The 267,830-nt window shown below is 44.7% G+C and overlaps 5 protein-coding genes across 19 annotated transcripts; 3 read left to right on the forward strand and 2 right to left on the reverse strand.

Moving 5' to 3' along the window:
• Positions 1-18,209: 18,209 nt before the first annotated feature.
• LOC115074334 (coenzyme Q-binding protein COQ10 homolog B, mitochondrial-like) lies at positions 18,210-22,902 on the forward strand. The gene is made up of 5 exons (XM_029573679.1): positions 18,210-18,503; positions 20,541-20,699; positions 20,958-21,150; positions 21,660-21,761; positions 22,293-22,902. Exons 1-5 carry the CDS (start codon positions 18,373-18,375, stop codon positions 22,458-22,460), a joined length of 753 nt encoding a protein of 250 aa, XP_029429539.1. The 5' UTR covers positions 18,210-18,372; the 3' UTR covers positions 22,461-22,902.
• A 22,286-nt stretch (positions 22,903-45,188) lies between these two features.
• On the forward strand, positions 45,189-101,769 carry MLX (MAX dimerization protein MLX). 4 transcript variants are annotated; one of them, XM_029572648.1, is made up of 8 exons: positions 45,189-45,263; positions 76,320-76,359; positions 77,309-77,392; positions 83,395-83,501; positions 86,697-86,796; positions 87,983-88,082; positions 90,400-90,601; positions 98,852-101,769. In XM_029572648.1, the coding sequence occupies exons 1-8, from the start codon at positions 45,204-45,206 to the stop codon at positions 98,906-98,908; spliced, it is 750 nt and encodes a 249-aa protein (XP_029428508.1). In that variant the 5' UTR covers positions 45,189-45,203; the 3' UTR covers positions 98,909-101,769. The 4 variants fall into 4 exon arrangements, with proteins under 4 accessions (XP_029428508.1, XP_029428510.1, XP_029428507.1 ...); XM_029572650.1 differs by lacking the exon at positions 45,189-45,263 and adding an exon at positions 69,474-69,533 and having other exon boundaries at positions 83,356-83,501; XM_029572647.1 differs by lacking the exon at positions 45,189-45,263 and adding an exon at positions 69,970-70,070 and having other exon boundaries at positions 83,356-83,501.
• Positions 101,770-102,809: 1,040 nt separating this feature from the next.
• Positions 102,810-137,123, reverse strand: PSMC3IP (PSMC3 interacting protein). 4 transcript variants are annotated; one of them, XM_029573613.1, is made up of 8 exons: positions 136,907-137,123; positions 129,566-129,666; positions 119,870-119,959; positions 113,979-114,090; positions 113,555-113,700; positions 106,082-106,135; positions 105,169-105,228; positions 102,810-103,563 (listed from the first exon to the last, which is right to left on the reverse strand). In XM_029573613.1, the coding sequence occupies exons 1-8, from the start codon at positions 136,932-136,934 to the stop codon at positions 103,507-103,509; spliced, it is 648 nt and encodes a 215-aa protein (XP_029429473.1). In that variant the 5' UTR covers positions 136,935-137,123; the 3' UTR covers positions 102,810-103,506. The 4 variants fall into 4 exon arrangements, with proteins under 4 accessions (XP_029429473.1, XP_029429474.1, XP_029429471.1 ...); XM_029573614.1 differs by lacking the exon at positions 136,907-137,123 and adding an exon at positions 136,447-136,568; XM_029573611.1 differs by lacking the exon at positions 136,907-137,123 and adding an exon at positions 130,243-130,443.
• An 18,026-nt stretch (positions 137,124-155,149) lies between these two features.
• Positions 155,150-199,309, reverse strand: RETREG3 (reticulophagy regulator family member 3). Of its 8 annotated transcripts, none has more exons than XM_029573299.1 (10): positions 199,225-199,309; positions 198,445-198,749; positions 178,410-178,516; positions 177,398-177,428; positions 172,419-172,545; positions 161,354-161,438; positions 160,420-160,557; positions 159,366-159,445; positions 158,642-158,774; positions 155,150-157,798 (listed from the first exon to the last, which is right to left on the reverse strand). In XM_029573299.1, the coding sequence occupies exons 2-10, from the start codon at positions 198,669-198,671 to the stop codon at positions 157,332-157,334; spliced, it is 1,395 nt and encodes a 464-aa protein (XP_029429159.1). In that variant the 5' UTR covers positions 198,672-198,749; positions 199,225-199,309; the 3' UTR covers positions 155,150-157,331. The 8 variants fall into 8 exon arrangements, with proteins under 8 accessions (XP_029429159.1, XP_029429158.1, XP_029429157.1 ...); XM_029573298.1 differs by having other exon boundaries at positions 199,193-199,276; XM_029573297.1 differs by having other exon boundaries at positions 199,167-199,265.
• Positions 199,310-199,352: 43 nt separating this feature from the next.
• Positions 199,353-255,609, forward strand: TUBG1 (tubulin gamma 1). Of its 2 annotated transcripts, XM_029573303.1 has the most exons (11): positions 199,368-199,564; positions 207,633-207,745; positions 216,834-217,001; positions 219,392-219,460; positions 225,251-225,330; positions 233,830-233,956; positions 234,605-234,691; positions 236,348-236,497; positions 240,158-240,310; positions 247,105-247,266; positions 251,613-255,609. In XM_029573303.1, the coding sequence occupies exons 1-11, from the start codon at positions 199,516-199,518 to the stop codon at positions 251,808-251,810; spliced, it is 1,356 nt and encodes a 451-aa protein (XP_029429163.1). In that variant the 5' UTR covers positions 199,368-199,515; the 3' UTR covers positions 251,811-255,609. The 2 variants fall into 2 exon arrangements, with proteins under 2 accessions (XP_029429164.1, XP_029429163.1); XM_029573304.1 differs by lacking the exon at positions 240,158-240,310 and having other exon boundaries at positions 199,353-199,564.
• The last annotated feature ends 12,221 nt before the right edge of the window (positions 255,610-267,830 follow it).

Here is a 267,830-nt window from a genome sequence, read left to right on the forward strand (position 1 = left end):
CTGCCACAGTGCAGCAGATACTTGCCTAAGCCTAAACCTGCTGGGCAGACTGGGTGGATCATTTAGTCCTTTTCTGCCAACATTTATATGTTTCTGTTACAGCCTATGTTGCACTATATGAGTTCCCTGTGTGCTGGTTGGACTAAACCCCCACTCTCCAGACTGTTGATTTGAACTGGAGTTGTGTCCTGCTTTGCACTCGGATCCTTGGCATTGGCAGCAATAACAGGTGCCAAACCTCACATAAAGCTCGGAAAATGCTCAACACAACAGGAAAAGGAATATTTCCTCCTCCAGACCCGATTCCAAGAAATGAGTATTTATGCAATCCGTCCCCAAATGCTCATGAAGCCTGCAAGGATATCTCGTGCTTAGGGGTTGCTTACTATGGACAACTTGCTGTCATCTGAACAATTTCACAATTGTTTTTTTGGGTTGTTTTTTTTTTTACAAACTTGAATCTAATAAGTTTCAACATCTCTCTAGCAGGTTTAACCCACCACGTGTGGGATGCAGTAGGGAGCAGTCACCCTGCAGGAATAAGAGTACCACTTAAGTTACCATTAAAATCCTTCAGTCAGTTTCTTTACAGCATCACTGCTCACGTGAAGTAAATGGGGAGGGTAAAAGTTCCAGAAAAGGCCTCACACTTGTGACATATCTAGGCCCATCACACACAGCACCCTGTCACTCATGCAGCACTTCTCTACCCTGCCTCTCCTCATTTCTCCCCTCCCTCCATCACACGAGACAGGCAATGGACCAAGGGAAAAAGTGAAGGACATAAGGGGGGGGAGGTGAATGTATTACCATTTATGAGGAGGAGGTATTTAATGCACTTGCACAACTGAAGTAGACATGACTATGGGGAAGGATCAACAAAGCAAAGCGGTAGTCCATCTAGAGTAGCCACGGATGTGAAAGAAACAAAAGCAAGACCGATGCCTTGGAAAGAAGATTTATTCAATAGACATGATTATGGGACCATCCCAGAATACTGAAATAGCCAAAGGAGGTGCTGACAGCTCTGATCAGTTTTTCACTTGAGAGGTGCCAAGAGACTGCAGAGGAGCAGATGTAGTATCACGCCACCAGGATGGGAGCAAGGAGGAAGCAGACAACTAGTGATCCGTCAGTTTGACATCCATGATGAGCAAAGTAATGGAAAAATGCTGAAGGACTAGAACAGTGCAATACCTTGAGGCCACTGAGATACAGGATCCTAGTCAGCAGCACCATTTCAGAAGGGGAAGATCTGGCCAAAGTCGATTAGCTTTTACGATGAGGTGGCCAGCAGGGTGCAGAAGATGCACATACAGCACTGCGTATGTCAAGTAGCACTTTACAGAGAATAAGCAGTAGTAATAATGTGATCTACCTGGTTTTCGGTAATGTCGTCGATGCTGTTCCACCCAGAAGACTGGTGAACCAGCTGGCCAGTCTGGAAGAAGAATTATAAACTGGTTATGAAGCAACAGAGAGTGGTGGTCAATAGGTTCCATTCTGGGGAATGGGAAGCACCCAGCGGAGAGCCACAAGGGTCACTGCTAGGTCCAGTCCTCATCAATGTCTTTATGATCCTCAATGGGGAAGGGTTAGGAGGGAAGGCATGCGCCTGTCTGCAGACGATAAGAAAATCTGCAACAGAGTAAACATGCCAAGTGGGGGTCGAGATGATGAAAGATGACTTTGAAAAAAAATGAAAGAATAATCAAAGGTTTAACTATCACACTTGAATAAAAAAAAAAAAGCATTTGTGCAGAAATCCAAGGCCACATACCATTCAAGAGAGGAGAGAACCTAGCAGTGGCCAAACAGGAGAGAGTCCTGGGTGCCTTTGTCTCTGATGACCTCAAGGTTGGCTCATCAAGAGAGATATCACTAGCAGAAAGAAGTGAGTAATGTTATCACTCAGCAGGGCTCTGGTGAGACCTCGCCTACACTACTCTATGCAATTCTGGAGATCATAAGAGAGTGACCATGGTGGTACATGGGCTGCACTAGCAGTCATTCCCAGAGAGACTAAAGGAGCTGAAGATGTACTTCCAAAGGGGAAGGGATCATATGATAAATGAAAATATCTAGAGGCTTCAATAACATTCCAGAAAGAGGCATTTTCTATAGAATGAGAAGCTCAAGGACAAGAGATCATCATAGGAAGCTGAAGGGAGGAAAACTCATAAGGAATGTGAGGAAAGTTTTTCATTGAAAGGGTGGTGAACATCTGGAACAGACTTCCAGTGGAGGTGATTGCAGCCCGAACAGCGATGGAATTTAAGCATTGCATGGGATAGACACAAAGGGAGAGGGAGGGAGGATAGGGAAAGTTAGACCAGAGATTGATTGAGACTTGTGACAGCACAGTAGGCAAGCAAACAAATGAGCAGACTGGGTGAACCTCTCGTCTTTTTCTTCATCTCCTCTCCTTTTCTCTCCATCATTTCCCCTTCCTTCTCCTCCCTGTCTCATCCTATCATTGCTGCCCCCTCCTGCATGCCCTCTCTCTCTCTCTTCTGCCTTATTTAGTAATATAGTAACATAGTAAATGGTGGCAGATAAAGACCAATATGGACCATCTAGTCTGTCCAACAAATGTATGAGGGTAGTAGTAACTGCCTCTCTGTGCAAGTTACCTGCAAACCTTTGGGAAGAGTAAGAGTTAGTAACTGTCACCCTGCAGGTTACCTCCAGGCAGAAATGTAAATTTTAGGTGTAATAGAAAAATGCACCCCTTTTCTTCATTTTCATTCTCTTGTCCATTCTACTTGAGACAGAAGGGGAGAGAACAAGTGTGAGAAAATAAAAATTCTCTGGAAGGCCGAACCACCAGCCTGAGCACTCTCTTAAAAGTACAAGTGAAACCATTTTATAGTGGTCAAGACCTGTGTGCATTTAAGGGAAGCAAGGGGGCAGTGATTTGAAAAGCAAGGCAAAGTCATCTGCAGGATTTTTTTCTCCCTGTATCTAATTGTGGCCTCAGTTCTTCTTATCCAAAAAAAGATGGCCTCGCTTCTGACGTGATGAGATTGTATGGGTAACTGACCTTTGGAGCCATCACTGCAATGTAGAACTGGATGCTGCTGTTACATAACGCCTCCCAAAAAGTCAGCGCTGGAAACCCGAGAGGCGATTCCTCAGCCAGAGATGTTAGACCTTTTGCCACAGGGCTGGGGGTGGAAAAAGAGGCAGTGGCCTGGGAAATCATTTCCGATTGGCCCAGAGCTTTCCTGGAGGATGCCAGCATGTCCGGCTGCGATGAACGTGCCCGCGATAGTTACGCCGCACCCCCTTGAACCCGCAACTCATGTCCCGCAATTCCGATGCCTCGCACGGGCCTCAGGTTATGAAAGCCTGGACAAAGGGAGTTGGAAAATGTCAGCTTATCTGGAAGCTATGGCTTGAGTTCGCATTTCAGGCTCCTGTGCAGAGCTCTTTGACGACATATGGTGCTAATCTCTTTTCCCTAACTTTTATGTTTATTGAATTTTTATCAATATACCTTGCATACAGAGAACAGATGATAATTTATATCAAAAAGCAAAAAAGAAAAATGACATCAAGAACATTAATAAAGTAATAAAATGTAATACCCATAGCTGCTTAATGTAATCTGGGATTACTTTATGTCCCCTACTTCTTGCTGCTCATAGGGCGCTATTTTAATAAAATAAACCGTATTGCTTTATTGAGATGCCTGTGACCCAGGCCACTTCAAATGGAGAGTCAGAAGGGAAAAGTTGTAGCACTACTCACAAACGTTTGTACTATTTGTCAGTACTAACTGGAACATCCTAGTGATTTTCTTTTTAAATATTGTTAAAGTAAAACAAAACCTCTGTTTCCAACATATAGAAGGGAACCAGAAACACGAATCAATGTAAAAAAAGATGGGGCCCTTTGATTCCCCACATAATTGCTAGTGCGGGGTGATAAACCTGTCCTGGAATTCTTATTCCTCCAAACTTAGCTGCAGCTTTCTTATGTTCTTATGTAAAGCAAGGCACTTTGCAATAAACACGATGAAAGAATGTGGAGGAGCGTCCCAGGGGTTATAGCAGAGTTAAGAACCAGCTAAACCAAGGTTTGAATCCCACTGCTGCTTCCTGTGATCTTATGCAAATCCCTTCAACCTCCATTGCCTCAGCTATAACTTTAGATCATACATTGTTTGAGTCACAGAGAAATACCTAAGAGTGCTCGAATTGAAGTGGCTGACCAGTCATAAAAGATAGAACATACATTAAAATTAGTGATTTTCTTTTTAAGTTTTTAAAAACAAATAATAAAACATCACAATAAAATAAGACATTACATCAATTTATCAACATCAGAATAACCCATCATTCCACCCAAAAAAAAATCCCAACCAAAGAACAGGCTACCCAATAGGAAATAATCCTTAACTCTAAAGAGATTTAAAGCTCCTGACGTTGGATAAAGTGATCTGCAAGAAAAACCTGTCATCCGGAACAGGAGCAGTTGAATGGCTTTTTGCTTGGGGAGAAAAAGCAACAAGCTCTGCCCCCCATTGATTTTTCTCTCTCCCTCCAGCCACCCTACCCTTGTTCTCTCTTCCTTTCTACCTCCCCTATGATTCGCCTCCCCCCTTCCACACTGATCAGCAGCAGGAGGAGGGGAGCAGTGGTGCCTTGGGCCATGTCCTCGTCCTCCTCTGCCACCTGGCCCAACTGCGCTATACAGAACTCTGTACGGTTCAAAGCAGCAGTCAGGCCCAGATGGAGGATGCAGCTGATGCATTGCTGTTCTTCTCCTCCTGCCAAGAACAGCTGCTGCCTGCCCAACCCAGCCCCCAATCTCCTGCAGCAATTCTGTAAAAAGGCCAGCTGTTGGTCAGGCCATGGCCCCTGTGGCCAATAGAGATGTGAATCGTGTCCTCGATCGTCTTAACGATCGATTTCGGCTGGGAGGGGGAGGGAATCGTATTGTTGCCGTTTGGGTGTGTAAAGTATGGTGAAAATCGTTAAAATCGTGAGCCGGCACACTAAAACCCCCTAAAACCCACCCCCGACCCTTTAAATTAAATCCCCCACCCTCCCGAACCCCCCCCCCAAATGCCTTAAATTACCTGGGGGTCCAGCGGCACACTAAAACATGGCACACTAAAACCCCCTAAAACCCACCCCGACCCTTTAAATTAAATCCCCCACCCTCCCAAACCCCCCCCAAATGCTTTAAATTACCTGGGGGTCCGTAGCGGTGGTCCGTAGCTTAAATTACCTCCGTAGCCTTAAATTACCTCCGTAGCGGCGGTCCGTAGCTAAATCGGGGGAAGGGGGAGAGCAGGAAACCGGCACACTAAATCGTGTAGTCTTCAGCCGGCGCCATTTTGCAAAATGGCCGCCGCAAAATGGCGGCGGCCATAGACCAAAACGATTCGACACAGGAGGTTGTTCCGGACCCCCGCTGGACTTTTGGCAAGTCTTGTGGGGGTCAGGAGGCCCCCCCAAGCTGGCCAAAAGTTCCTGGGGGTCCAGCGGGGGTCCGGGAGCGATCTCCTGCCGCGAATCGTTTTCCGTACGGAAAATGGCGCCGGCCATACGTGTATGGCCGGCGCCATTGTCCGTACGGAAAATGGCGCCGGCAGGAGATCGACTGCAGGAGGTCGTTCAGCGAGGGTTCCGGACCCCCGCTGAACGACCTCCTGCAGTCGATCTCCTGCCGGCGCCATTTTCCGTACGGAAAACGATTCGCGGCAGGAGATCGCTCCCAGACCCCCGCTGGACCCCCAGGAACTTTTGGCCAGCTTGGGGGGGCCTCCTGACCCCCACAAGACTTGCCAAAAGTCCAGCGGGGGTCCGGAACGACCTCCTGCTTCGAATCATTTTGGTCTATGGCCGCCGCCATTTTGCGGCGGCCATTTTGCAAAATGGCGCTGGCTGAAGACTACACGATTTAGTGTGCCGGTTTCCTGCTCTCCCCCTTCCCCCGATTTAGCTACGGACCGCCACTACGGAGGTAATTTAAGGCTACGGAGGTAATTTAAGCTACGGACCGCCGCTACGGACCCCCAGGTAATTTAAGGCATTTGGGGGGGGGTTCGGGAGGGTGGGGGATTTAATTTAGAGGGTCGGGGTGGGTTTTAGGGGGTTTTAGTGTGCCGTGTTTTAGTGTGCCGCTGGACCCCCAGGTAATTTAAGGCATTTGGGGGATTTAATTTAAAGGGTCGGGGGTGGGTTTTAGGGGGTTTTAGTGTGCCGGTTTTCCTGCCCTCCCCCTTCCCCCGATTTACGATTTTTTGACGATAAATCGGGGGAATTGGTATTGTATCGTGGCCCTAACGATTTTTGACGATTTAAAATATATCGGACGATATTTTAAATCGTCAAAAAATGATTCACATCCCTAGTGGCCAACCCCATTTCAACACCTATGATGCAGAACCACCAAACTAGAATCAATATGTTAAGCTCCATATTCAAATAAGCCCAACTGTGGAAAATAAAATTATTATAAAATAAAGTAGCCAGCAAAACTAACTTTTTAGACCAAAGTTGAGTCTGTAGAAAAAAAAAATCAGGAGTGTGCATTCATTTGAAATGAATTTGGAATCCAAACCAAAAATGGCCATTTTTGATTCAGTTCATTTCAAAAGAAGCAAATTGCTACCTGGTAAAAAAAAATAAAAAATGGGGGGGGGGGGGGGGGGTTCATTTCAACAAATAGTGCACAGTATTAGCAAATAGCATGCACAAATTGCCAAGAAATAAAAACAAAACCTACAGCCCCTGCTACCCCCTTACCTCTTCCATAGTTGTGCTACAAAACTGAAAGGGGCAGGATTGATCCCCAGCTGCTCTTAACCTGCCAGGTCCTCTGTAAAAATGGTGCTAGTCAGAACCATATTGCTCTACAGCCACAACATATTATGGCTGTACAGTTTGTTTTACAGTCATGTTGCTTTAGTGCCATAATACTTTATGAACAAAACCCAATATGATGCAGATTGTTTTTTAAAGAGGGGCTGGGGATCGCTCCTAACCCTTTCAGCCTTACAGAATCACTACAGAAGGGGAAAGGAGGTGGTGAGGGCCATGAGGCATGGGGGAGGGACATTTGATTTTGTTTTGTTTTAATTTACTGATTATTTTGGTTCAGCAACCCAAACTAAAACTCCCCTTGCCCTCCCAAAAAAAAAAAACACACAATGGAAAAAAACCAAACCAAAACAAAATAAAAATCTTGCCTCTTCACATTCCTAAGCAAGATTACCCTATAAAACAAAAAATTGGCTTTTAGACCAGGCAAGCTAGTTCTATGAGGAGAAAGCCTGGAAAAAAAAAAAAAAAGCAAGGCTTTAATGGCTTTTTTGAAAGTCAGCATGTTCCTGATCAACTCAATTTCTTTGGGAATCAGATTCTAGAAAACTGGGGCTCCCTCGATGAAATCACCTTGACTCCAACCAACAGCCTCCACCTTCCTTTCCAGCTGCAGTGGGGGAAAGGAAGCAAGTTCCAAAGGAAATCATGACTGGGAGGTAGAATGGTGGAAATAGGACGTGGGGAAAGAAGCTGTGTGGGAAGGGGTGGATGGGGAAAGAGAGAGAGAGTGGTGTGGATGGACTCCAGGTTCCCAGGCCATTTGGAAGTAGATAACAGGTCCTTATGCCCTAAAAGGCTGAGAGCACCTGGACTATTTCTCTAGAGCAGGGGTCGGGAACCCATGGCTCGCGAGCCAGATATGGCTCTTTTGAGGGCTGCATCTGGCTCGCAGACACGTGTCGCCATACTTCGCGGTTCCCCGCTGACCCAGCTGCTCCCCGGTCCTCCGCCGCCCGGGCTTAAAATGCTGTCAGCCCGGGCGGAACGCGGCAGGACAGCTGGAGTCAGCGGCACCGGCGTGCTCTCTTCTCCTCCTCCCCCCCGCGGCCCGGAAGAGGAAGTGGAGAGCATCGGGTGCCTGCGCGGGAAGAAGAGACCACACTAGCGTGGTCTCTTCTTCCGCGCAGGCACCGATGCTCACCACTTCCTCTTCCGGGCCGCGGGGGGGAGGAGAAGAGAGCACGCCGACTGGAGTCATCCGGGTGCCTGCGCGGGAGTCATCGGGTGTCAGCCGGGTGCCAGCGCTGGAGTCATCGGGTGCCTGCGCGGGTCTTCCCGCGCAGGCACCCGATGCTCTCCACTTCCTCTTCCGGGCCGCGGGAAGAAGAGAGCACGCCGGTGCTCTCTTCTTCCCGCGGCCCGGAAGAGGAAGTGGAGAGCATCGGGTGCCTGCGCGGGAAGAAGACTGCAGCGCGGCTCGGAGGAAAATGAAAATCTTCAACCGCGGCCGATGGGACTCCGCCTTCGCCTCCGCGAGGGCTGAAAATGAAGGAGGTTAGCGTTGGGAGGTGGCTGCTGCTGCCGCGAGTTCCCGGGGGGGAGGGGGGGGGGCGGGAGAGAGTGAATGAGCGAGCAAGCATGTGTATTTGAGATCCTGTGTGTGTGAGTGAGAGATTGCATGTATGTGAATGATTGAGAGCCTGTATATGTGAAAGAGAGTATGTCTGTGATTGAGATCCTGCCTGTGAGAGAGAGAGCATGAATGTAAGTTTACCATTGGGAACCTGTATGTGTAAGTTTGTAATTGAAAACCTGTTTGTTTGAAAGAGTATGTGTGTATGATTGAGATCCTTTGTGTGTGAGAGAGATCATGTGTATGTATGATTAAGAGCCTGTGTGTATAAGTAAGAGAGAGATCATGTGTGTCTGTGTCTGATTGACAGCTGGTTTAGGTGATGGAGCATGTGAGTATGTGATTGAGAGCCTGTGTTTAAATGAGAGAGAGAGACCATGTGTGTCTGTGTGATTGAGAGCTGATTTAGGTGAGGGAGCATGTGAGTATGTGATTGAGAGCCTGTGTTTAAATGAGAGAGAGAGACCATGTGTGTCTGTGTGTGATTGAGAGCTGATTTAGGTGAGGGAGCATGTGAGTATGTGATTGAAAGCCTGTGTGTAAATGAGAGAAAGAGAGGACATGTTTGTAAGCATGTGAATGAGAGTCTGTGTGTGAGAGAAAAAGACAGCATGTATTTATGTGATTGAAAGCCTGTGTGTGTGTAAGCGTGAAAAGATAGACAGCATGTGTGTAAATGTGTAATTAAGAGCCTATATAAGTGAGAGAGAAAAAACATTTGTATATGTGAGTGACTGAGAGCATGTGTGTATAGGTGTGTCATTGAGAGCCAGTGTGAGAGAGAGCGCTGGTATGTGACTGAGAGAGGAGAAAGTTCCAAGCAAACCACCCCACCTCCTGCTAATTCAGAACAATCTCAGGACACCTGGATATCAAACGTTCCCAGGTATGCAGAGCAAAAAAATTTTGTATCCTTATTATTTTTCATTACTGGATCTTTGTGTCTGCTATTTTGAAATATTTTGTTGGTATCTGGAAATGTTTTATATGAGTTTTTAATTATTGGATATTCCACTCATCAGCTGTTTCGAAATATGTTCTTTTTGTTAGTACAGTTTTACTGCTGATGATTTTATATTTCTTGATTTGTTTTATAAGGATGTGTGATGTTTCTTTTTTCCTTTGTTACACTGCATACAGAGACTCTGGCTTGTTGCAGTTTCCAATTCAGTTTTTGTCTGCATGCTTCTTGTTATGCGTTTTGGTCTCTTTATTCTATGTTAGGTGAGGGACAGCACGTGATTCAGGTGAGGTTTTCTGCTGGCGTGTAGTTTCTGTGTAGGACTCTATAGCAGCCTGACTTGGTCCGTTTTCCTAATAGGAGATGTATTGGTGTCTTAAGGCCTGGTGTAATATTTTCAGAGACTTATTGTACTTTAAAAGTGTGATCTTACATAAAATGCACACATTTACTTGTATTTAGTTTTAAACATATTGTATGGCTCTCATGGAATTACATTTTAAAATATGTGGCGTTTATGGCTCTCTCAGCCAAAAAGGTTCCTGACCCCTGCTCTAGAGGAAAACAAAAGAAAAATCTATTCTAACTTTTGGGGAAATGGAGGGCACATGAAAACCCTGAGCCAGGGGGCCACTGGGTGCTCTACTATCTGTGCAGAGAGGCGTGACCTTATGCTCGATTCTCTACGGATCTGGGCTAAAAATCAGAATTGGAAAAAAGAACGGTGCATCTGTTTCATAAAGCTCTGCTGACTGCAGCTACTAAAGCTGTTCTTGAGGTTCAAAATCTAGGCACATCTTTAATCGTTCCAGTAGCAAACCTTCCCTAAAGATCTTCCAGCCAGCGCTCACCCCTGGTTGCTTGCTAGGGAGAATTGTTAAATCGCCAGTGGACTACTTTTGATCTGGCACAGATCCCAGGAATTGAAGGTACGAGGCTGGAGAGCGGATTGGCTACATCGCAGATGGGCCGTGCCCGTGTCGTCCTATCCGCTGCTGCGCTGGACTTGACCGTGCCCTCCCAGTAATCCCCAAGGCTGGTAAAGGGCCGCGAGCCGAGAGCACGCGCCCGCCCTGTATTCTCCTCGCTGACGTCAATGGGGACGTTTGCGTTCCAATCTGAAAGATTAATTTAAAAAAAAAAAAAAAAAGGTAACCGTGAACAGGAACTCAGATCCTGCAAATGCGAGGAAGAAATGTGAACAGTGAGCAAAGTGCAGGCGTTAAAGGCGAAGAAACTGAAAGGCAGAGTCTCAAAATTAGCAACCATGAAACACTGTTTTAGTACATTTAAATACACAGAAGCACACAGTTTGCAAGTGATACATTTTATTGGACTAAAATAATACATATTTTGGTAGATGTCAGACTTTTAGTTCTATAGATCAGAATTAAGGGAAATCTTTGTGTGTGGGAGATTATTTCTGAGTCTTCCAGTGCTTAATCTGACAGCGCTTCATCCTTCACCTTGATATCAGTCACTGTGACCTAGCCCTGTCATGCTCTATGAAGGAAGTTTCATATCGTCCTTTCCAGGTTGACCCGATAATCTCATTATTGGGGGTAGGCCCTGTCATATCTTATGAAGGAAGTTTCATATTTTCCTTTCCAAGTTGACACGGTATTTGGGTTTTGGAGTTAACTGAAGAAATGGATTAAAATGCCTACAAATATATTGTAGATTAACCTGACTGTGGTTTAAATCATTTTCAAAGCGTGTTATTATAATACATCATGGTTCATGTCTGTTTCACTTATAATAATTTATATAACTTTCCAAAGAACTGCTCAGGGACTGAAGGTCGGAATTTCTAGCTGTAATTTTTATGGTGCAATCACTGGATGACCTTCAGTCAGCTAGAGATAAAGATCTGATGTTCTCCTTCCATTGCTGGCAGTTGAGCAATCTCTGGTGCTTCTAATACGCAAATTAAGCAGTCACCTACAGGCCGATGCAGTAACGTGTGCTCAGGCTGAGCGCATTGTTAGCCCCCGTTTGGCCGCGCGTTTTCCATGCGATATTTTTACCCCTTATACAGTAAGGGGGTTGCCCCCCCTGAAACAAATAGTGCCCTTAACATGCAAATGCATGTTGATGGGCCTATTAGTCATTCCCGCGTGATACAGAAAGTAAAATGTGCAGCGAAGGCACACATTTTACTTTCAGAAATTAACGCCTGCCAAAGGTAGGCGTTAATTTCGGCCGGCCCTGGGAAAGTGTACAGAAAAGCAGAAAAAACTGCTTTTCTGTACACCCTCTGACTTAATATCATAGCGATATTAAGTCGGAGGCCCCAAAAATTTTTAAAAATTAAAAAAAAAAAATCTGCCCGCAGCCCGCGGGTTGGAAGACGGACACTCAGTTTTGCCGGCGTCCGTTTTCCGAACCTGTGGCTGTCAGCGGGTTCGAGAACCGACGCCAGTATAATTGAGCGTCGGCTGTCAAACCCGCTGACAGCCGCCGCTCCTGTCAAAAAGGAGGCGCTAGGGACGCGCTAGTGGCCTAGCGCCTCCTTTTACCGTGGGCCCTCATTTCCATACGGGCTGATACTGAATCGGGTGCCCAGGACACTGGCCTGTGGGCGCTCGCTGGTTCTCCCGCGACTTTTACTGTATCGGCCCGCTAGAATGCCAAAATTTGGGGGGGGGCAACAAAATCCAGCCAGACAAAGCCAAAGAGGTGCTGTGCCAAAGCCAGTGCCATCAAAGAAGGAAGCACTATTCTGCCCCTAGTAGGGAGCGCTGTGCTGGAGTGAGGGGAGGGAGGGAGGCATGACTGAAAGTCTGCCTAAGGCACCAAATATTCTTGCACTGGCCCTGATCTCTGCAGATTATTCCTTCGGTTATTGCAGCATCATACTTAAGATTTTGTAAGGAAAATGTATCTAGCTATGGTCAGTTGCTAGCTAATTTAGGTTATTCTTAACAGTCATCCTGGTTTTATCAAAGTCCCATTCCACTCTATCATAGGATTGGCAGCCTTGCTTTTTTTTTTTTTTTAACAGGGAAAGAATGACCAGTTCCAGGATCGAGTGGTATGCAGGATCTTGTCAAGATGGAACTCTATAAAGTGACCATCATGTGGATATTTCCATTGCCCTGAGTGGCCAGTAGGATGTGCTCATTACATCCCAGATCTTAGCCCTTAGCTTCCATAGGTTGAGGAGACATCTGCTGTTTCCTTTCACGCCTCATCACCTGGCAGATTCTTCACTCCCCCATCACCTGCTCCCCTTCTCCATCTGTCCTCAAGAATGACATATTGTATGTAATTGCTTGCTTTATTTTGGGGTCCCCTCATGCTGCTTACCCCCTTTTAGTTCAATATTTTAAATCATCAATAAAAAATAATATGCTTTAGAAGAGAGAAGCAGCTGGCTCTAGAAGTGAACAGTTCTCAGTTTCTGTCCTCTGTGTGTGTGTGTGTGGAGGGGGATTTAATTATTGAGGGAGGCCACTGGATTTCCGCATTCAGTCCTTGTACAGACTTTTGTTGCCGCATGCAGTTCTGAAATGGCAAGGACCCCTGACTGGAATGGTTTCAGCTGGCATGATACCATGAGGTCGAGAGGGCAAAGGGGATTACTGGCAGCTATTCATAGCCTGGGCTATAGTTGCAGGAATCAAATTTTATGGTCTTAGGGTTTTTATCCGAGCTATTGCAGTACTTAAAGTCACCAGTGAAATACACACACAAAAGAAGGTGCAGGAAAAAATGTCCATTTATAAACCTGAAAATGTGAAAATGTCATTTTTACATTAGGGATCACTGACTGGAGTAACCATTTTCCCAAAGATCAAAGACTCATTTAAGAACACAGGAACACAAAAAGTGCCATACTAAGTCAGACCAAAGGTCCATCAAGCCCAGCAGCCTGTCTCTGACAGTGGCCGATTTGGGTCACAAGTCCGGCAGAATCCAAAGAGTAGATCTAATTCCTTGTTGCTGACTCCCAGGGATAAGTGGAGGCCTTCCCAAATCTAGCTGGCTAATAACTGTTTATGGACTTTTTTCCCCAGGAACTTGTCCAAACTCCTTTTAAATCCCACTATGATAGATGCCTTGACCACATCCTCCAGCAACAAATTCCATAGCTTGATTGTGCGCTGCTTGAAAAAAAATACTTATAAACTTGTATCATGTGCCCTCTCTTCTCCAAGCTGAAGAGCCCTAACCTGTGTAGCCTCTCATCATAGTGGAGCCGTTCCATCCCCTTTTTCATTTTTGTTACTTTTCTTTGCACCTTTTCTAGTTTTGCTTTATCTTTTTTTGAGATGTGGTGATCAGAACTGCACACAATACTCAAGGTGCAAGCGCACCATGGAGCAATACAAAGACATTATGATAGTCTGTTTTATTTCCCATTCCTTTATGGATCATTCCTAACACTCTGCTTGCTTTTTTGACCACCGCCTCACACTGAGCTGAGGATTTTAATGTATTGTCCACAATAACTGCAAGATCATTTTCCTGGATGATGACTCCTAATGTGGAACCTAGCATTCTGTATCTGTAGTTTGGATTTTTTTTTTCCCCCTATGTGCATCACATTGCAATTGTCCATGTTAAATTTCATCTGCCATTTAGATGTCCAGTCCTCCAGTTTTCCAAGGTCTTTGTGCAGTTTCTCCCAGTCTGCTCAGGTTTTAACAACTTTGAATAATTTTGCATCATCTGCAAATCTGATCACCTCATTCAGATCATTAATGAATATTTTGAACAGCACTGCCCAAGTACAGATTCCTGAAGCGCTCTACTATTTAACTTTCACCTTGAGAACACTGCCTAATTATTCCCCTCTCTGTTTCCTGCCTTTTAACCAGTTATCAAGCCACAATAGGATAATGCCTCCTGTACCATGACTTTGGAGATTTCAACTCAGGTAACCGGTGAAAGGAGGGAATCTCTGTCACTGCCCTTGTCATAGTGGGATCAGGGGAGCGCCTGATCAAATAGCCATATTTTTCCTGAAGGTAAAGCAACTTGTCTCAAGGGGTAATGGTATCCAGTTCCATAACTGTGCTGCATAGCAGCTGAATGCACAGAGTCTCATACAAGTTAATTTAGCAGAAGCCAGAGGACAGGAAGCCATTCGGGAGGATCGAAAATCCCTTGTGGGGGTGTAGGAGAACAGCATCTTGGAGAGATATCCAGGGGCCATGTTGTTCAAACATTTGAAGAAAAAGCAAAGAGTTTGAAATTGCATCCTGTTTTCGACTGGGAACCAGTGCAGCAGGTTTAAGAGTGAACTTATGTGACCAGTTGCTTTGGCTCCTACCAAAATTCTGACGGTCATACTTTGCAAGAATCGGAGGCATTTCAGATTATATTGAGAGACAACATGGAATAATGTAGTTAAAAGCCCAGTAAAAAAGATGCTTTCAAGGCGATTCAAGCCTCATCTTTATTTTTCTCCACAACCATTATGGCTATGAGTACTCTACACTGCATATTTTAGAAGCTAAAAATGTTCTATAACCAAATTTGTAAGTAGTTTTTTGTGTTTGGAAGTCATTATAAAATCCCCAAATTATCAATTATTGCCTTATTTTTTGAGTGATTTTATTGACCTCATCTATAATAGTATTAACTGCAGGATGGAGGCTTTCTTCTTGGGGAAGCCATAGAGTACAAGAGATCCAGAGCAGAGCTGCCCAAACATGGCAGAAAGGAGAAGAAAGATGATAGAAACAGTCCATTGCCTAAAAGCTATAGGCTTAACGGTAAGACATGGAAGCAGGCCCAGATTTGCTTTAGGGCAGTATGCCAGCAGAGCAAAGGGACAGACACTGTGGTGGAAATTTGTCTATAGGCATCAAAATTTTAAATCCAGCCCTGCATGGGAGGGGGGCCTAGGTGTTGGATTAAGTTTGGGACTTGTAAGCAACGGCAGATTCCCGATGAAGACCGGCCCGGGGATTCGCCGCCCAGGCCGGCCCAGGAGATACCACGTGGACTGCCAAGTGCGGCTCTGTCACAGCTGCGCTCGGCAGACCACGTGACTAGCGCGACCGGCCCACCGGGGGATGCCCGATCCCCCGATAGGCCATTCCGCCCCTGCTTGTAAGAACCAAAAAGGAAGACAAGCCCTGGATTAGACCACCAGTGAATGGGGTGGATGTCAGTGCTGTAATGGGATTTAAACATGCATGGGACAGATACAGAGGGCAGTGCTAGGAACAGGATTGAGAAGTCAGGAAGAAGACTTGGGGGGGAGGGGGCGCGGCACGAGGGAACCATTAAGTATGGGAATTTATGTGCTCATCTGCCCAACATGATAGAAGACCAAAGAATTATTTAAACTGGGTAGACTGGATGGACCAGTTGGTCCTTATCATCTCCTATGTTACATCCCAAATGTCTGAATTTACACTTCTAATTTTTTTTAATTCCATCTCATGTTTTCACCCCTTCCAGCTGTCTGTTCTGATACAGGTTTTTGTATAATCTGCAAACAAGCCTATTTTACCTCATATTCCCATACAATGTTGCAAATAAAAATATTGAAATCGGTTCTCCTGCTAAATCTTGGAATACCCCACTAGTGCCTTTGCCTTCTTCAGGCTATTTATTTATTTATTTATACATTTTTATATACCGACATTAGATCAGTGATGTCACATCGGTTTAAAGAAGAACAGACCTGAAATAAGCCGGTGGGGGGTGGGTTCTTATTTCTTACAATGAAACGTAATAAACATAACTAGTCTGTAACCTGGTTAATTTGTAGGCTAGTGATAGATGCATGGAATAACCTCTTCGTGGAGGTGATGGAAACAAAACCAGTACCAAAATTAAGAGAAAAAAACCCCACTGGATAAACACAGAGCATCCTGCACTGGGGTTGCCTGCATGGAGCAACAGCTACAACTCAAAATAGCAGTGGTATGGCTGCATTGTGCTTCCAGAAGGCATGGAGAAGCAGTTACAACCTGGAACAGCAGTGGTACAACAGCATTGGTCTTCAAGAAGGTCAGGATGAAGATTTTTACAACAGTTTCACTAATCTTGGTGGTTGTGCAGACTCTGGCAGGGCTTGGCGTGGGAGACATGGAGGGGGAATGGGTATTGCTTAGAGTGTTGGCCTTATGATAAACAGGGTTGAGGATGACAGGGCCTGGGATGCCTGCTAGCAGAGGTGTGTGTGTGTGTGTGGGGGGGGGGGGGGGGGTCACCAATATGGTGGATTTTGTGCATGCATGAGATAGATATGGCAAGCAGTGGTGGAGGGATAACAGTTGAGGATTTGGGTAGGAGGTTTGGGGAAAGGGGAGTTGGTGTTGGAATTTATGTAAGCATCTAATCAAAGTGGACATCATTTACTATAAAGTAGGGTGAGTGCCCTGTTAGTCCATTTAAATGCACAGACATGAAAATTAGCAGTATCATATATAAGATTACAAGCCGTAAAGCCCGTTAAAACGGGCTACATCCCTCTGTCTCTCACCTCCCCCTCATTCTCTCTCCCCTCACTCTTCACCACCCCCCTCCCCCACCCACTCCTCTCCACCCTCCCTCTCCTCACTCAGTCCCCCCTCTCCCTCACTCCCTCACTCCCTCCCACTCAGTCCCCCCTCTCCCTCCCTCCCACTCAGTCCCTCCCTTCACCCACCTCCATTTCCTCCCGGCGCCGTAAGCGCGACTTCCCGCAACCCTCACCCGGCTCCATTGACTCCTCCCGCTCCTGCCGGCAGATCTCGGGGGGGGTGTCACTCCCGCCGCGCGGCAGTGACCCCCGCGAGATCTGCCGGCAGATCTGGGGAGGAGAAGTAGCGGCACCGCGCGCGCGCGGTGCCGCTACTTCTCCTCCCCGCTCCTGCCGGCAGATCTCGGGGGGGGGGGGGCGCGGGAGTGACACCCCCCCCCCCCCCGAGATCTGCCGGCAGATCTGGGGAGGAGAAGTAGCGGCACCGCGCGCGCGCGGCGCCGCTGCTTCTCCTCCCGCTCCTGCCGGCAGATCTCGGGGGGCGCGGGAGTGACACCCTCCTCCCCCCCCCGAGATCTGCCGGCAGATCTGGGGAGGAGAAGCAGCGGCACCGCGCGCGCGCGGCGCCGCTGCTTCTCCTGCGGCCCCACCGCCATTTTTTTTTTCCTGATCGACGTCCTTGCCCGCACATGCGCAGTAGAGCTGCGCTCTACTGCGCATTTGCGGGCCGTCGGTCACAGGCCATTTATAAGGTAGATACCTTTTTATTAGACTACCAATATATTTCTTGACTAAGTCTGAGGAACTATTACTGCCTTCCTGAAAGCTAGTCAAGAAATGTATTGTTAGGCTAATAAAAAGATATCACTATATATTTATTTGTTAATCTTTACTTCTGATCATTTACAATGTTAATGTTACTTTGGTAGTATTTGGAGGGTAAAATTAAAGAGCAACAATTAATTGCAGTAGGCAGGAAATCTGGACAGCCTGGATGGTTCATATATCTATGATTTTCTAGAAGCTTAAAAAGCTTTCAACTTGGCGTGAACTAAACGATTACCTGCACAGATATCCTATAATATATATTAATATGCCGGGAAGCCATTTGATGCATGCATGGTCTTAGTAGCTAGCTGCCTTTTATGAACATGAGACAGAAGTATGGGAGCTGGTGATATTTTAGAGTCCTATATTTAACTGTCTTGTGAACGGCGTTTTTATTTCATCCTCGGCCGCCTGACCTGCCTTTCGGCCGATCACAGCTTGTACGGTACAGGGCTGCTTTAAGCTAAGATTTATTAGCAGTTCACGCTGACAGCCCGGGGAAGCCGCTGTTCTAACCGTGACGCTGCAGCAGCCTAAAGTTCCACGGGGAACGCCCCACTGTGACGCGAACAATGGGCTAGGGTTTGGAGGAGGAGATGGGGGGGCCGGTCATTGTGACGTCACAGTCATGTCTCCCTACCCTTTGTGTAAGAAAAGAGCCGGCACAGTGCGAAGCTGACGCGTGGAGTTCGCAGATCTTGGGCGAGTCTAGCTTTCGGCATCCATTCCACAGCAAGCCCAAGCCATGGCCAGTAGCACCAGCAGATGCGCAGCCTCCCTTCTTCTCCGACGAGCCCTGCTGGAAGCGACGGAGAGCCGAGCCGGCCATGCAGCGGGGCTGCGGCGGCTCGAGAGCAGTAGCCAGCACGGAGTCCGGTAAGAACAACGTAGGCATGGGGGGATTCCCTAGGGGAGCCTAGCTCTGCTGCTGCTTGGCCGTGGCGGCGATCCCGAGATCTTCTTTGCTGCTTTAGAACGGAAGCCTGGATGTGCGCTAAAGTAGGGGGTTCATTGATGCCTGTAACCAATGCCGGTTGCGGAAGCGCCTGAGCGATCGCGGGCTTCGCTTTCTTTAACCTGCACATTTCGACCGCCCTACTGAAATCCCTTGGAGGAACTCCCGGCGTTGTCCGGATTACTTGCTTTTTGTGTAAGTGTCGATCTCCGAGGGAAGGAAGGCTTAAAAAAAAAGTTGATTGCTCATCACAAGTGATCACGGGACTTATAGTTCTCTTATTAAAGCTAAACTTGTCGGTAAAACGGGAAAAGGGGCAGTTTCCTAGTTGAAATTCCTGGCATTCCTTGCTCCCGCTGACTATCACATGAGTACTGGAGGCCCCAGAGAGGGGTTATCATCGCCTCTTATATAAGAATATAACTTCATAAGAAGTTGCCATACTGGATCAGACCAAGAGTCCATCAAGCCCAGTATCCTGTTTCCAAAAGTGGCCAATCCAGGTCACAGCTACCTGACAGGATCCCAAGGGGTAGATAGATTCCAAATTGCTTATCCCAAGAATAAGCAGTGGGTTTCTGTAACTCGACCTTAATAATGGTTAATGGACTTTTCCTCCAGGAACTTATTCAAACCTTTTTTAAACACAGATACATACAATAATAGCTTTCACCACATCCTCTGGCAGTGAAGTCCAGCCACCCTCTGATCCTCCCTCTGGATACAGTCTCCTGCTGGGCCCCTCCAACCCCTTTAACCATAGCCCAGGCAGATCCCTCTTCCTCTGACCCCATCCTCACTTCCTTTCTGAGGACCTGTATCAAACCTTATCGCTAGTTGATCCCCCTGCTTGCCGGCAGTTTCGGTTTCCCTCCCCTTCTATCTAGACTCTGCACACTACATCCCCTCCTCTTCAACGTCACTTCTAGTAGAACAAAAAGTCTGGGCAGATTTCTATTTTAAACCGTTTCCTGGAATTAGTCACGGTACTTCCTCCCAAGAAGCTGCAGCCCTGCTCAGTCATTCTCTGCAAGCTTCGCCCTATAAACCGAGGGGGAGGAAGGAGATGCTAGAGTACGTACAACAGAGTTACTGGAAGATAAAATAAAACTTGAAGCTTTATTTTGATCGTATTTGGAAGCATCTTCTCTCTCTCTTTTTTTTTTGTGAGTTCAGCTTTAGACTTTAAGAAGGGCAGTGTGAGTTTGCCCTTTACCCATGGGTGCAGAGAAGGGTCACCTGCCACCTCCAGGCCTTGTCTCAACTTTCACCCTTTGGCAAGGCGTCTTGATCAGGCGCAGCAGCCTTGGAACGGTTCCCAACCGATTAGGGCACGCAGTCTTGAGCAAGCTAGAGGCCTTGAGTAATTCTGACCTACCCTGGCTGGAAGCAGGTGCCAGGCATCAAGGCTATTTGGCAGGAGCTGAGACATTTCCCACTTGGAAGTTCACAGAACATATCTCGGCTTCGTGCTTGTGTCTTTCGTAAATTTTAACCGTTCTGCAATGTGTTTTAAGTGCGAGAATGCGTTAAGATCTTGCTTGGCCATTGATTGTGCAAGTCAGCTCTCTGGCTCAGTGGCAACCTCTCTGTGCTGCCATGCAGAGGACCTGCCCGGCTTTTTCTGCTCCCTAGATGAGGAGGGGGGGGGAGATTGTCATGGCAGCACCTAGGGGTGATGCATAGGGGCCTGATGCATGCCCCCCTCCCCAACAAAGACTGTGGCTGCAGGGACTGGGAGGGAATATAAAATAGAAAGGGGGAGGGGAGGGAATCTGGGGGCGATTGTAGCCTGGGTCTGGCTGAGAAGCGGGAGACAACGGCTGGGCCAAAAAAAAGCATAAGGGCTGTGAAGGATGAGTTTGCTTCAGCGTTGATTAAGGTGTAATGTGAGATCACAGCAGAGGGTTTCTAATCAGAGGCTAAAGGTTGCAATATTTATTCTCTTGGTCCTGCAGATATTTAAGTTCCTGTGGAATACTGGCAACCTCCAGTGCTAAACTACCTCAGCTCTCCCCGGCCCTGGCATCCAAACAGCCGGCTCGCTCTTTCCTCAATCTGGCAGCACCTCTGCTCGGGAGCAAAAGAATGGAATACGCAGAAGGCAGGATCCTGGGGTGAGTGCATCCTCTGAAAGTCTGTGGATCCCGCTCCTCTCCTCTTCCTCCCCCCCAATGCCCTTTGACTGAGTGATTGTGTTGAACAGCCCACTGACGCCCCCCCCCCCCCCCTATGAGTTTGTGGTCTGCCATCCGTTTTTAGTGCTCGAGTCTGATCCAGCACAGATACGCCACAAATAAATGAAAATGTCACTGCAAATAAACTGTAGGGAAAAACCCATTCATGGTTTTCTCGGTTTTCTTTTCTTCTTTCAGGTATTCAGTTGAACAGATGTACAATATTGTAGCTAATGTGGAAAATTACAAGTTGTTTGTCCCTTGGTGCAACAGTTCGAAGGTTCTTTCCCACTCCAAAGGGATCACGAAGGCAGAACTGGAAGTCGGATTTCCTCCGCTTGTGGAGCGCTACGTGTCTGAAATTTCTGCAGTACCTCAGCACCAGATCCGGGTAAGGGTCCGAGGGACGTCTCGGCGGGCAGGGCTGCCTGCGGACTTTGCACTCTCCCGATTAGCCCCCCCCCCCTGGCCCCGGTGTGGGGCTGGCCGATGTCCTCCCTGTTAAACCCCGCATCGTGACTGGCGCCCTGTTGGGCAATCTCGGCACGGAGGCCAGACTTTTTTTTATTTTCCCAGGGGAAGCTTCTTAAATTGGCTGCAGAAATCAGAGGAAACACGGTTTGATTTCTGTTTTCTTATGCCAGGCCTGGCAGGGTTTGTAACCGTGTGTCCAGGCAATGCTCTTTGTGGTATTCATTCCTGGATTGGGCCAAGTCTGGAATGTAATAGTTTTGATGGGTTCACCGACTGGCCGTTTTATTAGATTTACTTAATGAGGATTCTGCTCAGTGACCATTTGCCCACTGAAACGGGGATGCACAATGCACGTGCCATAAACATTGACTGAACTGACATTGCAGATTTAGAATGGAGATTGATGATCTTTCTTTCATCCCACAGGCCATCTGCAGTGATGGGAAGCTCTTCAGCCATCTGGAGACCATCTGGAGGTTTAGTCCCGGAGTTGCTGGGCAGCCGGACACTTGCACTGTAGAATTCTATGTAAGTATGACAAGTTACTCCAGCTGCTCCGTCCTGAAGGGGCAGGTACCAGTCTGAGGGTTGCAGGAGGGTTATATTTTGCGTCTAGCTGGATATAATTGGCACTGCCTCTATGAGCCACTCTGGTTGCCCAGCTCTACAGCTATTTTGGGATTTTATGGGCTTTCTTGGTCTAGTAATAACCGCACACAGGTCATTTCCTTGAACTGCAGAAGTTCAATATGGTGTGTCACTGTCTAGGACAGGGATAAAAGACAGCAGAATGGCGTTTCCAGAGTTTCTTCTGATAAGCCCAAAATTATACCCTCCATGCTGCTGTTTAGGTTAGCATGGGACTTTATTTTTCGCCATATTTATTTAGTCTACAGTAAAATGGGGGAAAATACACTGGCTATCTTTCAGTGGCTTGGTAATAAATATTCAAGAGTAGCTCTTCTCTAGAAAACAAATGGACTGTGTAGAACTGAAGAATTTCTTGTGAGCCTGATAACGATCCTTTTTTTTTTTTTTCTTTTTCCCTGCCGCTCCCAGGTTTCCTTCGAGTTCAAGTCCCTGTTGCATTCCCAACTGGCCACGGTCTTCTTTGACGAGGTGGTGAAGCAGATGGTGACCGCGTTCGAGAAGCGGGCAACCAAAATGTACGGGCCGCAGCAGGTGGCCCTGAGGCCCGAGAGGCGGCGAGCAGCAAGAGCTGTGTGAAACGCGCCCACGAGACCGGGACTACTCGAGCACAGGGACAGTTTTTTACGAGAGATGGAACCTCCATCTTGGGTCTGCCGAAGACCTTTTGACTCGTCTTCCTGGCGACCATTTGCTCAGATTTTTCGCTGGGCTCTGTTTCCAATCTTTGTGAATGTTAGCGTTTTTTTGTCTATTTATTTAAGCTGCACACCTCCCAGGGGGAAACAACGTTTTAAATTATTATTTTATGTCATCTATTTAACTTGGCTGTGATTGTGCGAGGACCAAGAATGTCTGCATCTGTGGGAGGTAGGGGGTGGGCTTCCTCCTCCCCCCCATCTCTGAATTGCTCACTCTGTTGTAAAAGTTGATTTTTTTTTTTTTCTGGAACATATATTTTTTTTAATTGTTCTATTTTTTAAACGGCTACTGAATAAAACTTGATGTCAGTTGGGTTTTACACATGTCGCTTTATTTCAAAAAAACAAAAAAAACCCCACACCTAGCAACCTTCAAAAAAAGTACTAGAAGGAAGTATTTTCCGTAGAGTGAAAATTTCAAGGACAAGGGGGTCCTCCTGTGAAGCTGAAGCTCCAAGGCAGGTGAGAAAACTCTTTCACTGGGAGCCTGGTGGCCACCTGCTACAGACTTGCGGCAGAATTCAAGCTCGGCTGGGACAGACTCGTAGTGGGGGAGGGGAGCAGGCCACACAGTCAGACCTCCTGCAGCACACATGGGCAGACCAGGCCGCTTCATCTGCTGCTGCCTGCAGGCATTGGCGTGGCAGGAACATGTGAGATCTGAGAGGAGTTTGCCTCTCCTCAGCAGTTCGTGCTGCATGGGTGGCCTGATGGGGGGGGGGGGGGGGGTTCTGAGCAGGGTCAGCCTAACTGCCCTCTGCTTTACAGAACGTCATGGTGGGCAGGCAGGGTGAAATCCACAGGAGAACTCTTAGCAGTTTTGAACTGCTGACTTAATTCTTTAATAAATCAGAAGTGATGCTTCACTAGGGCCCTGTACCCAGGTGCCTCAAGACTAAAATAGCAGCTGGGGCCAGGAATAGGTCGGCCAACCCTACCTGCTGTGGCTGGTGCCTTTTTGTACTCTGTCCCTCCGTCAGCAGCTGCCCTGCACACGTTTGCTTAGGATGAGTGCCAGTGCAAGCAGAGGCTTGGCTGGCAGGGACATTGTAGGCCTCTTTCTATATTGACACTTCCCCCATCCCAGACCACCTTTCACCTCTCTGCTGACGGCGCTCGCTCACATGGAAACTTTTCACTAGTAATTTAGCTTTTCTGTCGAAGGGACGACGTTGTTACCGAATTGCAGGGCTCAGGGAGATAAGGGCCGGAGGAGCAGAAAGATTGCCAGGAGCTCTGCCAGGTCGTGGGTGAATGTGCTCATCGCTAGATCCTAACTAGCTGCCAGGGGAAGGTGGTAACTTGTTTGTTCAAATTCCACCCTATCCCACCCCCACACCAACGCCAGAATTGCTCCTGCCTTTCGGTGTCTGCCCAGTCCATTTTCTGGCACCACTCCTCTTCGGCACTATTTGACATACGCAGAGCTGTACAAATACACACAAGAGACAGTTCATACTCTTTAGAGCATACAATCTAATCAAGACAAACATACAGAACAAAAGAGACTTTGGAATTTGATTTAAGATAAAGTATATACCAGTTTCAGCTAAATATAACCTCACTAGAACAAAAGACAGCTGTGTGCAAGTGCCATTTCACATCTGCATGATAATACGGGAGGCCATTCAGCAGCAATGGGATCACAGCTGGCTGCTTCCTCTGTCCATTATGCCCTAGAGACTTTGGGGATCGCAGCTCACTTAGGACAGGCCCTGACATTCGTGGCAGGATGATGCATTGCTTTGCTTGTGCCTCCCGCAGCCTACAGTTATTTGGTTTCCCGTGGACTCTTCTAGGTACCAGCCAGGCCCCCATGCTTGCTCAGCTGGTGGCACCTTCTTCTATCTAAAAGGAGAGAGATTAGCAGAGACTGGAGCCCTTTTACACTATTATACAAGAATTCCTAAAGCAGAGAAACCACCACCATTTTGTGCAAGACCAAAATAAAGTGATTCTCTTGACATCTGGTGAATAGATTTGTATCTTTTTTATCTAAGTTTTAACCCCTTTTCTTAAAGTATCCCTGGGTCCCTGCTCCCTCTCCTCCTGTCAATACTAATCCATTCCTACTGCCATACCTGGGAACTTGTGAGCTGTGCTCACCCTGAGATTGCTGATGAATTGGGGGAGGGGGGGGGGAAGGAACGAAGTCATATGGATCAGCTTTCTCTCTTCCACCACCCCCACCCCACCTAACTAATCCACATTCTCTTTTTCTCCCACCCATCACCTGCCCCCCCCTCCCGAGATGGCCCAGCATACCACTCCCTCCCTCTCTCCCTGACCCCAGCACTCTCTTTGCTCCCTTCCCCTCTAAGTCTCTGCTCCATGACTTATGCATCCTCACTCTCCCCTTTGCTGAGTGAGTCCCATCCTGGAATGGCAGCTGCAGACTGAGGTTTGTGTGCTACAGCCCCTCTCCAGTTTCTCCTCACGCTGCAGTGCTTGCAGTGTCTGCTCCAGGCTGGCCCCACTTCTCCTGCTCTCTGCAGGTTTACTGAGGAAGGGGAGTGGCTGAGCTGTATACAGAGAGATCTTGCAATTGATGCAAATTTCCTGAGTCTCAGGGTGAGATCCTGAGAGCTCCTGGGAACTCCTCTTCTTTAGTAAACCTGCAGAGAAACATTTGTCCATTAGAGTGTGAAGGTGGGGCATAGCTAAAGCCAGCCTAGGGAAGGATCTTGGCACAAAGCCAGGATAAAGCAATCTTGGGAAGATTGCTCACCACGGGATGGATGTTTTACAGTTTTAAAATGATCCTCCTCAGCAGCCCAAGGCATATTAAATGTCTCTCTGAATCACAGGGCTCATTGTACACTAAAATGTCTCGCTGAATCACAGAGGCTGTAGACAAGACCCATCAGACGGGACCGTCTTGTTGCCACTGGCTTGTTCCCAGGAGCCGTACAAAGGAGGTGTTAGGGGAAATTGGGTGCCCGTAGTGCCTCCTCGGCAGCGGGCGTCCGGGAGAGGTGGCTGTCAGCGGGTTAGGAAAACGGAGGCTCAATTTTACGAGCATCTGTTTCCTAACTTGTACATAGCCACGAGTTAGGAAAAGGGATGTTCGTTAATTGAGCTTTTCCTAACCTGACCACGGCACACTATTTTTTTTTTAATTCTCCTGTTTCAGTTCCTCCGACTTAATATCGCAATGATATTAAGTAAGGGACTGACAAAAGGAACAGAAAAGCTGTATTTTCTGTTATTTTATTTTGCCTCCTCAAGAATTAACGCCTGCTCTGGGCAGGTTAAAATGTGCGTATCGGGCGCACATTTGTTTTTTTAATTGCAGGAGAATAGCTAATAGCCTCATTAACATGCATTGGCATGTGATGAGCGCTGTTACCTTCACAGGGCAGTTGTACCCACGTTTTGGATGCGCTAATCCTCTTATAGCATAAGGGGTCATGGACGCGCTTCCAACCTCGGGTTAAACAGAGCGCTCAGCTGAGCACAGTCTATTGCATCAGCCTGCAAGACTGCTAGCAGCAAGATTCAGACTGACTGAAATGTCTGATGCTCTGATATGATTTGAAACCCAAGGTTCAACAGCATCAAGAACTTCTCGCAATACTCAAGGGGTAGTCACAACATGGATTGATACAGCGGCCATATGATATGCTCTGTTTTATTCTCCATTCCTTTCCTAATTCTTAACATTCTGTTTGCTTTTTTGACTGCCACTGAGCATTGGGCTGAGGTTTTCAAAGCATTGTCCACCCTGATTCCAGGATCCTTTTCCTGGGTAATGATGCCTCATATGTCACTGAGCACTGTGTACCCTTAGTTTGGATTAATTTTCCCTATGTGCATCGCTTTGTACTTGTCCACGATAAATTTCATTTGCCATTTAGATGCCCAGTCTTGCAAAGTCCTCATGCAATTCCTCACAATCAGCTCGTGGTTCAACAACTTGGAATAATTTTGTGTCATCTGCAAATTATTTTTTTTTTAAATATTTTATTTAACAGACAAAACACACAGCCAATATCTCACAGGATAACCATAGATCCCAGCCGGCCTGATAAGAAGAAATGATACAGGATCAGCCAACATACAGACCACACAAACCAGGGACAAACCATTTCATCAACTACACAAAGTAAGTGAACTTTAAATCATGCAATATCAAACTGGGTTATGTATATACTCCCAGAATTTCCCCCAGATTTTTTCATAGTTATCTCTTTTCTCGTGTAGTGGATATGTAATTTTATCTATCAATGCTATGTCCAGCAATAGCATATTCCATTGTGAAATGTGCAGATTTGATCACCTCTCATCACTCCCTTTTCTAGATCAGTGGTTCTCAACCTTTTTCCCATCTTGACACATCTGTCGGACATCTGTCGGACAACGCTCACATGTGTGACACACTGCTCATTACAATCTATGGTGTAAATAAAAAAAAAAAAAGGCCTCATATTACTTTTATTGTTAAGAATGACACAAGGGAAAGATAGTACTCTCTCTGAACATGAATTATACAAATAGTAAACCTCCCAAACCAGAATAGCACCAACTTCCTGCACTCAAACAGTAACCACCTTACCCAAAAAAAAAGGCAACATTGAAAATATTACACCAGGCCTTAAAACATCAATACCAAGTCAGGCTGCTATAGAGCCCTACATACAAACTTCACCCCAGCAGAATCCCTCACCTCATTCACATGTGCAGACCCTCACCTAACAAAGAATAAAGAGACTATAAAACATAGATAGAAACATGCAGACAAAAACTGAACTGTAACTGCAACAAGACTCTGTCTGCAGTGCAACAAAGGAAAAAGAGAAATCACCAGTCCTCATAAAAAAAAGCAAGAAATATAAAATCAAAACCATACTAATAAAAAGAACCATTCCTTTCTAATACTACTGACAGGGTCCTGAATATGGATAGGGACAGGACAAATGGATCACAACCATGGGATCAAGTAGAGCTTACAAGAGTATTGGAAAGGATCAGAGTGAAGCACTAACACATATAAAAAGAGAAAAAGCTGGGTCCAAGATGAGCAAGCGACATGTGAAACCACCACACCTTGCCTCACCAGGAAGAGAAGCCGAAATATCAAGGCAAACTGGTTGCTGCTTGAGGAATACAAATTCCAACATCTCCTGCAGCCAAAACATAGGAACTATAGGATGGATATGGACAGCCTTGGAGTGATGCTGCCTGCGGTGATACCTCCTTCGGTCTGAACTGGGGGAGATGGGAAGACTCATAGGGCCAGATGTGTCAAAGTTTTGACTGCCTTGTAAAGTTACTTTCTTCTGCCCCCGGTGAGTTTCCAAACACGGAAAATACTGGGGACATTTTAATTGAGAAATGTGGAGTACATTTTACTATGTAAAATGGATGATTGCACATGGCTCTGACTTGTAGTCAAGATGGCAAAATACCCCTGTGGGGGATAGAAGATGTGGGGAAAACTTAAAATAAGATTTATTACATTGTTGTTCTTTTACCTCATTGTTAATTTTTTCTATCGCTTTCTTTACATTCCAAGTTGCATTATGTCCCTGTTTTATTGTAACTGCTATTTCTTCTTCTATCACTTGTTAATGTTCTAAGTATTTCTCCTTTTGTCACACCCTGTTAATTGTAAACCGGCATGATGCGAATCCCATCGCGAATGCCGGTATATAAGAAATTCAAATAAATAAATAAAATAAAGAATCATGCAGCATAACATCCAATTCCATTGGTGGAACACTTTAACTGTCAGAAAATCTACAAGTTCCTGTCTCTGCCTGGGGACATGAGATGTAACGTTTTGTTATTATGGATTATATGGGCCCTTTCAGCTTCACCATGACTTTAAATCTTTAGATCAGAAGGAAACCGAGCCTACACACTTGGAGGCCACACTCTTAAGCTGCTTTGGGTCCTCCTCTGGGCCTTCTGCATTAGAATAAACTCAGGTGAAAGATTTTGCTTAACTTCATCTTGGAAGTTTTATTTTTATTTTTAATATAAAAATGTTTGGGAGAAAAATCCCGAACGAAGAGAGTGGAAAACAGTGGCTTCTGAAATTATTTTTTTTTTCCTTCTTCGGTTTCCAGAGTTTCCAAATCTGAGGATTCTTTCCAAATACAGATGCTCTGAATTTGTAACTTCCAGAGATAAAACCGTGCTATAAAAGAACCCTTGGAAAAAAAAAAAACCACAGAAAGGAAAGGAAACCGAGGAGGGGGAGGGTTTCGCTGACCCAAAATAATATTAGTCGCAGAAACTCAGTAGGGTTGTAGGGTGCAGATGATATCTGATTGACCTTTGTAGTCCCTAAAACTTGCATCTTTATACATTTGTTAATCTCATAGATATGTCATCTCTGGCCAACCATGCTGTTGATTTTCTCTATATTTGTTTTATTTTAAAAGAATTAAAAAAAACCCAATAAATGTACTATACTATGGTTACAGGTAAGAACAGCGGCCGTTTGATTATGAGATCTCAAGGAGAAGGGAGCCCTGACAAACCCTGGTATGACGCAGTACAACAGAACGCATTTCCTCTGTCCTGCAAGTGCATGAATCAGCAGTAAGGCAGCCCTTTCTGACTAAGGACGTAGCCTGAAGGAGCAGCTTCCTCTTGCGCTGGTGATGGCCCAGTGATGGCATGGTCACTCCTACAGGGGAATGAGGCAAGGTTGTGATGGGGATATGGTACAGGGCAGACTTCCCAGCTTTACTGCTGAGCATGAAATGGACCTGGGGGATGCTCTCCCTGCTCACAGCAGGACTAAAGAGTAAAGACAGCGCAGTGAGACAGGAGTTGAGGCCTGATAGAAACACTGGAAAATATTTCTTTAGCAAATGTGGTGAATGCATGAAAGGTCCTTGCAGGGGAGACGGTGGGAACACAAACAGACTTCAGGAAAGCCTGGGGTATGCACAGAGAATCCTTAGTAGTGAAGAAGTGAAAGGAAAGCCAGAGAGAAAGTGGAGTCTATGGCACTGCAAAAGGAAGCCCCTACACTTCTTGTCTGACCTAGTGGTGGTTAGAGCAATGGGCAGTGAAACCAGGGTTCAAATCTCACTTCCCCCACTGCCACTCCTTGTGAATCTGGGCCTCCTGTTGCTTCAGGTGTCTACTTTAGATTGATATCTTTTGCATCCTCGGCACAGGGATGTGGCCACCTGGTTTGCTTTAGGAATACTTAGGGAATGAATACTCTGACCAGGTCGTGCTGTGGGTGGTAGGGCCAGCGGTGGTGTGCCAGGATGGGGGTTCCTGGGGAGCTGGTGAGAGTCTCTCGATAAGAAAATGGTAACCCATCCCGGGTCAGGTCTCTTCAGAAACCGGGGACAGATCTCTGGTACCTCCAAATTTAGCAAATGAATGCTCCATTGTTCCCATTGCTTCTCCAGGAGGCAATTTCTTCACCTCTTCTGTCTGCATGGCAGAATGAATTCTCAGGCGCAGTCCTGCCTGCTGGAACTGAAATGTAACTCGCTTTCAGTACAGGTTTGGAAAGGCGAGGGCTTAAATCCCAAAATTCAAAAGCAAGGTTCCTATTGGTTAAACAACAAAGATAAGGAAAGAGGTTTGCTGACGGCTGGCAGGGACACTGAATGGGGTATCCCCAGACCTTGCTCTAAAACATAAGAAGCTGGAAGACGTGTAACCAAGGGAGGCACGTTTCCTGCTTTTTTTTGTGAGTTTTACCTCCAGCTCCCACCTGCTCCTGCCAATTCACCTGTGTCCCTGCTCTCCCAGTGCATCTAACAGGGCACCTCCAGCACAGCGGGAGTGATTCCTACCAAATTCCAGCTAAGTCCCTGCGCAGAGAGAGCCTCTGGAACATGCATAAGGATGGGCAGACAGACAGGGGGACATGAGCAGGTACTCTGCACTGAGGAAACACCCACAAATGAACAAAAGGATGACATCAAAGGCCCATAATAAATCTTCCCATGCTAAGGCAGTGGTATGTCCATAAGAGGTGCTACCACTTTAAATGATTAAAACGGAGGGGCTGCATTCTGTGCCGTGTCCCCTGAGCCCTGAAGTGTGGAGGAGTCACCGATGGGCTGACCCTGGGAAGGGAGGTGTGTCAGGCTCAGACCTCTGAAGCACCTGCCAGAGGCAGGGCAGGAAAGTCTACACCAGTTCCCGCTGCACCTGCTGGTAACACAAAGACTTACAGCAAATCCCACCTAGCAAGAGTCCTCCGCTCCACCCCTTTCTACCACTGACCTGAAATGATACTGCACCGAGGATTAAAAAACCAGAGAAACAAAAGTCATTGCTTCTAGCTGCTTGAGGTACAATTAAAAGTTGGTGTGTATGAAGGTTCCTTGCTATGTTTGATCTTTTCTGATGCTTTTAAGGTGTCTCTTTGATGTCAGCATCTGGTCTCTAAAAATTACACTTCCAGGGTGTCTGTGTGGGAGAGGTTTCTGGCTTCCTACTCAGATTTGCTCTTTTTGCTAGAGAAAATACTTCCTTTTTTTATTTCACATGGTGACACTCGGGATCTGTTCTTTCTGCAGCTGATACAATCGTGCAAATATTTGCTAGCATTATCTGACAAATGCTGCAGCTGATTTTAAAAAATCCACATCTTGAGCTTCTGCTGCCATTCCTAATGAGCAGGAGCCCCACTCTGTGAAAGAGTGAATCCCACCACTAAGCAGGGTCAGGGTGAGTTGGAAGTTTAGTTTAGTTTATACTCGATTAATTGCAAACCAATGCCATGTACAATAAAGGTAAATGACACCAACAAAATAAACTAAATAGTGTAAAAAAAGTAAAATAATAGCCAATGATAAATAAAACAGTATGCAAAAAAATAAAACAAAAGACAAAATAGAAAGTAACAATAATAAGAGGAAACTCATGAAAGAGCAGGTAGGTAAAGAATCTTAATCTGGTGGGAAAGCTTGTATGAACAAGTAGTCACGGGGCTGGCACTCGTGGGCCATTTAAAGGCCTCGTTTATCACCAGAGGACTTAAGGCCAGAAACATCCCCCTCTAGCTCTACTCCACATCCTTTTTATTGTGTTGAAGTGAGGAAACAGATTCTCATTACAAGCCCATAAAATTCAAGAGTTTGATGATCCACCAGGGAAAACAAAACAAAAAAAACAAAAACAACTAGGTGCAGGCTGAGCCACATGACTGAGCATGAACACAGCAAAAGTGTGTCCATACCAGCGCTTCCCAACCCTCTCCTAGATGCACCCCTAACCAGTCAGGTTTCCAGGATATCCGTAATGAATATGTTTGAGATAGGTTTGCATACATTGGAGACCCAGGATATGCATATTAGAGTATATCTCATGCATATTAATTGTAGCAATCCAGAAACCGTGGGAAATACTGGGCCATACCCCTTACCCTCACCCAGGCCGATGCAATATCGGTTCGCGTAAAATGGGTGCTCATTATTGAGCACCCGCTCTCCTAATGCGCGCCCAGCCACCTCTCCTGGGCACACGGTGCATTATTTAAATAAGGGGTCGTGCTAAAAAAGGAGGTGCTAGGGAAAACTGCGTTCCTAGCACCCCCTCTGCATCGAGCGCGCAGGAGAGGTGGCTGTCAGTGTGGGCTGGGAAAACGGACGCTCAAATTGAGCATCCGTTTTCCCCCTGCTACCAGCACAAGATACACGGCCTGCACCGTCTATCTTATGTGTCTATATTGGGCGTCCAGAAATTTTTTTTTTCAATATTCTTTTTTTTTTTTTTACTTCAATCTGCTTTCTGTGGTTCCTCCTACTTAGTATCCCGACAAATCAAGAAAGCAGGAGTTAGTCTTTTTTCATTGAGCCCTTGAGCGCAACATACCCTTCTCGCCAGCCCCAGACTGGCATAAAATTTGCCACATTGCAATGGGCGAATTGGCCGCGCGGGAAATGTTTTGAATCGTGGGGATTAGCTAATAGCTTCATCTACATGGAATTTCCATGTGATGGGCGCTATTAGCTATGCGCTTGATTGGACGTGCGTTTTGGACATGCTAATCCCTGTATTGCATCGGAAGTTATGGAAGCGTGCCCAATCGTGTGCTGGCCGCAGTGCACGGTATTACATCGGCCTGACTGTGCCTCGAGTCTCCAGCAGGGGTAAGCAACTCCAGTCCTGGAGTGCCACAAACAGGTCTAATTTTCAGGACATCCACAGGAGTGGGTTACCCACCCCTGGCTTACAGCTTACAGACTCATAGGGTCACCGACTCATCCCAAATCAACTGAAGAGGCTGATACAATTCTGATTTTGCCCCACTGCGTGCAAGGGCTTGTAGTTTCCCTTTTATATTCCAAGAAAATCAGAACACCTTGCAATGGGGAAAAACCAGGGCCAGATTAGCCTGTTCAGTTGATCTGGCATGAATTGGCAACCCTTCTTAGCAAATCAGGCTATCCCTAATGAATAATCATGAGATTCATTTGCATACAATGGAGGCAGTGCATGCAAGTATTTCTCATCTGTATTCATTAGGGATATTCTGAAAACCTGCCTGGTTTGTGAACCTCCAGGATTACAATCTGCAAATGCCAAGGATCTGCTACATCAAGTTCTTTGCCCATAGATCAGGGGTGGCCAACTCAGGTCCTCAAGAGTCACAAACAGGGCTGGTTTTCAGGATATTCACAATGAATATGCATGAGATAAATTTGCATATGTAGAATCTTCAGTGCATGTAAATGTCTCATGCACACTCATTATGAATATCCTGAATACCCACCAGGCTGTAGGAAGCCCCCGACTCAGTGAATGGGATACTGAGTGGAAAAAGTTTGACCTCCCTACGGAAGGAAGGTCAGCCTAGAGTTTTGCAAGCCCACTGGTGTGAACTTTGCAACGGCTGAAAGAGAACATCGGGCAGGTTGCAGAGCCAGGATCAGCAAATCGCTCTCGGACAACAAGTCACACGGTGAGAGTATTGGTACTGAAAGTTCTCAACCTGACCTAGACAGTAGCAGGGTTTAGGGACTCTTTGCTAGCAAACAGCCCTGCATTTAGATTGACCTGGTGACATCTTACTAGAAGAGAGAATGAAATTCCTATAGGTCTTTTTGAATGTCCATATTTATGAGTTTTGTTAAAATGCTACAAAAACACAGGAATGTTAGAGGTTTTTTTCAGCTTGTATTTCTTGCATTGTATAACATTCTTCTAGAGTAAATTATCCTTTGAACGACACACATAAAACACAATCCAGGAAGAACTGGATTCTAGAGAGATAAGATATTTTATTTATATATATTTTTTTCAGAATACAAGGTGCTTATCTTTTATTATGTCTACAACAGTGTTTTCCTTTTTCATCTCTTTCCCTGTGTCCCAGAATATAAAGCACTTTGTTAGTACTTAAGGGCCAAGTCATTAAGGGTCCACTAAAATTTCCTTCCTGGGCACACTGAAACTGGAGATGGTGTCTGTGATGTAGAGAGTGTACATGCTTAAAAGGCCATGCTAAAGGGAGAGGGAGGGCTCTGCATCCTGTGAGTGCTTGAAAACCCCAATACTGAGCTAATTCCTTTGCTGTGTCCAGGCAGAGACAATTCGTGTTGAGATTTGCAGTCCCATTCGTTTTGAAAAGTTTGCTCCTATGTCCTGAGATAGCCCATGTCCATCAAAGCACAAGGAATGATTAGCACAGGGGATCTCCCCACCCCAATTCAAAGACAACGGGACTTAGACCCAAATTTTCCACTAGGCAGGGAAGGTGGTTGCATGAGGTGCCGGGCTGAAAGGGGTGTCATCTCCTCTTTTGTCATGGCAGCATTTTCTGAGCAGTGGTTTCCTGTGGGACCTGCCCTCTTAAAAATGCAGACTTGCCTGTGTACTAATTTTAAGCATGCACACGCAAGCCAGGTTAAGCTTGGGTTTCACTTGTGCTAAATCTTATAGTGATTAGATTGCTAAGTTTATATTATGATTTATTGCCAGACCTTTTGAAAGAGATTCACCCAAGGAGGTGTACATCATATTAAGCTATTAAAGGGAGGAGGAATAGCCTAGTGGTTAGAGCAGTGGACTAAGAACCAGGAGACCAGGGTTCAAGTCCTGCTGTCACTCCTTGTGACCTTGGACAAGTCACTTTACCCTCCATTGTGTCAGGTACAAGAGGTGCTAGGGACACTAGCACAGTGGCAGCTGTCAGCAGGTTTGTCAATTTTGCCAGCGCCAGTTCTCGAGCCCGCTGACAGCCACGGGCTTGGAAACCGGACGCCTGCAAAATTGAGTGTCCGGTTTTCGGCCCATTTTAAATTTTTTTTTCTTTTTTACTTTTTTTACCCTTCGGGTGCCAGCAGAAACTAGCGCCTACCTTTGGGTAGGTGCTAATTTCTTAAAGTAAAATGTGCGGCTTGACATTATACTTTCTGTATCCCGCGCGCATACCTAATAGGGCCCTCAACATGCACTTGCATGTTGAGGGCCCTATTAGGTGCCGCGGGTTGGACGCACATTTTCCGCCCCTTACTGAATAAGGGGTAAGGGAAAACGCACGTCCAAGGGCAGGTTAACAGTGCGCTCCGTCGAATGTAAACCGATGTGATATCTCAGATCGAATGTCAGTATATAAAAATAAATAAATAATAAGATGGTAATAAGTAAATAGAAGTATAACAACAGGATATTTTGGTAAACAATGCAACATATATAAAACAGTGACACAGGGCTGGCAGAAGCACTAGGTGGTGACCTAGGGTGCCAGGGTCCCAGGGGCAGCAGCAGTGGCACACAGCAAGAGCCAGAACAGAAATACCCTCACATCTCACAGAAAACCAGAGGTAAAGAGCACAGAATGAAACGCTGTCTGGGAAGGTAGAAACACAAGCCCATATCGAGGCAAGCCGGGGCAAGCAGCGTCTCAGCTGAGTGCATTAGCATGAAACAATGCGGGCCAAGGAGGACAGGGCAGAGCTGAGCCCTGTGGCTGCAGACCTTCCTCACCTTCTGCCCCTCCTCTGCTAGGCCCAGACCTGCTGCCGACCAGCCAAGCGTGCCTTTGTCCGAGCCAGTGGTGGGGCTCAAGGCGTACACCCAGGCCGAGCCACATGACTGGGGGTTGGGCACAAGACAGAAGGTTCGCCTAGGGTGCCTAATCCACTTGCACTCATCCTGCATAGATAAAACATTTACAATTTATAAATGATTCCTGAAATAGAAGAGCGGTGGGAAGTGCATAATTGGGGCAGCTATACTTTATATGGCGCCCTCTCAAATGTGCTCATCGAGACCGATGATTATAAATAAAGACAAGCTTACGCCATTATAAGCTCTCATTAGCCTAACTTTTGGGCATTTAATATATGAGGTCTCCATGAGCTTCCCACCGCTCTTCTATTTCAGGAATCATTTATAAATTGTTGATGTCATTTATTTCCTGATATTTGTGGATCCATTCATATTTGTATTGATTAGATAAAACATTTAGCATGCACACTAACAGGCCGATGCAATACCGATGTGCGTCCAAACTGGACACGCTTTCTTTTAACACATGCACAATCACCTCTCCTGGGCGCTTGATGCAATAGGCAAATGAGCCGCCGTGCTAAAAAGGACACGCCAGGGATACATTGTGAGTCCCTAGCGCATCCATGGCATTGGACACCCAGAAGAAGTGGCTGTGTGCGGGTTAGGAAAACGGACATTCAGTTTTATGACTGCCCATGCACAGCCACGGGTTAGGGAAACGGACACGCGTTAATTGAGCATCCATTTTCCTAACCTGACCGCCGGCAAGACATTTTTTTTATATCACGTTACTCCTTTTACATGACGCTTATATTTGGAGGGGGAGGGGGAATTGTTCAGATGATGATCAGAGAGGCGGCCCCCCCAGTATTTTCTGCTTTGTAGCAGTGGGAGTGGCCGAAGACGTGCTTCCAAAAGCATAACTGCTATCTCCTGTAGAATAAGATGCAAATCATAACTCAAACAGGGAGTTCAAAATGACTTGGTTTGTTTTAACAGCCAGTTTTCATCTGTAACAAGGTTATTTGCCAACCTTGATGCTTATTTGCCTCTTTTCATCTGGAGCTAAATCAATATTGCCAAACCTAGGATGCACAACGGAGGGAGGACTGCAGGGGCTGTGCTGACAGCTGCCCAACAGCAGAAGTAAGCATCCCGGGGCCAATCGCAGGTCTCTCGATCCTCTTGATTTCAGGGACCATTTGGGAGCTGTAAGAGAATTCTGGGAATCCCTATAAGATGATCCCCCTTCCTGCTTTCTAAATCCCAATCAATGGGGCCCATGTAATAAGGTGCACAGAAGCCGCTGTGGGTTCGTACACGCATGTACGCGTGTTTGTACGTGCGTTTTCCCCGCGCAAAGTCCTATACGAGGATGTGACAAGGGTTTTGCGTGCGGGGGAAAAAGGTGCGTACAAACACGCTTACAGACCCGCAGTTTTTGTGCATGAGTGCATGCTAACGGCACGAAAGGAGGCGATTATCTATTAACGGTCAATGCAGGAAGCCGCGCTAGAAGATAGAAATGCTAGTGCGGGTTTTTTTTACCACCACGGTCAGGGCCATGAGCGCCGACTTGGGTGCCATTTTCTTCCATTGCTTGCATAGGTGTGATGTGGTGGTTGTGGGTCCGTGCAGCTCTGGTGTTATTACTATGGAGTTTTCTGATTGTGTCCAGCTGTTCCTGATGTTGTGGTATATCCTACGGCTTCGCCAAAGAACGAGAGCAGCTGGAGTGGTGGCAGGTGACAGAGGTCGTGGCGTGCAGTTGTAAATTATCACCCATGGATATATTTGCCATATTTTCTGCAGCACTCAGTTATTCGAAATATTGGAAATATATTCCAGGGTCATACATTTGCTGAAAAGGGAGACCTGTTTGCTCGCTTTCAGTGGGGAGTGTGGCCGCTTATTATGTAGGGCCTTGCCGCGCATATGAACACGTTTTTTTTCACGTGTCCGTAGATTTGTGCACGCAAATCATTAGAATGCTGATCTAATAAAAACCGCGGCAAAACAGGTGTTAGTTTTGAGCGTGGGTTTTGATCACCGTGCGCAGCTAAAGATGGCGTCTCCACGGGATGTAAAAAATAAATAAATTATGCAAATGATTTGCACACACAAATCCGCGGACACATGAAGAAACGCACGTACATAAGCACGGCAAGGCCCTATGTAATAAGCGGCCATATCCGCGCATAAAAGCGAGTGAGCAGGTTCACTGTATAAGACCTTAGGAAGGGTACGTTTTTCACTGCTGCAGAACTAGCTACAGTGATTTATTTCACCTTTTCCTGGTCAGGGCTGACCCTAGGGGGCACAGGGCAAGGGGCAATGTAGCCATAGCAGGCTCACCACCTTCCCACAGATTGAATTGGGGGGGAGGGGGGAGGGGGTCTCCCCAAGATATTGATGAGCAGTTGGGGTGGGAGAACTGTACCTCCTGATCCAGGGTTAATATTTCCTTTGCACAGGCTGCTGCTACTTCTGGCCCGCCGCTGGCACTCGCACTCCCAAATGAAGTCACTTATTGAGAGAGGGGAGGGGATACGACAGCAGCACAGGGTCCCCAGAAGCATGAGGCCTAGGTTCATTGCATCAGTTATCACCCCCCCTTCAGCAAGGATGACCCTGCCCCTGAATTGCTGTGTGGACATAGCTGTTGGTCAGTCAGAAGGTTGACAGGATAGATCTCTGATCTTCTCTTATGCTAACCAAGTACCGAACTATGTTAACTCATAAAAGGCCTTCAAATCACAGCACTTGTCAAATGGGACACCTTTAGTATCCCTTCAGCAGGTATCAACTGCACTGATGAGCTGCTCAGGCCTGTAATAACCAGACCTTAGCAATGACATTTTTCTGCTCTACCTTCCCTTCCCTCCCGCCGAGATCTGGTCTGTCTTGGAATGTAGAAAGGCAACAGCAGGAACGCAAATTATTTGTCCACCTTGTTCACCTCAAACCAACCAGATCTGGGAAAGCTGGAGCAAACTGGTGGCACCTACGTTCCTGCAATTGGGCCTTTGGCTACTGCTGATCAGGGAGCAGGTCAAAATGGAGGATGTCCTAAGACAGGCTGAAGCAGGGGCCTGCACAGCAGGGTTAAAGCTGGCGTCAGTTAGGGAGTTCTTGGAGCTTCTAGCCATGGATCCATGGAGCCCCACAGACTTCATTGGCCTCTCCCTCCATGCTGGGGTCACGAGGCCATGCACACCGCCACAAATAAAGTTGCTAACTCACCCCAGGTCAACCAGGCTGATCCAGTCCTGGTTTTGCCCCATTGCATGCAGGGATTTATAGTTCTGATTCTCATAGGTATATTAATGGGAAAACTACAGATCCAGGCATGTAATAGGGAAAACCACGGGAATGGATAAGCCTGAACTGGGATGAGCTGGCAACCCTAAGACACACTCAGCCACATGATCCTTTCTGTGAGTCACATGGATGTCGAGAGAGTAGTTTTATGGCTGTGCAGGTAAAGATAAAGTCTATATATACCTTTTACATGCAGACTTTACCCTGAAGTTTCAAAGTGAAATTAGGTGCAGAAGTTTACTTTAAAAATTCCTATGTAAGTGGGCCGGTATGTTCACAAACTCATCCGCAAAAATTATGCCTGCTCTATCGAGTATTAACTTGTGCAGGTGAATTTACGCACATACTTTTTAAAAACCAAAAATATGCATGGAAGTCCCAACTCTGTCCCCAAGAATGCCTCTCCCCAGTGCTCATAAAAGCACACAACAAATCAGGTTACGCGTGCTTTTATGTACATTAAGCCCTATGCAGATTAGTAACAGCCATTCATGTACGTAGGCTTTTAATATTCAGCCCTTAAAGAACTAGCATAGACAATTAGCATTTTGGCCAGGCAAAGCAACCACGATCACTTTAATGAGGTGAAACTGCAATTTAGTCTTCCATTAAAAGAATCAATGCATGGCGCACTTTAGCACCTGAAAAGCCACTACAGTAAGGCTACAGGTGTGCATAGCTCAATTGGTGGTGTCAGTTTTGCACTTGTTGCTAAAGCCAGCTAACACACATAAAACTGTTCATATATGTGACAGCTCTGGGAAGATTGCACTGCTGTACTTAAAAATGATATTTAGTTCTCCAGTTATGGCTATAATACACCCTAACACCCCAGGGATGGATTAAAAAAAACCAAAAACATTCAAGGAAATGTCCCATACAGCTTCCTTTCATTTGCAGTAAAAAAAAAATAAAAAAATCTTATTCTGTTGCAAGGATTCCCCTAAGACAGATAGATTTGCAAACAATGGAGGCAGAGCATGCAAATCTCCCTCATGCATATTCATTGTGGATGTCCTGAAAACCTGGCCTGTTGAGGAGTGGAGTTAGCCACCCCTGTCCTAAGCTAACATGTTACACTGGGGTACTCAGGCCTTTCTTTCTTGCCCCACCAAAGGTTTTCCTGGGAATCCAACCTCATGGCCCGCTGTCACACAATAAAGCTGTGTTTGGGCTGCCACTTCAACAGCGACCACCCCTGCTGGCTGAAGAGTGGTGTCCTATCTCCAAAGAAGCTTCTCCTCAAGGCCTTGGCTGACTGTAATGTGAACGCATCCAGGTCAGCTTAATTGAGAGGCAGGAGGGGAGAAGGAAGTCATAAAGAAGAGGTAATAAAAAGCATACACATATATAAAATATGATCCTCGGGCAGGGGTGAACTGTGTGTGGTCAGGATACAGTAAAGACAAGTTTGTTGATTGGGCAGGAGGAGTTTTACTCTGTGCAGTCTAGCTGTAACAAGATTAAAGCAGTTTCTACTACAAAGCTTTACACATAGCTCTTACCAAGAGCTTGATCTGGAAACTCCAATTAGTGCAAAATATGGCAGACTCTTTTATAATGGGTTAAAAAATTAGAAGCAAATAACAAGGAGTGGAGTGTATAAATGTGAGTAAAACTGTGCACTAAAATTAGTGCTCCTCCGTGCAAATCTCAGGTTGATCAAGACATTAGCTATTACTCCCCAGTGCACTTAACTCCTGTTTTCCTATGCTGGAAATGTAACTCCTTATCAGAGGTGGAGTAAAGTTTCTGGGGCTAATGTAAATCAATGGGGATGAACCCGGAGTTTGTACTAACAGAGTTCTGTACTCAGGATTAGGAATGTGCATTTGTTTGAAATGAATGCATAAATATGAGGAATGATGTTTTGAGTTTGAGCCAAATGAAACAAACTGAATGGACAGTGCCTCCGAAACGAAAGAAAAATTGTCAGTACATTTGTTGTCAGAATTTGTGCACACAGTTTGGTAGCTGAACATACAAATTTTCAAATTCTGCACACAACTACAAACTATTCCTGCAACTACTGAACTGCAGGCATAAATTTCCAAAAACAAACTAAAAAAAAAAGAACTGAAAAAAAGAAGAGAATGCACTAAACCAAACTGAAAATTCCTAACCAAACAAACCGAAACAAAATGAACTGAAATTGTTTGGCCTGCACATCCCTACCTGAGAGTTATGTGCATAAAACATGATTTGTGCCCAAATCATGTAATTTGCACATAAAACAAGATTTGTTTCACAACATATTTTCTGTGCAGAAAACAGTTGTGATTCTGCTCGCAGGACAGGCCCGCGAGCAGCTCACTCACCTCCCGACTTCTGGACACCATCAATTCCTGATACCAGCAGGTACCGCTTCTGTCTCCTGGCGTGGCCTTGTGTCACTGCTTCTGCTATCCTTGCAGCCTGGGATGACTCCGCCACGGCTCCTGCTCCTGCCAGCTTGCCTAATATGCATGTGTATGTCTTCAAGATTTAAAGGGACCATGGTGAGAACCAACCCCCCCCCCCCGCGGCCCTGCCTGATGGTATTCTTCCTGCAGCCCTTTGAAAGGGCCCTTCTATCTTTGCTCCTGGCCTTCACAATGGTTTGCTAGCACCTTCAAGGTCTTCCATGTCTCTTGTTTAATGTTCCTGGTCTCCAGGCTCCGTTGGCCCTGAGTCTTGTTCCTGAATCCAAGTCTTCGTCTTGTTCCTGGAGTCTTCACCTTGCTCTGGAATCCATGTCTTTGTTCCTGGTCTCGTGTTCCTGATTCCTGTTCCTGGTCTGCATGCTGTCCAGAGTTTTCATTTGCTGGTTCAAGTCTTTGGCAGTCCAACCTTGGTTTTAAAGTCTGAGTCCAAGTTCCTGAGTCCAGTCCCCCATCTTCGGAGTCTTGTTCCAGCTTCTGCCTTCTTCCTGAGTCCAGTGCCTGCGCCACTATTTTTGTGGTCCGCGACCAGCCCTCATTAAGTTCCAAATGCAGAGTCTGCATCGCCATCGGCGTGGTCCACGGTCAGCCCACGGACTGTGCAGGGCATGCTGCAGTGCAGGACTCTCCCAGAGCTTCTTCATGTTTCCAAGTCTTCATAGCCTCTGTCTTATTCCAAGTCCTAAGCCGCCTTCTTCTTCCAAGTCCTGAACCACTGTCTGTCCTCACGCACAATCCGCTTTCCAGTGGCTGGAGGGCCACCCCAGAGGCCAGCATTGGGTGTCAGTTCCAAGTATTTCTGTTCCAAGTCAAGCGTGTTCTAGTTCCAAGACAAGAGTATTCCCGCTCCAGTCAGCCCATGCCCGGATGCGTTTGCCTGCCAGTGGCGTGGACCGCGGCCAGCCCTGGGATGTGCAGGTCGCACCACAGCACAGGGGCTCATGCTCTGAGTGTCTGTCTCTGCTCACAACAAAACCATAGTTTATGCACATTTTTGGAGTAGCATGCTTTTTTGTGACTCCCGGTGGAAACAGGATGCTGGGCTTGATGGGCTCTTGGTCTCACCCAGCATGGCATGTTCTTATGTTCTTATGCATTAGGTTACTGCATTGGGAGTTAACTCTGTGGGCTGAAGTTCAGTACACATTGTCTTATCACGTCAGGGCCTCTTAGTACTCCTGCTGTAAAGCCATTAGCAAAGTAACTTGCTTTCAAGTGAACAGACTGTTAAGTGAGGACGCATTCCTGAGGGAAGTTAGCCTAAGGTACACAAAGCCAGGGTGATACGTTTTCTTCAGAAGCTTATCTATGGAGGGAAGAGGGAACTCTGACCTTTCCTGTTTCCCGGATATTGGAGAATTGCACGAAGGAGCAGATCAGAAGGCAGGGCAGAGTTCACACACACACACATCTAACTGCTTACTGACCTGACCCCAGCCAACAGCTGACCCCAGCCCAGGCATTACGTAATCACACACAGCCCATCCCCCAGCTCCAAGTGCCATGAAAGTAAAAGGTATTTCTAAACTTTATTACCCAAGACAGTGAACTCAGAAGCAATAGGGTCATGCAAACCTTACCATGTCTGTAGTACCAGACATAAACATTTTGCAATGTGTGAGCAGTACTGCCAATCATCAAGACTTCAACTGTAGCTACAGCCCATTTGCGCACCTTTTGAATGCATCCATAATTCAATCATTTTAATCTAAAGTGCTTAATGGCTGGGCATTAAGGTTAATGGTTTCCATGGAAAATTGAAATATGGGAAACAGGTTTGTAGACCAATGTGATTTGTCCAGGGAGGGAAGAGCTAGAAGAAGGACAGATCCTTGGTAAAATGGGGGAGATGTTTCCAGGCTGGGGAGTAGAGAAGAAATCAGCTCCTCTTCCATAGCTTAAGAGATCAAATGCTGCCCCTTCTAGCTGTGCAGACGCCTCACTTCGATGTGCTTGGCAGATCTCATTCCTGAGTGGATGAGGAGGGTGCTAGCATGCAGGTCTCCAGGCCCACCCACCCTGGAACCTCACTTTGGTGTGCTTGGCAGATCTCATTCGGGAGTGGATGAGGAGGGTGCTAGCATGCAGGTCTCCAGGCCCCCCCACCCTGGAACCTCACTTCGGTGTGCTTGGCAGATCTCATTCCTGAGTGGATGAGGAGGGTGCTAGCATGCAGGTCTCCAGGCCCCCCCACCCTGGAACCTCACTTCGGGGTGCTTGGCAGATCTCATTCGGGAGTGGATGAGGAGGGTGCTAGCATGCAGGTCTCCAGGCCCACCCACCCTGGAACCTCACTTTGGTGTGCTTGGCAGATCTCATTCGGGAGTGGATGAGGAGTGTGCTAGCATGCAGGTCTCCAGACCCCCCACCCACCCTGGAACCTCACTTCGGGGTGCTTGGCAGATCTCATTCGGGAGTGGATGAGGAGGGTGCTAGCATGCAGGTCTCCAGGCCCCCCCACCCTGGAACCTCACTTCGGGGTGCTTGGCAGATCTCATTCGGGAGTGGATGAGGAGGGTGCTAGCATGCAGGCCTCCAGGCCCCCCCATCCTGGAACCTCACTTCGGTGTGCTTGGCAGATCTCATTCAGGAGTGGATGAGGAGGGTGCTAGCATGCAGGTCTCCAGACCCCCCACCCACCCTGGAACCTCACTTCGGTGTGCTTGGCAGATCTCATTCCTGAGTGGATGAGGAGGGTGCTAGCATGCAGGTCTCCAGGCCCCCCCACCCTGGAACCTGAAGGCAGATAAAGAGATCGCAAGGCCCCCCCTAACTCTTCCTGGTCTCCCTTCCCACTTCAATGCCGGCTTGATCTCTGGCTCCATCCTCACTAGCACCAAGGCTTCTCCTGGGCCCTTCCTTAATTGTAGATGTCAAGATGGGAGTGGACGTCTTGCTTTTAAGATTATTTGTTGTATGTTATTAATATGTTGGTTTTTAGGTGTTTATGGATTGTTAATTATTTCATGGAGGTCATGTGTGGAGTTTTACATTTTTGTTATAATGACATTTACCATATGTGTTTGAAACTGGTTATTTGTTGAACATATTTTCTGGAAAGGCAGGTTAAACATTTTTTAAATAAATACAAATCACTTATGAAGAAATATCTTTTTCTTTTTCTTTTTTTTTTGTATGACCCGGAAAGCTTCATCCTTGGATGTCCAGTCCATCAGTCCGCTCACTGACCTCCTGGGAGGCCAGGTGGAGGAAAGAGCTGCCTCCTGCGGGTAAAGGTAATGTGCTCCCTGGTCTGAGACTCATGGCCACAGTCACATTTTCAATCATCTCCCATCCTCCACTTGTAGATCAGGAGGCTGCATTGCTTGCTGAGCTCAACCCGCAAGCAGCTGAAGGACAGCCAGATATTTGGGGGCAGGGCCACTGGTGAAGCCTCCCACCAGTGGCCGAAGACGAGGAAGAGGCCCAGGGCTACTGGCAGAGCCCATCCTGCCAGCAGCTGAAGAATGCAGGAGGAGGCCTGGAGCTGCTGCATTAGTAGGGGAGAGAGAGAGTTGGAAATGAATGCTGGGAAAGTGCAGGTGGATAAAGAGAGCGTGAGAGGTGGAGTAGAGAAAAAGAGAAGGCGCTGAGTGGGTTGGGAGTGGCGAGAGGGTGTGTATGCTGAGCAGATAGGGGTGGGGAGAGAGAGTGTGAGCGGGTGGCAAGGTGGAGAAAGTAAGAAGGTGCTGAGTGGGGGGGGGGGTTGAATACAGAGAGAGGAGGTGTTCAGCAGTTAGGATTGAGGAAGAGAGGGTATTGGGCAGATGAGGTGGGGTGGAGAGAGAGAGAGCGAGGATGCTGGCATTGTAGAATGATGGCAAAAAGATTGGGGTGATGCTAGTATGCCAGGCATGGAGGGGAGGGAGAGAGTGGGGTGATGCTGGGCACCGTGGGCAGAGGGCGAGGGCTTGCTGTACCAGAACCATAGTCCAATGAAGGAAGCACTTTGCTGGAGTTGCTGCTGCTGTGCTGAGCTGAGCTGTCACCAGCAGGTAAAGTCAGAAGTAGGAGACTAAAGGTTTGCCTGATACCTACCCACCCACCTCCTCAGAAATGACCTCTGGTTCTAGAACTTTCTTTGCGCTGAAAAATGTATCTCCTGTGCATTATTTATACATTGTAGGTATCTGAATGCCTCTGTCATACCCTCCCTCCCTTCCAGAGTGTGTGTGTGTGTGTGTGTGTATATATATATATATATATATATATATATATATATATATATATATATATATATATATATACACACACACACACACACATTTATTTATTTATTTATTTTTGGTTTTTATATACCGGAAGTTCCTGTATAATATACATATCACTCCGGTTCACAGATAACAGAGATAACTATCGCCGAGATGGCGGTTTACATGGAACATATAGAACAGTTAATCTATTATAAAGTAGAATACAAACTAAGATCTACTAAGAACACATAAATAAAGCAAATAAACATTACAAAATTGCTGTGGGAGGGTTGTTATTCTTCCTGCTCTTAGCTCTCTGGGAAAGCTTGTAGGAAGAGCCAAGTCTTGAGTTTCACTTTGAACATGGAATGGCACGGCTCAAGGCGGAGGTCTGGTGGTAGTGAGTTCCAGAGCGAAGGGCCCGCTGTGGATAGTGCGCGTTTCCTCAGGGAGGATTTTGCTGGTTGGGTGATCATTCTGTTCTGATATGCCCTTCTGGTTGGCTTTTTAGAAGTGTGTAGTTGGAGCTGGAAGGTTAAGTTGAGTGGAGAGATGCTCTGTAGGGCCTTATGAATCATCATGCTGGTTTTGAACTGTATCCTGTATTTAATGGGGAGCCAGTGGAGATGCTGGAGGATCGGGGTGATATGGTCCCTTTTTTTGGCGTTGGTGAGAATTCTTGCTGTGGCATTCAAGACCATCTGGAGGGGTTTGGTGGTGCAGGCGGGAAGGCCCAGCAGGAGTGAATTGCAGTAGTCCAATTTCGGGAGAATGATGGCCTGGAGTACTGTGCGGAAATCCCTGTAGCGGAGAAGTGGCTTTAGTTTCTTTAAAACTTGTAATTTAAAGAAGCATTCTTTTGTGGTGTTATTTACGAATTTGTTGAGGTTGAGTCTGTTGTCTAGGAGTACACCCAGATCTCTGACTTGAGGAGAGGTGGTGTATCCTGAGGTGTCTAGAGGATTGCAGGCGGTGGTTGGGGCAGATTGTTCCGGAGCTATTATAAGAATTTCCGTTTTGTTTGTGTTTAGGACTAAGTTGAGACTGGCTAGTAGATCGTTGATGGTTGAGAGGCATTTATTCCAGTAATCCATGGTTTTGTGTATAGTATCCGTTATAGGGATGAGTATTTGTATGTCATCCGCGTATAGAAAATGGATTAGATTGAGGTTAGTAAGTAGATGACAGAGTGGGAGGAGATAGATGTTGAAGAGGGTGGGGGAGAGTGAGGATCCTTGTGGTACCCCCATTTTGGATTGAATGGGGTGGGACTCCTTGTTGTTTATCTTGACTTTGTATGTTCTGTTCTCAAGGAAGGATTTAAACCAGTTGAAAGCTGCTCCTGTTATGCCGATGTCTGTTAGCCGTTGTAGTAGGCTAGAGTGGTTCACGGTGTCGAACGCTGAGGAGAGATCCAGAAGTGCGAGGAGGCAAGGTTGGCCTTTTTCCAGATTGAAGATAATGTTGTCCGATAGTGTGGCTAACAGAGATTCGGTGTTCTTTGTCTTCCGGAATCCAAACTGGTTAGTGGTGAGGATATTGTTGTCATCAAGGAATTCTGAGAGTTGTCTGTTAACCACTTTCTCCATGATTTTAGCCAACATAGGAAGGTTTGCTATAGGTCTGTAGTTAGCAGGATCCGAAGGGGGAAGGTTGGGTTTTTTGAGGAGAGGTTTGAGCATTGCCAACTTGAGTTGGTCGGGAACTTGGCCTTGAGCAAGGGAACGGTTGATGATGTCTGCCACTGGCTTGGCAATGATGTCGGGGATTGAACTCAGAAGGTTTGATGGAATATGATCTAGCGGGTGAGAGGATGGTTTTATCTTCTTAAGGATGTTCGCTATTTCTAAGGTGGACGTGGGTTCAAGAGATTCGAGTGCTGCTGTGTATGTGTTGGGTTGAGGAGTTTGTGGGCTGTGGTTGCTTGCGTAGCTTGTGTGCAGAGATGGCCCTTTGAGAGGGGCTACGAGTGAGGTGATTTTGTTGTCAAAGAATTCGGCTAGTTCATTAGCTTTTTTAAGAGCTTGGTCATCTGGGATGCTAGGTCCGGGAGGTTTGGTGAGTGCTGAGACATAGGAGAAGAGGGCTCTTGAATCGAATGAGAAGTGGTGTATCTTTTTGGAGAAGAATTCTTTCTTGGTTTTGTTGATTTCGTTTCTATATGAATTGAGGCATGCTTTGTAGGTGAGGAGGGTTGTTGTGGATGGGCTTTTTCGCCATTGGTTTTCCTTGCATCTGAGCTCGTGTTTACGTGACTTCAGCTCTGTGGTGAACCATGGTTTCCTGTTGTCTTTGTCCGGATTGATAGATTTTGTTGTCATGGGACACACTTGATCTGCTATCTTGTTAGTTATGTTAATCCATGTATGTATGTATGTATCAGAGCCGGTGCTAGGCTTTGTGGGAACAATGAGAACAATGATTGTGCCGCTTACTCCATCATTCTCAGGCTCAGCCCCTCCCTCGGCCAATTACACAATTTGCTCTCTGCCCAGTGTCCCCTCTCAATGCCCTGCCCAGACCAGTTGTTTTTTTCCTTCTCTGATTCCTCGGGTCCTGCGAGGCTGATACCTGGAACTTGACTCTGGGCATGAAGCTGTCACATATGTGACTCTGGCTAGGATTGCACCTCAGTGCTGACTATTTCATGAGCCTATGAGTTTGATTTTTTTTCTCTTCTCTTCGGACTCTCTCGAGAATAACCAGAAGAGGAGGTGCCTTCTCATTGTGTACTCGGGCACCGTCTCCTGCTGGACAATTAGCATTTACATTCTTTTTCATCAGATTGCATTGACACTGCTGTTAGCTTCTGGCTGCCAGCCAGTTTTCTTTTGCAAATTGCAATTCCTCACTCTTTTGCGTTTCTATAGCTGGTTCTCTGCCCCTGCCCTGCGCCTGCCTGTCAGAGTTGAGATGAGAGGTGGCCATTATTGTTTTTGCTGTGCCGGCGCAGCACGTGAAGTCCCTTTGACCCCCCCCCCCCCCCGCCCCGAATCAGTTTTTTCGTGCAGGTGGTCGCCTGCTGGGCAGCTCTTTGCTGCTCGGATGGGTCACTCGGCAGCAGACCAAAGGGAGGAAAGAAGGGACTGCGGCAGCCATGGAGCCGCTGCCCCAGGCAATTGCAGGCTATGCACACCCTCTGGCGCTGGGCCTGGTATCTGTCTTCTCTCTATATATTTATCTCTCTCGCGCTCTCTATCTATATCCTTAAAGCTCTTCTTATGCCATAATCAGAACCCTTTGCAAGGGGAAACTTGGGCCCAGAAGTGAAATTGGTGAATGGAAATTAGAAGATGGGTCTTGGGGTCCAATCACATGGTTATTGCAATGGCATCATCTGCCGGCAGGGCCATCATCTTCATGTAGGGGTGGTGGTGGGTGGAACAGGGCTTTCTTGCAATCTCTTCCCATTCAGGAGCAGCTGCTGTAGCCGTCTGCTGTGGCTGAGAGAGCAGAACCCCTACAGCATCAGTCCCCTAGCCCACAGGCATCGATTCTCAAGGGAGGGGTGCTCAGTACACCCTTCAGCCAGGGGCTGTCCCACCAGTGGTGCCTCTGTAGGGTTCACAGTGTTGGTTAACCCATGGCAAATCTCCCACACAGTAGTTGTGGCATAGCCAACGTTCTCAGGATTTCTATCATGATTTTTTTTTCTCCTGTCACACTGAATACTTCCTTTGTTTTTCTTTACATTTACCAGGACCTGTAAGAACATTATATTTCTGTAGGGCCCCATCAATGTTCAGAGCATTATACTGGATAATCCACATTATTAAGATGTCCCTCCCCAGAGAGCTTGGATCTGAGCGGGAGTACAGAGGGGTTAAGTGACTTGCTCTACGTTACACTGTGTGTGATGGGTGGGAGGAATCTCCCAATTCATAACTCTGTATTCTGAACCCGCTGTTATGCTCACCGCTCGCGGGACAGCCTCACGAACAGTATCATTTACCCCAACCCGGTCAGATGCTGCCGATTCGCTTGGCAGGGAGATGCGGCCAGCAATCCTATACCGCTGCCCTTCTGATGCTGTGCTCTAGGCGTATGCATGATGCTCCTGCAGTTAAAGGGCCCATGATGGGAAAAGCCCGCAGCGCCCTTGGATGACGCCCTTGCCGGTTGCCCTCTAAAAGGACTCTTCAGACTCCTTAGCTTGGCCTCAGCAAGATGGTCTCCTGGTTCCTGCTCACCCTGGCCCCAGTCTTCTGTCTTGCTCAAGCTTTCAGCTCCAGCCTGATTCCTGCCCTTGGCTCCAGCCTGGTTCCTGCCTTCAGCTCCAGTCTAATTCCTGCCTTCATCTCCAGCCTGGTTCTTCTCTTCAGCTTCTGCCTGGTTCTCGTCCTCAACTTCAGCTGCTCCAGTCTCCAGTTCCACTTCCGACTTCCTAACATTCAGCTTTGCTTCAGTTTGCGCCTGTGGCCTCGCTGCAGTCTTCAGCTCTGCTTCAGGTTCCACCAGTGCTGGGCAAGCCATCAGCCTTCTCTCAAGCCGTCAGGCTTCCTAGCGCCAGGTCTTCAGCCTCTGCTTTGCCTTGGTATAGAGTCTTGAACCCTGACATGGTCTGGCTCACGCTAAGACACGCTCGCCTGCCATCAGCATGGGCCTCGGGGCCCTGTCCATGAGGTTGGCCACAGCAAGAGGGGCTCACGGGTACGCAGTTCCCGACATCCGCAATGTTAGTATTTATCCATCAGTTACCACCTGCTCAGCAAAATCAGATTCAGTTTCCTACCGTGGCCTTCGTTTACAACTAGCCTGGACTTTTCCCCATTGTCTCCCCACCTCCTATGTAGCCCTACCATTGTGGTAACAATCCTCGGCCAGGGCTGCAGACCACAGCTCCCTCCCGACCCTGGTTCCTATGCGCTCCGTGAGTGGCCACTCGGTGTGGCTGTTGAGCAACAGTTGGGACAGGCCTCCCCTTGGACTATAAATGCTGCCTCCCGGCCCGGTCCAGCTCACAGAAGCCAGACTTAGGAATCCAAATTTAGATCTGCTGCACGGCAGTGTGCGCCTGGCAGCAGCACTGTCGCCGAGTCGCCACGCCAACCCCTGTCCTGCACGCTGTGACCAGGCGCCACCAAAGTCTTTGCCACTCACTTCCCCTTCCTTTCTCTTTTCTCAGCCATTCTGCGTTGGCAAGATAAGGCCAAAAAAGTGGCATGCCATGCCTTTATTATCGGCACTCAGCAGAATAATTCTGGGCCACATTAAATGGACTGGTGTGCTGTGAGCATCTGGTTAGTAAACAGGGAAGAGGGAGCAACAGAAGCTTAATGGATCTGCCACCTGCAATTTGCATTTCAGAACTCGGTAATTCTTTCTATACATGTTGAAACATATTATTATTGAAGGGAGAAACAGAAAATATTGCTTCGGAGAATCCTGCTTCTGATTTCTTGGTGCTCTGCCTCCCTCTGCTGGTTTCCTAAGGTTTTAGGAAGTAAGGTCCTGTAGGAGCACCTCGTGACTGATGAGGTGTCTGTCTGACATTTTTCAGCTGCGCATGTGCAAGAATTTATGCACCTAGCATTCTTGGCAGCGTAAAAATTACACGCGCAAAGTTAAGAGAAACCAAAGCACAGACAGATGACAGCAGGGGCAGGGGTGAAGGGTGATTGCTGAAGTTGGTGGTGCACCATAAAGTTTGCTGCTGTCAGGTGCCCTAGAACACAGTCTACCCTCCTACATTACCTTGTGGGCACTACTTTCTTTGATGCAAAAAGCCTATCAATTTATGCTCACCGTAACCCAATCCTTAGAGGGAAAATTAGCTAAAGCCATCTCTTTAAATAATCGCCTAGTCTACTCACATCAGTTACAATAAAATATGTGAATGAAAAAAATATTTTCTGCAAGAACATTCAAAACCATTTTCTTCATGAAAATGAAATTAATAAAGCGCAAACTTCTGATTAAAATAGAAATGAGAAAGAGAGGACCATAAGGCCATAAAAGCCGGTGATGATAAATACCATAATTTTCACAGCAAAAATTCAAGTTACACAAGAACTAAACCTTTAAAGTATAGACAAACCCTCACCAAATACAAAATAGAAATGTGCATTCAAAACTGTACTGGAAACCAGAAGCCCGACTGTCTTATTATTCCTCACAAAACATCAAGCAATAAAATCAAGAGATATAAAACATCATTTATAATATTAAAACCATGATAATAAAAAGAATAAATGTCAACACAGCTGACGAACATCCAATAATTTAAAAAAACTTGCATAAATTTGTTCTGTTTCTGAAAATTAATAAAATATTTCAAAACATCTGATGAATAAAACATCCAATAATTAAAAGAAATGTTCTATTTCCCCCCAAAAACAATAAAATGTTTCAAAACAATAGAAATATTAAATTGCACCCAATAATTAAAAATAATAAGAATTAAAACATTTTCCTGCTCCCCATACCTTGGACCTTTTGATTTTCACTCACCCTGAGATTATCATAGATTGGTGTTGCGATTCTGGCTGCTGTGCAGTCTCCCCCTCCACCAGAGTACCCCAGTGAGCCTGGCTCCGAACTGTTCTCCAGCATTCTCTGGCTCCTCTTCTCAGCCTGTGCTTCTGCCTCCAAGTCAGTGGGGGACCTCCATGAGCTCATTCCCCTGGCTGACCAACCTCTTCTCTCCTGCCTGTACTACACCCAAACTCCAGCCTTACTTCTCTGTCTCTCCCATGCCTCAAGGCTTTGGCATCATCTTTGTTGGCTCCCTGCTCTAGCCCTCTCTGCCTTGTGGCTTTCTCAAACTATTCCTAGCTTTGTCTCGTGGCCTCCAGGCCTTCTGACTCGGTGACTCCAGCCTTGCTTTTCCCTATCTCCTGGCCTCTGGGCCTTATGTTCCCAGGTTGCCATGGTCTTGCCTTATGGCCATCTGGCCTTCTGTTCCAAGCCTTGATCTGTGGCATGCGGGCCTTCTGACCCTTCCGTGCCTGGTGGCCTGCCCTTGGCTTCTCTGTTTCCTGACCCCTGGCCTAGTTCTGAGACCCTTAGGTCTCTCCCTGCTTCTAGGCCTCTTTCTGCCTTGCCCTTTGGGGCCTTTCTTGCCTACGCTGCCTCCGAGCATTCTATGTTCTGTGTAGTCCTAGTCCTGGTTTGGCATTTCTTGTCTTAGCCTGTCTGCCCCAGTCCTGTGTTCCAGTTCCATCCTTACCTCACTCTGTTCCTGTGGTTCCACCTTTACAAGCCTCGATTCCAGCATTCCAGTGCTCCAGCCCAGCCTGCACCTTGTTCCAGTGCTCCAGCATCACTGGACCATCCATACTCTGTTCCAGTCCTGTGCCACTCCAGGAGGTGGTGTCTACAACACCCCTTACCCAGCTGCCCTTCATTCACAACAATTGGGGCGGTAGAGCCACACAAACTATCTCTTCTCTCTCTCTCATTCAAACACACATACTAACACATTCATTCTTTCACACACTCTCTCTCACGTGCCTGCCTGTGTGTGACACACCAGGCCCTAGAACACTAATACACCACCTACTGTGCAAATAGAACAAGCCAGACTGCTACAAATCCCTACAGAGAAACTACACACTAGTCAAAATACTGCACTTCTGTCACACATGTACATCACAGACAGCCCCTTACCTAATACAGAATAAGAGACTACAAATTAGAAACAGAAATATGCAGGCAAAACCAGACTCTGAGAACGCGAATACTGAAGAAAAAGCAAAATACTAATATATAAAAAATGCACATTCCCAAAGATGGTATATTTCAATTGCTGAAAGGCAAAATATTTTTTTTTACCTTTGTTGTCTGATCTTATTTTCTAATCAGTTGGCCCAGTCTCTTTTTTTTCCCCTTGTCTATCTTTTGCTTATTACTTTTTCAGGGTCTCTTTTCTTTCTGTTTCTTCTCTCTCCTTCTGTCTTATTTTCAGGCTCTCTCTCACATGCTTGCTCTCACACACAATCTTTCTCTTACACAGGATCCCACTCTCATATACTCTCGCTCTCACATGACCTCTCACATACAAGCTCCCATTCCCATACATCATGCAAGCTCTCACTATTACATTCTCTCATTCACACATAGGCTCCCACACACATACACACAGGCTCTCACACTCACATGTCTTACACGTGTGTTCCCATTCTCACAAACACACAGGCTCTCATTCTCACATGCTTTCTCACATGCAGGCTCCCATTCCCCCTCAGTCACACACAAGCTGTCACTCTTACATTCTCTCTCATATACAGACACACAGGCTCTCACATGCAGGTTCTCATTCCCATACATACATACACAAGGTCTCACTTTCACATGTAGACTTTCACATACAGGCTACTATCCCACACGTACACAGGTTCTCACTCTCACATGCTGTCTTTCACATGCAGGCTCCCATTACCAACATAGACAAACACATTCTCTCTCACACAGCTTCATATTGCCACACAAACTCTCACATGCTCTTTCTCACATGCAGGCTCCCACGCCCATATATACTTACTCACTAGGGTTAAAATGCACTCACCATGTACTCCCGCCGCCACATCTCCCCAACAACTTTTATTTCTCATATGTGCAGGCTCCCACTTCCACACACAGGCTCTTACATCCACATGCTCTCTATCTCTCTCACATACATACCTACTCAGTCAGGCTCCAATTCACATCTCATCCCAAGCAGGCTCCCATTCACACACACACTCACACACACCCATGTAGGTTGCAATTCACACTACACACACACACACCCAGGTAGATTACCATTCCCACACACCCAGGCAGCTTACCATTCACAGGCAGGCTCTCCATCGAGTCCAGGAGACTGCTGGCAGCCGAGAAGAGTAGCAGGCCTGGGAGGCCACCGGTGGCCGAGAAGAGGAAGGAATTCGTTCTCCCACTGCTCCTCGCGGGCCTGCCCCTCACTATTCAAAACTTACGGGGCTAGCACTTCCTCTGTGCTGATCTTGCAATGCACAAGATCAGTATAGAGTACATACTGGCTGCATGTGGTTTGAAGGTCGGTGCACAGAGAAGTAGGAGAACAGGCCTGCTACTCTTCTTGGCTGCTGGCAGCCTCCCAGACCTCTTCTTTCTTTGGCCGCTGGCGAAATGGGTTCCGCTGGCGGCCTCCAGACTGCTTCCTCTTTGCGCCTGGTGTGCATGCAATTGGTGGTGCATGGCACACCCCATTTCAAAGTTGGGGGTGCCTGTGCACCACTGTGCACTATGGACGCTACGCCCATGCGCAGGGGGAGCAGATGTTAGGAGCAGCATGGCTAGCAGGGTTCTCCAGGCTCTGCCAGCCAGAGACAAACGCCTCCCATGTGGCCGCCTACTGCCTGGACTGCCCTGCTTCCTGATTCGGCCGCAAGGGCCGATGAGACTGGTGCCCAGCACAAGGAAGCTACCTGGCCTCCATCAGGCCAGACTTATGCTGCAGGAGATGGGATGAGAAGGAGAGAGAGAAGGAGAAGGAGAGAGAGAAGGAGATACTGAGAGGAAAGTGAACAGGGATGAGTGAGACAGGACTGGGGTCTCCCTGTGAGATTGGTTAGCGGGGGAGGGTCCTAGTTTTTAGGCGCCTTCAGAATTTCACACCCTAGGCCAGTGCCTGTGTCTTCAGTCCAGCCCTGAAAGTAAGGGGAGGTGCATGGGATAGAACAGTACTTTACTTCTCAAGCAGCGGGCCGGCCTCTGGGATGTTCTTTCTGTACCTCTGTGCTTGCAACATCAGCATGATCCCTCTCCAGGGGCTCATGCTGGATTCTATCGACAGTGCCTCAAATCTCTTCCTTGCTGCTTCAGCCCTGTCTTCCTATTCTCAGGGTAACTAGGGCTAAGGAAGACCAAAGGGGAGGGGCAGGATCAGCAGAAGGGAAGAGCCTCTGCTCCATATTCCAGCCCCTCCCCTCCTATCCTCTCCTCATCCCCCTCTCCCACACACACTTTATTTAAAAAATTTTTATATTCCGACATTCACTGTGAGTATCACATTGGTTTACATTAAACATGAACTTAGCTAATAAATGCTTTACAGGGAACTCTTGACATATGAGGATAATATATGATATTTAAATAATGTAAACAATACATGAACATAGATTAATGCGGGTAGCATGAACTATTTAACAATGCGAAGGAAGATAACCTAGACTTAGCTTATGTCTCTTCATAGAGAGCATGGAGAGTAGGGAATTACAGCAGAGGAAAGCAGGGGAGATAGAACAGAAAAATGGAAGCAAGATGTGAGAGAGTAAGGTCTGCCTGTTCAGGTGTATGCCTGTTTAAATAGCCAGGTCTTTAATTTCTGCTTGAATTTCTTTGGGCAGAGTTCTTGGCGTAGACTCGTTGGCATAGAGTTCCAAAGTGCAGGTCCGGCTATGGACAGTGAGCGAGCTCTTGTGGAAGCAAGGTTATAGAGTTTGGGATTGGGGGTGCGTAGAGTTGCCAGGTATTGATTTCTGGTAGGTCTTGTGGAGGTGTGGAAAATTCATGATTCCTTGAACCAATTCATGTCGGGGTTATGTAGGGCTTTGTGGATAAGGGATAGGGTTTTGTATTGGATACGGTGTATAATGGGGAGCCAGTGCAATTCCTTGAGGACGGGTGTTATGTGAGGATACGGGCGGTAGCGTTTTGGAGGATTTGGAGAGGGTGGATGGTGTTTTTGGGAAGACCTAGGAGGAGGGAGTTGCAATAGTCAATTTTCGAGAAAATGGTTGCCTGCAGAACTGTACGAAAATCAGTAAGATGAAGGAGGGGTTTTAATTTTTTTAACGTATGTAATTTGAAAAAGCACTCTTAAGAGTGGAGTTGATAAATTTTTTGAAGTTCATATAGTTGTCTAGTATGACACCGAGGTCTCTAACATGCTGAGTAACCGTGATAGATGTGGGGGATGTGTGGTGAGGGTAGTTGTCTGAACTGTTTTGTGGTGTGACGAGCATAAGTTCTGTTTTTGCAGTGTTGAGGGCAAGAGGGTTGTTGGAGAGAAGCTTGTTGATTGTGTTTAGGGTGGATTCCCAGGTGTTGATGGCCTTAGGTAGGGAGTCGTTAACTGGTATGAGTATCTGCACATCATCTGCGTATATGAAATGTGGAAGTTTAAGGTCAGAGAGTAGGCTGCAGAGGGGTAGTAGATATATATGGAATAGGGTAGATGATAGGGAGGAGCCTTGTGGGACACCTTGATTAAGGGGAATTGCTTTGGATTCGTGATTTCCAATCTTGATTTTGTATTGTCTGTTGCTAAGATATGATGTGATCCAGCTAAGGGCAACTCCCTTAGCTGGATCACATCGCGGCCTGCGCTCCCCGCGATCGGCGGTGACCCACCGGGGTCCGGAGCAGGCCGCAGCGATGCACCCACCTCCGCCACGAGGCCGCACCTCCCCGACGCGACCGGATGGCCCCCTTGCTGACATCACTTGCCTGCGACCCAGCAAGGACTTAAAAGTAGGGCCGCGATCCGAGTCCCGTCTCTCCCTGCCGCCATCGACGTCCGGCTTCACCTCGGCCCGTGCTCCCCGCGATCGGCGGTGCCTGGATTATAGGTCTCTTCTCTGTTTTACTCTCTTTACTTGGAGAGTCACTGCCCCAGGCCTTAGATGTCTGTGCAGCAGGGACTTGGGACTCAGATGACAGCAGAGCAGGGAGTCAGGCAGGAGTGCAGCCAGGTGAGAATAATTTGTGGGAAAGGAAGGGGGGCGGTGAATGCTGAAAGAGGGTGAGGGGAGAAGGGGTGCAGTGCAAAAAACTGGTAAATGTGAAGGGAGGTTAGGAGTGTTGAATGCTTGGGGGGAGGCCCAGGATGCTGACTCAGTATTATGTACTTCTGCTCCTGCTGGTGGTGGGGGAGAGGGGATAGGGACCTGTTTGAAAGGACAAGCTGGGCCATACTAGGGGAGGGGGGAAGTGGGAAAGGGGGATGAAGGGGGGGATAGAGAGAGAGGATCACAAATGACCGGGGGGGGGGGGGGGGGGGGGGAGAGGGGAATTAGGAGGGGGCAGGAAAATGGAGAGAGAGAGAAAGAAGGGAGAAGGGACCCTGGATAAGGGCCAGGGTGATGGAGAGGGAAAGAGAAAGAGAAAGAGAAAGAGAAAGAGAGAGAGGACAGGTACTGGGAAGATAGAGATGGAGAAATGGCTCAGGAAGAGAAAAGGGATGGGAGAGGGAGAGAACCCTGGATTTGAGGGTGGGGAATTCTGGGGGGATAATGGAAGAGAAGAGAAATGATGAATGGAGGAGAGACAGAGAAGGAGAAAGAGGAGAGCATCAAGAGAAAAGAAAATATTAAAATATCTATGCAAGGAAAGAGACACAGAAGAAGGGAAAGGCACCAGAGAGAGAAAAACAAAGGAACAGAGAGAGAAGACCTGAGAATGAGAAAAAGAACACAGTCAGCCAGAAAAGCAAGCCAGAGACATCAAAGGTTGGAAACTGTTATTGCCTGATAGAGAATATTAATAACTCACCAGTATAAAATTTACTGGGACACAGATCAAGGTATCTGACCTAGACGTGTCTCCCACATAGAATTTAAATGTTGGGAAGAGATGTATTTTGTTGGATAACTTTGACATATCCACCAGCACGGAGGCTTCAAAAATAGTTTGTGTTAACTAAGAATGTGCTTTTAGATGTATTTTGAGAATAGATTGCTACAATTTTCCATGGGGACAATCCACCAGACATTCTCCCTCCTTTATTGCTTGCACTACAGGGAACAAGTGTCTAAGATTTGCCCAGCAGAACTTTGGTAATCTTACCCTAGCTCTGTCCCGGGAAGGAGAAGGGCAGTGCTTTACTGCTTTTCACCCTTGTGCACCTCCTATGCCAGCTTCAGTACTGATGTCTGAATGTGTGCTGCCCTCTAATCTCACAGGAATGGCCGGCTCTGATTGAAGCTGGCAGAACGAGACAGGTAGAAAGTGCTACTTTCTTGTTGTTGAGAGGGGGGCAGGGAGCAAGACTTATACAAAATTTGGTTAGCGGTGCCATAAAATAAAAAGGTCGAGAAGCCCTGGGCTGGGGGGGGGGGGGGGGCGGGTGGAGCCGGGGAGGGAAGAGACTGGGACGAAGAGTGGGATGGGAGAAGAGGAGAGAAGAGAGCTGTGTGAGAGTGGAGGGTACGCACTCACCATGTTCTTCCTCCACTCATCCCCCCCCCCCCCCGAAATAAAAGCTGTTGGGGAGATGTGGCAGCGGGAGTACATGGTGAGTGCATTTTGACCCTAGTGAGTAAGTGCTGGGGTAAAGGATGCCTTCGAAAATGTCCCGTGACTTCATGGAGTTCACTTTGTCCAGTCTTCTCTTCTTATCAAACCCAGCATCTCTTTACAAGAACAAAAAGTAGGAGCAGATTTAAGGACGGGGAGGGGAAAAAAAGCCCACAGGTCAGTTTGCTTGCACAATAATTAAACAGAATTGTCTTACGCCCACAGATTTCATTCCACAGAATAAAAGTTACTCAAGCAAAGACTTATGCAACATGAGCTGGACGTTTTTGGCTCCACCTTTAGAGCTTGCATCGAACAGCGTGCTTGCATGAGAGATTTTTCCCTTCCAGAAATGAAAACCTTTAGGCAAAGGCCACACTCTTTCTAATGGGGCATAGTATATGCTATTTCTAAATTGGGCAAGCACGCTGCCCACGGGATTTTATCAGCAGGGCTACCTGGCACAACGCCTGAAGGTGTGAGAGTCTTTGGGGCAGAAAAGAGGGAGCAGGGAAATTGAAAATACTTTTTTTGTTTGTTTTTAGGAGATGAAAGGACCCTGGCTCCAGGTGTCAGGCAGGCTATGTACTCAAGAAGAGTGTCAGACCAGCTACCTTGGACCCCACAGGCCATGGGGTAGCTGAATTGGTACCAACAGCCTACAGTTCCCTAGAAATAGGTTAGTGCAAGAAAACAAAGAGTAGATAAAGGAAGCACAATCTAGTAATGGCACAGGGTACCTAGGATGATACCAGTAGGCCTTTTTAGCAGGGTACCAGTGACTACCAGCAAGTACTCTTCAGAAACTAACCAGGCAGTGCTGGCAGGTTGGTGATGGCCCAGTATTGTCTAGTAAGGCCCAGGAGTCCCAGGTGGCCAGATGTTCAGGACGCAGCCTCACTAGCTTAGCTTATTACACAGCTTAATAGTGGTATCTGAGTATCCATACAAGACTCATGGGTCAGTTCCTTTATCCCAAATAAGCCCAACTACAGGATTATCAGGATTTTTGAAGTCAAGTGGGGAACATCCCTAAGATGTTGATAACTAAGCTCAACCTGCAGATTGGCAGGAGTAACACAACAGGTGCCCGAACTAAACTGAATTACTCCAGCTCTCCACTGGAAAAAGCCTCTGTGGCTATTCACTCTCCTGGTTTTTTTTTTTCCAAGGAACTTCCCACGCCTCTCCATCCTAGAGGCAAATTCTGCATCCATCTAGATACAGGTCCTTCCAGGCACATCTGATCACTGCACACTTCAACAGGGTGCATGGAGATGGAGTGATATCATCTCTGATTTAGAGCAGTAATCACCTATGGGTAGATAATGACTTACCAAACAATCATGGAGTCTCTGACAATCTCACTTCTTCCTGTGTCATGGTAGCCCCAGCATGATCCTCTGACACCATCTTCCTCCCCGTCCCCCACGGCCAGCAGGGCAGCTGACAGCCCACTGATCCTGTTCCCCAGGTGCAGCTGTAGAAATGCATGGGGGATGCTGCTGACTGAGTGGGAGGGAGAGAGGTGAATGACACTGGGAGCAGGGGCATGACCACCAGGCCTGGCGCAACTGGATGTGCAAACCATGCAATTACACAGGATGGCACATCTGGTAGGGAACATCAGGATCAGGGAGAGGTCCGTGCTGCCACGGGTGGACCTGATCCCACCAGTGGTGTAAGAACCAGGAGATCTGTGCTGCCACCGTTGGGCCTGATCCCACCGGCAGCGGAAGAAGCAGGAGGCCACAGCAGAAGAGGAAGCCCATCCGGTAGCTCCTTCTCATGTGCTAGCCCCATGGTATTCAACACTCACGGTATTAGCACTTCCTATATTCTCATCTCGCGATGCACAAGAGCAGACGCAGAATGGCTACTCTCCACAAAGAAGAAGGTACAAGCTGGCAGCAGTAGTGGAGGAGGAATGAAATAAGAACATAAGGTATGACATACTGGGTCAGACCAAGGGTCCATCAAGCCCAGTATCCTGTTTCCAACAGTGGCCAATCCAAGTCACAAGCACCTGGCAAGTACCCAAACATTAAATAAATCTCAAGCTACTATTGCTTATTAATTACCGTAATAGCAGTTTATGGATTTTTCCTCTAGGAACTTTTCCAAACCTTTTTTAAACCCAGTTACACTAACTGCTGCAACCAAATCCTCTGGCAATGAATTCCAGAGCTTAACTATGCGCTGAGTAAAAAATAATTTTCTTCGGTTTTTTTTTATATGAGCTACTTGCTAACTTCTGAGGGTGTGAGAATGGGAGCCTGACTGAGATTTGGATGGATGTGAATGGGAGACTTCTGGGTTGTGCATGTGTGAGAGGGAGACAGAGAGAGAAAGAGAATGGGAGCTACCTGGGTTGTATTTGTGAGAGAGAATGGGGGCTGCAGTTGGATTCCAACTTGTCAACAGCTGAAGTATAGATGCTGCTGGTAGATCCCAACCAAAGAAGAGCTGGAGACGCCTGCGAGTTTGTCTGAGGGAGCATATATGTGTATGAGCTTGTCTGTGTGTATATAAGAAAGAGAAGAGAAAGTTTTTGCATCCCACTCCCACTAATCCACCACAATCTCAGGGCAACTGGAAATCAAAAGTTCCCAGGTATGGAGAGTGTGAATTTTTAAAATCCTTTTTAGTTTTATTTTTCAGGTGTTATTTGCTGTGTCTGCTGTTTTGAAATAATTTACTGGTGTTTGGGACATTAAAAAAAACTTGTATATGAGTTTTTAATTATTTGATCTTTTATTCATTAGCTTGTTTTGAATTATGTATTTTATTTCTTGATTTTGTTTGATGTTTGAGGAATGGTGATGGTTCTGTTTTTTTCATTGTTGCACTGCATAGATTGTCTGGCTTCTTGCGGGTTCCTGTTCTGTTTTTTTGTCTGCGCATTTGTATTTCTACTTTATGGTTGCTCTATTCTGTATTTGGTGAGGGTCTGATTATGTTCTGCATGTGTGACTGAGTTAAGGCATTTTCCTAATAGGAGGTGTATTAGTGTTTTAGGGCTTTCAGAGGGTCAAGCCCACACCCAACACACATCACAATAGGCCTAATAACATATGGGTTCCAAATGTCTTTTTGCAGGGATTTCTGGTTGGCATCACAGATGTAAATATAATGTAAGTGATTTTTAACTCAGAATTATATACATTGATATGTCATGTAGAATATAAATGCATAACTCTTAATTGTGTGTGTGTGTGTGTGTGTGTGGGGGGGGGGGTGTTGAGCAAGGCCCCCTCGCCTCATCACCACCCCCTCGCCTCATCAGCCATGAGGGAGGGGTTGGTGATGTCAGTTTTTAAAGTTTGTATCACTGAAGGAAACTGGGCTTTTTTGTGATGGGCCCAGGACTGAGAATGAATGGGGGGGCAGCACAATAATTGTTCACATGGGGCAGCAAAAAAGCTAGCACCAGCTCTGATCACCACCATGGACGAACCCCCCACCCTTCATCCCCCATTTCAAAATATGTCTGTGTGCTGGCCCTGCTCTCATAGATCCTGCATTTTAATTTAAAAAGTGATTTATTCCTTTAAAAAGTTGGACACCACAGAATGAGAGCATGGATCAAGGGTAAATGCAACAAGAGATCACAAGGACTTTATACAATATAAATTCTCCTGGAATTGGAGGAGTGATATCCTAAACACTTTCATGCTCTGTGTCTGGATGCTGGGATGTATCCTTGGCAGTGAGGTTGGATCAGTTGCTCTTTCTTTCTACTGCTATCTATGTTGCCAGGCCCAGGCTTCAATTCACTGTACTTATTAATAATAAGGAAGTGAAACGCCCAATTTTGTTATACTCTCCTGCCGGTCAGGCTCCCGTCCACTTTACACAGAGGAAGAGGAAATAGTGCCAGATAAAGAGCAGTGTTGTCAACTCGGATAATAGAAGGACTAGGGGGCACTCCATGAAGTTAGCGAGTAGCACATTTAAGACTAATTGGAGAAAATTCTTTTTCACTCAATGCACAATTAAGCTCTGGACTTTGTTGCTAGAGGATGTGGTTAGTGTGGCTGGGTTTAAAAAAGGTTTGGATAAGTTCTTGGAGAAGTCCATTAACTGCTATAAATCAAATTGACTTAGGGAATGGTCTCTGCTATTACTGGCATTAGTAGCATGGGATATTCTTGGTGTTTGGGTACTTGCCAGGTTCTTGTGGCCTGGTTTGGCCTCTGTTGGAAACAGGATACTGGGCTTGATGGACCTTTGGTCTGACCCAGCATGGCAATTTATGTTCCTGCCTGAATAAAGTCACTACGTTCACAGTGAAAAATCTGCAGATTGGGTAAAAAGTAGCTAAAACCACGTAGCTACATGGTAGCAATAGCATAGCTGGGAAATGCAGAATTCTGGTCATCCCAAGATTGATGTAGATTGGCAGGGGAGAGAGTGCATACACTTTTGCTCTTGCTCACTGCCATAGGCATATATACGTATACACTGTTACACGACACAGATTTGGGGATTCAGAGAGCATTACTGACACACACTCGCTCCCACTAACATAACTACACAGACTCTCTCATTTGCTCTCATACTAATCCAAACACACACACACACTCATGCGCTATTGCTCATGGGTTAGCTCAAGGAGTTTCTCCCCTCAACAGCACGCTGTTGACATGTGCAGGCTGCAGCCTCGCTGAACACAACAAGACATAGGCTGCTGTCAGTCTGTCACCCATAAGGCGATAATAAAGTTGCAGCTCTTTTTTTTTTTTTTGGCTAGCTGTGTTTTCCCGTCGATAGCAGGCTGAATTAGCCCTGCTGTAATGAGACCTGTCCGTCAGGCACAGGAGGCGGAGCTTCCCAAGTGAGGTCAGAGCTTTGCTCTGAGGCTGCGCGTGTGTTCCCGCGCTGGATCAACGACTCTCCTCAGTCTGTTTTTCCGCGCGCGGGAGACGCACGCGGAGCTTCAAGACCTCCTCAGAAAAATTTCAATATGTCACAAAAAAACCCGACCCTCTGGATTTAAACCCTGCGGCTGCGGGAAGGTGATGTCTATAACAGACACACACGACAAATGCTACCGATGTTTGGGGCCGGACCATGATATCACCACATGTATCTCCTGTGGAAGAATGTCACCAAGAGCCCGAAGAATCCGGGCCGAACGTATGGGCTCTCTACGATCACCATCACAGGTGAGCTCCGTGGTCACATCCCCATCTCAAGGCCAAAAAGCACTGTCTACTGACACGGGCTCAGATAGGCCCACAAAACGAAAGTGGCAAGAGGAGCGTAGGCCCTCAGTAACGAGTCCACTTACAAAAGCCTCGGGACACTCCCACAAAGGACAATGTCCAAAAGACAAAGACTCGGACGAGTCCTGTCAATCAAAAAGAATATCAGAACGGGGACCCGTTCTCCACAAAGAAAAGCGCGCCAAAACTTCTGCGCCCAAGACTGCGCCGCGTACGGCGCCGATAATGACGCAACTCCTCGCCCCTATAGAAATACCTGCGACAGAACGGAGCGGCGCTACGCACGCGAAACGAAGCGACGCGGCGCATACTAAACGTAACGGAGCGACGCTCACTGAAAGTGATGAATCGGCGCACACGGCGCGGAGCGGAGCGGCGCACACGGCGCGGAGCGGAGCGACGCGAACCGGAGAGCCGCATACGGGGCGGAACGGAGCGACGCGAAGCGGGGAAACGCACACGACGATGAACAAAGCGACGCGAAGCACACGGCGCGGAGCGGAGCAACGCACACGCCGAGAAGCGAAGCGACGCACAAGGCGCAAAACATTTCAGGAACGCAAAAACAACCAGTATATAAAAGAAAGCGAGATATAACACATACGACTCGCGTGACAAGCCGGGACACGGCGCGACCCAATTCACCACCTTTTCCAGAAAATATCACTTCATCGCAACAGACAAAGGAAATTGAATACTTCCAATCTAACATAGAGGAAAGAGAAGTCTACTCTCATGCTCCTTCGTCCTCTTCCTCGGACAGAGACCACTCGGACTTCACCTACAACTCCAGAAACCGTGATGATATTAATCCACTACAAGAACCTTTACGAAAGAAAAAATCTCTACCAACAGAAACTCGCATTCACAAACGACTTACACCTCAACCAACATCAGAGATTTTGAAAGCAAAAATTTCAACATCCCATACCTCTAAAGGAGAAAAGAGAGGCATGTCTCCAAATACAAAAGATGCCTTCAAATCTTTATCGTATGCCTTAGCGGGTTTCTATGATAATATGACAAAGAAATATAATATGTCTCCTTCACCGGAAACTGAAGAGAACAATTCACCAATACAATCGGCTGCCACTTCTCCTACATCGATCAGTCCCCAAGCATCGGAAGACATGACCCGATCACCTGTAGACCCAACTACACAATACTCTCCAATTATCTCCACTATAACACCACGTTATAACCAGCCTGCCAATGTCTCACTATCGCCTGAACATGGACAGGAAACCCAATTCAACAACCCTACTCCGGATTCCTCTACGGGTTACCCATCAGATCCGGACGTCGATCAAAACGAACCATACTCCCCACCGGAAGATTTGACGTACCCCAAATTTCTAGAAAAAATGGGGAAGGCGTTAAATATTACGGTTCAAAAAATACCAGATCCAAGAGCAGAAACTCTTGATCTATTAAAAATTTTTGATACACCACACGAGCCAACGGCGTTACCCCCACACACCGTTCTGCACAACTTATTAGAGAAATCCTGGGACACCCCATTTACAATTCCGGCAGTATCCCGCAAAATTGACATAAAGTACAAACTACAAAAGACCGCTCACTACTCTAACACTCAGCTACCACATACTTCCTTGGTGGTAGAGTCAGCGATGGGGAAGGCTAGGAAGAATAAGCTGCATTCCTCAACTCCACCAGTTAAAGATATGAGAACACTAGACGACTTTGCGAAACGAGCCTACCAAGGTTCTATGTTGGGGGCACGCATATATCACCACCAATTTTATCTAACACAATATTTATATGATTGTGTACAAAAGATGAAGGCAAACCCAGACCTCACAGATTTCTCACCAGTCCAGGACATAGAGGAAGGTATCCGACACCTCCTCCGTACCACGTATGAAGGATTTGATACTGCTTCTCGAGTCTCCGCTAGTGCCATAGCAGCAAGACGATTAGCCTGGCTGAAGTCGAGCTCCATTAGAGAAGACGTTCATACAAAACTTGCTAACCTTCCGTGTAAAGGTGATAACCTTTTTGGAGACAAACTTCAAGAGACTGTTGCACAATTAAAAGAACAATCCGCAGCAGTACAATCATTAACAACTCAACCCTTGTATCAGTCCGCAAGACGAGGTTTCATTCCATATAGACGTCAACCCTTCCAGAGGAGACCGTACAGGCAATACCCATCATATCGGACACCTCTTTATCAATCCTACCAACCGTACAGTAGACCAGCTTCGTCACAGAGTCAACTAAGGAGGGGCCGTGGACGATCTCAACGCCCACAGCAAAACCAACAACAACAAACTACTTCCAACAAACCTTCGCAGTCTTTTTAACACTGCCTCAGCCACTACCACCACAGCAACAAGCAGGAAGGATATCTATGTATTATCAACAGTGGGCTGCCATCACGACGGACCAATGGGTCCTAACTATCATACGACAGGGATACAAAATCCCATTCCACCAAAACCCACCCCTTCCACATCCTTCGTCCAGAATATATCAAACAAACGCAATAGAAATTCGCCAAGAATTAAACAAATTGCTACAACAACAAGCAATTCAACTTCTACCGAAGACCTCCTGGGACGTTGGATTTTACTCCCCTTACTTCCTCATTCCAAAGAAATCAGGGGACCTACGTCCAATCCTCGACCTCCGCCAGCTCAACAAATTTATAATTACGGAAAAATTCAAAATGATATCCCTAAAATCCATCTTACCCTTGATCCAACGCAATGCATGGATGTGCAGTATCGACCTCAAGGACGCTTATACTCATATTCCAATGCACCCCGTGTCATGGAAATACCTGTCGTTTCAGGTCCTGAACAACCACTATCAATACAAGGTACTACCTTTCGGACTGTCCACAGCACCGAGAGTCTTTACCAAATGCATGGCAGTGGTAGTGGCTCACCTCCGCCAACAAGGAATCATAATCTTTCCATACCTCGACGACTGGTTACTGACAGCATCAGACCCGACGACCTTACGTCACAATCTCTCACAAACCATTCGCTGTCTCCAAAACCTGGGACTTCTCATCAACTACCAGAAGTCGCATTTTCAAGCAACCCAAACCTTACAATTTCTAGGAGTTCTCCTAGATACGATCAGGCACAAAGTCTTTCTAACACCAGAACGACGAACCACAATGACACAAATATTCCGTACCTTACAGCGCATACAGCGACCAACAGCTCGACAAGTCCTTGTAGCATTAGGGCACATGGCAGCGGCTATACATGCCGTTGCAAATACCCGTCTACAGATGCGTCAAATACAATGGCACCTTCGCCGTCAGTGGAAACAACACTCACAACCATTGTCTTGGAAGATCCAAATGAACACAGCGATAATCAATCAACTTCAGTGGTGGCTCCAACGACACACCTTAAGAAAGGGAGCACCTTTCATGATCCTTCCACACAATGCGGTTCTCACTACAGATGCGTCAAAGAAAGGCTGGGGGGCCCATCTAAACAAGTTTCAAACACAAGGTCTATGGTCATTAACAGAACAGACCTTACCAATCAATCTCCTGGAACTCCGGGCCATCCGTTATGCATTACGGGCCTTTCTCCCGTATATACGGGGTCACAGACTTATGATCTACACCGACAACCAAGTAGCGATGTTCTACATAAACAAACAAGGCGGCACGGGGTCCTGGCCACTATGCAGGGAAGCAATTTGGACATGGGAATGGGCGTGCAAACACTCAATCCACCTACAAGCCACTTACATCCCAGGAATAGCCAACACACAAGCGGACAGACTCAGCCGCATTTTCCATCCACACGAATGGGAACTTCACCAACAGGTAGCAAACTATATCTTCCAGACATGGGGAACACCCTCCATAGACCTCTTTGCGACCGAACACAATCGCAAAGTAGGGAACTTTTGTTCAATTTGGCCGAGTCCATTACGACAAGCGCAGGACGCTTTTCTCCTTCCATGGACACAACAACTCCTATATGCCTTTCCACCGATTCCGCTGATCACACGTACGCTGCAAAAATGCATACTGGATTCAGCACAATTAATTCTTATAGCACCTGCATGGCCTCGCCAACATTGGTATCCATACCTACTACACCTGTCGGTACAACCACATATTCGACTTCCACTCCGAGTCGATCTCCTTTCACAAGAAGAGGGTACATTACTTCACCCACTCCATCAATCTCTACACCTCACAGCGTGGAGACTGAGCGGATCCTCCTAGAGGAACAGGGTATCTCCGTCATGGTTCAAGATGTCATCCTTGCATCACGCCGACTATCCACAAGGAAAAACTATTATTCCAAATGGCAGAGGTATCTTCATTGGTGCATGTCGGAATCCGTGGACCCCTTATCCTGTCCTCCAGCACGACTGTTAGACTATCTTCACACTCTACATACCTCAGGCCTAGCCACTTCTTCGGTGCGAGTACACCTCAGTGCCATTGCGGCAAGACATAGATTATATAAAGACCAATCCATTTCCATGCACCCTATCATTTCTAGATTTCTCAAGGGACTCACGAATTTGCGTCCCCCAATCTCAAAACCACCAATCCCGTGGGACCTAAACATTGTTCTGGACCAACTCACGCAATATCCTTTTGAGCCTTTACACTCAGCTCATATGAAATACCTTACATGGAAAGTTGTGTTTTTAGTTGCCATCACATCAGCAAGACGTGTGAGTGAACTACAAGCCTTGGTACACTATTCACCATATTTGCAATTCTTGCCGAACAAAGTGTTATTACGACCACATCCATCATTTCTACCAAAAGTGGTAACCTCTTTCCATCTCAATCAATCCATTGAACTTCCAATTTTCTTTCCAGAACCACACAACTCAGACAAAGAAAAACAACTACATACTCTAGATTGTAAACGTGCACTAGCACTATACACATTAAAGACCCAATCTGTGAACAGACCATCTCAGCTATTCTTATCATTCAACCCAAATATGCCAGGGAAACCAGTGGCTAAACGTACTATAGCTAGTTGGATTGCACAATGCATTCAATTCTGCCATACCAAACGACAAATCTCTCTACCCTCTCGACCAAAGGCACATCAAACAAGAGCATTAGCAACCTCGGTTGCTTACCTCTCCAATGTGCCGCTTTTAGACATTTGCAAGTCAGCAACGTGGGCTTCTCTTCACACCTTTGCGGCTCATTACTGTCTAGATCACCAGTACACGAGAGACACCAGACTGGGCCAGACAGTTTTACAGACACTATCAAGAGAAAATACGGAGTTCGATTGACACACTGAGGCATCACGACAAATCATACAAACTACTACCGTGATGCTAGCTTTGAACTCTCATTACAGCAGGGCTAATTCAGCCTGCTATCGACGGGAAAAAGCAAGTTTGCTTACCGTAAACGATGTTTCCGTAGATAGCAGGATGAATTAGCCATGCTGACCCACCCTCCTCCCTGTCAGTCGAACTTTGTGCTCACGCTTGCTATTTCACAGACTGAGGAGAGTCGTTGATCCAGCGCGGGAACACACGCGCAGCCTCAGAGCAAAGCTCTGACCTCACTTGGGAAGCTCCGCCTCCTGTGCCTGACGGACAGGTCTCATTACAGCATGGCTAATTCATCCTGCTATCTACGGAAACATCGTTTACGGTAAGCAAACTTGCTTTTCGTTCTTTCTCCTTCCAGCCGAGAGCTCGGTTGTGACGTGCCGCATTGTCTCGGGGATGGGGGAGAGAGGAGAGAGGAGAAGGACGGGCGGACCCGGCACTCTAGCCAGAGAAGGGTCTCACTTGCTTGCACTTTCCCGCGGCACTCTAGCCAGAGGAGATTTCACGCTTCCAGATGTGGTCGTAAGCGAGGAACCCGATGGAGGTTTTAGAACTGGGAAGACAACGGGGAGCTCATTTAGCTGCAGATCTAGCGACTTTGCTACAGTTTTAAAATCTCCATTGGGTTAAAAAAAAAAAGTCGCCAGATCCAGCAGTAAAATCATCTAAATTGGCAAGAGCGGGACGGGATTACCATAGCCACTCACGCGCACCCGCTTCTCCCCTCCCTCAGGCGCGCGCGCGCTCCCTCACCCCCTCCCCTTCCGTGCGTACAGACACGCCTCCTCCACGCCCCTCCCTCAGCAGCGGCCACAAGATGACGGAGGCGAGCGCGTCGCCCGAAGATTCCTGGGGCAAGGTGAGGGGAGACTGGGGAGTGGGGCTGCGGTCGTTTTGCACCTCACCCCAGGAGAACCGAGACCTGGCCTCCCCCACCCTCCTCTCGGGGTTTCCTACTTTCTGGGGGCCCCTGGCTAGAGCCTCTTTAGGCTTCCGGTCAGCTGGGGTGATGGGAGGTCCTGAAGGGTCACGCATGTCTTCCACCACCCTCGAGCCTTTTCTCTGGCCTTGGTCCTGTGAAACTTGCTGCTGGGTCTCTTGACTAGTTGCTGATGGCCCAGTGAGGTTTCTTGATTGCTATTGGCGCCGGGGCTCTCGCCAGCCACCTTGTTTATTGGCTACTATCGTATTTCTTTATTAGCAGGCATTTGAGAGCGATTTAGTTTCCTAGCCAATGAGAGACGCTGGTAGCCTGCCTTACACGTTGTGGTGGCTGATAGTTATCATTTGACAACCCAGCTGATTTTTTTTGTGTTTATGCCATTTGGCTTTGTTGCAGGTTTGTGGAATAGTTTTCCCAAGCACAAGCAGTAATGCTCTAAGAAATAATAATAATTATACTGAATTGCAAGCTCTGTCCATCCAAGGGTGAGTTAATAGAATGAGGCTCCCTAGCCAATTTGGTTTTGGAGCTAGGTTTCAGGATACTTCTTATTAACATGTATGAGAGAGTGCATATGTTGGATCTAAGAATATGCATGTAAATGTTTCTCATGCATGCTCCTGAAAATTATTCTGACAACCCCAGACTAGCTGGGGGAGGAGAAGGGTATTGAAGAACTAGCTTGGGAGCCAAAAACTGACTTGCCTCCTCTGTTTTTGTACTGACATCCAAATTCTAGGATCATCGATAAAAGGGGCAGGAAGATTCTTATTTTCAAAACCAGTTCAAATATCCATTTCTCTGGTGATTCATGGGCCAATTTGAAGATTTTAAGGAGCGTTTCTTATGTAATTTTTTTTAAGAAGTGTAAAGGAAGGAGGTGTTAGGGCTGGTTGGTAAACAGTTTGATTTTGCAATAAATTCTCGCTGCCCACTGCCCCTTCCTCCCACACTCTTGTCACATGGCTGCAACCCTTTTCAGATGTAAGAGATGCAGATCTATGGCTTATAGCGTTATTGTATTACATTTAGGGTGTGCTGTATGTGCTTAATTCTAATAAAGTATTGATGTGTTGGGGTGATATAAGTATACATGCAGATATATGATCTAAAACGTTTTTGGGTGAAATTACAAAGTTCCTTAAAATCGTTCTGATATATTCCTGGAATGTTAGGCCTGGAAAATAATTTAATGTTGCTAACTAGGAAGTAGCAGGGACTGAAGATGAATGTTCCATCTAATGGCTTTATTTTGGTTAATAAAATTGAGGGTTGGGGGAGGGGAAAGGACATTTTTTCCCCTCCCTCACCCATATTTTTTTCCCAAGGCCCAGAATGAAAAAGTGGGACACATTGGGAAAATTTCCAGAGACTTTTCATCTGTGGTTGGCATACCTAAAGCAGAGTGTCTAAACTTTTATCCTCTGTGACTTTATTTTAACACTTATCACATGACTGCAGACAACAGCCATAACAAAATAGTAGCCCTCCCCTGAAGGTCCTTCCTCTATCCTGTGAGCATTTGTTGCCATGTGGGCCCTAGCTCTCTGCTTGTTGCCAGGTTGTAGGTTGGCACAGAGGTCAAAAAGGAGGATGCAGCAGATGTCTGTGTTTTTCTTTTGGGGTTGGAAGGCATGGCTCTGGTACATTGCCATACACTAGCATCTTGCAATCACCTTTGGGATCACGACTCATAGCTGGGGAAGAGAGGGACTGCTAACTTCATGTATTCAGAACATTGACATAGATTCCTCTTCTCGAGTAGCTTGCTTACATGCAAAGGTGCTAAAGGATAATATTAACTAGGGATTTTTGTTTTTATTTTGCAATCCCTGGAGCACAACAGAAGGGATTTCATCTGAAAACAAAATTATTCCAAGTTGTTAAATCCCAACTGGATTGTGAGAAATTGCAGGAAGTCTTTGGTAGATTGGGCCTCTAAATGGCAAATAAAATTAAATGTGGATAAATACAAAGTTATGCACATAGTTAAAAATAATCGTGTCTCTTGCACACCAGCTGCAGCCTCAGCATTCCATGACTGCACACCACTTTCTCATCCTCCTGGGACACACGGCGTCCTCAGTTCAGGTCACCCCAATGGCCTGCTTGGCCATAAGTGTCATGCAGTGGACTCTAAGGTCACAATGGACTCAATCCATTCAGCCCCTGTCAACCATTGTCCACATAACCAACTCACGCCGGTCAGTCTCTTGCCTGGTGGAGAAATCAGGTCAATCTCCTCCAAGGCTTACCCTTCCAGGCTCCAGACCCTCAAATAATTCTCACCACTGATGCTTCCAACCTCGGCTGGGGAGCCCATGTGGCCAATCTGCAGACACAAGGATCTTGGTCTCCAGATGAAACCAAACACCAAATACATTTCCTGGAGCTTCGAGCAATCAGATATGCTCTCAGGGTATTTCAGGATCGCCTCTCCAATCAAGTCATCCTGATCCAGACGGACAACCAGGTGGCCATGTGGTACATCAACAAATAGGGAGGGATGGGCTCCTACCTTCTGTGTCAGGAAGATGCGCAGATATGGGCGGAGGCCCTCCCCACTCGATGTACCTCAGGGCCACCTACTTACCGGGAGTGGACAATGTTTTGGCAGACAAGCTGAGTCACACCTTTCAACCGCACGAGTGGTCTCTCAACCCCTCAGTAGCGACCTCGATCTTCCAACAATGGGGTTATCTTCAAGTAGACCTCTTTGCTTCACCTCAAAATCGCAAAGTGGACAACTTCTGCTCCCTCACTCGCAGCCAACACCATCAGCCAAGAGATGCGTTCTCCCTATCATGGGCAACCGGTCTCCTATATGTATTCCCTCCACATCCACTTCTCTCGAAGTCTCTCGTGAACTTACGTCTGGACAAGGGAACCATGATCCTGATAGCACCTCACTGGCCGCGCCAAGTGTGGTTTCCAATACTTCAGGATCTCTCCATTCACAGGTACATTCCCTTGGGAAAGGACCCGCTTCTAATCACTCAAAACGACGGGTGCCTACGCCACCCCAACCTTCAAGCCTTGTCCCTGACGGCATGGATGTTGAAAGGTTAATCCTTCAACCACTTAACCTTTCTGAACCAGTTTCCCATGTCCTGATTGCTTCACAGAAGCCTTCCACGAGAAAATCTTATTCTTACAAATGGACCAGGTTTACGTCATGGTGCTCTTCTCAGTCCCTTGACCCCTTTACCTGTCCAATTACGAAGTTCCTGGACTATCTCTGGCACTTGTCAGAGTCAGGTCTAAAAACTTCCTCCATCAGGATGCATGTCAGTGCGGTAGCCGCCTTCCATAAAGGTATCGGGGATGTTCCCATATCAGTACAACCCCTTGTAACACGCTTCTTGAAGGGCTTGCTTCACCTCAAGCCTCCTTTGCATCCTCCGGCCCCTTCTTGGGACCTTAACCTAGTTTTGGGTTGGCTCATGAAACCACCATTCGAGCCTCTTCAATCCTGTGCCCTTCGATATCTCACATGGAAAGTGGTTTTCCTTTTGCCAATCACTTCCACTTGCAGAGTTAGTGATTTACAGGCTCTAGTTACCTATCCACCTTACCCTAAACTTCTGCAGGACCGGGCAGTACTCCGCACTCACCCTAAATTCTTGCCTAAGGTAGTTTCGGAGTTTCATCTCAATCAATCCGTTATACTACCTACCTTTTTTCCCAGGCCCCATTCCAATCCAGGAGAGTAGGCTGCAAGCGGGCTCTAGCGTTCTACCTAGACCGTACAGCTGCCCACAGGAAAACCACTCAATTGTTTGTCTCTTTCCATTCCATCAAATTGGGGCAGCCTGTGGGTAAGCAGACTCTCTCCTCCTGGTTGGCGGACTGCATATCTTTTTGCTATCAGCAAGCGGGCGTTCCACTTCAAGACCGTGTTAAAGCATACTCTGTGAGGGCCATGGCGACTTCAGTAGCACACCTACAACCTGTGTCGCTTCCTGACATTTGCAGGGCTGCCACCCGGAGTTCACTCCATACTTTTACAGCCTATTATTGCTTAGACAAAGCCGGAAGACAAGATTCCATCTTCGGCCGGTCTGTCTTGCGCAACCTATTGATAAAGCAACAAGGAAGGCTAACAAAGCCATGGAGGCAACCAGTTGAGAATTGGAAGCCAAAATGTCCAAATTATGGATTCTTTATTGTGGAACTGAATATCTTTAAAAAGCCCGACTCAGGCTGAGTTTCGCCCTCATGCAACAGGGGTGCGTCAGGGGCTCTACTTCATCACATAAGAGTTCTTGATAATTCAGTTAAAGTATAAAGTAGAAGCATCAGATGGTCTCTGGATACAAATGCCAGTCAGTGTGTTGCTGTAGTCAGTATTGCTGTGAACAAAAGCGGTCAATTCAAACAGCAGGCAATAGGTGCATCTTAGAGTACTAATGCCGCAGACAGCTCAATCTCAAATGTACACGGACATCTTCAGCTCAGTACTCACCCATATGTGAGGACTACCATCCTGCTTGTCCTGTGAGAAAGCAAATGTTGCTTACCTGTAACAGGTGTTCTCACGCCAGCAGGATGTTAGTCCTCACGAAACCCGCCCGCTGCCCCGCGGTGTTGGGTTCGTAACGTTTTCTTATTTTATTTTCGGCACTGCCTGTAGCTTTTTAACAAGACTGAAGGGGGATCCCTGCTGGCTGCAGGGTTAGTGCCATGCTGGGCATGCCCAGTAGGGGCCAGTCAAAGTTCTGGAAACTTTGACTAAAGTGTTCCGTGATTGGGCTCCATCCCACATATGGGTGACATCCATGTGATGTCACCCATATGTGAGGACTAACATCCTGCTGTCCTGTGAGAACACCTGTTACAGGTAAGCAACATTTGCTTTCTGAATCGCTCCATGGTGAGACCTCAGCTCGAGTACTGTGTTCAAGTCTGGTTGCTGCATCTCAGAAAAGATAAAGAGAAGGGCGACCAAAATGATAAAGGGGATGGAACAGCTCCCCCTATGAGAAAAGACTAAAGAAGTTAGGGCTGTTCAGCTTGGAGAAGAGACGGCTGAGGGAGGGGGGATATGATAGAGGTCTATAAAATCATGAGTGGAGTGGAAGTGATAAATGCAAATGAGTTGTTTACTCTTTCAAAAAATACAAAGACTCATGGTTAGTAAGTAGCAGATTTAAAACAAATCAGAGGAAATATTTTTTTTCACTTGACACACTCTTGAATGCATTGCCAGAGGATGTAGTAAAGGCAGTTAGTGTAGCTGGGTTTAAAAAAAAATTTGGACAAGCTTTTGGAGGAAAAGTCCATAAATTGTTATTAATCAGGTAGACTTGGGGAAAGCCACTACTTATCTCTGGGCTCTGTCTACCCTTTGGGATCCTGCCAGGTACTTGTAACCTGAATTGGCCACTGTTGAAAACAGTATGCTGGGCTTGATGGACCCTTGGTCTGGCCCAATCCAGTCATTTTTATGTAACCCCTAAAACCCTTGTACAGCCACAGCTACCAACAGCAGCTGGAAGGTGGTGGTACTGCAGGCAAGGAGGGTCTGAAATCAGAAGATTGCAGAATAACTGGAAGGGGCTGCAGCTTGGCCACTGAAGTGATTGAGAAGATCAAAAGAACTGGACACTGTGTGAGGGGAGGGGGGCTGTTAGTGATAGGATATGAAGGTCTGTTCTCTAGCTGGCAAATCAATAATTTACTTTATGCCTGCTCCCTGACTGTGTTTGGCTAGCCCCAGGGACTTAAGGGAAAAATGGGGAAACTGCAGGGGGGGGGGGGGGGCACAGCCAGTTACAAGAGCTGGGGTGAGGTGTCCTACCTAACTAGTTATGAGTGGCACTGAAAAAACAAAAAATAAGTTTAAAGGGATGCTTAAAAACATGCAGCTGCAGTAAAATACTAAAACTGAACAGCGATGAACAGGATCTTTCTTCTGCCCGTTGTGGTTAAATTATTGGTTCTTTGCCAAAGAAAGAGGTTGGCCTCGGTGACGCAGCATTTTAAGATTGTGTATTTTTATGAAGTTTTGCTGTTTGACTCATCAGCTTTCCATGGTGTGCAATTTGATGATATTTCTCATTTAAACATAACAACAAGCACAAAATCCAAGAAACTGCTTCTTCTGTGAGCTGGCTCCATGCTGGTCTCTGATTGTTTTTTCTCCTCTTTTCTTCCACAATGCAGCAGGTCGAGACGGCGTACAGCGACAATGGAGTTGAAGCAAGTAAGAGGGGTTTGCAGTTTATTCACACACGCCGATGTGATTGGGAGTTTCTTAAAACTCATACCATGGGGTTGCCTGTCAAGCAGGCTATCTAGTAAGGCCAAGCCACTGTTCCCAAGACCACTTTTTATTTCAGTAATTCTTCAGGCAGTTGCAGTAGTGAATAAGAAGCAGACGGGTCTTTAACTCACTAGTTATCCAGCTGAATTTTAGCCGGATATCTTGGGGGCATTCAAGGGATGCTTCAGGGAGGAGTTACAGTAGCTGGATAAGTTATCTGGCTAAATCTGCTTGTGCCAAGGAGCTGTCCTAAAGTTAGCTTTTCCAAATGTCTCCCCTGCTGTTGCCAGTCTGCTGCACTGATATGCTCAGCCGAGGAGCGCAAGGTCTGCCAGATAGACCCAGCTACAGGAGCGCCTCTGTTCTTAGGATTTGTAGGTTTTGCTGGGTTTGCAGCCTAGCAGAGAGACCTAGCTGCTAATTCATTTTATCATTGCAGCCTGGCTCTGCAAGTAGTTCCAACCTGCCAGACAGACTTAGATGAAAGTACATTTTTCTGCTGTCGTTTCATTTTTTTTTTTTTTTTTGCAACAAAGTCTCCTCTGGTCTTATTCCCTGTCTTCAAGCCCACTGCTGTTTTAGGGTATATGCAAATGAGCCAGAAACCAGGGCAGTTGAATATTTGAAGAGTTTGGGTGGGGTGGTTGCTTTAAGCACATCGCTTTTCATGGTCTGCAAAACCCGGGTGCAAAAGAGCTGCTCCTCATTTATAATCTCAAGCAGTAAGCACCCCACAGCACAGAAATCTAGCTTAGAGCAAGGGCATAAATCGCTGGAATTGAAGATCATATCTTCATTAGGGATAAGAGAAATGTATTGTTTTGATATGACTCCTGACCTGTAGGTTGCTATCTGCATGGTGGTTTTCATTTTTTTTTTTTGTCCCCAGCACTCTTTATGGACAGGAGAGGAAGCGTAGTAACAAGGGCAAATAGTATTGGGTCAACAAGTGCCTCTTCTGTGCCAAATACAGGTATGGTATTACCGCGGGGTGCATGGCGATTCGTTTTAAACAGAAAGGTCTGACTTTGTTGTATGCTTGCACTTTCCTTGCTTAATCACATCTTTTTTTAGATTTTAAAGCCTTTTGTTTCTGCGTTTCACATGGAACCAAGCGCTGCTGTCTTGTGATGTCTCTCTCTGGTTGGGGATTTGGCAGGGTAGCGACAGGGCATGGGGCACCTAGAAATGCCCGATGAACCCTCAGCCCGAGGGTGTGTTTTCAGCTTTGGAGCTGGATGGACCCAGAACTACCACGAATCAAGACCTTCGGCATGAGCAAGAGTAGAAACTTGACAGCAGAACAGAATGGTGCATGCGAATCGCGCCTTTTGATTGATGCAGATTCTTGCACTTGCTGTGGAACTTCTTTTTTTGCGGGGGCTGGTGCCTTGGTAGAGGGTCCCCTGGTTCGATTCCCGTGTGGGTCAGAGCTGGAGCTGCAGCGGAGGCAGTGTGCACAGTCTCTGGGCAGGAGGAAATCATGATCAATGTTAAGGGAGACACCCGGTAGCCAAATTTAGATACAGGGTACTAGAAGGAGCCCTGGTGTATAGCTGCTGGCCCAAGGACCATTGTGGCTGCAAGAAATAGACAAGGAACAGTGGAGAGGGCCTATCAAAATAGGGGGGAGGGGAATCTCTGAGTGGTTGTGAAAGAAGACTCATGGAGCCAGAATCTCAGCATTCGTTCTGAGCTGGAAGAAAAAGGAGGGAACTGCCAGTCTTGGGGGGCCCCCCCTTAAAAAAAAAAACCAAAAAACTTTTTTCCTTTGTGGCTTGCAGTTGTGAGATTCTAGCTATGAATGATTCATATCTTTGTCATTCTGTGGAAGTTGAGTGTGTCTTAGTAAACTCAGAGAATCCTTTTCTCTGAAATGTCCTTTTCTCCACTGGTTGTTGTTTAAATCACTTACAGTTGAATCAGGAAATGTTCTTGGTCTTTTTCAGCATTTGCGGCTGCTGCATATTTTTGTTTCCTCTTTATCCAGTCAGACCACTCCAGATGAACAGGTTATGCATGCCAGCCAGCAGATGGAGACAGAGATCAACAGACTTGCTGATGTCACTCCTTATATACATTTGTGCTGATACTAGTCTACCAGTATTCTCTGTCTCCAGCAGATGGTTGACAAGCATCTCATGCTTTAGATTCAGGCTTGGTAGGCTGAACAGGAAAAGCTACTGGAGTAGGGTCCCTAACTATTTAAAAAAATACATAAAAAAGAGATTTAGGGGATGGGCTTCAGAGGTGAAAGCAGTTGCTTCCTCCCTCTTTTGAGCAGGTTAGGATCAGAGGGCTTCCAGCAGGTTTTGGGGTATGATATTTCTCCCTTCCCCCTTGTATTCCACCGCCCCCTCTTTACTCTTCCCTTCCTCTTTCTATCCCTTCTCTGAAAAAGGGAGCTGCTGCTTTAAGGTTACTCAGCCTCAATGAAGATAACAGCAGCATGGCATTTTTGTGTACCTTGATTAAGTTTGGAGAAGTTTATGAAGTGTTTGGCCAGGGGGAATTTCTAAACCATGATTCCTTGGCGGCTGGGGGATCCAGAGCAGGGGACTGCACTGCATTGCTGGAGGCCCTGCAGGGCAGTGGAGCGGAGGTTGAGCTCCTTTTCTCAGTCCTGAGCAGCTGCTGGATCTTGCTCTGGATGTGTCATTGTTCTGGGCAGTGATTTCCCACGAGATTTTGTAGGGTTTGCAAGCTTTTTACTTGAGACAGAGTATAGTTCTTGGACCGTCTCTGCCCTTCCAGCATCCCCTATGCTGATTCCCTGGGGACAGAAGAGGGCTAGGGCAGTGGTTACAAGGACTTGTCTTACTCGGACAATTCCCTGGAAGGGTTTAAAACTTTCCCTCATAGAGACAGTCATGAGGACTTGGGAGGAAGGGGCGGTTTCTCCTGAAAGAGAGGACCATGCTTCTGTGCTGCACTTTTTTTCACGGGGATGAGTTAATGTTCCAGCGTATGCTACAGATTATAGATGACAAGGATGTGGCCTCAGCTCCTAAAGAGGATTCTATAATGGTCACTTTGTGGAAGTCATGGTGCTTGTTCCCCTTTCATCAGGCAATACAAGATTTAATTGATTTGGAATGAGCGGGTCCGGAGGCTGATTCTAAGGGGAGGAGTCCCTCGTTGGCCAAGCTGTATCCTTTGTCTTCACAGGTAAAAGATAGGTTTTGTTTCCTAGAGTTGGGTGCCTGGTGTGTTTGGTGACAGAGGACCACTATCCTGGTGGAAGGTGGCACAGCTCTTAAAAGATGCACAGGATAGAAAGATAGAATTGTGATGAAGCAGGCCTTTGAGGCTGTGAGCATGACTCTTCAGACTGCAGCGTGTTGCTGCAGTTTGGAAGATCTGGGCTGTGTCTGGCACAGGATGCCCAAAAAGAGTTAGGGGAGGATTCCCTGCCTTTGGAGCCTGGAGCTGATACCGGATACAATTTGGTGCGCGCTTTGGACAAAGAGGTGCCATCCATAACAGAGGCTTGGAGACTCCTCTGGATGTGCAACTGGTCAGCAGACTCTACCTCTAAGACTAATTTGACCAAGTTGCCCTTCAAGGGGCAGCTTTTGTTTGGAGAAAAGCTGGACAAGATGGCAAAGGCCTGGGGCGACTTGAAAGTACCATCACTCCCGATTGATAGAACGAGGGGATCATCTCAGAATTTCTCCTTTCATAATAGGTATCGAGACCACAGGAGGTTTGTGTAGGGACAGAGCCCTTCAGGTCAGGTCTTTATTCCAGATTCCAGACCTTTTGTTCCAAGAAGAGAGAGAAGAATGAATCCCTTGGCTGAGGCATCTCTAGAACAGCACAATGAGTGCTTTGGAGTCCTATTTCCAGCACCAAAGATTGGTGGCCATCTGTTGCCATTTTATCAGCGATGGGTCCAGATTACAATGACCCAGTGGGTTTTGGAGATGATAAAAAATGTTTATGTCTTGGAATTTGACCATCCTATTTTCAACGCTTTAATGGTTTTCCCTTTGTTGCTTGCCCTGGAGAAGAGATGTTAAAAGGTCTACTCTGCAAAGACTTCTGGACTTGAAGGCTGTCATTCCGGTTCCGAAAGGACAGGAAGGTCTGGGACGCTATTCCGTCTAAATTATGGTCCCAAAGAAAGGCATGTCCTTCAGTCCCATTCTGGATCTGAAGTGAGTCACTGACTTCTTGAAGGTGGCCCACTTCCAGATGGAAACCTTAAGATTAATTATGGCAGTGCAGAAAATAGAATTTCTGACATCCTTGGTTCTATCTGCATATTCCAGTACAAATGGATCATCAACACTTCCTGCAATTTGCTACAAAAGGATCATCAACACTTCCTGCAATTTGCGGTACTGAGCCAACATTTTCAGTTTCTGACCCTGCCCTTTGGGTGGCCAAGCCCATTTTGAAGTTGATGGTGGTGGTGGCAGCAACGCTGCACAAGGAAGGTATTTTGATGCACCTGGATTATTGGCCGATAAGAGCAAAGTCTTTTCAGGAAAGTGCTTTGGCCTTTCAGAAAGTTATCCAAGTGTTACAGGTCTTGGGCTGCATCGTCAGTTTTGACGAGAGCAATCTTCAGCCATCTCAGACTCTGGAGTACCTGGGAGCTCACTTCAATATGGAGGTAAGTCTTGTATGTCTCATGGCACAAAGAGTTCAGAAGTTGTGTGGCCAGATCCAGACGTTGGGGATGGCCAGGAATCAGACAGTGTGGTCCTATCTCCAGACTCTCGAATCCATGGTGCTGGTCTTGGATGAGGGCACATGCGCATCCTCTTCAAAAGGCTTTGCTCTCCAGGTGGAATCCCCAGTCCCAAGACTATTTGGTGAAAGTATTACTACCAGACTTGATGAGGTAAAGTCTATAATGGGGAGTGGAGTTGATGACCCTGGCCTGGGTCATAGTGACAACAGATGCTAGTCTGTCAGGCTGGGCTTAGGAGCTGTTTGCACAGGGTCAGTGGTCCCCCGAGCAAGTGACCTGGTGCATCAGTTGCCTGGAAGCCAAGGAGATTCAGCTGGCTCCTCAAATTTATGCCATTGAGTGTAAGGCAAGCAGTCTGGGTAATGTCTGATGATGCAGCATGCTACACAGTAGCATACATAAATCATCAAGGGGGAACTTGGAGTCCTCAAGTATCGTTGGAGATGGTCTTTCTCCTCCCTTGGCCAGAAAAGAATTTATATAAGACATTTTTATACCGCCTATCAGCATTTCTAAGCAGTTAACAATTTAAACATCCATAAAAAGCTAAAATGCAAAACATAAATCGTAATCAACTGATAATACATACCAGAAACTGACTTAAATGCATACACTATGAGAATATTGAAGTTGCAGGTGCTTTCTTGTAGGGAGCCTTTCTTATTGGTTATGAAAGGAAAGATCTAGATTCATACAGTTCCCTACTTTTTTACTGAAAGTAGTTTCAGAATTCCATTTGAATGTCAATTTCCTTGCCTTTGTTTAGCATACAGGCAGATTCTGAAGACTCTGCACTTCTTTGCCCTTTAAACATGAGGAGGCAACAAAGATATCTCAAGATTACCAGCGCCTTCAGGCATTCTGATCATCTCTTTGTTCTGTATGGTGGAACTCGGAGAGGTGAAGCGGCCTCTAGAGCTTCAGTAGCGCGCTGGATTAAAGAGGTGATTACCACAGAATGTGATTCTGGCACTCCCTTGCTGAAGCAGATATGGGCTTATTCCACGAGGGTGCAAGTGACTTCATGGCAGAGTTTGTGGTTTGGTCTTACTTTGGAGACCTGAAGAGCGGTGACTTAGTCGTGCTTGCATACCTTTTGTAAGCATTACCGGCTGGATGTTAGGGCTAAAGAGGAATCTTCCTTCATGTCAGCAGTTTTGAGGGGCTCGGGCAGCTTCCCGCCCAGTTGAGTACATCCCGTTTGGGTTGGTCTGACTGGATGAAGAGGAAGGTGAATTTAAATTTGTGCCTGATAATTTCCTTTCCTTATTTAGTCAGGCCAGTCCCAGGAACATCCCTAGGCTACAGGTATCTTCAGTGTATTTGTTCTACGCCTTGGCAGAGGTTTGTTTTGCAGGCAGAGATGCAGAGTTGGTAAACATAATGGCTTTTTATACTTCATTGCAGGTGAGTCATTTTTATTCACTATTTGGAAAATCGTCCTTTGTTTCTGCTTCCTGTTTTCTTATGGAAGTCCCACTGGTTCATACTCCCCCCAAAAAAAATTGGTTATTGGTTGAGATTGCCTACAGCGAGCTTGTACAGGAATACTAGCAGGCTGGTGTCAGCACTGATGTATATAAGGAGTGACATCAGCGAGCCAGTTGATCTGTGTCTCCATCTGCTGGTGATACCCTTTTATTGGCATAACTTAATACACTTCTTAACTAGCTTTCGAGAGCTTATCCTTTTCTTCAGGTCAGAATTAAAATCAGCAAAAGATGACGTTTACCAGGAAATAGAGTAGTATGGCTGCCATAAGTGAATCATAAAAGGTAGGGTACAGGGAAAGAGGTGGTGGTGATGGGTTAGAAGGCAACAGGCAGTATAATTTCATGGCTCACAATGTGATAGGAAACCTAAGTATCTGGATCCCTTTTGTCATCTGCAAAAGTCTTGTGTTCCTGGAAATCAGAATGATCAGCTGCTTTGGTACTAACAGAAAAGGACTCAACAAAGACATAGGTTTTCTATTACATCGTGAGCCATACAATTTTACTATTTTTGATCATTTGAATTTGGACCTGAAGAAGAGTATTAATTCTTGAAAGCTACTCAAGAAATGTATTGTTAGTCCAATATAGGCTTGTATATATTTTATTTCTATACACTCAAGTGGACTAACATGGCAGCCAAACTAATCTATTAATTCATGAATTGTGGGGTTTCTCAGGTTTTCTGGCACTCTCTCTCTTTTCTGTTATGATTTTATGCACCCTTTGTTCTCCTTGTAGCTGAATGCATGACAGACAATGATTGTTCTCCAACTGCAGATGACGAAGACAGCGATTATCGACAGGAAGCCTACAAGGAATCCTGCAAGGATCGCCGGAGACGGGCGCACACGCAGGCAGAGCAGAAAAGAAGGGATGCCATCAAGGTACACTAAGTAGGAGAAAAGGACATTTCATGCTGGAATCCCTGCTGTTGAGGCACTGGAGGAGTGCCAAGCCAGTGTATTTTTTTTTTTTTTTTTTTACTGCAAGCTTAGTGGTTAGCCATCTAGCAGCCATGGAAGTGACATTCTTGAGGTTGCTATAAGACAGTGATTGTTGCCTGGAAGGAGAGGTGGGAGAATGCAGAATCAGATGGAGATTGCTTATGATGGCAACACTAATAAGAGAGAAAACCATTCTGTGTATGGCATTAAGCTGTGTTACATGACTTAGGGTAGAAGGCAGATTTCCAATAAATTTTATGTATTGCTTATCTTGTATATATCCCTGTCTAATTGGGAGTTGACTTTGTTTTTGTTTTAAGGGCGGATTATTGTGTAATGTGTATACATATGTCTGGGTCTTTGGATAACTGTGACTTTCAATTACTGGGTCAGGTCTTGCACATCCTGGGCTGGCTGTGGATATTGTGGAGGCAGTTTTCACAATATAATATTTATATACTACCCATCAACATTTCTGGGTGGCTTTCCAAGTTACAGTCATAAAATCAACAAATACTCTAACAAAAATATAAATACCTATACAACATAATAAATAAATAAAAATAATAACAAAATATATAAAAGAACATAAGACAATAATATAATATAGCAAAAAATATCATAGAATCAGTGGGGCGGAATTTGTCATTGCACACTGCTGACATATCCGTTTGCAGGGATGGCTGCAGATGCCAGCCATGGGGGTGCCAGCATGCCTTGTCACAAGGGAAGAAGCAAGCTTTGATGTAGCCCTCCTTCTGCGTGGCTGAATCACTGCGGCAGTACTTTTTCATCTCTGGCTGGCCAACCCTGTTATTGGAAGGAGGCCTCTCACCCAGTGGCTGTGTTATCAGAGCTCAGCTCAGCTCCTCTCCTCTCGCTCAAAGCCACCATGGCAGCTGTGTCACCGGCAGGAACCCTCAGCTCCCTGGCCTGCCCAGAGTACCATATAGGCAGGAGAGGATGGTCTTAAATAATGACACCTGGTGGTTGGATTTAGGGTCCGTGATTGCAGGGTTTGGGAAGGAGCCTTGGTTGAGGATGGTCGTTGCAGTAACTGAGCTGGGTAAGTTGTGAAAGAAGGCGCATGGTGCTCCAGTCCTGATGGCACTGGAGGCCTAAAGGAGCAGGAAGAAACTGCTGGATTCCTAAAATGATCAGTGCTGGGTGAGATCAGAGATCGTGCCTTTTCTGTGGCAGGACCCAATGCCTGGAATAACATGCTAGAAAAATTGAGAACACAGAGTGAGATAGTTACCTTTAAAAAAAAATTGTTAAAAACGTGGCAGTTTCAGCGGGAATTTGAAGGGGAAAGTTAACATGAAATCCCAGAAAAAAAGGAACTTTTTGCATTCAGTCAGAACTATTATGCATTGTTTTATAGTTTATGTACATGATTTTCTATAGGAAACCACTGCAATATAACTGAGTGGCAGTATAGAAGTATTTTAAATAAACATCAAATATTAGAGCTGCATTTATTATTAAGGTAGTCAGAATTAATGCTGCTGATTGTTGCCGCTGGTTATGCTGCTGAAATAATTCCTAGGGCACTGTTGCAAAGACCATGAAACTTAAGCCTTTGCTACTGATGCATTTACCAGGAAGCCAGTCTCTCTCTCCTTTTAAGGAGGGGGAAGAAAGATTTGGGTTGAGATATAGAGCAGGTAAAGTTGTCAGACAGTTGTGCATTTGAACACTGGCAGGCATTTATTAAACTTATGTTCGAAAAACATTATTGCATACAGAATCAGTAACAATGCCTTTCAAGTACAGTTTCTTATGCACTTCAAAGGAAATGCAACATATAAACACACAAGCAATACTTTTTCATTGTATTCCCACTCCCGTTAGTTTGTTCCCTTACTTCCTTACCCCTGTGTTCCCAAAAGAATACTCTACTCCCCTTCCTTCACAGCCCTTTCCTATTTATCTTCCTGTCAGAATTACAAAATAACTCTGCTCTTGCCAGTTACCCCCCTCCCACACTAGATCACCGAGTACTCTTCAAGGCTAGCATCTGAATATATTTCTCCCAGGGTACCAAAAACAGCCGTCTTTTTGAAAAGAAGCACTATTGTCCATTTGCATCGTATCATGCAATAAGTTCCACCATTGCCAGAAGAACGGGCCTTGTTTCTCCCTCCCTTGCAGCATTATGACTTTTTTTTTCCCCTAGCACATAAGCCTTTCTAGTAAACAGTTTATCTCCGCTAGGGAAAGAATCTCAACTCTGCAATGTCCGGCGGAGCGGGCTGCAAGTCAAGATTTAGTTGTGTGATAAATGGTATTTCTCTTGTTAGTTATGTATTACTGTCATGAATTTTGTTCTATTATCTTATTGTAACTCACTTTGAATGACTTTCATGGTTAGCGAGAAACAAATTCGCTTAAATTTTAATGACATCAGTTTCCAAAAAAAAAAATACTGACAGACATTGCATTGGACACTTTAAACTGAAGCCAAACAGAGTACTCGGACCTAACTATTACTGTCAACCAAACCCAAAAACCTTCAAAAAGTAACTTAAAACCTGGATGTTCACCAAAGCCTACCAATGGAATAAGAACTCAATCAAATCCCCTGATACATTAAGAATATCACTCTCAACCTTATTAATGCATAAACAAACGCTGTATGTCAAATCATCTACTAACCTCTTAACATTTTACCCTTCAAAACTTGTAAACTGTGATGATAGCGATGTCAATGCCTCTACTAACTTCTTAACATTTTATCTTTCGAAACTTGTAAACCATTATGATGGCGAAACCGAATGATGGTATATAAAACTCGATAAATAAGTAAATAAATACATTGTTTGGTTACGAGTTCATTGGGAGATTTTAGCACTGTACATGAAAAATTGTATCGCAAAACATTTCTTAATGTGCTATTTGCAGAAAAAACAGGTTATCTACAATCTGGCATTGGCTGAGTGTGAAGATCACATTGGTCTTTGATCCTACAAAATCTTCCTAAAGCAAATTCCATGTGGGACTATTTGATTTAGGACATGAAATACCTAAAGCAAACTCTTTTTGCAGTCCATCCTTTTAATTTGAGAACTCCAGCTTGGTGATGTGAGAATTTGCAGTTCTACATTGAATAACCTGTTTTCTGTCTTCAAACAGAAAGGTTATGATGATTTGCAAACAATCGTACCGACATGCCTTCAGCAGGACTTCTCCATAGGGTCTCAGAAACTCAGCAAAGCCATCGTTCTGCAGAAAAGTAAGCTCACGTTTCAGGAGTCCTTATAGTGTCCTAATAGTTTTTAGCCTTGCATGCCTAGCAAAGTTGGTTAGTGCTTGCTTGGTTCATTCTTTTTGTTAGACGCTTTTTTTTTTTCCTTTTAGCATTCTGCAGATAGTGTGGCCCAAGGGGCGAAAAAGACTATCTTTTATTGCTTCTTATAACCAAAAGAGGAGACAGGAAGAATAATATAATAAAATCTGTTTGACCCTGAATTGTGCGCACGTTATAAAATCGTTGGGCCGTGCTCACATGCGTGCCGGATTTTGTAATATGCGCGCAAGGGGGGGTACACATATGTAAATTTCGCACGGCGATGCATCCCGGCCTTCCCAGTCCACTCCTTAATTGGAGCGGACTGAGAAGGAACTTCCCTACTCTAATCTCCCTTCCTCTTTCCCTCTCCTCTCCAACCCCTAAATGTTACCTTTTTTCCTTGTTTTTCAACTTACTTCAGGGCCCAACCTGAAGAGGTTGCGCACGCTGGGACAGCGATGAATGGAGCCGGCCCGGCCCGCCCCTTCAAAGAGGCTTGGCAATTCTGCGTGTAACAGGGGTTACGCAAGCGGCTGGGCTCCTTTGAAAATGCGCTCAGCGCGCGCAAGTCTCAGCCACGCACATAACCCCCCATTTTTATCATGCACGGAAGATTTAAAATTTGCCCGCAAGCAGAGAAAAATTGTGTGTACTATTTGTAAAATAGCAGCTGCTCTTTTCTACTGGGACTTATAATTACAATGCACTAGTGCTATAGATAATGTGCTTTTCTGCATAATTTCTCAAGCATTAAAACCACGTGTGAAGTTTTACTACTAGCGAAGCTGAAAAATTTCGCAAAATCCATTTTGTGCACTTGAAGGGAAAATTAGTGCCTGGTATCTGCTGTTCTGCATGCAAAGCGAACTTTGCAAACATTTTCAGTCTCTTGGTTTTTAATTCCTGGTCAAAGGACGGCACTGTGGGTGTTTAAGAAGTTTCTGCAAGGGATGTATGATTGTAGGATATGGTTTGCTTTCATACTGAAAGGGTCTGCAAACAGCAAGTGGATTGGAGGCTTTGAGTTCTTGTCCGTCGAGGGTAGAGCCATGAAGAGTTGTAACGCTAAGGCTAGAACCAACTCTGCTGGTTGGGCTAATGATTTGTCTCTTGTATTTTTGTTTGCTAGCCATTGACTACATTCAGTTCTTGCATAAAGAGAAGAAGAAGCAAGAGGAGGAGGTTTCTACTCTCAGGAAAGATGTCATGGCACTGAAGATCATGAAATCGTGAGGGTTCCATGACTTAGATATTTATTAAGGCAAAATTCCGAGATGTGCAAGAAATTATGCACAGAAGTGAATCTCTGCAGAGCAGGATCACATACTAACCGCCCTCTCCTTCACTCCCCTATTCATGTCTTTTTTCTTCTTCTGACTGCTAGATGGAAAAGGTTTCTGTCCTGGATTCCTTCTGTTCTGTTTTGATTCTTATGAGCCTTGCCTTGATCACATTGGTCTTTAAAGGGGGATGTCGCTTCTTGGGAGAGAGGTGTGCTTTATAGGCAGGGAATGTGGCCTACGGATTGGGATTTGGGACTCTGGGACGGAGAACTTTACCCTAACAAAAAGTGTATTGATAGTTTACATTTGGAGCTGTACTGAGAACACAACTGAGTCAATTTTCAATAAGGGATGGGCACTGAAACGTGGCAGCTAAGTTGAGCTGATTTTAAGGGAAACCTAACCGGCTAGATTTAAGACTGAAAATCATCCTAAATATAGCTGTCTAATACTTAGTTGGCTAGACATAGGCCACTCGGTTGTGAGCGCCTAAACTTAGCCAGCTATCACTGAAAATCATTGCTAGCTGTCTAATCTCTCTTTCAATATACCCCCTTCCTTCCTCCAACATGGTGGCTGAGAGCAGATGCTGAACTCCAGGTTCTTCCACTACTATATGTGTGATGAATTTAGAGAAAGGCAAGGGGAAGATTCAGCAGTGAAGCCTCAATTAACTGCCGTACAACAAAATGGCATCCTCCATTGAGGAGGATGTGCCAGAGTTAATTTACTGTGGTGCATCCCCATCTGACGCCGTCATTTGAAGAAAGAGCAAAGAGGACCTACAAGGCCTGGAGTTCGGCTGGATCTAGGCCTGACCCTGAGCAAGGCCCAGATGTTGGGACCCAGCTTCTGGACCTAGGCTGAGACCCTGGTGTTGCGCTCAGGCATAGGCCACTACCCCTGCTTTCGCTCTCTGCCTATTCCCTAGGCGAAGCCCTGGCTTTGGGCCTAGGTATAGGCCCAACGGGTGACTTTTTTTTTTTTATTTTCAAAACTAAACTCAATTCTGCCAAAATTTCAGTGGAATTTAAATTGATTCAAATTGTTTCATTTTGAAAACAACCTGAAACAAAATAGGAAATTTTGTTGTCATTTCCTATTTTTTCTCCCAAATGCACATCCCTAGTAGTGGCTAGACCTGTTGGAGCTATGTAGGGTAAACAGAGAAACATCACCTTGGAGGATAGTGCTGAGGGTTTGTTAACCCCAATTATAACAATAACTACAATTTCCTACCATTATATTCTTGTTTATTTGAAATCTATACAATAAGGGAATAAATTAAATAAATAAGGCCTTGCTTCTCGAGAGCCAATTTACAACATAGGAACAATAAAACTAATTTAGAAACTATGTAAAACTATGTAAAACAGTAAGCGAACTCTTTTTCTTTAGCATAACTAATTGGCCATTTGGAGTTGGGTGCTTGATTAATTTGCAAACCACGCTGCAGGGTACAGCTGCAGAACTGAGTTTGAGCATCCTGTCCTATATAAAAGGGCTAAAATATTTTCAGTTGGGTCTTCACCTTAATAGTTGGTGGGAACTCATCCATGTCCAGATCAGAAGAAATTTCAGAGATCTTTTGAAAAAGCTCATCTCAGCTTCAGGACAGTTTGTGTTTGGGGGGGGGGGGGGGTTTTTTTTTTTTAAGTTTGGACAGGAGGGTGAGAGGTTAATTCTGCATTTTTTTTTCTTAACATTGGGTAGGTGAAAAGAGAGATCAATCTGTCTTGTGAAGGGGGGAGATTGAGGTTTCTGAGGGGTGGGGGTGTGCAGAGCCGAAATCTGGCTGGCCAGGTAGCTAAAATCTTCCATTTCTTGTCATTTCAAAGACCCTTCTTCACTGTGCGAGCCCTGCATTTGCTGGCTTTCTGTTCTACAAGTAGTTTTTCAGGTACTTGATGGAAAACACTTGGTGGAAGTTTATAGCTTTTGAAGGGTCATATTAATAGTTTTTATGAAATTTCAAAAGTGTACTCCTACATTGCTTCCCACTTGGCTCGCTATTTTCCCTTTCAAGTTCTAAGGATGGTAGCACTAACCCAGACTCCCAGAAATCTAAAACGCATGTGGTTGAGATGATGTTCTGTGGGCCCAGAATTACAGAAAGGTGACTGTGTTTCAATGGCTATTGCCAACTTGAAGTGGCATTAGAGGTGGTGAAGGTTTGGAAGTGGCCTAAAATGCCATTTAGTTTTCAGACCCAAACCCTACAGTCCTCTTAGCCACTCTCTCCTTTTCTTTTTAACACTGTTAGGAACTACGAGCAGATTGTAAAGGCTCATCAGAATAACCCCCATGAGGGAAAGGGCCAGGTGTCCGATCAGGTGAAATTCGGTGTCTTCAAAAGCATCATGGATTCTCTGTTTCAGTCCTTTAATGCCTCCATCTCGGTGACCAGCTTTCAGGAGCTTTCCGCATGTGTCTTCAGTTGGATCGAAGAGCACTGCAAACCACAGGTGAGAACAGAAAGCAAGGCTGGTGCAGCCCAGTAAAGCAAGTTTATTTATCCATAATCAGCAGGAAGAGTTGGGCAAACCATATCGAGTGACATCATCCAATGGCGCCAACATGGAGTTGGCTTTCAGAGCTCAGTAAAAGTCTTTACTGAGCATGCACAGGTGTTTTCAAGTGCTGCCTCATGAAACCCTCATTCCTGTTCATACCCCAGATCAGTCCAGACAAGTGAGTTTTGCATCCCTACCAGCAGATGGAGGCAGAAAACAAAAACTTTTCAGGCACTGCTACATAACCGAGAGTGCTACCTACAGTCCCTAAATATTTCTCTGTCTCCAGCAGATGAGAGAGGTGCTAAACCTGCAGTTTGAGGAAAAAAAAAATAAAAATAGAGTTTAGATTAGAACAGAAGAAAAGATTTGAAGGAGATGCTCCCTGAGGTGTTAGGTACCTTCATGGACCATCCCTCAGGTTGAGCAGGGCGAGCGGGGGATTGGCAATTCTTGATCAGCTTTAGTCCACAGCATCCAGGGGTCTGAAAACCAGGGGACCTGGTTCCCTCTTTCCCCCTGAAGACTTCTTCCCCGAGGTTTCTCAAGCGGAAAGGAAGTGTATTTTTTCTGGCTGGGTGGTTTTTTTTGGTGGTTGCTGTTTCTTTTAAAAAAAAACAACCCAAAAAATGGATGCTCTTCTTCCAGGTGACCTTTCTACTCCAAGGCAGCACAGGGGCTACCAGATTGGAGATGGGACTTTTCTACTATGTCCCTGAAGGTCTCCTCTCTATACTTCTCTGTCTCCTTTAGCTCCTCCAGGTCTGTCACTCTAGCGTCGAGATCAGACTCCTTCTCTGAGGGCTTGGAGCTCTTTGCATTTAATGCACACATAAACCTCTCACCAGCTGGAAAGCCTCCCTCTTGCTGCTGGACGACTTCCTACATCATCATTTTGTTATCAAGTTAAAATTTCTAAGGTGGCAGGGCTGTAAAGCTAACCTAAAGTACTTTTAGTCTATAGATTTCTTTTATATTTGTCTCGCATTGACCCTCAAAACACTAAAATTAATCTACCTTTCCTGTTTGTACCCCAGATCAGTCCAGACAAGTGGGTTTAAGCATCCCTAGCAGCAGATGGAGGCAGAAAACCAAAGACGTTGAGGCACTGCTACATAACCGAGCGTGCCCCCTGCAGTCCCTTAGTATTGACCTGTACCCAAGCCAGATTAGAGAACAAATACCCCAGCTATTGAGTAAATGAGGGGAAAAACTTAACCCGAACGATAGAAAACCCCTAGCTTAACCACTAACAGTCCAAGGGAGAACAAAACAACCAGGCCATCTTCTGAAGGCTCTGAATATGTACAGCCTGACAGTTCTTCCCAGAAAGTGTGACGTAAGACGGTCTTGAGTAAAAAATACACAGGGATGGATCTCTGGACTGATCTGTGGTACTTCAGGAACGAAAATTAGAAGGTAGGAACCAATTTCCCTGTACATACCCGGATCAGTCCAGATCCTCCTTTCCAGCCGATGGAGACAGAGAAAAACTCAAAAGGTATCCTATATCAGGACAGTGATCCCCCTGTGTCCTTTCAGTATTTCTGTCTCCAGCAGATAGCAGAACCTGTGGTTCCCTTTCTTTGTAGCAGTTTTTGGTTTGCGGAAGTTCTTCTTCCTTCTCTAGTTATAAAGGATCAAGCAAGTATTGGTTTAATTCCTAGTATTTAAGAAGTGTAAAAAAAAAAAAAAAAAGTTTAGACATCAGGAGCAGTTTTGTTCTGACTCCTCGCTCTTGCTTGGGCCTAGGGGGGGCTCCTGTCCCCTTGATTTATTCAGCCTAGGACCCTTTTCACGGTGGCCTCTTGCCTGGCTCTGGGATGATACTGGTGGTCCAGTCCCTCCCCCATTGAGACCCCTGAGAAGTTTCATGCCTCGGGTCTGTTGTTGTCAGAGAAGTAAATTCCTCTGTCATTTTAAGCTGTCTGGGAAAAAAAAAAAAAAGAGGAAAGGTTTTTACTTTTTGTTAATCAGAACCTTGCACAAGGACCGGCAGCTTAGCGAGGAAAGAGCGGAGAGCAGTTTTCTCTCTCTCCCGCGCGCAGCAGCCAAGCACAGAAGGACTTTGCTGTTCCCGCGGCAACTCCTCACCCCCCCCCCCCCCCCCCCCCCCCCCCCCCCCAATGCCTCGATTGCCATTTAGTATCGCATGTGGAGAGCCAGCCTCCTGCTGCACAGATCCAGCCTATTTCTTTGCCGGACAAGGGAAGGGATTCTGAAGTTCCTCAATTCCCTCCGGACTTAAGCCCCGTGGACTCTCTGGATTTGATCCTGGACCCTCAGGACGATATCCCCCCCTCCTCCAGGGAAAGCCTCTTCTCATTTTACTACTGATTTTGTACTTTTATTACACAGAGCTTATGTGGCTAGCTTGCTGCAGCAGGAGGATCCCCCCCAAAGGCCCCCCTCCCCCCCCACACACACACACCTGTGAAGGTTCCTATAGGCCCTCCACCTGCAAAGGTGCCTAGGGTATCTTCAGACCAGGGCCAGATTCCCTGGGGACTATTTGGGTTCGGACCATACCAGGGGCGCAAAACCCACCGGATCCTCCTACCCCAGCTCATCAGCTCCCGGCTCCTTATCTGAATGCAGATCCTTTAACTCAGAATCCACCGGTCGAAGGGGACGACCTGCAGGTCTTACGCTTGTTCCAACGGGAGGAGCTGAACCCGCTCATCCCTTTTGTTCTAGCAGAGTTAGGCATAGTTGTCCCTCCGGAGGAAGCCGCTAGTACCCCGGTTTCCAGTAATGTGGACCCTGTCCTGGCAGGACTGAGAGCCCCTTCACGTACCTTCCCTTTTCATCCTATGCTAATGCAGTTACTTCTCCAGGAATGGGAAGCTCTGGAATCCGGCTTACGAGTGGGCAGAGCAATAGACAAGCTCTATCCCCTCCTGGACCACTGCCTAGAGATGCTCAAGGTCCCTAAGGTGGATGCTTCGGTTTCCGCTGTCACAAAGAGAACCAACATTGCGGTGGTTGGAGCGACTGCTTTGAAGGACCTTCAGGTTCGGAAGTTGGAGGTACATCTCAAAAGGATCTTTGAAGTTCTAGTGTTCGGGCGACAGTCTGTAGCAGTCTCATGCAGTGGGCAAGTCTCAGGTGGGTTCAACAACTACTCAGCACCCAGGACCTCCCGTCTGCAGAGGCGGAACAGGCAGAGCGGCTGGAGGCCGCGGTTGCATATGGGGCTGATGCCCTCTATGATCTCCTCAGGGTGCAGGCCAAAACCATGGTTTCAGAAGTGTCTGCCATCACCTCCTCTGGCTGCGAAATTGGGCGGCAGACTCCTCTTCTAAATCGCAGTTGGGCACTCTCCCATTCAAGGGTAAGTTGCTTTTTGGGGAGGACCTGGAACAGCTTATAAAATCTTTAGGCGACAACAAGGTTCATAAGTTGCCTGAGGACTGCCCTAACCAGTCCAAGTCCTTTTTTTCCTTCACGCTCTCGTTTCAGGGGGCAGCACAGGTACAGCAAGCCACGGGGGGCTTCTCAAAGAAATCCCTCCACTAGATCTCAATCGTGGTCTCATTCCTTTCGTGGATGATGGCCATTCTGGGATGGTAACCCTCAAGGATCCACCCCAAAGTGCTCGCAATGAGATGCAGCTGGCCCATTCCTCCGTTCCCAATTTAGGTGGTTGTCTGTCCCTATTTTATGAGGAATGGGTCAAAATTACTTCGGATTGGTGGGTCCTCGAAGTAATTGAACGAGGCTACACTTTAGAATTTGCTCGGTATCTTCCGGCCCGCTCTTTAATTTCTCCCTGCGGACTTCGGAAGTGTCCAGCTGTGCGCCAGACTCTCGCCAGGCTTCAACAGCTCGGAGCCATAGTCCCTGTCCCCCCTGGAGGAACAGGGGTCAGGCCAGTATTCTGTCTACTTCGTGGTTCCCAAAAAGGACTGCTCTTTTTGACCATTCCTGGACTTCAAGAGAGTCAACAAGGTGCTCAAGGTTCCCCATTTTTGGATGAAGACTCTGAGGGCGGTCATCGCGGCGGTTTGCACAAGCGAATTCCTTGCTTCTCTTGATTTGATGGAGGCCTACCTTCAGATCCCAATCAGCCAGAAACATCAGAAGTATCTCCGTTTCAATATCCTGGGACGGCATTACCAGTTTTGAGTGCTCCTGTTAGGTCTTGCCACCGCTCCACGCACATTTACCAAGGTCATGGTGGTAGTGGCAGCCTTCTTCCGCCGAGAGGGTATACTGGTCCATCCTTACCTGGGCGACTGGCTCATTCAGACAAAATCGGAGAAACTCTGTGCGATTGCAGTCACCAGAGTCTTGTCGTCTTTCACCTCCCTTGGTTGGATAGTCAATTTCCCCAAGAGTAACCTCAAGCCCAGGAATTTTTAGGTGCACGCTTCGACACATGCGTGGGCAAAGTCTTGCTTCCTGAGGCCCAGGCGCTCAAGCTCATCAAGACAGACATCTGTTATCTCTCTCTGTGCCCAAAGCCTGGGACTATCTCCAGGTCCTGGTCTCTATGGCTTCAACTATAGATTTGGTTCCATGGGCCTTCACACATATGCGACCTTTACAGAAAGCTATGCTGTCCCACTGGAAGCTGGTCTCGGAGGAGTTTCAGACACCTCTATCGCTCTCCGACTTTCCCATCGCCAGCATGCAGTGGTGGCTCTCACTCGCTCACCTGTTGAAGGGGATGCCCCTGGAAACACCTCAGTGGATAATTATTATGACGGATGCCAGCCTCTCCGGCTGGGGAGCAGTGTGCCAGAATCAGTCTACCCAAGGGCAATGGTCCCCAGTCCAATCTCAATGGCACATCAATCGTCTGGAGGCCTGAGCGGTGGTGCTCAAGACGTTCCTACCCTTGCTCCGTCGCAAAGCGGTGCGAGTTCTCTCCAACAATGCCACCACAGTAGCTTACATCAATCGCCAGGGTGGCACCTGGAGTCAGCTGGTAGTCCTGGAAGCCAGCAAGCTGTGCTCCTGGGCGGAGTGCCATCTGGCTCGTCCGGCAGCCTCCCACATTGCGGGGAAGGAGAATATTCAGGCAGACTTCCTAAGTCATCAACACCTAGACCCCAGAGAGTGGGAGTTGTCCGAAGAAGCGATGGCTTAAACTCTGGAGCGGCAAAGGAAGATGAAACTCCTCCAAGAGCTGTTGCTACTGAGCCAAAAGAGCCTTCTGCAAGGGTCTCATATGCCCTTGCAGAAGGCTCTTTTGGCTCAGTGGAATCCACTCTTGGAGGAGTTTCATCTTCCTTTGCCGCTCGAGGGAGGCACATGGGACAGCCTGTCCTGGTGGATTCTAAGTTCCAATTTAGAGCATGGTTTGGACCTCGAGGTACCAGATTGGATGGTACTTACTACTAACGCCAGTCTTTCTGGTTGGGGAGCAGTTTGTCAGCAGCAATCTGCTGGTCCAGGAAAGAGGCTTCCTGTTCGATCAATCCACAGATCAGTCCAGAACCTGCCCAGTCTGTAGAAGGGGAGAGTTGTCCGCTCATTCTGTTTTTCTTGGTTTGGTAAGGACAGACTTATTAGTAAACCAAAAAACGTTTTTTTTTTTTAGTTGGTTTGTGAGGCTTGGGTACAGGTTAATACTGAGGAGCTGCAGGTGGCACCTGGCGTTATGTTGCAGTGTCAGTAAAACTTTCTCTGTCTATCTGCTGGAGGGGAGGCAAAACCCAGGAGTCTGGGCTGATCTGTGGTACCCAAAAAGCACGAAGGAAGGCGATCTATAATAGCCGTCAGGATGAAAGAAAAGAAATAGATGCCTGTAGTCTTAAAACAATCCTTTATTGCAGTGGAGACACAAGGGTAGCCCGACTCTGGCCGAGTTTCGCCGTTTCAAAACGGCTGCCTCAGGGGCTTACAATAATCATCTTGAATTCATTAGTTATATATCGACTAAGAATATAGTGTGATCATATAAAAAGCTGTATGATCTCTTATGTTGCGTCTTACAATAATCTTCTTGAATTCATTAGTTATATATCGACTAAGAATATAGTGTGATCATATAAAGAGCTGTATGATCTCTTATGTTGCGTCTTGAAGCATTCGCAATAGCAGAACTCCACTAGCAAAGGCAAACATGTTTGCTTTTCTGCACTATTGTTCAAATTGTAAAGTTTTATTATAACTGCACCCCTGTTTCTTGTGAACCAGCATGATGGGACTACTTTCTTGAATGTTGGTATATAAAAAACTTAAATAAATAAAATAAATAAATAAATATGATCACACTATATTCTTAGTCGATATATAACTAATGAATTCAAGAAGATTATTGTAAGCCCCTGAGGCAGCCGTTTTGAAACGGCGAAACTCGGCCAGAGTCGGGCTACCCTTGTGTCTCCACTGCAATAAAGGATTGTTTTAAGACTACAGGCATCTATTTCTGATCTGTGGTACTACAGGAACGAAAATTAGCAGGTAAAAACCAATTTTCCTTTCCATGTCTTCCAAGTGCCATCACTCTCACTTTCAATGATCCATAAAGAGTACATAACTTGTTATGGCCTGAATGAAGCAAAATCCAAAGGCAATGATGTTTCTCGGCATAGACTGTACCTGCTTCAGGGATCACATCCGTGTTCAACTGTAAAACAGCACTGTAGCATATCGGTGCTTTGGAAAAGCCAAAATCTTGAGGAACAATTCTTTAACACACTACTGGCTACATTACAATTGCCTGTCTGTCATCTCAACAAGAAAAAGCAAAAGAAAGACCAAGAGCTATTTTAAAGAGCATAACCAACTGGAAAACAACCCATGCAACTTCTTCCTGTAAGGAAAATATTTCAACCAATCACAGTACAGAATGAGTTGGCCAGTAGAAACCCTGCAAGGACCTCATGAGTGTAGTTGAAGACTTTATATGTAGATCTACAGTCCATCTATAACTCAAAATGGCCAAAATAAATCCCCCATATTTTCTTGTGAAGGCCAAAGAACCTATGAACTGGACTGCATTGTAAATGATTATACAGATGTCCTTTTTACACCAAACCTACTGTCCTTTTGCCCTGGTGCTCATTTATTGATGCTATAACATTTCATTTCCCTGATACCATAAAGAGAAAAGGGACCTATTTAGTTTTACATTCATCATCCCTCTTTTTGCACTCTGTTGTTTGTAGTTATTGAATGTGGACAAACCTAGCCCAGTTGGAGACACTGTGGCATGAGGGACATCACAATGCACACATCCTACACATACCTTTGCCCTAGTCTCACACTCTGCTACTCCCTTTACAAACACAATCTTGTCTCTTAATACTCCCCAGACACATGACACCATGCACGCAATCTCTTCCCCTCTCCCCAAAAACCATCCATCTCTAATATGCACACACTCCCTCACAACCACATCTATGTAATGATACGGCTCACTAGAGGGTGAAACTCAGGGACTTGATTAGGGGTGGGTAACTGATCCTGGAGTGCCACAACCTGGCCTGGATTTCAGGATATCCACAATGAATATGCATGAAATAGATTTGCATATGATAGGAGGAGCGCATGCACATCTATCTAAAGCATATTCATTGTGGAAGTCCTGAAAACTAGGCCTTGTGATATTCCAGGACCAGAGTTGCCTACCCTTGCATTAGATTTAGGGTTCTGTAGGGAGTGCTGGTGAGGTATAGAACCGTCACTGTAATGACTGGGCTAGGTATTTTGGGCAGGAAAAGGGATTATAAATAAAGGAAAAATCACAGGGTAAATGCAAAGGAAGGCATCAGATCCCAGCCCTTGTTCCAATTGAGCTGCAGTCCCAAAAGAAGGATAAAATTGCTGAGTCCACACAAAAAAAGAGCAAAATTGTCCATATTGTCACCAGGTTTTGCATGCTTGTCTATTTGATATATTTACCCTTCATACGAGTGTCTCATTCTGATTAAAGCAGATTCCTGTTACCTTACAGAGCTGGCACTTGAGCCTGCTCTTCCCTCCAGAGGGTGCACAAATCCACTTTTAAAGAAGGGCCCAGTGTTTTTGTCCCAGGTAGAGGATGCAATGAATTTGGAATTTCCTAGGACCCAAATGGCTGCAAAGGTGTGAATTATTTTCTAGCTGCTATGTTCGTGGTAGCCAGTGTAATGAGTCTTATTTTTGGGGTGGCTGGAGCTCGATGCACACAGAACATTCTGTTCTCTGGGCTTTATCCATGAGCTGTGTCCGACCATGACCTCATCCTTCTTTTTTTCTCCTCCTTAGACTCTACGAGAGATTGTGATCGGCATTCTCCATCAGCTAAAGAATCGGATCTATTAGCAGTCAGCCGTCCAGAAAGCACCAACATCTCGAGCCTCTAAACCATCCAGCTCTACCACAAGAGCATTTTTTTTTGTGCTTCTGTTCTAATCTTTTTATATCAATTTGGTGCAAAAAAAAAAAAGACAGACTGCTTGTTCAGGCTATTTACAGTTCTGTTCATTCTTGCTGTTGTGGCAGCTTCTTTTTTTTTGGCATTTTAAAATTATTTATTGCAATGACTTTGAAACCAAAGTACTGAGCTCGGCGTTTTGGCACTTTCTGGTTGCATTTCAAAAATAGCTGATGCGGCGCTTCCGGTGCCAGGGGCTGGCAACTCCTGTGGAATCGGTGAGGCTGTGTGGCTAGACAGAGGTACTTTCTGGTCTCATTATGGATGGGGAAACAAACAACAGTTTGGAGTGTTGTCCACTTTTTTATATTTTCTTTTAATGGCAAAGATGCCATTTTTAAATTAGTAATCCAGTGCTTTTTTTATGCAACTCTTTGGCTTTAAGATGTAGCCAAGGGCTGCATGTTTGCTGCAATAATGCATATAAATAATGCTCCTACACCTCTATCCTAGAAATCTTTGCAAAGGCCAAATTCATACAGTGGGCTGAAGGGAGACTGTCTTCTAAATATTATATACATTGAAGTTTGAGCTATGGCCCTTATAAAAGCACTGCAAACTGGTTAGGGCCAGTAGCCCTGCCTGGCATGCTTGTTGCACCTACTACAGTAGGTGGTGGTGAATTCCCCAACAGGGCTAGGATTACACATGTATCGTAGAACTCGGAAACTTTGACAGTGTTTGGCTATAAATTTTAGTTCTTGCACAGTTAGGTTATAGAAGAAACTCAGACAAATTTACATAATGAACTTTAGGTGCAGAATCACGCTAAATTCCAGAAACTGGATAAAATATAATGTGATCATTTAATTTGCTGCGTGTAGCGAAGAGTCCATGCACCCATCGTGAGCTGGACTAGTAACAGTGCTGTATACAGTCATGCATTAGATGCGAGCCCTGGCTTCTGTTATCCCAAGGGAGAGTCTCCATCATTAGCCAGCAGTGTCCCTTCGTAGCCAGATGGAAGGTCCATATTAGCTCAGTTGCAGAAGAAGCTGTGGTCATTGGCAGTTGGGCTGAGTTGGAGGACAAGAGAAAACTAGGAAGGAAAAAATTCTGGATCATTGGGAATGAAGGCAAGACTGTGGTAACATAGCCCACCAGATATTGATTCCAGTTGGGCTAGAAGACTGCGTAGCCTGACATTGTTATAGGTGGAATATAAATATTTTAAATAAATAAAAGCAGTTCAGGAAATGGTTGATGACTTTAAATCAACCATTATTTTAATGTTTTAGTTTTGGATGGGACATGACATGGAGGCAGGGCCTCTGCTAACAGCTAAAGCTGCAGCACAGACTATGGGGCAGTTGTAACATAATGGAAAGTACCGAAACAGTACTTTAGAGCAGATACCAGTTAGACATTGCTGATAGCCTTAAAAGTACATTTTGTATGGTTTTGTCTGTGCATAACATATCCAGCCTCCTCGCACCAGAGCTGTTATTTAAAAGGGGGAGTGGCTGTAGCATTATATTATGCACAGGAGAGGCATGAACTCAGGTCTACTGCTTGCATGTATTCGATTTAGCTACGTATTGGTTAGATTTAAAAGAAAGTAGTTTGGGGGTTTTTTTGTTGTTGGTTTTTTTTTGAGCGAGGGGGAAAGCTCCTTTCCGTCAGCGCTACCTCTCCACCCCTTCCATTGTTTTATTCCAAATGAGGCTTTTGTGCAATGGCCATTTCATGGGAGATGAGTTGTTGAGGGCTGCTGAAGAGGCTGAGGGATTTCTCCATGTATCAGTGCTGTGTAAAGTAAGCTAGTCTAGTCTTCGTCATTCCTTTTTGACATGACCGACAGGCATTGGTTGCTGTTGCTGGAGGATCACAGATGATTTTTGCTTTTATTTAGCCAGAAGAAGTTGGCAGTGGCATTGGGTGGGAAATCCTTACAGCTAAACCCAGCACCACGGAGTTATGGGGGTACAAATTAATTGGGATGAGTGAAGCTTGCCCAGGGTTGGTATCATTGAAACAAGCACTACAATCATCATTTTCTGTACTGGTCACCCCTTCTCTTGCCTGCCCCCTGGCTGCAAGGCACAATAGTTTTCTGCCCCACTTCAATGTGCATGTAGTTTAAATGAGTAGCTGTAATCAAAATGACTTTTCATTGGGTCTGATGGCGCATTAACAGCCTACATTACCTTAGTAATTAAAAAGGGTTTGCTTTCTTTTAGTTAAAAGGCCACTCTTTACCTCTTAATTTCTAAATCAGCTCACTGGGTTTCACATTCAGTTCCCTGCGTGGGCAATAAGGGGGTGGGGGGCAGGGAGCTCCAGACAGTAATCAGTGCATAGCAGACATGGGTTTTTGTAATTTCTAGTCTCGATTTTATCTAGCCAGCCTAGACCTGGAGATAAAAGCAACCTCCACGGAGCAGTGTAGTTCCTTAAGGTGATCTTTGTCCCTCCTTTCCAGTCAAAAGGGTAAGGGGCAGTCCAACTCATGCGCAGCGCTGTGTAAACTTTTGTGCAAAAGTATTAAACTGAAAACGTTCTTAAGCAAATTGTGCTGCTTTGGAACTTGCAGTCCCTTTCCTTCCCGTGTTTTGGAAGGCGCGGCTGCGCCTGCTCGTGTGCATGGACGCGCAGGCTCATGGGGAGCTGCGCTCATCGATTCTGCTCAGGTACTTACACAAGAAGCTGGCTGGGAAGAGGCTTTGCTTTTACAGACCTCACTGGCGGGTGCAAGTGGAATACTTTTGTATCATGCAATATAATTCAATAAAGTTTTGCTAAGTCGTTCCCCCGCTGTTGGTTTTCTTTTTAATTTGCTCCTTTGAACTAGCACTGTGTTGGCTCCAACTTATTTCGGCATGGCTTTAAATGGGTTACTGATGGCAAAGTTCTCTTAAAGGGTACAGCAATCTCACCCAGGACAGAGTGGCAGCTGAAAATTGCCCCTCTGCAGGGTTGGGGAGGACGAGAGCCCAGGCCCTCAGGCTTTCATTTTGACCTCCCCCCCCCCCCCCCCCCGTGCCATGTGCCTTACAGCGCTAAAGCCAATGCGGAGCCAAGTAGCTGTGGCACCAGCCAGCCCCTGAATTCTCCAAGGAAAATTCTGCAGGCAATTTCGCTTTGAAAAGTCACTGGTAGCCCAATTCGGCATTTCTACTTTTTTTTTTTTTTTTTTTTAAACACACCTTTGTGGCTTAGTCAGATCTCAAACAGTTGATGAAAGGTGTCCCTGTTGCTTCCTGTATTTTTCAAGGCTCTTGAGCCTCACTGAAAATGGCAGTGAGTTTAGTGCTTTTTCCTACAATCAATTTAAAATGAAACTCACATAAACTAATAGAGCCCAGGTCATGCTTGCAACGTGCTGAAAGTCTCAAATTGGCTTTCTTAAGGATAAAGGACAAAATCTCAGGAGGCTGACAGAGTCCCATCCATCAACACATGCTGGGAGGTTTTACCTACCATGAGTGGCTTTCCTCAATACGATATACTTAATCCTAAATTGTGTTTTGCAGCCCAGGAATATTTCAGTTTTTGAACTGCTTTGAGCAAACATTTCCCAACTGTATCAGAAAATTGCTCACATGACCAGCAATTGGTGTGTGCTGTCACTGTAATAAGAGAGCCCACATGCACCAGATGGTTCTTGTGAATGGGAGTTAGGCTCTCGCTATCTGACCTGCTCTAAGGAGACTCATAGGGGACAGGCTAAGGAAGTTAAAAAAAAAAAAAAAAAAAAAGTACCGCAACCTATGCTTACTATTTTAAAATAAAGGACAGACCCCACAATCCCCTTCTAAAGCTCGGTGCTGAAAAACAACAGAGCAAACGTATGGATAAATCGTGTTCATTTACAATTGTTTTACATTCTGTACATTGCACATTAAGAGAAAACTGGTACTCTGTAAAAAAAAAAAAAAAAAAAAAAGCAGGGTAGTGTTAACACAAATACAGTGATGCTACCTTATCCTTTCTGTTTTGGGAGAGGCATATTACAGGAGCACAAGGCCTGTTTTTAACATGCCAGGAAGCTTTTCGTTTCAATGACTTTCTATTACACTTCCTGCCCAGGTCCTGCTCTGGTCTGACTGGGGGGGACATGCAGATAGAAGCCCCTCACATAAAAGCTCCCAAAACGAAGAAAGGGAAGTGTCAGGACTAGAGTGCTTTCTGCCTGATTTTCCAGGAGGCTCTCACCACACAGAGAGGGACTTCTCGCTAACAGCTCTCACCATCTCCTCAGAAAAAGTACTGGCCGAGCCAGAAATGCAAAACAACAAAGCAAGAGGGATGCTCAGGCCAAGGAGCCTGGAACAAACACAAAAACACAGCCTTATTGAACCGCAGCTGACACTTAACCTAAGAAAGCCCTGGTTTCTGTAAATTACATAAACGCTGGCTTAGCGCCCGCTGAAGCATTTGGTCCAAGATGCGATGAAGTTCCCTTTACCCATGTCACCTTCTATGTTCCCAGCTGTGCTAAAAATCAGCACTGGCCACAACGCTCCCCTGGACTTCAGCTGCGCGCTCAGACATCTGGCAGCGTGACCTTGTGATCTTCATCGGTTTCTATTCCAACCTCCTCCTGCATGGAAACAAAAGCTTTATTCATGGCATCATGGCTGGAAAACAGCACTACAGTAGAGTCCTCACTATATGAATTCACTTGCCTCTCTCGCTTCCTGGTTTGGATGTATTTCTAACTCCCGTTGCCCTAAAAACACACACTAATTGGCCTCACCCCCCCCCCCAAAAAAAAAAATTGCTTTTTTTCCGGCTGTTTTCGGCATTCAGATAAGTGCATTTCCAGTTGGACTATGAGGTTTTAAATGTAATACATAAAGTCTGGTTAATGACGAATGAATGACTAATGATTATTATACTAGTTAGCACACTGATGGGTTTTGATGGACATACTTGTAAGTGCCTACCCAGTGCCATGTGAAGGTCATTCAAATATTTGAGTATTTTGGTCTATCCTTGCATTGTGGATGAATGCACTTCTAGTAAGCTCTGTCCACCAGACCCTGGCTCTGCATAAAAGCAGAAGTGCAGTGTTGCAGAGCGAGGGAGCCTCAGTAAGCGTGCTGCTGAGAGCCACCACCAGTAAGATGAATGCTATTGCAGTGTGTGAAGGGGAAATGGGTGGGGAGGAAGGGAGATTCTTGGTGGGTGAGAGGAGAGAGAGGGGCATGTTAGGCAGGGAATATGGAGAGAGATGGGTTTGTTGCTGAGTGGGAGAATCTGATAATGTTTTGTTATCCTGGCTTCTGTCCACCAAAATAAACTCTGATATTTACCTGGAAAAATAAAGAGTCAACTTTTTCAACCAATTTTCTCCTGTGTTTGTTTTTATCATAATAAACTCTGATAAATTCCCAGGAAAAATAAAGAATAATAAAAAATAAAAATGAAGGTCTTTACCTCAGGCTGATCTATCATTCAGAAATGTCGTCCCAGGGTCAGGGTCCTTAAATTCAGAAAGTTGGTGAAAGACTCTCCTGATGTGAAAGTTTTTCTAAACCCCTCATCCAGTTAAGGGCAAGGAGTCTGCATTGATTGTAGGCAGTGGGATCTATTAATTAATTTGGGGCTCATAGTGCCAGGGTCAGGGTGAGCACACGAGTCTATTCTGTGGGAAATGTTTGTGAAGCTATGGGCTTAGGATGAATTGGGGTGGGTTTCTTTTATTGTGGGTTATGTACGGAAATTTGTTAGTAACTTGCTTTGATGTGTATGGAACTGCGGTATATCAGGTTGTGCCCCGCTGCCGGTTGCCATCAGAGATGAGATGCTGGGCCAGAGGCGGCCATTTTGGACTGGTCCGCTTTAGCAATTCTTAAGAGACTCTGCTCCCCTCGCCAGGTGGGAGGAAGGGGGGAATTTAGGCTCCTCAAATTTCCATCTTCCCTACTCATTGTGTACCATGCCAAAGTAAAAATATAAGGGATATTCACGTTGGAAATGGCTCCCCTGAATGCCCCGTGTCTCCGCTGCCTACTCACAGCTAAAATCTCCACCCTTATCCCAATCTTCAGCTTCTTTACCTGTAATTGTTGTATCATTTATTAGGTAACCATGCACTGTTTGTTATATCATATTCCCATTACTGGAAGGTGTTTCGATCAGGGTACCAACATAAAAAAATAACTTCAAAATACTTTTAAGGTTATAAAATAAAATTACTTACAAAAAACTGTTTCTTACTCTTGGGGTAGCCTTCAAGAATTGCATCGAATAAGTCTGTTGCCTTGCAAAACATAAAAAGCAAACGTAAAATTAATTCACACGTGACACAGAAGCCTGTTAAACTTCTCTCCTCACTGCTGACCACTAGGGAAAACGGCGACTCCGCCAGGCATAACCACCACTGGGAGGAACTCAAATAATTCACTGCCTTGGGCCTCCCGACATCACTGATTCTTACCGCATCAGCGACAGACTGCGACATCAAACCAAATGTCAATCTGGTTCACAAAGCAGGCTACAATGCCTTTCATTTCCAGTCCTCGGCAGGGATCCCTAACTAATCACATTTTAATCACATACTAAAGCACAATCTATATGCACGTGTCACCCAATCTATGCAAATATTATTTGCATTACAAGACAAAACAAAAATCTCCTGCTGGATAGGCTGAAAATCTTGCCCCTGGCATTTGGGGTTGGAAAGCTAAAACTAAGAGAGCTGCTGCTGTTAAACTGTAACCACTTCTCTACAGCACTGCCCCACACCCAGAGTAGGGTTGCCAACTTTTCCATAGCCCAGGACTGGGGTGGGGTAATGGGAGAAGATACCCCCTGATTTGCATACATTTTAGATCCTGCCAGTGAACTGCCTAAACAGTGCATCTATGTATCTGCAGAACCACTGGGAGCCGAGGGCAGTTCTGTGCACCACTTGTCTCTCTCTTCCTTTAAGAGGCTGTGAGAGAAAGGAGGAGCCACCTGCAAATCTGAACTTTTAGTGTCTGGTCAGTACTTGTGACTGGACACTGCACAGAGTGCCTGAAAACCTGGCTGTCCGGTCTAAAACTGGACAGTTGGCAAACTTAACCCAGAGTCCCAAGGACGCTGCCCACAGGGGAAAAAAAAGTGATTACCATTCTCTTTCGTTTTCTCCATTCTTTACAGTACAGCTTCCGTTCGTTGTAGACCTAAAAGATAAAAAAACAACCCCCCCCCCCCCCCAAACTCTTGTAAATTGGCCGTTTAGAAGGAATGAGGACCAAGACAAAGGCTTTTGAAAGTCAGAAAGGCTGAAACTCCTTCACATTAAAAGCATGTGCCGGAGAACTGATCTCGCCTCCCAGAATACAGTGAAAATAAATACATTCTTCAAACCCATGGGGTTTGCACAGCAGCGGCACCTCGGTTTCTTTTACGCTGTACATCGCTCAGGCAGGATTTCCACTGATCCACTCCTGCCACTCTATTTTGACAATTTCCTAACCCCACCTCACTTCCATTTCAGGAAGAGCTGATGGCAGCCTAGCCCTCCCATTCCCCCTGCAAGTGCATGGGCATTTAATCCCATTACAGCACAGACAGTATCACACTATTTCACAACTAGTCATCCACCTCCAAGACCTCCTGAAACGACCGCCGGCCCACATTCCACTGGTCTTTCCTTTTTGATTTTATTTCGAAAGGGAGGCGCCAGTAACTGTGCAAACTGCCTGAGACCCCTCCAGCAGCCTGAGACAATGATTATTGTTTGTAGAAATTAGTTTGTGAAACCCCCTCATTAATCCACATCACCTCTGCACTCTCGCACTGTAGGCAACTGGAGTGGGCTCGCTGAGAAGCTTTCTATTGACCAATACGAGCGTTGCTCAATGATGATGGAACGAGCTTTCGAGACCACATAAGCTCCTATGGCAGATCTGAAGGGAAGGGGCCTGTGTGATATGGAGAGCTCCCACAGCTCACCATTGGTTAATTCTTGCATTAGTTGATAAAAGGTATCGCAGCCTGCAGAGAATCCAGCTTACAAACAAGAAGAGAAGCAGCAGCAGTTCTAAACTTTGTATGTAAAGTTGTACAGCAATGACACACGAGAGGCCTGCAAGAAGATGCAAAGTGCCATGCTGAGTCAGACCAATAGTCCATCGAGCCCTGCATCCTGTCTCCAACAGTAGCCAATCCTGTTCTCCTGGAAGTATCCAGCAGATCCTGATGGAGAGATCCATAACTCTAGAAGCCGCTACACGTCACCATCCCGCTGTGTCTCCTCCCCCGTATCTACAACAGTATAACTATTTATTAGTATATATATTTACATACAAAGTTTAGAACTGCTGCTGCTTCTCTTCTTGTTTGTAAGCTGGATTCTCTGCAGGCTGCGATACCTTTTATCAACTAATGCAAGAATTAACCAATGGTGAGGTGTGAGAGCTCTCCATATCACACAGGCCCCTTCCCTTCAGATCTGCCATAGGAGCTTATGTGGTCTTGAAAGCTCCTATGGCAGATCTGAAGGGAAGGGACCTGTGTGATATAGAGAATACACCCCCCCCCCCCCCCCCGATTACTTTGGCTTACTGGGCTATCCACTGTCTCTTTTGTCCGCCATGAACCAAGCAAAATTGCTTCCTGCTGGGCCCCCTACCATATCCCTATGCAAGGCCCCCCCCCCCAAGGTGTACCGATGCCCTGTCATCATCCAAAGGTTGCCAGCATGGCGATGTTCTTACTGAGATATACCCCTGCATCATACCAGAAACCCCCAATCAGCTCGGGTACCCACCACTGTATTGAGGTAGGGCAAGGCCCTTGCTCATGTCCCCCCCCACCATCACCGTTCAGCAGTGGCTAACACCTCTCCCCCAGAACAGACCCTCTAACAATGCCATTCAGGAGGCCTTAAACAGGTCGTATCCGATGTCGGACAAGTGCACTTTGTCGGGCCTGTACAAGCTCTCTCACTGTACATCGGCCCAGCAGTACTTAATCTGTAAGGCCCTGAATTTGTAAGACCACAATCTTCCGATTCACCTTCTTGCAACCTCTCCCCATAACTTCGATTCGCTCTACTTCAGGTGAAGTATAATATCCAACTACAGGATGCGATTCCGCGGAAACAACGTGGTGAGTTTGGCCCAACCAGCCTTAATCAAATTGATTAGTTGCTTAAAAGAAAAGTATCTAAGGTCATTATCCCCAGGGTAAATTATCAAAGCATCGGCCCCTGCAAATGAGTCCTTCCGGTGCCGAAATAGGGGTAACAACTGTTCCCAATGCATACCCCGCTTTCCAATCCAGGTCACGAAGTCCATGAGATGCCAAAACGAGGTGTGCTTCATAGGAGTGTTTGAGGGCCCTCTTGGCAGCCCAGTGAATGAAAGAATGGCTAATAATCTATGCAGTCCTCCGTATCTGACGCATATCTGTAACAATATTTGTGAGTGCTTAAGCTTGAGCGGTTCAACCTGATGTAAGAATTAACTGCAGCAGACCTCCATCTTCCATTCTGCTGTATAGGATCTATTTGGAATCCAGCTTGCACCGCACTAGTTACTGCTCCAATCCTGAAGGTATGGGTAGAAACGTTTCTCATTTCCAGGCCCATTTTGGTCACTGCTGCCCTGAGGATGGCAGAGAACTGGAATCTCGACAAACCAGCAAGTGAACACTGCGAACCAGAAGGAGGAGAAGAATGGAGTGGTGCCCAAAAACATCATCATCTAAACTCTGGCATTCCAGAGAATCTATGCGCTTCAAAGTTAGTGTTGCACCCTTGCCTGCCTAATTGGTCTTTGACTTGTGCACCCGAATGTGGATAGTTTGATCTGTACATGTCACATTTCACAACAGGATACCACAATTGCCCATATCGTCTTTGCTGAAGCCACCACTCACTCGTGCAGGGTGCCGAAGAATGCGAGAGAGATTGCTATAAGAAACAGGTTAACTTCAAAGTCCAACATGCATACTGATGGCAGGAGAAACAATTTCACCAGCATGTCGTGTGTTTATCCAATCTTTCTTGCCCAGCCAGTCAAGATCTTCTTGAGCAAAGAGGACTTGTTCGGATTGCCCCATCCACAGGCTTTGGCAAAAAAAGAACAAATCCGGTTAGAGGCTTGACTACAGATCCTCTTGACGCTCCCCTGTCCTTGGCTGAAGACAAATAGTGGACCATCAGATCCTCAGGCACTGGTCCAGGAACCCAAACGTGCTGTCTCAAGAATCCACTCATATGTTCGTAGCTTCTGCAGTACGCTGCCCACATGGCTGCAGCCAAGGATCCCCACAGTAGGTCCCTGGTGGTTGAAGACCAATCATCCATAAGCGGTCCGGTACTGGGATTTGTTCGCTGTAGGCAACTGCTTATAAAATAAATCCCACTTAGCTCAGGACAATGAATCGGCAATGCTGTTGTTATTATCTGCCCCTGGAACATGGCGAGCCCTGACTATGGCATTAATGCGCAGGCTTGTTAGCACAACCTCCCTCAACAGATCAATAACTGGGGGGCATTTTAAGGACTGCATGTTTAACACTTATACCATGGCTTAATTTCCACAGCAAAATATTATGTGCCTTTTCTGCAGCCTGTTTCCCCACAGTGCCAAGGTTACCCATATGGAAAACAACTCTAGGAATGTGATATTCTGAGTCAATCCTGCTTCAACTCAGGTGACCTGCCAGGGTGCAGCGCACCATGGTCCCTAGCAGAAGACTCCGAAACCCCATCAGCCCGAAGCGTCTGTACATATGTCGAGATCCCGACTGGAGAGTGGGGCTTCCTGCCACACAGATAAGTCATTGAAATCATCCAGGAACCTTGCCCATATGGCAATGTAGGCTTGCATGTCCCTTGTTACCCTGATGAAGTGGTAAGGGCAGCTGACACTGGCTGCAGCTGCAAGCCTCCTCAGAAAAGCTTGCCCCATAGGAATCACCCGATAGGCAAAATTCAGCATGCCCATAATGGCTTGAACCGTGCAAAGTGTTATTTTGTTGATTACAGTCTGCCGTAGCAATCCTTGCAGTGCCACAACTGTCTGCTATGAGCCAAGATACCATATGCACCAAAACCAAATGGTCATCGAGGATCCCTCAGTCTTCTCCTGTGCCAGAGGAACACCGAACTCCTTGGAATCTGAATATCAAGCAGGCGCAAGCCTCGGACTCGCCCAGGCCGATGAATAAAGATCATTGAGGTAATGGATGATGTTGGTAGATTCGGCTTGCTGGGAAGATACCCAGTGAAGGAAGGAGATGAAGAGTTCAAAGTACATGCATGACACCGAACACCCCATCGGCATACACTTATCGAAGTAGTATCGATCCTGAAACCGGAATCCTAGCAGCAAGAAGCTGTCCGGGTGACTGGGAGCAATCTGAATGCAGATACTATGTCCGTCTTAGCCAGTAATGCACCCCTCCCACACTTCTGCAGCTAGTCTATGGAGGTACTGATCGATGCATATTGCACTGTTCCCTCCTCCAGAGGTAGATAGTCATAGACCGACGAGCCTTGCAGGTACGACAGGTTTTGTATGAGTCGAAACTTACCCGGCTCCTTCTTTGGGACAACCGCCAGTGGTGAAAGGAAAATTCACTGAAAATGGGGAGCCAAGAACAGGCCAGCCATTCACTCCAACTCCGAATCAAGCTTCTGCCACACTGTCTGCGTGCCTCCCCACTGATGGGGCATTTCTTGCTCGTCTTGCTGATGCAGAGAATACTAAATCCTTCCCGGAAACCTTGGATGATCCGCAATGCTTCTTTGTGCCTGGAGTAATGATTCAACCACGGCAAACAACTTTATGGGGGAAGGTGCCTGGCCAAAAATGTGTGCCTCATTTGGATCTGCCATTACTCCTTCAGGCTGGTGTTTGCTAGCAGGATGAGAAGCGGCACAGACAGAGCAGACATACTTAAACTTGCAGGAAGATCTGTTGTATCACCAGCGAATGTCACCAGTTGTTGGTCGACTGGCTGTCCCAGCAGACTACATGGTTGATGAGAGAAGTTTCTGGGATGTCCACGCACTTGCCCCCGCATCGCTTGACTTATTAGTCACCTACTTTAGCCACAGGTTAACATCCTGTGTCCCCACGACATAAAGCTGTTTTCCTCCATTTTGTACCAAAACCACTTGCAGTAGCTTAACCACACCCAGCCATCGCACTCCTTGTAAGCTTCCAGTTTGGTGTCTGCATAATTAAGCCTAACCTGTACTGCAAAGGGTCATCTTGTCCCACAACTCTCATCATCCGGAGGAATGCCAGAGTCCAGATGATGTTTTTGGGCAGTACTCCACTCTTCTCCTTCTTCCGTGCAGACTTCCTGTGCCTTCCCTTCCATAATCCAAAATATATCGATATATGCCCTTTTCTTAATCTTCTTTTGTAGTGCCCTAGGCACACTCTTCCATAGCTGAGATAATGTAGTGAGGGCTGGAAGCATCCTGGCTGCCTCGCCAGTTTCAGCCAATGGGCAAGAAGTGCTGCAATCCGAAGAGGAATCAGAGTCTGATGCATCCCACGTGGTGGGACTGGATCTGTGCTTGCGTTTTTCCTTGCCTCTTCTTTTGCCTGCACACAAACCATACCCAGATCCCACTTGTAACTCACCCTCTGCCGTCTCGCCGGTTGCTGCCCCTCCTGTTGAGGTCATCGTGCTGTCCTGTTGTCCTCTCAGATTGCTCAGTGGGGTGGGGACGACCTGCAGTGAACCTGATTGGGCTGGCTCCTGTGCATCCTGGGGTTTCTGTGGAGTTGAGGGGTCGGCCACTGCTGCCGCCATTTCCCTGCTGCTGCTTTGGCTGCTTGCAGGTCTCACCATCCTGGCTGTACTCCGAAAGTTGGCCCCTGACAATATCCCCACGCATAAGTTGGATATGGATATGAGCCTGCACATCCAGGAAATGGTGGGAAAGCCCAGTGAGGTGGTGCGTTGCTGGGGTATGCGCCAGCTCCAAAACTATTGGTTGCCTGGGAAGGACCCGTAGACCAAACTGTTCCCTGTTGCCAGACCGCATAGTCTGGCATGCCCCTTGGAGCGTAACCTGTCCACTGCTCGTACCTCACGAAGCCAGGCTGGAAGTCATCACCCCTTGATTTGGCCATAGACTGCATTCGCTCCCAAAGCTCGAGATAGGGGCCTGGGTCTGCCCAGAATTGTGTTGTGCTCGCTTGTCGATGACCCTGATGGCCATGTGTCTGTGTGCCTCCTCAGGGATTCAGGTGTGAATCTGTAATAACCAGCGCCCCTGTGAGGGATCCTGCTGCTGTCCATATGCTACTTCCCTCTCAGGCTGGGTGTGTTTGCTGACTGGTCATTATTGCCGCTCCCTTGTGCCTCCCCTGCTGTCACTCCCATGCACTGTCCCTGCAAGACCTTTGGTATCCTTTGTCCTCTGCTTGGGCGTCTTCCCCTGACATGGTTTTGTCTTTGTACCCCCTCCCCACAATGGGAATCTCCTGACCCTCTGTCTCATAAGTGGCCCCAAATTGCAGACTGTGCCGGCTCGCTGCCATTCTCCCTTGTATTTTCTTCCTCCTCGCAACTCCCTTTGCATATGCGATTATATAAAGGCTCCTCCTTTCTTTTATATTTTAATTAGGCCTTTTTGAGCCGTGCGGCAATCCTGAGTGGGGGGGGGGGAGTGAGGGAGTAGATACCTGGAATCTCGATGTCTTGTGTATCCCACAGCCCCTTCAGCCACGTGTATCTGCTAAGATCACGGCAGTCCTCTAGCCACGTGTATGTACTAAGGTCACTGATCGCGTTGCTCACCCAACTTAAAAACGTTTGGCCGGGATCTGATGCCTCTGGTATCCACGGCTGTAGTCGCCCGATGATCGCGCTCTTCTCGAGGTCGGGTGGTAAGCAGGGCTGGCTGATGAAAAATGCAGGCCCCCCGAAGAAAAAGGCTGGCACCATCCAACGAAAGGCTATTGAATAGCCGGTGATGTCATAAGGGTGTGCCCCATCTCCCTAACACCCCCCCCCCGCGCCATTACTATGGGATAGCAGTTTCCGAAAGACATCACCTACGTGATGCTGGAGGGGAGCGTGCCTGTGAAGGAGGACGGAGTGCACATTAGCGTCAGTGTGCCACGGCAGGGAACCTCCCTCACTTCCTGCACCCCAGAGCACTGTCCCACAGTTGCAGGCTTCCGCGGCAAGCAGTTACAGGTGGGCTCCAAGCACGGGGTGCGGGCCCATCCGTTTCCCTATCAGAAAAGGCAGTGATCCCCACACCTATCTGGCTAACAACCTTCCAGAAACTTGTTCAAACCTATTTTAAACCCAGCTATTCTACTGGCCTTGAGCACATCCTCCAGCAACAAATTCTAGTTCAATTGAGCAGTGACTGAAAAAAATATTTTCTTAAATTTGTCAGTCTGTTACTCAACAAGGGCCCTCACTTACAAAGCTAGAAATTTTGGGGGCAGATTCACATTTAACTTCCAATGTATTTGGGCAGATTCCATTCTCTGTAGACATGCTTTCCCCTCCAGTGCATAAAACCAAGCCACACAGAAAAAAAATATACACGTGAAATGGGTCTGAATTGGCCACTATGAAATCAAGTAACAGAAGCCAGTTCTGATCACCTTTTCTTTTTCTTCAGGGGTCACGTGGTTGGTTGCACATCTGATTCTCTCAAGTTTTTCAGCATCCTGGGTACATTCTTTTTTCAATGCTGCGATCTCCTTAGCCATTTCTGGAGTGGTCATGGAGCTGTTCAGCTCTTTCAGTTCTGGAACAGAATTACCAACCGAGAATGGCATTGGGTTATTTTACAATTTTCAGTGTATTCCAGACCTAGCGCCATCCTCACCAGCAGCTCCCTCATACTCAGCCCATGACTGAAATGACATTACATAGAATAATCGCATATGATCCTGATGACCCAGATACAATCTAAGAGGTATTTGCTTATCAGAAAGACAAGGAGCTCAGTTATACGGCCTGCACCTTATAAATTCCTAAGCACCCTCAGGAGGGGGCCAGAAACAAAACGAAATACCGTAGTACCTGCATCCAGCTGTCGGCAGCTCTGCTGGATGCTCTGCACTTGGGAAGACATCTCGGCGATTTGACTGTCCAGTCTCTTCAGCTCCGTGTCACTTACGCTGGGGAACTGATCCTAAGAACAAAGACATAACAAGAGAGGAACAAGAAGAGCTGAGAAACCTATCCTTCTGCAGCATCCATTCAAGGAATTTCTGGAAAACCCTAAGAAATTTGTATAGACGCAAACAAAATAGTAACATAGGAAATGACAGCAGAAAAAGACCCAGGTGGTCCCTCCAATCTGCCCAGCAAGTTGTCAGGATAGTAACTGCCGCCCCGTGCAGGTTACCCCCATGCCTTCTGTTAAGGGTGGTAACTGCCGCTCCGTGCAGGTTACGCCCAAGCCTTCTGTTAAGGGTGGTAACTGCCGCTCCGTGCAGGTTACCCCCATGCCTTCTGTTAAGGGTGGTAACTGCCGCTCCGTGCAGGTTACGTCCAAGCCTTCTGTTAAGAGTGGTAACTGCCTCTCCGTGCAGGTTACCCCCATGCCTTCTGTTAAGGGTGGTAACTGCCTCTCCATGCAGGTTACCCCCAAGCCTTCTGTTAAGGGTGGTAACTGCCGCTCCGTGCAGGTTACCCCCAAGCCTTCTTATAGTCTCCATTCCTGAGAGTAAAATCAATTGCCTTCTGCAAATACCCTTGAAGAGAGAGAGGTCAGAGACAAGGACATGAATTCTAAATGTTATACAGAAGTATTATGGGGATAAAAGCAAGCACACTGGCAAGCTATTACTCCTATAAGAAAGAAGTAATTTATCACACTATCGACCACTTCAGCTTTCCCTTTAGTTCTTCTCAACTAAGTCTCCTACAAGACCTGAATGTTATTTACTGTGAAGTGTCTCAAAAGTTAGATTTGCTTTTCACCCTATTCTTTCTGGGATTTTTTTTGCCAGTTTAACTTGCCATGTCGCAATCCAAATGTTTGCAGAAACGATCGCTGCCCTCTACGTGGGCTGATAAGGCTTGCAAAGGTGCATGTACTGCCGTTCTAGCCCGGGAGGATCAGGAGGTCTACTCTGATGAGTTGGCTTCGATCGGGGACCCGGAGATGGATATGGAGGCTGATGGGATGCCAGAACAGAATGACTATATACATTCCCTCCTGAAGAAATTCGCCAATCGCATATGACAGAAACTGGATAAACTGTTGAGAATAAATGCGGATAAAGTTGCTGAACTAGTTAAAATGGCACAGGAAACTGCTGGTCGTATTGACGAGGCAGAGATGCACTTCTCCAAACTCGAGCACTCTGTAAACTGCTGCCAGGGTGAAGTTAGAGAAACTGGAGTGTAATGTTTTTATGCTCCTTGAAAAGATGGATGATTTGGAAAACTGGTCCCAACTCTGTAATATTCGTATTATTGGCTTACCTGAGCAGGCAGAAGGTAGAGATTCTTGTGCTTTTTTCACTACATGGCTTCCAGAGCTACTTAAAATTCCCTGCCCAAGTGGCCAATCTTGACACAGGGGAGTGTTATGTTATGTTATGTATCTCCTGCCCTTGGGGGTTCGTGTCGTGGGTAATTCTGCTCATTTTTCCTTTTGTTCAATGGGGTAATGAGTACAGGCTTAACTGCATTTCCCTAAATGTCCAAGGTATTTCCTCTCCCATTAAATGTAAAAGTATTTTGCAGTTTGCTAAGCACGGCAACGCTCAGATTTTGGTTACAGGAAACTCAGCTTACTAAGTCTGAACACGAGAAATTGAAGTCGGGTTGGCAAAATTTACCATGCTTCTTATAATTCACGGAGCAGAGGGGTTTGTATTCTAATAGCTAAGTCCCTGCTGCTCTGGGTTCGGAGATCTTTTTCTGACCCGGATGGTAGATTTCTCTCCCTCGATTGTTCTTTCTATGATACTGTCTTTACCATGGTTAAGATTTATGGTCCTAATTATGATCACAGGGAGTTCTGTAAAACGTAACTGATCAATTGGTCCAATATGGGTATGTATATCTTTGCATCGGGGGGATTGGAACATATGCCCTGATCCTGGTTTAGACAAGACTTCACACCTCAGGAGAGGGGATGGTGGTTTGGGTGACTTCCCAGACATCTCAGAGGTGCTTGGTCTGTTGGACATCTGGCGTAAGCAGCATCCGGGTGAGAAAGATTTCACTTTTTATTCACCCCGACATAATACGTATAGCAGAATAGATTATTTTATGTGCATACTCAACTTTTACCAGAGTCATGGATAGTAAAATTCTGTCCTGTACTTTATCTGATTATCACCTGATCCAGATATTGATTGACCTTGCCCCTCCTAGCTCTCATCCTTTTACTTGGTGTTTGAACACATCCTTACTGGGGATAAGCATTTCCCGGCTTTAATGAGAGATGCCAGATTAGAGTTTAATGAGTTCAATCCGGAGGTGGAATAGTCACCCCTCCTGTAGTGGGAGGCTTTTAAGGCTATCTTCTGGGGTAAAATTATCAGCTTGGCTAGTTTTATCCAACGGGAGCATAGAATTGCAGCTAATGGGTTGAGGGAGAGGATTCAGGAGTTGGAAGGACAACCTAAAAGGGTTGATTCTTCTCGTATTTATAAGTTGTTAGAATCCGTCCTTCGGGAGCTTACTTCTTTGGAGATTGGAAAGGTTTCTCGGGCTCTCAAATATTCTTGTTTGCGTTTTTATGAGCACGGTGATAAACCTAATACTTTCTTGGCCTGAATGGTTACATGCTGGGCGGGTATGTCTCATATTTTAGAGTTTAAAACGCCTCTGGCTGGGAAGACATCAGATTCTGTGCAGATTGAAGATTTCTTTGTCCGTTTTTTCTCTGAGCTTTATGCTTCCCCCCTAGGTGTGAACGACTCTATTATTGATGAGTTTTTCAGTGAGATTGGGTTACTGAATTTGCAGCACGCTCAGGTGGAGGCATTGGGTTCACCCATCTCTTTGCTAGAAATTCAGAACGCCAAACAGCTTCCGAGAGGTAAATGTCCTGGTCTGGACGGCTTCCCTGTGGAGATTTATAAGAAATATATTGAGGATCTGGGTCCCTTTTTATTTTCTTTGTTCCAGAGGTCTGGTGAGGGAGCTGCTGGTCTGGGTAGTTTGGCGGATGCGACCATAACTCTTATTCCTAAAGAGGGTAAGGATGCTAGTGAATGCAGATCTTTTAGACTCATATATCTCTGCTTAACTCTGATTTAAAGATATTGGTTAAAGTTCTGCAGCTCTTTCTACTGGATCTCGTTCATCCCGATCAGATGGGATTTGTTAAGATGCGAGTTTCCACTGCAAATACGCGAGATTATTTAATCTATTGCATCTGGCGAAAAAAGCTGATAAACCAGCTTTAGTTCAATCTTGGATGCCGAAAAGGCTTTGGATCACCTCTACTGGAGCTTTCTCTTTTGGACTCTGCATTATGTGTTAATGCCAGATAGCTTTTTACATTGGATTTCCGCGATGTATGAGCATCCCTGGGCCCAGCTGTTGATTAGTGGTTCCTTATCTCTGTGGTTTGTTATAGCTCGCGGTATCCACCAGGGTTGTCCCTTATCCCCCCTGCTCTTTAAGCTAGCTATTGAGCCCCTTGCGCAGCAGTTAGGCAAAGTGTTTATATTTATGATCTTCGCGTTGGTGGGAGACAAAAGAAGATTTCTTTGTACACTGACGATGTCCTTATTTATTCAACTGCTCCTTCTGTTTCTGGTCCCCCTCTGTTGTCCTTGATAGATAGGTATGGGAGATTGTCGGGTTATAAGGTCAATATTACTAAACCTGAAATTTTCCCTATTGATCTTAAAATGTTTATTCCTGATTAACTGGCTTTACCTATTTAGGTATTTTTGTCCCGAGGGACTTTCATAATTTTTACTCTTTAAATTACTCTGACATCTTGAGGGAAATTAAGCATAGCTTTCAAACATGGGATGATTTTCCTAAACTGTGGGTGGGTCACATTAAATTTGATAAAAATGAATATTTTTCCTAAATTGTTATATCTGTTTCAGCATGTCCCCTTGTGGTTACGGTTCACGGATTTACACAGCTTGATGGGTAAATTTATATGGTGTACCTGACCTGCTTGTATAAAACTTAGTCAGTTGTGGCTGGATAAACAACAAGGTGGTATGGCACCTACATAACTTGCAGGTTTACTACTTGACTGCCAGGTTGGTTTGCTTGCAGAACTGGATTTGTGACACTCTGCGTTCATGGTAAGCCCTGGAGAAAGAACAGGCTGAAGTGGTAGATTTGGCTGTGCTCCCTTTGTTGCCTCAGTCTTCTTCTCACTCTTACAGGCTCTGTCGAACCTGTCCCCTCTACACACTTTGCAGATTTGGTGGAGGGTGCTTAAGTTTCTAAATAAAATGCGGGAAGACCTCTTACCTCTTTCCCCTATATACGATAATTCGGGCTTATTCAGTTGTACCTTTTCTTCAGTACTTAGGAGTCAGAGGGCGTAGGGTTTGATTACTATTGCACAGTTATGGGGTGATGATGGTATGGAGACTTCCCCTCAGAAGGACTTGCTATTTATCTGCAGGTGCGCCAGGCTCTGTCTGAGCGGCTTTGCATCTCTGAGCTGTTACAGGTGCTGAATGGCCTGGAAAGGTTTATCAGTACTCCAGGCGTGCATCCGGGGTGTGGCTTTAGCTTACAAGGGTTTGCTTACAGGTAAATATGGAAGTAAAACTCCGCAACCCCTTATTGATGTCTGAAATGATGATCTCAACCTTCAATTGACAGATACGGATTGGAAACATTTGGCGGGATGCACACCGGAGTTCCATTTGTGTCAAACGGGCGGCCTTAATGGTCAGACTTCTACATAGAACGTACAGAACTCTGGTGTTCTTTGCCAAAGTTTTTCCTGGGGTACACCATGATTGTTGGAGGGGCTGTGGTGAGATGGGGGGGTCATATCTACATATGTGATGGCACTGCCAAAGTGTTCGCTATTTTTGGGGAGCGGTCACGCAAGAGGTTGCTAACACTCTGGGATATGCTATCTTTGTTGGGCCTGCCTTGCGGTTACTGGGTAAATGGTCGGGATCTGGTATTTTTTTTATTAGATGCCAGATTCACCATAGCCACTTTTTGGAAATCTAGTCCACTGTTGAGGCAGCAAATACGAGCCATTACAGATCTTGAATTGCTGAGACACGATCTGCACAATACTCATTATAAATACTTAGTGGTGTGGAGTCCCTTTTTAGATTATTCTTCGGCAAACTCTGTGTAACAACTTTGTGTTGCACAAGTTTTTGTATCTATCTTTGCTTTGTTATGATGTTTTTGAATCCTCATGCCTTTTTGGTTTTATTGGTTGTAAATTTGATTAAAAGTGTTAAAGTTATAAAAAAAAATTAAAAAATCGTGCTCATTTCCTGAATTTCTCTCTCGACTGACAACGGTTTGCATCCTGTGCATTATTTAAGCTTTTGAGGAATTGGAATGTCTATCACATCCCCCCTCTCCTCCAGGATATACATATGTGAGTCTCATGTCATAATGCTCAGTTTTGTATTTATTTTGTTTAGAAAATTTATAGCCTGCTAATCCCCATTTCTAGGTGGTCGCCCCTCACTGTACCCCCTTCCATTCTGACTATTATCTTTTTGCTTCCAGAACTGGACACGATAAAGGTAACCTGCAAGGAGCAGAGAACCACCACCCCTTAGCACCTTACCAGGCAGGTCGGCCTTTACCTGCTGACAATTACTCCAAGTGAGGTAGTTCATTCAGAGTACGGGATCAGCCTACATGACAAGGTTGGAACTTGATTTTCTTTTTCTTTTTGATCCACTGTGCATGTCAAGTCGATTTAACATGAAAAAGAAAGCTCAGGTGGTGTTTGTGTGCCAGAGCAGATGCAAAGAGAGTCTCACCTGATCGGCAAAATAAATCTTCTGTTTGCCATATACTTTCTCCTTTATTTTCCCTTGCTGAGCGAGCTGCTCCATAGCTTTAACCACTGCCTAAGGGAAGAAGGTAAGAGCATCTAGTAGATTCATTATATAGAGCTGAAAGGTAGATGTCTTATTTCATGGAGTAGTCAAGATATTACTCATAGAAAGTAAAGAGACAAAACAAGATTAATCAAGCTTTTAAGAGAGGGAAATCTACCAGTGAAAATTTATGTGGCACTGAGCAAACAAGCAAGGTCTTAGATTCAAATTGTATAAATCTCTTAATCTCCGATTTGAGGTCTTACCCAACATGTTAGATGCAGATCAATGGGATACTTACATTGAGCAAGTTGTCATGAATGTAAGACTTTCCATACTGCAGATCAAGGGTCCATCAAGCCCAGTATCCTGTTGCCAACAGTAGCCAAGCCAGGTCACAAGTACCCGGCAGGATACCAAGGGGTAGATCGATTCCAAGCTGCTTATCCCAAGAATAAGCAGTGGATTTCTGTAACTCCACCTTAATAATGGTAAATGGACCTTTCTTCCAGGAACCTGTCCAAACCTTTTTTTAAATGCAGCTAAACTAATAGCATTCACCACATCATTTGGCAATGAATTCCAGAGTTAATTATGCATTGAGTAAAAAAAAATTTTTTTCTTATTAGTTTTAAATGTATTACCCAGTAACTTCATTGTGTGTCCCCTGGTCCTTGTACTTTTTGAAAGAGTAAACATCTGATTAACATTTACTCATTCCACTGCATTCATTTTATAGACCTCTATCATATCTCCTTCAGCCGTCTCTTCTCCAAGCTGAAGAGTCCTCTTTAGCCTTTCTTCATAAGGGAATTGTTCCATCCCCTTTCTCATTTGGTCGCCCTTCTCTGTGCCTTTTCTAATTCTGCTATATCTTTTTTGAGACGTGGTGACTAGAACTGCACATAATACTCAAGATGAGATCACACCATGGAGCAATACAGAGGCATTATGATATTCTCTGTTTTTTATTCTCTGTTCTTTTCCAAATAATTCCTAGCATTCTATTTGCTTTCTTGGATGCTGCTGCACACTGAGCTAAAGATGTCAAATTATCATCAACAGTGATGCCTAAATCCGTTTCCTGAATGGCGACTCCTAATGTGGAACCTCGCATTGTGTAGCTATAATTTGGATTACTCTTCCCTAAGTGCATCACATTGCACTTGTCCACATTAAAATTCATTTGCTATTTGCATGCCCAGTCTCCCAGTTTTGCAATGCCTCTTGCAATTTCTCACAATCCTCTTGAGATTTGACAACTTTGAATAATTTTGTGTCATCGGCAAATCTGATCACCTCACTTGTTGTTCCCATTTCCAGGTCATTTATAAATATATTAAAAAGCAGTGGTCCCAGAACAGATCCCTGGGGCACTCCACTATTCACCTTTCTCCATTGGGGTGAATTTACCATTTAGCCCTATGCTCTGTTTTCTATCTTTTAACCAGTTGGCAATCCATAATGGGGCACTGCCCCCTATCCATTAACATTTTAATTTCCTACGAAGTCTTTCATGAGGGACTTTGTTAAATGATTTCTGGAAATTCACATACACTAAATCAACTAGATCACCTTTATCCATGTTTATTTACATCCTCAAAAAAATGTAGCAAATTGGTGAGGCAAGACTTCCCTTGGCTAAATCCACGTTGGCTTGTCCCATTAAATTATGCCTATCTATATGTTCAGCAATTTTGTTCTTTATGACAGTTTATATCATTCTGCCTGGCACAGACGTCAGACTCACTGATCTGTAGTTTCCTGGATCATTCCTTGATCCCTCTTTAAAAATTGGCGTTACATAGGCAACCCTCTAGTCTTCAGGTACCATAGACAATGTTAACGACGGATTATTTTTGTTACCATGAGGTATATACCAGTTGTTGTATTTTAATTTTATTTTATTTTCATCTTTAATTTTTAACTCTATTTATTTTATTTTCATTTTACAATGTAAACCGTTTTGACAAAAAAACCTTGTTTTGAAAAACGGTATATAAATACTTTTAAATAAATAAATATACATTTCTAATAGAAGGTCTGCAATTTCATTTTCCAGTTCTTTCAGCACTCTGGGATGTATACCATCTGGTTTAGGTGATTTGCTACTCTTTAGCTTGTCAATTTGCCCTAATATATTATTGAGATTCACTGAGATTTGTTTAATTTCCTCTGAATCATCACCTCTGAATACCATTCCTGGCAAGGGTATCTGTCTTACATCTTCTTCAGTGAATACCGAAGCAAATAATTCATTTAGTCTCTCTGCTATGGTTTTATCATAAGTGTCCCTTTTGTCCCCTGATCATCTAATGGTCCAACTGACTCCCTAGCAGGCTTTTTGCCTCGAATGTACCTGAAAAAGTTTTTAGTTTAATTCTTTTTTTTATTCAATTTTAACAAAGAAAGTAAATATACACATTGTTACACTAAATATATTGGGGCGGATTTTAAATGCCCTGCGCGCCGGCACGCCTATTTTGCATAGGCTGCCGGCGCGCACAGAGCCCCGGGACGCGCGTAAGTCCCGGGGCTTCGTAAAAGGGGCGTGTCGGGGGCGTTTCCGAATGAATCAGCGTTTCGGGGGCATGGCGCCGGCCCGGGGGCATGGTCGAAGCCTCCGGACCAGCCCCCGGGTCGGGTGATGGCGCGCCAACAGTCCGCTGGCGCGCGCAGATTTACATCTGCTTTCAGCAGGCATAAATCTGCCAACAAAGGTAAGGGGGGGAGGGCGAAGGAAAGTTCCCTCTGAGGCCGCTCCGAAATCGGAGCGGCCTCAGAGGGAACAGGCAGCGCGCGCTGGGCTCGGTCCGCGCAGGTTGCACAAATGTGCACCCCGTTGTGCGCGCCGACCCCGGATTTTATAAGATACGCCTGGCTACGTGCGTATCTTATAAAATCCAGCGTACTTCGCAGCCTGCGAACAAAAGTACGCGCGCGCGTATGTTTTTAAGATCTACCCCACTGGGTATACTGGTGTGAGCTGTCCAGTGCCCTGCATACGTAAAGTCAGAATCCCCCTAAACAGAACCCTTCTACCCCTCCCAACAGGGCATGTCCCATTTTCAAGTGCTTATACCTCAGACTTAAGTACCTTGACTAGTATCCAAATTATTAAGAATTTCACTACGGGCCTTATGTGGCAGCGATTGCGAATAAGTGTCCCATATTCGCAAAAATACTTTCCCCCCCAAAATCAATCAGTTTTTTCAGCTTACTTTCCAAACATGTACATGGTATAAAAGTTGATTTCTCCACTGGGTTAGTTTTGGTGGGTCTTCTTACAAGCAGCATTGAAAAATGACTATTTGCCAGCAGAAGGGCTTTACGAAGCCAAAGTTTCAAACACCGCTGGCCCACTGCAATGTCCTTCAGGGTCTGAAAAAGTTTTATTATGAGTTATTGCTTCCACGGCAAGCTTCTATTCAAATTCTCTCTTTGCCTTCCTTATCAGTGCTTTGCATCTGACTTGCCAGTGCTTATGCTGTTTCCTTCATTCGAATCCTTTTTCCATTTCTTGAAAGATGTTCTTTTAGATATTATAGCCTCTCTCACCTTATATTTTAACTGTGCCAGTAGTTGTTTAGACTTCCTTCCACCTTTTCTAAAGCGTGAAATACATCTGCTCTGGGCTTCCAAGATGGTATTTTTTAAATAACATCCATGCCTGATCTTAACTCTTAACCTTTGTAGTTGCTCCTTTCAGTTTTTTCCTTTTATCGTAGTCATCTTTCTGAAAGTTAAATGCTATCACAATAGATTTCTGCTAACATTATGGGTATAAGCTCCTTTATAAATGGTATCTCACACCAGAAAAACTAAGAAAGATCTACTTGAATATGCTGGCACCACTGTGGTAATGAAGGGAACATTCTCCATACTTCGTGGGACCGAGGAGTCCAAGCCTAATGGTAGAGGGTAACAGGAAAGGACTAAATTAAAGCTTTGTAACGCTCTTAGCATTTCCCTTTATCTCTGCCTACACCAGAGGTCCCTGCCAAAGAGATGAAGTTAATTTTCCCAAATTATTCTTGCAGCTACTTGGAGGACTCAGCTCCCCTCATTTGGAAAATGTATCACGTGGGGAAGTTAACCACTATCAGGAAAAATCAAGAACAGTAGTTTGTGGCCACTGGGAAGCCAGATGTAGGATGGTATTTAACTTGAACACACATTGGGTTTGGATGATCATTTGGGATGCATCTTTCTAACTTTTTCTATTGTGGCATATTGAGAAGAGTTATGGGTTAGAGGGGGGGGGGGGCAGGGGAGAGAGAGGATGCCAGCAGGTGGTGGAGGGTAAAAAAAATTCTTCCATATTTTAGAAACAATTGTCGGATACTTTGCATAAGGAATTGTGTTGATCTAGGAGTGTTTTCTGTAAGCCACTAACAGTGGGATAATGTGGCATAGACATTTTATAAATAAATTCCTTGAAGGAGGAATTGAAGAAAGGAGGAGTGGAAGAGTAGCCTAGTGGTTAGAGAAGCGGGCTGCAAACCAGGAGACCAGGATTCAAATCGCACTGCTGCTCATTGTGACTTTGGGCAAGTCATTTTACCCTCAGGTACAAACTTAGATTGTGAGCCCTCTGGGAGCAGGGAAATAACTACAGTTAATTCGCTTTGAAGTGCCGAAAAGTGGAAAAAAAAAAAAATCAGATAAAAGCTGGATATCTTGTGATAGTGTTTTTGTCAAATGTATCCTGATGCACATGAAAGGTGGATTTATTTTTATAGCTCAATATAAATTTCAAGTTAAAAAAAAAAAGAAAAGAAAAAAGCCAACAAGGCTCTGTGTACCCTGTTTACTGTCGCTTGCGGCAGTCCAGTGGAGAAAATTGGTGTGGTATCTTTATGGGACTGTACTAAAGCATAGTTGCTTACCTGTAACAGGTAACTAGAAACTTGGACTGGCACACTGAGCATAAGACTTCCGAGTGGAAGGCTTCCTGGAAGCTACCAGGACCCGAGACACATCATCTGACAGGTCAAGGGGCTGCAGAATTAGCCTCTCAACATCCAGGCCATTAGGGACAACACCCTGAGGTTGGGATGGCGCAGCCTGCCCTGATCCTGCGTGATAAAGTCCAGGGAGGTTCTCAGACTGATTGGGTCTCTGATAGAGAGCAGGAGCAGGAACCAGATCTGCCTTGGCCAATGAAGGGGCTATGAGGATCATAGCTCCCTGGTCCTGCCGGAGCTTCAGGAGAATCATCGCCAGAGGAAGTGGAGGATACGCGTACAGGAGGGCTCTTCCCCAGTAGCAGGCAAAGGAATCCGAGGCTGGTTTACTGTCCCCCCTGTACAGGGAGCAGAATTGTTTCACCTTGCTGTTGCAGGGGGAGGTGAAGAGATCCACATCTGGGGCTCCCCAGGGGTGGAAGATCTGGTCCGCCATCGCCAGATGCAGGGACCACTCATGGGGTCGGAAGGCCCGACTGAGGCGGTCTGCCACCACATTTTCCGTCCCCGCAAGGTACACGGCTCGGAGCAGCATGCCCTGAGACCGAGCCCATGACCAAATCTGAACTGCTTCCTGACACAGGAGGAACGATCCTGTACCTCCCCTGTTTGTTGATGTACCACACTGCCACCTGGTTGTCGGTCTGGATCAGGACCATCATGTTGGACAAGAGATCTCGGAATGCCCAGTGTGTAACGAATTGCTCGAAGCGCCAGGAAGTTCATCTGGCACCGTGCTTCCTGAGCAGACCACAGGTCCTGCGTGCGGAGGCCCTCCATACAGGCCTCCCACCCCAGGGTCGACACATCCATGGCGAGTACAATCTGGGAAGGGGAAGACTGGAATGGAACAGCCTGTTCCAAATTGGGCAGGCTCTTCCACCAAGACAAGGAGGCCCAGAGCAGCGGAGGAATGCGGAGGTGTATGTGGAGGTCTTGGGTGGCTTTCCGCCACTGGGACCGCAGGGTCCACTGAGCCCTGCAAAATGTAAGCAAGCCAAAAGTGTAACATGGACAGTGGCCGCCATGTGACCCATAAGGCAGAGCATGAAGTAGGCCGAGACCTGCCAGTTCCGGGAATCAGACCTGCAAGAGATACCAGTGCAAGCGCCCAATCGCGGGGTAGATACGCTCTGGCCTGTGCCATGTCCAGCCGGGTGCCGATGAAGCTCAACTGCAGCGATGAGGTCAGATGGGGCTTCGGATAGTTGATGACAAACCCGAGGGATTGCAACACCCAAATGGTCAAGTGCAGAGACCAAAGCACCTCCTCCTGGGTTCTTGACCAGCCAGTGGTCCAAGTAGGGGAACACCTGCACTCCTAGTTGGCGGAGGTGGTTAAAAACAATCCTTTATTGCAGTACGTTCTGAAATAGCCTTACACTGGAAAGGTGTCAGCGTTCCCAGTTTAGCGAAGATTCAATACAGATTGCACACATATTACCAACTTAGCAGACTCACTGCGGTACTCAGAGACCGGCTGGGAGCATTTGAGAGAATGTGGGGATATTATACTAAGTGCCTTGATCTTCAAGCTCTACCTTCCTAAATGATTATCGCTGATGCTGTTGTAAATTCTTCCGAGTACTCTGGTTCAACATGAACAACTGGTTATGTCCTTCTGTTTGCTTGCACACCAATATTCGTTTCAGTTTACTTGAGTTTTCCCTAAATTGAACAGTTGTGGGAGTATTACCTTCTCTGCTCACATCTTTATTGTATCTCCTCTCCTGTTCTTTTCTTTTTTTTTTCTTTATTCCTTTCCCATTACCCTCTCTTAGCTTCTTTTATCAACATAACTTCCCCTTTGGTCATATGGTCCCAGATGTGGGTGGGGGGGTGGGAAGCCTGGGTTGGGGTGGGTGTATAAACGATAAAACTGGTCAATCATGGTTATGTACTGTTTTACCTTGATGTATGCGGTTAATACCAAGGCACATTTATTGTTATGATTTATGCTATTATCTTGATTTGATTGACATTAAAACTCTTTATATACAAAAAAAAAAAAAATAATCCTTTAAAAAGGGAGAGGTAATTTTGTAACAGCCTGCAGACATTTAAAAAAAAAAATACATGCATAAATTATACCAATTTTCAAAGGAAGGAGGAAGGACGACCAGATGACTGCCAGCGTGGTTTAATGGTGAGGTAAATGAGGCAGTTAAAGCTGTTCAAAAAATGGAAAGACCTCAGTGAAGAAAACAGACAAGAGCATAAATACTGGGAGGTTAGATGCAAAGCTGTAGATAGATAGGTCAAGAGAGACTGAGAAAACGCTTGCCAGTAAGGCAAAAATAATAAAAAAACTTTTTCAAATACATTTGAAGCAAAAAGCCTGTCAGGGAGGTGGGCTGCTAGATGACCAAGAGGCAAAAGAGGTACTCAGGAAGGACAAAAATAGTAGAAAAACTGAATTAATTCTTTGCCTCGGACTTTAAAGAGGAAGATGTTGGGAACATTACCTACACCTGAAACATTCTTTAATGGTGGAAATTCTGAGCAACTAAAACAAATATCTGTGACAATGGAGGATGTAATAGATCAGATTGACAAAGTGAAGAGAAACAAATCACCAGGACCAGATGGCATTCACCCGAGTTCTAAAAGAAATGAAATCACTAACCTGTTACTAGTAATCTATGACCTATCATTTAAAATAGCCACGATTCCTGAAGACTGAAAGATGGCCAATGTGAAGTTGATGTTTAAAAAGGACTCCAGGGGTGATCTGGGAAGCTATAGACTGGCAAGCCTGATGCTGGTGCCGGCCAAAATGATAGAAGCCATTCTTAAAAACAAAATCACTGGTCATAGAGACAGACATGGCTTAATGCAGAAAAAGTCAACATTGTTTTAGCAAGGAGACGTCTTGTCTTACCAATCTTTTGGAATTTTTTGATGGTATAAAAAACACACATATAAAGGTGAGCCAGTTAATATGGTGCATTTGGATTTTCAGAAGGCATTTGACAAAGTTCCATGAGAGACTCTTCAGAAAACTATAAAGTTATGGAATAGGAGGCAGTGCTCTATTGTAGATTGGTAACTGGTTAAAAGAGCGGAAACAGGGTAGGACTAAATGGAGAAAGGTTGTTCGTGGAGTACCACACTGGGACCTGTGCTGTTTAACATATTCATAAATGATCTGGAAAAGGAGATGGGTGAGGTGATCAAATCTGCAGATGACACAAAATCATTCAAAGTTGTTAAAACAGCAGTGGATTGTGAGGAACTACAGAAGGACCTTGTGAAACTAGGAGACTGAGCAACTGAATGGCAGATGAAATTTAATGTGGAAAAGTGCAAAGTGAATCACATAGGGAAAAAGAATACCAACTACAGGAACACTATGCTGGGTTCTGTGTTAGGAGTCACCACCCAGGAAAAAGATCTTTGAGTCCCTGTGGTCAATAAATTGAAATTCTCTGCTCGGTGCACGGCAGCAGTCATATAATGCAAATATGTTAGAAATGATCTAAAAGGAGAATAAAACACAAAATACCATATTGCCTCTGTATCGCTCCATGGTGCGACCGCATCTTGAGTACTGTTTGCAGTTCTGGTCGCCCCATCTCAAGAAAGGCATAGCAGAAACTGAAAAAGTGCAGAGGAAGGCGAAACGATAAAGGGGATGATGAGAGGGTATGCAGGCTAGGGCTCTTCAGCTTGGCACAGAGCCAGTTCTGAGAGGGACATGATAGAAGTTTATAAAATCATTAGCTGGATAGGTAAATAAAAGACAGTTATTTACCCTTTCAAATAACACGAAAACAAGGGAATACTCCATGAAACTAACAACCAGCAGATTCAAAATAAATTGTAGAAAATGCTTTTTCAATCAGCACACTATAAAGATAACTAGCACAGCGGTATTTAACGAGAGGTTTGGACCAATTCCTGGAAGAAAAATCCATAACACATTATTATCTAGGTAAACTAAAGATAGCCATTGCTCTCCCTGGGAATGAATAACAGGAATTGGTTCTACTTTATGGGGTTCTGTCCGGCACTTGCGACCTGGACTGGCCACTGTCGGAGACAGGATACTGGGCTCGATGGACCGTGGCTGACCCAGCATGGCAAGTTGTATGTTCTTATGAAAGTACATGCATACTTTCCCAGAGAAAATTATCCCATTAAAATTATCTGCACACAATTACACCTGCTAATTTGTACGCAGATGTTTTGCAGGAAATTTACCTGCAGATTTTTGAGAACAAAAAAACGTCTGCGTGCACGTACAAACCCCTCCCCCGCTCCACTCCTGGGAACGCCTCTGCCCACTGAGAGTAAACTTCCATGCATACAGATTATATGCACGTAAGCTTACTTGCAAATCAGGTGGGCAAGGTTTTACCCTTGGAAATGCCTTTAAATTATCCTCTAACTGTGCATTGCGATGTTTTAAATATTTGGAAATTCAAATATTTTTAATTGTGCATTTGATAACAAGTTGTAAACCGATGTGATGTTTCTTACGAACGTCTGTATAAAAAAAAACAATAAATACATAAATAAATAAATTTACTAAAATCAGCTGGCAAAAGTATGCTGGCTAGTGCCCGCACAGCTGGACAAACCAAACCCCTCAAACTAGGTGTCCAAGTTAAAATGTTTAAAACTAAATGGTTGAAGAATGCATGGACAGATATACACTAGGTCTTACAGTCTTCCCCAGTCCGTGCTCCCTTTGTAGATTTCCAAACACATCTTGAGTGCTGTAAGGTCTGTTTTGGTCATTTAAATACTTCAGGATTACGGCAACAGCTGTTAAAGAAATTAACACACATTAAGAGTTTCAGGAAAGCATTTATGTATATCATCAGCATCTACCAAGTAACTGGCAATGCTTCCGAAGAACATAGGGCACGCAATACACACCTGTGTCAATTCAAAGTTTCATATTTAAGTGCTCAAATTTTAAATACTTTATGTTATTTTCCCTGATGTCACTAAACCCTTGAAAACAGCCATATTCAGAAGTGCCAGAAAGGCTCCCACATATGATCAGTCCATATTTGTCATGTTCGCACAAAATGATATCAAATTCAGAATAAACCATTCTGAGTGATTTAATTGGCTGCTCCCAGGAATTCATGGAAATTACAGTAGTGTGGTTGCCCTGTTAGTCCATTTGAATGCATCGAAATGGAGGTCAAACAAAAAAATATAAGGGGATACCTTTTTATTTAACTAATGCAGTGTTTCTTTCCCAGCCTTCTCCTGGAGGCACACTTAAGCAATCAGATTTTCTAGATATTTGTAATGAATATGCATGAGATAATGCGCATACATTGAGGATAAGTATGGCGGCAACACCACTGAACAAGGTGAACAGCCTACCTGGCCGCATCCATCCACTAGCACGGGGAGCAACGGTGAAATTTTGCCGAAGGAAGTTCCACTCCCCTCCCCAGAAAGAGGAGAGAGAGCAGGAAGTTGCCGTGCCATGGCGACGGATCCGCCCACCACTACCAGTAAGATAAGCGTGGCAGCAACACCGCTGAAGAGGGCAAACGGCCCCCCTGGCTGCATCCACACCAGCCATCCACCAGCGGTGAAATTTTGCCGAGGGAGCTCTCTTCCCTGCCCCCCCCCCCCCGACGAAAGAGAAGGGAGAACAGGAAGTTGCCGGCACCATGGCAACTGATTCACCCACAGCCCGTCCACCACCACTGGTGAGATAAGTGCAGCGGCGATGCTGAAGGCAAGTGCACAAAGGAGTGCAACAAAGGAGCTTGTCCCTTCGTGTGCGTCCAAAGTGCTTTATTCCTGCATTGAACCTTGGAACCACTACAAACATGGATCAGATATGCTCCATTGAGCCTATTCTAGGACAAGGTCAATACGGAGAACTAAGGAATGCCACAAGAAAGAAGCAAAGAAGGATCACAAACTTGGTCTTCCCAACGTTAACTAATAACTCTTCTGCTATCTCTTTTGCTTAATGTTTACACTGCTCCTATTAAATGTGCAGTCTCTGTAAAAAAACAAACAAACAAAAAAAAAAAAACCCCAAACAACCTTTGATTATTGCCCTACTAGAAGATCTACAGCCCACTATTTTTTGCATGACTGAAACCTGGCTAACTGACAAAGATAATGTAATCCTAAACCAAATTTTCCATCCTAACTATGAGATATTTCACTTTCCTAGCCCTAAACAAAAAGATGGAGGCTTATTAATAATTTGGAAAGGGGAATTTAAACTAGTACCTTGCAAAGTAGAGATTAACCCTCCCTATGAAGTAGCAATTCTAAAATCTCATCTACTAAACATAGGACTGGTCTACTGTCCTCCAGGTTTACTACAAAAGATTGCTCACCACTGATCGAATTATTCGCCAAGGTTGTTCTATCACCAGAATCAACATTAATTGTAGGAGACTTTAACCTCCAAGTGGACAAAACACCAAGAACTTTAGCCTGTGAAATGTTCTTAGAAGCAATGGAAGCCCTGGGATGGTCATAAAGCTGGCCACACTCTAGACCTAATATTCACTAAATCAAGTAATTGCCTAATCAACACTTTGCACACGATATTGCCCTGGTCTGATCACCAATTAATAAAAGCGGAAAAAGCCTTCACCAACCAAATCCAGAATAGTATAGATAATAAGCTTACTTTTACCTTCAAGAAAACGATAGCGATGGAAGTACTTGCTGAAGCAAAAGAAAATAAGCTCCATGAAATAAATCAAATCAACTCCACTTTGGCATTTGATAAGACAGTCAATGACATAGCTGAAAATAGTTTTTGTCTGGACGGGACTAAGGTTAACAAAGAAAGGAATAACCCCAAACATAAGAAGCCCTGGTACAATGAGGAATTAAAAAGCACTAAATGGAACCATAGAAAATTAGAGAAACTATGGCGGAAATGCCCATCTGCTGAATCCCTCGGAAAATATAAATCTTTCCTTACAAGATACCGCATACTAACCAATAAAGAAAAAAAAAATACTACGCTAAACAGATTCACGTGGTTATATTAAATTCTAAACTACTCTTTGAGGTTGTTAAACATTTAATTAAAGACCCAAAATCTTCCATCTCGAGAATCTACAACCTCACAAAGGCCGCTTGCAATGAATATGTCACAGCATTCTTAGACAAAATCGATAAGCTGAAAAAACAATTCCCTATCTGTTCTCCAACAAAAAGCACCTGAAGACTCAAAGGGCATGGTTAAGTGGCCAACATTTGACAGAGTATCGAAGCTGGAAATTAGTCAAAACAGTGCTAAAATTAAACCTGAGACTCACCCATGGGACCCTATTCCAGCCAGTTCCTTGAAACAAGTACACCAAGTTATCACGCCAATAATCACTACCTTAATTAATCACTCACTTTCAGAAGGAATAATACCGTGTAAATTAAAACAAGCGGTAATAAAGCCGATCCTAAAAAATAAGACTGGTAGAACTGACCACTGGGACAACCACTGTCCAACAGCCAACTTGCTGTTTCTAGCAAATATTCTTGAGAAAGCAGTGTAATCCCAGCTTGTAGATCACAACAAAGATCAAAATATGCTCTTCCCAAATCAATTTGGATTTAGGAAACATCACCCAACTGCGACCTTACTCCTCTCATTAACGGACTCGGTTTTATGAGGGCTTGATCTTGATGAATCTTATTGTCTTGTGCTAATTGACTTAGCAGCTGCCTTTGGACCATAACCTGTTATGCCATCAGATGAGAAATATTGGGATTGACGGCAAGGTTCTCAGCTGGTTCTCTTCCTTTCTATCTAGCAGAACATTCCAAGTGAAACTGGGCAACCATATATCCGACACCTTCCAGTGTGATACAGGCGTCCCTCAAGGCTCAGCCCTCTAAGCAACACTTTTCAATATTTACATGCTCCCTCTATGTAAACTACTAACTAGCAGGCCAATACAGTAAAGTGCGGCCGCGGTTACCCTGTTTCTAACCTGCTTTGTACCCACAATTTGACCGCGTAAGTCTAACCTGCGATTCACTATCCATTTTTACCAATCCTTACCGCTTCCTGAAACAGACGCGTATCCCTTTCCGCCCGTGGCATGTATATGATATGTAAATGATCGGATTAGCTATTCCCTTCGATACAGTAACGTGCGGCCCGATTATCGCCTTTTTAACCCACTGTTTTGCCGCGTCTTTAACCTGCTAATTTACCACCTACCCTGGCGTTAGTGTGGTGAACTTAGCAGAGAGAGACGAAATTCAAAAATGAACAGTGTTAAAGCTCACTGCAAAGGAGAAATAATTACTAAAGTGGCAGCAATACTAAAGCTGAAATGATGCTAATAAGCTGTCAGCCAGGAACAAAAGAGAGAAAACGACTCGACATGTTATTAAAGCAAATAGTGAATAAATTGTAACAAACATACAGGCCTATACAGTAAAGCGCGGCCGTGGTTACCCTGCTTCTAACCCGCTTTCTACTCACAATTTGGCCGTGTTAGTCCAACCCGCGATTCACTATCTTTTTTAACCCATCCTTACCGCTTCTTTAAATCAACAGGTAACCCTTTCCGCCCACGGCATGTGTATGATATGTAAACGATTGGATTAGCTATTCCCTCCCATACAGTAACATGCGCCCCGATTATCGCCTTTTTAACCTGCAGTTTTGCAGCATGTTTAACCTGCTAATTTACCGCAAACCCTTACCCCTACGTTAGTGTGGAGCATCAGGTCAGAGAGAGGAAATTTCACGGGCAAACGACCCCCTCACCCCCTGGGCAAGACCTTTAGAGGAGCCAGAATCGGGCAAACTTTCCCCCAGCCCCCGCTCACCTGCCCTGGTTGCGTCCATGGGTGCCAATCTCCCGTGCGGGCGTGCTGACAGCTCCGGAGCAGGAAGGAAGGACCTGTTGTTTCCAAGCATAACCTCTAAACCTCCATAACTAAACTCTTACCTGCCCAACCTAAAACCCAAACGCACCGGGAAAGCCACGCTTTAGGATCGGGCAAACTTTCCCCCAGCCCCCGCTCAACTGCCCTAGCCGCGTCCATGGGTGCCGGTCTCCGGAGCAGCCCCAGTCCTCTCTCCCTTCCTCCCAGGGGCAGCCGGCGGCGAGAGCGGCTTCAGCAGCCCGGGGCGGATCGGGCGCTCCCCATGCGAGGCGCGGCTTCCAGCAGCCCTCGCCGGCGATGGTGAATGAGTGCATGAGCGCAAGCCGTGACCTCGGACGTCCAGCCGGGCGTGGCCGTGGCCAGGGCAGGTGAGCGGGGGCTGGGGGAAAGTTTGCCCGTGAAATTTCGTCTCTTGCCCATCCAAAGGAAGCGGAAAATCGGAGCTGTGCGCACAGGTGAACCATCCACTTCCTGGTACCTGTCATTTCAAATGTCATTTGAAAGTACATTTACCAGCGCACCCAGGATACCGTATAGGCGCTGTATAGCGCTCTATACAGTAAAATGGATTGCGCTTCATGGACGCGCTTTGGATGCGGCTTGTATTTGCATGTCATTTAAATACTGTATCGAGCGGTATGTGATCTAAAAACCGTGCGTGCGGAAAACGCGGGTGCGCCCGGCACTGCCGCACTCTTTCTTACGAGTCCTTACTGTATCGGCCTGAAAGCTAGGAATATCTTTCTTCCTTTTATGCTGACAAAATACAGTTTTTCATAACACTCTCCAAATCATATGAAAATACAGCTTCGATACTCTCTGCCTACATGAAAGCAACAGCAAGAACTATCGCAACTTAAACAGACACTAAACCCTAATGAGATTGAAATCATTTGACTAAGTAGAGACATCAGCAGTTAAACTACCTGCCCTAGACCTGGGTAATTATCAAATGAATCCCTCAAAACAAGTATGGGATTTAGCAATATAGACAGACAAGATCCTCACATCAGTAAATTAATTAAGACAGGTTATGCCAAGCTGCATATACTATATTGGTTGAAACCATTAACTTTTGTGATTTCTGTACTTTATTGCAAACTTTAATCTTCTCAAACCTAGACTACTACAACTCCTTACTACTAGGTCTTCCAGCAAGTCACCTAAAACTACTACAACTATTACAAAATGCTGCAGCAAGACTATTACTAGGATCTAGGAAATATGATCACATTACACCTTCGCTGATGTCATTGCACTGGCTGCCAATACAATCCAGAATCTACTTTAAAGTACTAACGATAATATTTAACATCATTCCAATAACACTGGATTGTTAGGAGTGATACTACAACTTTACAATCCTCAGCAAACACTAAGATCTCAAAATAAAGGACTATTGACTATCCCCACAATACGGAGCACACATCTGATGCAAATAAGAGATGGCATGTTTTCCATAGCGGGTCCAAAGCTCTGCAATTCTTTGCCTGAGACGTTATGGAATTTACCAGATAGAGATGTAAATGAAAATGAAAAACATGGCTATTCAAAAATGCATATAACTTAAAAACATCAGAATATACAGAGCCACAAAGACAAGGACAAAAGATAATAATTGAATCATGAAGAATAAATCAAATGAAAGAGTGAAAGATTCTCAAAACAACCCACTAAGATATGAAAATTATCATTTTGATTTAATTACCCATATATTTTGCCTTATGTACTAAATCAATACTAATATGTACTAGAACATTTCATTTGACAGATACTAATGCCTGCCTATGAATACCACCTCTATAACCAATCTTTCTTTGAGTTATAATTACAAATGTCACTTTGTAAACCGTTGTGATCTAGACATGGAACAATGGTATATAAAATGTCTAAATAAAAAATACGTGAAAATTTATCTAATGCATATTCATTATGGCAATTCTGTAAATCCGACTAGATAGGTATGCCTCCAGGATAGCATTAGGAAACTCTGAATTAATGCAATAAAATTCTTGACTTACTTTCTGAAGTTAACACTCCCTTCCTCAGGTCCAAACACTACCACTGTAATGTACTGTATTCTATGATTCACTTGTATTTTCTGACAAATGTAATCTCTTGCTCAGACTTGCTCGAACTATTTGGAGCTGAGGCAAGGAGTATTATCTCCCAAAAGCTAGTTAAGAAATTTATTGTTAGTCCAATAAAAAGGTATCAACTTATACTGCTTTTTTTGTTAACCTTTATTTCCATATAGGGAAATTATAGAAAGCAATTTTAGAGAATTTCAATTACCACCATTTAGATTTTAATTCCTAACTGACACAGACTGGATAAACAGGACTGGTCCCTATAGCTTTCACTACCATCCATCATCCCTTACTTGTGCCATTAAAAAAAAACTATATTTTCAACACACAGAAAAATGGCTGCATTAGAATAAGATACACACTTGTGCTAATTCATACACTTTCTGTGTTTGCTACCATGTGTCCAATACCTAGATATTCTTTTCTATGGATTTATATATTGGAAATCGCAATAACAGTAACATGCACATGAGCGTATGCAGAGCTGGTCTTTGGGGTAGATGAGCTGGGCAGTCATCTGGGAACTGCTAGCAGCCATGCAGCTCCTTCCCTTCTGGCTCTGCTTACACCTGCCCCAGCTCCAGTCTGGGATCCTCCTCTCCCCTCTTACCTGACGGCGCCATTCGCCCTAAATCCAACCCTGAGCATGTGAAAGCTCTACAGTAGGGGCAGCCAACTCCAGTCCTCAAGAGCCACAAACAGCCCAAGTCCCCAGGACATCCACAATGAATATGAATGACATAGATTTGCCTGCACTGCTTTCATTGAATGTAAATTTATCTCATCCGTAATCACTACGGATATCCTGAAATCCTGGCTCTTGAGGACTGGAGTTGTCCGCCCCTAATCTGAGGGGAGGAAAGCAAAAAGATCCACATCTGGCATTTAAACGTAGGCCGAGGTCAGCCCTGGGTGCAAGACTCAGTGTGCACCATCGGCTCTGGTACAGGGGCTTCCCTGCTAACCACCCAAGAGTCCTGATCGCCAGGGCATTTGTCTAGCTGGTATTTTAATGGGTGAGGGCGAGAAAGCTAGTAATGTCTGCCAACAGCCAATCACCTCCCGCTCACCCGCTACTGCCTCCTTAGACTTGCTCATGTCGGACGCCCTGGGCTTCACTGCGGGACAACGAGTTTCAGGCGCCTTGCTGTCCTCATCGGCTAAGAAACTAAAGAAAGCGCTGATAGTGGAAAAAAATACTCTCCCGCGCTCTCCCCCCACTCGGCCTTCAAAGACTGCCGCTCAGAGGCGCGCTGCCTGCTGGGAAATGATCGACGCCACTACTCAGCGACGCCCTAGTCCCTATGGTAACCCGATAGCCTTCACAGACTACCGTGACTTGGCGCACTGCCTGCTGGGAGATAGTTGACGCCACTGACCAGCGACACGCGGGTCGCCTTGGTAACCCTGTGGGAGTTAGATGGAAAGCGTCGGCTACTGCTTATTGTCTGTTTAGGGACACACAGCTCCCGGCACTATCTAACCCTCCCTGGGAAGAGAATCAGTTTGATGGGGAAAATGTCGTCGTCGTTGTCGACATATAGAACATGACTGCAGATAAAACCCAGAGGGCCTATCGCCCCTGTCCAGCCATTCTCTGCTCACCTTTATAGTGCTTTCCTCTCCATCAGCCTTCATCTGTTCTTGTCTTATGCTTTCTTTTAATTCAGATACTGTCCTTGTCTCTAGGAACTAGTCTAGAAGACTGATCTGTGTGCCTGTTGTCCTGCAAACTACCACCCCTTATAATTTCTATAGCACTATCATCATCATTAGAGCCAGGCGCACAGGGTGGCCAACACCGCATAGTCAAGATTGAGGACAAGTACCCCAAAAGGTAAACCTCTACTTAAAAAAAAAAAAAGACAAAAATAAGCACTGAATTTGCTATAGAGTTAGCAGAAAAGAATTTGTATACATGTATACAAAGATGCAACATTGTATTTAAACTGTAAATATAACTCGTCATATTATAGAAGACTAATCAACTAAACCGACCTGATTTGATATTTGTATCGAGAACGTCGGTATATAAAAATGCTAAATAAATAAATAATAAATAACTAATACTGGTTACAGCATATTTAGTATGCAGGTATAATAATTCCATGCCTCAAAGAGCTAACCATCAATGAGGGCTCCTTGACTTCACTCTTGTTCTGACTGCCAATGCTAGGACCCTCTCTCTCTCTGCCATACACACACTTGCTCTCTGACATATGCCCTCTTCGGTTATGTACTCAATCAGCAAGTGCTTCTACTCTCCCTCCCCCCCCCCCCCCCCCCAGCAGTATCATCATAAAAAGGTTCTTGTACTGGCTGCCAGCCCTTCCTTTCCAATTACGTGGGGGTACAGTACAACCTGTTCTGTACCCCCACCCTCACTGGTTGCGGCTAAGCACAGACTGGCTTCAGGCTTATGGACACCACAGCTTGTAAGTTTTCTCACAGTCAGTGACTGCCCAGCCCTTCTCAGTCACTGGCACAGAAATTTCTCCTGATGCTCCTATCCTGTCACTATATTTCACCTTCACCTCTGCCAAGCTTGCCCATGGGCTGCAGGTATCCCCCTCAACCCTGCTGAATCCTACTTTTCCTACTCACTGTTCCTCTCTGCTGTTAGGTGAGTTGTTTTTGTTTTGTTTTTTTGGCAAGGACAAAGGCTGGACTCCCAGTCAGGGACATAGAAAGAAGAACATATGATGACCCTAGAAGACAGGGTGTAGAGTTTGTACAAAGAACCATAAGAAATGCCATACTGGGTCAGATCAACAGTCCATGAAGGCCAGCATCTTATCACTACCAGGGGCCAGTGCAGGTCACTGGAAGTACCTGGCAAAGTCCTTTTATTTTTCTTTATTAGAGATGTATTAATTACTTATATGATGAAAAAAATCTGTTCCAGGTTGCTCACACCCAGAAGCAGGAGACACCCAACACTAGCTAATGATTATGGACTTGGCCAAATGTTTTTTAAAATTCAGTTATAGTAGTAGCCTTGACCACAGTCTCTGGCTACAAATTTTATAGTTTAACTGGGTGTTGACTAAAACAAACAAATACTTTAATTTTTTAAAATCTATTAGCCAGTTTCATGGAGTACACCACAGTCATAGTACTATTTGAGAGTAAATAACCATGCTCTACTTGTTTCATACTTCACAATTTTATAAATCTCAATCATATTCTTTGTTTCTTCTCCAAGCTGAAAAAGCCATAACCTGTTTAATCTTTCTTCATGAGGGAGCCTTTCCATACTCTATGAGGGTTGGTGCCCTACTTTATACTTTGCTGGTTCCGCTATATATATATATATAGATATGTGAAGCAGAACTGCACGTAATACTCCGCATACAGTCCCACCATAGATCAATGAGGCATTTCTGAACATCCACGTTTAAATAACCAGGTTTTTAACTTCTTTTTAAATTTAATGGGGCATGTTTCGAGGCGCAGGATGGGAAGAAGGGCATTCCATAGGGACGGACCGGCAATTGAAAAAGCGCGGTCTCTTGTGGACGAGAGGCGAGCTGTTTTAAGCGGAGGTACAGTTAAAGTGCCTTTCTTGGCTGTTCTGATGGGTCTAGCGGACTGGTATGGGTTAAAAGGCAGGTCAAGCCAGTTGGAGTTGTAGACATGGAGGGATTTATGGACAATGGTCAGAGTTTTGTAGTGGATGCGGGAGAGGATAGGGAGCCAGTGTAGCTCTTTGAGGATGGGAGTGATGTGGTCACCCTTGTCGGTATTTGAGAGTAATCATGCTGTGACATTTTGCAGCATCTGCAATGGCTTTATCGTGGAGTAAGGGAGCCCAAGGAGAAGTGTGTTACAGTAGTCTAATTTGGTAGCGATAGTGGCTTGGATTACTGTGCAGAAATCTTGGGTGTATAAAAGAGGCTTCAGTTATTTGCGCTGGGTTCAGCAAACACAGGTACAGGGGTAAGCAGGCAGAGCAGTTAGAGGGGAAGGTGGCATGGATCACTGACACTTTATACAAGTTGCTGTACAGGTCCACTTGAAATATGACAATGGCAGGCTTGATGTGGCAGCTCCTTTAGTTGCACAATAGGGCAGCTGATATCTAGTCCAAGTCACAGTTGAGAAATCTTCCCTTGAAAGGGCAGGCTCTTATTTGGAGATAAGCTGGAATGGTTGGTGAAGTACAAGGGCCACAAACCGCCTATGGATAAGCCCAAAAAGGGAATAATGAAAACTTTCCCGTACAGGGATGTGATACAAAAGCAGGAGGGAACCTCCTCACAGAAAGCACACCTTTCAAGGATTACAGAAGCCCATCTGAGAAAGCAGTGGTCAGGAGCTAGGGCAGGTAAAGGATCACAATGAAAGATGGCTGATCCACTTTGCCCTGGAAGTGATAGGAGGGTGGTTGGCTCTCACGAATGAGTAGTGGACTACCCTTACAAGGGACCAGCGAGTCTTAATAGTTGGAAGAGAAGGCTACTTCTTAGAATTTGCTTGTCCAATACACAAGGTGTACATGGTCTCTCCTTGTGCCCCCAATGCCAAGCGAGAAGCAGTCCAGGCCATCATAGAATGGCTTCAGAAGCTGGAGTTAATAATCCAGGTCCTACCAGAAGAATAAGGCTATGAGAGGTACTCAGTTGATGTTGTGGTTTAGAAAAAGAAGGGAACATATCTGCCCATTCTGGACTTAAAGGTTAATGTGGCTCTGTGGGTTCCACGTTTCCGGATGGAGACGCTGCACTCCTTTACTTTATTGCAGATATGCTCTATTATTGCAGCTGTTCAGAAAGGGGAGTTTCTGGTTTCCATTGATCTTAGAGGCTTATCTTCATTTTCCCATTCTGACCAAGCAGAAGTACCTAAGGGTTGCGGTCTTGGGAGAACATCATCAGCGTTGCATGCTAGCGTTTGATGAGCGTATGAGGGGCTGTTGCCAAAGTGAGGGTAGTGGCTGCTGCGCTGAAAGAAAAAAAAAAAGGGAGGCAGTGTCCTGTTGCATCTGCATCTGGATGACTGGCTCATTCGGGCAAAATCAAAGGAGCAGTGTTAGTCTTTACATGACCCAATGTAGTGAGTGCTGACAGATTCACCACCCAGCCCAGGGATTATAAAGAGCAATTTGATAACTACCCAGTCACTGGAGTATCTAGGGGCATGCTTCAACACCGTTTGCAGAAAGGTGTTTCTCACAGAAGAGAGGGTATTAAAATTGCAGGCACAAGTCCACAGCTTGGTACAGCTTCCCATACCAGAAGTCTGGAATTATTTGTAGGTCCTGGGTTCTATGGTGTCTACTCTCGATCTAGCTCCCTGGGCATTTAAACATATGCAGCCGCTCCAAAAGACAATGCTGTCCTGATGGGACCCTCAATCAGAGGAATTTTAGCTCCAATGGCCCCCCACTGTAGCAGGAATCCAGGTCCAGTCAGCTTTCGTGAGCCACTTTAGAGTTGGGCGTCGGGTTGGAGATCTCAAATTGGGAGCTAGTTCTCACCAGTGCAAGCCTGTCACAATGGGAAGCCATTTGTCAGGGGAAGATCATACAAGGCTGATGGTTAGTAGAAGAAGCTGCATGGTCTATCAACCGTTTGGAGACTCAAGCGGTTTGCAAGGTGTTGATTTACTTTCTTCCTCTATAGTGCAGCCAGGCGGTGAGAGTTTTATTGGACAATGCAAGAGTGGTAGCTTTTAGCACTCGCCAAAGGGGAACAAGAAGTCACAGGGAGGCCCAGATGTTTTTTCTCTGGCCAGCGCAGCACTGGGTGGTTCTGGCAACCTCACATGGAGCCAGCATGGCCAATATTCAGGCAGATTTTCTCAGTAGAAATGTGCTGGACTCCAGCGAGTGGGAGCTAGTAGAGGTGAATGCTCATTCGTTCTAGGTGGGCCATTCCACAATTGGACTTTATGGCAATGAGCAGAATGCCAAGGCAAAGTGTTTTTTCCAGTCACCAGCAGATGGCTTTGCGTATGGTGCCTTTCTTTTTGCCCAAGGTGGTATCTTCATCTCATCTAATTTAGATGGTACAGCGTCCAACCTTTAAAGATTTTGATTTCTCATCTCTGCATGAACGGGAGCTTCATGTATTAGATGCGAGTCACGCGCTCCTGTGCAATCTGAAAGTTTCCACTGATTTTCAGAACACAAATTATTTGTTTGTGCCGTTTGGTGAAGCAAAGAAATGAAACAAGGCTTGGAATGCTACTATTGCACGTTGGATAAAGGGGGCCATTGTGTCTGCATACATATGTAAGGGCCGATCAATTCCTGTGGGTCTTCAAGCCAATTCAATTAGGGGATAGGTTGCGTCCTGGCTAGAATGGCAGTTGGTCTGTCGAGCAGTGACTTGGGTTTCTCTACACACTTTCATAAGGCATTACCAGGTGGACATCCAAGTGTCAGAAACAGCAAGTTTTGGAGAGTGCTGCACACTACTCTTTCAGGTTCTGACCCATTTATAGACTGCTTGGTACATCCCATGCAGCTGTACTGAGCTGGGGAATGTTCAGAAAAGAAAAATTGGTTCTTACCTGCTAGTTTTTATTCCGGTAGTTACACTGAGCAGTCCAGAACCCTGCACCTTTCTGAAAAGACTGCTCTATTCTGGGTGTATACAGTGAAGTTTTAGTTGGGTTGAAAGGTTTCAATCTCCTGTGGCCCAAAGGGTTCAGCTTTGGTTACGAGCTATTCTCCTACTCATTTTTGGTAGGGGAGGTTGTTGTTTAATAGTCCAGTTGGATCTTGGGTACAGTGTAATACTGAGGGAGTGCAGGTGGCACACTGGCTTAAGTAGCACAGTCTCAAAGCTTTTCTTCTCTGTCTCCATCTGCTGGTAAGGGAGAAAAACCTATGCATCTGGATTGATGTGTGTGTACAGGCATGAAATTTAGCAGAAAAAAATCCCAAACAAAAACAACTTCCTATATTATATTCCCCATTTTATTTTCTATTCCTTTCCAAATAAACTAACATTCCATTAGCCTTTTTGGTTGCCACCATACATTGGGCTTTCAAAGCAGCTAGAGTATTCCACAGAGAGTGACCATAGTTAAAAAATCAGACTTCAATGAGCTTAGAAAGACTGGATTTTTACAACAGCCTTGCTAAGTTGGTGACTGCAGGGGTTATTACAAAATACACTGGTAATAATTGCTCTCCTGCAATTCCATGGCCAAACTGTGACAACTGGGGCCAGGTCCTATACCAAAGAGAAATGCATTGGTGGTAGTGGAACAATGCATTGTTCCTCTTCCGACCCCTCCTCCCCCCACGAAGAGAAATGCAATGGGATGGCACATTGCTTCCCTTCTGCTGCCCCCCCCCCCCCCTTCACTCACCCAACTGTTAAGATCTGTTACTATAGCATGGAAAGAATGAAAATAGAAAACCAAAAACGTTTTTTCCTTAAATTAAGTGTATAGCACTACTTAGGCCTGTTTGTGCTGGCAGAGTCTCCAATTTATGCAACTCATTTAGCAGGGAATGAGAGCTGCTGGGTCACACCATATTGTCACACGCTTTCAGTTCTATATCCGTCATGCCACTCCACACCTGTTTGGAAACACATTAGGAGACCTACTCCTTCAAGGACAATGGGCTTGAAAATTAAACTGGGCAATGGCTTTCTTATAAAGACAGAAAACACTTGTTTTACTCAATATTTTACTTGGCAATTTCAAAAACTCTGCAACAGGACAAGGTATTTTATAAATGTTTACAAATATCGGTAAAATGTCATGATCAAATCTGTACACAGTGAGGTTTGCCACATCAAACATATATAAAAATCAAATGGCTATTTATAAACAGTACACATCTATTTTACTACAACCTCATCCCTTCTGGATGAATTGCTTGAATACAAAGTCTGTATTGGTCTGAGGTGGTATATTCAGTCTTAAAACAAACTCCCATCTTCAAAATCATGATTGACTTGCATTTGAAGGTTGGGAATCCCCCTGTGATTGTGTCTTGCATGGTAGAGTTTAAGCTTACGAAGAAAAACTTTGAAGCTCATAAGTGCCGACTAGGTTCTCTCTCAGCACTGGCTACTAAGCTTCTAAGCCTGCGGCTAGTAGGTTTTGCCCTTCTTCAGTAAGATGAATTGTCACAGCACATACCACTTTACCGACATCAAGTATATGTATGCAACTATATTACATTCAAAGTACAGTGTTTTCTTTTCTTCAATGATGTAATTTATAAATGAAATTTAAGATATGGTTCTCTCTCATGGCCACTACTTATTTAAAACAGAAAAGGAACACAGGCTCAAAAGGGGATGTCCCTGTTCTCTAGGGTTATTGAAAAAAAAAAAAAAAAAAAGGATAATGTGCAGTGCACACTCTCCACAGATCACTTTGTAATTTTGCAAACTACCACAATTTGTCTTTTGTTTATAAGTTTATAGTGGCACAGAGCCTGAATGCCACCATGAAAAATGATATAGATAACTGCACATTTCATCTGCATCAGGTTTTTTCAAGCAAAAGCTTTTACATACATCCTTGTTGTATCCAAGTAACATGTCCAAGATCAAGGGCAGCGCTGGGAGTTGAACTGGGCACAGAATGCACCTTTTCAAAAGGTTCAGTCAGAAACTTGTGGTTATAATTGGGGATTACAGGCATACATTTAGCTGCAGTAAGAGGCATTCCTGGGGGCGTAACTTGAATCGAGAGAAAAAGCTGTGCATGTACATTGAAGTCAACCGATGTATTTAATGCTTCCATTGGAGAGGCCTTAACATAGGCGCACACTTTATTTGCATAAACCGCTTGATCTTCAAAACAGAGGATGGGGGTGGTTTGGGTTTGAAGAACACGTAAGCATGTTCAGGCCATCAGACAACAAGCTTGGTCAAAACACTGAGAATTAGCAAGAAAGAGCTCCTGCATCATAAGTCAAATTCCCTAACCACTTCCCAAATCACACAGGAATATTTATAGTCAATACATTCTCTGCTTAGAGGAATCTCCCCATGGCTTTAACCTAGTTAGGGTCTTGTACTGCCTATTAATCAGGCCTGCAGAGAGGAGTTGCTTCTGACGCTATCATTCCAAGGTTTCTGCTGTGCGCTGCACAAATCAGTATGGAAACAGAGTTCTTTTACTATGCATCTGCCAGTAATGTTCCCCCACATGATCAATTGGAAAGCATGGTTTCTGCTTAACATTAGACGAAGATTTATAATACATTTGTCAACCTTCAATATCAAAGCAAGATGTGAACATGGCTGTCTCAAAAGTTGGATAGAACATATTTTCCTCGCTCCATGGGTACACAGCACTTTTTTATATCACAATATACCCATAGGAAGAAAAGTAATTAAAATAATTTCCTTCAGAAGTTTGGACTGGTATGCGACAGGAACTTAATTCCTTCCTATCAAAAAGCCCAGATTGCATGAACATTTTCCTACCATACACTAGAATCTTAAATTGAGAATATATAAAACATTACCTTACCTCCTTCAGGTATGCAGTGACACACCTACAGCCAGGGCTTAATTTGTAGACAAAAAGAAAGTGGAAGAGTGAGTGAGTGAGTGCGTGCATGCGTGTGGATGGGCAGGCATGACCTTTGCAAAGAGTCGGGATAAGGGCCAAGTGTGAACTCTCTCATACACATACGTGTGAATCAAAGCCATGTGGCTACCCTTGACTCAGGGTGAACAGCTCCAACCCTCTGTTCTTCTCTGCTTTCTCCATGGGCTGGGAGGGGGCATAAATAATCCATGCAACTACTGGCTCTGTTCTGTTTTCTCAGGGGAGCCAGAACTGTTATAGCTTGCTGGCTCTGCTCCTTTCTTTGATCCAAGAAAAAAGGTGTCAAAAACACCTTTCTGGGTAGCTCTGCCAGAAATTAAGCCATGGGTAATGAACACAAAAAAGGGGTTGAATTAGCACAAGTTTGAAAGTTGTGAGCAGTAGTGCCATTCCTCAAAGCTGGGGTTGAAGCCTTGACAATTAGCAGTACTGCTCACAAGTTTCAAATCTGTGCTAATTAAAAAAAAAAAAAGGTCTGTGCATTGCACTGCAGTGCTACTTCAGTATCACTCCTTCCCCTTCCGTTCCCTGCACTACAGGAGAGATGGGGGTGGACTGGACTAGGAAGCTGAGCAGCTGCTCGCTTCTCTGTGTGCTCCAGGCTTGTCCTGTCCCTGTAGGCTGGCTGTAAGGGGGACGGGACGGGACGGGACTGGAGCAGAACACCCTGCTGCTCTGCCTCGTAAGCCTGAGAAGAAGTGCCGGACCTGCATTCCACCCCATTCCCTCACAAACTGAAAACACTTCATCTTAGCTGACTTTCCACCTGCTGGGCTGCAAGACAGCTTTTAACATTTCCTGAATGTGTTTATCAAAATTGTTATACTTTTCCCTAGTGGAGACAGAAGAGCCAGAGAAAGAAAGATTTGTTTCCCCCCTTTCTGTTACAAACACTGGAGGTAATTTTCAAAGGAGTTACGTGTGCAAGAGTAGCATATACCCGTGGCAATTTTCAAAAGGCCTTTTTTGCATGTAAATCCTTTTGAAAGTTACTACCACAATTAGCATTCAATATAAATAACCCAGAACTATACATTATATATATATATATATATATATATATATATATATATATATATATATATAAATAAAGCAGATTCCACGTATGAAAACGCCTCTTGCAAGAGCATTATTTTAAGAGTCTCACTGTTTCTTCCTATGGAAGTACAGCCCAACTACTAGAAACACTTTTTGGCCCCCCAGATGTTCCCAAGACAGGAAGGCAATTTAACAGAGACAACTCAAAATGTGAGGACGTAAATCCATCGAGGGATTCTTGTTACACCACAGAGCAGCAATGGTACTCGAGTTACCAAAACTCCTGGGATGTAATTATCAGCTTTCCATGTGGGTATCCTAGTTTTCTGTTTACTTGAAAATGCTGTGGCTCTTTCTCCCTCCCTCAGGACCTCCCAACCTGTTTAAATAGTTAATAGATGTTTGGCTGCATCCTAATTGTGATGTGCAATTTTAAAGCTGAAAAGACGGTGATTTTTTAACCCACCCAGAGCTTTTTGACTGGGGATAAATGATGGCTTTAGGGTTTGTCAACTGCCAGTAAATTTGATGGGCAGCCAAAAAAAAAAAGAAAAATTGTCCTTAAAAATATTAGATTTACCGGTAAATTCTGCCTTTCAGACACTTCAAAGCATATTGCATTCAGGTACTGTAGGTAAAAACATGAGCAGTGGGGAGCATCAAGCTTTGGGAGGCTATAGGACTCTGGGATTATGTGGCTCAGTACATGTGGGGGTGAACTTTGGCCTAGTAAGTTCAGCTGTACACAAAAATCATAGTAAAAATGTGTCCCCCATAAAAAAAAAGTGTTGGGTTTCCGGTAAAATTTGCAAGATTGTCAGTAGAAAAACATTTTTAGTGAGCTGGCACTCTTGGATGCAAATGCCCAGAGTTGTCATCTTTAATCTGTTTAATTTCACAGCCGAAACAGAATGGAATGCGTCGTACACTGAAGGACTTTTGGTCCAGCCTCATATTGAATAATGCACCTGTATATAGGACCCATTCAGGGGGATAAAAAGAGTATACAGAACAAAAAACTCACAGTAACCCTTGCTGTAAGGAGTCCTTTCAGAAAATTAGTCCTCTGCTACTCAATTTATGAACAATTTTAGTGAGTCGTTTCTAGAGCATTGGATAATTAGGAGCTTTCACACTTTTTGTTTAGCTTTGTACAAATAGGTGATGGGATTTGGTAAACTGGGAGCAGTTTACCTCTAAATTGAGGATAATGTTTAGTGAGATAAGCATTAGTTTATAGAAGCATAAACAAAATACAAGTCAACACCTGGAACAGACTCTGCTCCAGGCAACAGGAAGAGAATTGGCTCTTTGCTGCCCTTCAGCCATAGCCTTACCCCCCTTCCTCCAGTGCTGCTACTTTCAGACAAGGATGGAGAGGCAGGGATGAGCAGAAAAAAAAAAAAGCCTCTGCTCCCTGCACCAGCCTCTCTCTCTCCTGTCAACAAAACTGTGGAGAAGGAAGCAGGATGGCTCTTCCCTGCTGTATGTGCTACCTGTTAAAATGTGAAAAATAGCCTATGAAGATGATGTAACCTCATAGCCAGGCCCAAGAATCTGAAAAAAGGTCAAGCTGGTGAGTAAAACTGACCTGATTTGGATTGATCGGGTTAGCTAGGAGCTAAGAAATCAGAACCACATGACAAATGTCTCATTCACACACTTAACACTGCATAGGACACAGCAGCATAGTATTGTCAGCAGAAAAAGCTCAAATGTTCATCCAGTCCGCCCAGCAAGCTTCCCATGGCAGAAACCCCCATGCCTTATGTTAAGGAAAGTAATACTTACAAGCAAAACCATGCAATTGTCAAACCCGTAACAAAATTACCGCGGTGAGCAACCTTCCTGATAATTCAGACAGACAGTGTTGCTTGAATGGTCTTTGCTTTTGGACAAAATTGTTGCTTGTTCTTCTCAGAATATCCACTTGTTTGACAGCCTCAACCATCAAATCCTCCTCTACCAGCATGTCTGAGCTGGTACTTCAATAGTTTCAAGTTGGTAGCACTTTTTCCACTTGGGCTCCATTCTAATCAATGTCCCCTCGGGGCAGTGGCGTAGCCAGAATTGATTTTTTGGGTGGGCACAAGGTTAACATGGGTGGGCTGTAGGCATGCAGGTCTACTAGTTGTTTTTTTACTGATAAATAATGCCAAATTATGCAGCATAGCATTCACATCTACGCCTAAGTATGAGGTTTACTTAATGATACAAACATAATTCACGGTGATTTGTGGTACTTTAGCCTTCTTATTATTACGATTTTATACACGGCTCCTACCTGTCCATAAATTTTGAGAGAGCGGTTGTGTTGCTTCTATTTAAATTGCTAACATCTCAAAATATAGATATATATTTTTACCTTTGTTGTCTGATCTTTGTATTTTCTAATCAGTTGGTCCTGGTCTCTTTTTCCCATTTTTTCCCTTATAGCTCATTTCCTAATTCCTTTTCAGTGTCTTTCTTCTATTACTGTCTTCTTCCCTTCCACACACACACACACACACACACACACACGCTTTCTCTCACAGACTCCCTCTCACACACTCAAGCTCTCACTCTCATATGCTCTCCCCCCCCCCCCAAGCTCACATTCAAGTTCTCACTTTCTCACCCCTCCCCAGGCTTATATTCTTATGCACACACAGATGCACATCCAGGCACCCATTCTCACCCACACACATAAACCCAGACTCCCATTCTCACCCACAAACCCATGCTCCCAGTCTCACCCACACATATTCAAGCTCCCATTCTCATCCATACATATACACATTTAAGGTACTATTCTCACCCACACATACACACATTCAAGCACCCATTCTTATCCACATATTCAAGCTTCCATTCTCACCCACCCACACAAACCCAGGCTCTCATTCTCACCCATATATACACACATTCAAGCTCCCATTCTCACCCACCCACAAACCCAGGCTCCCATTCTCAACCACACATACACACATTCGAGCTCCCATTCACCCACATATTCAAGCTTCCATTCTCACCCACATACACACCCAGGCTCCAGTTTTCACCCACACACACTCCCATTCTCATCCACACATACACATTCAAGCACGTGCACAGCTTCCGCTTTCTCCCCCAGAGCAGGAAGATCAGCTGCCTCTCCTGCTGCCACCGGACTCCTGCTATCTTCGGACGTCGGGCCGTACAGCCCGCCGAACTTCCTGTCGGGGGGGGGGGGGGGGAGCGGAAGCGCAGCGCACAACGTCCGCTTCCTCCCTCCCCCCCCCCCCCCAAGCAGGAAGATCGGCGGGCTGTACGGCCCGACGCCCGAAGATAGCAGGAGGCCGGTGGCAGCAGGAGAGGCAGCTGATCTTCCTGCTTTGGGGGAGAAAGCGGAAGCTGTGCGCGGCGCTTCCGCTCCCCCAAACAGGAAGTTCGGCAGGCCGTTTGGTCCGAAGATAGCAGAAAGGGTGGCAGCAGGAGAGGCAGCTGATCTTCCTGCATTGGGGGGAGGAAGCGGAAGCTGCCCGCGGCGCTTCCGCTCCCCCCCTCAACAGAAAGACCGGTTGGCCATACGGCCGCAGCAGCGCTCCCCCATGTGTGCCGTGATGGCGCGCGAGGCGTGGGTTCTCTTGTTCGCTGTCACGGGGATGGGATCCCGCGACAGCCTTGCAGTTCTGGTGCCAGTTGGGTGGGCCTGGGTCAAAGTTGGGTGGGCACCTGCCCACCCAGGCCCACCCGTGGCTACGCCACTGCCTCGGGGTCAGCATTATCTGTGGTGATGTTTAATCCATATGTAAACCGTTGAGGGAAACCTGTTATATGTGGATATTCTGTTTTTCAACCCATGTCCTTCATGACCTGAAATGATATCCATGTGTTTATCTGGGATTGGAAAATGGTTAACCCATAATAAAAAAAAAAGCTTTTCCTCTTCTTTCTGCTACACCTGACAAGGACATATTTGTTTTATCCCTCCTAAGACTGAGATAATTGTTTTATGCTGACCTGGTATTGATCAAGCTCCAGCTCCAACTTTTTGCAAGGTTAATGATACCATTATCTCAATTTCTAATGAAGCCTGCAGCCTAGAGGATATACTGGACTTGGAATTTACTATTCAATCTCATATTAAAATTGGTGGTCCGAGCTGGTTTCTTCAAACTTCTGTTGCTTCGTGGCTTAAACCTTCTCTTGGATCTTCCGAATTTAGATCTGTTATACAAGCTTCTTGTTTTAGATTGCTGTAATTCGGTTTTTATGGGAATACTAGTTTATGCCTTCAGAGCTCTACAGCTATTACAAAATGCTGCAGTGTGACTGATTACTGGAAGGGAGGATAAAAGATCACATTACCCATGTTTTATACGATTTGCACTGGTACAGTGGCATGTGAAAATTTAGAGTCATCCTTCTTGTGCATAAGTTATTGGCTCTACAATCCTGCCCATGGGCAAATGCCATGCTGAAAGTTTACAATCCAACATGCTCGTTGGGCTCCTCTCAACACGGCTTGCTGGACATTGCCTTCAGTGAGGCAAGCTTGCCTTGCTGAAACACGAAAGAAGCTTCTTTGTGGCTGCTCCAGTTCTGGAACACGTTTGCCTGCAAGCCTTCGCATGATAACTTGTTCAAAAGTCATTTAAAACTATGATAAAGACTTTCATTTTCAAACGAGCTTTTGAACAATCAGGACACTGCAGTTATTTTATTCACTAGTTTTATTTTAAGTATTTTGTTTTCTTATATTTTAGATGTGTTTGGTATCATGTTTGCCTGTATTTTATTATGATTGTACATTTGTATATTGCCCAAGGCCTTGGTATGGGCATCTTACAAATGCTTAATTTATTTTGGTATATTGGTATTTTATACATTACAATTTTAATGTGTTACGTTATATTTTATAGGTTTTTTTTGTATGTTTTGCATTTCAGAATTGTATTCTGTGTCATGTGCTTAGTACTGCTCTCTTGCAATAAGCAGAATATAAATTTAGTAAACAAACACTTTAAATTTAAAAGAAAATCTAGGAGAAGAAGTGAGAACTGATCTCCTTAGGACACAGGAGGAGAGAAAAAGAGCATGCCTAACAGCACCTTATGTGGACAGCCCAAACAGTTGGGGAGGGCATTCAAAGGCATTTAGTAGGGAAAAATGACCAGACTGAAAAGCAGGGCTTCCCAAGCCTGTCCTGGGCACCCCACTGTTGGTCGTGTTTTCAGGAAACCCATAAAGCCATGTTATGCGAATCCACTCTGCTTTCCATTGGCATTAACAGGTCAGCAAAAGAAGCAGTATAAGCCAGCATGGAGGACACAAGCCCATCCCCTCCCCTCTGCTGAATGCCTCCTTCCAGACCTACAATATCCCATCCCCTTCCAACACTATTCTCTATTACCACATTCACTTCCTTCTTCCTCCCAATCACCTCCCAATCTTGGCCCAGATCTCCACACCCCATTCATTCCCTTCAACCCCTAACTTCCAATGCTCCTACCATTATCAGAGTTTTTTTCACCCCTCCAACTTTTATTTCTTCTATTTCTCCTCCTCATCCTGGATGGACTCCAGGAATAACTACTCCTCCTCTCACCTCCTGCATCTCCCCTCTGTGCTAGAGCAGATTTACCAGAACCCTCCAATTGCTAGCTTATTGAACAAGGTAAAGTATTATCGACACGTACTAGATACTTCAGACTAAAGTTCGGAGAGGGATGTGTGTGAGATAAACAAAAGGAAGGATGTGTGTGGTGGGCTGGGGGATATTTGTGCGAGAGGGAGAATTGAAGTGTATCGTACATAGAACATTTGGAAACAGACTTCTGCACTTCTGTCCCATTGCAGGTTGTTAATATGTTAAAAAATCAGGGATATCTCTGGAAGGGGAAGACCCCTTATTGGGAATGGCACAGATGAAGCCCGACGGGAGACTATCCATCTGCTTAGGGCACAGGGAGAATACTTAACAGTGCCTTACATAGGCATCTAACACACTAGGGGAGGGGAAATCAGCTGACTGAAAATACAGCTAAAAAATATCAGGGCTCTCCAAGCCTGTCCAGGGGGGATTTTCAGGAGACCCACAATAAATGTGTTAAGCCATTTTATGCTAATCAAGTCAGCAAAGGAAGCAGTATATACCATCACCACACCCCCTTCATTCCATCTGCTGAATGCCCCCCTTCCAGGCCTAAAATATGCCACCCCTTTCTTCCTTCGCCCTTTACAACACTCTGTTACTCCACTCCCCTTCTAGTACCTCAAACTCCTTTCTCCTAAACCTTTTTCCCCATGACTTCTCCCTCTTCTTCCACCCATCCAATCACCTCCCAGTCTTGTTCCAGATCCCCACACCCCTTTCCCTTCAACCCACTACTCATACCATTAGCAGATCTTTTCATCCCTTCACCAATTTGTTCTTCTAATTCTAGTTCTCTGCCTCATGACAAAGCACTGGCTAACATCCTCCACAATGAACTAGTGGATGGACTCCAGTAATAACACCACTTCTCTCCTCCCTCACCTCTGCATCTCCCATTCCTCCTCTTTCTTGTCCAGTCATCTGTGGAGTAGATTTACCAGAATCCTCAAATTGCTGGCTTGTTGCACATGCCAAGAATCTAAGTATTGTCTACTTTGTAAGAAACCTCGGACTAAAGCTTGGAGAGGGATGTATGTAGAAGAGGAGGAGAAGGAAGTGGGTGTGTGTGGTGGGAGGGGAGATATTTGTGCTAGAGGGAGAACTGAAGAGTATAAAAAATAGCACACTTTTGGCAATAGATTTCTGCACTTCTCAATCTGGACTCCATATGCCTGTGATGTGCATCCTTCAAGGCTGTGCCTCACTCCGCTGGGATAGTAGTTTGCTTCGAGCTTGCGCAACCCAGCGCATCCACTTAAGGAAACGTAGATGTGCTCTTGCTGCCAGATCCATTAAGTATAGAGCTTCTAATGCTTGTCCACCTTTCAAACTCACTTCAGGGGCGTCCCATTCCTGGTCAATCAACTCCTGGATGGTTCCAGCACTGGAAAATAGCAAGAGGCTTTCCGTAGAGAAACCAGAATGGGATTCTTCTTTGATTCCATCACAGAGTCTGCCCCAGGAACTTCCAGCATATTCAGGGTCTGGGAAACCAGGGTTGGTAAATCATCTCTATGGAAAAAATGTAACATGGTCCAATATGGTTCTAAACCCGTTGGGATTTCTCCATCTTCCAAGGAATCTGGATCCTTCTTAGTCCATGCCTTTCCCCTGCCAGGGACACCCTTTGTGAGGAGAGGCATGCCTCGAGGTCTGCCGATTGGGCTGGGAGAGGGAGGCCTTACTGGCTAGGGTTACGTCCAGACAGGGGCAAGTGAAACAGACTGTGCCTGTACGAAGGCTTGAAGGCCTTGAAAAAATTCCAAAGAGAAGGCAGCTAGGTCCATGCCTAGCCCAGGAAGTACTGGGGTAGGTGCTGCTGGATTTTCCTCTTTCATGGAAGACCCCAGTCCCGGGATTTCTCAGATCCATGGTACTTCTGGTTAAAGTTGTGGCTGACCCACCTTCTGATTGGGAGGAGCTGGGCCTCCTCACTGTGCTGACATACGGTAAGAATCCAGCATAGACTATGCAGCCCTAATATGACAGGCAGCTTATGTTTCTTTGCTGCCAGAGCTGGAAACTATGTCATCAGTTGGCTCACGTTTAAAAGTTTTGTGCGCACAGGTTTCAGGCACCTACGCGGGCTGCAGCGAGGCGTAAGCACAGTCCATGTGCCTGGCTTTACCTAAGTTCTGTGTCTAAAGATGTGCGCATACCAATGCTCCATGGTGGGCAATACAAGATGCACAAAAACACGTGCAAGATGGTACTGCCACGGCCTACCACACGGTGTGCCTACTGAACCTAAAGCGGGGCTAGCCCACCAGGGGACCACTCAACCCGCTCGGAAACTCACTCCCCCTTGCCCCAAACAGGATCGGGAATGATGTCAGTATGACATGCCAGGCAAGACCAGCGAGGCTCTCCATCCGTAGCTAGACGTGATTGATAACAGTCCATAGCTGCACTTCTCCTGGTTGACGTGTGTGTGTGTGTGTGTGTGTGTGTGTGTGTGTGTGTGTGTGTGTGTGTGTGTGTGTGCGCGTGTGCATCACACGTGTCTGAGGACACTCGCACCAGTGAGTATGAGATACGGGTCGCTGTATCAGATGCTGACTGCAAGCTGAAGCAGCTACTCTCCATCATCCTGCAGGGTAATGGGCAGTACCTGCATCTTCCAGCCAAGACTGGCCTTTCCTTCCCCTGAATAGCAGGGCCTCTGGACCAAGAGGTGCAGGACCGGTACAAGCTGAGGCTGGTGGTCACAGACACAAGCTCACCATCCCTCCTAACATGCATTGCTGACCTTAACGATAAGGCACTTGTCTTCGTGCAGCCCACATAATAATATGCTACTGTGTCCAGGGCCACCCACCCCTGGTATGGCTATGCTATGGCTCAGTGCCACTGACAGACCAGGCTGGGCCTTTCTGACATGCAATTCTCCCTGCTGGACCCCACCGTCGTTCTCCCCGTGGACCTGCAGGGTGGCATGATCAACATTGCCCAGGCCCTGGACCACGAGATGAAAGTTGAACTGCTGGCTGATGCCATTGACCCCTCCTGAACATCACCATGGAGGATGACAAGCCTATCTTTCAGCAGCAGGTCTACATGTCCCTGCCCGAGCCCGCCCTACTCAGCCACTGCTTCTTCCAAATATTGCTGTGCTTAACATAGCTGCTGCTACAGGGTGGCTTTAATCAGCTGATTATAATAATCATATAGTATAACACTACATGTTACACTGGGATCATTCATGTAACTTATAGGTGGTACAGTTATACAACACAGAATTCAGAGTTCAACAAATCTTTAAGAAAAAAAATTTTTTTTTTTGTGGCGGCTAATAAATCTCTGTGCTGGTTTGTCCCCATTACTGTGCCTTGGGATGTACTTGCTCATATGCCCCTTTGATTTTAATTAGTATTGCAAAAAAAAATAAAATATATATATATATATAACTTGCTTGAGCTAGAAGTAGATTTTTGGTCTCCCTTTCTCGTGTCTCTTTTCCTGTGAGGTCCCACTCTAGAACAACCTAAAGCTGATGGTGTACCTTCTCTGTCCCTTCTAGCTTAACCTATATATATATATATATGAATGAAGGATCTCCCCCCAATCAAGAAGCTCCAAGGCAGACAAGAGCCAGTAATGGTGTTCTGATGTTCCTGTACTGAATGCCCAGTCACAGACCATATGAGGGTTGTTGAGGATAAAGGCTTATCATAAAGTAGATATGAGACTAAATCCAGCAGCTGAACAAACAGGTTGCTCCAGAGGAAGGCTGTGAACCAGGTTAAGCTAGAAGGGACAGAGAAGGTACACCATCAGCTTTAGGTTGTTCTAGAGTGGGACCTCACAGGAAGAGAGACACGAGAAAGGGAGACCAAAAATCTACTTCTAGCTCAAGCTTTGGGAGGAGCCAGCGTTAAATAGAGCAGGATGTAACTGCTACCAGGACAGAGGAATCATGCTGGAGGAGGGGCACATCAGAGCTGTACCCTTCATTCAGATACAGGGAGTTCAGAGCAGAAGGCCTCAAAAAGGCGTCCTGCAGATCAGCGACCAGCATCCCATTCTAAAGTCTCCCTCATTCTTCCAGCAGTTTGGGCCACAGACAGACAGGGAAACATACCCGAAGGAGCCAATGAAGGATCACGCCAAGATTGAAAATGTTAGGGGAGGTGACTTGGAAGGCAAAGTCGGGCACATCCCCCACCCCCACCCTAACATCTGCATAAGCATGAACGCGCCCTGCCCCACGCACACACAATCCTCCTCCCACCTACAATTTTATTCTGATATCCCATGCCATTAACGATTAGTCTGAATCAGTGGGGTTGGATCGGGGATTTTACATACCCATCTGCCTAAAGTGGGCAAACCTCAACTGGGCCATTTAGTAATCACTATCGCTGCTGGAAGCAAGCGTAGAAGAAATCTTGCACTCAAGAGCCCTAGTTGAAAAATCTTTAGTCAAATGTAGATCCATCAAATGTACTGAATTTTTAGACAACTAAGAAGTAAACAAATATGAAGAGGGCTGAAGGTCCTGTCTAGAATGGGAGGGAGATTATTTTTCCAGATGTAAGCCAAAGATTACACAGAGTCAGACATCAAGGTCCATGAACATAGTCCCAGAGGAGACAATTCAACCGCAATGCCATCTATCTTGGCTTTCCTGATTGCTCCTTGAGACCACTGCAACTTTTGCAACTCAGCTGCACACGGAATTGCTGGTAGAAGTCGACATCACATTACTCCCATTGGCTTACAGTAGGATATCCTATTCAGTTTAAAATGTGGACAGTAGTCCACAAACTGATTAAGTCAGACTCCTCTCCTTGGGCTAATTCATTGCTTAGAACATATCAGCCCTCCTGAGCATTGCCTTCATCCCAGAGGCATCTGTTGGACGTCCCTTCTGTGAGACAGGCACATCTTTCAGATACTTGAGATTGTTCCTTTTCTATAGCAGCCCCCACACTTTGGAGCTCTTCACCTGATTGCATGCATTGCAAGGAGTGCCTGATGGCATTTAAAACAGAACTTAAAGACTATACTATTCACATTTGCTTATGCACTGTAATTTATGTTTTGATAAAATAGACATGATAAAGCTGATAAGAAATTTTGTTTTACATTGAACTGTGAATGTATTGGTTTGTACATAACCTAGTGGCTTCGGCTTTAGGCAATCAACAAAACCCAATAAAGATTTATTTTTACAGTGGTGCTTCTAAAAGCCCTTCCCATCCCCTACTTCACTACAGAATAGATACTAAGATTTTTCCAATTTACGTCTATGGGGAATATGCTTACCACATCTGCTCCTGTGTCTCACAGAAAACCAGAAAAGTTTAAATATTTGCTGAATGACGACCACGTGAGGTGCTGGGATCTATTTGATTAAGTTCAGACTGGTCCAATAGTTCAAAATCATCCCCTTCCGCATCAGTGTCCAAATCAGAGTCAGAGTTGCTGTGATATGTTCTCACTAGTCTTTGGGGATCAGCACTGTATGCAGGGGCCAGCTGGCTATTTCCTGAGAGGGCCAACTGGATCATTCCCCTGGTAACCAAACCGGCTAAGTTATCAGTGAAATTCTGCACAGCTGGTAATCCGCCCAGTGCCAGATCAGAATCAATTGCTTCTTGCTCGTCGTATAGGTTAGAGTCCCGTGCTCTCTGCAGGTGGTACACGGAGCTGGGGATCCCGATACTGGTGTCATCCTCATCATCCATTCCAGTCAGATCTGGATTGATAGAAGGAAAGTCGGGAAGGTCCCTTGCAAAAGATTCTTCAGGATCACTGTGGCGATCAAGATCTAAAGGGTAAATAAAACAAGTCCGTTCAGTTTGTACAGAGTAGGTTTTTTTCAAAGACTAAGATCAAAGTAGAAAGAGAATTAAAAGTTCAAATACATTTCCGCCGACTGTATTATTTCACTCAAGTCGACTTCTCTATCAGCTCAACCAAATGCAACTGGGTAATGGTTCCTTCTCTTGCTACTATCCCTTCCTGCCTATCCATATGAAAGCTTTCATGCAGTTTGAGTACTAGAAACAGGCTTCTAAGCCATGCACCCTGGCATTTCTCTGAAACATTATAAAGCAGCTTGATTTTGTGTGCAAGAGAGGCATTATAACACTCCAAATTATAAAACTCTGACAGGCATTATTGGTGGGATGGAAAGGGAATGATTTTGCCTGCCTGGGTAAGAGACTTCACAGTCTATGTCCCTATCCCATCCATTCATTTCAGCAACCAATGAATTCACACTCTGCTGAGAAAAGATGGTAAAACATCTAAAAGTGTGTGCTCCTACTGCCTAGGACCAACATCATGTGAGCGGTTGTATTTTCTAAATGTTATTTTTCCATTTGTTTATTATTGTATTTTAAGTCACAAAAGTGCAGAACGAATGATGAAATCTGACATTTCCTTAGTTTCTTTTTAATTCCTTCATTTTAAAAAGGCAAGAGAAATACATGGAAAGAGGCCATGAACAGTACCAGAATTCTAAGGGGATACTGCTGGGCTAAGTGATGTCACAGAAGAGAGAAGAAAAACATTGTAAGCTTTCGTTTTACTGAGAAGGCACTTTGCTGCCAAACTGATGTGTTTCTAGGACTGACTGGTCTCACTAGTGAAAGCCTGCTTTTCTTACCTTCAGACCCCTCAGTCAGGGGCGTCTGCCCCCTAGAGAGGTTGAACGTGCCATTTTCCGTGTAAGATGCCTCGGCATCAGAATGCTCAGAGTCAGAGATAGTCAATTCCTTAGCAACAAGCGAATCATCCAGCTGGAAAGGGAATAAGAAAACTCACTTTTCCAGAGACTGACTGCTCAGGTCTATCTTTAATAAGTGTCTTCCTGGCATATAACATCCTTAGAATTTTACAGGGTACATTTCTTCGTACCTTTCAGAATCTGGGTCCTGCACAGATGTTGACAGTGTTCCTTGATTATGAAGGCAGAATGGAGTTAAGACCCTAAATTTAGCTTCTGCTGTATAATACTTGGAGGAGCTTAATATTGGATAAGGATCATCTACGAATCAGCAGGACTGGGCCAGGCCAAAAAGACTAATGGTTCATTTCCTACATTCCCAAGTGGGAGGCTGGATTTTGCCTCCAGCTCCAGTTGTTGCCGCTTATCCTGCTCAAAGAGCATGCATGGTTCCTGGGAAATAGGGGCGAAAAGGCATGAACCCAGACCTATCTTTACAGCAACATTGAATGGTTAATCAAAAGGGCAACCTTAAGAATAGTTGTAAGCTAACTGCATCCTGACCTCTTGGGCCACAAATGATCACAGTTTATTTTGCTTATAAATAGTGGGGGAGGTGGTGGGCAAAATACTGGTTTGGGAAGTCTTTCAGGTTTCCCGATACCTTGGGACAGAACGCAGCAAGTTCTTCTTCGCTATCACTCCCATCATCAGCAGGTTCGTGAGAAAGCACTCTGTATCGCACTGCATCCAACAGAAAAATCATAATATAAAATGTTAGGCACAGAAACCTTCCCAGTACTGCACGCAAAAGCAGGTAGAAAAAATGCTTCTCAGATTAGAAAATTATTAATAAAACATACACAAAGACTCAGTGGCACAGCCAAGATCAGAAGAGAGGCCTAGGGAGAGAAAAGGACTTGCCCCGTGTCAAACAGTTAGTGGCAGAAGTGACTTCACAACCCAGGCTCTCTCCTGAATGACAGTTCAATGCTCTACTAGGCCCCCACCACTTTGTCCCTAAATCTAGCAGCAGCAACAGTAAGGTTTATTGGCATTACTGTGTTCCATCACATCAGCAGCTGAGTAACACTTCTTGGACTTGGAAGATAGCATCCAAACCGTGGAAGAGAAGTCACTTCACATCCTGTCTTTGTTAAATCCAAGATATTTTGAAAAACATTCAGACAACAGAAAGGGAAAACAAATCTGAATGGCATTATAACTCATACAAGAAGACAATATGGCATACATAACTTATCAGTACACTGATAGCATGCAAGGACATTCAGTTCTCAGATCCCACACTCTGAAAAACAGGAAACACTAATCTTACTGTAAATATATCTTCCGAGAGTTTCTGGATTAAACACAACTGCTTAAATATTTTATGCTAACTTAAACCCCCCCCCCCCAAAAACAAAACACACGCACACACATACTAACTAATGAGTGGATTGTGCAGGCATTTTTAAAAACAGACACCACAAAGAAGCAACTCACAGAGAACCATTAATATACCATAAAGCAAGTATTCAGTAGCAATTACCAACCAAATTTTATGTCCTGTTCCTCTTGTCCAACTACAATGTTCCATTTTGCATGAAGAGTACTCAAATGAGAGGGCGAGGGCAACAGACCCATTCCATTGGCCGACAGCTCCAGCCACATAAAAGCAATGAGTCGTACTTTTGTTATATTTTGCTTTTGACACTTACTTTGCCCCTCTTTCTGTTTTGACATCATGTATCCTTGGACGCTGAAATCCAGCCTCTGCAGGGCCGGCTCCATCTTCTTGTAAATCCGTTCTCCCAGCCTGTGATACAATGCCAGAGGCCACAGTAGGGCAAATAGCACTGATAGAAAACACTGCAGTTAGCTACTTCCTTGTACCATACCCATGTTCCAATCAATAAGTATTTATATAGGACAAGAGGTAATCCTGACCTGCTTTCTCAGCCTTCAATATTCACTGGGTCTCTCTCTGCACCTCTCAACTTGCTCTCACTGACTCACACCTGGGGAACTTGCTCCTTCTTGAAACATGCCACTCACTTAACCTCTCCCTGTAGTGAAACTTAGGACTGTAAGCTCTCAGGGAAAGGTACCTTGTTATATCTTTCACAATGCCATGTATGTACACATCATACCTAAACAGGGAATGTTGTTCAGGCAATCATCTGCTAAATAGTGCAGGCAAATATTCTGTAGATAGGACATTTCCCATGATGAAATAATGCCTGACTAATGCCAACATTTTATCCCTACTACCAATACAGAAGCCCTTTCCTTTAAATTAAAATACTTATACATCCGAAGTGTGACTAGCTTAAAATTTTAAAAGATTTTAACTTCCAGTTTTAATCATTTTTATAAAGGGATGCAATTGGAAGTTACTGAAAAATATTGCTTAAATTTTGTTTGTATGGCTTTACATTTTCATTGAGACCAGCTGGCTCTACCAGTTAAACCCCCCCCCCCCCAGTATACATAACGCCTAGAATGGTGAAACTGAAGTTATTGATCTCACTCATGAACTGTCCCATGCAGGCAGATCTCTGTCCCTGATGCAGAGGTGGGCAGAGATGAGGGCCACATGCCAGTCAGGATATCATTTGTAAGCATAACAAGCTGACTCATTTATGTACTTACACAGAAGGTACGACAACAGAATGCCAGGAACGTAATTGCCCAGTACAGCCAAGAAAGTCAGCATACCGCAGACTAAAATGCAAAACTGACAGTAGAGAGAAAAAAGTGTCGTGAATCCAAATGGTCATGATTAAATGATTAGCAGTAGCTTTGAAAAAGCAAAATTGCTTATCTTGTAATAGGTGTTATCCCAGGACAGCAGGATTGTAGTCTTCACATTATATGTGTGACGTCACTGACGGAGCCCTATCACGGAAAACTGTCAAAGTTTCTAGAAATTTTTGACTGGCATCCTGAGCATGCCCAGCATGCCATGATCCCTCGAGCCACAGGGGTCTCCCCTCAGTCTAGTTTGTAGCAGTAAGCGTGAGCGAAAAATAAAATAATAAAACATGTCGGACCCAACTCCGCGGGGTGGTGGGTGGGTTTTGTGAGGACTACATCCTGCTGTCCTGGGATAACACCTATTACAAGGTAAGCAATTTTGTTTTATCCCAGGACAAGCAGGATGCAGTCCTCACATATGGGTGATTAGCAAGCTACAGGCTGAGTCATCATTGTATTGGACCAACAGCGTACAACTTGTGCAACAGGCACAACAACTGGTGTACTGTTGGGAAAAATGAGGAAGCCTGAAATCACGAAAGGTTGGATGCGGAAGGAGTTGGGATCATACTGGAAACAAGTTCTTTAAGACAGATTGTCTGTAGGCTGAATCCTGTCTTCCTTCCTTGTCCAGGCAGTAATGAGCCGCAAAGGTGTGAAGAGAACTCCATGTTGCGGCTTTACATATATATGTCAGCTATTGGCACAGAACGATAGTGTGCTATGGAGGTTGACATTGCTCTTACTGAGTGCGCCTTTACTTGCCCTTGGAGAGGAAGGCCTGCTTTTTCATAGCATAAAGCTATACAATCTGCAAGCCAGATAGAAAGTTTGTTTGCCCACTGCTTTCCCCAGTTTGTTTTTATCAAAAGAAACAAAGAGCTGGGTGGATTTCCTATGGGCTGCAGTGCGATCTAAGTAAAATGCAAGCACATGTTTACAGTCCAAGGTGTGTAAAGCCCTCTCTCCTTGGTGAGTGCGCAGTTTTGGGAAGAAAGTAGGCAAGACTATGGATTGATTTAAGTAGAATTCCGTAACTACCTTGGGAAGAAAATTTGGGTGTGTACGGAGTACCACTCGATCATGAAGGAATTTTGTATAGGGTGAGTATGTGACAAGTGCTTGTAACTCACTAACCCTTCTAGCAGATGTAATGGCTATTAAAAAGATAGTCTCCCAAGTGAGAAATTTAACATCGCAGGAATCCATGGGTTCAAAAGGGGAACGCATGAGCCTCGTTAATACTACATTAAGGTCCCATTCTGTGACCGGTGGACGGTGTGGAGGTTTAAGTTGAATTAAACCTCTCATAAACCTACTAACAAAGGGTTGTATAGATATCGGTGCATCCCCGACGGTATTATGATAAGCTGAGATTGCACTCAAGTGTATTCTTACGGATGAGGTCTGGAGACCAGAGTGAGAGGTGCCACAGATAGTCTAATAAAGATTGTGTGGGGCAGGAAAAAGGGTCAATACCCTCTTGTGTACACCACATGGTAAATCTTTTCCACTTAGAACGATAGTTTTTTCATGTGGAAGGTTTGCGTGAAGCTACAAGCACTCGAGAGACAGAAGAAAGATTGAGAGGTTGCAGGATCAATCTTTCAACATACATGCTGTGAGGGATAGGGATTGAAGGTTGGGATGACGCAACCTGCCCTGATCCTGAGTTATGAGAGTGGGTGCTGTGCCCAGGCAAATTGGTTCCCTGATGGACAGATCGAGGAGTATGGGAAACCATACTTGTCGAGGCCAATATGGGGCTATGAGTATCATGGACCCTTTGTCCTGTTGCAGCTTCACTAGAGTCTTGGTTATTAGCGGTATCTGAGGATACGCGTATAGAAGGCCTGAATTCCAGTGGCGAGCAAAGGCGTCTCTGGGTAACTGGTTTCTCTGCTTGTACAGGGAGCAAATGTTGTCCACTTTGTGATTCAGTGCTGATGCAAAGAGGTCTACTGTTGGTTGACCCCAACGTTTAAATATCCTGGTCGCTACTAAGGGATCCAGGGACCATTCGACAGGTTGGAATTGGCGACTGAGGCGGTCCGCCACTACGTTGTGAATGCCTGGCCCACAGAAACATTGAGTGCGTTAGGGCCCAGTCCTAAATTTGTGCTGCTTCTTGACAAAGGAGATACGAGCCCATACCGCCTTGTTTATGTACCACATGGCTACTGTGTTGTCTGTCTGTATCAGGATAGTCTTGTGTGAAAAGCAGTCCTTGAATGTATGCAGTGCATAACGTGTAGCTCGAAGCTCTAGAAAATTTATCTGAAATGTGGCTTTGAGTTTTGTCCAAGTACCCTGGGTTTGGAGATGTCCAATGTGTGCTCCCCACCCTAAGGTGGATGCTTCTGAAGTTAATGTTACTTGCAAAATTGGTTGTTGGAAAGGTAGGCCTGTAAGCAAATTGTTCATGTTCGTCCAGAGGAGTGAGGAACGTAGTTGAGTTATTTGAACTGGAGATGACAGTGGTTGAATGGCTTGTATCCACTGTACTCTCAGTGTCAATTGAGTGACCTTCATGGCTAATTTGGCCATAGGAGTGACATGAAATGTGGAGGCCTTGTGACCCAGAAGAGTGAAACATTGATGGGCTGTCACATGTGTCTGTGTGCATAGAGAGTCTGTTAACAAGGCGAGTGTCTGTGCACGGTCTTTTGGAAGGAAAGCTCTTGACGTTATGGTGTTTAATTCTGCTCTGATGAATTGTAACAGGTGAGATGGAATGAAATGGGATTTCTGGTAGTTGATTAGGGATCCCAACGAATGAAGTAGATTTATCGTGAGCTTGAAAGAATTGAGAGCTCCTTGTCTTGTTTGGCTTCTGATGAGCCATTTGTCCAGATAAGGAAAAACGTGTACGCCTTCCTTGTGCAAGTGGGCTGCTGCCGCTGCCAGGCACTTTTTGAACACTCGAGGTGCTGAGGCAAGACCGAATGGTAGCACCCTGTACTGGAAATGTTGACGTCCCACTAGGAATCGCAGCTACTTGCGATGAGGAGGGAATATTGGAATATGAGCGTAAGCGTCTTGAAGATCCAGAGAACAGAGCCAATCTACTTTTTGAAGTAGAGGTAACATGGTGCCCAATGATACCATCCTGAATTTTTCCTTTTGTAGGTCCAATATGGGACATAGGCCTCCTGTTTTCTTTGGAATGAGGAAATAAATGAGAGTAGATCCTCTGCCCTGCTGAGGTCGGGGAACTGGTTCCATGGCCCTGGCTCTCAGAAGGGTGGATAATTCTTTTTGTAAGAGTGTGGATTGATTTTTCACTGTCCAAGACTAGGTGGGTGGAGTATTGTTTGGTACAGTTAGAAAGTCCAGATGGTAACCTTGAGATGTTAAGAGTACCCACTGGTCTGTAGTGATGTGTGAACAATTGTGATGGAAGAAAGTGATCCAACCACCTACTGGGAAATTTGGGGTCGGATTGGTAGGCAGGCTTCTGTTCTCTGGTGAGTTTTCAAAATCCCGAAGCTGGGCCTGTATGCTGTGGGGGTTGAGCTCTAGGTGCTCTTGGTTGTCGGGTCTGCAATCTTTGTGCTGGCCTTGATGACCTTCCATGGGCAGCAGGAGGATAGTATCTCCGTGGTCTGTAATATGGCCTTTTTGAATCCTTCCTTGTAAGTCTACATGTGGATGGTTGGGATTCTGGTGGAACAGAGGAACGTTGACGTAATGTTTCCGAATGTTCCTTCAGCTGAGAGAGACTGCTTCACGTACCTAATCTCCAAAGATATTATCTCCTGCACAAGGTAGATCAGCAAGCTTCTCCTGCATCTCTGGTCTCAGGTCGGAGGCCTTGAGCCAGGCCCATCTGCGAGCACTAATGTCTGTGGCAGACATTCTAGATGAAGTTTCGAAGCTGTCATAAGCTGCTCTAACTTCATGTTTCCCAGCTTCCAGGCCCTTATGAATGATGATGTTAAAGGAAATCTTGAAATTGTTGGGGGAAGAGATTCCGATAACGTCTGAAGTTGTTTCCACAGATTACGCCGATATTGCATCATATGGTTGGTAGGACGCAATTCTGGACACTAACATGGACCCTTGGAACATTTTCCTGCCGATGGTGTCCAAAAACCTGTGATCTTTTCCAGGAGGATTTGATGAATGAGGTTTAATCCTTTTAGACTGCTTTTGAGTTGACTCTACTACTACCGATTGGTGAGGTAGTTGTGTTTTCTGAAAGCCAGGAATATGCTGGACCAGAAAGGTAGCATCGGTCCGTTTATTTACAGGTGATATGGTGCAGGGATGTTCCCATAGCCTGTGTTGCAAGTCCACAAGAACTTTGTGAACTGGTATTGCTAGGACTTCTTTAGATAGATCCACAAACTGCAATACTTCCAGTGTTTTCTGTCTAGTATCTTCTTCGGATACTAGCTGAAAAGGGATAGTGTCAACCATCTCTTTAATGAAAGTAGAGAAAGAGAGGTCCTCTGGAGGGGATTTCTTTCTTTCCTCCAGAGGAGAAGGATCTGAGAGGACTTTCTCTGAGGAAGAGTCTGTATCTGGATCATCCCAAGTGTCCGATGAATGTGGACGAGGAGGAGTCGATGGAAGAGGAAAGGATGGCATCGACTGTCTCTATGGAAACAGTGGAGAAAACGATGGTCTTGGATGAGAGATTCCCGATGGACCTAGTATAGGCTCAGGCATCGGTACATCCTTTGTTGTTATCTCCTCTTCCATCGGTCTTGGCATTGGAGCATCAGGTGGTTGCACTGGAATGGCACCAATGAGAGAGAGTGTCCAACTTCGTTAGTATTTGCGCTAAGAAGGACATATCCGGCACCGGCATTGGTGCCGGTGAGGGTAATGGTCTCTGTGGTTGAACCGGAACCGGCGATGGACTGTGACTGTATTGGAATAGACACCGGTGACGGGGTGGAACCGATGTCGGCGATGTAACTGGTATTGAGGGGTGGGACTGTCGTCTGTGCTGGCATCGAAGGCATGTCTCAAAGTGTGGCTCGAACTGCCTGGCGGATATAACCATCCAGTTCCGCCCTCATAGCTGGTGAAGTCAGAGCAGCTATGGGGGGAGGCAGTGAAGGCAATACCGGTATCTCCACAGGTCCCTGTGGAGGTACGGTTCCCGGCAGCAGTATCGGTGGGGATCGCTTAGGAGTCGAAGGCCTCAGAGACTCCTCTTTCCGAGGTTTCTTCGGCGTTGGTTCGATAATTAATCGAGGGAACTCTGGTTATCGGGTCCAATTCCGGATACTGAGGCCTCCGATGTCTATGTCTGTGCTTCTATCGATGTTAGACGCCTTTTTCAATTGTAGATGTAGACTTTATCGATGATCGTGAAGGGGGGAGGGTCGGTGAAGGCCGATCACCTGCTTCATCCGGGCGATGTCTAGTTTTCAGGACGACTTTTCTAATCGCTCCAGCCGGAGACGATTGTGTCGAAATCGACGGCATCAGTTGAAGATGAAAAAGATGGAACATCTTTTCCATGCGCGCTTGTCTGCCTTTCGGCATCATCTCGGGCACGTCAAGACAAGAGTACACACTCGATGTGTGGGTCCGTTATGGACATAATGTGTGAGCAGTTGGGCACTTTTTAAAATCGGTAGCCATAACAAAGGCTGGACAGCCGTCGATGACCTTCTGACTAGGTTTAACGATAACGGAACCAACCGGAAAAAAATAAATCACTCACCGACGGTGGAAAGAGGGAGACCCCTATGGCGGGATATTTTTTCCGAATTTTCTGAAACTATTTTTGTAGTGAATATTCACCACACAGGGCTCCTTCTCCGCGAGGCTAACAGCAGCGCAGAAAAAAGAAGACTGAAGGGAGACCCCTGTGGTTCGAGGGATCATGGCATGCTGGGCATGCTCAGTGGGCTCAGGATGCCATTCAAAAGTTTCTAGAAACTTTGATAGAAAGTTTTCCGTGATAGGGCTCAGTCAGTGACGTCACCCATATGTGAGGACTAGCATCCTGCTTGTCCTGGGATAAGAATTGAACTGATGGATGCACATTGAGAGATTCGCAGTTTAACAAGGGACAAGGAGAAATTTGCTCTTACCTGATAATTTTCTTTCCTTGAATCCAGACATACAGATTATGCCCACCAACCAACAGATGGAGACAGAGTCTAAAAGGCTTGCTGATGTCATCCCATATAGGTTCCTTTTCTGAACTTGGCCTGCCAGTATCTTCTGTAATAAGTAAACACATACTGAAGTCTCCCTCCCCACCCCAATCATGGGGCCTTCCAAGCAGGAACTAATCAATCAAGAAGAGAAAGAACAGTGGGAAAGGCCCTTAACTTCCATAACTGTAAAAGACTAAAAATGTACCTGTTATCACAATATGAACAAGAGTAATTCTTCCTAGAACATGAGATATTTGAAAATACATGTTTGGCAGAATAGGGAGTATCCTGGTCTGGTTGAACTCAAAGGAAATAAATCAGGTAAGAACACATTTCTCCTTCCTTTTTATCCAGCAAGACCAATTCAGACACATGGGATGCACCCAAGCTACCTCTTGTATGGCCAACCCCGTTCAAGACCTCCGAACCAAAAGGAAACGTCTTCTATGGCCTGAACATCTAGCTGATAATGAAAATGAACACAAGGAAGACCAAGTTTCTATTGGTGATACCAACTGGAGATCTGCTTACAAAAGCTGCCTGTGCTTTCGTGAAACGTGCCCTCAAACCCTTGGGTGCTGGCAGACCTTTATATAGGCCACTAATTATTCCTTAATCCAGCATGTCAACAAAGCCTTTGAAGCCAAGTCACCCTTCTTAGGTCCACTGAACAGAACATACAGATGATCCGACTAACTGAAACTATTAAATATCTCAAAAGAATACTCCTCATGTTCAAATAATGAAGCTGAGCATACTCCTCTCCTCATGACTAGCTAAGGAAAGAGGAAAACACACACCAACCGATTAAGATAAAAAGGTGAAGATACAAATCTTCACCATTTCATTAGAGAAAAAAAAAGCTCACTGCATGAAAGCACTTGTAATTTTAAAATTAGACAGGCTGAACACATTGCCACCAAGAACACGACCTTAGGAGTTTAAATGAAGCCTCCTTCAAAGGCTGAAAGGAAGAACCTGCCAAGAAGGATAAAACAAAATTCAAATTCCAAGACAGAACAGATTCCCTCACTGGAGACCTAATGTGTTTTACTCCCCTAAGAAAATGAAACATCTGGATGGGAGGATAAAGGTCTACCCAATACACAGCTTCTGTAACACACAATTGCCGCTACCTATACCTTTAGGTAATTCAATGACAAACCTTATCCAAGCCTTCCTGCAAAGACTGCAGTATACATGGAACCAAAGACTCTCTAGCTCCTTAGCAGTGTACATATCCTAAGAAATTCACCAGATCCTCATGTATGCCAAAGTAGTACAGTTTTTCTTAGAACCTATGAGTATTCACAACTTTAAAATAAGACAAAGGACCAAGCTGTAAGACCAAACTGAGTAGAATCCTTGTGTCCACTGGCCCCTAGGACAGCAGACCCTGGCTCTGAAGTAACAGCAAGGAGTTTGTCCAATAACTTGACTATAGCCTCATATCAAAGAGTTCTCAGCCAAATCAGGATCATGAGTCTCAATGCCTCAAGATCTTCTGCAAGACCCTGTCTACAACTGGCCAAGGGGGGGAGGGGGGGGGCACATATAGTAGACCCTCTTAATGGCTAAGCCTGAATCAAGGCATCTAAACCAGATGATCCTCTTTCCTTTCTTCTGCTGAAAAACCTTTATATTCTTGCTGGCCGCCATCAGGTTCATCACTGGCTTCCCCATGAAGCCACAATCTGAGCAAATACCTTCTGTGACAGCTCCCATTCTCCAGGAGCCAGAGTGTTGCAGCTGAGAAAATCTGCTTGAGCATTCTCTATTTCCTTTATGTGCAAGGCCAAAATGGCTCTTATGTGCTTCTCTACCCAAAGTCAAAAGAGGACCCCTTTTTGCTGACACTGAACTTTTGGCCCCTCCTTGGTGGTTTACATATAACACTGCTGTCACATTGTCCAATAAAATTGTCCTTGGAGAATTGGTGCAAATTAGAGTGCTAACCTGATTTCTAGACAGATGATAGATCACCTGGCTTCCCTCATCTGCCAAGTCGAGTGTGAGCTTCTTCCTATGCTCATGAGGAGCTGGCATAGCTCTCCCTTCCTATCCTGCCACTGAGCTTTAAAAAAAAAAAAAAAAAAAAAAAAAAAAAAAAAAAAAGAAGTTCTTTACTCACTGTAGCTCCAAACGCTGCTTACCGGATGTCACAGCAAGTCTTTCTTCTTGGGTTCCCCCACCCCAAGCTTTAGGAAGTGAACGAAAACACAGGCTCTGGCAGGAAGGCAATAAGAGAAAACCTACAAGCCAGACTTTTTTTTTTGGGAGGACCACCCTCATGAAGCATCAAGAATGGGAAAGGAACAACACTATAACATAAGAAGAAAAACTGATACTTCACGCATATCCAGCATAGCTCTCTGCTTCAACGGCAGGGGAGAAGAAAAACTGATACTTCACACATATCCAGCATAGCTCCCTGCTTCAACGGCAGGGGAGAAGAAAAAAGGATTCGCACTCACAAAGCGGGGAGTAGCTGGCTTGTTACAGCGGTTACTACCCCAAACCAAATAAGCCTGATACTTCACTTTCAATGCATTTCCAGCATAGCTCTCTGCTTCAACAGCAGGGGAGAAGAAAAACAACCAATAAGGGCTGAATATCATAGTCTGGGTAAAACAAATAAGCATGGGTGTAGCTTGCTTATTGCGGCGGTTACTACCCCTAACTAATCAAGCTAGATATTTCACTTGGATGCAGCTCAATCACTGCTCTCTACATTAATGGTGGGGGTGGAAGGGAAATAGAACCAAAGAGCTAAGAGAAACAGATAAGTATGAGAAAAAAAATGTGTGAAGCTTGCTGGGCAGGCTGGATGGGCCGTTTGGTCTTCTTCTGCCGTCATTTCTATGTTTCTATAACACACACAGCAATATCTAAAGCCCTAATCCAAGACGCCCCTGGTCCAAGGTTATGATCGGCACGGGTACGAGACTTTCACCTTCATCAAAACGAAAACGTATATGGGATTATGTCAGTGAGCTTAAGCAGGGCATACGCCATGTGTCCAGACCGGTCTGACTAGATGAAGGGGACAGACTTTCTAAAACAAAGCCCCGACCGGCTGAAATTCTGAAGAACCTTCTCCCTTCCTCCGAATCAGAACTGACCATGTCTGAAGCACTATTAAATAGACACACTGCTGTACTTACACAAGAGACTACAAGCTCTGTTGACCAAGGATTATCTAGCCAAGATCACCAAAAATAAGTGTTCAAATGTAGGCAGTTTGAGATGATCATATGGGAAGCACTGGTGCCCAATAGCCACTTTTTTTTTTTTTAGGTCACCAGTATTTTCATGCCCATCAGTGGTACCTTTTTGCTGCTCTCATGCTGCCTGTATCTGTGGTAATTTGGTGAGAGTTAAAGGAACCAGAGGGAGAAAAGAGAGACATAGCAATGAGGAAATGGGATCTGAGAGACAAAAAAAAAAGATCAGAGGGGAAGAAGACATGAGGAAAGAGGAACCGAAAGGGAGACAAGAAGGGCAAAGATCAGAGGAAGGTCTGAGAAAAGAAAAAAAAATGTATATAGACCTTTAAGCCTATTGCTCACCAATAAGCCCTTAAGTATCCTTTATATTTATGAACCTTTTGGCTTTTCGTTCTTATATGTATTAGGCTCTTTACCCCCGTTGTAACTCTCCCACCATGTATATGCCTAGCGCTAGGTTCTTGTTCATACTATAACATAAGTTATTTGTATCTCATGTTCTTTGTACTCGCCCTAGGCGACAGTTCAGTTCTTATGTAAACCGGTGTGATATGTATTCTATACAGGAACTTCGGTATATAAAAGTTAAAAATAAATAAAAGAATAAGGGATTAAAAAAATATTCCTTAGACCTTTAGCAAAAAGTGGTGGTCTACATTCAAACTCTCTTTGTAAAAATCATCTATTAAACTACATTAAATTGTTTTTAAATATGTCAACACTTTATTGCCCAAAAACCAAGATGACAGTTAACCCATAGTTAACTGCTACAGTCTCCCTCAACCAGTGTACATATGTAATGGAGTCAGTAGAAATGAATGAAAAAAGCACAAGACTTGGGTAGTTTCTACAGGGGGAAAGAGCACAGAGAAAGTCTGCAATAAGTGCAGGTGTGAACTAGAGAATGAAAATTCAATTGCCTTTTGCCTTGCCCCAACATGACCAATGCAGGACTCAGTCAGGGCATGTCCCAGCATGGAGTCTAATAAATGCAAGGTTTCAGGACAAGGCCCTCTCCGGCGCATCACCCCAATAATTTTTGAAATGACATGTGTCTTATATTTACAAAAAGGTTTGGGACTGTTTACATGGTACATTGCTCCCTGTGGATTCATTCCCAGACAGTGCCTTGCAGAAATGCACAGACATCTGAATTTTATTCCACATATTTTCTACCAGCCCTGAATAACTTTCAAGTGGTTCAACTACTGCCTGTACTTTAAAAGCATCTATATTATGGTTATAAAGTCACCTTTAAAAAACCCCATAAGATCCATGTAGGTTTCTGCTCTGGGATTTCAGATTTGTTTACTTTACCAGCTCAAATATATTGTAATTACTCTGATACAACGTGAAAATGGATCACTTTAATGCTGTTCCAAAATCTGTCAGCCAAGCCCAGAGAAAATGTTTTTTTTTGTACACGTACCATGGCCTGTCTCCACCACCTCCCACCAGGAACAGGGGACATCATATATAAAACTTTGTTTTATACTATCAGTAATATGACATGTATACAGAGAAATAAGGACATCTGTTACCAGAAAATACATGTTTAAGCAAAGAAAATGAAAATTCTTTCAGACATGTTAAGGCCCAGAGTTCTACCTTGCCAGGATTGTCCTGCTTGAAAAGCAAGAGGTTCTTTAAAAAAGAGGTTCCATTGACATAGGCTTCAGAGATATGGTGGCACAGCTCTGGCACACTGAGGAGCCCAGGGTGAACGAAGCCCCAGCTAGACAGAGAAGAAATAAACACAGTTAATGTGCTGTTTCTTTAGCACTCTTTCAGAGCAATCCTCAAGTAAGGGCCTTCTTGAAAAATGTCTCCCCCCCCCCATTTGGGCCTATGGATAAATCAGAAGTTCCATACAGGGCTAACGAAGCATCCGCAGATATAGGTAGATTACCTCCCTCCCCCCAAATAAGATACCCCTGTCAGGATCTGCTTGAAACAAAACACAATGCGCCCTAGGAGAGAACAGAGTTGGGTTCTATACCTCAAACGAATTCTGTAGGACAGACCGGCCAAACCTACTGTCACGTGGGCCATCCCTGTCCCAACAGAAGTCCACATTGCCATCTGGCAGATCTACTCCATGGGGACTGATCACAGGTCAGACACTGATGCTGCCATGGCTTGGACAGAGAGTGAGCCTTGACATGACTCACCAGATTTGAGCCCATCTACAGAAGGAGTTGCAATCTGCTAACTAACTAAAGTCCATTTGGCAATGGCTATCCCTAGTTTGTTGGCATCAATTTATTTTATTTATTGCTTTTATATACTGTCAATCTATAAATACAATCTTAATGGTGTACAGAGTAACAATAATAAACCTAAAATACAATATAAAATATTTAATAAAATGAAAATTAAATTCAAAAAATAAAATCAAAGAATAAAAAGTAAACTAAAAAAAAAATCTCAAAAATATACAATTGCAATCATGCCATAGCTGCTAAAAATTTAGTTATCGCATGCCTTTTTAAAGAGCCAAGTTTTTAAATGGCTTTAGATCTTTTTGCATCCTCAGTTCACTTCTGACTTCTGATAAGTGAGCAGATCTAATGGAAGGGACTGATAAGAGTCCTTTGGTTAGCTGATCTTAAGTTTCTTTCCGGGCATTAGGCTATTCTGTGTTATCAAGGTATATTGATTTGTGAATCAGGCAAAGGACTTTGTAATTAATTTGGTATTTAATTGGTAGCCAGTGTAAATTAATTAATGTCTGAGTAATGTGATTGATTTTGTTTCCGCTGCATAAGACTCTTGCAGTAGCATTCTGCATTAGGGGTCTGATATAAATGGATGGTAATCCAAGTAAAAGAATTACAGTAGTCAATTGTGGAGAAAATTAAAGTTTGCAAGATTGTTCTGAAGTCATTACATTCTAATAGTGGTTTTAGCCATTTTAATACTTGAAGTTTGTAAAAGCAGTCTTTAAATTTTGTGGTTTATTTCAGATTTTAGTTCATGAGCAAGGATGAACCCTAGACCTCTGACTTGGGTTACTGAATCAATCTACATAAAATTAGTCTTAAATTGAAAATTTGTCAACGGTGCTTTTCCTGTTCAATAATATTTCTGTTTTTTGATGGTTAAGGATTAATTTCATGTGGGATAATTGTTGTATCAAAAAACAAACAAGTAGCTGGTTGGACTTTCTACGGGCTTCAGTCCTCTCCAGGTGGGCTCCAAGGCTCTCTTGCAGTCCAAACTGTGCAGTGCTTGTTCACCTTGGTGGACATGTGACCTGGAAAAGAATGCTGGAAGAATCTGAAGCTCACTGACTCTGTATGCAGGAGTGACTGTCACCAAAAACACTACTTTCCAGGTCAGTGGCTCAAAAGGAGCTTCCATCAGCTGGGACAGAACCTCGTTGACGTGCCAAAACACAGTGGGAGGCTTAATGAGAGGTTTCAGATGATGCAGGCCCTGCATAAATTGGAAAACTAAAGGTTGTACAGAGATGGGTTTACCTTCTGCCTGGTGATAAGACCACCTTAGTGCAACTGGCACTAAGACCAGACTGATAGATGTAGAAGATAATCAAGCACTCTTTATGTGCTGAAGGATAAAACTATCTAGGGTCTTATGCTTACACCACAAAGCAAACCTCCTCCACTTAAATCCAAAGGACCTTCTAGTGGAATCCTTTCTTGAAGCCAAAAGAACTCTAGATACATCCTCAGACAGATCAAGGGGTCAAAAACACTCAGCCTCTCATGCCAAAGGTATGTGGCGTCTGCTTCTTATCCTCCAGTAATCGAACCACCAGTGATTCGCCCCACTTACTAGCCAGCTTCTCCAACTGTCTCCCAAACAAGAGCAAGCCTTTAATGGGCAATTTAGTTAGGTTAGTCTTGAAGGGCACATCAGCTGACCAGTTTCTCAAATATAACTGATGCCTGGCTGCTATTACTGAGGCCACTCTGGCTAAAGTCAGACCAAATCACAGCCTGCATCTGCCAAGAAGGCGGCCGCTGGCTCCATAACTGCCCTGGAATTCACCCCAGAGTCAGCAACCTCTTGAGAGAGACGTAAATGGAAGCAAGCCACCAGGGAACAACCAGAAGCTATTTACACAGTCATTGCCACTGCTGCAAATGCCTGCTTAAGGCTAGTTTCAATCCTTCTATGCCACTCTTATGGGAATAGTGTTCCATTCAGAGACTGCACACACAAGTGCATCTACTTTGGGTTACAAGGGGAACAGACCTTCCAAAATCCGACCCCCCTTTGAAACCAGCCTCTGGGGCCCAACATTCAAGATCAATCAATTCTTAAAATGGCCTCCATTACTGCTTCATGCAAGGAAACCAACATGGGATTTCTCTTTGGCTCAGATACAGAATCTGCCCCAGTAACCCAGAGCATTTTCAAGGTCTGGGAAACAGAGCTGGTAGTTCATCTCTATGAAGCAACCGTCAAAATCCTATAAGGTTCTAGTCCAGAAGGAACCTAATCATCCTTACAGTCAGGATCGGCATCATTTGTGCCATCCGGATCGCCACTGGACAGTCCCACTATAGGACGACTCCAGCGCTTAACAGCAGGTCCAGGCAAGGTTCCTACTTGCAAGTCTGCCCTGGGAACATTAAACAGAGCAGAGGACTTCGCCTGAACAAAAAAAAAAAAAAAAAAAAAAAGATTGCAATCCCTGGAAAATTCCACCAGGAGGTACACTCACTGAGCCACCATCCCCTGCTGACAAATCAGTTAGGGGAGGTCCAATATCAGGCGCCCACCTGAATCTTTACCCAGAACAAACATCCGGCTGGGAAGAAACAGGCCTAGTGAATCAGAGGAAGATAAATCTCCCTGAGCCTACAAACAGTGCTGGCACAAGTCAGGGGGTACTCCTGGCTGAAATGCCTGAAAATGATAGGCAGTACAAAGAGAAAGGCACAGATTCGCTAATCAGCGACCAGAGGCGTGCATCTAGCTTTTTTTTTTTTTTTTTTTTTTTTTTTTTTTTTAAAAGGCATCCAAACATTCTAGGCATCCCTAGGATAGGCGCCGCAAAAAAATAAACTTTAAGCGCACAGCAAAGCTCAACACAAGCGCTCAGGTAAGTGGACAGTCACTTAAGGAACCGCTTAACTTGGATGCACAAAATACTAGGTCTCCTAAGCATCCAAAAAAAATGGTCGCCCGACTTGGACACACACACACACCAAACTGACAATCCTGTAGAGGGCAGCTTAAAGAAAGCATGCGAAATGCTGTTGAGGCCTACCACGTGTCGTGCAGCAAAAAAGCCTCAGAGCAGGGTCTAGCCTATAGAGGCTGCTCATGTCCTTCGACCTCCCACAGAGCGGGACGAATGTCAAAACAGCACACCAAGCACAGAGACTAGGGGGGGGAGGAGGAAGCCCTACACAAAACACCCTCCTTCTCTAAGTATAGAGACAGTTTCTGGCTGCAGGGGGGAGAGGGCATGTGCCATCACCGCTGCGCTCAGCTTCCTGCACCCACTGCCTTTCAACTGTTTAAACAGCTAAGTTTATGCCGGCTGAAAACCAGCTACCAGATCAAGGCACACATCTGAGGGACTATGGAAATCACTTCAGGAATTCTCAACTGAGGGAGGGACTATTTGGTATCACCACAGGAGAGCGGGGCTAATTAGTTTCCTTACTTCTTTTCAAATCGAAGCAATCCCCAGTGGGGAGATGCACGTCCTCCATCTGCTGGAGACTGAGAATACTGGCGGGCTGATGTCACTGCAGGGGTATATATACTGTGACGTCAGTTTGCTTCGTCTCCATCTTGCTCTGGATTCATCTGACTGGATGCTAAGAAATCCCAGGGGGTTTTTTTGTTTTCTTTTTAATTATTATTTGTCTTCCACTTGAATGGAAATCTTGTGTTGCATTAAAACTATTAACCATTAACTAGCACTTCTACATTTTAGGGGAGCTTCGGTAATTCCCTGCTCTAAAAAAAAGCCACTGCAGTACAGGTAGCATTGGATTCCCTTCCTTGTAACAAGTTGGAAAACTGCTTACAGTTTTCTAAATCTCAATTAATGTGGAGCTTAGTTGCACTTAAAGGCAGTCAAACATGATTTCTATTTATGAAATCCCTGCAAATATGCTAGTAGCTATTTTTATAACCCACCCAATGAACTTCCCTAATATGTATATACCAATATCCAAAGCAAATATCCATCTCAAGACTTTGGACTCTCTAAACTAAGCCTGGTTTTCCTAAGCAGGGCAGAATGAACCAGGTTATGGTGGATGGGGGAGGGGTGGGAACTCTTACGCTGCTCGTTTAGTTCAGTGATAAGAGGCCATGAGGTAGAGCCAGAATGTTGGAGGTTCAAACCCTGAGGTTCCCAACTAGGCTGCAGTACTACAGAGTGCTGTGGTGAGTGTGGAAACTTCACATTGACCGAAATGCTCCCTGTATGTTTTTCAAAGCCACCCAAGCCTCTGTCCTCTTTAGATTCTCACATTACTCCTAGAAAATTGCCAATTCACTTGCTCAATATAAGCAGACAATGAAGCATTAAACAGAAACAAAGCGCAGAAGGCTTCACACTTAAAAGTAAAGACTGACATGAATTTTTTTCCTACCTCTCATTGTCCAATTCATTGGGCCTTGCTACTAAAATGGGAAACCAAAAACCATTGATTAAGATTTAGAATACCACAGTACAACTTACAAGAGAAAAAAAACTTTAAACTGAACCTTAAAGAAAAGATATTGGCCATCAGTTTTAAGTTAGTGGTACACAAAACAAAACAATTTCATACAAAATAGAAACATGTTGGCAGAAAAAGATCATATGGCCCATCTAGTCTGCCCATCTGCCCAATTAATTTAACTTTCTAATTCTCATCTCTCATTCAGAGATACCCTGTATTTATCTCATGCTTTCTTGAAGTCACTGGGAGACTATTCCATGCATCCACCACCCTCTCTGTAAAGAAATATTTCTTAAGGTTATGCCCGAGTCTGCCCCCTTGTTCTAAAGCTTCCTTTCTGTTGAAAGAGGCTCACTTCCTGTGCATGGAAACCTTTGAGATATGTCTCCATCATACTTCCCCTGTCTTTCTTTTCCTCTAGGGTGTACATGTTTATATCTTGCACTAAATATTTTGGATACACTTCTATGTCTGAGTAGACTTTCTCTGTCTCCTTTTTCAGAAGGGTTGTTATGCATTTAACATACATCACCGAGTTAAAAATCCTCAAATGCATTGACAAGGTCATCAAAAGGAGATCTTATGTAGAAATGTTGGGGAAAAATACAAAACCCCAAACCTCAATTTATTCCCAAAGAATTATTTTGGGGGAGGGGGGGGGGGAATAAAAGCTCCCTCCCACCCTAACTGCAAATAAAGACATGTAACACACAGTCCTACAAAAAAAAAAAAAAGGCGCTCCCGACTTTGAACCTCTCAAACACAAGTCTGGTTTTCAGGTTAACCAAATAAGAAGAATGCACCACTCTCTCATGAATAATTATGGTAGATCCCTGAAAACCCATCCTGTTTAGTGGGTGGGGAGGAGGGATGAAGAACAAAGTTTGAGAAAATCTGCAAAGTAGCATGCAAGAGTTCTGGTTATTGAACAAATCCTCACCTCTTAGCTCAGGCCAGATCTTGTTCTTCCACTGATCCCAGCACACAATTATAATTAGCCCGAATGCCAGCAAAAATAGCATCCTCAGAGATGTCAGAGCAAAAAACCTGGGAAAGAAAACAGACAGTCACAGGGATTCTCTCTCTTTACTAAAAAGGAACAGCTTTGAACACTTGTATTCAGTATGGCAGGCATTTCAGGACTAGGACTTGAAAAGAAAGAAAAAAAAGTTCTGCTTCACTCTGCAGAGTTTTCCAGCTGGGATATTTTATACACCGGTACTTCATGTTTCAACTTTCCTACTTCTGTCACTAACCATATTCATATGTGCATTATTCAATAAGTCACAAGCTAACAATGCTCCTATTTCAAGAGCTTACATGCCAGAATCCAAGCAAAAAGAAAGCTAGTGCAGCAGCACTACTCAAACATTAGCTGCCCTTGCTTGGGCCTTACTTCTAGGTCTGCTTTCCTTTCTTCTTCTAATGTGTGTTACTTTTTAGGTTTTAAGCCTCTTTCCTTCTTAAACTAAAGGCGTGCAGATCATGAAGTTATGCGTCTCGGCCCCAGAATCTGTTCATGGGAGCTTCTGCCGTATTCATAAATGTCAGTTTATCAGTGGGATATTTTCACGAGGCGCAGAGGAGGATCACACAGTATTACCCGATTTACACGTGGCAGCTGCAGTTAAATAGATGTGGCCTTGAAACAAACAATTGAAAAAAAAAATCACTCTCGTAAGGAACAAATGTAAAAAAGGATCACAATGCTTTTATTGTGACTGGCAACTGAATTATTTAATGTCTCGTTTGCTCATGGTGCTGCTTTAAACCCCAAGCTTCCCATTATACAGCAAGTGATGAAGTAGAAAGTCGAACCAGAGTCCCTATGTATCTAGATATGGGGGTCTAGTTATGCGATACTGTCCAATCGACCTTCTGAGGATGGGAGCCAACTGCCAAATTTTAAATTAGTGTCCAAATCTACTAAGTATTAACAAACAAGCCTAGCTATCAGAGCAACCAAAACATGCCAACGTAATCAATCGTTTGACCACATGCATGCAAATCTCTCCAGAATATTCAATGTTGTCCAGATTTGGGAGCCACTGTACTGAGCAAGGTCCTTCATCTTGTGCCTACAAATACTCCTGGCATAGGAGCCTTTTCTCCTCATATAGGCTCCTTTTGTTATCTTGGATCCTAATGGTTTTTGCTAACAAAATTCCAAAACCAAGCTTCGGGGAGGTGGGCCAGAGGCAGCACTGTTCTGCTAATAAAAGGTAGGTCAAGCTCAAGATAAAGAGTATCTGAGGCTTACTCTCCAGGGATACAGAATTAGAAGCAGTGGCAGGGCTCTAAGATTCAAAATAATTGCTGAAGGATTTCCTTCTAGTCACTACAGTAATTGCTTATCCATTTATTTACACGCACACTCGGCTGAGGAAAGTAAAAGCAGCAGGATCTTGAGTATGGAAGCACATTAGTGGTTTACTTTTATTGAAGTAAAAAGTAAAAAGAAAAAACACACTAGATAACTACATCACCTCAGTAGCATTCATCTAAAAGGCCATAATGCATCTGCCATACAAGCAAGAGATAGTACAAAAAAAATAAATTATAGGCTTTCATTTAAATAAAGCTCTACTAACCGCATACACAGTGATTCCAATGGGTAATCAGAATTTGTCACACAAATTACCAATTTAACATACCAAAACTTACTTTTCATTCTTTTTAAAATCATGAAACATACATAAGAAATTGCCATGCTGAGTCAGACCAAGGGTCCATCAAGCCCAGCATCCTGTTTCCAACTGTGGCCAATCCAGGCCATAAGAACCTGGCAAGTACCCAAAAACTAAGTCTATTCCATGGTACTGTTGCTAGAAAATAGCCACTGTTATTACTAAGTCAACTTAATTAATAGCAGGTAATGGACTTCTCCTCCAAGAACTTATCCAAACCTTTTTTTAAACCCAGCTACACTAACTGCACTAACCACATCCTCTGGCAACAAATTCCAGAGTTTAATTGTGCGTTGAGTGAAGAACTTTCTCCGATTAGTTTTAAATGTGCCCCATGCTAACTTTAAATGTGCCCCCTAGTCTTTCTACTATCCGAAAGAGTAAATAACCGATTCACATCTACCCATTCTAGACCTCTCATGATTTTAAACATCTCTATCATATCCCCCCTCAGCTGCCTCTTCTCCAAGCTGAAAAGTCCTAACCTCTTTAGTCTTTCCTCATAGGGGAGCTGTTCCAATCCCCTTATCATTTTGGTTGCCCTTCTCTGTACCTTCTCCATTGCAACTATATCTTTTTTGAGATGCGGTGACCAGAATTGTACACAGTATTCAAGGTGCGGTCTCACCATGGAGCGATACAGAGGCATTATGACATTTTCCATTTTATTAACCATTCCCTTCCTAATAATTCCTAAACATTGTTTGCTTTTTTGATTACCAGAGCACACCGAACCCACGATTTCAATGTGTTATCCACTATGACGCCTAGATCTTTCCTGGGTGGTAGCTCCTGATATGAAACCAAACATCATGTAACTATAGCATGGGTTATTTTTCCCTATATGCATCACCTTGCACTTATCCACATTAAATTTCATCTGCCATTTGGATGACCAATTTTCCAGTCTCAGAAGTTGGATGGCAGCAGCCATGCTTTTTTTTTTTTTGGGGGGGGGGGGGGGGGGGGGGGGGAGATAGTCAAGGATGACATCATGCACACCAGTGTCCAAGTGAGCCATGTATGCAGGGTAGGATGCCAGCTAGGCCATTTCCAGCACAGACCAAGCAGCTACCAGTGTATGATATCACACAGGACCCTTCTGCTGACATGGCTATTCCCAAGGAACTACTCAGAAGTAATGAAACACCTTGTGCAGAGGGGTTTAATGCCATTACCGTTGAAGTATTATGTTGGACATGGATCAGAAGATTTCTTTAAAACCAGGGATGTAAGTTTAAAAAAAAAAAAAAAAAAAAAAAAGTTTAAACTGAAATAATGATCAACAATTAACAAGTGCTGAGCAGGAGACTGGAAGGGGTGGAGCTGAAATGAAGCCAGAACCCAAACCCGAAGGGATCTTGTACAGCAGTATGAGGCAGAAGTGGAAGCAGCAGCTCAGCTGTCGCTGGAGCTCATCTAGCCTGGCAGAATTGCATCAACATAAATTATCTATAATCACTTAGAAATTGTGTGACCTGTATATTCTTTCAAATTAAAATGAAAAAACTTGAGGAAGAACACTCAAAATTAGGCTATTGTACACATCACAGTAGTCCGTGTTTTAACTAGTGTAGCGCCTCCATGTCATCAACCTATCCCTCCTTATGTACGTAGTCCAGTACAGCTTCTATGGTTACATTACTTTTGGTTTTATACAGTGAAGTTATGATTAACCGATAACAAGTGCAGAGCCGGAGACAGGAAGGGGCAGAGCTGAAAAACTGCATCAGCAGCATGAGGACGACAGCAGTGGCAGCCCCGGATCCTACCTCACTGCGACGACGTTGAGCCAGCTAAAGGGCAAGGCTCAATTTAAAACAGCAAGACTATACTTATCAATTAACTGTTATTAGCAGCTTTGTAGGCATAGGCTCAGCGTTTACCTCAGTAACACAAGCTTCCAGTTCTAATAGGGTTCTTCCATCAGCCTGAATTCAAGCCTCGACAAATGAACCAAGCATTCCTAGCTTCCACAACTGCTAAACAACTGGCTCCCACCCACAATACGAGGCTTCATGTTCAGACACCAGCATTCCTGTTTCAGCTGTTGAAACAGATCACACCCAGTGTCAGCCCACGCTTTCAGCCCTCCACTTTTCCTCAGCTAAGCAGCTGATAAATAGTGGAAGGCAGGACCATTACACACAAGAAGCTAAGAACTAAGGGGTAGATTTTAAAAAGGTGCGCGCACCGGTCCATGTATGCGCGCATGTTATAAAATCCGTGGGCCGCATGCGCATGTGGCACGCACAAGGGGGCCTAATTTTAGAAAAGTACATGCAGCGACAAGATCGGGCCTCTCCCAGTCTGCTCCAATTAAGGAACAGACCGGGAGGGAGCTTCCCTACCCATAATCCCTCTTCCCCTCTCCTCCCCACCCTCTAAACCCTTTTGCCCACCTTTTCTTTTTTTGCTTACTGCTCTGTTGGAGCAGAAGCAACTTGCCTGCGCTCGCTGACTGCCGGCGCGTGCTTCCCTGGCACAGTGGCAAATGGCCGCTGCACCAGATGCCTCCAGCCCTGTCCCTCCCCTTTCCTTGGGACCGGCACTTCTGCGCGTAACAGGAGTTATGCGCTTGGCTGGGCCCCTTTGAAAATGCGCGCATGGCCGTTTAAACATTCGGCCGTAAGCCTCTTTGCAAGCCCAGAGAGGGGCCAGAGCCTGCCATCTAGGTCAGGATTTCCCCAAGCAGGGCACCATGGCACACTGGTATGCCTTCGGGCCTGAGCAGGTATGCCATGGAAAAGTCACCACTGCCTGATACTCAGATCCAGGCCAGCACCTGTGCTCTGCTCTCAGCACCTTGCAGCAATCAAAGCATGTACAAGCTCCATTCTGAGAACATGGATCATCATGCATGCTTCCTCTTCCTAGCTATAGCCATAAGCCCTGGGAGTAAGGTAAGAAGCAGGGCATGAAAAGCCTGGCTCCACTTTTATTCTGCACACAGTGCTCACAATACCTCATCTTTCCCCTCCTGAGCTTCCCCTTTGAGTTCTTCCATCCTCTGTCCGATCCCCAAGCTGAGTCAGACAGGGAGAGCATGCACGGAGCTCTGGGAATAGCAGCAATGGTGCAGTTCTGGCAAGCACATGCAGCACCAAGGTAACTGAGCCAGCTGCACGTACCATACTGACCCTCTTCCTTCTCCTGCACTTGTACATGGGGAGAACTGGCACACTGAAACAAGTTCACATCTCTCGCAATACAATGGCTGTTGCTTTCAGTACACTGCTTCCTTTGCTATTGGGTGAGCCTAAAACCAACCAGTACATACACAGTAGACAAATGGCAGAAAATCAAGTTTGTCCATCCAGCCTGCCCAGCTATTCCTGTCCATGCTGCAGGGATATATGCCACTGACAGCCACTGACCTTTGACTGAAGGCTGTTACACCTTATCCAAGTCAGCTTTTGATTTGGTTCTCTACCATCCCAAGTAGATGACACCTTCCCCATGTCCTAACAAGAAGCTCTGCAACAACTCAAATTAAAGTAGAAAGGATTCAGGAATAAACACTTTTCTACCAGATTATTTTCAGATGGATTGTTCAGTTCAGAGTTTCCTTATCCAGATTTGCACGCATACCTAACTAGTCTGGTTTTTAAGCATCTAATGAATATGCAATCAATTTAGCCTGCATAAAGTATGCAAATACAAATCCTGAAAACCAGTCTGATTTTCAGGATAGCCACAATAGTTAGCAGACACTGTGGTAGGGTGGGGTCAGGGAAAGCCAAGCCCTATGGCTTGTTTCCTTTGGGCCGAGGATAACTTCAGCCTCTGACTTAGAGCATTTCACACTACAGCTGATGTTTGGAACAAGCAAAGGAAGATCTTAATGAAATACCTCGGGCCAACAAATAGCTAAAAACAACAACAAAAAAAATGAACAAATGTAAAACTGCCTGATTAACTTGTATTTTATAGAAACTGCATTTCATACCAACATTTTTCAGCATAGCTTTTAAACTGTACATTTTGATATTTTTAAAATCCTGCACCTGATGCAGACAGCTCCTAGACCTAGAATAAGATTTTTTTTTTTTTTAAATCAAAAACTAAGAATCATTTCCAAATTGGACTAGGAGGTGGGGATTGGGAATGCGCGCCTTCCTCCCTGTCTGAATACATAGCAGACCTACAAGACAGACTGGATGTGAAATGCAGTCAAGGGCCAACAGCAGCGGATCCCTTCTCCTCACTCTTAATTCACATAGAGAAACAGGACCAGCCTATGAAAGGTTCTAGGAGCAGAATGTCTTAGTGTCCTTCTAAAGCAGTCAATGATTTCCCAAAATCTATAATTACATTAGAAATAAGAGGAAATCACACCACCTGCATTTGTCAGTAACAAAAACGCTGCAGAGATTAACTCCCACCATTTTTAATGTTTGTCTAAGATTTTTTTTTTTTTGTAGAAAAAAGTGTCACCAGTTCATGCAGGCAGTACTATGCACATTGCTAAGAACACACACTTCATATACTAAAGAAATCTCAGTTCCAACCTAAAGAAAAATGTTTCTAGTCTCATCCTCCCCATCAAGGACTGCCTCACATCCATGCAGAACTTTAGAATTATTATTTATTAAACTTTCTGTATCACCTGTAAAAAGCCATCCACGTGGCGACACATAAAATTGCACCATGCATAAATGGTTACAGATTCAAAATAAAGTAAACAATATTTACACAGATGATGATATCTAGCTATATATTCCTTGCACTGAAGCCCTGTACCTCCACAGTTGGTAACAGATTGCCTTGCCAAAATTGGCTGGTTGGCCAATAATGGTCTTTTTTCTTTTAATATTCAGAAAACTAAATATTTCCCAGCCCACTAATACTGTGGGTTGGGAAACGCTCACCGCGAGATGTTATGAGCATTGTATATGATAATCGGGTGCTGCCTTTATTGACCAAAATTTGGAATCTAGGCTTATGTTTGGATTCTAAATTGACAGAGTCTATGTTCAACCTCTGGTAAAAATGTCTCTTTACGTTGAAGATGCCGACAGCATTTAGGTGCTCTTTCCCCTGCCCTGATTAGGCTTTAGGACTGGGTAACTTGCTTGTTGGGCTGCCAATGACCATGCTTTGAGCAGTGCAGCTGGTTCAACACGCTGCAGCCAGGTTGATTAGCGGAGTTAACCTTTATGATCATACTACCCCAGTTTTGCATATATTATATTGTCTGCCTGGGAAATGGAGGTCCCACTTTAGAATGATTGTGATAATACACAAAGAAGTAAACTGCTATGCTGGTACGAACCGGCTCATCTTAGGATCTTCAGGGACCTACTTATTAGAAATGTCAGCAGCTAGCAAATACAGATTGCAAAGTACATGAGCTAGAGTTTGGTTTGGAATGCTTTACCAGTTGGACTTAGAGCAGGAAAAGATATCAAGCTTTTTAGGAAGAAGGTAAAGACATTGTTTTAGCATGGCTTTTAATTCTGCTTCTTAAATGGATGAATATTATTACATTGTTTTGTTATTTGTTATGATTGTATCCCATGGAATCCGCACTGAACACATGGCAAGATATGGAATATAAAACTGTAAAAAAAGGAAAGATAAACAACCATGTACATAAAACTGATTATAGCCCTACATAAAAAGTACATGGTCAATAAATCAGCAGGGAACAAACACCCAAGGAGAGGGAACAAACAGCTAAGTGTGGGCCTGGCTGATAGATGTAAAATGGGTACTAGGACGTCAGCTTCTATCCTCAAAAGCCTGGTAAAGAGAGACAAGTTTTTATTGCTTTCCAAATTTTAGAATAAGTTGTAACAGTCTATCCTTGAAAAAACAAAAAAAGGTATGGATCAACAATTTTAAATCAGAGGAATCTATAAACTGAAACAATTGGCCGATATCTCTGAAAAAGAAAATTATTTTTTGACTACACCTGAACCATGAGACAATAGATAGCTTAGAATCTAACAACACAATATTCAGTAGGGGGCTAGGAGTGTGAAGCATGTCAGGAACTAAAGGTTGTGTACAGGACTGATGGAAGATCCATAAGGCTTCCGATCTGGCTGATTAACTTTCAATATATGATCTAAAAACAGATATTGAATTTGAGATTAGAAACAGAGAAACACGACAGCCGAAAAATACTGTAAGGCCTATCTAGTTTACCCATCCATCCAATTTAGCATTGTAATTCTCATCACTCCCTTAGAGATGCCACAGTTCTGGATTACAGTTACAAGAGGGGCAAGGGAAAATATTAAAAAGTAGGGAGGATAGTATCGAACCTTGTGGAACATCAGATAAGAGTTAGAGAATCAGACAACTCATGACCCCGGTCGACATGAAATAAGTATTCAGATAAATATTCAGAAATGAGTCAGCAAGGCCAATTGTTTTCTAAAACACTTAAGATGTAGACCATGGTCAACTGTGTTGAAGGCTACAATCATGCCCAACAATAAGAGTACCCTTCCCACCTGAAACCGGACATCATTACATAAAGCAAATAAGACTGACTCCGTGCAATGGCCTTTTTGAAACACTGAGATGGGTGGAGAACATTAGTCTTGGTGAGAAAAATCATTCAGCTGATCAAAATCAATTTCTTCTATAATCTTGGACAAGGCAGCAAGATTAGATACAGGCCTGTAATTTGCTAACAGATGCATCTGGAGATTTTCTTTTCCAGGAAAGGTCCCTCTACACCTGCACGAATTACCAAACCTTCTTCCTGAAGCAGTAGAGAAGACCTCATGCAGGACTTCAAAGGCAGATACTATCTGGATTTTGAGCATGTTAAGTTTTGTGTCACTGCTTTCAGCTCAGATTTCTTCATAATCAGAGTATTTCTGCTTGTGCTTGGAAGAAAGGAGCAATATTATGTTTCATCTTTTGTTCTTCATTCACAGGCACCATTTTTAGCTCACAACTATTCCTATCTACACACACACACAAAAAAAAAACCAATTGCATTACAACCCTCACAAGCCCAAGGCTTACATTTTTTAGCCAGCTGCAGCCTGAACCCATAGCAAAATCCAACAAGAGGAGTAAAAAGGAGCCAATCCTGAAAAGGCAGAGCAAACTATTGAATTTATTAACCAAAAGAAGGAACAGTGAACAGAAAAAGATTAAATTTACTAAACAGGTAAAAACAAACAAAAAAAAAGTTAGCTAAAACACTTTGCTACTTAGTAGTATTTGAATCTTGGCTTCCCAGCCTACTGCTCTAAGCACTAGGCTACTTTTCCACTCCATGCAAATACTTGGTTTTGTCATTATTCCTATATGGGTATTGCAGTGCTTCCAGACATATCCAAAAATAGCTGGTGAAATGTTCTCCCTCCCCTGTTTTCTGTAATACTTTCCTCAAATATTTTATTTTTTATAATATTGTTTTTCCTGGGAAATATCAAGGCCCAAGACTATTTCTTACTCTTTCTGCCTAGTGTAACTGCAAGATTTCAAGACACCTATTTTTGGCCTTGACCAAAAGGAAAAAAAAAACCAAAAAACAAACCAACCATGTGGCACAGCCATCAACTGGAAATATTTTGATATATGCTCTCATAGCCAAATTGAATCAGATAAAAATGTTACCAACTCCTTCTGAGGAGGTCTTATGATGTATTTTAATGCTATACGCATTCTTGGCGAACTTTAGCCTGTTAACCTCTTCATTAGACTGGATAAAGAGCCTCTAATTTAAGCATAACATCTAAACATGTGACACCAGGCATAAGATACCTCAAAAATATTACTTAGAAACAGCAAAGTACACAGCATGTTAAGTCATTTAAAAAAAAAATTCACATTTTTGCCTACAAGGATTTTAATAGTACCACCTGCATTAACATCATAGCATTCACTTTTAACAGCTGGATTGCTTTATTTTCAAACTAAAAAACAAATTGAAGAAATTACTTACCTGATAATTTTGTTTTCCTTAGTGTAGACAGATGGATTCAGGACCAATGGGTTATGCTCCCCTGCCAGCAGATGGAGACATATTTCAAAGCTGACGTCACCCTACGTACATCCCGAACCTGAACCCGAGCCTGCCCCTCTCTTGGGCTGTCAACTACGAAAGTACTGCGCCCGCCAAAGGACCAAGACCTCAAATGTTGAGTTTCAGTATCGACCCCTCATAGGTGAGGGGCACTGTGACTGCTTTCTCTTATCTTCTGGTAGCCGAGGAACTGGAGATTTTCCCCATTTTCTGGCCAGCTTTTCCAATTTGCTTCTGAAGAGGAGTGATCCTTTAAAGGGCATTTTTATAAGATTTGCCTTGGAGGTTGTGTCTGCTGACCAATTCCGCAGCCATAGCGGTCCTCTGGCTGCCACCACTGAAGCCACTCCTCTGGCCGAAGTATGGACTAGAAACGAGCCTGTGTCAGTTAAAAGGCGGCAGCGGGTTCCATAACCGCTCTGGAATTCACTGAGTCATCCACCTTCTGAGAGAGGAGTAGGCACAAATGAGCTACCAGGGCACAAGAAGAAGCAACCTGTAAGGACATTGCTACTGCGTCAAAGGCCTGTTTTAAGGATGGACTCCATCCTTTAAGGCCGCTCCACCCTCCACTGGGAAAGTTGTTCGCTTAGAGCAGGGGTCAGGAACCTTTTTGGCTGAGAGAGCCATAAACGCCACATATTTTAAAATGTAATTCCATGAGAGCCATACAATATGTTTAAAACTAAATACAAGTAAATGTGTGCATTTTATGTAAGATCACACTTTTAAAGTACAATAAGTCTCTGAAAATATTACACCAGGCCTTAAGACACCAATACATCTCCTATTAGGAAAACGGACCAAGTCAGGCTGCTATAGAGTCCTACACAGAAACTACACGCCAGCAGGAAACCTCACCTGAATCACGTGCTGTCCCTCACCTAACATAGAATAAAGAGACCAAAACTCATAACAAGAAGCATGCAGAAAAAACTGAATTGGAAACTGCAACAAGCCAGAGTCTCTGTATGCAGTGTAACAAAGGAAAAAAGAAACATCACCCATCCTTATAAAACAAATCAAGAAATATAAAATCATCAGCAGTAAAACTGTACTAACAAAAAGAACATATTTTGAAACAGCTGATGAGTGGAATATCCAATAATTAAAAACTCATATAAAACATTTCCAGATACCAACAAAATATTTCAAAATAGCAGACACAAAGACCCAGTAATGAAAAATAATAAGGATACAAAAATTTTTTTGCTCTGCATACCTGGGAACATTTGATATCCAGGTGTCCTGAGATTGTTCTGAATTAGCAGGAGGAGGGGTGGTTTGCTTGGAACTTTCTCCTCTCTCAGTCACATACCAGCGCTCTCTCTCACACTGGCTCTCAATGACACACCTATACACACATGCTCTCAGTACTCACATATATGTTTTTTCTCTCTCACTTATATAGGCTCTTAATTACACATTTACACACATGCTGTCTATCTTTTCACGCTTACCCACACACACACGCAGGCTTTCAAACACACACATACATGCTGTCTTTTTCTCTCACACACACAGACTCTCATTCACATGCTTACAAACATGTCCTCTCTTTCTCTCATTTACACACAGGCTCTCAATCACATACTCACATGCTCCCTCACCTAAATCAGCTCTCAATCACACACAGACACACATGGTCTCTCTCTCTCATTTAAACACAGGCTCTCAATCACATACTCACATGCTCCCTCACCTAAATCAGCTCTCAATCAGACACAGACACACATGATCTCTCTCTTACTTATACACACAGGCTCTTAATCATACATACACATGATTTCTCTCACACACAAAGGATCTCAATCATACACACATACTCTTTCACACAAACAGGTTTTCAATCACAAACTTACACATACAGGTTCCCAATGGTAAACTTACATTCATGCTCTCTCTCTCACATGCAGGCTCTCAATCACAGACATACAGGCTCTCAATCATTCACATACATGCAATCTCTCACTCACACAGGATCTCAAACACACACAAAGGATCTCAATCATACACACATACTCTTTCACACAAACAGGTTTTCAATCACAAACTTACACATACAGGTTCCCAATGGTAAACTTACATTCATGCTCTCTCTCTCTCACAGGCAGGCTCTCAATCACAGACATACTCTCTTTCACATGTACAGGCTCTCAATCATTTACATACATACAATCTCTCACACACACACACACACACACACACAGGCCCCCCCCCCGCGGCCCGGAAGAGGAAGTGGAGCGTATCGGGTGCGTGCGCGGCAAGAAGAGGCCACGCTAGTGCGCTCGGCATCGGCCCGAAGAAAAGAAGACTGCAGCGCGGCTCGGAGGAAAATGAAGAGGTTCAACCGCGGCCGATGGGACGCCGCCTCCGCGAGGGCTGAAAATGAAGAGGTTAGCGCCCTCGCGGAGGCGGCGTCCCATCGGCCGCGGTTGAACCTCTTCATTTTCCTCCGAGCCGCGCTGCAGTCTTCTTTTCTTCGGGCCGATGCCGAGCGCACTAGCGTGGCCTCTTCTTGCCGCGCACGCACCCGATACTCCCCACTTCCTCTTCCGGGCCGCGGGGGGGGGGGGGGGGGCGGGAAGAAGAGAGCACGCCGGTGCCGCTGACTCCAGCTGTCCTACCGCGTTCCGCCCGGGCGGAGGAGGACCGGGGAGCAGCTGGGTCAGCGGGAAAGTGTGGCGACACTTGTCTGCGAGCCAGATGCAGCCCTCAAAAGAGCCATATCTGGCTCGCGAGCCATGGGTTCCCGACCCCTGGCTTAGAGAATACACAGACCAGCACATCCACTTTAGGGAAACGCAAATGCTCTCTCACTGCCTTATCCAGTGAGTATAGAGCGTCTAACGCTCGTCCCCCTTTAAAATTTGCTTTTGGGGCATCCCATTCCAGGTCAATCAACTCCTGGATGGCTTCCAGTACTGGAAAGTAGCAAGAGGCTTTCTATAGGAAAATCAGAATGGGAGTTCGCTCCAGGAACTCCCAGCATCTTCAGGGTCTCAGAAACCAGGGCCGGCAATTCATCTCTATAGAAAAACCGTAACATGGTCCTATGCAGTTCTAAGCCAGGGGGAATTTCCCAAGGAATTGGTATCCTCTTCGTCCATGCCGCCGGGTCCCTGCCAGGAATAGCCTTGGTGAGGCAGGGTATGCCTCAAAGTGTGCCAATAGGACTGGGAGAGGGAGGGCTTATCAGCTGAGGTTCTGTCCAGATAGGGGCAAGTGAGGTAGAAGACTGTGCCTGTACAAAGGCTTGAAGGCCCTGGAAAAATTCCACCTGAGAAAGCAGCAGGGTCCATGCCTAGCCCAGGAGGTACTGGGGTAGACACTGCTGAATTTCCCTCTCCCATGGATGACCCAGTCCCAGGGTACTCTGATCCAGGGTACTTCCAATTAAGGCTGTGGGTAACCCATCCTCTGAATGGCAGTAGGTGGGCTTAGCAAAGTCTGGGGAGGCCAACCCTCCCTGGGCTTCTTCACAGTGATGACATAAGTTGAAATCCAGGACAGACTGTGAAGCCCTAATATGACAAGCAGCACAGAGAGAAAGGCGCTTATGTTTCTTGGCTGCCAGAGCCATTGGTGGTGGTAACGGTGCATTCAGATTTCGGGTGCCTAGGCAGGATGTGGCTTTACCTGGACTCTGTGCTTAGTAGGTTGAGCGCGTACGTACATGTGCAACGTTATGCGTGCAGCGCCCAACGTACTGCGCATACCAACCCTTCTGTGGAGGGCAATACGGCACGCACAAAGACGCATGCAAGATAGTGCCACCGCGGTATACCACACAGTGTGCCGACCAAGCCTAAAGCAGGGCGGAGTCCACCAGGGGGATGCTCAGCTTGCTCTGAAGCCCACTTCCCCTTACCCCAACTAGATCAGGAACAGCATCGGTACGGCGCGCTGAGCAAGGAGATCGGAGGAAGTCTTACTGCAAACCCCTCCAAACATCTCTGAATTGGGGAGATAAGTGTGTGGCGGGGGAAAAAAAAAGATTTATCTGGGCTCAGCACTTACCGGCTGAGTACAGAGATGGTCTCTGGCTGCGGGGGGAGAGGGTTTTGGCTGTCACCGCCACACTCTGCTTTCTGCACCCGCTGCCTTTCAGTTGCTTAAGCAGCAAAGTCCACACCAGAAACCGGCTACCGGACCAAGGCACACCTCAGGAATTTTCAGCTGGGGAAGGGACCTTTAGGTATCACCACAGGAGAGCGGGGCTCAATTTTCTCTGCAATTTAAATGTAGAATTTCTCCTTCCAAGAAGTACAGCAATCCCCATAGGGAGAGGTACATCCACCAGCTGAAGACAGAGAAATACTGAAGGGCTGAGGTCACTGCAGGGGTGTATGTAGGGTGACGTCAGTTTAAAATCTGACTCCATCTCCATCTGCTGGCAGGGGAGCATAACCCAAAGTGCTCATTATCCAAACATTGGACTGAAAATTATTACCTGCACACTGCGAGCAACCAGACACAGGTTAAGAAACACCACAACTACCCTGTAACATTTCATTCCAAGGTTAAAAAGGTGTAGCAGCATGAGAACAAGTTGCATCACAATATTTGGTACCACATAAATGGTAACCAGTATTATTCTTCCCACAGCTGTCACAAAAGTGTATTTAAATATAATGCTACCAGGAAAGAAGTTTATTTTATTGCAAAATTTTAAAAAGCAGCTGATGGAAAACCTTACAAATGAACACGAAGCATCTGAATGATAATAGCTTACATCAAGCATTGTGTCTTGAGTAATAAAGCCAATTACCAGGATAGTGACTGGATCATACATGAATTTGAATATGAATGAAAAGCACTGTAACATTCAACGACCAGAATTCTCTCATTACAGCTACTCAATGACTTATCAAATCAAAATATGGGCAATATAATTTAAGAACTAACCTGTTTAGTGTCAGAAGCCATGTACTGTAATTACTGGAAGTCAAGCCCGCAGAGAATTACTCTAACAGCTGAGAATCAGTAACCAGGAGTTCATGTACATTTTACAAGTATTTCCACGTTACTAGAAGTCAAAATTAAAAGAAATTCCTAACATTTAAAGACATGAAGAACACTTTGGAAGTTGGTTATTCCTGGTTCAAGTAGCAGAATTAGCATTAGAAAAAGAATTCATTCTGTGGTTGTCCATAAACTGCTATTCCTTTTTCATTCCCATTTCCTTCTTAAAATGTGACTTTTGAACTTTTTTTTTAAGATAATAAAAACTAGGTGTTCTGCTGTGCGAAGCATACTCAAAAGCTCAAAGGCACTAAAATACTATTGAAATCCAACATCGAGGGGGCCAAATGCACTCAGACACACAGTGGGGAAAAACCCTCCAGTATAACTGGTAGGAAGGAAACTGAACCCCCCCTCCCGTCCAGAGATTGCTATAAAAAAGATACTTTAATCTGACACAGACACACTCAGACAGTGGTGGGACATGTTGCAGTGACATTGTGCACAGTGCTCAGATAGTCCGAGCGGTCAGGTATAAGTGTATAAGTGCATTAATCTAATAGGAGTCAGATCCAGTATTTTGCTGCCCCGACACTGATATCCCACTTCCCTCTCCAAAACATATTCCCTTGTGCCATAGACCTCCATGCACATCAAAACCCTACTGCTTCACCAATTCCTTTCGGTTCCACTGACACTCGTCACCCAGACTCCTCCTCCATACTCACAAGCCCTCAAAACTCCTCCTCATCCCCAAATTCACATGCAAACATACACAGTAACTTAAGTGTCAAAAAAAATAAAAAGATCAAATGCCCAGCAAGTTGCTCCGTGCAGGTTACCCCCTCAAGCCTTAAGAACATAAGAAAATGCCATACTGGGTCAGACCAAGGGTCCATCAAGCCCAGCATCCTGTTTCCAACAGTGGCCAATCCAGGCCATAAGAACCTGGCAAGTACCCAAAAACTAAGTCTATTCCATGTTACCGTCCTGTTAAAGGTGACTGCTTCCCCGTGTACTTTACCCTATTTCTTCATTTCCATCCTCTAGCCTTGAAGGATCCTCTCCTCCCCCCCCCCCCCCAATAGAACACACAGACACGGACTCTCCAGACTCCTCCTCCCCAGCCCATGCACATACTCCCTCCACATCACCACTCCTCCCCTCTCCACACATACATGCCCTCTCTCCCTTTCTACACTCACAGATCCTCCAGACTACTCTTTCCCTGGCTGTCCTACAAAAAAAACCAAAAAACCTCACAGTTCTGTACCTCTACCTTCCTTAGCTGGCAAAACTTCCCTTTTACCTAAATTTGGCTCCACTAGCTCAAACTTCCCTAATGTCAGCAATAGCTAAGACTGCCAGTCTGTGGATGCCTTTCACCTGTATATGCCACCACCTATCTCGCCAACTCCTACTGCGCTCACTGCACACCAGATCAAATGCTCTACACTGGATCAGAAACCCCCCCCTTTTTTTTTTTTTAATCTTGGAGGAACAGAGAGCCTGCCAAAACATGGAAGAAAGTAATTATATCAGAATCCTCCACTGAGGATCTCTCACTTACTGTCTGTTGATTTGAAACACTACAGTTCTCGTGATGCTCATTTAGCATGTGGTGAATAGATTCTTGGGTGACATCAGGATAACATTTGAGTTAAAGGAAAATTAAGCAAAACTGAAAAACACCTTTCTGACCGAAGAATGGAATATAAAAACTGGAGCAGGAAGATGTATATAAATATCTAGGAGGAGAGGAAGGTGAAAAATACAGAATAAGCTTTTGAAATAAGATCAGTAAAGAATACTATGAGAGAGTGAAGGTAACACTGACGAGTACCTTAACAGCACAAAATAAGATACAAGCTAACAAGTTTGCAATTACTGAATCATCATACGGTTTTGGAACTGTAGACTGCACTTAATAAAACAACTTGTTTTAACATCCAAGAAAGCTCCTCCACACCCATCAGGTAATTTATAAGAACCAATGCAGGCCAAGACTGTACATTCCTAGAGCTGAAGGTAGTATGGGTTTTATTGAAATTTATTACAACTATGCAGATTTGATTTTTAGGCACTTCAAAGCAGATTACATTCAGGTATGGTAATAGGCCTTCTGGCATTCTTAATGGCATCAATGGATGCTAGAACAGTGCAAAAGTACAAAGCGAGCAACCATCTCCAACGTCCTTAAACTAGGCCAGTTGTTCCAGTGAATAAAGGGAATGACTGCAAATCCACCAGTACATGAAGGTAGAGAAGCTACAGAATCAGCAAAGCAAGAGAAGAAAAACTCTTTAAAGAAAATCGTACCAGCAAACACGGAAGGAAAATTGGTGCAAGCGTTATGTACAGAGAGCTACTTCAGCAACCCCATTTGGATCAAGATTTAAACAAACAAGTGGCTGAGGAGAGGTGAATTCAGATCTAGGGATGAGAAATTAGTAATTGCAGCACAGGATAGTGGACTATGAATGAGAGGGTTCATATCCAGCTTAGAAAAGACTGGTAAAATGGAGAAATGCAGATACTGTGGAAGAGAACTGGAAATGATTACACTTCTTGTCCCTGGATGTGATGTGCTGATGTCAGAAGGCCTGTACACAGAGAGGCACAACAAGGTAGCACAGCTTATTTACAGGAAGCTGTGTAAACATTATGACACTGATGCAAACAGACATTGGGCGCACAACCCTAACATTGTGCTATTTTTCATGTCTCTCTACAAAACAATGTTTGCTTTATTATATATGTTTAAATCTGTTTCCCACCCCGAACTTTGAAGGTCATGCATAAATATTGTGGTTATCCTGAAAACCAAAGGGTATGGGTTACAAACACTTAAATAAAATAAATAGAGAATGAAGACGTTGTGATCATTTGGGACATTCCTACCAACAGGAATATCAATGTGCAAACAACAGTTATTGTTGTGAAAGAGAAGAAAATTGTATATAGAGGTAACAGTGACTATTCTGTGGATTGTGTAGAGAAAGCAAAGATCCTTAAGTATCACAAGAAGCTTTATTATGATTGTATTTTGTCTATTGTATCTTATTTGTTTTATTTACCATATTTTAGGAACAACTGCTCATTATCTAATTTGTTATTTATGTTTTACTTATATTTTATACGTGGAAATAGTTGTGATGGCCAGTCTGAACGACAGTATAAGAGCTTAATAAAAAAATAAATGAGAAAGAAAATGTGGCAGAAAGATACAGAAATATTCCTAATTATAAAGGAGTGCCACAGGCCTGATTAAAAATAATTTTCAAGTTCACCTTGTTAAGATTACAACCTATGAACTCCAGAAGGAAGCTCTCTGTACAATGCAAGTACCAAGAAGGGCACTGACAATAAATTTGAGAGATTGAGATCATCCCCAGTATGCTATGGCTTACAAATGAGGTCCATTCCTGTGAAGGTATACGCAAAACAAACCCATTTGGAGAAACTACCCCGCACTGGATGAAATTTAGCATAGGCCCACTTCCACCCCTCCAGCCTCTTCTGACAAATCCCAAACCTGGATACCACCTAGTGAAAGTTCAGCACTATGTATTAAATGATTGATTTAGGATTATGGCACCCCTAAGCACTGTTGGTACTGTCACCCCCCTCTTCCCCTTACCCGAGGTTGGACCACAGGTCCTGTGGCAGCTCAAGGATAGATCCTGTGACATAAGTTTAAAAATTCTGAAGCATATTGGCAAACATCTCCATCTTTTATTTCACATTATAAAAATAAAAGTAGTTTTTTACACTATAATTAATATAGTAATGATGGCAGAAAAAGACCAAATGGTCCATCCAGTCTGCCCAGCAAGTTTCTTATGGTATTAATTGCAGCTCCATGCAAATTACCCCCATGTCTCTGCTGAGGGTAGCAACTACCACTTTGTGCAGGTTACCCCCAAGCCTCATGTTAAGGTTAGTAATACACAAAACCATAACAAAATTACTGCCAGCAACATTTTATGGGATGAGCAGCCTTCATGATAATTCAAACAATGCTGCAAGAATGCATCTTTGCTTTTGTAATTGGCCGTAGATTTATCCTTTGTGTCTGCATATCAGTATTCCAGACCTTAAAAGTCAGGGCTCTATGTTGGCTATCATCCGAATCCAACTCCCCTTTTTCTGCCACTGAAGCAGAAAGTGATGTTGCTATTGCATTACAAGCATCAAGGCTAATCAGTTAAAAGTAGTAATCCCCCTATTTTAATTGTTTTTGGATAAAAAAAAACCCCATGATCTCAAGTTGGGAGGAGACCTTAAGGATGGGGAGAGGAAGGGAAGAGATTCAGGAATGGGGTGAGGAGAAGAAAGGAGTGAGAAGGAAAAAACTAGTGTGATGGGGAGGATGGGATATAGGGGGGAGATTAGAAATCTTGGCTTGGGAAGAGGAGGGAGGGAGAGAGAGAGGGAAGTTCTTGATTTGAGGAAAGACTGAAGGAAGAGTTAGGGAGTAGGTTCCAGGATCTAGGATGAATGGAGAAGTGAGAAGGAAGGGAGGTTCTAGGATCTGGGAGAGAGAATTCAAGATCAAGGGAGGAAGAATATGAATTGCAGTGGGTGGAGATGTGAGGAGGGAGGAGTCCCTACTAAACTCAGGACCTGCTCCTCCTTGCATCCCTTCTCTAACCTCCCACCCAATATGACATACACATACTTGGCACCAATCCCTTCTCTTTCATACACACAAACACTGCCCCCTACTCTTGTTCCTCTATCTTTCATACACAGACATACCCCCCCCCCCCCCAACCAACCCACCTCATCTCCCAGTCTCTCTTCCCACCCCTCCAATGATGACCTCTGCTCGGTCTCTTCTAGCCTCCCCAAAATGACCCCCCTTTTCTTTGCTGCAGACTCGCCTGTTTCCTGCACGCTACTTGGAGGGGGAGGGACTGGATCAGGAAACAGAGAGCTATTCTCTACTGAATAAGATTCTGCACAGATGAAAGGCAGCAAATCTTCAGCCAGCTTGCTTCCCTAAACACAGACTTAGTGTGTTTACAGGCCCGTATGTATTAAAAATAAATAAATCTCGCCAAAGTCATGTCAATTTGGATCTCTTCTTTAGGCACCTGTCAGCTGTGTGTGTAAGAGTAGGGGGTGCTGGAATCAACCGGGAGGGGAGAAGAGTACGTAAGAACATAAGATATGCCATACTGGGTCCATCCATCCCAGTATCCTGTTTCCAACAGGGGCCAATCCAAGTCACAAAAAAGAAAGGAGACCCAAGAATAATACCAGAGATGAAAGAAATGGAAGTAAGCGAGGAGTAAGTTGCCTTTTAGGCTCGAATCTCTCACCAGAAGGCAGCGTTGAGGGTCAGGCAGAACAAGGCGCTGTGTAGCGGCCTCTCCCACACCAGCACCGCCTGCATGTAGCCCAGCAGCGGCTCCCAGCCATCCAGCGTTTTCAGCAGGTAGATCCTCAAGGCTCGAGCCCGCTCTTCGCGTTCACCGGGGGTCGGTGAACCGGGCGGCCGGGCCCGCAGCCCCACGGCACCTTCTTCAGGCTTCCTCGACAGCGCCATCTTCCTCCTCCTCGGCCGGCGACAGGCATACAAGTGCTACTTCACTCAACCTATGGCCACTGACGTCATCTGGGCCCGCTGACATCATTGCGCATGAGGGGAGGGGGAAGTAAAAAAAATAAATTAAATGGTAAAAAAAAAAAATCCCCCACAAACACACAAAAAAGCGACACAGGCAAACCATCACGGATTCCTGAACATCGATTGCGTTTACAGAACCGACCCAATGAGATACTGCAACAGCACGGACGTTTTAATAGCCACAACCCCGAGATCACCTTCATATCGCTTCCTTACCGTTTATGTCTTATTTATCACTTACAGCGCTTAGTTAAAAAAACAAAAAATCCAGGAGAGAAAGTGAACCTCCCCTTCCAGCTTCACAACCTCCTTGCCAGCGTACAGCGCAGGTTGGTCCCCGCCCCCTTTCCAGCTCTGCGCATGCGCCTTAGCTCCCGCACGTTAAAACTTGCGGTATCTATGAGCGCCGGTTACCAGAAAACCAATCATAGCGGTACTACCCTCGTTCGGGAAAGCAGGGCATGGCTTTTACCGTCTCAGGCACTGATTCCCCTCGACCCCTTTTAGTCTTTCCCTCCTCCCACTTTTTGGTGTCGTCACAACTGGATGGCTGGCGCAAGGAGTCAGAACGAGGCTTGGAACGCATACGGGTCTTGGGGCGGTTGGCAGCGTGTGGTTAGTACGCGTGCTCTGAGGAGCGTAGAAAATTGAGCGCCTTCAGTGAGCGGGACGTTGGTTTGTTTTGTTTTGTTTTTTTTTATTTGTGTTGCTCAGTGCTTCAGGAGGGGAGAGTGGTTGAGATTGTGAGAGCCTCTTTGGGGTCATGCCTCGCGAAATTATCACCCTGCAGCTGGGCCAGTGCGGCAACCAGAGTAAGTTGTTCAGTTCCTGTGTCTGGGGCGAAGGGGGTGGGCGGCGAGGACTCCAAGGTGGGGTGCGGTCATTGTAACACTCTCAGGACCAGGGCTTCGTTTATATAGAATACAGTGCACACTATGACACCTGTCCAACGTCACCAATAATAACATACATATGCTGCTTTATTTGGTTCCTCCTACTTAGTATCACTATGATTCTATTAGGGGAATCACAGAAATGATTTTTTTTTTCAATGTGCCTTTGAATGTGGTATATTTTTTTTATGCTAGCCCCAGGCTGGCGTAAAATTTGCTGCGTTGCAATGGGCACCTTGGCCGTGTAGGAATTCTTTTGGCATCGCAGGGATTAGTTAATAGCCTCATCTACATGGAATTTATATGTGATGAGCGCTATTAGTTGAGCAGTGATTTGGACTCAGGTTTTGGACACGCTAATCCCCTATTGCATTGGAGGTTACAGACGTGTGTCAAACTGTGTATAAGCCACTGTGCACGGTATTGCATGGGCCTCTAAGTTTGTACCTGATGCATGGAAAGTGAAGTGACTTTCCCAAAGTTGCTGAGCACCAAGGACCAGACTTTAATTCTCTATTTGCAAGCTTGTTTGCTTTCACATCTAAGTGGTGATCTTATTCTCTGACTAGGTAATGCCTCCATCTTGTATTTCTCTGTCAGTATCCTTGTTTTCAGGCTGCTTCTTATCAGACTAGGAGGAAGGGAATGCTGCCACCCAGTTTTTCTCAGGAGCTGATGAAATATTTTCCACGGAAAGCATGGTGCCCGCAAGGGGGGCGTGCTAGCAATGAGGCGCTAGGGTCGCTTGCATGACTTTAGCGCCTCCTTGTTAAAGCGACCCCCACGGCGGCTGCCAGGTATGAAACTGACGCTGGTAAACTCTGTGTCGGTTTTCAAAACCGGCCGTCTGCCAGTAATGAAAGCAGACGCCGATAAACTTAGAACTCTCTGGTCTGTCAGTATTTTTTATTTTTTTTTTTGATCGAAGTACAGAAAAGCTGTTTTCTGCTTTTCTGTACTTCTAGGTGCGCTCATTTATTTTTTTGAATCCGGAGTGAATGAGTAATAAGCTCATTCACATGCATTTGCATATGATAAGCGCTAACTCATTCACTCTGCATCGAACGTATGTTAAATAGGCGCTAATTCCCTTACATGCTGATACAGTACAGTGCGCTCCAACGGAGCGCACTGTACTGTATCAGCACTATTAGCCTGCCCTGGACGCGCGTTTTCCCTTACCCCTTATTCAGTAAGGGGAGGAAAACGCGCGTCCAACCCGCGGCACCTAATAGCGCCCTCAACATGTAAATGCATGTTGAGGGCCCTATTAGGTATGCACGCGCGATTCACTAAGTAAAATGTGCAGCCAAGCCGCACATTTTATTTTCAGAAATTAGCGCCCACCCAAAGGTGGGCGCTAATTTCTTCCGGCACCGGGAAAGTGCACAGAAAAGCAGTAAAAACTGCTTTTCTGTGCACCCTCCGACTTAATATCATAGCGATATTGAGGTCCCGAAGAGTAAAAAAAAAAAATTTGAATTCGGCCCGCAGCTGTCGGGCCGAAAACCGGACACTCAATTTTGCCTGCGTCCGGTTTCCAAGCCCGTAGCTGTCAGCGGGCTCGAGAACCGATGCCGGCAAAATTGAGCGTCGGCTGTCAAACCCGCTGACAGCCGCCGCTCCTGTCAAAAAGGAGGCACTAGGGACGCGCTAGTGTCCCTAGCGCCTCCTTTTCCCCGTTTCTACCGTGCCGCCTAATTTGCATAGTGAATCGCGTGCACCGGGAGAGCGGGCGTTCGTCCGCTCTCCCGCGGACTTTACTGTATCGGCCCGTTATTGCATTAGGGGGTGGATTAGCTGTGTCTTATTTATTCATTTGATTACCTATGTACCGTTTCATAGTCTTATTTTTTCACTTGCTATTCTAATGTATCAATAGGCTGAAATGTAAATATTGTGCTGTTCAATTTCTCCCCTTCCATCCCAAGTTTATTTTCCTTGTTTTTTGTAACTTTCCCTCTCCCTTTTTCTGATTCACTGTATTTAAAGTTCAAGGTTCTTATTGAAAATATTGTTTTTTACGTTACGTTATGCTTTACACTCCTTGTTATTTGTAAACCGGGATGATGTGATGCCTATCATGAAACTCGGTATAACAAAAACAATAAATAAAATAAAATAAATAAATAAATTAGCGCCTATTTAACCCGCGTCTGATAGCGGGTTAAACAGTGCGCTCATGTGAGCACACTGTATTGCATTGGCCCCTCAGTGAGCTCAAACACAAAGCTGCATCCTATAACTATGAATCAACATAACTGTATTTCTCTCTCATAAGGAGCTAAATTAACCCTTTGTGTGCTCCATCGAAATAACTTCCACAAAACTGTCACTTATCACTAATAGATCTTTTTTTCCAGTTCAGCTATATCATTTTTTTTGGGGGGAAGGGGTATGCAGTGACCAGAATTGTATAGTCTTACTATGGAGCGGTACAGAGATGATATAACCTTTTCTGTTTTATTCTCCATTCCTTTCCTAATAATTCCTAACATTGTTTGCTTTTTTTGACTGCCACCACATATTGAGCCACAGATTTCAGAGTATTGTCCACAATGATGCTGATATCTTTTTCCTAAAATGGAAACTATCATCAAGTATCTTTTCCCTATATGCATTACTTTGCACTTGTCCATATTAAATTTCATCTGTCTCTAGATGCCCAGGCCTGCAAAGTCCTCCTGCAATTTCTCACAATCCACTTGTGATTTAACAACGCAGAATAATTTTGTGTTGTCTGTGAATGAGCACTTTGCTTCTTGTTCCTTCTTCGAGATCATTTATAAATATTTATTTATTTATTTATTTAAAAACTTTTCTATACCGTTGCTAAGTTAAATACCATCGCAACAGTTTACATATTTAATGAGGGTAAAAGCATACTAAAGTACATTCTAACAGGTGCCGTTAAAGGTTCGGTTACAATATATTATTAGACATAGACATTTCGCGAAGTAGTTCATATATTACAAAGCACTGGTCCTACTAGTGACTTCTAGGGCACTTGTTTCTTTTTCCATTGAGAGAGCTGACAATTTAGTCCTATTCTTGTTTCCTATCTTTCAAGCAGTTTACAATCCACAATATGACATTGCCTTCTATCCCATGACTTTTTAATATTCTCAGCAGTCTCTTCATGGGGATCTTTGTCAAACACCCTCTGAAAATTTAAATATACTATATCCACTTGTTCACCATTATCTGCATTTTTATTAACACCTTAAAAAAAAAAAGTTGCAGATTTGGTAAGGCAAGACTGCCTTTGGCTAAAACCATGTTGGCTGTGTTCATTAGATGATATCTGTCTATGTTCTGTGATTTTTGTTCATTAGAATAATTCCTATAATGTTTCCCAGCACTGAAGTCAGGCTCGCTGGTCTATAGTTTCTCCTGGAGCCCTTCTTAATAACCAGTGTTGCATTAGCAGCACTCCACTTATCAGATACAATGGATGATTTTAATGTTGGGTTACACATTACTGGTAATAGAGCTGCAATTTCATTTTTTAATTCTTTCTGAACTCTGGGTGTATACTAACTCATTCAGGTAAGATTTGCCACACTCTAATTTGTCTATCTGCCCTATTACATCTTACAAATTCAGTGTGATTTGTTCCTCCAAATCCCCATTCAATACCTTCCCAACATTCTTCTCTGTAAATGATGAAGCTAAGATTATTTGATTTTTCCATTATGGCCTTGTCTTCCCTAAGCACCCTTTTTAACCCTCAATCATCTAATAGCCCCTTAAAGGCTTCCTGCTTCACAGTATTTGAAAAAGTTTTTTATTTTGAGTTTTTGTCTCTATGGCCAGCCTCTCAAATTCCTTTTGCCTGCCTTATCAATGTTTTTGGATGTAAAATTACCAGTGCTTATGCTTTTTCCTATTTTCTTCACTTGGCTGCTCTTTTCAATTTTTTGAAAGCAGTTCTTTTGGCTATAACAGTCCTTCACTTCATCTTTTAACCATGCTGGTAGTTATCTGACCTTCCTTCTACCTTTTTTAATGCATGGAAAATACCTCTGGTCTGGGCTTCCAAGATTGTTTAAAAATACCATGTCCATGCCTTAGGTGAATGCTTAATCTTTGCAGCTGCACTTTTTTTTTTTTTTTACATTTTTTTGTCCCCCTATTTTTCTCCTTTTATCAAAGTCCACATTTTTAAAGTTAAAAGCTATAGCAGTAATTTTTTCTTAATTTCCTCCCCCCAGTTAAGTCAGGTTTGATCATGTTATGATCACCGTTGGCAAGCATTCCCACCACAGTTGCCTCTTGCACCAAATCCTGTGTTCCACTAAAAATTGTCATCTGTTCCTGTTCCAGTTAGTCATTTATTTCATCTAAAACTTTACCTCCCTAGCATGTCCTGATGTGAAATTTACCCTGTAATTGGGGTAATTAAAATCTATTACTGTGCTGGCAAATTTGTTAGCTTCCCTAATTTCGGTTAGTTACACGATGTTAGGTTCCATATTAGGAGCTACCACCCAGGAAAAAGATCTAGGCATCATAGTGGATAATACTTTAAAATCGTCTGCTCAGTGTGCTGCAGCAGTCAAAAAAGCAAACAGAATGCTGGGAATTATTAGGAAGGGAATGGTTAATAGAACAGAAAATGTCATAATGCCTCTATATCGCTCCATGGTGAGACCGCACCTTGAATACTGTGTACAATTCTGGTCGCCGTATCTCAAAAAAGATATAGTTGCGATGGAGAAGGTACAGAGAAGGGCAACAAAAATGATAAAGGGGATGGAACAGCTCCCCTATGAGGAAAGGCTGAAGAGATTAGGACTGTTCAGCTTGGAGAAGAGATGGCTGAGGGGGGATATGATAGAGGTCTTTAAGATCATGAGAGATCTTGAATGAGTAGATGTGACTTGGTTATTTACACTTTCAAATAATGGAAGGACTAGGGGCATTCCATGAAGTTAGCAAGTAGCACATTTTAAGACTAATCGGAGAAAATTCTTTTTCACTCAACGCACAATAAAGCTCTGGAATTTGTTGCCAGAGGATGTTGTTAGTGTAGCTGGGTTCAAAAAAGGTTTGGATAAGTTCTTGGAGGAGAAGTCCATTAACTGCTATTAATCAAGTTTACTTAGGGAATAGCCACTGCTATTAATTGCATCAGTTCATCAACCAACCTCTTCCCTTCAATAATAATTCTATAACATATACCAATACAAGGGATGCTTGTGTCCTGGTATTACTTATGTACGGTGGCTATTGTTCAAGGACAGCCAATTTTATGGGTGTCCTTCTTTTTAGCCCCGTCTATTAATCTTTATTATCCAAAATTCAATGTAGATTTTCTATTTTGTCTTTTACTTTTTTATCTAAAAAGATCCCCTTATCTCCCCGTTTTATGAGGCGACCCGCTACTTGTTTGTCAATACTTATCAGGACATCCGTCTCAATTGCTTCTCGCGGGGATCGCGTCTGCCTGCCCGACATGGGCCATGTTTCGGCACTCTTGTGCCTGCTTCAGGGGCTACGGGGGTAGCCCCTGAAGCAGGCACAAGAGTGCCGAAACATGGCCCATGTCGGGCAGGCAGACGCGATCCCCGCGAGAAGCAATTGAGACGGATGTCCTGATAAGTATTGACAAACAAGTAGCGGGTCGCCTCATAAAACGGGGAGATAAGGGGATCTTTTTAGATAAAAAAGTAAAAGACAAAATAGAAAATCTACATTGAATTTTGGATAATAAAGATTAATAGACGGGGCTAAAAAGGACACCCATAAAATTGGCTGTCCTTGAACAATAGCCACCGTACATAAGTAATACCAGGACACAAGCATCCCTTGTATTGGTATATGTTATAGAATTATTAATTGCATCAGTAGCATGGGATCTTCTTAATATTTGGGTAATTGCCAGGTTCTTGAGGCCTGGTTTGGCCTCTGTTGGAAACAGGATGTTGGGCTTGATGAACCCTTGGTCTGACCCAGCATGGCAGTTTCTTATGTTCTTATGTTCATTGTGTGTGTGTTCATTTTGGCCAGGCAAATGATAGTATACCCCCACTTCTATATTCTTCCCCATTATATGTGGAATTTCTATCCATAAAGATTCCAGTACTCTTCTGCAGGATCTTTACTCTGACTCTGTCATCCTTAATGTATTTAGTACCATCCCCCCACAAAGTTAATCCATCCTATCTTTGCAATATAATTTGTACCCTGGTTTAGCAATGTTCCACTGGTTATTCTTCTTCCACCATGTCTGTGAGATGTCGGTTATGTCTACCTCTTCAGTGCTATACATTCTAATTCGTCCAGTTTATTTTTTTAGACTTCTTGCATTTGCATACAGACATTTCACGATATGTTTTATATGTACAACTTTCTTAGCAGTTGATGAGGATAATTTGGAATCTTAACTCAATCTATCCTTTGCTTAGAGGCACCTGTGCTACGTTTTCCTTTATTGGGATGCTCTATCTCCCCTGCTATGCTAGTGTCCTTTTAAATATATCTCTTTCCATACTGCTTAGCGACTGTCTGTTCTCCCCAATGTTTTATTTTAAAAGCTGCTTCATCTCCTTTTTAAATGTTAGCAACCTGGTTCCACCCTTTTGGAATAGGCTCACCTTTTGCCCAGTTCTAACAAAACTAAAGGCCTCTTGCATGCACCAGCTATGCATCGAAACTCCAGAGCTCTGTCTGCCTCTGGGATCCTGCAGCATGGAACAGTGAGTATTCCAGAATCTCTAGGGTAGTACTCTCTGAATTTCAACTTTCTACTTAAAACCTTTAATTTAGCTTCCAGAACATCTCTACCACACCTTCACTTACATCTTTGATATCTATATGTACCACGATAGCCGGGTCCTACCCAGCACTTTATAAAATCTTATCTAGGTAATATATGAGGTCCACTATCTTCGCTCAAGGCAGGCAAGTTACCAAGCGATTCTCACATTCACCAGCTACTAGCTATCTACATTTCTAATGATGGAATCGCCAACTATGGTAGCCATCCTAATCCTTCCCTTCTGGACACAGGCCCTTGGAGGCACATCATCTGTGCGAGAGGCTAAGGCATCTCCTGGAGAGCAAGTTCTAGCTACAGGATCACTTCTTGCTACACAAGGTGATGCTCTCCTTTCAAGTGATTTTTTTTTTTTTTTTGCTTCTGCAAGACAGCACAGTGGCTGCCAAACTGGTGTTGGACTTGGCGACTATGTCCCTGAAGGTCTTCTCTGTCTGCCTGCCTCAGCTCCTCCAGATCTTTGGCTCTGGCCTCCAGAGATCAGACTTGTTCTGAGAGCCAGAAACTCTTTGCATCAAGTGCACACACCTACCCTCTCACCAACCGATAGATAATCATACATGTGGCACTCTATGCAAAAACGCTGGAAGACACCCCCCCCCCCACCCATCTCACTGTGGGACTGCTGTTAATATTGTTGAGTTTTTGGTTAACTAAGGTTGCTAAGGGAGAAGGGATGCTTAAACTAAAGTTCTTTTAAATTTCTTTGGGGTGTATATTTGTTTAATTTGGCAATGATCTGCAAGGGTACAGTAGTTTTATCTAAATTTCTGAATTCTTGATGTCACAGATAAGAGAACAAGATCTTTTCATTAAGTCTATAAATCAGAGTGCTTAGGAGTGGGTGGGAGGGGAAGACAGTAAGAACTTACCTAGTTTTCTGAGGTTGCTGCATTTGGAATTATCCCCCATTATTTTGTAAACTTTTTTGTTTTTCTTGTCTTTTTTGGGGGGCAGGGGATAGTGCGTTATCAAAACAGTGTGGTAGACTGAATATGCTAACCAGTGTTTTGAGAATAGATAAGATTCCATACTTTTTTGTTTTTACATTAGAAATAGGTCGCTGCTGTAAGCTTAAAAAATGGAGCAGAAATAATTCAAGCCATCTTCATTTGTATGTTTTGGTGAATGCAGGCCATCTCTACAATTTTTGTCTTTGGGTAGCAAAGCCTTAAATATATAATTGTATAGGACTTTCTTTTGCAGTTGGTTTTGAGTTCTGGAAACAACTTTGTGCTGAACATGGTATAAGCCCTGAAGGGATTGTTGAAGAATTTGCTACAGAGGGTACAGACAGGAAAGATGTTTTCTTCTATCAGGTAATACACTTCTTATGATTTTGTCAACCTGTTATCTGTGCATTGGAGAGAGACAGTACCATGTGTGAGGGGCACCTACTCATTGTGACATGGTAACTGGAGTCATGGATTCTTAAGGGGTTATTATAGGGGCCTGAGTTTTATCAAACCATGGCCTCAACTGGACCATATAGGAACTACTGTAGTTAAGGACTTGTAAAGTGCAAACTTTTTTAGATTGGAATCATATTTTAACCTTGCAGACTCCAATTTGGGGTAATAAGTATTTCTTGAATTGCTGATACTGGAAGGAACCAGGCATAAATATGCCACTTATTATTCTTAATGTTACATTTACAGTTTTTCAGAACTTAATGAGGAATTTAATCTTCCAAATATTTTTTTTTTAAAGTATTGGCAATGAAACATGCAATACCCAAAACAGTGGGTTCTAATTAAGCAGACCTGAAATATCAGTAGAAATAGCGGTTAAGGAACACAGGTCTAAGATCTCACATTGTTATGGTGTGTCGAATAATCGCAGGGAGACCCCCTTCAGTATCATAATCCATGGTATTTACTGTGTGTTAGAGCAGTGGTTCTCAACCTCTTTTCTGTCGGGACACACCTGACATGGTTCTCATATGCGTGACACACTGAACACATGACAATCATAGGGCTAAATGTAAAAGTACAGTTTGGGAAGGTTCTGAGGGGACCATCCCCCCCTGGTTGAGGCCGCTGCTGAGGGTCGAGGACCCAGCCCGGTGCTGGCAGCAGCGTTGGGGGTGACACCGGGGAGCCCGGTTCACTCACCCCCGCTGGAGCAGAAGATTCAGGACCCGGGACAGCGACATAAGTAAAAAAAAAAAAAAAAAAAAAAAAAATTTCGCGGGGTTTTGTTTTTAGCCGCGCCGACTCTCTCGCTGGCTCGAGGAACTTCGCGGGAGGGGGCGTGGCTAGTTTACTTCTTCCCTTCTTTCTTCTGCTGGGGTTGCGCCGAGGACCGCGGATGCCGAGAGGGGCGGCTTGCTGCGCGGGTCTTGCGCGACGGTGTGTGTTCTAATTGCGTTTCGGGCGGCGAAGGGCCGTCCGAGGTCAGTCGGGGGGGGGCTGCTCTCGGGCGGAGCGTTCGCCACCGCACGCCGGACACGGGCCCCCAGGGGGGAAGCCCCGGGGGGACTTGCATCACCAGAGGAGCGGAGTCTGGAGGAGGTTTTTTCAGATTCAGAGGCTTCTTTTTCTTCGGACTTCGCTTTGCTTCTCCGCAAGCTGCTGAAGAATAAAAGATCCAAGAAGAAGAAGGTGAGGGCAAAGCCCTCGGGGGGGGGGGGGGCTTGGAGGGTCGCTCACAGCCCCGGAAGAGGACAGCTCGGGATCGGTCCCAGAAGGACCCGCTTAGGGAAAAGCGGCCGCTGCAGGGAGCCCCGCAGGACTTGGACACGAAATCTACCTCCTCAGAGGAGGGGGAGCCGTCCACAGGGGCCCCAGGAGGGGCTGAAGGACCCGAAGAGGAGGGGCCAGTCCAGCCGGGTGCCGGAAAAGGGGCGCAGGCGGCGGATGGCGATGATCCGAAAGTAGTGCGCCTGTTCCGGAGAGACGAACTGGCGCCCCTCATTCCAGCCATACTCAGGGAGCTCGGAGTGGAGGCTCCACCGGTGGAATCCCGGCAGGGGGCCAACATGGACCCGGTGTTGCTGGGTCTTGCGGATCCAGCGGTAGCTTTTCCGTTCTACTTCTCAGCGTCCGACATCCTATTCCGGGAATGGGATATTCCGGAGCTGGGTCTGAAAGTGAGTAAGGCCATGGACAAGCTGTATCCACTGCCAGAAGAGGTGCTGGAACTCCTTCGCCTTCCAAGGGTGAACGCAGCGGTGTCGGCGGTGACGAAAAAGTCTACCATACCCGTCACAGGCGCTACGGCACTCGAGGATATCCAGGATAGAAAGCTGGAAGTACAGCTTAAAAAGGTTTTTGAGTTCTCGGCCCTGGGAGTCCGTGCGGCTATTTGCAGTAATTTTGCTCTGCGGGCTGGGCTGCGCTGGGCTCAGACTCTCCAGGCGAACGCAGGTCTCTCAGAAGGGGAATCAGCGCAGGCGGATCACCTGGAGGTGGTGATCGCTTACAGCGCCGTCTCCTCTGGCTTCGAAATTGGGCGGCTGATGGGTCGTCCAAAGCCCACCTTGGCTCGTTGCCATTTAAAGGGAAATTGTTGTTTGGAAAACAGCTGGACGACTTGATGCAGTCACTTGGAGAGAACAAGGCTTTCAAGTTGCCAGAGGACAGGCCCAGGCCTAGAACCTTCTTCTCCGCTAGGAACCGTTTTCGAGGAAACAGACGTCAGCGCCCGCAGAGATCGTCCGGGTCCTCTACCGGTCCGGTTCTTCCAGGTCCTCCTCGTGGTCTCAGTCCTTTCGGGGGAAGAAGTTCGGGAGATAAGGTGGTCCCTCTTCGGGATCAGGGCCTAAGGCGGCCCAATGAAACGAGGAGGGTCCATTCCTCGTGGCAGCCTCTGGAACTCGTGCCAAACGTGGGAGCAAGGCTAGCGTTGTTTTCCAAGGAATGGACCAAAATAACATCGGACCAGTGGGTCCTCAGCGTGATAAGTCAAGGTTACGCTTTAGATTTTGCACGACTCCCGGCAGACAAGTTCCTCGTGTCGCCTTGCAAGGGGCTAGTAAAGCGCTCAGCGGTAAGGACGACCCTCCGGCGCCTGGAAGATCTGGGCGCCATTACTCCCGTACCACCGAGGCAACATCGCCGGGGGCGGTACTCCATTTACTTCGTGGTACCAAAGAAAGAGGGCACGTTCAGACCAATTTTAGACTTGAAAGGGGTCAACCGGTGTCTTCGCGTTCCACGCTTCAAGATGGAGACGATTCGGTCGGTGGTGGCCTTGGTTCGGCCGGGCGAGTTTCTAGCGTCTCTGGACCTGACGGAGGCGTACCTGCACATCGGTATTCAGCCGTCCCATCACAAATTCCTGAGGTTTTGCATCCTGGGCAGACACTATCAGTTCAGAGTTCTTCCCTTCGGGCTTGCCACTGCTCCGCGCACCTTCACCAAAGTCATGGTGGTGGTGGCAGCACAGCTCAGGAGGGAAGGCCTCCTGGTACACCCTTACTTGGACGATTGGCTCATTCCGGCCAAATCTGAACTCGCGTGCCGGCAGGCGGTCTCCAGAGTACTTCAGCTCTTGCGTTCCCTCGGATGGGTGGTCAATCTCGCCAAAAGTCGACTGGAGCCTACCCAGAGGATGGAGTACCTGGGCGCGCTGTTCGACACGAAGAGGGGCAGGGTCTCACTGTCCCAGGAGAGTGGACAAGCTGCAGAGTCAGGTGAGGCGCCTGTTGTCTCTACGGTGCCCGCAGGTGTGCGATTATCTGATGGTCTTGGGCTCTATGGCATCAACGCTAGCCTTGGTTCCCTGGGCTTTTGCTCATCTACGACCGTTGCAATCAGCTTTACTCTCCCACTGGAAACCGGCGTCGGAAGAATTTCATCTTCCTCTCCCTCTCACAGACCAGGCCCGGGACAGCCTGCAGTGGTGGCTTCTCTCCGACCATCTGGCATGCGGGGTCTCGCTACTCATGCCCAATTGGACGGTAGTCACGACAGACGCCAGTCTCTCTGGCTGGGGAGCGGTCTGTTTGGGACGCTTGGTGCAGGGACAGTGGTCCAGGGAGCAGTCGCTATGGTCCATCAATCATTTGGAGACCAGGGCAGTGGCTTTAGCACTGCAAGCCTTCCGCCCATTGATTCGGGGAAGGGCGGTCCGTGTGCTATCGGACAATGCGACCACGGTGGCCTACATCAATCGCCAAGGCGGGACAAGGAGCCAGCAAGTGGCGGAGGAGGCACGCCGGTTGATGCACTGGGCGGAGCAGAATCTCAGCAACATTGCGGCGTCCCACATTGCCAGAATCGACAACGTCCAAGCGGACTTCCTTAGCCGACATCGTTTGGACCCAGGAGAGTGGGAACTGCCGGACGTAGCTTATCACCTCATCTGCGTCAGGTGGGGAAAGCCACACATGGATCTGATGGCCACCGCTCAGAACACAAAGGCTCCGCGGTTTTTCAGTCGGCGGAGGGAGCGAGGGGCAGAAGGTTTGGATGCGCTGGTACTTCCCTGGCCCACGGACGTGTTACTGTTTGTGTTTTCTCCTTGGCCCCTGATAGGCAAGGTGCTTCGGCGAATAGAGTTGCACCCGTTGGAGGTGATCTTGGTAGCGCCAGAGTGGCCACGGCGGCCTTGGTTTGCGGATCTGCTACAGCTCGCAGCGGAACCTCCTCTTCGGTTTCACGGGGATGCGATCCTTCTTCGTCAAGGACCCGTCTGTTTGGAGGATGCGGATCACTTTTGTCTCACGGCTTGGCTTTTGAGAGGAAACGTCTGAAGTCCAAGGGGTATTCGGATGCGGTAGTAGCCACCTTGTTGAGAGCTAGGAAACAGTCTACGTCCTTAGCCTACGTTCGGGTTTGGGCAGTGTTTGAGGACTGGTGCAGGTCTCGCAAGGTGAATCCTATCCTGTCGTCTGTGCCTGAGGTCCTCGCCTTCCTCCAGGAGGGTCTCTCAAAAGGGCTGTCCTGTAGTACCCTTAGAGTCCAGGTAGCTGCCCTTGGTTGCCTCAGAGGTAAGGTGCAGGGGGTGTCCTTGGCACTCCACCCGGATGTGGCGAGCTTTCTTCGAGGGGCTAAACATTTGTGCCCGCCGGTGCGGCATCCTTGTCCGTCCTGGAATCTAAATTGGGTTCTTTCTGCTCCGTGGGCAGCGCCGTTTGAACCACTAAAGCAGGCGACACTCAAGGATCTTATCTTGAAGACGGTTTTTCTTATTGCAATCGCGTCAGCTAGACAAGTTTCGGAGTTAAAGGCTCTGTCTTGTAGGGAACCGTTCTTGCGAATCTCTGATTCGGGGGTTTCCTTGAGGACGGTCTCGTCCTTCCTGCCGAAGGTGGTGTCGGCGTTTCATTTGAACCAGTCAATTGAGCTTCCCGCTTTTCCGGACATGGATCGTCTCGAAGGGGTCGAACGACTTAAGAAAGCTCGATATTCGTAGAGTGCTTCTACGCTACCTGGAGGTTACGAACCCTTTTCGGGTTTCCGATCACCTGTTTGTTTTGTGCTCTGGTCCAAAGAGGGGTGCTGCAGCTTCTCGTACCACGATTGCATGTTGGCTCAAGGAGGCCATCGGATCTGCGTATCTTCTGCAGGGCAAGTCGGTCCCTGCGGGCCTCCGGGCTCACTCGACACGTTCACACGCCACGTCGTGGGCGGAAGCCTCTCAAGTGTCCCCGCAGGAAATCTGCAGGGCGGCGACTTGGAAGTCGTTATATACTTTTACTAGACATTACCGGCTTGATGTCCAGGCTGCTGATGCTGGGGGGTTTGGAGAGAGAGTGCTCTGAGCGGGACTCTCTGGTTCCCACCCTTGGTAATTAGCTCTGGTACATCCCAGGTGTCTGGACTGATCCGGGTATGTACAGGGAAAGGAAAATTTAGTTTCTTACCTGATAATTTTCGTTCCTGTAGTACCACGGATCAGTCCAGGCTCCCGCCCGTATATTCTGGGGTTTTTGATTTGTGCTGAAGTAACGGAGAGTCCGCTCGGTTGGATTCAAGTTCTCATTTGGTTGAAGTTCAGAGTAATACCGTTCGCCTCTGGTTCTGGCAGTTCTGTTCCAGCTGGGGGTAGTTTGAATTGGCCTGTTTTTGAAGGTCGGTTTAGTTAGCCTGACAGTTCAATTTGCTTTGACATTACGTAAGACTGAGGGGCTGTGGGTGGCTCCTTACTATATGTAGGGAGCCCGACAGGTCTTGCTCTGTCTCCATCTGCTGGTGCGGAGTCACAACCCAGGTGTCTGGACTGATCCGTGGTACTACAGGAATGAAAATTATCAGGTAAGAAACTAATTTTCCTTTCATGTGCACTTTTGATATAGATCCTAATGAGCTCACAGCCCCTCCTGTCCCATTAGTAGCTTATTATATTGAAGGGGTAGTCAACTGGGGGCAGAAGCAATCCCCGCTTGTGCATGGGTCAAGCCGATGCCATTTTGGAAATGGTGCTGGCTAGGTAGAATCAAATGGAGATTCTGCCCCAAAAGACCAACCCTTTAATGAGGTAAGATACTTAGGAGGAGCTGAAAATGTGACATTTTAATGCATTTTGGGCACAATGGATAGGGCTTCAGAACTTACCTTTTGTTGGCATTTGTAGCCCATGAAAGGTTTGGGGGTAGAGGAAGTCCACTGGAACCACCAGGGATTATTTTTGGAAACACATTGGATTGGGGGGGCATGGGCTTCACAAAGGTCACTCAGCCCCTTTGACTTATTGAGCCAGTGCGCCTGATGCACTGCTTCCTGAGGCTGGCAGCAAAATTATTTACACCGCCTGAGGTATAGTTTATTTCTTTTCTTTTTGCAAATGCAGATCTGAAAACCCTTTTGTGTATGCCTGTTGTGCAAAATACCACATTTAATAAGCTGCTTTGCAAGGTTTTATATTGTAATAACTCTTAACATGGCATTAAAAGTTTTGCACATGGTGGATTGTGCATAAATGTTACCATGAAACTCAGGTTTGCAACTTTTTTTTTTTTTTTGCAAAAAGTCATGCAACATGCTTACATGTTTTAGGGTTCTTATAGATGCCAAATCCCTGTTTCTGAAAAACTTTCGTAGCTTAGTACATCAGACTCTTGGAATAACCTATCTGAACAAGGCTGGTTGGAAGTGATATCCGCCTCCCAAGTTACTACTATTGATACTCATCTCAGCCACGTGTTTTACATTCCTGCATAGAATTTACTGTAGCCTAGGTTAAGTTGTTTAAGATGCAGGGGCGTAGCGTCCAGTGTACACAGTGGTGCACAGGCACCACCAATTTCAGAAAAGTGTGTGCCCTGCACCACCAATTTTATACACCCATAGCCTCCGTGAGATCCCATCCTGCCTGGTGACCAAAATGAAGGAGGCTTACGCAGCAGCCGGGAGATCCCATCTTGTCCAGCGGCCAAAGTGAAAGCAGCCCCGTGGTTGCTGAAGGATCACATCAGGCTTGGCAGCCGACATGGAAGAGGCCCAGGTATCTCATCCTGACTGGAGAAGAGGGAGCATGTGTATGTGTGCATGAGAGAAGGAGCAGTATCTGTGTCTGCCTGAGAGATAGGGAGCCTGTGTGTGTTTGTGCGTGCACTTGAGTGAGAGAGGGCACTGTGTGTGTGTGTGTTTTGAAAGTGTTTGTGTATGTTTGTGCATCTCCCTCTCCCACTAATCCATTCCAACCTCAGGGTGACTTGAAGTTAAAAGTTCTCAGGTATGGAGAGAGTGTTTGATTTGTATGATGTTAGGAAATATTTTATTGGTATTTAGTAAATACAAAAAAAAATGTATTCATCAGTTTTGAAATAATTCTTATTAGTATGGTTTTTACCATTATAATTGATGCTTTAGATTTCTTGATTTATATTGCTTTGTTTGCTTTTTCTATTGGTGCATTGTATGTACTCGTTGGGTTTCCAGTTCAGTTTTTGTCTGCATGCTTCTATTTATGGTCTCTTTATGCTGTATTTAGTGATTGAGTGTCTGGGTTCTGCATGAGTGACTGAGGTGAGGTATTATTGCTAGCTTGTAGTTTGTGTAGGGATCTATAGCAGCCTGGCTTGTCTGTTTTCCTAATAGCAGGTATACTGGTGTCTTAGGACCTTTTGTAATATTTGCAGTGCTGCCTTTTAATAATAGGGTTGTTACTGTTTGAGTGCTGACAATTAGTGTTTTGGAATGGGAGGTTTATTATATTGTAATTGTATTTTAGTTTGCGCATGGCTTTCTGAAGATCAAGCCCACACCCAATATGTGTTACAGTAGTCCTAATACCATATGTTCCAAGTGTCTTGGCTTTTATGCAGGGCTTTCTAGTTGACACCACAAAAGTGCATGTAAATATAATATACATATTATTGTGATTATTTTTACTTCAAAAGACTACTTTGAGTGTCCTTTTTCATGTAAAATCTTGTATTGTAAATGCATAATTTTAAATTGTGTATGAAGAGGGCTGAATTGGGGGGATGCCTGGGCACAAAGCTGTAAGAATTACTTAGGATGCCTAATACCCTTGCACTGGCCCTGATTAGAAAAAGAATACAAAATAAAGGTTAAAAAAAAAAAAAGTAATTGTTAGCACAGGGCAGCAAAAAATGCCCTGGAGGAGTTCCCATCCCTTCCCAATGAGAAGAGACCCTGCGTGGTAGTGAGTGGGAGGGGAGAGTGATTAAGAGGGAAGGGAATGTGTGTCTGTGTGTCGTGAGGGGGAATGAGGAAGTGGAAGAGGGGAATAAGAGAGGATAGAAGGGGTTTGTGTCTTCCCTGCTCCTCTCCACTAGTTCACCACAATCTCAGAATGACTGAAAAAATAAAGTTCCCAGGTGTGTGTTCAAAATGTTTCTAGCAGTGAAAGGTGATACCAAAATTTGAATTTCTTTTGTATTGTCTCTTGGAGAGTGCATCCCTTTTGAGTACCTTAGCAGGGGCCACAGCAGGGGGGGTGGGGGGTCCTGCTAAGGTACTATCCCATCCCTTGCCTTGGGCAGCAGATTGCCATGAGTTGTTCCTAAGTGCAGGTATCCGTTACCCATAAAGTAAAGTTCTGCTCCTGCTCTGGGCTGCCAACACTGAATTACTTCTCACAGACTGACATCAGCATCATGAAAGGCTTGCTCAGTGTCGTACATGTTAGCATGTCAAAGGAGACATTTTGAGCCTGGCCTTTATTGATATCAGGCTGGGGAGCAGCCAAGGAGTTGATCACATGGCAGCAGCAAATTTTGATACGCCACCAACTTCAGCAGTCACCTGTTAAGATGGGACTGTCCTTGCCCATGTGTAGTAAATGTGAGAAGTTAAATGGCAATGCTTTTTCATCTAAATTGGCAATGTGATGGTATAAATAATTTCTGGGGAAAGGATGTAGAGAGAATTGATACCATAAATAACTATTTCCATGTTTTGCAGACTAACTGGGGACACCCTTTCTGAGGTTATCCTTGCCTTTTGCATTGCAGAGAAATGTTCGTATCCTTATCTTGTTTGTATTTTACAGGCAGATGATGAGCACTACATACCTCGAGCTGTGCTTCTGGATCTTGAGCCAAGAGTGATTCACTCAATTTTAAACTCTCCCTATGCAAACCTGTACAACCCGGAGAACATTTATCTATCCGAGCATGGTGGAGGTGCTGGAAACAACTGGGCCAGTGGCTTTTCACAGGTGATACTATTTTTAATTTTTATTTTTTTTGCTATAGTGCTGCAAATAATTCCAGTTATGTAATCTGCAGCAACATATCTATTTTTTTATTTTTTTTTAACATGAGTAAAACCTGATTAAATAAACTTTAAGTTTTTGTATAGGGCAGTGACTCTCAGATTTGATTTCCAAGAGAACCAAAATGTTCAAATTTTAGATGTATGCAAATATCTAATAATTAATTGTCATGGTTATTCTGAAAACTGAACCAATTTGGGGCCAGATTTGAGAACCAATGGTTTAAGAAACACAGCAACTCTATGAACTCATATGATGTTGCATATACTGATCTTTTGAATCTATGAATTAACCAATTCGGTTTTAAAAAATAATTTTAATATTGAATCCCTTTTAATTTCTTTGTCTGACACAATTCTTAGAGGCTTTGATTCCGGCCAAAGTTACTTTTTAGTTCTATTGGACTTGTCTGCAGCCTTTGACACAGTTGATAACACCATCTTGGTCTCTCATTTAAAAGAAATTGGAATCAACAACATTGTTCTGAATTGGGTTACCTCATTTTGGAAGAACCGATCCTTTCAAGTCAAGATAAAAAGTCATTCTCCAGTAAAATACCCCTTGATAATGGAGTTCCTCAAGGCTCCACTCTTTCTGCCACTCTTTTTAATATTTATCTTTTACCCATTTGTCACTTCCTCTCAGGTCTTGGCCTTAATTTTTACATTTACATTGATGACATACAGTTTCTTTTCCCTATTGATGTATCAATAGCACAGTCATTTAAAACTATTTTTCTATATACTTGAATTCAATTAAGCAATTATTAAAACATATGGAACTTGTATTAAACACAGACAAGACTGAGGTATTATTCTTAGAGCGTAAATGTATGAGGGGTGAGCTCCCCTTCCTATCTTTAGATAATATCTCCAAGATAAAGCCTACATTCTTTGCTAGAGATCTAGGAATATTCCTAGACACTGAGTTAGGACTTAAAAAACTAAAAGATGGCTATTTCAAGCGCTTTACCCGTCGAAGACTCAAACCTTTGTTAGAACCTAAAGAATTCAGGACGAGATATTTTCAAACGTCGACTATAAGTACTATAAGGCCGCTTCAAGTCTTACAAAATGCTGCTGCAAGGGTGTTGTCAGGGGTAAGAAAATGCGATCATGTTATTCCTATTTTAATCTCGTTACATTGGCTCCCTATAACATCACGAATACATTACAAAACGGCTTGTATTCTTCACAAGATAACTTATGGGAACAATACAGAATGGCTCAATACAGAAATTAGAGTATATGTACCACAAAAAAAATCTAAGATCCACCAACAAAGGCTTATTAACAATACCTACAATAAAAAACAGCAAGACTGTGCGAAGTACGAGAGGGCAATTTCTATCGCAGGTCCCAAGCTCTGGAATACTTTGCCACCACAATTACGGTTACAAACAGACATTAAGAAATTTAAAGTTGATTTAAAAACATGGCTGTTTACATGTGCTTAAGTAGAGAGCGGGTAATATTACAGCATGTTTTTTACATTTTTACTTTTTTACTATTTATTTAATAGCTTTTCTATACCGACATTAGAATGCACATCATATTGGTTTACATCTCAACAGTAGGTTGAAAATACAATGAACAGGGGTGGGAGGGACAACAGTAAAAACTCGAGGGCAGGAGGCTCTATGGGGAGCCTGAAAACTAAACCAGAGAAGTAACAATAACTCGAGAGGTAACATATTTACATTTATTTATTTAAATTCTTTTAATATACTGATGCACAAGACAAGTCTTATCGTACCGGTTTACAGTATAACCAGGGGAAACCATTTAACTAAATGAAAGAAAGTTACAATGAACATGATGCAAATTACTTTGAGCGACTCAAAGATAACAGAGAAGCGGGTGAGAAGAGATACATGTAGTTAGTCTGGAAATGCCTGGTGGAAGAGCCAAGTCTTTAGCTTATTATTGTGCTTCCTTAATTTTAGTGAGATGTTTGTTTTATTACTATTATTTCATATTTTAGACTAATTTTAACAGCTTTAGCTTTGATCCTACTTTTACTTTGTAATTTTAGCTGTTGTGTTCTTTTGGTTTTATGTATTGTACTTCCCTGTTATAATCATTTGTAAACAGTTTTATTACTGATGTGACGGTCTAGAAAACCAAATAAACCATAATAACCTGCAAATGTAGCCCTTCTGTCTTATTCAGAAAAAGGAAGCAAAAACAGTTGGAGAAAAGCTGGGCTTAATGCTTGCTTTGGTTTGTCATAAATATTAAACTTTCAGGTTTGCAGAACAGAAAACTTTAAGAATGTGTAAAAGATTTTACTGCATCATTGTAATCTTGTTTTTTGACCCCATTTTTACATAGGGTGAAAAAATCCACGAAGATATCTTTGACATCATAGACAGAGAGGCTGATGGAAGCGATAGTTTGGAGGTAAGAATGTTATTGGCACTTAGAAGTGATGATATAATCAGCTAATTAATTGAGAGCTTGTGGATTGCAAGCTGGCTAAAAGATAGGAAACAGAGAGTAGGATTAAATGGTCTGTTTTCACAGTGGAAAAAGGTAAACAGTGAAGTGCCTCAGGGATCTGTACCTGGACCAGTGCTATTTAGTATATTTATAAATGATCTGGAAAGGGGTATGACGAGTGAGGTGATCACATTTGTGGATGACACAAAATTATGTAGAGTAATTAAATCTCAAACGGATTGTGATGAATTGCAGGAGGACTTTGTGAGACTGGAAGTTCCCTGTATGTACCCAGATCAGTCCAGACTCCCTAGGTTTATTCATCCCTGCCAGCAGATGGAGACAGAGAAAGCCTCGCTGACACTGCTTGATATAAGCCCTGGTGCCACTTGCAGTAGATCAGTATTTCTTTGTCTCCAGTGGCTGGTGCATAAACCTGCAGTTTTGTTTTTGGTTTTTTTTTAAGTAAAGTTTTGGAGAAAAAAAGGGAGGATAGCTGAGTGGTAAGGCTCTGGGGTGCCCCCCCCCCCCCCCGTTGGTCTTGCCAGTTTTTGTTTTTTGTGTCTTTCTCTTTTGCCTCTGGGAGAATGGTTCGCGGCTCAGCTTGTCACGTGTGTGGTGTGGTCCCAGCGCGGCTTAGTCGGTCCAGCCTCTGTTTTTTGTGGGGGGAGGGCCCTCTTCCCGGGGGTCACAAAACGTTGGAGGTTGGAGCTCACAAAAAAACATTAAATCTTTCAAAAAAGAGCTCAAATCATGGCTGTTCAGCCATACCTTCAAAGATGGCATAGGATAAGACAACAGTCCACACCCACTGCATTTCCACTTCAGGCATGCAATATCTTTCCAATGATTCACTGAAACCTTATCTAGTGTCCCCCTTTTTCAATTCCCCCCTCTCATGATTTGAACACTGATATATACCTCGTTTTATTGTATATATTGTTTTGGATTAAGTTGCTGTTCGGAACCAGTTTCAGCTACTGTTAAAATGCTTTAAATGTAACAGGTTGTTGTAAATGTAAACCGGAGTGAAGGCGATTGCTGCTATACCTCAGTATATAAAAAACTGCTAAATAAATAAAAAAAATAAAGTGCAAAGTGATGCATATAGGGAAAAATAACCCATGCATAGTTACACAATGTTAGGTTCTAGCTTAGGAGTTACTATCCAGGAAAGAGATCTAGGCGTCATAGTGGATAACACATTGAAATTGTTGGCTCAGTGTACTGCAGCAGTCAAAAAAAGCAAACAGTGTTAGGAATTATTAGGAAGGGAATGGCAAATAAAACGGAGGATGTCATAATGCCTCTATATCGCTCCATTCTGAGACCGCACCTTGAATACTGTGTACAATTCTGGTCACTGCATCTCAAAAAGGATATAGCTGCACTGGAGAAAGGTTGCCCTTCTCTGCACAAAATACGGGGCATGGAACGGCTGCTCTATGAGGAAAGGCTAACTAAGTTAGGGCTGTTCAGTTTGGAGAAGAGATGACTGAGGTGGGATATGATAGAGGTCTACAAAATGAAAGGTTATGAACAAGTTAATGTAAATTGGTTATTTACTCTCAGATAATAGAAGGGCCAGGGGGCACTCCATGAAGTTAACAAGTAGCTCATTTAAAACAAACGAAGAAAATTCTTTTTCACTCAAGGCATAGTTAAGCTCTGGAATTCTTTGCCAGAGGATGTGGTTACAGCAGTTAATGTAACTGGGTTTGGATAAGTTCCTAGAAGAAAAATCCATAAACTATTACTATAATTAGATAAATCACAAGCTACTATTGCTTACTAATGTTTGGGTACTTGCCAGGTACTTGTGATTTTGATTGGCCACTGATAAAACAGGATGCTGGGATGGATGGACCTTGATCTGACCCAGTATGGCATATCTTATGTTCTTATGTGTAGCTGGGTTTAAAAAAGCTTTGTATAAGTTCTTGGAGAGAAGTCCATTAACTGCTATTAATCAAGCTAACTTAGGGAATAGCACTGCTGCTATTACTGGCATCAGTAGCATGGGATCTACTTAGTGTTTGGGTATTTGCCAGGTACTTGTAGCCTGGTTTGGCCTCTGTTGGAAACAGGATGCCGGGCTTGATGGACCCTCGGTCTGACCCAGCATGGCAATTTCTTATTGAGAGTCACTATGAAGGTTTGGAATATCTTTACTAGATGAGAAAAATCTTTAGTACTGTTGCAGGATGGCAGAAATACAAAGGTAAATGTAAAATGTCCTTTTTGCATGTAAGATATTTTTGGTGGTCTAGTAGAAACTGTGGATGAATATCCCTGAATCTGGATCATTGGGAAAGTGACTAGTGGTGATAAACTGCTTGAGTTGTACATTACTCCTGTTTGTTTATAGGTTAATAATACTCTTCCTGTCTGACCTTCAATCACCACTGAAATTTTCTGCATTTAGGTAAAGCAATGAGCTGCCCAGTGCTGTTTTCCTCTTTTATCTGTCCATTTGTCTCATGCTGGATGTTTATTTCTCACGTTGCTAGTGGACAAATGTCTTAATTTCCATAAGTTATCCAGCAGTCTAATAGTCATGCACCAAATATAGTACCTGGAGATTGTAATCTCTTTTGCAGAGTTATAGGTCTTTCAGGGGATGTTGTCAATAGATTTCAGCAAGTTTTGAGAGGATAGATTCATTATTGGCTGTTAGTCAGGTAGATGGTGGGGATTGCTGTCTCTTCTGGGCGTGAGCAGCAGGGTATGAATCTGCTGGGTACTTCTAAGAGCCCAGGATATGTCACTGTTGGAGACAGGATGCTGGGCTTGATGGACCTTGGTCTGACCTGGCATGGCATGTCTTTCTTGAAGTTTCAGGACTTCGATCCAAATGGTTAACAGTATTTGCTTCCCCTTGAAAGCATCCGGGTTACTTACTCTCAGTCTCCTGTCGAGTATGGTTTATATAGCAAAATGTAATAGTTTTACTCTTATTGATTTCTTTCCTTCAGCTCATCTGGATACACTAATGCCTCAAAACAGATAAAGATTTATTACCCAGAATTAAGAGGAAGAGACGGGGATCTGGTCCCTCACCCTCTCTACTTCCTCTAGATTTCTTCATAACCTAATTTAGTAGCATTGATCTAGGGCTGACAGAACAACCTTATTCTGCATTTTATACAGCAGCAGATTCCTCTTAGCAACTGTATATTTTCCTTTTTGTCAGCAAAACTGCAGACTTTGCGTAAGCTATTGAATGTGATCATTTATTTAGACTCCTAACTTCTGTATGTGATTCAATAAAATTTTTATCTGATGGTAAACTGTTTAGCTACATTTTTAATGTAAATCGGAGCTATATTTGGAAGGCCTCATCAGGGCTGGATTTAGCATGAATGGCACTCTGTATTACTACCAGGAGCAGCAGCATCTGACATGGGTAGGGGTCAACCCAGCGTGCTGCAGACAGCGCCCTCAAACTGTGATGGTGAACTGCTCTCCATGACCCATGAAGCAACAACACCCTGTTTAGCCACATAGGTCACACGTCCTAAAGCCAACCCTGGACCTCCTATAGTTAACTAGATCTGATTTTATTTGTTGACATAGGTACTAGACTGAGCAAAGGCTCCTGTACTTAAACAGCACACCAAGCATCCTCACTTCTAGGTGATCTTTTTTTTATTTATTTATTTAATTCTTTTATATACCGACCTTCATGACGGGAGTCATATCAAATCTTGAGAAGGAAATATTTTTATATTCATTCTTGAAAATTTTGCAGTTGATCAAAATGGAATCTAGTGTGTATACACAGGGGCTGATGCAATAAATATGCGCAGAAAGCGGGCACGGAACAGTCAGTGCCTGCTTTCTTAACGCGCCCCCAGGCACCCCTCTGGGGGCACCATGCAATATTTAAATTAGGGGGTCGCGTTAGCAAGGAGGCGCTAGGGTCTCTTGCGCACCCCTAGCACCTCCTTGCTAACGAGAACCCGATTGGTGTCGGCCGTCCGCCGGTTAGGAAAACTGACGCCAAGTTTATCGGTGTCTGTTTTTCCTAAACCGCCACACAGCCAGGGATTCAGGAAATGGACGCCTGTCAGTTGAGCATTGGTTTCCTGCACCAGACTGCCGGTGTGTTTTTTGTTTTGTTTTTTTTATTAACTTTATTTTTGTTTCCTCCTATTTAATATTACAACGATACTAAGAAGGCAGTACGGAACAGCAGTGTTTTCTGCTTTTCTGTACTAGTTTTAAGAGCACTTAGCTATTAATGCCTGCTCCAGGCAGGCGTTAATTTCTGATTGCTAAATGTGAGTCCTAGATGCACTTTTTTTTTTTTTTTTTTTTACATCGGGAGTGATTGACTAATAGCGCTCATCACATGCATTTGCATGTGATGAGCGCTATTAGATTCACTCTGCATTGGATGTGCGTTGTAGAGGCGCTAATTAATCCCATTATTGCAAAAGGAGATTAATTAGCGCCTATACAGCCAGCATCCAACTGCGGGTTATACAGTGCGCTCGGCTGAGCGCACTGTATTGCATCAGCCCCTTAAATAGCTCTTACTATAGCATGCTTTGTTTAATTATGCATTTGAATAAATATTTTTTTTACTTAACACACAAACTATGGAATTCATTTCCAGCAGCTAAGATGAAAGCATTTGTGCAGCTGTGTTTTAAAAATAAAAAAAAAAGTTTGTACAAGTTGCTGGAAGAAAAGCCCATAAACCATTATTAAGGTCGAGTTGCAGATATCCACTGCTTATTCTTGGGATAAGCTGCTTGGAATCTATCTACCCCTTGGGAACCTGCCAGGTATTTCTGACTTGAATTGGCCACTGTTGGAAAGAGGATACTGGGCCTGAAGGACGCTTGGTCTGACCCAGTATGGCAAGTCTTGTACTCTTATGCTATAAATAAGTGATTTTACATTTGTTTGGGATGTGGGAACCACAAAACTGATTGAAGCCACTTTTGATTTAGCTAACAATGCCATGGTAAGGCCTAGTTGATCCCTGGGGATTGGGTGTTCCACCCTACAGGGCTGTGGATACCATGGAGGAAACATTCCTATCCCCTGGGGGAAGCAGTCTGCCGTTATCTTAAGGGTGACATCTATTGGCCAGGCTCAGGGTTGCATGGCCCCTGGCCTGAGACTGTGCAGTGACTGGACCAAAAGTTGGGAGGAGGTGTAAAACAGGGGGAAAATCCTCAGCTAGTTGGGAGTGAAGGCTTATGGCACCAATCTCAGTCCTGGTTCCAGTTGAGCTGGGAAATAGGAACAGAAGGAAATTGCTGGGTCTAAAAAGTGCCATGGTAAAGCACATCTGTGTATTATTCATTGGTCATCCCAGGGACATGGGAAAGGAAACCCTTTTATGTTCAGATTTTACTTCTGAATGAAAGCAGGTGTGTGAGATTTCCTGACTTCCCATTGCACTGATGTGGTTTGCAGGTAAGAGACTTTTTCAATGCAGCTCATTCACTTGGGAGTGAAAATCATGGGTTGTGTTCAGCTTTACAGAATGCTTATAAACTTCGACTGAAATTTTGGCAAAGAAAGCACTTCAGTTGACCCTCACTCCCTCCCTCTTTCTTTCTGTTTTAGTTTTATTTGTCCTTTTGTCTTGCACTTATAAACTCTTTCTAAAAAAAAAAGATTGTTTCTATTTTTTTCTTTTAATTTGCCAGCTGGCTGCACATGAGACCATCTGTGAAATTGTATGAAAAGCTTTGTGTTCTGGGTTTGAAATGCTCATGTTATACATTTCAGGGCTTTGTGCTGTGTCACTCTATCGCAGGTGGGACAGGATCCGGTCTGGGATCTTATCTCTTGGAGAGACTAAACGACAGGTAGGTTTTATTGCAACCATTGTATCTGATTTTTGAACCAAGACTTGCCTGCACAAAACAGAGTGAGACTCTTGCAGCTTAACAGTTTGTGCTGCCTTTAGGAGTTGATTTTGTGCCCTTCTTGAACAGGTAAAATGTTTAAAACTGAGCTTACACAGATAAGCAGCCCACGTGGGGCTTACTTAGACTGCTACTAAGTGTGAGTTTTAGTCCTCTGCCTATTGACCAGTGAGCCACAAGCAGTTCAGAGGTGGAAGGAGGTGGTGCATCAGAGACTTGACTTAAAAGATTTTTCCAATAGGCATTGAGCACATTGTGGTCTTTGCCTCCCCATGCCTTGAAGTTTTGCATGCATGGTTAAAGAGCTTTACTTTGTTCAGTAATTGCTACATTAGTACATGTCTTAATAGCATGCGTGTCTTGACAGGCAGGTTGCCGTATGAGTGGCCACAGACTTGCATGTTATCCATCACAGGCACATGTGCAGATACCACGGCAAGGTTGCACATCTGGGGTCATTTTCTTGTTGGTTGATATGTGTTGCTGGAGCAAGGTTGACATTACTTAGCCTGTATTTTTAAATATGTGGTGGATAACTATTTTAGAAATGTTTTCAGTTTTTTCAGAAGTAGTGGGTGAGTCACCAAGCTTGGTTTAGTCATTTGCCATGGTTAAAGTGTCAGAATCTTCCTGGACAGATTTTTCCAGTAATTCTACTTTAAATCTCCATCTCCAAGTTCCCTGCTGCTTCTGCCTTTCTGCTGCCATCCTCTCCTCGGGGTAAATAGACTTAATGCTGCCACAATGTCTTGGCATGCATGGCTTGGCTTAAGATTAGACACGTGAGAATCAAGAATGGCTTGTAACTTCACTTCCGGGGTTTTGGACTTTTGTTGCCCTTGAGTGGTTTTTACCTGTCCAGGCACCCTTGCTGGCCCTAGAGTTGAGGGATACCACCTTGAAAGCATTGTAGCGGAAGCATCTTCCTTTTCCTCCCCCCCTCCTCCGCCCCCCAGGCCTGAATCGCTCACATGTGGCAGACTCCAATCAGAGCACAGATCAAGCTTTCTTATTTTCATTTCACTTTTGAAAGCTTGGACTTGGAGGGGAGGGTGTGCAAAAAATGCTGGGGTTCAAGATTTATTGTCTGGTTATAGGGTAATCTCTGCAGTATGGGGCTAATACAGCTGTCCTCTCACCTCCATTAGCACCAACCAGAGAGACTATATATATATATATATATATATATATATATATATATATATATATAATATTTAAAATTTGACATGTTTTTCAGAAAAGCCATCACTGTGAGAAACAATACTACAAACACACAAAGCTACCTTTCCAATCCAGCAATAGCATAAGCATTTACATTCAAATCCCACCACTTCCCCAGGACTAATTCAGATCTCCTCTGTGTGCTCCTTACATCCTTATCTCATGTTATTTTCTTAATAATCCTGTCATACCTGCTTCCTACTTCATATTTGGTTAAAATAGTGATTATAAGACAGTATATTGTTATGGGAACTGGGAGAAATTGAGACACAAGAGCTCCAGTAGTGTTAGGTCCAATATTAGTGAATCACCGAAGGTGGATATTGTGAAACTTTTTTTTTTCTACTTTACACTTTTCTGCTGTCATTTACTGTTACTATGTAAATATTTGAATTGAAGATCATTGATGCACCTTTTGTGGCTCTATTTTACTGGGTGGAGGTCAGATTATCCTCTCCTCTTATCCAAGATGTTTGCATCTGGCTTTATAAAGCCAGAAACTCAAACAGCACAGAAGACCAGGACTGGTTCTCACCATGCCTTCAGCCAGCAATCCACTGAAAGAAAAGAAAACACCCTGGGTATTTGTTTATATGTGGCCTCCTGGAATAGTTTCAAAGCAGTATCATGCAGCTTTAACACTGGCTATGACAAGGATCTGGTTATTTAAAGTTCAACAGCTGCTTTTCTGTTCAGCCAGCCAGACCAGTCAAGATGCTCAGGTTATGTCCACCAACCAGCAGAGGGAGACAGACTAACAGACTTGCTGATGTCATCCCCTTATAAGATCCCATGCTGCCCTTTGGCCTGCCAGTATTCTCTTATCTCCAGCAGGTGGTAGGCAGGCATCCCTTGCTCTGTATCTAAGTATGGTTAAAAGGATTCTACTTTCGTCTGACTTGGGCAGTTCCAGAGGTGAAAGTCAAGAACTCCCTTCCTCAGTGAGGATGAGGGAGCTTTCAGTAAGGGACCAGGATGAATGTGTTTTACAGTTGGTTCCCAGATAAGTATGAGAGAAAAAATGTGTGAAGCTTGCTGGGCAGACTGGATGGGCCATTCGGTCTTCTTCTGCCGTCATTTCTATGTTTCTATGTTTCTTCCTGCCCCCTACTCCAACATTTAGTCCAAAAAGGCCTTATTTCTTCTGGTGGAATAAGAGTTTAAAAATGGAGTGGGAACCCTGGAAGGTTCCAGATATTTCAAGGTTCATTGGAAGACCTGCTTTGACCAGTGTTTGGGCACTGACCAGTGGTGAGTTGCAAGGGGAAAAAAAAAGTCTTTGTTCAAATCCAACCTTGCATAGAAAAAAACAAAACAGTTTAGTGAAGGCCACCTCTGCCGAATGCGGTAAAAAGCCCATGCCATGCAACTTCTGCAGGTCGCTTTAGCATGTTCCGGGGCAGGGAGATTCCCTGTGCTGTTCATGTGTGCAGCAGTTACTGGAAATGCTGTGCTCTCGGGGGAGGCTTGCAGCAGCAGGGCACTCACTTCTGCTCATTCTGCCACTGTGAGGAAAGGCAGCCATTTTGGAGGAGCAGTTGGAGGAAGAGGATCCCAGTCCACCCCTATTTTTGCAGGGCTGCAGCTTACTGAGAAGGCCTCTGGGGCCTTGGTTGCTCCTCCTCCTTTCAAAGGGCAAATATCTCCTCTTCTTGGGCCTCACAGTAATGAAAAGGACCACTATCCTGGTAGAAGGAGAAGCTGCCCTGAAGGTTTCTTAGAATGGGGAAAATAGTCCTTTTGAGGCCTACTATATGTTGCTTCAGATGGCAGCATGCCGTTCGATTTGCAGCCAGAGCAGAGTTACTCTTGGCTCTTTGAAGTCTTAGCAGATGCCTCTTTTGATTTTGGTCTGTACTTCTGCTAGGTGCAAGGCTTCTATTGTGGCAGCTTAGATGGCTGCTATGTCTGCATACTTGGTCAGCTGGCTCCTTATGAAAGACTAATCTGATTAAACTTCCCTTTAACAGTAAACTGAGGGTCTTCAGAAAATGGCTTAAGCTTGGGGAGACAGATTCAGACTTCCCATAAAGAGGGGACAACATTTTGCGCTTTGCAGTGCTAGGTGGTAATTTTCAGCTACAGGTTCTCCCTTTCCGATTAGCTGTGGCTCCAAGAACTTTCTCCAGAGTCATGGTAGTACTGGCAGCTTGCTTGCATCAGGAAGGAATAATACATTCTTGCCCTTACAATTGCGTGACCCAAGCAAGCTTGGCCCAGGAGAATGCAGCAACCACAACCAGGGTTGTGTGCTGCCTTCAGGAATTGGGATGAGTGATTAAACTTTGCAAAGTGCAAGTTACACCTTCCCAGTTTCTACACAAGAGAGTCGGATCCAATTGACAAGATGGCTGATCCAGAGCCAGATGTTGGGGGACAGTTCTATCATGAGGGTAAGGTGAGGCAGCTGCCACAGGTGGCAATATTTGGGGAGTGGAAGAAAGGTGCTCCCTCCCCCAAACACTCCTGCGGCGGCCACTGCAACTTGTCACATACATTTTTACCAATTTGCAATGTGCCCAGGGCTTGAAGAAAGGCCCAGCTGCTGTGGACCCCATTCCTCCATGGCCTGAGGAAGAGAGGGGGGAGTCCCTGTTTGCCCTGTGTGTGAGAGAGAGAGGGAGAGCCTGTTTGCCATGGGAGGATAAAGTTTGTGCGGCCTCCCAGTCTACATCAATCTCAGGATGGCTGGAAATCAAAAGATCCTAGACATGGACAGCGGGGTATTTGTGTTTGAAACATTTTCTCAAAAACCCAATAACTTTTTAAAAACTTTTGGATTTAAATTATTGAATGATCTGCTCATCAGCTGTTTTGAAATATTCTTCGTTAGTATAGTTTTCATATATTACATTTCTTGATTTTTATTGTTTCATGAGGAATGATGCTGTTTCTGTTTTCCTGTCTGTCGCACTGCATAGAGTTTGGCTTCTTGCAGTTTCCAGTTCAATGTTTGTTTGCATATTTCTATTTATACTTTATGGTCACTATATTCTATATATGGTGAGGGTCCATCTCTGTTCTGCATGTGTGACAGAGGTGCTAGCATGAGTTTCTGTATGGGAATCTGTAACAACCTGGCTTGTTCTGTTTTCCTAGCAGATGGGTGTATTGGTGGTGGGGTTTTTTTTTTGTTTTGTTTTTTTAAATCCTGGTATAATATTTTCTGTGTTGCTTTCTCATAGATAGTTGTTACTGTTGTTTGCTGGCAGTTAGTGCTGTTTTGGTATGGGAGGTTTACTGTATTGTAATTGTAATTCAGTTTACTTATAGCTTTTTGAGGGCCAAGCTCATATCTAACATGCTTTACAACAGCCTTAATATCATCTGGGTTCCAAGTGTCTTTTTCCTTTTTTTTTTTCCTCCAGGATTTTCTAGTTGATACCACAGCAGTGCATATAAAAATATACATTATGATCCTCAGACTATGAATATCATTTTTCATTTGAAATCTGTTTTAAATGCATAGTTTTGAATTGTGTATTGTGTGGGATGGGAGGAAGGGGACACAAAGCTTGAAGGTTTGTCTAGGGTGCCTAATGAACTTGCAGCAACCTAGAGAGAATATCACCCACAGACCACACCATCCACCCAACTCCCATTTCTTCAGGGGGAAACATGGGAAGCAGGTTCCTGGGAATGTGGCAGGGTTGCCAGCATCTTAGAAATAGCGTCAGTGATGATATATCTGCCACTCCTGTGATCCCTGCTTTCCCCCTTCTGCAGTGCCAGACTCCAGGGAGATCCCTCTTCCCCCCCCCCACAGTCCTTTCTATTGATTTGACCTGTGCCACCTCAGACAGCAGTTTGCCTTGAGTTGCACCTGACAGATAACTCCATACTGACAGCCTGGATGTAGCTATCTTCAGTTGAGTCCTATGGCCGCCATATTGAAGCTGGTTCCCTGGGCAAGGGCTCACAGGAGACCCTTACAGAGGGTGTTATTCAGGTGGGACTCATGCTTTCAGAATTTCACAGTGCATCTGGGAGTTCTGGAGCAGCTCAATCTGAATTGGTGGTTGTTATCAAACTTGGAAAAAAGATGGATGACTGTCATGACATACACCATCCTGCAAGGTGAGATGACTCAAGGTCTCTGGGCTCTGGAGGAATCTCAGTGGGCTGTCAACCCCTTGGAGACTAGAGCTATTCATTTGGCTCAGATCCAGTTTGCAGTGGTGAACCAGGGGCAAGCGGTAAAGTGTTTTGTTTTGGTCAGACAACACAGCAGTGGCTCTCTGAGCCATCAAGAGGAGACCAGGAGTGTACAAGTGTTGGCTGAGACTCTTCTCTCCTCCCCCCGAACCGAACCTTGCATCCCCTTCTGGAATGGGCATGGAAGCACATGAGGGTTCTTTCAGCTCTTCATATAGTGGGAGTAGAGAGTGTGCAGGTGGATTTCTTAAATCGTAATACCCTGGACATGGGGGAATACGGGTGTGGAGGGAGCCAGTGATTGATTCGATGGCCTCCAGCAAGAACAAGAAGGTGAAGAAATTCTTCAGCAGAAGAAGAGAATCGGCAGACTTAGATGCAGTAGTTCAACCCTGACCTTTGAAAGGCTGTTGTATGTGTTTCCTCCTTTGCTGCTGGTGGGCAATCATCCAAGTCTAGTGATTCTAGTAGTCCCCAAATTGACTGCATTGTCTGTGGTATGCAGGTCTGGTTGGTGGATAGGAATCACGAGAAGAAGGGCTATTGTCAGGGTCCAGTTCACCATGAACATCCAGCTCGATATGGCTTAGCCTTTGTGCTCTCTAGTTAAGAGCTGTTCTTGGACTGCAAAAGCATGTGAATAAGCGTTTTATATCTCTTGCGTATGTCTGAATGTGGAGAGTTTTTGAGGATTGGTGTCTTGTCTCAGGATGTTGTGGCATCCAAGTCCTCCTTACCTTCTATTCTTCAGTCTTTGCAGGAAGGTCTGAAAGAGTTTAGCTCTGAATTCTTTGAAGGTTCAGGTGGCAGCCATTGCTTGCTTTCAGGGGAAGAGAGATGGGTCACCCTTTATCTTCCCATCTGGATCTGTTCCATTTCTTTAGAGGAGTGAAATACAGGCCATCTTTAAGAGATCAAGTTCCTTCTCAGAATTTAAATCTGGTTCTTTATCTCATGAAGCCTCCCTTTGAGCCTTTTGATGGAAGCTTCCATGAAGTTACTGACACTTAAGAACATTTTTCTAGTGGATATTTCTTCATCAAAAACAGAGGTGCTGTTATGAAAAATCTTTCTTGATGATTTCAAAGGACATTGTGAAGATTTGCACAGTACTTTTATTCCTTCCTAAAGTTGCTTCCTCTTTTTCAAATTTATTTATTTATTTATTTAAATTCTTTTACTATACCGATACTCAAGACGCGGTCTTATCGTACCGGTTTACAATAGAACAGGGGAAACCAATTAACAACTATGTAGAAGGTAAAAGTTACATCAAACAGGGAGCGAAAAACTTGGGAGCTGGAGGACAGGAAAGATATTTTAAAACGATATCAACTGAAGAGTGCTAACATAGTCACTGAAAAACCAAGAAAACCAAAGACAGCGATACAAAATCAGCTAGATTAAACTCGGCTGTGGGTTAATCTTGGGTAATTATTCACAATTATTCATAAATCTTGTGGACGGGGGAAGCATGAAGGTAAGCAGGGGGGGGGGGGGTAGGAGGGCTGGGATGGGGGTAGGGGGAGAAGGGAGGCAGTCAAGGGTGAGAGACAATGTGTTTGATAAAGTGTTCCTTCAACCGTAAGCTTGAGTGAACAGCCAGGTTTTCAGTTTCTTTCTGAAGGAGAGATGGCAAAGTTCCTGGCGTATATCCGGGGGAAGCACATTCCAATGGAGCGGGCCCGCTGTCGAAAGTACTTGCTTATGAATGGAGTTGTGGACCGAGGATTTGTTAGGGGGGGCCTTGAGAGAACCTTTGTAGGTGGATCTGATCGGTCTTGCGGAAGAATGTAGTTCGAGAGGGATGGAGAGTTGTAGTGTGGATTGCTGGTATACAGATTTGTGGATGATGGTGAGAGTCTTGAATAGTATTCTGTAATGGATGGGTAGCCAATGAAGGATTTTTAGGATAGGTGTGATGTGGTCCTTACGACGTGTGTTTGTAAGGATCCTGGCCGCTGCGTTTTGCAGCATCTGTAGCGGTTTAGTAGAGGAGGCGGGAAGACCGAGTAATAGAGCGTTGCAATAGTCAATCTTTGAAAACAGTATGGCTCAAGTGCTATGCCTGCCAATTTGCAGAGAGGCAAATTGTGAGAACTACTCTGTTTTAGAAACATTGGATGTCAGAAGAGTGCTTCTACAGTATTTGAAAGTTACTAACAGTTTCAGGCACTCTGATATCCTCTTTGTACGATTTGGGAGCCATTAGAAAGAGATGTCAGCTTCTAATGCCATGTTGGTGCATTTGATAAAGAAGTGATCAGAAGGCTTATGTGGACAAAAACCTGACATATCCCAAACAGGTGAAGGTGTAATCTGCGAGGACACAGGCAGCTTCACAGGCAGAACTTGGGTTAGTTTCACCTTTGAAGATTTGTAAAGTGGCGACCTGATTATCTCCAAGCATTACTGCCTGGATGTTCCTAGGAAAGAAGCATCGTTTGGGTCTCAGGTTCTGACACTGGGTTTGGCAGCTTCCTGCCCAGTGCAGATGTAGCTCTGGTACAGCCCAAACATTTGGACTGGTCTGACAGGTTGAAGAGGGAGAAATTTGATATTACTCAATTTTTCCTTTCCTTTAGACCAGCCAGATCAGTCCAGGAACAGCCCATATTCGGCTACATGATTTATATGATGGTTGCAAGGTGATACTTGGGAAGTCATCCTTGCGCAGAGGTAGGTGTTCCATAGTTGCTTATCAAGATATCTGTAATATAGTTCAATATGCCTGTTCTTCTGAAAGTTCCCTGTTTTGTGGGTGGGAGAGTTGGTGAAAGCTTTTCATTAGCTCTTTCAGAATGTACTGGCAGGCTGAGGTCAGCACTCCAGCTCATAAGGGGAGACAGCAAGCTTGTTAGTCTCTGTCTTCATCCACTGGTTGGTAGACATAACCCAAGCATCTGGACTGGTCTGGCTGGCCTAAAGGAAATTATCAGGTAATCCCAAATTTTTCCTTAGAAAATGGGAATCCTTTCCTGGCTATTGCTTGATGCCGTTTCTGAACATCTAGACCATACCTTTACTTCCAGAGTGCGCTGATTTGTGTTGGTGTTCAATCAGGTATCCCAAGAAGTTAGTGCAGACGTACTCCGTATTTCCTAATCAAGATGAAATGAGTGATGTTGTGGTCCAGCCATACAACTCCCTTCTGACGCTGAAGAGGCTCACTCAGAATGCTGACTGTGTGGTGAGCTCCTATCTGAAAGTATGGCTGGGGTTGACTGATAGTCCTGGATGATGATGTCCCCAAGATAAAGGTTTACATCTGCTTGGAGCATGGCTAGACCCTTGAATCTCAGGAAGAGGATGTGGTATGGAGAAGGGGACCAGTGGCTTTGCCCTGCAAGGGATGGGCTTTGCTTGGTGAGGAGGGTATGCAGAAAGTAATATTTAAAAGGTTCATTTTGAGAGGAAGTTTCCCTCCCTGCCTAATGTGACCATTTTTAGGACAAGGGCAATGAAAGAACAACAACTTATCTTGTATTTCATGAGGGCAGTGAAGTGGCTAGGTCTGCCTCTTCATTCCACTGCCCAGACTTGCGTGGCTGCCCTGCACAGATGGTGACTCTCTGCCTGGTTGACATGGCTGTAAAAATTTGTGTGGGTTTAGTTTAAGCTTCTCATTTTATGAGACTTAGATTACTGTCACATACTTTGTGCTGGGTCTAATAGTTGAACACACTTCATAATGTTGCAGTGTGTTAAATGGAAGTGCACTTGCAGTAGCTCAGCACATTCTAATAGTTAATCTTTTACTCAGTATAGCTGGCAAGTAGAATGGACCTCTGTTTGAAGATCTTGTTTGGGGATTTTTTTTTTCCTTTTTCTCCACCAGGTGGTTCTGGACAACACAGCCCTGAATCGGATCGCCACGGACCGATTGCACATTCAGAACCCTTCGTTCTCTCAGATTAACCAGCTGGTGAGTATAGCCCACACTTTTTTTAAATTTTTTTTATTTTGCAGAAAAACAGAAAAGGTGCAGTCTGAATTAGATCTTTAACTACACTGTGCAGTAATCTGTGGGCAATCTTCAATGGCTTCTACGACTGAGGCATCTATAAATTCCACCAGTTACTCCCCCCCCAATGTCTGTTCAGCTGTAACTTTAAAGGCTATGAGAGAGGATATTGGTCCCTTAGTTATTTGGTTACTGTGCTAATTAATGGATCTCTAGCATCGGGCAGTTTACCAGTGTGCTTCCATTAAACCTGTGCTAAAAAAGACTTTTTTTTTTTTATATTAAGTGTGGAAGCTGCTGTGCTAACTCAACTTGCCTAATATCTTGATGAGCATGTTTTTTCCTGGATGATTCTCAATTTGGTTTCTCGAAGTTTCTTAGTACTAAAATATTACATCTCTCTACCTTGCGATAACTTGAGCGGTGGCAGAACTGGGCATAGCGGAAACAGAAGCAGCGCTCACCCTGGAAGGTGAAGATTCCATCTTGCAGTAACTCGGGGAGGGTCCTTTCCCTTCCACAGGGTAGCAAAATCCTTGGTGGTGGTAGATTCTGGATGCAGGACTTAAAGTGGGTAAAGCTGTGGCCAAGCACTACACTTTCTTACCTGAGGAAGTGGTGGACCAGTTAAAGTTCTCTAAGATGAATGTCCTGGTTTCGGTGGAGTACAATGCTTAAGGATGCCCAGGACAGAAGGATTGAGATTCACCTGAAGCAGGCCTTTAAGGTTTCTGCCCTTGCTCTGCAGGCAGCAGTTTGTAATAGCTTTATGTTCTGGATCTGTTTTGCGCCGGGTTTAGCAGATCCTGATGGGCAGTTCAGATGAAGGGTTAACTACACAGGAGGCGTAGAGGCTAGATCTGCCCTTCATAGTGGATGCCCAGGGGGATGGTGGCCTCTGTGTCAGCCAGGTATCTTCTTTGGATTGTGCAATTGGTCTGCAAATGTGTTCTCCAAGATAATGCAGAATAAGTTAGCTTTCCAGAGAAGATTGTTCTTTGAAGAGGATCTGGAGATGTTTGTGAAGATTTTGAGTAAGAAAAAATTGTACAAGTTGCCAAAAGACAAGTGTAAGGGTTCTAACAGAGGACTTCCAAATAGACCCATATATAGAGAATTGAGACATTACACACTAGGCAAAAGATTGTCCTCTCAAAGTTCGTGTGTTTCTAAATTTGCAAGAATATTCATAAAAAGAACTGTTCATCCTTTTATTATAGACTTTTTTTTCTTTTAGGGTCGTTTGTCAAAACTGTGCAAGCAGAAAGTGCCCATGGATTATTGCACCACTTTTGAAGAGGTGTATGTGCATACTTTGGGTTTTTTTTCTTTTTGAAAATTGCCCAAGGAAAATGTACCCACAGAGATTTGCACCTGGTCTTTCTGCAAATGTTTTTTTCTGACCAAAATACACAGAAGTTTTTGAAAATCCCAAACTGTGTATTCAGGGCGGGCAGTTCTCAAAAAGCCCTGTTACCTAGGCAAATAGTTTTTAAAAATTGTCCTCCATAGTATATTGATGATCAGCATTGTATACAGTGTAACTTTAGTCCAGATTTTCTTCATTGTATGTCCATAATTGGGATGCTGTAAATTCATGTACTCTTATTTTGCTAGGTTTCAACAATTATGTCGGCTAGCACAACAACGCTGAGGTACCCTGGCTACATGAACAATGATCTTATTGGGCTGATTGCTTCTCTGATCCCTACCCCTAGACTTCACTTCCTAATGACTGGATATACTCCTCTAACCACAGACCAGTCGGTAAGCAGCATCACTTAAGTTTTGGTACTAGGGCATGGTCTAATGATGTTACTATCTGTAGAGGAGGAAGTTTTATTAACATTTGATAATCTATCATCAGCTATTCAAAGGTGAGGATGTCAGCTTATGTGCTTTAGTTTTATAAGCATGCACGCTCTTCTTGATGAGATTAATGTTTGAGATTGTTCAGGAGACTGAAATTTTGCTACCAGGAAAAAGAAATTGAGAGAATCTCATGATGGAATTTAACTGTGCCTTGCTTTGTATTCTTTGATAAGTCTCAACCAGAGGCTTCAAACTCGGACCCTCAAGAGCTGCACATGGGATTATCACAGTGAACGTTCATGAGATCTTATTCTCATGCACTGCTTTGATGGTCAGTCTGGTTATCCTGAAAACAAGATCTCTATGATCCTTTCCTCTGTACGTGAAGACTAAGGGGCGGATTTTAAAAGGAGCGCGAATAGGCCTACTTTTGTTTGCGCTCAGGCGCAAACAAAAGTACGCTGGATTTTAGTAGATACGCGCGGAGCCGCGCGTATCTACTAAAAAACCTGGATCGGCGCGCGCAAGGCTATGGATTTTGTATAGCCGGCGCGCAGCCTACCCCCGTTCCCTCCAAGGCCGCTCCGAAATCGGAGCGGCCTTGGAGGGAATCCTCTAACACCCTCACCTTCCCCTCCCTTCCTCTACCTAACCCACCCGCCCGGCCCTGTCTACAGCCCCCCCTTACCTTTCTCCGGGGATTTACGCCTCCCGGAGGGAGAAGTAAATCCCCGCGTGTGAGCGGGCCTCCTGCGCGACCTGGGGGCGGGTACGGAAGGCGCGGTCACGCCCCTGGGCCGTAGCCACGCCCCCGTACCCGCCCCAAAATGCTGCCGACACGCCCCCTGACACGCCCCCGACACGCCCCCCTCGGAGAACCCCGGGACTTACGCGAGTCCCGGGGCTCTGCGCGCGCCGGTAGGCCTATGTAAAATAGGCTCACCGGCGAGCAGGGCTCTGAAAATCTGCCCCTCAATGTTTAGATCCCTACAGTGAGTTTGGCATGCTTGCTTGAATAATTCTTTTTTGATGTGATAAAAGTGAAATGTTCTAATATTATACGTTACTGAGAGAACAGAGGAGGAGTGTGTCTGGATTAAAAAAAACAAAAAGTTTCTTACTTGTGAAATTTACCATCCTGGGACTTTCATAGTCCACTGGAGTTTGCCCAGAAGTTAAAGTAGAAAGGACTCTACATTACTAAGTCAATGACCCTCCCTGGCACAGCTGTCTTGTTGGTATAATTGTGTTCCTAATACAAATCTCGAAATAGAGCTCACAGACCCAGCCATCTGTTTTCATCATGTCTGGGCACAGTGGCGCTCAATTGTTGCTAAAGCAGCCCTCAAGCAGCAGCAGACTTCTCAAAGAACCACATTGAAATCTTCCATTGAGGTCTACCTCTCGTATAATTGTCGCATATTTTGTGGAATGAATGAACCATATGGGAAGTTCCAGTAAGAGCAATTGTATCATATTGTGCCACAGTATGGACAATGGTTTTAATTTCTTTTTAGTACTTATTTCTTCAACTAATGCTGCTGCCTTGGAGGGAAGGTGGGGAGGGGTGGTTTTGCTTTTGTGTAATTCCCTTGGAATTACGTTGTTGAAGTAGATTTTTTTTTTCCCCCTCCATTATTTGTTTTTGGATTATGAGAGGCCACAAGTGACTGAGTCATAGCTTGAGTATTGCTGAGTTAACTCTTGTATTGGACTAAGGTGTACCTGAAAAGCTTCAACTTCAGACTTTTATTTTGTTAAAAGCAAATCAGCAAGTTTTTAAAATGTTCTTGGCTAATGTAAGTTTTATTTTTTAAAAGTGTATTTCTTTTATATTTTCATGCATGTTTACAAAGGATCTCTCAAGATGCAAGCCTAAAAGGCTCTCGACTTATAAGCGAGTACATAAAATCCTGAAAATATCTGGACTTTCTCTTTTGAACTTCGTCATAGCAACCAGAAAATGTGGTCAATCTGTGGCTGCCCATTTATATACAAACACAGATTCTTAGGAATTTTGGATTAATTTCAGTTGGACATCATGAGTGTCATTTTACCACCTTGAGGGCCCCTAATATTACAGCTTCAATTATTGGCCTCCCTATTCAAAACTTTATCACATAATCTATGCATTGCTCTGTCCAGTGTACAGCTGCTACCCTTTTTGGCAGTAGATGCCCCTCCTTCCATGAAAGACCTTCTGACCCGCTGCTGCAAATTTCCGATCTGAGTAGCTTACATGGAACCCTGCAACTGTCTAAAGAATCATTAATGCCCATATACTTAGCTGATCTGATAGAGCCCTGTCTGACTCTAAATTCTGCCATCCACTTCACTTTTCCTTGGTATAATAGGTGGGAGAAAAAAAGGTCTGCCTTTTTATCCCATCTTCCTTGTAACCTAATATTTTTGCTTGAATTTTCTCTATTGAGAAAGATAGTGACCAATAGTCACTCTGACAGATTTGACCACCAGAGTTCTCAGTAGAATGTCCATGAGGTATTGGGCACCGGAAAGATCTGGTGCTGTCCATGTGCCTCAGGCAACAGTTGAGGATGGATTTGAATTGATTAGAATGCAATTTTGGTTTTTGGCTTTTCTTTCCTTCTCCATTGTAGCTTGACTTCATTACAAAACTGTCTTTCCTTGCTTGCATGGTCTGCTTTCAGTTTCCTGATATTTCAGTACAGCTTCTTGGGACCTATTCATTAATAGATTTCGCTGTTACCACAAAATGGGAGGAATCTCTTAATGAAAGACTGTGTGAACATGGTGGATTTTAGCAGTTACATTTTGGTGAATATTGGCTTTGCAAAAAGTAAATTCTCAAATGTTGGGGAAGGTCCTCCAGAAAGAGTTAAATATTCAAATACCAAATGTCTTTTTTTTAGTTGGCCTAGCTATCCAATGGTATTCAAGTGGCTACTAAGCTAAACATTTGAAAACCAGGGGTCGTTTTCTCCCCCTAAAGCATTGCCCACTGGTGGTGCCTTCTCTTGAACTGGAAATGTTGCATCTTTTACTGAAACTGTAGGTGAAAGTCTAAGGGAGTCGAGTGACTTTGCTCAAGAGCACACATTGAGTGCTGGAGGAATTGTGACTTTGATCTGCAGGCTTTTCCCAGTTTCACTGTTGATGACTAACTCACTCATTTTTCTTAAAAATTCACCAAGAACTTACATTGTTCTTGTCCTGTTCACACAGTTCTATTAAACCTGGTCTCTGAGTAGGTCTAGCAAAATTTGATTGATTAAAACCTTTTAAAAAAGTGATGCGTTTGCAGTGTTGGTCTTTTATCTGGAGAAATAAAGGTCAACAAACAACATAAGTGGTACTAATTTATTGGACTAAATTTTTTAATACATTTGACTAGCTTTCAAGCCTTGATACTTTGTCAAGTTAGTACAAACCCACTGATTAAGTGCAAGAAGTATAAATCTCAAAAGCTAGCTACAAACGTTACATTAGTCCAGTAGAATAGCATCACCTACTTCCTGTTTGACCTTTTCAGTTTCTACTTATGCAAACAGTTGTCTATCTTCACATAAAAATATGCCATCTTTTTCACTAATTGCTGAGTTTAGGGTGTTTTTCACAATTCTGTTACCTGTTTAGGTTGCAAGTGTGCGCAAAACTACTGTACTGGATGTAATGAGGAGGCTGCTGCAGCCCAAAAATGTAATGGTTTCCACAGGCAGGGACCGACAAACCAACCATTGTTACATTGCTATACTTAATATCATCCAGGGAGAGGTGGACCCTACTCAGGTAAGCAGAAGGGAGAACAGAGGCTTGCATTTAACTGATGCTTTCGATGATACCTTATAGTCAAAGGCTCCAATATAATAAGGGGTGCTAGGCTGTGTGCATCTGATTCTCTGCATGTTTTAATGGGCAGAACTTTTACTTCACATGTAGCCAGCAGTAAACATATGTACACAGCACTCCTCCATGCAAGTCTAATGTTAATCAAGGCTTTCCTAGCGTGTAGCCTGATGGACTCAGGACCAATGTGTTATGCTCCCCTGCCAGCAGATGGAGACGAAGTCAGGTTTTAAAGCTGACGTCACCCTACATGCACCCCTGCAGTGACCTTGGCCCTTAGTATTTCTCAGTCTCCAGCAGATGGTGGACATACAACAATCCCCATAGGGAGAGGTATTTTTTGGAAGGAGAAATTCTACATTTAAATTGGAGAAAAAATTGAGCCCTGCTTTCCTGGTGTGATACCTAAAGGTCCTTCCCCCAGTTGAGAATTCCTGAGGCGATTTCCGAGATCTGAGGTGTGCCTTGGTCCGGTAGCTGGTTCCCGGTGTAGACTTTGCTGCTGAAGCAGCTGAAAGGCAGCAGGTGCCAGAAGCCGAGCATGGCGGTGACTGCCAAAACCCTCTCCTCCCCCCCCCCCCCCCCCCCCGTCCACATCCAGAGTCTGTCTCACTGAACTCAGCAGGTAAGCACTGAGCCCAGGTAGGGGGGGGGGGGGGTTGGTTTTTTTTGGGGTTTTTTTTTGAGAGAGAGAGAAGATTCACCTCCCAATTTAGAGACGTTTGGAGGGGTTTTCGGTAAGACGTCCTCCAGTCTCCTTGCTCCGCGCACTGTACTATGTCGTTCCTGATCCCAGTGGGATAAAGGGATGTAGGTTTCCGAGCAGGTTGAGTGGCCCTCCGGTGGGCTAGGCCCTGATTTAGGCTTGGTTGGCCCGCGTGGTAGGCCACGGCGCCATCTTATGCACATCTTTGTGCAAGCCGTATTGCCCTCCATAGCACATTGGAACGCACAGTATGTTGGTTCTGTACACGTATTGCTTGCGTACATACGCACACAACCTACTAAGTGCAGAATACAGGTAAAGCTGGGTGTACGGGTTGTGCATGCGCCTCGCCGCATCCCACCTGGGCACCTAAAATTTTAAGCACGAGCCGACAGAACTCTCCCTAGGCTTCTCCCTGGGCTTCCTCACAGTGTGACATAAGTTGGAATCCAGGTCAGTCTGTGAAGTCCTAATATGACAAGCTGCACAGAGAGAAAAAGACGCTTATATATTTCTTAGCTGCTGGAGCCATTGGCACTGGTAACTGTGTGTTGGCCTCCTCAGACTTTGCTAAGCCCAGCTCCTCCCATTCAGAGGATGGGTTAGCTACAGCCTTAGGTGGAAGTACCCCAGATCTGAGAACCCCCTTGACTGGGTCATCCATGGGAGAGGGAAATTCAACAGCACGTACCCCAGTACTTCCTGGGCTAGGCATGGACCTGGCTGCCTTCTCTTGGGTGGAATAGTTCCAGGGCCTTCAAGCCTTTGTACAGGCACAGTCTGCTACCTCACTTGCTCCTGTCCGGACGGAACCTGAGCCAGTAAGCTCTCCCTCTCCCAGTCCTATTGGCAGACCTCGAGGCATTCCTTGCCTCACCAAGAGTAACCCTGGCAGGGACCCAGATGACATGGACGAAGAGGAGGATACCGATTTCTTGGAAGATGGGGAAATTCCCCCTGGCTTAGAACCGTATCAGACCATGTTGTGGTTTTTCCATAGAGACGAATTGCTGGCCCTGGTTTCCCAGACCCTGAAGATGCTGGGAGTTCCTGAGTTGGACTCTGACAGAACCAAAGAAGAATCCCATTCTGATTTCCCTACGGAAAGCCTCTTGCTACTTTCCATACTGGAAGCCATCCAGGTACTTCACCTGGATTGGGATGCCCCAGAGCAAGTTTTTAAGGGCGATGAGCATTAGAAGCTCTATACCCACTGGATCCAGCAATGAGAGAGCATGTGCGTTTCCCTAAAGTAGAATCGCTGGTCTGTGTCATCTTAGTGAAAAACTATCCCAGTGGAGGGAGGAGTGGCCTTAAAGGATGCACTCAATAGACTGATGGAGTCATCCTTAAACAAGCCTTTGACGCAGTAGTAATTACCTTACAGATTGCTTCTTGTTGTGCCTTTGTAGCTCGTTCATGCCTACTCCTGTCTCAGAAGGTGGATGACTTGGGGTGAATTTCAGAGCTGTTATGGAACCAACCGCCACCTTTATAGCTGATGCAGGCTCTGATCTTGTCCGTACTTTGGCCAGAGGAGTGGACTCGGAGGAGTGGACTCAGTTCCAGGCACTGCCCTTTGGCCTAGCCACAGCTCCCAGAACATTTTCCAAGATTATGGTGGTCATAGCGGCAGCATTGAAAAAAGAGGGAATCTTAGTGTACCCGTACTTGGACAGCTGGTTGATCCAGACCAAGTCTGTGGGAGAGAGTCTCCCGTGACCAACAAGGTGACCTTCTTGCTTTAGGAACTCGGCTAAGTCGTAAACCTGGACAAAAGAAGTCTCAAGCTCTCCCAATCCTTGGAATATCTGGGAGTCCGGTTCGACACCAAGCAGGGCAAGGTCTTCCAACCACGCAGATAAAGAAATTGATGTCCCAGTTGTATCAGTTGATGAGCACAATATGCCCAACTCTGTGGAGCTAGCTCCAAGTTCTTGATTTGAGGGCGGCAACCCTGGAAGTAGTGCCATGGGTAAGGGCACACATGCAACCACACAAACGCTCACTACTGTCATGTTGGAACCCACAGTCTCAAGACTATTCGATTCACCTCCACTTACTGATGGGAGTATGCTCTCGGCTCCAGTGGTGGCTGCAGGAAGCTCATCCGAGCAGGGGTGTACCACTGTTCTCCCTGAACTGGCTGGTTCTCACAACAGACACGAGCCTCCGGGTCTGGGGAACTGATTGCTCAGGGACATTGGACCGAGGAAAGAGGCCCTCTGGAACTTCAACTGCCTGGAAGCCCAGGCAGTCAGATTGGTGTGTCTACAATTCAGCCACAAACTCCAGTGTCGAGCAGTCTGCATAATGTTGGACAACACAACAGTAGCCTACATTAACCATCACTGTGGAACCAAGAGCCAGCATCATTCCATAGATCTCCTTATGGAATGGGCAGAAATACATCTACAGATAATCTCAGCCTCCCACATCTCAGGAAAAGACATCAGAGCAGACTTTCTAAGCAGGGGAGAGTCTGAATCCAGGAGAGTGGGTGTTGTAGGCCAAAGCCTTTCAGCTGATAGATCTCTGGGGTCTCCCTTCCATTGACTTGCTGGCCACATCCCACAATGCAAAGGTTCACAGATTAGTGGTCCCTGGGGACAGATGCTCTCTTTCAGACCTGGCCGGTCTGGCACATTGCTATAAACCGTCCCTCTGTGGCCCCTGCTGGGCAGGGTCATTCACAGAATCAAGCACCACAGGGGATTAGTCCTACAATTAGCTCCAGGTTGGCCCGGGCGTCCGAGGTATGCAGACATGCAGAGACTCCTGGTGGAGACACCCCCCCACCTCCTCCTGTGACTCTCATGGCACAGGGGCCTGCTACAGCAGGGATCGGTCCTTCACAGGGATCCAATTTGATTCTGTCTTACAGTCTGGTCCTTGAGAGGGCTCCCCTGATGAAGAGAGGCTATTCTGTGGCAGTAATTTCCACCTTACTCCATGCTTGGAAGTTCTCTCCAGACCCACAATACACTAGGGACATAAAGTATTTGAGGCCTGGTGCAAGAAACATGGTGTTGTTTCTCTCCCCCCCCCCCCCCCCCCCCCCCCCCCCCCCCCCCCCCGGCGGTCAAAATCCCACTAATCCTGGAATTTTTGCAAGATGGCTTGAATAAAGGTTTGACTCTTAACTCCTTGAAGGTCCAGGTAGCAGCTCTCTGTTTCAGGGGAGAGGTGAACGGAACCTGCCTGTCGTCTCATCCAGACGTGGTCTGTTTTCTGAAAGGGGTGAAGCATCTCCAGCCACCCCTGCAGTGGTTGGTTCCCTTGTAGAATCCTTGCATTTATTAACCTTGAAAACAGTGTTCCTGTTGGCTCAGCACATCGCATCTCTGAACTGCAGGCATTGTCAGGAACCATTCCTCCAGATGACTCCGGGGCGATAGAGCTTCATACAGTTCCATCCTTCTTGCCCAGGGTAGTCTTGGAGTTTCATTTGAATCAGTCCATTTTGTTACCAATCCTTGTTAAGCAGAAGGACATGGAAGAATACAGCCTCCTCCATCATTTGAATGCCAGTAGACATTTGGTGTGGAATCTGGTAGTTTCAGAACCAATTCGAAAGACGGCCCCACCTGTTTGTCCTTCACAGTGGAAGGAAGCAGGGTGAATCAGCTTCGCGGGCTACCAAATCTCGCTGGATTAAGGAGGTGGTCATGGAGCTTGTTTAGAAGCAGGAAAACCATTACCTTCTCAGGTTAAAGCTCATTCCACTAGGGCTCAGGTGGTCTCATGGGCGGAAGCTGGACTGCCGTCTCCTGTCTATCTGCAGAGCGGCGACTTGGTCCTCCTTGCACACCTTCTCCAGGTCCTATCGCCTGGACATACAGGCCCGAGAGGATGCAGCCTCTGGAAGGGCGGTGTTAACTGGACTGTGGGCAGCCTCCTGCCCCGATTGGGAGTAGCTTTTGTACATCCCATTGGTTCTGAGTCCATTTGGCTACACGCTAGGAAATGGAGAAGTTACTTACCTGACAATTTTCATTTTCCTTAGTGTAGACAGGTGGACTCAGCAATCAGCCTATGGCTGCCCAAGAATGGTACCAAGGATTTGCAGTCATCCAGTCTTTAGATCAAGGCATCTATGTTCTTACTGGGGTTCAGTGTTTTTGATTGGTTGAGTACAGTCGCGGTTATCTGTTTTTAGTCATATTTTTAATCACGGTTTTTTTCTTTAGTATGTCCACAGTGGCTTTTGAAGAGAATACTGAAGGCTGAGGTCACTGCAGGGGTGTATGTAGGATGATGTCAGGTTTGAAATCTGACTCTGTCTCCATCTGCTGGCAGGGGAGCATAACCCATTGGTCCTGAGTCCATCTGTTTACACTAAGGAAAACAAAATTATCAAGTAAGTAATTTCTCCAATTATCTATTACTCCCAAGTGCAAAGAGGTTTGTAGGCTTAACTCTGGAAATTTCACTCCTGGTTAGACGTGAAGTTAAGTTTCTGGGCATAGTGTTGGTGTTCAAGGCGAAGCCTGGAGTTTGTGATGCATTAAACATATTTTATGTGTGCTATATGGTGGGTTTTATTTATTTATTTGTTTATTTTAAAGCGAACAGTTTTGACTGCCTTAGCTGGTACAAAATGGAATCTCATATACCAGGAGCAGTCTTTTGTTACTGTATCTTTTAACCTAGTGCGCTACACAAGTGCTTGAGCTTGTTTAAAAAAACATAATTTTGTTCTGTGGAGCAGTCCAATTGTTGCCTCCCCTTTGTGAGATGAAACTTGCACACTGAACAAAAGGGGAGGAAATGATGCTTCAACCTTTTAGAAATCTTTTAGGCCATTTAAAATTGGTCCATTACTGATATTTACTTTTTTTTTTTTTTTTTGCCTGGTAGTTTCCTCCAGTTTCTCTTCTTTTTATATTTCCCAGCCCTAGTTCCAACCAACTGAGTTGGAACTACCTGGTTTTTTGTTTTTTTTTTGGTCCCCTGGTCCAGTCATTGCAATGATATTCCTCAGCCAGAGGCCATGAATCAGGGCTCCTTCCAGAACCATGCAATAGTGGTCTCCAAGGTGCCACCATTGAACGAGGACCAGGATTCTGAATTTATTTATTTTATTTATTTAAATTTCTTATATACCGGCATTCGCGATGGGAGTCGCATCATGCCGGTTTACAAATAACAAGGTGTGACAACAGAATAAATACTTAATAACTTAAAAAACATTAACATGTGATAGAAGAATAAGGTAGCAGTTACAATAAAACAGGGATAAAATGCAACTTGGAATGAAGAGAAGGCAAAAGAGAGATTAACACTGAGATAACAAAAGAATGACCAAGGTAAATAAAACCAAGGTAAATAAACCTGCCTCATTAAAAAAAAAAAAAAAAAAAAGAGAGAACATTATTGAGTTGTCAAAGGTTGTTGATTACCCTGACGGGAGTTCTTAGTTGCTTGAGTTGAGAGTGGGTTCAGTTGGTGTCTGGAAAGGCTTTCAAGAATGGCTATGAACATTGCTTCTGTTGCATCCCCAGCCCTGGTCAACCCAAGGAGCGGAAGACCAGAGCTGGCAACAGAACCTAAGTCCCTCTGCATGGCTGTGTCCAGTGCAGACACTGAGCCACAAGATTGGCCCCGTATTTACTCTTTAAAAGCAGACCCTCTGCCAGTTGGAAGGATCTAGTTACACTGGCAAGCAAAATGTGAACAAAGAGCTTAGGCAAATTAAAATGCTTCAATACATAGGCCACTACTACACTAGACAATCATCAGTCACTTTAATTTTTTTTTTTTTTTATAAAGATCTGAGAGGAATAAGTCTGGCGCCTGTCGCTTTACCTTTTTTATTTTGGCAAGGGGGTCTTGGGTCAGTGAAGAATTGCTGTTTCAGTCGATTCTTGCTTTTCCCATCAACAGTCCCGATGAGACAAAGATTTTTGGCACTAATTTCTGCATGCTTCTTTCTAATGTTTGGCGGTGGCATAAAGTTGCCCATTGTTTATTAATATGATATGCTATGCTATGCTGTGCTATATGTCTTTTATTTATTTATTTTTGACAGGTTCATAAAAGTCTCCAGAGGATCCGTGAAAGAAAGCTGGCAAACTTTATCCCCTGGGGTCCTGCCAGCATCCAGGTTGCACTCTCCAGGAAATCCCCCTACCTTCCATCTGCCCACAGAGTCAGTGGGCTTATGATGGCAAACCATACAAACATCTCATCGGTAAGTATGCAAATGTGCTTCCTTACTTGAGGCCAATCAAATAACCCTGTTAATATGGCTTACCTATTTTACATAAGATCGTGAACAAGCAAGCAGATCTTTAAATCAATTTGAAAGCTTCTCCCTGCAATCCCAGTATATATCTCCCTGTGGCATTGGAGAAGGCAAACTGTCAGGTTTGGAGAAGGGGGCGTTGGAATTAGAAGAGCAGGATCTAAGATTTGGCAACTGCGATTCAATGCCAAGAAGTGCAGTGTCTTGCACCTGGGGTGTAGAAATCCAGAAGAGCTGTATGTGATGGGGGGTGAAAGACTATCGTGCACAGATCAGGAGAGCAACCTTTGGGTAATAGTGTCTGGCGATGTGATAAGGCAGTAGCTAAAGCCAGCTGCTGGGCTGCATAGAGAAGTATAACCAACAGGAAAAGGGGAGTGATAATACCGTTGTACAGATCCTTGGTGAGGCCTCACCTGGAGTACTGTTGAGTTCTGGAGCCTGTATCTCAAAAAGGACAGAGACAAGATGGAAACTGTCCAGAGGAAGGAGATCAGAATGGTGTGGGGTCTGTTTTGGAAGATCTATGAGGAGAGGGTGAAGGATATAAATGTTTACTCTGTAGGAGAGGAGGTGCAGGAGAGATCCACCTTATACTAAATTTTATCATGACAGGGTGGTCTTGCATATGCACCCTAAGGTGGTGATAGATTTCCATCTTAACCAGTCAGTCATCCTGCCAATATTCTTTCCCAGGCCCCATTCGCACCAAAGCGAATGAGCACTGCACAGTTTGGACTGCAAGCAAGCCTTAGCCTTCTGTCTGGAGCAGACAGAAGCCCATAGACAGTCTACCCAACTTTTTATTTCTTTTGACAAGAATAGGTTGGGCTTTGCCATTGCCAAACAGACACTATCCAGTTTGCATCTCCTTCTTTTATGCCCAGTTGGGATTGCATCTTGGGGGTCATGTCAAGGTTCATTCTGTCAGAGCAGTGGTCCACATTGCAAACAGTTCCTGTAGAGGAGATCTGCAAGGCTGCAATGTGTAGTTTATTTATTTATTTTATTTATTTGCAGTTTTTATATACCGACATTTGTTTAGTAACCTCACGGATGGCCAATGCGACAGTAGGTTCAGCCAATCCATCCTTCGGAACCTGTTTGAGGTGTAGAACCCAGCTATCCCACCTAGGGCCTGTTTGAGTTCAGGCTTCTCTCCCTCTGTCTGTCAGTCCCCTTTTGTGCTGGGGAGCAGCCTGTAGCTAGGGATTCACCCATGTGTGAGGACTACCATCCTATTGTCCTTTGAGAAAGCAGAGTTGCATACTTGTAACAGGTATTCGAGGATAGCAGGATGTTGGTCCTCCCGAAACCCACCCACCTCTCTGCGGAGTTGGGCTTCTCCTATTTTTTATTGTAATCATAATTCTATATTACAAGACTGGAGAGGGGCCCCGCATGAATGTGTGGATTAGGGCATGCTCAGTGTGCCCAGTCAAAGTTCTAGAAACTTTGACATAAGTTTTTTCCACATCGGGGTTCCATCTGATGTTGTCACCCATGTGTGAGAACTAACATCCTGCTATCCTCTGAGAACAGGTCAGCAACTGCTATATTTCTTCACAGAGAAGGTGGTGGGTGCCTGGAATGCCCTTCCAAAAGAGATGGTGAAGACTAGAACAGTTAATTAATTCAAAAAAGCATGGGACAAACACTGTGGATCCCTCAAGACTTATAAAGGGATGGTATAACGTTTCTGCATGGGGCTAATTGCACAGAGTGGCAGTTACTACCCTTAAGTGCATGGGGGTAACCTGTATGGAGCTGCAGTTATTACCATAAGCAAATTGCTGAGCAGACTAGATGGACCATTTGGTCTTTTTCTGCTATCGTTACTATGCAGATTTCTGCTATTGTGCCAAACTAGTAACAGTGTCCATGAATTTTTAAATTAAAGTAATAGGATTGGCCCTTCCCATTCGAGTCTCTGCAGCTTTAGGTTTGCAAACGTTTGCTGCCGCACAACTGCAAGTACGTTCAGCCACTGTAGTGAAACTCGCAAGCCAACTTGTGGTTTAATTAGTTCGTTCCAATTACTAGTATAACTGGTCAACTTTTTTTTTTTTTTTTTTTTTTAATTTGGATAACTTAGTCATTAGATGGCATACCTTATTCTGGATACAAATTTATAGATGAAAAAATTAAATATTTCAGGACATTTAGGTTTAAAACATGGCCAGCGATAAAACCAGTTTCTTACCCTCTAGTTCCTGAACAGATAAAACACCATTTAATAAATGAGCTTTTCTCTGGATGACCTAGTTCTGGAGAGAGTGGATTTAGTTATGCACAATTTACCAGGATTATAAAGACTAATAGTTACACATTTTAATTATCTGGAAAATGAGTGTTACATTATGGAGGTAATGTTTAGACATTACAGTGCTCATGCCTGTGTTAAGCACTTTTGGTGTCTAAGAATTCTTATGATCATTGTCCCGTCTATGAAGAGCTTACATTCAGAGCATGAGCACAGGGAGGTTGACTAAAGCAGAAATTGACTCGGGATTGCGATTCATAACCTGCAGCTACTCAGGAGTCATGCATATAGGTATACAATTTTGTATATAGATGCATGATAAAATAACTTTTTATGCTGTTAGAACACAAACTATGTAATGTATTCTTTTGATTTTTGTTTTTATGTAGAGCAGAATCTCTTTAGAGGTCAGCCCTACAATGTCTTTCCACAGGTAGCTTGTAGTTCATAGAAGGGGCCAGCAGATGTCAGTCATGTTTGACAGGAGCTCAGCTGGGACAGAGCTCTTTTATACAGGGTAGCTTGAACGCTGCCTGGTCTTCCTTTCTCACAGGGTAAAGGTAAATCACAGGGTGTGCCATACGGCAAGTGGCTGGGTGGGGCTTTAATTTAAATCTTCCCGCTCCTGCAAGTGGGCCTCCCATCCCTTTTTAAAAAGCAGGGGGAAAAGTTGTAATATGCTCAAACTAAATTTTAAAAAAAAAAGTTAAGCCTTACTATTTTTATCTTATTTTTTTTTTAATAAGCTGGCCTGATCTGCCCACTTCCTACTGGTTAGTCTGTAGGAACTCCTACAGCAAACTTGCCCATGGCGCCATGTGGCAATTCCATACCCCATGTCCCACTCCGTCAGGAAATTGTAAATGTGCCAACTTGGCAGCAGGCATGTGGATCTCCCATCAAGCTATCAAGAACAGAAATTCAGTCCCAGGACAGTACTTCTCTCCTGTAAAAAGGAACAGGGGAGATTTGGTCGGATAAAGCTTTAAACTAACTGGCAGTTCCTAGTCCTAATGTTCCATGCAGCATTCTTGGTTTTAAAAGTCTGATTTGTGAATCTTTTTGTGAAGGTCTGCACCATGGTAGGGCTGGCGAACTGTTGTGAAGCAGGGCAGTGGATGACAGGGAAAGGGAAGGTGAAGGTTTTGATCTCTTGAGTGTTAACCACAGCTTTAGCTATAGGAGAACATGTTAACCGTTTAATTTATAGCAGCTTTGTAATATAGCCAACCCACAGAATATCTTCCTTTGAAACTCCTCTTCCCTGGAGATTTAATGCTATTAATAACATGAAACTATATCTAGGACTACTGTCGTCCTGAATCAGATAGCAAAAGCACAGATGCCCTGTGGAGGATGTGGATTCAGAGAGCATTCACCGTCCCTGCTGGGGGGAGGGAGTCCCATTCATTGTGGAAGGGTGAAACCTGGATTTAGAGCCCAAGACTGCAAGGTTCTAGGAGGAGTCCTGGTGCATGATCTTGGGCTGAGGACTGTAGCTACAGTGATTGGGTTGAAGGAGTTGGGAGGGGATATGAAATGGAGGAAAAAATCCCCAAGTATCTGAGAATGAAGACTCATGGTGCCCACTGGAGCAGAAGGAAATAGCTGAGCCCAAAAAAAAAAAGCAAATGTAAACTGTGTCTGTGCTCATTCTACATATCAGAACATAAGAAATTGCCATCCTGGGTCAGACCAAGGGTCCATCAAGCCCAGCATCCTGTTTCATCAGTGGCCAATCCAGGCTTAAAGTGCCTTGGCATTTGTTATATGCTCTGAGCAATCAATTCAAGGCTTTATTGTGACCAGGATCTATACACACATACTGTATCTAGTTAGAGGAAGATGTTAATAGTGTCGCCATAGATTAGGCTGTAGCTGCCATGCAGTGACCTAATCCATTAGTCTTCCTTCCCTTTGTGTATGTTTAATGCTCCTCTGCTTAACACCATGCAGCCAGTCCAGCTCTAGGAGGCTGGTGCAGGGTACCTTGGGTATTGACAGCATCCATACTGCTTTCCCCTGGCAGCTCTTTGAGAGGACCTGCAGACAGTATGACAAGCTGCGGAAGAGAGAGGCCTTCCTGGAGCAGTTCCGCAAGGAGGATATCTTCAAAGACAACTTTGACGAGCTTGATAACTCCCGGGAAATAGTTCAGCAGCTCATCGATGAGTATCACGCAGCCACCCGTCCTGACTACATCTCCTGGGGCACACAGGAGAAGTGAACTTTAGCACCAGGATGGGCCCTGCAGTCCAAGAAGCACTCTTCGTTTTCTCACCTTTTGTATGGGGGACAGAACCCATCATGTAAATACCTTTTTTTGTTTGTTTGCTGATCTAGAACTGTGTTTAAAACACATGCAGGGAGAAGATGAACAAGCTATTAAGTGGCCCAAAGCTTTTAAGCTTTGTGAGACTTGTTTGGCCTGCCTGTGAAGAGGGCTGCTGGAGGGTAGGGAGTTCTCCTAGTATCTTGACATGAAAGTAGGGACACTCCAGAATCGAAGTCTTTATTTTGCTCTTGTGATGCTGTTTGTCAGTAACTTGCTTCTTCGAAGAGTGATTTGATATTTCAGTATTCACTAAATCAAAATCAGAAGTGAGGAAACTTGTGTTTTTAGTTCCTCTTCCGTCTCCGCATCAACTAACTCACATTTTCCCACAGATGAACATTTTCTTATAGAAGGAGCTTATGTAGTTCTGTTACAGTTGTACATAAGTGCTTCCAAGTGTATGCATAACGTATAGCTTGGCCCACCCCTCTTCCTCTCAATGTCTCTACAAAGTAAGCCTGTCCTTGGTCCTTCTACCTGAAAATGTGTGCTTCTACATGAAGGATTTTCTCCAAAAGATATTGCTGTCTACATGGCATCCACTCAGCTATCAAGTATTCAAACTTTCTTCCATCCACTTTCATCTGCCTTGTACCAAAAAATGATGAGGGGTTTGTTTTTTTTTGGTATCTAGGCAAGAAACACTAAACACACCACAAACTCCGTGAGGTGTCGCCCTCTTTGTGCCTTCATCTTGCTCTGCATAATATCCACTTGTGTTTGTCAGGGGGGCTTTGTCACTGCCAGCAGGCAAGTGTTTACCCAATATTATTTGATTTCTAGCATATTTAACTAGCCCTGTGTGATCTCATTTTCACTCTAAATTATGGAAAATTGTATGTACTTGGTCTTTGCAAAGTGCAGTTATCTCTTCCTTCCTAAAACAGAAATAGCATACTGCAGTGCATTTTCTTTGTCATGTTGTTGCTCTTGCCTTTAGTTAAACCTGGCACTTATTTTCAACCTGTAATAATGTGCTTTGGCCTACATTATGGATAAGATTGCAGTAAAATTTCAAAGAATTTTCCACTATAGAGAATGCAGTTTGTAAGTCACTGAGCTACGTTTTTAGAGTTTCATTTAACAGTATGGTGAAGCTTGTTTATTTTCTGTAATTATTTGATCATTGCCCTTGATAAAGGGTAGCCCATGCACAATGGCGAGGAAGCAGCCAAATGGAAGAAACTAACCAGAAGGGTGGAAATTGTGGTGGTTGCACCTCGCCAGAAGGTTACCAGTGGGCTGCTCTCAGCTGCCTTCTGTGCAGAGAAAAACAGTCGGCCACTGCCCTCTTTACTTCTAACAGTACAGCACATGAACTGCCTCTATCCCAGTTGAACTTGCAATCTGTGACTCTACTTATTCTGTAACTCAATGTGAAGAGGAGGCCACATCTCTGCGCTCTGTGCCATTGCCACTTCCCAAAAGGGGGATGGGACGTGCTGATGTCCTTGCAGCAAAATGTGGACACTTCAGCAACCCAGCCACCCTTTTCAAGGTGCGAGAGCTCAGCACCTTGACAGCCGCTAGGAGCTGACCAGTCAGCCAGTCTGAAATTTGGCCATGGACCTCCCCTTTAACTACTTACAGCAGCCTTTGATGTCTGTAACAGATGAGTACAGTGCAAGACATACTTGGGGGGGGGGGGGGGCGGCATGAGTTCATATTGACAAATTCCTCTATTGAAGGGATCATTGTGTTAATAGCCACCAGAGTCACATCAATGCCTCTTACTAAATAAGAACATTGTCACATGTTTGACAAACGGTGGTTCAGTATGCAGCAGTAACAGGTACCAAGGCATGGGTAGGTAACTCTGGGCCTTCGGTGTCACAATCAGGCTGGTTTTCAGGAAATTCCCATGACTGCAGAGAATAAATGTGTGCACTGCCTCCATTGTATGCAAATATCTGATAACTATTTGTGTTAGATATCCTGAAAAGCAGAGCAGTTTGCATCAGTTGAGAATCAGAGTTGCCTCTATATGTACTAAGATGTACAGGGATCTTCTAAAGCACCTATGACTTTCACATTCAGTAGTGGAGGGGTTTTTTGTAATTGCCACAAGTGCATATTCTCCTTCCACCCTCATTGCCTTCAGTGGAACAGTCTAGTTACTATGCCACTGTGTGGGCATGCTTGTACCAGAACATGGAGTTAAGGAACACCCCCAGCTGCCTTTAACATGGCTGTAAGAGCTGGCCTCAAGTTTTATTAGGGCAGGAAAACTGTAAAGTGAATGTTCACACTCATCTTGTCCAATTACCACAGAGCACTAGGAGTCAATTTATCAATCAGATTGCTCAGTTGGTTAACACCTTCTCCCGCCTCCTGGCCTGTAATTCTGCTGCAGTATTGGTATATGTGTTGGAATGGCAGCTGGGCCATGGGTAAAAACTTTCTCTGTAAGTAGATTTTTTTTTTCTCCCTTAAATAAAACGCAGAAACCAGATAATAAAACCTACAGTTTTGGTAGCAACAACGGAAAGGATCAGAAAATCTCTAAATACAAGTTTTCTTTTTTCAGTAACAGTCATGGTGTCCCTTTTAAAGCCTATCCATGTATGAGAACAGCAAAGATAGGCAATAAATGTATCTAATGTATTATGTCTTTTTTATCAAGCACTAGTGTCAGCTCTGCAAGCTTTATCCTTGTCAGTTAGTCATTTCAGGAGACCAAGTCTCAGTCTGTTTCATTAGCCATGCCCCCAGCTCCATGCAAATGTGGAAAAATACAGGCTGTAGGTTAATTCATTATTGTAGCCAAAATAAACACGGATAGTCACATAATATGAAGAAATGCACCTGAAAAGGCCCAGCAAATATAAAGTGAGCCTGTGACAGCAGAATCCCTTACGATCTGTTTTGGACTGTAAGAACCTTTTTTTCCCTTGTCGAAATTGGTGGGTATCACCTGTAATGTAGTCCAGTGTACAGGAATATCCACTACAACACAGGACAGGTAGTCCTGGTTTGAGAGATGGAAAAAAACAAAACAAATTGCAGCTTTATATTCAGCAATGGAATCTTTCAGTGGGTTTTTATCCTGCCCTTCTAAGTATTAAAAAAAAAAAAAAAATTGCAGACAAGCAGATCCACAGAGGAATTAGTACTGTCTTAAATGCATTATTGTGCCAGGTAAGGATATGTAAAATAAATTTTAGGATAAGGCCTCACCTCTGTTCCAAAGCAAACATTTTTGTAATGTTTTAACCCTTGATATACAAATAGTTCAGGTTTTACTTTTAAACACCAGACCCTTGCTGTTTTACTTTCTGTTCAAATCAAGAGGAGGCCCTCAGTACATGGGGGAGGCAAGTCATTCCCAGGGACTGTGTGGGGGGAAAACAAAGCACCATTTTATATTATGTTTTAAATACAACTTGCGAAAAGGACATGCATAAAAAAAAAAAAGTTTGTAGAGGACTGGTATTGATTTTGGATTTAATTACTTGACTTTCCAAGTCTGTGCTTGAAGTGAGCCCCAGTTCAGGTAGGTAGGTCCCTGCCCCAGAAGGCTTAACAAGGTCATGAGAGGGCTCAAACCCTGGTTTCCCTGATTCTCAGCCCGCTGCTCTATTCGCTTGAAGTGATAGATGAATAACTGGCATGGACTGTTTCTGGTGTAGATGTTTACTGAGATTGATTCAATAGTTGAGTGACATTCAGATATTAATAAAAAAAAAAAAAAGTTGTTTCCAGAAAAGTGACACTTTTTTTGTATTTTTCATAGTTGGATAAAGTAGTATGGTTGAACAGAAATAAATCAAAGAGAAATAAACGTATAGGATGATACCTTGTTGGATTAACCTAATCGTTTTTCTGACTAGCATTTAGGAGTTACTCCTTTCATCGCATCAAAACAAAATGAGAAAAAGCTGGGAGTTGTACATATAAGTGAATTCACTGCCTTGACATGCCCATTAGTGTAATTCCTACAAGCTAATCAAGAGATGTATTAGGCCAAGAGAGAGGCATCACCTTGTTTTTTATTGACTCGTATTTATTTCAGCTGTCTCCAGAAATGGGACTTTGGTTCAGCATGATAGCCTAAAATTGTTGTAGGGTTCCTTTATCTCATCTATTTATTTTTGTTGTATTAACTACTATGTTTTCTACATTCAGCACGAGGTTTGGCCTTTCTCTTTGATCGTGTAATGCCTGAATGGCCTTTCAGCCAGAGTTGTGGTTTCTCCTTTGTTCTACTTTATTTAGCTCTGTAGGCCCAGCAGTGAGAAGCTAGCAAAGGCAGCTCAATTTATTATTATTTTTTTTTTACTTTATAAATTCAAATTATGCAAGCATCCACTTGAAATAGAAATACAAGACCCTTCTTCCAGTACAAATAAAAAAAAACCCCCAAAACAATGTCAGTCTTCAATTAGCCCACAAATAATGGGGGGCAGGAGGTTAAGAAAAGAAAAGCCATTTGACAGTTTAGCAGCAGAGAGGAGCAAAAGGCAACATAGGTGCTGGCTGCTAAATGTAAACAAACACCCAAATTAACAGCATTTATCTGGTATCTATATTTTTTCCTTCCACAAATTGTTTAGAATGAAAAAAAAACAAAACTGTGAGGGTTCAAAAATAGATAGGTAGCTTGTTAAAATCTAATAATGCATTTAACAAGGAAAACAAACCACAAAAGATGCACCTAGCAGTAATACCTCCTGGTTAACTTCCAAAAAATTTTTTACATCACTTTTCTGGGGTTTTTTTGTTTTGTTTTTTTAAATCAGGATATATCCTAATTTGAGCACCTAAAATCCAGCATCCTTATTGCGAAAATATAGTCACAAAATAGTCCTTGTCTGTTCAAACACAAATGAGTGAAGCTCTAGATATTTCCTCCTCCCTTGTTCTTTCCAAAAAAATGTTAGATTCAAGGAGTCCAAAACAGGTTCAGCAGGCAAATATTACATTTTATTAATGGGAGAAATAGCATTTTAGGGCATTCTGAGCTCCTCAGTCAAATAACGTTTAAACAAATAAAAAGGAGATGCAATACACATCTTGCAAAAATTTATAAATCTCAGATGCAAATGCATATAACTATCAAAGTATTCAATCTTATGACGAGCTTATCCTGGCCCAGGGAAGATGTACTGAGGCCAACCGATTAACCTCTCCTGAGCTGCAAAAAAAGATTCCTGATTCTGGAATAGTTCCTGCATTTGACTAAGAACGGCTCCAAATGAGACGCTGAGGTGGTGGGAAGTGAGTACTGACCAGATAGCAGCAAGACTGTCTCAGGCTTCTCTAATGGTGGAACATACATGGATTAAACATTGGGAGAGAGGAGCGGACGCCACCCATCCCATCCTGCCCCAACGCCAAACTCACCCCCAGAGCTTCTGCAGCAGAGAGAATCGAGCAAACCACTGTGCGCCTCTGGTTGCATTCAAGCCTGGATTCCTCTTCTGCCGATGAGGGGGGGGGGGGGGTGATCCTGAGGCCCAGCCTGAGAGATACATCAGCCCTGGAGCTGGGAACCAGCCCCTCCACCTTAAACACTTGAAGAGGCCTCATCTGTTCTACAGGGCAAGCAAATCCAACAGTGGGCAACTGGCGACCTAGGAGGGTGCTCCAATCTACAGGAGTAGCCCTTACCCTGCCTTTATATTTCCTGACCATCGAGGTGCGGAAACTAACAATAGTTCATGAGAAGAAATGGTAAGACTGGCAGGAGTTGGAATTTTGAAGGCTGGTTCAAGCCCCCATTTTAGCCCCTGGCAGCTCCATTTATGACCCCCCCCCCCCCTTCCTTCATTATTTAGAGAAGGTCAGCGCCTAGGTCTTGAGGTTCATATTTTATGCATATATGAATGGAAATGGAGAAAGGTTAAAGCTAAGGAGAATGAGAATTCACTTCATATTGCCTAGAAAATGTATGGAAAACTTTTAATTAAAAAAAAAAAAAGATTAGAAACAGTTGGAGTCTTTTGGAATTATTTTGTTTGGTATAAGGTTTAAGTAAATCCCACTGTGATAATAAAATAACAATAATGCCAATTAGTCAATCATTGGCTAACTTTATTTTGAATCAAAAATAGACCGCTTATTAGCAGGTGGAGTAATAGAACCTCCCGCTGCTCAGGAGATTCAGCCTCCATGGAATACATGTGATAGTCTGACAAAAACTGAGTAATCTCTGAGCAGATTAAAAAAATCATAATTGTTCTTTAGACCCTTACTTGATGACGGGTTCTTTGTACTGTTGTAAAGATCAGTTTTCAGTAACAATTCAGTCTACACTTAACTGGTCCCTCAAGACTGATGTATACCCTGATTCCTTGAAAAAGGCAATTGTTAGGATAGTTTTGAAACAAGAGACTCTTCCTCAAACTAGTGCTCAAGCTATAAACTGGCTAATCTCCCAACTTTAGCAAGGTGATTGAAGATGCAGTTTATTAACAACTTTCATTTTTAGATAAGACCATTTTTATTTTTTATTTTTAATCCTCATCAATGTGGGTTTAAAGCTAAACATAGTGCTGAAACCTTGCTTGTTTCTGCTTCTGATTATTTCTTTGTCAATTGGATGCCAAGCACGGGGTTGTAGTTTTGTCTTGACATTTCAGCAGTGTTTGATACAGTAAATCATAATTTATTGCATCGGCTTCTAGACGTGGGCAGGTAGTGTACTTGCTTGGTTTGTTTCATATTTCAGGGTAGAATGTTTCAAGGTGAAAATAGTACTGGTAAATTGAAAGTGGGTATACCTCAGGGAAGTTTAGCACTCACTTTGTTTATTTCTCTTTTACTTTTGTCAGGTTTTCGATGGGAGAGTTGTATTTTTTTTAAGATCTATGCTAATGATATTTAGCTCTCCTTTCCCATGGAATTGATCTCTCAGATGTTTTACAAAGTTGTTAATACACTTAAGATAATCCAAATTTGGATGAATATAAATCAGTTATTCCTAAATGTAAAAAAGACAGAAGTGATAGTATTTCTAAAGGGTTTTATGATTGATCATGTCCAGAAATTCATTTAATGCTGATTTCATGCAGAGACCAGATCTGTAACTTGGGTTTTGAAATGGATTCTATTCTGACATATGCTGAGCTGTTAAAATGAGCAGTGAGATCTGGTTTTTATAAACTGACTTTTAAGGCACTTTAGTTTTAGAAATATTGGTGCTGGCTTAAATGTTTTGTTTTATTATTATTATTCATGTAAAGATGTACACTGCTTAGACCATACCTTTGTAATAGGTGGTATATAAAACTTGTAAAGGTAGGTGTCCCTCCAAATGATGAAATGGGTTATTACATTTTTTCCCCCCCAGTTTTGCTTTATGGGATGGCTATCGCGTTCAAACTAAGCATTGTATGGTTGTAGTTACTCCTACCCCCTAAGTAGTTTTCTTTTAGCATGTGAGGGTCTTTTTCCATGCATTTTCTGATTGCTGTAGAAAAACTCCTAGACCTGCTACTTTCAACTCCAGGGCAGCAATGGGACTCTTTACCCCCCTCTCCCAAAAAATACTTTATCACTGTTTTATTCTTGCAGTCATGTTTAGTGCTGAAGGAGACTAGGATGCTTTCTAGCTTGACCCCAAAAAAACCCCTCTTTCTCTAGCGATGTGAGCCCTGAAGAACTGAGCTATCTGGTTTAATGGCTAAAATAGAACCTCTTCGATGGTGAAATCTCATTGTGATCTAGTAAAAGGTGCTGAAACCTACACTGAATCCAGTTTTTGCTAAGACCAAGCTAGAAAAGTGATTTACTGTAAGTTAAAAGGAGTTTTCAGCAGCAACGTAAGTTATTAAACTCAATGCTTTAATTTTTGGGTTAGAGCTGTGCTGCTGCCATAGTTCTGAAAGCAGCACCTACCTGCTGTATGTATTTGTTGTAAAATTGGGAGCAGAAGAGGATGCTTTTTCAGAAAAAAGTTTAATATTGGGGGGGGGGGGGGGGGGGTTTGTCTCGAAGTATTTAAGTTTCTTTAGGGAGGGAGGGCAGAAGGAAGTGGTTGATGGTTTGGTGCAGCTGGCTTTGCAAGGTTTGTTGGAACAGTTCTGTGGTTAGAGAGGAGGCGTTGAAAGCTGGTCCCTCTTGCTTGTGAGTTGTTCTAACTTGCAGTGTAATTTAAAATCTCAAATGAATATGGAAGATGTCCAGTGGCGTAGAACACAGCATGACCCAAGAAACCTAGATTCTCTTATCCAGCCTGCCCTCATCATATCACAATAGTATCATGGGTGTTGGTTTTTACCATGACACTTTCCTGGGAAAAAAAAATGGTCATAGATTGTGAATTGCAATGTTGTCATGAACCAAAAAAAAAACTGAGCCCTACCTTACTCTTCTCGTGCAACAATGCTGGATTAGAAAATATTTAAAAATCTTTTGTACATCAAAGCAGCTGTAAGTAGGAGCGAACAGGCTGTCCATGTGTGATCTAGGTTCTAAAAATGCATAGAACCTTTTTTTTTTAGTTCTCCCTGCAAGGGTTGGTGCATGCTGTTCTGTCTTTTCCTTTGCAAGCTTATGTATGATCTCTGCTCCCCTTACTCTACCCTGCTGCTAAAACTATGGGAGTGGTCCAAACCCATCCTCCTGACACTGCAGCCATTTGTGTGTTCAGAATATCTGCAGTGGCTGTGTATGTGATGTGTTTATGCCAGGGGTCTTCAAGGCTATGTAAATATATTGGCATAGTGCTTGTGGGTATCCTAAATACCTGAGTGGGGGTGAGGGGTAGCAGGCCAGGATTAGGAAAATGGGCCCTGGCAGCTTTCTCTTCCTCATACATTTTTAGGTCTATCAGTTGTTAGAACATGCCCCCCCCCCCCCTTCTGCTGTCTGTTATCAGGTGCAGCTAGTGTGGGGTTTTCCTCTGTGCAGTAACCGAAACATGGCTTAAGCCCTCAGATACAGCTTTAATAAACCAACTACCTACACAAACCTATGACTTCTTCTCACTCCCGAGACTGAAAAAAAGAGGAGGGGGCATCCTTCTGGCTACCAAAAAAAGCCTTAACTTCTCCCAACATCCTTTCAGCTCTAACTCAAAACTGGAAGTCGGCTTCTTCACCTCACAACATCTTCAAATCCTTCTTGTCTACGCCCCCCCGGGACTCCTAGAAGCAGATGTCTCCCCCCTCCTTGAAATCACCACCATGCTCATCAACCTGGATACTCCAGCAATCATTTTAGGAGATTTCAATCTGCACATAGACAATCCCTCACCATCTAACAGCTGCATAACACTCATCACAGCCCTGTCTGCTATGGGATTCCAACAACTAGTCAACGAACCCACACACAAAGCGGGTCACACTCTGGACTTGATTTTCGTCAACAAGGGCATTACAACTACATCCAATTTGAAGAACAAAAAGGTTCCATGGTCAGACCACACTCTCATCTCTACCTCATTCACGCTGGAAAAATCCAACACTCCCTACTCCCCCTCTCCTTCATTCCACTACAAGAGGCGATGCTCACCAGAAGACCTTAACAACCAATTGGTCTCACAGCTACCCCTATTAGACCTCACCGACCCGAACACTGCCATTCGCTCCTGGAACAACATAACAGAAAACATAGCCAACAAGCTCTGTCCTTCAACTACAAAAAGATCTCACACCAATGCATCCAACAGACAACCGTGGTTCACTAATGAACTCAGAAAACTAAAACAAAGTTTAAGAAAAAAAGAAGCGACTTGGCGCAAAACCCCTTGTGACATCACCATTTTTTCATACAAATCCACACTTTACCAGTACAAATCTCTCACCTCAAAATCAAAAAAAGACTATTATGCATCTAAGATTCACAACCTGGTTTTTGACGCCAAAGCCCTCTTCGCTTATGTCTCCAGCCTCACTCAAACCATTCCGCGAGAAATCCCAGGCAACATGGCACAACCCAAAGCGGAAGAACTCGCTCAGTTTTTCCAAAATAAAATCACCAATCTCTTAACACAACTGCCTTCCAATACAGCCGACCTCCAGATATATCAACAACCTGCCCACAAAAACGTCAGCTTAAACACCTTTGAACCCGTCTCTTCCACGGAGATACAAACCATCCTGAGAAGAATGAAACCTTCGTCTCATCCTGCAGACCACATCCCCTCCAAACTTCTTCTATCTATTCCAGACACAATAGCCACTTCATTGAAAAATATCATCAACTGCTCTCTAGCCCAAGGAACCTTCCCAGATGATCTTAAAATGGCCTCAATCTCACCGCTCCTAAAGAAACCCAACCTAGACCCGAAGGACCCTAACAACTTCCGCCCCATAGCTAACCTCCCATTCATCGCCAAGATCATGGAAAAACTAGTGAACTCTCAACTCTCAGATTTCATCGAAGACAACAATCTTCTCTTCATCCCACAACACGGCTTCCGTAAAAATCGAGGCACAGAATCCCTCCTCACTTCGTTGACAGACCATATCTTACTGGGCCTCGACAAAGGAAACTCTTTTCTATTGATCTTGTTAGACCTATCAGCAGCGTTCGACACGGTCAACCACACCATCCTCTTAAACCAGTTATCGTCCATAGGAATCTGCGGCACCGTCCTATCTTGGTTCAAAACCTCTCTCAACAACAGAGGTTACAAAGTTAAACTCCAAAACAAGGAATCCTCAAGATTTGACTCTGCCATAGGAGTCCCACAAGGTTCTTCATTATCTCCGACTCTATTCAATATTTACCTGCTTCCTCTTTGCCAACTTCTCACTGACCTCAATCTAAAGTACTTCCTATACGCAGCTGATATTCAAATCATCATCCCCGTCAAAGACACATACTCTAAAACTCTTGACTACTGGGAATCATGCCACCAAAAAATCAAACAACTTCTCAACAGCCTTCACCTCATCTTAAATTCCTCCAAGACAGAAATCCTACTCATCTCTCCCGAGAACAATACACCTAACATTACTCTTCCCACCAACCTACCTACTGCACAAGTTAGAGACTTAGGAGTGTTATTGGACAACCGGCTAAACTTCAAGGCACACATCAACAAAACAACCAAAGACTGCTTCTATAAACTCCAGGTTTTGAAAAGGATAAGACCTCTCTTCCATGCTCAAGACTTCAGAACGATCATCCAGGCAGTCATTTTTTCAAAATTAGACTATTGCAACTCCCTATTGCTAGGTCTGCCTTCTTCCTATTCCAAACCATTACAGATGGTGCAAAATTCAGCAGCCCGACTACTAACTGGCACAAGAAAAAGAGACCACATATCTCCCATCCTGAAAGAGCTACATTGGCTACCCGTATACTTCCGTATCATGTACAAAACCATATGTATCATTTTCAAAACTATACATCAATGCACTTCCCTCGATCTTCAATTTCCTCTACAAGTATACAACTCGACAAGACCTACCAGAGATGTTTATAGAGGCACACTCCAAGTTCCCCCTGCAAAAACGACTAGACACATTACCCTAAGAGATCGCGCCACCTCCACAGCTGGCCCCCTTCTGTGGAATTCATTGCCCACAGATCTCAGACTGGAACCTTGCCTCCCAACTTTTAGGAAAAGACTTAAGACTTGGTTATTCAAGCAAGCTTTCCAAGACACAATTTAATGACACAATCCAAGGACACAACCCAAGGACTCCTCAAAACATTCAGCCATTAATCATGCCATTTGTACATAACTTGTAATGTGACTTGTATATCGTTTAACCATTTATTCTTTCCTTTTTCTTCCTCTTCACCAAGTTCTGCCACCCTTGTTAATTGTAACTGTACTTTCGGTCACCTGAGTTCTAGTTTGATGTATTTAATGCACTCCCGTTTCATGTAAACCAGCAAGATATGTTCTCGTGATTGCCGGTATATAAAAACCTTAAATAAATAAAATAAATAAATGTTTATCTCTTTTCCCCCTACCCCGTCTAGCTATCACAGTAAATAGCGGTTGGCTTGGGCATGGAGTGCAGGCCCTTGGGGTAGATGAGTACTACCCCATGCTCATGCTAGTGAGTAGCTCTTGCTGGTGGGAGAGGGGTAGGACTCATTTTTTAAGAGGGCCTTTGATCATTATCCCTCTCTGCTTTCCTCAGTGCAAGCTGTAGGAGCTGGATGCAAAAATCAAATTATGGTTTCCACAGGGTGGTACACAATCGATGCCGGGCTATCTATTTGTTTTATTTATTTATTTATTTAAATTCTTTTAATATACCGATGCTCAAGACCAGGTCTTATCGTACTGGTTTACAATAAACTAGGGGGAACCAGTTAACAGAGAAAGCAAAAGTTACATTATAACAGGGAACGTGGAACTAGGCTGTTAGGTTAAACAAATTCTATCTTTTCTCTAACTGGAGAGAAGGGCAAAAAAGCAGGAGAGGGTGCTTACAGGATAAGAATTATGTACAAATTTACATAGTGTATATGAATTAAGCAAGTTATAAGATAGTGCAATTAGTCGAACAACAGTTCCTTTGAGTTGCGGAAATGGACGCATCCGTGGGGTATGAGACTGTGTGGGTGACCCTGAGGCTATCTAGAAACTGTTTTACTTAATATTAAATACACATACACCCCTCCCTGATCTTACTGTCTAAAAGAAAAAGTATAGAAGCAGACTGTTGGCAGAGCTGAAGCAATGACTAGAGGATGCAGACGGTGTGGGGAGAAAAGAAAAAAAAGCACAGTGCAGAGACTCATTCTAAGATCCAAACTAAAATGGCCTCTGGCTGGAGATAGGGCTTGCCTACAAAAGGCACCAACCTACACGAAGAAGGCTATAATTAGTGGTTTCCTCTCACGCAGAAGCAGTGAGCCTTAAAATACAGGGCTAGTACCTAAATTGCAGGCTTTTTTTTTGTGCTGAAGTCCTTTACAGTGTACCTTACACAGCAGCTGGGAGTCTTCCTATGTAACCTTACCCGCAGTACAGCTGGCATTTATAATGCAAAGGATAAGACATTAGAAATTGAGCTTGGCCTGAAAAATATTAGGCTAGGGCAACCTGCTCCTTTACTCTTCTTGCTGATGGTGTGTCTTGTTACCTTTTATGCATAAAGCTTCAGGAAGGTTTCAGAGTGGGCCCCTGCCTCTTCCGTGGACCCACTACCACCAGTGTGGTGTACTTTTTCTTATGAGGTACCAGAACAAGATCTTGCTCCTTTCAAGGCCCCTGTTCTTCTGTGTGCTGTGGTTATTTTCTGCTTCTTGCTTAAATGTAACTATTACATTCTTCATGCTGCACAGGCCATGGCTGTTTTCTCTCTGTGGCTCTGAGTGGGGCACTGCCTTTCTCTTTGCCTTGTGAGGCTCCTGCTTTCCTATCCACTCTCAAATCCCTGGTCCACTACTGTTGCAGCTTCCCCCTCCCCTAAATCTTCTCCAAATGCTCCATCATGAATGCAGGGGAACACATGGTCTCAAAAGTTCATGGACCGTATAATTCTTTTATAATCCCATCAAAGCCATTACAGCTTAGTGCTAAGCCAGGTTCCACCAAGAGCATACACAATGCCCGCTTCTGCTGGAAATTTCCTTTCTCCAGTGTCTTTAGGGAAAATCAGGGATTTATATATATTAAAAAAAAAAAAAAAGACAGCTCCCTGCAGTAATCTACCCTCAGCATGGCTGCTGGGGGGTAAAATCCATACTGGAGAGCTTCCAACGCAAGTGGTTGCTGGTTCCCACTGCCTCAAATCTGATTCCCTACCTGGGAAGGAAGCCCAAGACAAGCTTTCAAGGCTCTCTAAGCTCTGGCAATGTCCAAAGCTGGTGCTCTCTTTTCCCTTTCTGGCTTTTATCAGGCTTCAGCTTTTAGGTTACCACAAAGGCCCATATTATTGCATGTTGCTTGATTCAGTCCTAGTTATACCTTAGCGAATCTATGAACATGTAGTTCCTGTTCATATTTAAACTGGAGCTAGCAGTCCTTCAGCTACTGTTTTAACACTCCCCCCCCCTTGGGCCAATAAGTCATTCCAAACTTAGTTTAGTGGCACACAGTTCAGTACAACCACTTTCCCAGCAAAGTACCTCACAGTCAGAGCCCTACCTCAAATGGAAAAGAAAACTGTGGAGCCAAGAACTTAATTTATACCACTCCCTATGCTCCAGAAAGCATGGACCTCCTTACTAGTCAGAACTGCTAACAAAAATCACAATAGCATTAAACTGTGTTTGCAGCTGGGACAGAGAGCTCATACCTTTGTGCCCATAAGCCATGCCCTCAATGTTTTTGTGGGAGGATATCACCTACCCCACTGCCTGGCACAGAAGCATTTCCTCAGGGAAGAGGAGGAGAGTAGTTTACCTAGACCCCCGCTATAGTGTGTTTGCTGAACTGCAGCATTCATGCCTTCCCTGCTACTTTCTCCTGCTGTGAAGGGAGATTTGTGAGGTTAGAGGGGGAGGAAGTGCCAGCTGCTCAGGTTCTAGCAGGTACCTGGAAGCCCAGGCTCCGAGCCAAGCTTGTGTCTCTGCTGAAGACTCCCCAGCAAGCACAGGAGCCAGCTGTCCTGATGCCATTAACTTGCAAAAGCCATTTCTTAGAAGAAGGGGGGGGGGGGGGGTAGAATCTGTCTTACTTAGGTGACAGTTTAATGTTCTGCAAAATAGGCTCTCTTGTTTCCAGCTTTAGTGCTAGAGATCTTTTCCAGGAACCACGGGTTTGTTTTACAGGAGATTCACCCCCTCCTCCCCCACCACCATTGGGCTGCCTGTACAGGTGGCCAGTGGCATATTTAGGCTTTTCCTACCCACTTCCTTCCTAGGAAGGCTGGAGATGGCCCAGGCATCACAGCCTCTCCCATTTAGTGAAAACTGCAGAGGTGGCAGGTGAAGTGAACCTTCCTAAAAGCACCCTGGGCCTGCACCAGGGTTGGGAGATTCTGCTTCCCGCACTGGAGGCATAACTGTACTGTCTAATGGGTTAGGTGCTGGTATGCAGTGGCCCAGATCCATGGCAAGAGTTTGTGACCCTTGCACTTTTGGTCCATGCTGAGGAGCTCCAGGCTCTAAAAGGTTGAAGTAAATGACTCAAGCTGCAGCAGATGAGGAGGGTATGAGATTTAGATTTAAGTTTGTAGATGAATGTTCAGGCAAGAGTTAGTAGGGTGGATATGAAAATAGTTAAAATTATTCCAAACCCTTCCACCTACATGTCCAAAACATCCATTTCATTCAGGGTGCAGTGCTATAGTCCTCAGATCTCTGGCTTTTCCTCTCACATGTAGGAATCCCCAGCACTTACCGCATGTTTTCTTGAATACTATTTTGATTTGTGTCTTCTCCAGCTGCCATATAGTTCCATGCATCTACCACCCTTCCGGTGCAGCAATATTTTTTAGATGGCCGCCTCTACTCTTTTGGAGCCTCATGGATGAGGCTTTTGTGCTAGAGCAGAGGTTCCCAACTCCATCCTGGAAGGCCCCAGGTAGTCAAAGCTTTCAGGAGATCCACACACAATGTGCATGAGAAGTTTACATGCAATGGAGGCAGCATATGCAAGTCTCTTATGCAGACTAGCGGGATGTCCTCCAGGCCAGGTTTGGCAACCCCTGATCTAGAGCAGCCTCAGACATGCACTGCCTCCTTGCCTATTCAGGGACCTGCTTATAACTCTTGAGGGCTGGAGTTGGCCACACCCTCACTCTATATCAGGGCTTCCCAACCCTGTCCTGGAGACCTACAGCCAGTTAGGTTTTCAAGATATCCACAATGAATATGCAGGAGATAAATTTACATACCAAGAAGACAGTATATGCAACTTTATCTTATGAATATTCATTGTAGATATCCTGAAAACCTGACTGCTGTGGGATGCCCAGGACAAATTGAGGACGCCCTGTTCTATATCAGGAGTGGCCAACTCTGATCCTAAAGAGTCAGAAACAGGCCAGGATTTCAGGATATCCATAATAAATATGCCTGAGACGATTTGCATACAGTGGAGGCTTATAG

The sequence above is a fragment of the Rhinatrema bivittatum genome, chromosome 12, assembly GCF_901001135.1.
Source record: "Rhinatrema bivittatum chromosome 12, aRhiBiv1.1, whole genome shotgun sequence".
Taxonomy (NCBI): domain Eukaryota; kingdom Metazoa; phylum Chordata; class Amphibia; order Gymnophiona; family Rhinatrematidae; genus Rhinatrema; species Rhinatrema bivittatum.

Excerpts from the sequence above, each read along its gene's own strand:
- LOC115074334 (XM_029573679.1), top strand. The coding sequence starts at position 18,373 with ATGGCCAGTAGCACCAGCAGATGCGCAGCCTCCCTTCTTCTCCGACGA. Across the intron at positions 18,504-20,540 it reads AGTAGCCAGCACGGAGTCCG|ATATTTAAGTTCCTGTGGAA; the intron begins GTAAGAACAACG and ends TTGGTCCTGCAG. Across the intron at positions 21,762-22,292 it reads CTTGCACTGTAGAATTCTAT|GTTTCCTTCGAGTTCAAGTC; the intron begins GTAAGTATGACA and ends TGCCGCTCCCAG.
- MLX (XM_029572647.1), top strand. The coding sequence starts at position 70,029 with ATGACGGAGGCGAGCGCGTCGCCCGAAGATTCCTGGGGCAAG. Across the intron at positions 77,393-83,355 it reads CTCTTCTGTGCCAAATACAG|CTGAATGCATGACAGACAAT; the intron begins GTATGGTATTAC and ends TTCTCCTTGTAG. Across the intron at positions 86,797-87,982 it reads AGCCATCGTTCTGCAGAAAA|CCATTGACTACATTCAGTTC; the intron begins GTAAGCTCACGT and ends TTTGTTTGCTAG.
- PSMC3IP (XM_029573612.1), bottom strand. The coding sequence starts at position 130,447 with ATGGCTGGTGTGGATGCAGCCAGGGGGGCCGTTTGCCCTCTTCAGCGG. Across the intron at positions 119,960-129,565 it reads AGCACGGACTGGGGAAGACT|GCAGTGGTTAAAGCTATGGA; the intron begins GTAAGACCTAGT and ends TTCTTCCCTTAG. Across the intron at positions 113,701-113,978 it reads CTGCCGACAGCTGGATGCAG|AACTGAAAGAGCTGAACAGC; the intron begins GTACTACGGTAT and ends ATTCTGTTCCAG.
- RETREG3 (XM_029573299.1), bottom strand. The coding sequence starts at position 198,671 with ATGGCGCTGTCGAGGAAGCCTGAAGAAGGTGCCGTGGGGCTGCGGGCC. Across the intron at positions 172,546-177,397 it reads AATGAATTGGACAATGAGAG|CTGGGGCTTCGTTCACCCTG; the intron begins GTAGGAAAAAAA and ends TTCTCTGTCTAG. Across the intron at positions 161,439-172,418 it reads AGCAGGACAATCCTGGCAAG|TTTTGCATTTTAGTCTGCGG; the intron begins GTAGAACTCTGG and ends CTCTACTGTCAG.
- TUBG1 (XM_029573303.1), top strand. The coding sequence starts at position 199,516 with ATGCCTCGCGAAATTATCACCCTGCAGCTGGGCCAGTGCGGCAACCAG. Across the intron at positions 233,957-234,604 it reads CTCAGAATGCTGACTGTGTG|GTGGTTCTGGACAACACAGC; the intron begins GTGAGCTCCTAT and ends TTTCTCCACCAG. Across the intron at positions 234,692-236,347 it reads TCTCTCAGATTAACCAGCTG|GTTTCAACAATTATGTCGGC; the intron begins GTGAGTATAGCC and ends TTATTTTGCTAG.